Here is a 244,880-nt window from a genome sequence, read left to right on the forward strand (position 1 = left end):
AGTTTGGATTTTAGTATAGTTGTGTAATCTGCATCTTGAGCCCTGCACCCCTTTGTGGTGAGGGGAAATCCTGGACGAAGCAGTCTGATTCCTGCCTGAAGAGGATCTCTGTCAGCAGAGATCAGCTCCTCTGCAGTGACTAAGGAGTCCAGAGTCATCTCTGAACCTGAGGATCATTCATGGAGTTTGTGAGTGCACCATTTTCTAGTTAGGAAATTTGTTTGGGGACCCCCTGCTCCCTGAACTGTGTCCTGAAACCAGGGCTTGAGGGTTTGGGGACTTTACAACCTGCTGTGTATTAAACCTGTGGAGGGATTTACCACCTTCTCCCACTTGTGAGTCCTTTGGGCTACACTGAACCCAGTCAGCCACACTGCTAAACCACCGCAGAGAAGAATTTTGTGGGCATAGGTCATCAAGGGCCCCAACTAAGTATACGTGTACCAACGGGACTGTAATCTTACATTTGCTACCTCAAGTCATGTGACTGGGGAAAGTCACAGGTATTAGCAGCGCGGGCACCAGTGACCCTAAAAATAGTGTTTTACTCTGTTATGTATATTTGTTTCCTGTTTAATATAATTATTGTGTTGAATATATTGTATGTGTTTGTGTTATTTCTTGGAAGTCTCCAACTATCTAGCAAGTAAGTGGGGATTACCCTGGGTTACAGTTTTCCTCCTGAGCTGCCCTGGTGACCCTGCCAGGAAGGAGCAAGGGGGGGTGGAGGCACTACCAAATAAATTCACAGGAAAAAATAAAGAAGATACATCCTGCTGAGTGGGTGGCAGGATCCAGAAGAACCCAGGCCTGTCCACCAAAACCTGTAAGCAGATTGGCATTAACGAAGAAAACCTGGTGGAGAGGGAGCGCTACATATATATTTGAATAAAAATACAGACAGGACAGAGCCAGATACTGATGATTTCTAATCACAGATGGCCAGAGAATGAACCCCTAACTCTCAGTAACCCCAATGTGTATTCTTATTGAAGTCATGGGGACAATGGTTGTGAGTAACTGCTCACAAGTGAGAATATGGCATTCACACGATGGACTAGTAATTTCTGAAGCATTTTGAAGCTGCACCATGCTACATAATGACACTGATAGAAAGTACAGCAAGTACTAATAGTACTGTACATCCTGTTAGATTAGTCTTGTTCTCCGCTTGTGCCTTGAAAAGAGGTTCCAAAGCTCTTTTGGTCTCCTTCAGGGAGCTCCATAATGGCTCTTTCATATAACGCCTTCCATGAAGAGAAGTTTTGCCTGGAATGACAACATCCAGACCAGTTGTTGCCTATTCAGATAAAGGCTGTTTATTTTAAAACATATAAAGTTAAACAGATAAACAGAGTCACAGCTCCAGAATGCTCAAAATGCAGTGTACAGTAGCCATCCTACTTCCCAAATTCCAGAGAAGTCTTACTACAATACTCCACCATCTCTTATTCCCACAGTCAGTGTTCAGAAGGGCTGGGCTTTTGTTGCTTGAGCCAAAGTGCCAGGTTCTTAAAGGAACATTCCACCTCATTTCATACAGTTCGAAACACCAAAAAGTAAAAACCCTAACCCTTAGCTGGGGCACTATTGGAGCTGTGAAATTAAATATTAGCTGCAGAATTTAAAATTCTCTAGGTATACTTTTCCAGTTCACTCTGTGCAGTATTTACTGTAAACTCTCTTGTATTTATGACAGTTTTTTGTGAAAGCTGAGTATTCCATTAATTTTTACTATTTGGAGAGCACCAAAAATGTTTTTTTTTTGGTGTGTTTTCATGCTTAGAAAAAGGTTGGCTGGGTTTCCACCACATGGTTAAAAATCTCATTATATGTCTTCAAAATTCCTGATTGGTTGATCCCATCCATTGTGCTTAGGAGGGTCAGCAGAATCCTGGGACTGAGAATCAGGGTTTTAATCCTGATTCCCTCTGTGCTGGATACACATCTGGGGTTTCTTTCCCTTTTGTTTGGTAGTGGTCAGATTCTAACAAGAGGTTCTTGCGAGCTGCCTTCAGCAGAGCACTTTTGTGGCATGTCACCTAAGAATAATGCCACCTTGGGCGGGATGGGGAGTTCTTAGACCTAGCAAAATAAGCAGATCTGCAGCAAATATTAATTGGTGTAATTCAGTTGAAATCAGTAGAGCTATCTGCATTTATACCACCTGAGGGCCTGACTCCTGCTGGCTATACTCTTGTCATTTTTGTAAGCTCTGAGAGTTTAAAACAATGAAGCTCGAAATGCTAGCATCTGGAGATGACCTTGCAATAAAATTTCACTTTCAGATTATTTGCATTCCATCATTTGCAGAGCATCAAGGTGACAGAAAATAAATCTAAATACATTTTAACCTACATCTACTTATCCTTGTTGCTTAAGAGCAAGTTGCTCTCAGGCAGCACAAACATTCTCGTTGTCCTTGATCTTCTTAGGCCATTTTCGGTATAAAGACTGTGGTGGGGAGTAGCAAATAAAAGGTAACAAACCTCAGTAGTTAACAGGTAGGACTATTCTATGCAGTTTAAATATTCATGGAATTTCAGGGTTGGAAGGGACCTCAGGAGGTCATCTAGTCCAACCCCCTGCTCAAAGCAGGACCAATCCCCAGACAGATTTTAGCCCCAGATCCCTAAATGGCTCCCTGAAGGATTGAACTCACAACCTTGGGTTTAGCAGGCCAATGCTCAAACCACTGAGTTTAGCTATCCCCCCCTTAGTGATGGTAAGAGTCTCAAAAGTTTCAGAGGCTACTCTCAACTCTAAAGATTTACCAAGTATACTGTAAAAAAAACCATCCTTCACATTGTGTGGGGACAAGGGAAGCAGTAAAGTCTGAAAATGGAGTCATGCAGGCAAAATATTTGGGAACCGCTGTGTGAAAGTTAAGAAATAAAATTGAAATACATCTCTGGCTATTTCTTTTTCAACATGGAAAAGGTATTATACAATAAAGGCAACTTTAAATCTGTATATTTAAGGACCTGGTCTGTGGTAACAAATGCAAATGTCTGATATATACTGCACTAGAATTGTCTTTCCTACTGCCTGAGTGGACAAGTTGAGATCAGCATTTTTCATAATCAGAGGTCCTATAAATAAGAGCAAGTTTCTGGCTAGTGCCCAAGTGGCCCCCATTATCTGTCCTGATAAACTGGGCTTGTCTTCATGAAGAAATGGATATAATTCATAATTACAAGATTAGTTATTAGAAGAATTTTAAGATGGAAGTTCATGCCATGATACATCAGAAGCAACCATTGATGTTGAATGTCTCGGTTCTTGAATCACCACCCAGGTACCTCTTGGGCTTGATTTTTTCTGCACTTCCAATTAATTCCAGCTGAATTGTGGATGCTCAACACTGCTGAAAAATCAGAGCTAAACTGTCCTAAGTTGGATATCCTCCCACCCTCCAAAAAATCCGTGGTTGCTTTGGAATATCTCGGCCTATTCATATATAAATATTTACCCTCACACAAAAAGAGCAAACACCAGCACTTTCATATGCTGCCAGCAAATTCAGATAACATATGAAACTTTAAAAGCACAGAATAGTCCCTGTAAGATGAGGTATATTTGTGGGCTGTATTTGAAAGTGCTAGAATCAAATGGAATTTGAGGAGTTTTCATTCATTCCTCACCTCCTCAGTTGGTCATTCCTGGCTTTTGACAGTCACAGGTAACTCAAAAATTAATTGCCTTTGATTGAAATTAGCCTTCAAAACACTGGATACTTGAAGGCAAAAAATGACCCAGTGGAGATGAACCACTTGTTGAAGTAACAAGATGGATTTCAGGAGGAGATAAGACACATGTCAGAGACTGAGAAAGAAGAGAGCGATATTCATCCAAATCCAAAAAGGGACTGGATAATTTTAAGATTGGGATTGATTTTTATGTTTTTTTGAACCAGTTTGTCTATCCCTAATAAATATGCAGTGTAATATCAAAATATGGACATTAAAGATAAAAAACCAGATCCTTAGATTATGTAAATTAATGTAGCTCCACTGACTTCCATGGAGCTACTGTGATTTATACTAGCTGAGGATCTGGCCCACAAAGTATTGCCTGTGTATGCAAAAGGAAAGAGCTGGACATGCACAAGTCCATGGGTCCAGATCTAATGCATCCAAGGGTGCTGAAGGAGTTGGCTGATGTGATTGCAGAACTATTGGCCATTATCTTTGAAAATTCATAGCAATTGGGGGAGGTCCCGGACTACTGGAAAAAAAAGCAAATAGAGCCCATATTTGAAAAAGGGAAGAAAGAACTCGGGGAACTATGGACAGGTCAGCCTCACTTCAAAATCATGGAGCAGGTCCTCAAGGAAACCATTCTGAAGCACTTGGAGGAGAGGAAGCTGATCAGGTACAGTCAACATGGATTCACCAAGGGCAAGTCATGCCTGACCAACCTGATTGCCTTCTATGAGGAGATAACTGGCTCTATTCATATGGGGAAAGTGTTGGATGTGATACATCTTGACTTTAGCAAAGATTCTGATACGGTCTCCCACAGTATTCTTGCCAGCAAGTTAAACAAGTATGGATGTATGAATGTACTATAAGGTGGATATAAAGCCGGCTAGATTGTCAGGCTCAATGGGTAGCGATCAACGGCTTGATGTCTAGTTGGCAGCCCGTATCAAGCTGAGTGCCCCAGGGGTTGGTCCTTGGGCCAGTTTTGTTCAACATCATTATTAATGATCTGGATGATGGGATGAATTTCACCCTCAGCAAGTCACAGATGACACTAAGCTGAGGGGAGAGGTAGATACACTGGAGGATAGGGAGAGGGTCCAGAGTGACTAGACAAATTGGAGGATTGGACCAAAAGAAATCTGATGAGGTTCAACAAGGACAAGTGCAGAGTCCTGCATGTAGGAAAGAAGAATCCCATGCAGTGCTACAGGCTGGGGACCGACTGGCTAAGCAGCAGTTCTGCAGAAAAGGACCTAGGAATTACAGTGGACAATTAGCTGGATAAGAGTCAGCAGTGTGCTCTTGTTGCCAAGAAGGCCAATGGCATATTGGGCTGTATTAGTAGGAGCATTTCCAGCAGATTGAAGGAAGTGATTATTCCCCTCTATTCGGCATTAGTTAGGCCACATCTGGAGTACTGTGTCCATTTTTGGTCCCCCCACTACAGAAGGGATGTGGACAAATTGGAGAGATTCCAGCGGAGGGCATCGAAAATGATTAGTAAAAGCAGCAAAGAATCCTGTGGCACCTTATAGACTAACAGATGTTTTGGAGCATGAGCTTTCATGGGTGAATACCCACTTCATCAGATGTGACATGCATCTGACGAAGTGGGTATTTACCCATGAAAGCTCATGCTCCAAAACGTCTGTTAGTCTATAAGGTGCCACAGGATTCTTTGCTGCTTTTACAGATCCAGACTAACACGGCTACTCCTCTGAAAATGATTAGGGGGCTGGGGCATATGACTTACGAGGAGAGGCTGAGGGAACTGGGGTTATTTAATCTGCAGAAGAGAAGAGTGAGAGGGGATTTGATAGCAGCCTTCAACTACCTGAAGTGGGGTTCCAAAGAGGATGGAGCTCAGTTGTTCTCAGTGGGGGCAGATGACAGAACAAGAAGCAATGGTCTCAAGTTGCAGTGGGGGAGGTTTAGGTTGGATATTAAGAAACACTATTTCACTAGGAGGGTGGTGAAGCACTGGATTGGGTTACCTAGGGAGGTGGTGGAATCTCCATCCTTAGAGGTTTTTAAGGCCTGGCTTGACAAAGCCCTGGCTGGAATAATTTAGTTGGTGTTGGTCAGGGGATTGGACTAGATGACCTCCTGAGGTCTCTTCCAACCCTAATGTTCTATGAATAGGTGTCGGTCTCAGAATTAGCATCTACTCTCCCTGACTTAAATCATCTGCTGGCTCAGTCATGGATGTTATTCTTTTAAGATGCACCATGCTATCTCTTGCTGTCATAATGGAAGATGAATTGCACCTTGTAACTCATACAAACAATACGCTCACATTGCTTATGTTCTTTAGCACTTTGACCAATTAACATCTGCTTTCATTTTTTCAGTGTAGAATGTACTAAGAGTGGGGCATTATTTATATAGAACTACATACAGGGTTTTTTCTGTTAGAAAAGGGGGAACTTGGAGGACTTCAGGGTCATTTACTAAGGCCAAGATTATCTCCTCCCATAGAAAAATCCATAGGATGGGAGGAAATTTGCAAAGTTTTGAATTCTCTCATTGTCTTTCCTACCATCTCTTCCCTATGCGTCCCTGACTCCATCTCATAGAAGATGTAGGGAATCCAGCCCACAGGTATCAGGGAAATCCCTGAAAGCACAGAGTCCTCTACTCTGCTTCCATGCCTTAGTCTGTGTGTAGCTGCTTCTGGAACAGCACTGAGCACCTCCAACTTCAGTAGGCGCTTTGGGTGCTCAGCATCTTGCAGGATCAGGCCCTCAATGGAGGAGTATGGAGGGACCTTTCTCGAGGGAACAGCCAGTAGGGCTCAGGGCAAACAATTCACGCACACATGCACAACTTCTTCCTATACGCAGATCCTCAGAGCTGCAAAGAACAGCAACAAGGATGAGGGAACGGGCCACAAAGAGATGACTGTCCTTACCACGGAACCATGGCCGATCAACACATGAAAGATTCCATCTGTGCATGGATATAGAAAGCACAACGGGGATCTAAGATACCAGTTTGGGGACATAAATTAGTTTATTTTTATTATGATATTTCCAATTCTTTTTATACATTTAATAAATGTCTTCAAAGATTTGTGTATAAGTATCTGTAGGTACATATCCCCACAGATTTCTATGTGTATACACAGAGGGAGAGAGAGTAACCTACTGTGTAATCTAGTGATTCCACACTAAAAATATTCAGCACTGTGTAAAATGTCAGAATTCTGAGTAACCTGAGGGCATGGATCAGATTAAAGATTCTCAGAGGCAGTTTGTTTCATTAAAAGCCAATAATAGTCCAAAATATTCATTCCAGCCACACCTCTTATTAACTGTCAAATGCCCACAGAGCATAAGTGAGCATAGGCAGTGGTTAGGAAACTGTCAGCTTCTGTAGTGTCTGGCATTTAGATGAACCAGTGGTAAAATTCTTATTACAAAGAGTTTTTAGTCACTTCTCCAACACTATTCTCAAAGCCAGGACACTGAGGACCAGGTTCAGAGGCCAGGCACCACTGCAGTTCTTTGTTTTCTTGAGCCTGCTGCTCCCTGTTAGCTTCTCCGGGGGAACAAGCACCAGTGAAATGGGTTAAGAGCAGGCTGGGCCATGACTAACTTCCATTCACATTGTGCTACCTGTTGAGGTAGTGCACAGAGATGTATACCCCACCTTCACTACAGAACTCTGGAGTGTGTTGTGCCCCCTACTGGAAGGCTATACAGCTCTGTATCACGCCCAGCATTGGGCAGTGCCTCACAGGCATGATCCAGCTAGAATTTGTTCACATAATTTGCCTAACATCCTCCTTTTTTCCTTTAAAAAAGAAGCATGAACTATTCTGAAAATACACTGCTGTTTATGCTGGGTAGACCAACTGTGCAAATTCTGAGAGTTAAACAGAGTCCAAAAAAAATGGAGAACCCTAAAATCTGGAAACACAACTGAAATTAAAATAAACTGACTTGTATCCTCCTGACACTTGGCCCAATCTTTTCAGGTGAGTGCATACCCTGACCTGGGGGGAGGGTTTTGCTGTTATTTTGCGGAAAGATTCCCCTTTCCCCACCCCGCTCAATACAGAGACATTTATGACATTTCAATAACTAAAAATGCTCCAGGATTAAAGCTGCATCCAGCTGTTCTCTGGCTATTTGAATTCTGAGGAACAAGACCTGCTCAGATTACCTGGAAAAGCTCACCAGTTCAGTGCTCTTTGATTGCTGGACTCCACATGAGAGTGCTTCTGAGAATTGCATACAGCCACCGCCAATCTCTGGGATTCAAACAAATGCATCATAGGTAAAAAACATGAGGCTGATACCATCTAAATTTAATGCAATTTAGAATTCATTGCACTCTTCTTACATGGATAGTAGTTTCCTTAGTGTGCATGAACATTAGAGGGGGAAGTACCGACTAAGCAAAATAATTTGCAAAAAGTGACAACTTACAGTTACAGTACATGGTGCCTTCTGGACAAAAGAATCCCAAAGTATGGGTGTGACAAACTCTCCAATCTCATTATATTTGCACATTTATTCCCTAAATCACAAATATTTAGATTTTTAAAATCCCAAATCCAGAGTCTGATCCAGTGCCCATTAAGAAGGTCAACAGAAAAATGCTCATTGACTTTAAAGGACACAGCTCAGATTACAACAGAACCAGTAATATTACAATTGTTTTAATGTGTCAAATTAAAAATAGATAAGGAAAAGTTTAAATCTCTTCCTCTCTGGTATACCTGGTATACTCTTTTTTTCAATATTTGCATCACACACACACACTGACTTCAGTCCTTTAGCTAATGGTGTATCTGCAGCCCTAGACCTCCCAAGGAGATCGTGCTTTTAAGTATATTGGGCTTTTGTCTTACCAGAAGTATCCTTTGGAAGGGCATAAGAACACAGAGTTTATAAAGGATTAAACAATTGTTGTCACTGGTTCACTGAGAGCACATAGCACTAAGCCTACCAAACCAATATTTCTCTTTATTTAGTGATACGTTATTATTCTGAGCTCTTATTGTAGTTCTTTCCATCTTCAAAGTATTTCCTGAACACTAGGTAATCTTACTGCACCACTGATAAATATGCTGTGACAGATGGGAAAACGAAGGTAGAGAAGATAAGGGACCTGCCCAAAAGCACAGAAAGCATCAGCGTCCAAACTGAGATTAAAGCCCACACTTTCCTGTCCCCATTCTCTGCTCATAGAATATTCTGCCCTCTGCTCTGTTTGTTGCTTTACATTGTCAGTTCCACTAAAAGCTGCAGGACCTCTGCCACACAAACAAACATTTTAGGTCTGATTCTGATTTCCCCAATACAGGTGGAAATCAGGAGTCACTCCCCTGAAACTAAGGGAGTAAAAATGGTAGGAGAGAGACTGAAATCAGGCCTTTTTTCCTTCAATTTATGTAGAATGTTTTTCCAACAGAATTTCTGCACCTAATAAGTAGTAATGAAACATGAATGAAAGTGATCTAAATATTCTACTAATAACCATACAAAGCAAAATCTCTTCATTGCTTTCAACTAAAAAAAAATTCCCCATGCTTAAATGGCATGAGCGGCTCATAACTGTTGCCTCTTGCCATAGTTCCCACCTAGCATTCTGAGGAAATACTTCACTTTTAAATACCTTCCCAAAACACTGTGGAAGCCTTGTACTTTATTGGAACGTAATCAATCAATCTCCTAAATTATAAAGCAGAAGGCTAAATGTTTTAAACCTGGGTTCTTACTGTAAGGCTCCTAACATATTTAGGCACCTAAATAAAAGTGGTCTGATTTTCAGAGATGCTAAACACCCACAAAACAGTGAAGACAATGAGATCTGTGGGCGATCAGCACTTATGAAAGTTGGACCACTTTTATTTCAGTGCCAAAATGCAGATAGAAACCTTATGGTAGGCACCCAGGCATTAGATATTTGTCTTTACAGCCTTCAATTTGTCAAGCTATAAATACACTATAGATGCTTCAAATAATTCTGTGCAATAAACTGTTACTCCACATTAGAAATTGACTTGCGTAGAACTAATGGTTTGGCATACAATGCAAACTAGGGGAGGGGAAAGGCTCAACCATGAAGTGTTCTCATAGCAAACGTTGAATTCAAAATTTGTTTTCAAATGCATATTCATGAAAAGAAGAGTTCCACCATTTGCTCAGCTGTAGCAATTACGCAATTAGAAGTTAGACCCAGAATCCTAACAACCATTCATTTACAAAAAGCGGTATGGGATTTTAATGACTGCAGGATCTCTGCTTTACATCTCCTGCAAGAGCCAGCACCTCCAGTAGCACAATATTTCTACAAGAATTATTGGATTCTAGCTGCCAAATCCTGCTCACCATAGTTACACAATTAGCCCCAACAAAGTCAGGGAAACTGGATTTGTCATCCAAGGATCACTACTACTTTCTGTGACACTTAGGTTGTCTTGAAAATTTTCCCATCCATGTACAGATTTGATCCAATGCTAGTTAGTTAATGAGCTCTGTCAAGATTAGAGAGTATATCTGCAAGCACAAGCTGAGGCAAGACATAATACAAGGTGAGAAGAACAGTGTAACCTTAGGTTAGTGTGACCAATGCACCCCTGCATTCACACCCTACACACTGTTGTAATAATCTTTGTACAAAATATGCCCAGGGGAATATCATTTGAAAACTAATAACTCATTAGTCTATAATATTATAATGAAAGGTATGTAGCAATATTATATGTAAAGTTATGAATTCCCCCTCAATGATGTTGTTAGCACATGTTCAAACCATGTAGCCCTAACTAGGCAGAAGTTGTTAAGAGGTCTATCCTAAACAAAGAAATGTGTGATTACACATAAGTAGTAAACAGGATCCTCAGGACAGCAAGAGAGGGTAAATGGTTCCTCAAGGCAAAGGACAAGCTAGTGCCTCTAGCCAGGTGTCAAAGTTGATTGGCAATCACCGGTCAAGTGACCATTCTTTGGCAAGGAAGGGGAGGGAGGAACTGATAAATTTGCATTTTGGCAAACAACTTGGAGCCTCTTTCATAGCAAGACTCCATGTCTCCATCCTCACAGCCAGAAGGAGCTTTATCTAGGGGTAACCTTTAGGAAAATGCATTTCAAAGGGTGACTGGACTATAAAAGGGAGACGCAAAAACCTGAGCCTTTTTATTTCAGGAGGGATCTTGTCCTGAAAATTCAGTCAGCAATCTTGCTGGGAATATGTGGTAAGTCTGGCTTGTTAAGTTTTAGTTACTAGAAAGTGTTTTATCTTTATTTCTCTTGTAACCATTTCTGACTTTAATGTCTTATACCTGTACTTGTTTAAAATCTCTTTGTAATTAAATACTCTTTTTTTAATCTAAACTAATCCAGTGTTGTGTTTAAACTGAGTGGTTTTGTATTCCAATTTAAGATAGTAGGCTGTTAGGCCTGGTCTACACTATACGTTTATACCGAATTTAGCAGCGTTAAACCGATATAACCCTGCACCCATCCACACAAAAAAAGCCCTTTATATTGATATAGAGGGCTCTTAAAACCGATTTCTGTACTCCTCCCCGACAAGGGGAGTAGCGCTGAAATCAGTATTGCCATGTTGGATTAGGGTTAGTGTGGCCGCAATTCGACGGTATTGGCCTCTGAGCGGTATCCCACAGTGCACTATTGTGACCGCTCTGGAAAGCAATCTGAACTCGGATGCACTGGCCAGGTAGACAGGAAAAGCCCCACGAACTTCTGAATTTCATTTCCTGCTTGCCCAGCGTGAAGCGCTGATCAGCACAGGTGGCCATGCAGTCCCAAATCCAAAAAAAGCTCCAGCATGGACCATACGGGAGATACTGGATCTGATCGCTGTATGAGGAGACAAAGCTGTTCTATCAGAGCTCCGTTCCAGAAGAAGAAATGCCAAAGCATTTGAAAAAAATCTCCAGGCTATGATAGACAGAGGCCATAGCAGGGACTCAACACAGTGCCGTGTGACAACCATAACAGAAAGCCAAAGAATTAAATGGATGCTCATGGAGGGAGGGAGGGGGGACTGAGGACTCGAGCTATCCCACAGTTCCTGCAGTCTCTGAAAAGCATTTGCATTCTTGGCTGAGCTCCCAATGCCTGAAGGGTCAAAAACATTGTCGCCAGTGGTTCAGGGAATATGTCGTCAATTTACCTCCCTTCCCCCCCTCAAAGAAAAGGGAAAAAAATCGTTTCTCGCCTCTTTTCAATGTCACTGTATGTCTATGGGATGCTGCTGGTAGACGGGGTGCTGCAGCGCTTAACAGCAGCATCCTCTCTCCTCCCCTCCCCAGTGGCAGATGGTACAGTACAAAATCACTGATAGCCATCCTCGTCATCATCCTGTGAGTGCTCCTGGCTGGCCTTGGTGAGGTTGGCTGGGGGCACCTGGGCAAAAATGGGAATGACTCCTGGTCATTCCCTTTTTTAAGCGTTGTGTCCTGGAGATTCAGTCCTGGAAGATGGTGCAAGAGGGCTGGTAACCGTCCTCATCATAGCAGCTGGAGGCTGAGCTCCTCTCCCCCCCACTTTCATGTCTAATGGAGATTCTGGACTATCATAGCAGCAGGAGGCTGTGCTCCTCTCCCCCCACAGCCTATAATGAGTAATGGAGATGTCCTGCCTGGAATATCATAGCAGCTGGAGGCTGCCTCCCCCTCATTTTATCTCACTAAAAAGTCAGTGTTTCTTATTCCTGCATTCTTTATTACTTCATCACACAAATGAGGAGATAACTGCCACGGTAGCCCAGGAGAGGTGTGGGAGGAGTGGGGTTGTTGCAGGGGCACCCCCTAGAATAGCATGCAGCTCATCATTTCTGCGGGATCTCTGGGGCTCTGACCCGGAGTGGCTGTGCTCTCTGGTTCTCTAGAAGACTTGCCCCATATTCTAGGCAGGACTGACTCTATTTTTAGACAAAACATAAAGAAGAGAATAACCTGGGAAGTCATGCCCATTTTTGTCCTTGCACCCCTGGCCGACCTCAGTGAGGCCAGCCAGGAGTACCCATGACAACAGCAGACGGTACAATAGGACTGGTAACCGTCATCGCCAATTTCCAAAGCAGCAGACGGTGCAATAGGGCTGGTAACTGTCTCTGCTATCTTGCAAAGGCAAATGAATGCTGCTGTGTAGCACTGCAGTACTGCGTCTGTCAGCAGCATCCAGTACACAAACAGTGACAGTGCAAAAAGGCAAAACGGGCTCCATGGTTACTATGCTATGGCGTCTGCCAGGGCAATCCAGAGAAAAAGGGCGCGAAATGATTGTCTGCCGTTGCTTTCACAGAGGAAGAATTGAGTGACGACATTTACCCAGAATCACCCACGACACTGTTTTTGGTCCATCATGCATTGTGATCTCAACCCAGAATTCCAATGGGCGAGGGAGACTGCGGGAACTATGGGATAGCTACCCACAATGTGACACTCTGGAAATCGACGCTAGCCTCGGTACATGGACGCACACCGCCGAATTAATGTGCTTAGTGTGATGGCGTGCACTCGACTTTATACAATCTGTTTTAAAAAAAACAGTTTATGTAAAATCGGAATAATCCCGTAGTGTAGACATACCCTAAGATACTGACACTCCCACACCCTCCAAACAGGGGTAACAGACCTATAGTACCTGAACTGTCCAGAAGAGGGCTGGACAGTACAGAAAACGTTTTGGAGAAAATTCAGACTGGAGGTGTATCAAGGATACCCTGCAAACAGTAACCTGGGCTGCTGAAAGTCAGTATGTGGCTGGAGTGTTGCCAACAGGCTGCTGGGGTCAGAATTGCTGGACCAAGCCTGCAGCTATATGCAGATGAACAGTGAATGACCTGCATGCTGTTTGTGAGTGGCACAGTTTGGGAGCTACAATAGTAAAGTATTGTGAGGCACCCAAGGTCACAGGCCAGGTGGTTACAACCCCTCACTGATCTCAAATGTGACAATGAGTTTCAGAGTTTCTGTGTGATGGAACTCTATCATTCAGTCCTGTTAGTCTCATCACTGGCTCTCAGCTCTCTCCCAAATCAAACTCAGACTCTTTAGTTTCACCTGCAGGTGTCTTCACAGCTAAGCTTTTTTCTGCCTCAGCTGCTTCTCCCCTGTTATGCTTTTTTGCTCCACCCAACTGATTGCCTGAAAGCCCCTTGTGTTCCTCTTCCACTCCTACCACTGGGCCTATGATCATACTTCCCCTCACCGCACCCCCATGTAAGGAACTGTCTTCCTGATGCCAATGATCCTTCCTCCTCCCTTTTCCCCTTTATATAGCTTGTCAAAATCCATTTCAAATCTCCTTATAGACTAGAGCCTCCAATACATTAATAATGTTAAGAAGTAGTCACTCTGGATTGTGAACTTCAAAACATAGGACTTCATAATCAAAATGTCTTCCCCTACTCAGTATCTCCCTGGGTTGTCTGAATTTAGGGTCTGATTCTGTAAACACTTTCTGCCAGAAACATTCCCATCATCTCCATTGGAGTGGCACACAGTTGTTAGCATTATGCACAATATTAACGTAGTTCTACAAAATTAATGGGGATTGAATGAACAGGGTCATTTAATTAAGTTCTATAAAAGTTACATTCTGTACTATTTTAACATAATAGAGAAATGGTGCCCTATCTATATTTTTAAACCACCCCATAGAATTCTATTGAAGGGGTATTACTCACTATTGTATTTTATAGCTTGGCAATTATTGTTCTGTTGCTCTCTGTAGAACTTTTCAGGGTCCTAGATTGTGAACTCTTCAAGAAAGGAAATCTAATGTCACCTGTACTGTACATTGCTACTTTATGGCCCTACAGTGTGTTAATAATAACTAGAAACGATCATGTCTTAGGAAAGTGGTAGCCTAGTAACAAAACGACAACACACTGGGTGAAATCCGTGGGAGCTTTGCCATTTGTGTCGATAGAGCCAATTAATCACCCCTTGTATTCTGAAAACTTAGTCTGATCATTTTGTGCTGTGATTTTGCCTTTTTTTTTTTAATCGTCAGGTTTAAAAAAAGAATAGACAACCTACTGCAGTTGTGAACTGCATGATGCATTACAAGAAGCTGATTAATATTTGATAAAATATTTATCTAGTAACAGTAGTGAAAACACCACAACTTCAGAGAGATTCTCCTTGGGACATGTACAAAGGGTCTTAAACAACAAGAGACAAAACAGAATTATTAAAGAATAATAATGTTCAAGATAATAGAAAACACAGCTTTTCTTCTGGAGTCCCATTTGTTCGGTGTCCCAATAAATTTAAAAAGGAATGGTTTTACAACATAGTATAGGTGAATTATTCATCTTTTAGCAGAAATGGAAACAGTTAAGTGATAGTGTTAAATTGGACTGCATAGTCACTAATTGAGGATATGATTGGGCCCAACCCTGTATTTGTAATCCAGGTATAACTCTCATTCAAGTTAATGGAAGTTTTACTGCATATGACCTGATTCTGCCACCCTTACTACTGATGAATACGACTGTGTTCCCCAAGAAGTCCCAATGGGTCTGTGAAGAGCGCATGGCAGGGCACTCACCTGTAAGTTGTAGGGTGAGATTGGGGCTTTGTAATACAGTTCATAGGGTGGGATGCACAAAGAGACTTCGGCAGGATCAGGTCTTGGAAGCAAAATGGGGGGGAACCATTGTTCATGAATTCTGCTGGTGCTTGGGGTGAGTTGAGCAGCAAACTGCTGGGCAGTATTAGGACTTAGGCAGCTGTGTGCATGCCAAGATACCAAAGTTTAGATGCCGTGGATGTAGTTGCCTATATCCTCCCTCTGAATCCAACTGACAGTGCTTTTCATCTTCAGAGTGCTACAAGCATTAGCTGAGTGAGACTCCAGCATCCTGGGAGGCTGACTGAGCCACTTTACATATAGAACAACTAAGGAAGAGGTCAAGAAACTCATTCAAGTCAGGGATGTGACCTATTATCAGAGACAGAATTAGAAGTCATGGGTCCCTAGGTGAGTCATGCACTCCGCCCTTAAATCTACACCTCCTTCATTTAGACCAGTACTCAAATTAATTAATATAAATGCTACAGTCAGTGTTTACTTTGTAGGTCAATCTTTTTTGTTGGGCTGCATATGAGGTTCTGTGATCATTCTAATTTCTCTTCATTATTTCCCCCACTGCCACCATCCTATTAAGAAATCACACAGGCAAGGATGGATGACAATTCCTCTAGTACTCACCTACATCATTGGTAGGGAATCACATGAGAGGAGCCTGCAGTGCTCCCTGCTGATTAAATTTATTCCTCATGCCACTGAGGAGACAGCTCTATCTTGCTTCTTAATAGCTATGCTATGTGTTTGGAGTTTTTGATAGATTATAATCAATGGAGTGCATGAAATGCCTGTTTTCCAAGACAACATTTTATGCTTCATTGCAATAGGTATTAAAGGCTATTTTTCTAAGATGGGCATTAATGGAATGTTTTCCCATACATTGCCATTTCTGTTTCTTTTCTCTTGCCAAACAATGACACAACACTCTTGATTTCACTATAAAGGGAAGAACTGAGACGACGGAATTACTAAAGATGTAATGCTAAAGAAAGGGTCATGTCATAAATAACTGTCCATATTGTGACCATTCCTGAGAATTAGGTACAAGTCGCTCTCAATGGTTTAAAAAAAATCCAACACAACCTGCCATAAAAGCCAAAGTCACCATGTATTCTAGACAGATTGTCTACTGATCTGGGGTGTTAACAGACCACGTAACCTCCCAGACATTCCTTATTTACAACCTGCCTAGCACACACTTGTTATCTTTAGGGATATTAATTTAGGGAAAATGCGTTCTGAGGCATCTGTTAAGTTGGGGTGGAGTGAATTTGTTGGTTAGGAAGGATTTGATTTCTGATTTTTGGGGGGGGTTGGTTGGTTTTTTGGGTGGAGACGGTAGGAGATTGAGGATGTTTTGCTTCCTCTTCTGAAAAATAATTGCTCTAACATTTCATCTCTAGGTTTCCTTAGTATTATTTTTAAATCCCATTTTGGGGGTCTATGTACTAATAAATGGTCTCTAGTAATAGTAAGAGGAGTACAGCATGCATCAGTCCCTTCTTGTTTAAGTATTCATGGACTTTCATTGGGTTTTTTACTTTCCTCCAGAACAGCATAACATTCCTTTTCATGTTTAACTTTCCCAGTCATCCCTTTACAGTGGCTCTGCCGTGCTTCATTGTATCACTTTCTTTAGTCTTCCTTCATTTTTCCATATGCTCAATAGCCTTTCTAAGCCCAGTGAAGAGTCCTCATTGTTAACTGTTTTCAGTGTATAGAAATGCAGCTCTCTGGTGCTTTGATATTAAAAAAATACCCTGCCTGTGTATGTTTAATTTCCTTACTCCTATTTCTGTTATCTTGTCTAACAATCAAAGCTTTACCATGATTCATCCAGTTTTAATTCTCTTTGTGCTGATCCAGCTCAATTCCCTCTCACGCTTGTTCAATTAAAATTCCCAGGCAGTATGCCTAAAACCATATTACCAAAAAGCAAAGCCAGAGCTGTTTGTGGTCCCAAGTCCTGCTTTCTTCTCTGAGCAGGGTGACCAGATGTCCCGATTTTATAGGGACAGTCCCAATTTTTGGGTCGTTTTCTGATATAGGCTCCTATTACCCCTCACCCCGTCCCGATTTTTCACACTTGTTCTCTGGTCACCCTATCTCCTTGCAGAATGCCTCACAGAAGGAGCTTGACAAAGTTCACCCCTCATCTTAAAATGATGTGGAAAAGCATGAATATTGTTCTTATGAATTCATAAGCCACCTAGTTTGCTGCACTAGTACACTACCTACAAGAGAAATGATACTCTTAACTGTATATAGCACCAAGATACAATGAAGACTATGCCAAAATAAGGACCTGATCCAAAGCCTGTTGGAGACAATGATTCTTCCTAGACTTCAATAGATTCTTCCCAGGCTCCAAATCAGTACCTTAGAATCCCACGCTTAACATATTACAACTGTATTATTCCAATACAATGCAAGTGCTGGTAGTAGTACACTAAAATGGCATCTCTTCGATTCATGCCCAGAACTCCTTTGGATCTGACTAGGAATTGCCTGCCCCCTCTGCATAAAAACAGTCAATGTTTCATGTGGAAATGCAATATAAAGATAGGAGCCTGTTTCAGGAAGTAGCTGCATATATATTATTCAAGTACTCCAGAAAAAGTAATTGAGAGCAAGTTTATTGTCACTTAGAATGAGAGTCTACATTTTGTCTACTTTTGGAGGGTGAATTGCAACACTTTGCTACCTTCAACAGGGCAGCAGTTAGATGACTGAACACACAAAAGTAGTGGAAAATTTATAAAAGCAAGAAAATGCTTTAAAATAATAGCCTGTGGGTCTGTAGTGTAGGTTATGGTGTGGGTGTAAGTGTGGAATACGTTAAGTATTTCACCAATTTCCTCTCCACATATTTAGCATAGATACTGGTGCTGTGGCATATTAACAAAGAGATGTTAATGTTTGTAACCCTTCTGCCAGGGCATGGCAGCAGCAAAAGAAAACCAGGTTCAATTTTCTAGGGGTTCCTTCTAAAAAATTAACACAGGCTTAAGTGCCCACCCAGAAACCTAGGAAACCATATACACCTCTACCCTGATATAACACGAATTCAGATATAACACAGTAAAGCAGTGCCCTGGAGGGGGGCGGGGGTAGGGCTGAACACTCTGGCAGATCAAAGCAAGTTCGATATAACGCGGTTTCGCCTACAATGCCGTATAATTTTTTGGCTCCAGAGGACAGCGTTACCTCACCCTTAGGCATCCCTGATGAGCATTACTTCCCCCCACCCCCCCACAAGCCCAGGAGTTTAAGACAAAACTTTTAGGGCAGTAAAAAAAGGAGACTACAAAATAAACTTGGGAAAACCAGCAGTTTAAAAAAAGTTTAAGACTCCTTCCCTCTCCTGAGCCTTAATAATCCCAACCTCAGTCTTCCTGGCAATTAAGTGTGGCAGGATGTGCCCTAGTCCTGGCTCTCTTCCCCAGCTCTCCACTTATGGTTAGCTGTCCTGGAGAAGTCCAAGGGCCTGGAAGCCAGTACTTCCTGGGCTGCTGTGGGGGCTCTACCACCTGGGATGATTTCAGCTTTAATTACTAGGTGTGGCACCTTAGGTAGACTGATGTTCTCTGCAGCTTCAACTCAAGCTGCTTTAGCCACTGCTTCTGTGCTGCCACTAGTACTCTGCACCATCCACTGGTCTGCAGCAGTTAGGGTAACCAGATATTCTGATTTTATAGGAACAGTCGCAATCTGGGGGGCTTTTTCTTATATGGGCACCTATTACCCCACCCCCACCCCGTCCTGATTTTTTACACTTGCTGTCTGGTTACCCTAGCAGCTGTCTAGCTCAGCAGTTAGAGGGGGATTAGTAGTACCTAGGACCCTTTCCAGAGTCCCTATCAGAGAAATACCCAGAGAAGTAGGAGCTTCTTTCCACTCCCCTTCCCTTCTTCTCATCTCTGACCAGTCTCCATTGCCTAACAGTGCCTGACTGAGTCAGGGTGAAGCAGGCACATTTGGTGTGGATTTCTTGCCCCTTCATCTCCCAGTGGATTCAGATGCATTTTATTGCCCTCAAATTCAAAACATAACTGGATTTTAACAAAAATGTCCTTTAAAAAAGTCACGTACAACTGAAAGACAAATGAGGTCTGGCTCATCTGCTGTTCACAGATACTGGCCAAGAGCAATCTCACTAGTGGAACACCTTTCCAGCCACAGTTCTTCAGCAGCTCTGGGACATCCTTCCTCCATTTTACCACCAGGAAGCTCCCTTCTCTAAGGGTTCAGGTCATAGGGTGTATATGCTTATGGAAACTAAAATAATCCCTCAGTTAATGAGGTGATTCAGCAGATAGATAGATACTAAATACTATCACCGTCTATCTATGTGCTTCCACCTATATAACACGCTATTCTCCTCTTACACTGGTGTAAATCAGGAATTACTTTGAAGTATATAGTTATATCAACACTAGATCAGCATAAAATCCATCCTCTTATCTCTTGCACTTCCTGACTTGTGTGTGTTTAAACATGTAACTTAACCATTACATAGACTTAGGTGTTGATTGACCAGTTTTCCTTCATTTCAATGGTTATTAAATAGAGTTAGCCCTTGCCAATAGCTGCCACATAGTGTCATGTAGTTACGCCAATCCCTCTGCCATACCTAGAATATGAGAGATACTGTATTTAATGCTACTATTGAAGTATTAGAAAGCATGTCCTTAAAGGCCTATAGTAAAATATATGGCTTAAGGTTCAGCACAATAATTATTGGTTCTATATAAGTGATCCCCATAAGAGCTGTGATTGGTACACTGTCATGCCCTTCTCACATGGCAAGTTCAAAAGCCAATAAAGTTAGGCAGATAACTTAGAACCCAGAGCTTTCAGCCATCAAATTCATTGTGAGTTCATGTCATGCTCTTGTATAACCCACTCTGCATAACATGAATTGTTAGTTACTAAGGAAACAAACCAATATGCAGTCTTGCATATTAAATTTGCATCCATTTACTAAGTTTGTAAGGAATTGTACAAATACCAATAACTTGCTGGGATCAGAAAGGGATCCACCCTTCCCCAATTTGCATTGCCCTATTTACTAGATGAATGGGAAAAATACATTGCAATGTTTAATTCTTCTGTATTGCACATACAACAACATGTGCTATTTATTCTTGTGCTTTTGTTTAAGTGTGTGGCTTATTATTACATTAATAGTATAAAAAATACAGGAGTTGTTGCTCTTGGAAACAATCTTTATTTTTTGGCTCTTGGTGGCTTTAACATTGCATCAATGCATTTTGGTGCATATACAGTATTTTGTTATTGTGGAACTAGTAATTTAATATACTGTGTGTTATAACCAAAGAAACACCATATTACTTCAGCCATTCGTCATCAACCATGCAACCAATCCCAGCTCAGACTTCAAATTGTGCCATAAAAATGCTTTTAAAAAAAGAGTTATTGCAGAAAATGCTGTTCCTAGCTATAGAACGTATTTTACTGGTGAGGAAAAAAAAAAAAGAGAAGAAAAAAGAAAACATTGTATCACACACATTTCTGTTTGCAGAAATGTCACACATACACACAATGTTATTTCAAATATCATAGTGCTTGTAGTCTACTTACTTTGCCTTTATTTTAAAGATCATTTCATAATCAGCTTTGAATTGTTAAGAGGCCAATTGGAAAATTAATAAAATGCAGTAAACCCTAGAGGACTGGATTTGAGGCTCCAACATGCCAAGCATTCTACAAACACAGTGAGAGACTATCCCTTACAACCAAATTAGACAAAGGATGGGAGGGGAAAATGAGGCACAGGGTGGTTAGATGACTTGGCCAGGATCACACAGAAATCAGTAGCAGAGCTAACATTAGAACCCAGATCTCTTGACTCCCAGTTTGGTGTTTTATCCAGGGGATTGCATTGCCTCTCAGATTATGTTAATCCCAATATATTTTTCATTTAATTTTAGTTTTTAAAAGAATTTGGTCAAATATTCAGTTCAAATAAAAGCTGAACACATTTTCAACCTATCTAGTGATCATCATATAATCTCTAGGTATAAATACCCAGTTTTATGTCACTTGTCAGTTGTGTTCCTGCTTATACAATATAGACACTCTAGAAGTCTGCCTGCATGCAGATTTAGCAAAGCTTGATCTCCCGGACCAAGTTAGGATTTACAGTACATCCAGTCAAAGGCTCAGTGTGGTTCCTATTGATTTAGGGTCAACTCCTGTTGTTGTGTTCAAAGACCAAGTAGAGAAGCTTTACCGTGTGTTAGGAACAGGAAGGGAAAGATAGAATCCTTCCTAAAAATGTGTCAGGTAGATAATAAGGAGTCTAGTACAATGACTTACTGTGATTTCATTGCTCTAGCTTCTGAGTCTCAAAAAACAAACAAACCCATAAATAAATTTCTCAAAGAAAATTGAATCATGATAATTATTCCAAGGATCTTTATTACCTTTGTGCACTTAAGAGATGTGGGCAGACCTAGTCATTTGAAACTGTACTTGAAGGAAAAACAGGAATTCAAGTTCTCTCAAGAAGTTAACACAAACCCCAAGGAGAAGTTAAAACACATAATTACAGCCTTTCCTTTTGGCCAGCAAAAGTCCCCTGCAATCTTGTGTCAGCTTCAAATGTATGTGTTTACAGCTCTATTTACCATTCTCCAGATGGTTCTAATCAATACAGTATGTGTTCAGTTGCTACCGGTATCTATTGAAGGGTTGCAGCAATCCTGTCAACTTAGAAAAGCAGCTATAGCATTTTTTTTTAAACACATCTTGGACACCCACCAAGAATTATTAGTTAAGCAATCAAACAAGGCCAGCTTTAGAATACATTTGGTAGCTATATGATATCTATTAAACACAAGTCCTCTGACTGCAAAGAATTGACAGTACCTCAGATGCACAGTTGACTGCTGTCTCTGAAGTTGGCGGTGCCAAATATCTTACACATCCTAGTGGATAATGCATCTGCTTTTCTAACTAATTGTTTTGTTAGTTACAAATTAAAGGCATCTAATCAAACATTGCCATCAGAACATGTGGGGCCCAAGGTCACATAGCATGTTTTCTGTAACTGCCTTACAAAGTTCTACATAGCTGAAAATAATGTATTGAGTAAACTTTATTCCTAGTCCACTAAAATCTGTGGAGCTATGACAGTTTATATCCACTTTTCACATTTTGTAGGGACTAAAGACAAAGGGTTTGGTTTTGTTGGTATAGTAATTCCTTTACATGATATCATCCATGCACACTGATTGGTCTAAGGGATCAGTAATTATATACAGAGTCTTTCACATCAAATATCAGAGGGGTAGCCGTGTTAGTCTGGATCTGTAAAAGCAGCAAAGAATCCTGTGGCACCTTATAGACTAACAGACGTTTTGGAGTATGAGCTTTCGTGGGTGAATACCCACTTCCTCAGATGCATGACATGACATGCATCTGAGGAAGTGGGTATTCACCCACGAAAGCTCATGCTCCAAAACGTCTGTTAGTCTATAAGGTGCCACAGGATTCTTTGCTGCTTTCACATCAAAATTACCGGTTCAACTCTCATCCAGGTTTAATGACTGAAAGTCTATATCTGATGGCTGTTGTGAACCTGCAGAATGAGCTGGAAGTCTGAGCCTATTTCCCAGTGGACACCTGTCTACATCTAAACTCCATTCATACTAATAGGCAATCTCAGGAGAAGGCTGACTTAATTTGAGTTGGCAGTGCTCTCAGCCTTAGAAATGGTACCTTCAGAATTGCGCTGAAAAAATTCCATCAGTGCAGGATGTGGTTCACAAGCATCAGTTTCACTTTAATAGGGTCTGGGGTGGGTTTTTTTTTTGTTTGGTTGATTTTTGCGTTCCAAGGTGTGTATTTTACATAGGTACTGAAAAAGAATGTAATATGTTCTATGTTTAAATATAAAGGAGCCCATATTTCTCCAGGAGCCCAATAGGCTAATGTGTCAAAACAGCCAAATATCATTCCAAACTCATCTCTTCCCAGAGATGAGATCCATTGCAATTATTTTACGTTGCTGCACAGATAGTCCGTCTCATCCTGATGAAATCTTGGACAAATAGTACATCTATTGACTTGCAGTGTGAAGGCCAAGCATATAGCGCATACACAAGAGGTGTTATTTTAACAGACCACTAAGTCCCTCTAGTAAATCCCATGTAGAAATTTTTTTTTAGTACAGATCCACATTTTAAATAGTATGCTTAACAGGTCTGGTTTTCAAATTCTTGATTATTTGTTATTGCATATTATATTAGCAACTATCAAACTATCATGTAATATACCATGAAGAAAAAAATACAGGCCCAGTACTGCAGAGATATGGGCACAGTATAAGAACCTAAACAGAATGTGTAAGGAGACTGAAGAATTACTTTTTCTAATACAATATACTCAAGCTTTTTGGGGAGGGGCGGGGGAGGGAGAGTTGCACAGTCTGGTTTGTTTAATGCCAACATTTCAACAAGAATATTAAGACAATATTTTAGGCAGATACATTGGCAGAGTGCACATACCTATGATGGAACACATGAGTCAATGTATTTGTATAACATTAAAGAAAGTGCAAAAACAAGAATAAATGCCAAATCAAATGAAAATAATATACTCCAGATTAATAGCACTCTTGCCAATTAAAGAAAAGTCTGCTATCCATTACAATGGATGACAATGTTTTGTTCATAACTATCAAACATACATGGATAACTTTACAAAGAAAATGATCACCAGCTACTAGAGTCCCAATTCAAAATATGGATCTGCAAACTACAATCAATTATTTAAAACCAGGCTCATTAATAACAGCAAAGCACCATGGAACATTTTTGTAGGACAGGCAAGCTAGTGTCATCTAGCCACAAAACAGGCATGTTTTGTAATGTGGTATTTATTAAAAATGAATAGATGTTGGAATTAGTATAGCATTCTGTTCTATCCTAATAGGGTGCCGTTTTTTCTACTTTGATTCTTTAATACAATGAATTGGGATGATTCTTTCTTTATTAGATTGATAGAATTCTTTACAGCAGGGTGAAATAGATATGATGCCATGTACCCTGTAGTAAGATTTAGCTGAAAATTGGGTATGATTCACCAAAATGTAAATGAGACCAGTCAATATGTCATTAATAAGAGACAAGGTGGGTGACTTAATATTTTACCAACAGAAGTTGGACCAACAGAGTCAAGGTTTCAAGCTCCATAGAGCTGATCTGAAGAAGAGCTCTGTGGAGTTTGTAAGCTTGTCTTTCAGCAACAGAAGCTGGTCCAATAAAATATATTACCTCACTCACCTTGTCTCTCACATATCCATCATGGCTGCAGCACCACCATGACAGTGTAAGGAAGTTCCCAAAGGAATTAGAGAAGATAATTAACTTACTATATTCCTGCCTCCTAAAGTCAGACAGGCACAGGGTATGGAACTAAGAGAGAGGGATGTTTTCCTTACCACTTTTCAATTAGATTACATATTTCATCATCTGGGCCAAATCCTGCTGAGACAGACAGAAGTCCAAAAAAGCAGTAGATCTACTTCAGCTCAACAGCAAAAGTGAGCAGGCCAGGAAACGGAGAGTAGTGCTCAAAAGTGAAACACAGTACAGCGATGCAAGCATTGTTAGGAGCGGGGAGTGAGTCTGCAGCCATGCAGAAACACAGGTCAAAGTGCCCTTTGGAGGTGGAGAGTAGTAGTGGTGCATGCTACTGTAGCCCATGAACTAATGTAGCTGCTATGAAGCAAGTGTATTGGTGGTTTGCACCTTACCATAACTGAGCAAGGGGTGGATTCCAGTCTTCTTCAAAACAGACATAAGTCTCTTGCTATAGACCCACTTACTCAAAGCTTTGAATAAGGGACCAGAATTTGGGCCTCAGAAACCAGATGAAAATAGATTGTTGATTTATGCTGACCTTCCTGATTATATAGGACAGCTCAGCCAGGCAGCAGCTAACGAGAAACATCGTTACCTCTTTGCCCTCCTACATCCTATCCTGAGGAACCTGGTTCTAACTTGAAATACACTGTGCTCAGTATTCTAAAGATGTTTGCGGGGATCCACGTGGTGTAGAAGTGTTGGCAAAATTCTTTTGCTGACCATTTGCAGACACAAGGAAGTTCTACCAAACCACTGCTGCGCCACAAACACATGAAGTCTGATTGTAAACGCTTCCATACTAAGTCTAACAGTTTATACAGCTCAACTCCAAACCTCATATTTGTTTAGGATGAAACATATCATTTAGCAGAAGCACTGAAAGCTAAATTACACCTGCCTGAGACCCAGGACAGATGAGATTTAGTCCTGGACTAGAGACAGCTTTTATAAACTTAAATATGTTATAGCTTTAGTGCCCACTGTCTTATAGTTGGATAGGGCTAGAAAAGTGAACTTCATCCCATTTGGAAGATGGTGATTGTCCCATTCTCTGGGATAGACGGTACTCACTTCTAGCCCTTGAAGTATCTAATATGTCTGACCTTAGCACATTTTTATGTACAGAAAAGGCCTTTAGGTCAGTTTTTTGGAAGTTTATGACTCTGAGTCCTGTACAGTTGGACATATGGAATTAAGGCACCTGGTTTTGATGCAGAAGGATAAAGTTCCAGTAAAAAAAAAAAATGCTAAAAGCTCTCTAAAACATTTGTGAAACAGTGTTTGTGACTTGTATTAACTACAGAGAATACATGATGCTGTGGTCTTAAGGCTTTTTATTAGCAGCCATTTGGGATGTCTCTATGGCTCATCTGTAGTTTTGCCACTTTTAATTCAGCCATCACAAACCAATAAAATAGTTATCTACATCATCATGTATTCCATATACACAAACTTACATATTCATACATGCATGCAGTATACATATACGTTTTCATTGCATTCATATGGAAGTGGTTACATAGCCTGCACATTATCAGGTCAATGAACAGTGGCCAACTGTCGCAGGACCAGTACACCCCATCACCCCGGGAGTGGGGTAAGGGTGTGGTCACCCCACGGTGAAGCCAATGAGGTTGTTCCCAGCCTCAGAGTCACATAGTCCAATGGCCAGAGTCAATATAACCACCATTGGATGCAGGCCAGAGTGGTCCGCAGGCCAGAGTCAATACAACCACCCTCGAATGCACGGTAGAATGGCCTACTGGCCAGCACCTGGGGGCCATCACCAGTGGTATGGGAGCCTGGGTCCACCCAACTTCACCAGGTCCTGACTCAAGGCCCTAACAGTGACAGAGTGCTCTGCTACTGGATCAGCAGGGAATCCCACAGAAATACGCTGACCTCATGAGGGTGAGAGGTACCACTCACCCATCCTCCATGGGTCACTTCCTACCGGGTTGCCTGCAGCAGCAGTCCATAGGGTATCGGGGCCTCCAGGCTCCTCAGCGCAGGATGCTCCCTGGTGTTCTGCTGGCTGCAGGCCTCTGGCTCTTCGCCTCCCATAGTTAAGGGTTATAACGGCTCCTGGGCTGGAGTGTCCACCAAGCGTCCTTCCTCCTTGGCAGTCAGCTCAGACTGATCTAGATTGCTCCCTTTTATACTGCAGCAGCAGTTGGAGCATGCCCAGCAGAGTCAAGAGGGCGTGGCTTCTGCTGCTAAGAGTGCTGCCATCGGGGCCAGTCCACCCCGTACACCAACAATAAAAGCAAACAGGCTATACAGACTCAAATAGAAACTACTGAAATATTATGGTGCCACTATATAATTAAATGGTTTGCCCCCACCTGAAATATTATGTACAGTTCAGGTCACCTAGCTCAGAAAAATAGAGCAGAAATAGGAATCCAAAGATGAGCAACAAAAATCATTAGAGACATGGTAAAGTTTCCATCTGAGAAGAGACTGGAAAATTCTAGTTTAGAGAGGAGATGAACACAAAGGTACAAACAAATAAGGGTATAGAGAAGGTAAATTGGGTGCTCCTATTTATCTGTTCTCATAATGCAAGAGTGAAGGACATGCAGTTGAAAGGTGATGGACCTAAACATTTAATAATGATAAATGAAAGCATTACTTAGCACATGCTTAATCTTAAACTCATTGCCACTTATTATTGAAGCTAATGAGTTAGTTTTGAATAAGAATTAGACATTTCCATAGAAAGTGAGATTACATTAGATAAGATGTAAACACACATGTCTCCAGGCAAACTGATGGGACATTAGGAAAAAACTTTTCCAAGCAACAGCTTATTCCATTTCAGAGTTTCCTGTACGAGCCTCTGAAGCATTCAGCAGAGGCTGCTGTCAAGAGAGAGAATAATAGACAAGATGGACCACTAGTCTGCTCTGGTATAATATCTGCTATTAAAGGGATTCATATTGCATTTTCTTGTATCTTCTTACTATTTTCTCTCTGGCACAAACTGTATTTGTTATATTTGACACACATTCAAGAATGTTTGGCCTGTTACCCATGTAAATGTAAAATTGTACAATTTGCAGTGGGTTTTCTGCTGGCATTATCATAAACAAAGCATTGTGCCCATTAGCTGGTTATAGAGGAATTCTTGTCATACTTTGGAGCAAGCTGACAGTGACTCAGAGCAGACGGAGCCTTGAAGCTGTGGTTAAGCGATGAACAATTTGGTGAATTGCTACCACAGCTTCAACATTTCTGAAGACATTAGCCTTCTGCCCAGTGTTATTTTTGTTGCTAGTACATAGCCTACAATACTGCCAGAAATTCAGTGGCTTTGGGCCTGATTGTGTAACTTTGCTCACATGACTTCAGTGGTACAGAATAAGTAAAGTCTCCAAGACTGGGCCGTGAATTCCACAGCTGTCAGCCTGAGGGCCAACAATCTGAGCAGAGTCTAATTTAGTGCAATTTAAACATTCTTCTGTCCCTTTCAGCATATAAACACGACCAAGACTCCTTTACATTCACATCACTGAGTAGTTTACACTCCTTACACCTCACCACTCAATCTGGCCCTCTAAGTCTAAGTGAGTCTAAATTTGTGTCACTTTCATATTTAATGTCCTGAAGAAAGCGCTACAGCCGGACAAGCAATTGGTATATTACAGCTACATCTGCTTAGATAAATGTAGGCAGACTCAAGAATGGGATGATAGTGATCAATACAGTCAGGATTGCTATTTGCTGGTTTCCCAGAGGGGAGTTTCTGCGGAGAGAAAAGGTTGGGCCAAAGTCAGTAATATGGCTGGTATGGTGCATTTCCTCCTCCTCTTCCTTCCTTCCTTCCCCGCCCCCGAGCAGCTCCTGCTCCTCAGAGCCAGATGTAATACTATAGCGGTTGTGTGGACAATGATCACTCAGGTATGATTCACTGCAACTGATACAAGGAATTATTTGGTATCTTGAGTGAAAGGACATAAACTTGGGTGATAGCTGGACAGTAAATGTAGATTTAAAAGTTGGCTGCCTATGAGTTGGTAGGTCATACGTCCGACTGTTACCATGATAAAAGAAATCCTACAACAGCTGAGTACTGTAGATATTTGAACTCAGTGGATTTCTATATCAGTGTATTTTAAAAGTTCCATACCTACACTCGGCTAATTTTATAAAAAGTTAATATGGCTAGTGTGTTACAATACTAACTTAGTATCATATTGGTTCAGCATATTACGAAGTCAGGAACTATTTTGAAATACTTGATCCAGATTTGGGGTCAGAATAAAAAACCTCAAGTTCCAGGGGTGGTTTGGACCTATTCAGTGGTTTGGGCCCATCTTTACTCAAAATTCTAAGAATTTATATGTACTTTTGCTATATTTGCTTTCCCACCATTGCTGATTATTCATAACCAGCCTCTTCCTCTCCAGTTCATTCATTGTTGGCATAATCCAGTGTTTGTGATGTCACAATCACATATATGTTGATGAATTATACCACATACACCATATTCTTCCATCGCTCAAAGAATCAAACAAGATTAGGGAGAAGTGGCGTTTCTATTAACATGAAATAATCACCAATAATGGGCTGTACATGGTACTGTCATTTAATGTAGCAAAAAAAGTTTGATTCAATTGCTCTTTTAAGCATAATGGGCCTAATCCAGTGCTCACTGAAGACAGTTTTAATGGGTATTGGCTGAACTCAGGTATGTGCCTGACATGAGTTAATGCAGTAAATGAGAAACTACCATACAAAATTATCCAGTATGTCCCAGGTCCACAAAGGCATTTAGGCTGCTAATGGCCATTGAAATCTAGGTCTCTATCTATTTGTAATGAGTACCCTTGTATATGTTAGTAGCATATTAGGTGTTTTAATATAAAGCTGTTACATATTACACTTAATTACCAATATTAATTTTGGCTTTCATTTTTGCTTTGCAGCTGTCATATGGTGAAGATAATGAATTTGCTATTTTTAATATTAAATTTTTGATTGAATTTGTTCAATTTTTGGTTATTGGTGAAAGTGACAAGCTAACAGAAGTGAGTTGAGCCTGGAGCCAAGCCATCTCCAATCATAACCTGAAACATGCTCACAATTCCACCATTGGAACTCTGTTGAACAAACCCTGCAATCAATGCTAACAAAGCACAAAGTCATTTGGGACCCAACTCTGATTCGATGCTTCCGCTCCACAAAGGAAACGTTAATGTTTTAACCTACTGTACAGGGCCATCTAGACAAAAAAGGAAAGAGGCAGGATTTTAAGCAGATGAGTTTTCACCATGTGCATAACATCTTGGCCCATTTCATTGTTGCTTCATTTGTTTTTACTAGTTTATAAAGAACCTATTAAAACATATCAAGCAGTTGTATACCAAGGAGCTTTATACAATTAAACCAAAGACACATATTAAACCCATAACTACTAAAATATTTACAGAAAGAACTTTTAGACAATCTTCCTAACTCACAAATTCATTAATCTACCTGCACATGAAAAAAGCATTTGCATGGGAAAATGGTAATTAAGAAAGCAAAAAAACAATTTCTGTGTGCAGTTTGGCTTTTGCACATACCACACAGCTACAAATTTTGCAGGTGCTATTTTTTCCAGTCTCGACCTTGTACTCCCTAAACTTGAATTCCATCCTGAAAGAAAGACAAGGTGGGTGAGATCATATCTTTTGTTGGACAAAGTTCTGTTGGTCTCTCTGACCAATAGAAGTTGGACCAATAAGAGATATTACCTCACCCACCTTGTCTCTATTATCATCTTGGGACCTAAACAGCTACAACAACTATACATATTCTGAAAGAAGTCAGTGGCAAAGTTTAATTTTCTTATTGCTGTGCTAGTTATGGAAATTTGTACTGAGTTTGTTTGTCCAAACAAGGAGACAGTTTTATTTCCTACTTTGCTCCATGTGGATGGGAAAATGGTAGATGCAGTTCTTTTTCACCCAGTCCATGTGGGACTGAAGGTAGACAAGAGGGGCAAGGGAGTCAGTTAGTCTAGGAAGGACTTTTTGGTCCACCTTTGGGGGCAGGGTGCTCTAAGAAGGTAGAATTTTTGGTTTTGAGGTGAAAGTCCTATCCTGAGGCAAGCTGAGCTAGCTGGCCTCCGTCTGTCTGCAGGATCATCAGAGGGGCTGCAGGTATAGAGGTTATTTTAAAAGCATCGCTCTAAAGCGTGCAGCCTTTGTGAATTCTTATTTTTAGGTTACAGTATAACATCCACTTCATTTTTAGGAAAGTAGTGTCACTGCTGTTCATTGCATGTGTCTGGATTTCACGGTGTGTGGGGAGGGATCGTAGTGGTTTTGGTGGCACTGTATAAGTAAGTTGAAGGAGCACACTCCTTATATACATAGGTGGAATACAGTACATATGTTTTCCCTTTCTTTGTATGTACAGGCTTGCTCATGTTTCTTCAGGCTTTCCAAAATGTCCTTATTCATTAGCCATGAATCTGTAGCATAACCTTTATCTGTAGCATAACCTTTATCTGTAGCATATTTGTAGCATAACCTTTATACAGTAACGAATGGCTGGTGGGGTATGATGTACAAAGAGCAATTAAGGGTTTTCATTGTCACTGAAGAAAGATGAGAACAAAAAAACAGAGGAAGTTGTGTGAAAGTGGGGGAGAGTCTCTTCTAGAAGTTAAGTTCCAGCTGGGGCTACATGTTGCTTTCAGGGGTGTGCCTGCAGCCATCTTGAGCAGTGATATTCTCAGGTTCTTGAACAGGAGCATGGAGCACTATGGTGAGCTGTACTCTTGACATCAGCCACAGATGTTCACTTTGCACCACCCTCTGCACACTAGGAGCAGGACAGGCAGGTCAGCCTGGGCTTTGGCCCATCCTGGCTGGTCACAACCCTTTGGGGCCACTGAGGGCCACCAGGCAGGCTAGCTAGCTCACTCCCTTAATTCAAGGGGTATTAGGGACAGCATTTTTACCAGTTCTTAAATAAGAGCTCCGGAGAAAGGTGCAGAGAGACTTTTGCTCCTTTCTCACCTTCACCCCCACACAAGTGAAGCCTTAAGTGCTCACAGCTAGAACTATCATGTCCCTGGAAAAACATTATAATACACCATTACCTCAGTATAACGCTGTCCTTGGGAGCCAAAAAATCTTACCACGTTATATTGAACTTGCTTTGATCCACCAGAGTGCACAGCCCTGCTGCCCCGGAGCACTGCTTTACCGCGTTATATCTGAATTAGTGTTATAACGGGTTGCGTTATATCGGGGTAGAGGTGTACTGAAGTAAAGCTGCTATACAATGAGAACCGAACATCACTCAGTTACCATCCAGGACATTGTAAACAATCCTTTTTAAGCAGCAGTGAAGTCCTCCTTCATTTTCTCTCTCCAGTCACATTCACCCTTTCCATCTGATATATACTTTAAAGTAAGGGGCCCAATCCTGCTCTTTTTGGAGAGAGGAGCAAAACTGATAGCTTCCAAATAAAGCAAGATTGCACCAATATCCTCTCTCACTCAGAGTTTAAGTCAGCTCTTTAGAATAAGTGAGAGCTTTGCTGTTGGACTTTAACAGAAGCAGAATACAGGCTTCATTTATTGTGCACCTTGGTAGGGGCATGCCTGTGATAAATCCTAGAGTCATATGATAAATGTAGCTTACCATGCACCTTTAACAGCCTCACCTTGACTCCGCTCAACAATTTGTCTCTGCTGGTATTACCACCACCATTCTAAACCTCTGAACAGTTTGGGGTGGGGTTTTTTTTTGTTTGTTTGTTTTCTGTAAAATCAGCCCGGTAGAAAATATTCCCTCAAATGAGGGATTGCCTTCCAAAGCCACAGGAGCCCAAGATCCAGGATGAGCAATAGTCATTCTAGGAAGAGACAGATTTATGCCTAGAATCTCATTACCCAGCAGGGCTAAAGACATAAGTTGTATAGGAAAGACAGGATTCTCAGCTTTCCAGTGGAGCCTAGATGTTCCCAAGGCATCAGAGCTTATCTCATGCAGACCACATTGTTATGTATAGAAGAGGCTATGGTATGTAATTTCTCAAGCTAACATTTTACTAGTTATGATTTTCCTCTCCCTTCAATACTTGTACAGTTAGGTTCAAGAGGAATGGGATTTACAGGCAGAAAGATTAAAAAGTACTATGGGGGTCAGTGACTGGTTGATAGTTCAGTGGTTTGAGCATTGCCTTGCTAAACCCAGGCTTGTGAGTTCAGCCCTTGAGGGGCCATTTAGGGATTGGGGGGCAAAATCAGTACTTGGTCCTGCTAGTGAAGGCAGGGGGCTGGACTCAATGACCTTCAAGGTCCCTTCCAGTTCTATGACATAGGATATCTCTATATGTCATAGCTGGGCATCGGAATAACAACCTCTTTGTCTCTCTCACCTCTACCCTGGTCAGCTACAGCTCAGGCCACTCAGCAGTCTAATCTTCCTCACAGCTCAGCTCTTAAGCCTAACCCCTTCCAGGGTAACAGGAAAGCCCAAACACAAACCTGACATTCAGTGAATCTAGGTCACACCTTCAGTCTCAGTCCAGACACATTAGTCCTTGTCCCTTTATCTCAAGGCTTACATCTCCCCTTCTACAGGGGAGAAAAGCCAGGACCACCCTCTCCTCGGGGTTCCAGCCCAGGGTCCTTGTGATAAACAGGTAGGGGCTGTTTCTTACAGTATCTCACTAACTCCCTGGGCTGCTTCCTACCTTTGCCTATTAGCAAGCATCTGTCCTGGAGCTACGTTCTCTGCTACTTGCTCTCTAGAGCATCACCTCTCTGTATGGCTTTCCCCCAGTTTGTTACTCAAGCACTTTCTCAGAAGGATTTGTAGGCTCTCTGTCGTCACTAACCTTTGCCTCAGCTGCAGCCTTTTATCACCATCATGATAAAGTGGCCAATTAGCTGCAGCTGGAGAAGTAACTGACCCATGTATTAACCCCTTCCTGGCTGCCACAAATTGGGTCTATACACCCATCACATACCAATAAAAGTGTTTAGAAAGAACTTAAAACATTTCTGAAGTAAGTTTTTCTAACGTGTGACATGAAGCTGAGAGGAGTGGCATAAAGGTTTCCCTGGACATGTTTGAAAGGACCATATAGCTTACAGATTTGCCACTCGTGAGTAATGCAGCCAAACCAATAAAATCTTTTACCACAACACACACTGTGTGCTTTACTCATTTAGTCCAACTCCCAGTGTCTGCAGAGTTAGAAGGGCAAAAGACTGTTTCCCACCTTTACAGAATTATGTCCTGTCAGCCAGGAAGATCCTACACAACATCATAATACTCACCTAATGAATGGCTTCTGGGATTGATTAAATTTCCTAGTTTAGCTTTGGCATTTAACCAATTGCAGAAACAATTTATTGATTTTTACTGTATTCTAAGGTGGAACACAGGTCATATCTTAGTGAAATTATTTCCGGTGCACGAGACTTTCCACAGATGCTTTAAATCTATAACGCTAGCATCATTTTCTCTTCTTTGAACAAGATTTGGAAAATGTTTAATTGTCCAAAGTGGCTTCTTAGTTTGGAAGCTATAATATCAACATATTCTCTTTCCATCTGTACTAGTGAGCTATAATTGAGGTGAACTTTGTTATGAGAAGCCAAACATGCTAGTTCTGGTGATGATGTGATCTAGGATCAGCTAGACATGCAAAAATCAGATTGCAGATAAGGACTACTCCTGTTTGTTCAAGTACAAGCATTGGGCCATTGTAAATTGTCTCTTGCTTACTTTTTATGGTAGGTAAGCTCCAGGTGTCAACTGAAAAAGCCAGACATGAAATCATATTATCCATATTTATAGTCTATCTAGTGAATGCAGAAGATAGCAGCTTCTGTTTAATGAAGCATGGTCTGAGTACTTCAGTACCATCTGGAATTGGGTTGCTTGATTACAGAAGCAGGCCCTCTTTCACTTGTTCACATGAAGAAGATATTTTAAATCATTTCAAGTTTTAAAACTGTAGTTGCGCAAGAATTAAAATGGCAAGCAATGGGCAAAATGGTAGAAAATATTAGATTAGGCTGCCAATCTCTGACCGATTTCTAACTGGGGTATGGACATCTGAGAGAACTGAGAATACAAATAAATTAAAAACATGCAGTAATCATTAAATTAATTGTCTCTTGCTTGAACCATGTTTACCTCAGTGCTTCACTGTGATTTTATAAATAAATACAAGAACGGGGGAATGGCTGCTAAAAGGATCACAAGATGAGGAGTCTCTCGCCACCACTTTTCCTCTCTCCAGTATTTGGTCTCTGCTACGTGCTCATTTATCACAGTATTGCACATGTAGAGCCTGATCCTGTGGTGCCTACTTAGTGGAAGTTGTACATGAGTAGACTTTGCAGCATCAAGCCTATAATAAGTAAATAATGTGATAATGCAGTGATCACCTTTGTATTTCCTTTAGGGAATTTGCACCTAAACACTTGAATCAGCCAATTCAGTCCCAATTGGCAACATTTTGTCCATCATATTAAAATGTTTATGTTAAAAGAGAAGGATGACTCTTTCATTTCATGACTAATAGTCCTCTCCCTGTTCTCCACCGAGCTCCTGCATCCTCATCCAGCTACTCGGGCTGGGTGCAACGTATTAATATTACGGCTTAGTTATATACATACTTATTCTGTATTTAAAGGTCCAATAAGGTAAAGCAATTGCCCATGATGAGTTAACCACAGCTTTCCAGCAGAAACACAGAGATGTGTGTTGCTCAACATAACCTTCATGATCAAAAAGTTTCTTTGCCTTTAATTTATCTATGTTTCCATGTATAAGGTGAAAGAAATCCAAAGAGTGAATACCATCTGTGCAACATCATGTCCTCCCTTACAATTTTTCCCTCAACTGTGCCTTGGTGTAGCCAAAATCTCTTATAGAGAAATTTCAGTGCAGTTCAAGTTTTTCTCTTCAGTATTCCAATTACACTGACTGAATCAAGACCCATCATCTAACCTTTTTTCATCTGTGACAGGCAGCGTTAATAAAATCTTAAGGGCAAATTCTGCTCTAATTTACACTGTTGCAAGTCCAGAGTAGTTGCACTAATTTTAAGGAATTACTCCAGATTTATAACAGTCTGACAGAGAGCAAACTTTGGCTCTTAAACGATAGTTTTGGGTGCTCCTGAATATGTTCCACTTGTCCTGCTTACCCACATGGTGCTGGATGGGATTTTGTCTAATAAGTCACAGTCAAATCAAATTACTTTTGATTATAGTCACAAAGGGTCTAGTTTCACTCTCTGTCCCCCTTGCTACCATTTTGCTCTCCCTGAGGGAAATCATGAAAGAAAAAAATGCCAAAAGTGACAAAAACTCAGACAGTACAAGTTCCAAGAATGTAATTGCTGTAATAAACTACACATGGTGTTCTCTTTTGGTATCTGTTCTCTTTCACAGAAAACACATGAGACACAGACGATGTCCGTTATGCTACAGTCCCTCCTGGCATTAATTCAATACAAACATGGTTTTGGTGGGAGGAGGGGTTGTTTGTTTTTTTCCTTCTTCTCTGAACTGTACTAAACTGAGTCCCTTCCAGGTTATTTGCCAACTTCCTAGCAAAGACAGATGAACCTCCTCTATTGCAATACTATAAATTGAGGACACGAGGGGTATGCCTAGCTGACCCACGTAGGATAGTTCAAGCCATCAGCCAGAGTCATTCCCTACACTACACTGGCAGGCACCCTGATATACACTCCTGTGGAGATCCTTTGCAGTCAAAAGACAACCAGGTGGTTGTGGTCACACAAAGTAGCTATCTCATCCCTCAGATCAGGAGGAGCCAGAATTACTTAAATGGGTGCCACTGGCCAGGAAGGAACCTGTTTGGAGTAGCTGGGGAGTGGACTGATTTTGTGCTCCTAGCAGCCAATTCAGCAAGTAAAGCTCTCTGTGGAGTATGGTAGCAGAAACAGCCTCTGCCAGGTTAGAAGTTGACACATGGAATCTATGCATCTACCTCTGTGCAACTGCTCTTCTGAACTTGAACACATCGGTGTGTCAAGGTTTTTTTCCCCACTTTGAACTTTAAAGTTCAAGAAGTGGGGACCTGCATGATTACTTTTAAGCTTAATTATTAGCTTAAATTTGGTACGCTGTCACCAGCCAGAAGTTAATATCTGGCACACTTTCTGTTCCCCCAAAACCTTCCCTGGGGAACCCAAGACCCAAACCCCTTGGGTCTTAAAACAAGGAGAGATTAACCATCGCCCTCCTTTTCCCCCCAGATTCTCCCCTCCCTGGGTTGCCTTGAGAGGCTTCACACAGATCCAAACTCCTTGGATCTTAAAACAAAGAGGAATTAACCATCCCCCCTCCTTTGCCCCCACCAATCCCTGGTGAGTTCAGACTCAATCCCTTGGATTTTAAAACAAGGAAAAATCAATCAGGTTCTTAAAAAGAAAGCTTTTAATTAAGAAAGAAAAGGTAAAAATTGTCTCTGTAAAATCAGGATGGAAAATGCTTTACAGGGTACTCTGATTCATATAGACTAGAGGGACCACCCCCCCCAGGCTGAGATTCAAAGTTACAGCAAACAGAGGTAAAAATCCTTCCAGAAAAAACACACATTTACAAGTTGAGGAAACAAACATAAGACTAATCCGCCTTGCCTGGCTATTACTTACTATTTTGAGACATGAAAGACTGATTCAGAAAGATTGGGAAAGCCTGGGTGTACGTCTGGTCCTTCTTAGCCCCAAAAGCGAACAACCAAACAAACAAACAGCACAAACAACGACTTCCCTCCACCAAGATTTGAAAGTGTCTTGTCCCCCTATTGGTCCTCTGGTCAGGTGTCAGCCAGGTTTACTGAGCTTCTTAACCCTTTACAGGTAAAAGAAACCTTAACCATCTGTACATGACACGGTGGTTGAAAATAAATGACCTTTTTTTCTTTTTGCCAAATTTAATAGGGAAATTCTCCATTTGACATGATTTTACACTCCCCAAATTTTGATTTTTAGGGGAATTGGAGATTCCTTGCCTCATGTTTACATATGCTACTTATGGATTGTAAGGGGGGGAAGATGCTGACCTTCTCAGTTACTTCTAAAATGAAACATAAGTGTATCTATATGCACACAATAATAAATATGCTCATAAAATGCATTAGGTTTGGAAAAGTCAGCATCCAGCTTTATTTTCATTTGATCATGAGATTTAAGCCTGTGACTTTATGGATACATCTTTGTCAATAATCTTTTTACTTTTTCCCTTTTAAAATGTATTTATATTTTGCTTTCCCCCAACTCCTTCTCCCCAGTACAAACATACACATAGTTGCCCTTATTACCAGGATGCTGTAGTAACGTGCACAATCTGGTGCCCATAAAATTGCTGCCAGTGCTGGCCAATTTGGGAGACAGAATACCACACTAGGATTCCAGCTATCCAATGAGTCCTTCCTACGCATACCCTGCACAGAGCTGATTGCAAGATGGGGACCTGGATGGCCAGCTGAGCTGAGCCACTTTGGCAATTCTAGATGACTGCCATGGGAAGAGGAAGCATTCAAATTCAATTACAAATTCCCCATTCAGCCCCACAATTAAGAATTTATGTAGCCACTCAATCCAGCTCTGACAAAAAAAAATGTTTAACTCTGAAAATAAAGCAAGAAATGGCATTTGTGCATGTACTCCCCAAATTGTGTGGTGCTGAAAAATTCCTTCACAGAGCACCAAGTTTGGTTTTATCAGAAGTGCATGAAAAAAGAGTCACTCAGTGTTGTCATTAAAAAGTGAACATTTACCTACAGTGGCATCTGAGAAACTGCAGTTCTCCTTTCTAAGCAGAGAGACAAACTGTCTGCTCTCCAATGTCACCATGCAGTAACTTAACAGCATCGGTCCTGCTGTGTTAAAAATCATTGCACAGGGCCTTCTTCACCACTTATGCTCATAATACAGGGTGTAAATGGTGCTGCCCATAAGGCCTCATGTACAGCCCTCTGTACTGGGGTGAATTTCAGCCCTCCTGAGCCATGGAAAGAAGTAGGTCGTCCACTGTGTTCACATTGCTTTGAACCCAAATGGACAATTTCTGAGTCATTACATGAAAGAAACAGTTATTTCATTGGAAAAGTTTTGAACCTAACCTTCTGTCTGTAAGTGTAATATCCCTGTAGCCTTTTCCAAAGAAATCACAGAATCTCAGGGTTGGAAGGGACCTCAGAAGGTCATCTAGTCCAACCCCCTGCTCAAAGCAGGACCAATCCCCAGACAAATTTTTGCCCCAGATCCCTAAATGGCCCCCTCAAGGACTGAACTCACAACCCTGCTCAAACCAGTAAGCTATCCCTCCCCCCCGTGGTAGATACAATGTAAAATAAGATGAATGTGTCAGGTAAAACAGGGAACAAAGTTATTGGCCAATAGTGAGTTTTCATTTATGAGATTTGAAATGCACAGCCATATAGAGTTGAGTCCCCTATTTGAACTTGAAAAGCAGTGTTGATAAATAAACACTCACGCTGGCTTTTGGTATAAATTGTGTCAGACAAATAGCCTAGGGGCTTGTCAAGTGCAAATGAAGCAAATGTTGTAATGTACTGTATCCAAAGTTTTTACAATGGTGGGTTGAGTGCCAGAAGTGGACATGGGCTGTCAAATATTGTTATGTAATTTGAAAGCTCTGCTAAAAGAGGGACACTTTCACTAGGCACAGGGGATCCAGTCCTGTAAGGCACAGGGCAATGTCTGCTCAGTTAGTAGCTCCTTTCTGGAGACACTCAGAATTGTAAGTACTCTGAAACCTGTTAGAGGAAGAGGCTGAGCACCTCCTGCGACAAGCTGAGGGCAATCAGCTCCCATTCAAGGGCCCAATCCTGCAAGCCTTATGCTGCCATAAGTAGATCCAATGGGAGTTCCTCAGATGAAAGGCTTGCAAGGTGTAGGATTGGGTACTGACTCAGAGATTGAAGGTACCACCCTACCAGGATCAGGCCATTGGTAGCATTACAGCTCCAACCACCATGGACTTCACACATTGTTTCCGGGGGTGATTTTGAACAGTCACAAGACAAAATATTGTTCTCAAGTAGAGCAGAGATTTGCATTTTCAGAATCGTCACTAGTATGCTTCTTAAAGAGAGGATTTTAAAGCAACCAGTTACTTTACTGAGGTTGCAAGGGAGTAAATCATTCCAGAACTTGCCCTTTAATATTCTTTAAAGAGATGCACACAGCTTCCCCCACCCCCGTGAAATGTAGTAAGAAAGGAATTAGACCACAGCCATAGGGAGAAGTCTTATCTGTAAATATTTTGTTCATAAACCCTCTTCTCTGCTGCCATCACATTTGATTAAATTCAACGGTTTTCCCATGGCACCCAAAGGACTGAGAGAGCAGTAGCATTATTTAGTGATAAGAAACTCTACTTTGTAAGATAGGGGGAGGGCAGGATGGCCTGGCTTTACTGTGTCTAGGTTGTCTAATTAAAAAATACCAGTATTATATGATTGTTGCATTAAAGTGCAAAGGTCTTTATGCTGACTGAGTCGGTGAATTGGCTCTTTGCTAAGTGAGCTATACAACTCTTTTGCAACACTTACGGCTAGTTAACTATTTTCTTGTGAATTTTTATTCAGTCTTAATGCAGTGACACCTTAGCTAGGCTTGATTTCCACTGGGGTGAAAGTTTCTAACTTGCAACTTCGAACAGCTGCTTGTCCAAGAATACAAATTAGCTCATATCCTGGTTATGCTGCTGACACCAGGTCATGAAAAAATGCGCAGGCAAAACACAGTCCCCAGTGCTCCAGGAGACAACAACAAATCTCATATTTCATTAGAAATTGGCACTCAAGTAAGAAGAAATATCTTAGGAAAAGAAACATTCTCTAGGAGTTGAAACAGAACAGACCACCTCTGATGTATTAGAGGCAACCTACTGCCATGTTGTGTCCTACTGCTTGTGCAGAATTCAAACAATTCAGAGTCTGATAGTTTTGTCTATGTAAGATTTCCATAAAAAGGGAAAGTAACACAATGAGTTAATGCACTAGCTTGAAGCTGTTCAGAAAGACTTAGTTTAAAGCAGTATCACTTCACCATTCTTTGAAATGTAACCACCTTTGGGGTAGGAACAGACTAAGCACTGACACAACATTATAGCTTTTAAAGATGGGAAGTAACATGTCGCTCAGCCAGACTACAGTGGACAAATGCAAATGCAGGAGTTGTATAGTCTACCACCATTATTGTTATAAAATGTGCCTACGATCATTAATGACTATGAGTGGCCAACTGTAATCAGGCGAGTTACAAAAATCACAGAGCAAAGTGGATATGGCTGCAGGTTATCCCTGTTACTAGTGGCCAAAAAAGAGAATAAGACAAGTGAAACATCTTCCCTGTGCTCCTATAAATCAAATCTTCTAGGAGCTAACTATTTCAAGGACTTAAAGGTATGTAGGTTTTGTGGCAGGCCAAAACACCATTGCAAGAGAAAAGTATTCTGCTATCAATGCTACAAGTATCTGGCCAACAGAGCCTAGCCCCTAGTTGATATTTGTAACAGTTCAAAGGGCAGAACGAAGTTCATCCTGACTGAAAGCCATTCCCTAAGGGAGGCCCAGAATTGGAATAGAAGGGCTGTCACACATTCTGATTGGCAGAAATGTATGAGGATGCTTACAGAGGATCTATTAGTGCTCGTTTCAGCCGTTAGCTAATGATGAGGCATACCATGAGCACCAAAAACAATGAAAAAGTGAAGCCACAAATAAGTAATTCTTCTCTCAAAATGGTCAGGAGTGACTCTATTCAAGTCAGGGGTATTATGTTGGGGTGAGAGAAGAAAGATTCAGACCCCCCCAAATTCCTCAGAACTCCTTGTTTAAAAGAGACTGGCTAACTGGCAGTCCTAGTATACTTGTCAATGTGTCATCACTTCAGTTTTCACCTGTTTCTACATTTGAAGCGGCCTGACATCTTTTATGGTTATGAAATATTCAGCAGGTCACCAGCTCAGCATTCAAATGCTTTTGTCTCTGCAAGTTTCCTTTGAAGTTTCTCCTAGCATTTTATTATTCTCTGGGGTTCTGAAATATCTTCCATTTGAAACACAGCAGAATCTGGAATCCATTAAAGAAGATATCAAACCAAAGAGCAATAGGTACAGTAGTGCTCAAGATTATGGCTACCAGAGCATGTTTAACTTAACTTTAAAAGAAAGGACTCTGGTTTCAAATTGATTATAACTTTAGACATTCTGGTCATAAAAAAAAAACCTCTGAAAGAAAGGTTGCTAAATCAAAAGAAAAAGTAGCTTTTTATATATCTATATATATATCTCACATGCATAGGACCTTTAACTCAGATTGATGAACAACTTGATTTCCAGGAAAACAATCTGGAAGGTTAACTGCAAGCTTTCACAATCTGTAAGGCCAGTTCAGGAACCTACAAGTCCAAGGTTTCCAGAAAAACTATATTGTCCCTACTTTATATTAATTATATAAGACAACAATACTTTCCCTCTCCTTGCCAGCAGTGTAAAATCACTGAGAGCGTAATGGCCAACTCAACCTAAAAGCACAATATTCTCTGCTGCTATCTTCTTATTCTACTAATGGTGGGAAGGAAAAAGATGCTATACTTTGCAGAGTAACATGCTTCATCTCCCTGGTTGATGATGTATATGGTGTAGAAATTTACTTGCTCTATGGTACACACAATAACCAGAAAAAAATGTTTTCTTAGATAAGAGCCAGTTCTCTCATTAAGTTGCTCGGCCTCACCATTGTATGTGCACATATTGGTCAAGTTACTTGCAACAAGGATTTTTTTCAGACTGACCAAACATTTCAAAGTCTATTTTGTACATGCTCTTCCAAACCAGGCATGAAAGAACCTACTGGAGACAACCGGAGATGGTGCCTCTTGGTTTAATTGATTGCTTGAAACAATTTTACTTCTTGAGGTCTGGACTTTGTCTTCTTGTGATATACTGTACTGTACTTGTGCTGTACATAGTCTGTTTTCTAGCCAGGATTTGCTTGTTGAACATTGGTTGCTAGGCCAGGTGATTTTCTCAGGTGTATGATTTAATATAATCCAGGCAACAACCAGCAATGCCTAGAACTTATATTTCTTCACTTCCTTTTTTTTTCAAAAGGACTTGTTGCAGAACAGATACCACTTGCAGAAGCATGGTGCCTGGTACTCCTTTTACTTTCACTGGTGTAACACTGTTGAAATTAATGGAGTTTAATAGGATTAGAACTGTTGTAGGGGAGGGAAGAAGCCAGTCCATGGAGTTGATCCCCTATGCACATAACTGTCAGAAAGAAAGACAGATCAACTTGTGAAGAGGAACATTGTCTCCAATAAAAAGCAGGCTTAAAAGACCATTTAAAAAGGTAATAATTCACTATTTGTTGAGGGCCAGTATTCTTAGCTAGAGTAATATTCCCAGTTGTCAAAAACTAGTCATCTCCAAGTCCCTGCCTGTACAATTAAAAGAAGGTAGCATCACTAATTCACTTGCATCTGAAGGATCAGCTGCATGGTTGTGCAGTGCGGTGGTTATTCATTCCAGTGAACCCTCCATCATTTTGACATAACGAAGATCTCTGCTAACAGTCACATGGAGCCACTATGTGGTTTATCATCAGGCTACCAATTTGCAATGAAGCGATTGCTTATGGGAAGTTACACAGATCAACTTAACCCAGATTTGCAGGCATCCAGTTCATCCTCAGAAAGTAAAGTACCTTATTTGGAGTTCTGGCCTTCATTAAAACTAGGAGAACTTTGGGAGTTACATACATATCTGAGGTCAGAATTAGCCTTTAAAACATGACTCACAAGAGAGTCCTAATGGGAAAACTGGTGCTATTAATGCAGCCTACTTCATTGGAGCCTGTAGGCAGTCGCACTCACCACCGTAGCATCTCCTTCTGTGGCGTTGAGGCATGGCAGGGGTCTTCACCTCTAGTGTCTCCTGTTGGTTGCCTCTTTGGCCCTGCAATGGCCTGATTCTGTCACAACTCAGCCCTCCAGCTACGCCCTGTCTATCGGGGGTGAAAAGAGTACAACTAAAAGTTCAAAAACATCCCAACTTAAAAGATTTTTCTACCTCTTCTAGGGTTATTCTTCAGCCTGTCATTTAGGCTCACTCCTCAACTCTACTCTACCTAGATCAATAGTCCTTACGCTGGGCTTGCAGAGGAATCCTGGCCCACGATCTGCTCTAGGTTCTGGCCTGGAGACCACATAGTAAGCAGTTAGGTCTACGCCTTCAGACACACTGCTGTTTCCCTGGGCCACTTGTTACCTTCAAGGCCTTTGCGCTACTTCTCTCCAGCCTGTGCTTGGAACAGCCTCTCCTGTGATTCCTAGATCTCTGACTTCTCCCTAGGTCCTCCAAGCTCCCTTTTTCTCTGCTGGAAGGCAGACCCCTCAAGACAGCATCTCTGTGTTTTGCCCCCTTTCCCATGCCCACCACAGGGACTGATTCCATCTCTGTGCCTCTCTACAGCCTGCTTTCCCCAAGCCCTTCTCAGAGCCAGGGAGCGCCCGACCTTCTCTGTTCTGTGTCCTTTTTAAGTGAGCTCTCCCCCATCCCTCCTCAGTATTTTCCTGATCCTTTCACACCTGGGGGTCACTAATTATAATTGAATTGCCAGACCAGAACCAGTGTCACAGGCGAGGCTGAGCTCAGCTCCCCACAAAGGGCCAGCCAATCTGTGACAAAGCCATGCAGCCAAGGACTGCTCCTGGCTGCAACTGTGCTCAGAACCCAGGGACAGGGGAAGCTGTGCTGAATACATCATACAGCCCGAGTCTGCATCATCTTATCCGAGGAACTCACCCGGGCCTGGAAGGCGAGAATGGAAGGTGCCCGTTCTCCTCACCTTGAGGAGTTGCCTACACAAGCACCACTGGTATACAAACCAGTGTATACTGCAGGTCACACAGAGTGGTCTCTGCAGACTCTGGAGCAGTGGGGGATGGTGCCAGGGAGATAGTTGAACCCTCTTCTGCACACAATGGGGAAGACTGGTGTATGGATAGATACAGGGGCACAATAGGGGTCTAAATATTGAACTTACTCAAATTGTCACAACGCAAATGAAAGAACTGGGGGGAGACTGACATATTTTGGCGTAAAGCTCTTTAAACAAGAACATTTTAGGGGTAATAGTTGTAAATCTTATATCAGAAGGAAGGAAGGCTTTTAATTAATTTAGTAAAAAGAGTGACCTTTTAGAAAAAGATGAATGATGACAGTGGGAAAATGTCCTTAGTACTGTAAATTATTTTCACCTCAGTACTGCTTTCTTGCAAAGTCTTTTCTTGATAGACAGGACTTTGCAGATATACCTCCCTATTCAATGAACTGACAACCCTATACTTTACATTTCACTTCTCAAATTATGCACAAGATAATGCAGAAAAAATACAGACTCCAGTCCTACCCCACCTCCCTGCTCCATTAAAATCAAGAGGCACATGAGCACAACTATATCATTTCTAAACACATATAAAAACAACCGGACACAGAATTGGTAAATAGTCTGTATTTATGTTTGTCAATAATGCATGTAACATTTGAAAAGTAACATTTTTAATAGACAAATTAGTTTGCTTTTCTTTGTGGAAAAAACTTTTTTACAAGTTTATTAATGTTATCAGATGCACAATTTATCTGAATTCCAGCACATAGGATTCCTTTAGATATATATACACTCACAATTTCCCCACAAAACAGTTACTAAACTATTAACAAACATTTTGTTTCAAAACATGGCAATTGCACAAAAGAATATCTGGCTATTGGCAGATGCTTAAATTTGAGAGAGAATGTACTGTGAACAAAACAGTACTGGAGACCCAGAACTCACAAGAATGTGGTAACTGTAAAATAATCTGATTGATTGATCTGAGTTTTCCTCTATTTCAAACCCTCCACCCCAGTCACAGGCCTTTTATTGGTGTATTTTAGGAATGTTAAATGTAATACATTAGACTTGTACAGTTGTTTTCTCATGTGAAATGAAGTTATTCGCTGATAGAGTTTTAGGGAAAAGCATATTAATTTTATGTTTCAGATTTTTTTTTTAAAACAGGAAGCAAATTAAATCTCCACCCCCACACACCACCCCAAAAAAACCTGTGTGCAATAAAACTGACTTTACCTCAATTGCTCTCAGAGCCATGGAAAACATACAGTATGACCAGACATCAGATATTTTCCTCCATTAGAATTAGTTTTCTGAGATCCTTCAGTTCTAGGCATAATCATGCATATTCTCCTTCCTTACTGTCATAAAATGCACCCATGAAAATACTTGTGGTTAAACACTGTCCCTGTTTCATGCTGAAGTTCAGGTTTTAATGATCAAAATGTTGCTCTCCTTGATGTCCCACTTAGAATTTTTGACCCATCTTACAAACAATTTTAGGACAGAATACCTTAATGCAACCCCTTTGCTGACATAGCAGCAAAATATTCCTGAGAATCAGCAGCAGTGGGATGGCTGGGAGGACGCCTCATTGCTATAAACATCATCTGGTTTTTGACTATGAAAACAGCACATTTCCTTTGTATTGAGGAAACTAAAGGAAAATCTACAGTATTAGTGGTAGCTATTTTTTTTTTCAAGGCTATTCTGCAGAGCCATCGACTTTAGTTATATCAGCGTATATCAGACTAAACTGGTGGGTTCACAAACTGTATTCATTCTGGTAGAAAAAAATGTCTCCAGTCAATTAAAAACCATCTTTGTTACATATTTTATTACAGTGAGTTCCATGGCAAACTAGTTGAAAGTGAAACCTAACGGTGATGTTTAATATGTATATGTTATTGATTTTTGCCCTATGGTATGAAAATAATATTCTTAACAGATCGGCCAAATCTTCCTTCTTTTACTTGAGTGGGAACATTTGTTTTGCTTAACAATTTGGCCCTATATTAAAACATTCTGACAAGTGGCTGAGAAACTAATTTCTGGTCTTGCCTTAGCATAGCTAAGAAATGTAATGTAGCAAAAATCTGGAAAGGACAAATTATGTGCACTTTAGAACTTTACCTTCTAAATATCTGTGTCTTTAAGATCTTCATAGAAATATATATTTGTTAACTTGCTGGTTTTACAAAATTTACATTATTTTAATTAAAAAAACAAATAAAAGCCCACCCGTTTCACAAATACGTAATCAATTTAGTTAGATCTCACATATCAGCAACTGTTTCTAGATTATAAACAGGACTTGTAAAAATCTGTTTCAGTGAACTTTTCTTCAATCTCACACAGCTTTTTTATACTAGAGAGTATTTATATCCATACTCATATACAGTATAGTTTATCCCAAATGTTCAAAAATCATGAGCTAGGCTCCCCCCAAAAATCAGAAGATTTTAAAAAATAATAAATTTAATGATTTACTTGCTATCTAGTTTTTGAGTCTTTAGCATACACTTGGGCCACATTTCTAAGGTTTCCTCCACAACCATGAAGCCTGAAAACTTACTTTTTTTAAAGACAAGACCTGGTTCTCACATAATCTCATGCCTCTGAGAGCTGGGGTTTAATAAAAACACCAACTATTGTGAGAGTTGCACTAAATCATAAGAGTTGGTGACATATTATATGTAAGCTTCTCAGCTGGTATAAATCATTGTAACTTCATTAAAGCCATGTATCTAAAACAATCCCCCTCCCCACTATGGATATGCCTACATGGGAGCTGAAGTGTACTTCCCAGCACAGATTCACAGGCACACTAGCTCTGCTTGTGCTAGTGCAATAAAAAGAGCTGTGAGGCCACAGCAGCTCAGGTTAGCCCCTTTATGTATGTACCCAGAGGTTGGTAAGGTTTCTACTCAAGCAGTTAGCCTGAGCCGCTACCTGTGCCACAACCCCACTGCTATTTATAGCATGCTAATTCAAGCTGAGCTAGTGTGTGTCAGCCTACCCGCTGTTGTGTGGACCTACCTTGAGTCTGAGCATGTGGTATGACAAGCATAGCAGTAACATACTCTATTTAGCTCATGATCCATTGATTTCTGGGGCACTGAGTCTTAAGCACATTAGTAGTTTCATTTAAGCAATGTGACCATTCATGTAGCTAAAGTAAAGTATGTGCTTAAGTGCTTTGCTGGACTGAGCCTCAGTCAGGGCCATCAAGAAGAGAGGGCAGGAATCTCCTCTCACATGCACTAGTTTAAGTCAGTAGAAACTCCATTGAAGGCAACATGAGAAAGACCAAGAGCATAGTCAAAATTGGGATACACACATACAATCAATAAAAACATAAAATCAGCCAATTTTGTTTGCTTGCTTGAATTGAAGGCTTTGAATGTTTTAAATAACAGTTTTTTATTTCAAAATGTAACCTAAAAATATCTCCAAACCCAGACAAAATTATTCCAGACTAGTTGATGTCTACGATCCCTAGTCATAAGGTACAACTGTAGAACAATGCACTAAACAAGTAAAGCCAGAAGGTAATGGCTTTGGACCTTATAGCAAATCAGATTTATTTACCATTGTCTGACATTGTGTGTTGCAAGAGGGACTCCAGGGGCCAGGAGATGGCAATCTGTATCACAAAACATGTTTTTCCATCTTCCCATCGTTGAATGCAGGACTGTACTGGTATCATCAAAATGTGACATTATCCTCTGTTTCGTGAAGTTACTATTTACTAAAGCAAGTGAAAATATAAAGCTGTGAAGCTTCTTCACACAAAATTTTCAGATCAAGTAGACTGATTTAAATGATCTCCTACTCCTATTAACATAAACTATGTGGCATTATAATGAGTTTGCTGGCATTCTTGGTCATGGAGGCTCTGACACTTGCAACCAGCCAGAATAGCCAGAAAGACATGCATCTCCTCTTTCATGGGCAATTAAATGAGTTGAAGTTAGGGAGGGAGACGGAGCATTGAGACTTGACTGTAGTACATTAAGGAGCAATAGGGAATAAAGCTATATTGGAATAAATCTCAGAGTATCTGTCTAGTTATTGGAGTCCAGTGCACTGTTTGCATTGCTTTAGTGAAAGTGGAGTCAGCACTGTTTGTAGAGGTTTAGAATCTGCCTTTTAACTTATCCTTGGTGTAACTTAGACCTAGATAGTGATTCTCAAACTTTTGTACTGGTGACCCCTTTCACATAGCAAGCCTCTGAGTGCGCCCCCCTCTTATAAATTAAAAACACCTTTTAATATAAATGCTGGAGGCAAAGTGGGATTTGGCGTGGATGCTGACAGTTCATGGCCCCCCACATAATAACCTCACAACCCCGAGGGGTCCCGACCCTCAGTTTGAGAACCTCTGACCTAGAAGTTCTTGGTGATCTGGGGAAAGGGAATGTGTTCAACGGTTTTCAATATGCTGTAAGAATGTGAATATAAATATAACAGTAACTATTTTTGTCTCTAATTCTATCCCATTCTGTTATGTTTATTAAAAGGTACACATTGTATCTATAATGGGATCAGGTCCATTGGTTTCTTTATCTTCCTTTTGAAATCACTATTATACAGGTAATTTGGGAATATTTTACAATACAATAAAATGATCGTAGTGCACACCTCAATAATAATAGTAATGGCACATACCTCTGATTGATAAATAAATACTAAGGATTATTTACTACCCTTTATTTGCATGTAAAACTTTTATTGTCATATGGCCCAATAAGAACCTTTAGGACCATAACAATCTATTAAATACAACAATTGCTGTTAAACTTTGACACAAATGTTCTCTAGTCCTACCTTCTGAGTATACAAATATTTAATTATATGAGTTATTATTTATAGTTTTGTTTTTAGCTTTGACAACCTTCTTCTAATACATTATAAGAATGATGCAAGATATAAAAGACAAAAATCCATCACACATTCATCAGGTCTCCATTTAGTAAAAATCTGGCTCCATGCCTTGGCAACTTTTTTAGTGCTTAATCAAGATTCTATAATGTTTAATCGAGATGCATTTCTTTAAATAGCCTTATAAAATTGCAAGCTCTGGCTTTTTGGACCTGCCTCCTGCCAACACACATGTAAGATACTGTATATAATCAGTAATGGTGAAATCAGGAGGAATCCATTCAATCTTGTCAAAGAGACACCTGGAGTTACTATGAAAAGGACCAGAGACAGATCTGAGAAGTTGAATGACAGGAATTTTGGCTGCCAAATGTCCAAAAATAGCAAAATGCAAGCTACAACTCTGAGGAAGCGAGCAGAATTTGACCAAAGTTGAAGAAATGTTGACTTTGACCATAAAGAGACATACCTGCCTATCAGAGTTCAGATTTATTTTTTTAAGCAAAGATAAAGGCTGTAGATTAACCCAACTTTTTACTAGCCATAGTGAGGAGAAGGAAATCTCAACTTTGAGAATCACATTTAGGCCCTCCAGACTCAGAGTTCTGTACTCTTGATCATTTCTCTGCAGCAGGCACTCAAAGATTTAATACCAAAGTAGCCTAGGAACTTGCTGAGCATGTTTGTTCTTCATACTGGATGCTGTTGCCAGACCTGAATCATTCCATGGTAGTGGAGGCAAGATATTGTTTCTAGTCAATAGGGCTCTTAAATTAAATTCATTATCTGGAGAAAAATCTCTGCCACCTACTGGAAAGCAGAAAGTATGAACTGGTGTCTACACACCTTGAAATAAAAGTTAAAAACTGATCTTAGGAAATCATAAACATTTCCATTATCCCTTTTGGAAACTAAAGTAATGTTTTAAATCTAAATATATTAATATTTTAATCCTATTAACTGTTTGGGAGGGGTGTATATATAAATAAGCCTATAACAATTTTTAATCCCTTTAATTGGTGTTTGTAAAACATCTATCATCAGTGGAACACAGAACTCAAGGTACTTTAAATAAAAACAGAGAGTTTGCATTGGAAACAGAGCCTAAAACTATCATAGCTTTAACTCAAACATATTTTTTATTAAAGTATGAATGTATTTATGCTGGAGAATAGTTTACATACATTGGAAAGCAACAAGCATATTTTCAAGAGCCATGGATCCTCCTCAACATGTCTCCATGCTCAATCTACATGCTTTAACACAGGCATACATATGCTCTCTCACACAATGTATATATACACACACAAAACACAGACACATAGCTTTCTTTTAAGGCTTCTGTAAGGTGCCCTAGTGCCCCTACCATTACCATGATTACGAACAAGGAGCAGCATTACCTGCAAACTATTCATCTGCTCTTGGCCTTAAAAACATTTAGGGAACCAAAGGTTTTGTTTTTATTTGATTTTTTTTCTGCCTTTACAAAAGTTATGAACCTTTTTGTCTGTGGACCAGGAAAAGTGCAGGATATCTTACTGTGAACTTCTCAGTCATTTCAGTACAAACCAATCATTTCAAACCTGACTCTAAAAGGAATAGTACCTTTAATTGTCAGAGACACTTTGCTATTATGGTAACACACCCCTAGCTTTTGTGACCCAGGAGTACCAGCTACATGAAATTATATGTACTAGGTTGGCGAATGGAGACTACTGTGGAATTAAGGCTACCATGTTCATATCACTTCAGACCTGAGGAGGATCATAAGTCCCAGTTCAACTGGTGAAACACCACGGGTCTTAGCAACATGTCACTCAACTCTCAGCAGAAATAATGGAGCTGGTTCATTGTATTACCAGCCATCATGGATTTATTTTTTCCCTTTTTGGTATCCTGGAAATTGTAATTAATGGTGCTTGGTGAGAGACGAGTGGCTGCAGGTAAATTAAGAAAATAGACAAAATGAATAAAATAAAGGATAGCATATGATATAATGTGTAAATATAAGCATCTTTTTAAAAATCTGTGAAATGTGAATAAACTGCAGAATGTCAGGCCATTTCTCAAAAAGCTTATGAACGGCTGTTTCAGCCTAGGTAAGGTCAAAGGATTTTGCAATATGACATTGAAAGGGATTCATTTTTCTGAACCAAGAGGCTCCCTTTTGCACTTGCTGCTGCATAGCAGCATCAGATCCCAGCTACGAATCCCAGATAATCTACTATTAAAATTGCTTGATGAATTTCATAAGGCAAACTGGACTGAATCAACTTCAGATTGTACACCTGAACTATACCAGGCTATAAAGAGTTGACGGTACATGGGTTGGGGAGGTGAAATGGGGCAAGGGGGGAAGCTTTTTCTCACATTTACAACAGCAGCAGATTTCAATGTAACATAATTACTTTAATGATGCATATCTTTAGGTACTGATTTGCTCTTTTGATTTAAAAAGCTGGTCAGCCAAGTGTTTGGCCGTCTTTTAATTCCAGATATCAGTTGTTGCTTATTCATCTATCAACTCCTATTCCCTAGGCAATTTCTGCCCTTGCTGTACCATCAATGAGTTGAGTCAGCCATCATCAGATTCGAATTCGTGAGACACTTCCTCAGATGAGCTATTCCTGTGGATCCGGCCATCACTCTTCATGCTGTGAAAAGTCTTCTTAAAGGCCTCCATCATGGCATGAGCCAGCTTCTTAGCCTCCAGCTTGCTCTCACACTCTACAGCATGGCAGTCCATCTGATAGGACAAGTCATCGTTGATCTCCCTGTAAACCCAAGCAAAGATGTTTGGGCTGACATTGTGGTCGGCAGTGCAGTAGGCAATACGTGCCACCTGAAAGGTATCCATGTGGACTGTGGCTTCGCCTTTGAGGTCCAGGTGATGAAGCCAGACTTGGAAGGGGCGGATTTCCAGAAGGGCATTTGCTGGGAAGACATCCTCCCTGGCTAGTGTGTGCTTCTTCCATAATTCAATGACAGGTTTTTCTGTGCACCCTGATAAAAATTGCATCCCTGTTGTGGACACCTTACCCAAATATGTAACCTACAAAGAAAAAGCAAAAACAGATGTGATATCAATAATAGTCTTTGATATTCATTTCTACCGTCTATGAATTGAGTTCTTTACCTAGAACGATGGATTTTTTTCTACACATTCAGATGAAGTTTTCTGATTGACAGCAATAGATTTGCCTCTCAGAACAGTATTTTTAGTCATTAATGCTGGGATTTTCAAGGGAGTTAGGAGCCTCTCACTGAATTTCAGTATATTTTGGGCAACTAACTCCCTTACGCTTCTTGAAAATCTCTGCCTTAAAGTCTAATGCTGCGACTCTCACTCATGCTAGCAGTCCCAATAAAGCCAATGGACCTGATCATACAAGTGTGGTCAATAGGATCAGGTCCACATGCCAGATAACAGGACCATGGTGCTTACCCACAGTTTCTTATGTTCATATTATTTTTGTTAAATACATTTTAAACAGTAGTTTTACTTACATCGAGACATACACAGAGTATAATAATGCAAGAACACAATGTGGTCAGAAGAGCATGACCACAGCAGATAATAACAAAACTATTCTAATGCATTTTCCAGAGTGATCTTGTTTATGTTTCTTCCAGTGCTTCTACTTAAGTAATTATCCAAAAATATGTAGAAACTATTCAAAATGCTATATCTTCTATTGTTAGCTAAAGGGCTGGGGCATTTACTCCTTCAATTTTATACAACATGAGCCATTAAAAAACCCACAGTAATAAATCTAGCTTAGTTTAATCACACCAGCTCTTTCTGCTTTAGTGTCTAGCTCCACTGGGTAAATATTCAAAAATAAGAATCCTGTTACCCAGGATTTATAGGAAAAAGATGAGCCTTTGACTACTATTTGTTTCACATGCCAAAATCTAACTCATTATACAGCCCAAATGAAAACTCTAAATGTAGCATATGGGAAAGAATCAATGCACCTAGATCTTTATAGATCAAGAAACGTTTCTCAATTATATTTTGAATGGAGCTTTTATTAACTGGGACAGTTACATTTTGGGGTAGTCAATACCATTTAAATATAATTTATACATAGTATTACCCTCTATCACTGTTGTTGGCAAGTTACACTTAAGAACAAGTATTATAAAAATAAAAGCAAAATTACTTTGTCCAATTTTAAAAATAACGCACATAAGACTATAATAGATCAAGCAAATGGCCCACTATCCCATCTGACAGTTACCAGTACTAGACACATTTGTAAATAATCATGTACACTGTACATTTTATTTCTATAAAATGTAGTATTATATCAAATATTTTTTATTTTTATCTAAGTTTTAAAAAAGGAAAAAAATAGATTTTCACGTTTAAATACATTCAAGATAAAGCAGCAAGGATACTGAATTTACATTTCATACAAAGCAAAAATCTTCACAAATAATTCTGTGTTTTGCTGCAAGCTTTGGTGAACCCACTCAGAGACCTAAATTAGGCTATGATTAAAAAATAAGGTTACAAAATAGTGTGGCTTAATCATGCCTGCAACACAAGCAATTTCATGACAGACATTTCAGGACAAAAAGTTTTATTCTTCTCCACACAAATGTTCATGGTTTCCATTGAGAATATTTTAAATCTTATAAAACCTTTATATTTTTTGGAACAGTGAGAATCACAACTGGTAGAACTGTTAAGAAGGCAAGTCCTGCTGGAGCTTTGTTCTATTTTATTTTATTGTACTAGTGAGGAGAAGGTAAAGTAACTAAGAGCTCATAGCACAAACTGTACTCATATAAATAGTACATAAAAGACCAAGCAGCAGTTTGACCATGTATTCACAGGCATATTTCTAGTAAAAAAATAATAATATAAATGTGAAACTCAGCATGTTCACAAACTATTCACTATATTCTCTGAAAATCCATTATGTTCCATTTAAAATTCACAAATCAGTTAACAAAAGATTAGCACATTGTAAAGAAGTTTCACGTTTGGAGCCTGATCCAAAGCCCATTGCTGTCAAAGTGAGTCTTTCTATTGACTTCAATGAGGTTTGCGTCAAGCTTTGAAAACACAAAAAGGAGAGTGAGCCTTCTGCATATACACTTTGTCCCAGCCAAACTATTGCCCTGAATTCTACTTCCTAAGTGGGATCCTGACATAAAGTCTCTGGCTTTGCCTTTCCAAGTTTTTGCTGGTTAGAGGACACTGATATTGCTTGCTAATGTGAAGAAATGCAGGCACTGACAGAATAAAAACACTGACTGGGAGGCACCTTTTTATATATATTTTGCCAAGTGTCAACTCTAAAATAAGTGAGGGTGGAGTATGTCAAAAGTATTGTGCAGGCACGTATTGCAAGCTGAAGAATTTGACTTATTTGTCACAGGGAGGGTAGCAGGATTGACTTTTCTCACATTCACTGAGCACATACAAGCTGTCTAGATTTTCTGTTTGTTCTGATCAATCAACCTCCCTCAACACCTCTCTGCCACTAACCATCTGCTCTATCTCAGTATATACAGTACCTAAATGTAAAGTCTAAAACAACATTTCCCACAGGAAAATATTCCACATAAACTTGTGAGAAAGTTGGGTGTGCCTGCATGGAAGATCTGTGAATTACTCTGAAAACCAGAAAATGTCAACAGCAATAATGATTGAGAGGAAGGATGGGGCTTGTGGCTGAGGCACTGGAATGGGACTTAGATGATCTGGTTTATATTCCTAGCTCGGGCACAGACTAACTGTTTGACCTTTAGTAAATAATTTTATCTATCTATACTTCAAATCCCCACTTGACAGACAGGGAACAATACTTTTCCCTCATGAGGATAAATTGATTGGTATTTATGAGGTTCTAAGTTACTACAATGATGAGCCCCATAGAAGAAATGATAAATAAATAAATAAAACTTTACCCTTTAGATTCACAGACACGTGCTTTATAACATGCACCTCACTTAAATATACAAAATTGGCCCAAGCACATCGTTACAGAATACAGATATTAAATACAACCAGGGGCTGCTCCAGGCACCAGCACAGAAAGCGCATGCCTGGGGCAGTAAGCCATGGGGGATAGCCTGCCGGTCGCTGTGAGGGCGACAGTCAGGCAGCCTTTGGTGGAGTTTCTGCCGGTGCCACACAGGGCTGGCTCCAGGCACCAGCTCAGCAAGCAGGTGCTTGGGGCACAAAGGGGAAGGGGCGGCACATCATGCTCTTCAGCAACAATTCGTCAGCAGGTCCCTCGGTCCCTCTCAGAGGGAAGGACCTGCCGCTGAATTGCCGCCAAAGAAGAAAGCAGCACGGTAGAGCAGCCGCCGATAGCAACATTTTTTAATTTTTTTTTTTGCCGCTTCGGGCAGCAAAAACCCTGGAGCTGGCCCTGGTCCCGCGGTAATTTGGCGGTGGGTACGTCGAAGGCATGGGACCGGCAGATCACCCGCAGAAACACCACCGAAGGCTGCCTGACTGCCGTGCTTGGCGCAGCAAAAAACATAGAGCCGTCCCTGGTACAACCATTTTTCTTTTTCCAACTTCTTTGAATTCACTGACCAAAGATCAAAGAATAAGATCATCCCATCCAGGATGAGATGCAGAGGGAAACAAGTTTAGTGTACAAACCATAAAACGTGGGGAGGATTAGAAGGACCCTCAAAAGGAATCTTCATTTTCCCCAAAGCCACAGATGATCCTGAAATGCGAATGCACCAGTGGCCACTCAACACAATCTCCTACTGTTGGCAAAACTTCGGTGTGCTTCCCCTACGGGTGAAGCCATGTGCAGTGGGCAGAGCTGTGTGGCACAGTGGGTGGAGCGCTATTCAGTGAGCATGGCTGTGTGGTATCAAGGCCGAGCTCTATGATAAAGCAGGTATGGCTGTATGGTCCAGTTGGGGGCAGGGGAGCTGTGTGGTACAGCAGGTGAGGTGCTCTGAAGTGTGAGTGGGGCTGTCTGGTAGAGTTTTGGAGGCTCTGTGCAGAAGAAGGGCTACGCCTGGTATAGAGGAGCAGCTCTGTGCAGGGAGCAGTCGAAGGGAGTGTGTGTGTCAGTGACAGGGCAGCATTTGCAGCAGCAGGAGAAGACAAAGCCATGAGAATTAAAAAAAAAAATCACTTCTCAGAGAAATCTGCTGCCTAGTTTGCTGCTGTTTAGTTTGCCTACAGTTAGAGCAGCCCCTGACCACTACTCTGCTGTGGCTTTTTGGAGGATTTTTGAATAGGGCTAAAGAGGCAGCTGCTCTATGTAGCGACATGTGCAGGAAATCTGGCAGAATCTCCAGTGGTTGTACAGTAACAAACAGGCATGTCTAAGAAGTCATGTAAGAAGGAAAATATATACACATCCATCCAAAATACTCCCTATTGTATATGTAACATGGCCGACCATGGTAGAAATGTTACAGGTTTGAATTTTCTGATTTTCATGTGCTCAATCATTCAACTCAGTATTGCATTAAAATGGCTTCCAGCTTCAGCCGTTTGGGATACATGGCACTGCAGACGTCATTCAGAACATATGGGGAAACTGTTTCCTTCCACATTCCCGTTTCTCGAAATAGCTGAACCAATTTTTCCTTAAACTTCCCAAGATAGATAATCTTTGGGCTGAGATCAAGTATGGGGTAATTTCCTTCTCAGTTCCTTTCCCATAAATATTTCCCTCTTTTGCATTCAGAACCCACCACTTAATTGTCAATTATGTTCTTTTGTTGTTGTTCTTATTGTAAACAGGCCTCTTTGCCTTTACAGCTTTCACGCAAATTTCGGTGAAAACACCACATTTTAAAGGTAATTCATTCAAAAAGGCACAAAACATAAATGGATAAAAGGAAATACTTTCCCACCCACACAGTATATTCACCTTGTGTAATTCACCATCATGGGATATTACTGAGAAGCACAATTTGACAGGACTCAAAAAGAGCATTAGATACCTGATCTGATTCTTCTCTCACACTGGTGCGAATCAGCAGTAAGTCCAATGAAAACTGATGCAAAGTGAGAAAATAGTAATTTCTTCTGTACTTACATGCATCAAACATGATAAAAATAATGTTTTACATATATACATATATACATATATATTCTTTAACAATTAGTTAAAGAAATATGAACAAGAATAACACTGGTAGTTACAGTATTTAGGTTAATCACTTGAAAGGGCTACCAGTATTTATGCTTTAGGTTGAGAAAAAAATTCCTGCAATAGAATAGCACTACACAATTGCGCTGAATTCTGTTCCTTCCTTTGAACCACTATATTAATGTAACTGATGGAGGCATCAGAAGGACAAACCATTTGTTCTGGTACAGCAAGATTTAAAGTGAGCCCAATCTTACACACATCTAAGTCAATAGCCAAATCCCCCACTGACTTCAATGAGAGCAGCCTCAGCCTCTTTCAAGTGCATACATTATTAACAGGCTGTTGAAACACTTAGTAGGTTCACATGCTGTATTTTACATATGAAATAGGTAATGGAAAAGCGAACACTGCTAAACCTTAAGTAATAAAGGATATTTCATATGTTATGCTTTTCCAGAAGTAGAAATATATTTCTTTATGCCATTTACAATAGTTTGATTTGAACACTCCATTTTTTTCAAAGGATTGTAGAAGATGTGACTCATACAACTTCCAGCGCATGCTAAAAATTGTCTATATTCTTTCCATCATTTCTCCTGTGAACTGGGAATTTTTATCTAATTCCTCTCTCGCTGGCAAGCCACTACAAACAAACACATGCGTGACTTGAAATACAGCACCGTTATTATGTGCATGTGAATACTCTAACCTTTAGCGAAAGGCAAGTCACTCTGCGGAGTTCCTTATTTCTCTTCATAAACTTTGCAACTGGTTGTAGTTGTAGCCAATGTCAATATCTGATTCAAGGTGCCCTCCACAGAAAAATGCCTTGTCCTATCCTCTTTAGTGATTAAAACTACTGCTACTTGGTACACAAAGATGCTCAGCATCAAGTCAATGAATATTGTGATCTATGACATCTTCATGTCCTGTTCTAGAAAAATAGAACAAAGACATTTTTAAATACATGATATGAGTATTTTGAAAACAAACCTTTAATTTATTCCAGTTTTTGTAAATAAGAGTGAAGATGTATGTTTTTAGAATTGTTTATAATATGCCTGCTAGTTTTAGTATCTTTAAATTAAAATGGTATGGCAACTCCTATACTAACTATCACTTCTATTACAGCCAAACTTGTTACACAAGATGGTGAGGATTTATTTTCCATACTTGGAATTGTTTCCTTTAAATGACATCAAGTTATTCATTCTCTGTTCATTTTAAGAAGAAGAATGGCTTAGCTCCTTCTGTGCCTAGCACAAAGAGCCTTACTCACAGAGAAAGGAAGGTTTCAGAAGAGCAAGCAGGAAAATGTCTTCAATACAGTTTACTCATGCCGCCCATGGCGTCTTCTGATGTATGCTCTAAAAGGTGGGATGCCTTTGCACTCAGGAGACAAAGCCCTGAGGTAAGTGGGATACCAGGAGGAAGCACGAGCAGGAGAGCGCAAGAGGGGAAGGCTCCTGCCTCATTCTGAGAAAGCAGGACGATCAGCGAGTTATCTTAAGTGCCTATACACAAATGCAAGAAGCCTGGGAAACAAGGAGGGAGAACTGGAAGTCCTGGCACAGCCAAGGAATTATGATGTGATCAGGAATAACAGAGACTTGGTGGGATAACTCACATGACTGGAGTACTGGCATGGATGGATATAAACTGTTCAGGAAGGACAGGCAGGGCAGAAAAGGTGGAGGAGTTGCATTGTATGTAAGAGAGCAATATGATTGCTCAGAGCTCCAGTATGAAACTGCAGAAAAACCTGAGAGTCTCTGGATTAAGTTTAGAAGTGTGAGCAACAAGGATGATGTTGTGGTGGGAATCCGCTATAGACCACCAGACCAGGGGGATGAGGTGGACGAGGCTTTCTTCTGGCAACTAACAGAAGTTACTAGATCACAGGCCGTGGTTTTCATGGAAGACTTCAATCACCCGATATCTGCTGGGAGATCAATACAGCAGTGCTCAGACAATCCAGGAAGTTTCTGGAAAGTGTAGGGGACAATTTTCTGGTGCAAGTGCTGTAGGAACCAGCTAGGGGCAGAGCTCTTCTTGACCTGCTGCTCACAAACAGGGAAGAATTAATAGGGGAAGTAAAAGTGGATGGGAACCTGGGAGGCAGTGACCATGAGACAGTCGAGTTCAGGATACTGACACAAGGAAGAAAGGTGAGCAGCAGAATACGGACCCTGGACTTCAGAAAAGCAGATTTTGACTCCCTGAGGGAACTGACAGGCAAGATCCCCAGGGAGAGCAACATGAGGGGGAAATGAGTCCAGGAGAGCTGACTGTATTTTAAAGAAGCCTTATTGAGGTTGCAGAAACAAACCATCCTAATGTGTAGGAAGAATAGTAAATATGGCAGACGACCAGCTTGGCTTAACAGTGAAATCCTTCATGATCTTAAACACAAAAAAGAAGCTTACAAGAAGTGGAAGATTGGAAAAATGACCAGGGAGGAGTATAAAAATATTGCTCAGGCATGCAGGAGTGAAATCAGGAAGGCCAAATAACACTTGGAGTTGCAGCTAGCAAGGGATGTTAAGAGTAACAGGAAGAGTTTCTTCAGGTACGTTAGCAACAAGAAGGTGGTCAAGGAAAGTGTGGGCCCCTTACTGAATGAGGAAGACAACCTAGTGACAGAGGATGTAGAAAAAGCTAATGTACTCAATGATTTTTTTTGCCTCTGTCTTCATGAAAAAGGTCAGCGTCCAGGCTGCTGCACTGGGCAGCACAGTATGGAGAGGAGGTGACCAGCCCTCTGTGGAGAAAGAAGTGATTCGGGACTATTTAGAAAAGCTGGACGAGCACAAGTCCATAGGGCCGGATGCACTGCATCCGAGGGTGCTAAAGGAGTTGGCTGATGTGATTGCAGAGCCACTGGCCATTATCTTTGAAAACTCATGGCAATCGGGGCAGGTACCAAATGACTGGAAAAAGGTTAATGTAGTGCCCATCTTTAAAAAAAGGGATGGAGGAGGATCCAGGGAACTACAGGCCAGTCAACCTCACCTCAGTCCCTGGAAAAATCGTGGAGCAGGTCCTCAAGGAATCAATTTTGAAGCACTTAGAGGAGAGGAAAGTGATCAGGAACAGTCAGCATGGATTCACCAAGGGCAAGCCTTGCCTGACTAACCTAACTGCCTTCTATGATGAGATAACTGGCTCTGTGGATGAGGGGAAAGCAATGAACGTGTTATTCCTTGACTTTAGCAAAGCTTTTGATACGGTCTCCCACAGTAAGGTAGCCAGCAAGTTAAAGAAGTATGTGCTGGATGAATGAACTATAAAGTGGCTAGATCAGGGGGTGGGGGACAGATAGCTCAGTGGTTTGAGCATTGGCCTGCTAAAGCCAGGGTTGTGAGTTCAATCCTTGAGGGGGCCATTTGGGGAACTGGGGTAAAAATCTGGTGATTGGTCCTGCTTTGAGCAGGGAGTTGGATTAGATGACGTCCTTTCCAACCCTAATATTCTACAATAGCAGCAAAGAATCCTGTGGCACCTTATAGACTAACAGACATTTAGGAGCATGAGCTTTCATGGGTGAATACCCACTTCATCAGATGCATGTAGTGGAAGTTTCCAGGGGCAGGTATACATATGCAAGCAAGAAGCAAGCTAGAGATAACAAGGTTAGTTCAATCAGGGAGAATGAGGCCCTGTTCTAGCAGTTGAGGTGTCAAAACCAAGGGAGGAGAAACTGGTTTTGTAGTTGGCAAGCCATTCACAGTCTTTGTTTAATCCTAAAATGATGGTGTCAAATTTGCAGATGAACTGAAGCTCAGCAGTTTCTCTTTGAAGTCTGGTCCTGAAGCTTTTTTGCTGCAGTATGGCCACCTTAAGATCTGCTATTGTGTGGCCAGGGAGGTTGAAGTGTTCTCCTACAGGTTTTTGTATATTGCCATTCCTAATATCTGATTTGTGTCCATTTATCCTTTTCCATAGAGACTGTCCAGTTTGGCCGATGTACATAGCAGAGGGGCATTGCTGGCATTCTATGATAGGGCTCAACGGGTAGTGATCAATGGCTCCATGTCTAGTTGGCAGCCGGTATCAAGCGGAGTGCTCCAAGGGTCGGTCCTGGGGCTGTTCACTATCTTCATTAATAATCTGGAGGATGGTGTGGATTGCACCCTCAGCAAGTTTGCAGATGACACTAAACTGGGAGGAGTGATAGATACGCTGGAGGGTAGAGACAGGATACAGAGGGACCTAGACAAATTAGAGGATTGGGCCAAAAGAAATGTGATGAGGTTCAACAAGGACAATTGCAGAGTCCTGCACTTAGGACGGAAGAATCCCATGCACTGCTACAGACTAGGGACCAAGTGGCTAGACAGTAGTTCTGCAGAAAAGAACCTAGAGGTTACAGCGGGCAAGAAGATGGATATGAGTCAACAGTGTACCCTTGTTGCCAAGAAAGCTAACAGCATTTTGGGCTGTATTTGTAGGAGCAGTGCCAGCAGATCAAGGGACGTGATCATTCCCCTCTATTTGGCATTGGTGAGGTCTCATCTGGAGTACTGTGTCCAGTTTTGGGCCCCACACTATAAGAAGGATGTGGAAAAATTAGAAAGAGTCCAGCAGAGGGCAACAAAAATGATTAGGGGGCTGGAGCACATGATTTATAAGGACAGGCTGAGGAAACTGGGATTATTTAGTCTGCAGAAAAGAAGAATGAGGAGGGATTTGATAGCTGCTTTCAACTACCTAAAGGGGGTTCCAAAGAGGATGGATCTAGACTGTTCTCAGTGGTACCTGATGACAAAACAGGGAGTAATGGTCTCAAATTGCAGTGGGACAGGTTTAGGTTGGATATTGGGAAAAACTTTTTCACTAAGAGGGTGGTAAAGCACTGGAATGGGTTACCTAGGGAGGTGATAGAATCTCCTTCCTTAGAGGTTTTTAAGGTCAGCCTTGACAAAGCCCTGGCTGAGATGATTTAGTTGGGAATTGGTCCTGCTTTGAGCAGGGGATTAGACTAGATGACCTCCTGAGGTCCCTTCCAACCCTGATATTCTATGATTATATGATTCATAGGTGAAGGGTCAAAAGGCAAATCCCAGTCCCTCCCCACAAAATGCATGTTGTCCAGACAGCTCAGCCGTAAGAAAGAAAAACAAAAAACCCCTTCAGTCCTGCCTTGAAGGGTGCCAGGGATGCAGTATATTATACTGGCCTTCAGGGAGACAGGGTAACCCTCAAAGGGTTCTGAATACCTTCTGCAACATGCTGGAGGTATTCATCACCTTCCAAGATCAGGCCTCATAAGGTACATCTACACCACAGCCTCTTAGCCTGGGTAGACAGACAGGCACTAGCTCTGCTCAAGATAGCAGCTAAAATAGCTATGTCGATGTTGTAGCACAGGCGGCTGCATGGGCTAGCTGCGTCCATCATATGCAGGGGGCTAGCCCATGGCACAGCTGGTGCTACAATGTTCACCTTGCTATTTTTACAGCACTAGCTCAAGCAGCACTAGGGCATATCTGTTTACCCAGGCAGGGAAACTTGCTCCCCATAATTGAGTAGTAGACATAATAGAGTATTCCAAAAACAGGTATCCTGGGTAGAACTATGCCCTTTCAGTATTGTATCTTGGTGATAGGCTCATAGATCTGCCATGCCTTAATGAGACACAGGTACTCAGTTAAACTGGTCCTATATTACAGTATTAAGGATTTCACACATTTGAAGCGACAGTACACAGTAATGGGGATTGAAATTTTTCTTGTATTGTTCACATATAAGTGTTATTTAGTGAAACGAAAGTGGAACAAAATGGAAGATGCATTGTCTGACACTCAGGGAAAGGACAAGTGTGTTGAATATAGTACTTAACAAAAATAGTTCAGGAAAAGTTCATTCTGATGTGCAATTTGCCTGTCATGCACAAAGCCAACGTTAGTGATACTGTTATCTGTGCCAAGTACTGGTTAGACAAGTTAAAAACTGTCCAAGGACTTAATATTTTTCCCTAAATTTCTGGTTTAAAAATATATATATATTATCTGGCAACTGGAATATTTTCAACAGACCCTCTTCTTACTCTGCTCCACTTCTGAAGCTTGAAGCCCTCAGCAAACACCAAACATCAATCTCAGTATACCTGCAAACAATTCTCTGTGTTATGTTTGTGTACTTCCACATACTTCCACAGACCCATGCAGGGATGCATCCATTTACCATACACTGCTTAGAATTCCACCAGTGAAAAAATCCTGTAAGCTAACTGTGGCTGTACTGACTCTGTGTGTGTGTGTGTATATAAGAAAGAGTGTGTGTGAGTGAATTCAAGTATATTCTATTTGTTTTTAAATTAGTTAGAACTTCATAGTGAAAGATTTTAATATCTGCCAGAGGCATTTCCTATTGGATAAAAGCACTCAGAGAATTCAAACCGTGTACTATATTACTGGGTTTCTAGTGAAGGAGGATATTGTAAGTAATCAAGAAAAAGGAAACCTTCCTTCTAAAATTATCTTTTAGTAAAAGCAACTAAATAACAGCTGCCAAATTGTGACCTTCTGAGACACTGGAGCAAAGGGATACAGAGACGCTGAAGGGATGCTCTTTCAAAAGAATATTTCCCTGTCTCAGTCCATCCATAGACATTATCTTTGCCTGCAGTGGACCAGAGGTTTCAGGAACCCCCAGGGAGCTGTTAGAAGGAAGAGGGACAAAAATATCATCTGTAGTGGGGCTGGGCAGGTAGAATCTCAGAGGACTGTACCATTTTCCCTTTCCTCAACTGGGGCTATTCAGAAGTTAGAGTGGGAGGAAAGCTGATTCACAACCTCCACCTCCTGTAGCAGCTGTTGAGGGATGCAATCAGCTTCCCCTCTGAAATCACATGGCAATGGCAGACTGTGGCGACCCCAAAGGTTTTGTGCTGGAAGGCACTGGGTCCAGTTTTGGATGCTTTCATACCATGGGACTCATGTCCACGAAGATGCGTAATCAATAAAGTGTTGAATGGTTCTGTGATCTCAATTAAGAGCAATCTGGGATTTAAATGTAAGAAATCATTCTCATCCGTCTGATTTCTGTTTGATCTGATTCAAACACTTGCCATAATTTCAAAACTAAAAAGATTCCTCTGAAAAACAGAGACCTCAGGATTTTTCATTTCTAAGGCAAGTCCTGGTCTTGGTAATCCCTAATGCTTCCCATAAATACATATATAGGACCAGGAGGACCCAGTCAGGATTGAGGCCCCATTGTGCTAGGTGCTGCACAAACAAACAAACAATCCTGGCAGCCTGACCTTGGAAGACCACATGCTGGACCAACAAAATGGAGGCATAGGAGCTGCTCCTCAGTGTGATCCCTGGAGTGCTCCTAGACACGTTCTGCCTCCAGGCCAGTGCCGCTGGCACACCTCTTGCACACACAAGCAGGCACACATATATGGCCGCTGATACAAAAATCACAGTACAGCAACCCCATGCCACCAGGTGCTCTTGCTATTATTTCTCTTCTGTCTCCCATAATCTGCCAGATTTCCACAGAACTGGATGTCAAAGCCCCGCCTCCCTCACTGAGCCACTAACACCTACCACAAAGTTCTGCCTATAGGTTAAGCCATCACCTCACAGCTCCTATTTGTAACCAGATTGCACCATTCCCAGAGAACATGCTCCAGCCTGGGGCTCCTGGGGCTGAGCAGAAATTTCCCCTGCTCCTATCAGCTGCCAGAGGCTGCTGTGGAACCAGGCACTGGAACTGACATCAGGGAGATTCTCTCTTTGTGCTTCCAACACTCACCCTGCTGGCAACCTCAATTCAGACATTCCCGAAATTTGGAGAGCTTGACTTTGCAACTGTAACATTCTTTTAATATAGGTTTTTGGGATGTAATTCTATATACTCCCCAAGTTCTAGATTCTTGATGCACTTCTCTGGCCTTGCCACAAGTAACATAATTACTTACTGTTGATCCTGCTTCTCTCATAATTTTCATCTGTTTCTCTGTAGTTAAATATGCTTAAGGAAGTTGTAGAATCTCCATCATTAGAGGTTTTCAAGAACAAGTTAGGCAAACACCTGTCAGGAATTGTCTAGTTATTACTCAGTCCTGCCTTGAGTGCAAGGGACTGGACTAGACGACCTATAGCGGCCCTTTACGGTGTCTTCTATGATTCCATGATTTAATACTGCTTTTACTTTCTCCTTCTATTAAAAAGGGCTTATAACTTATTTTTAAGTATGTCTGTTTATTCTTCACTAAAAAACTCGAATAGATTAGATCCTGTACTTCATTTTTACCCTGACAGGTTATAGGAGAAAAAGCACAAACTCTACCATAAGCAGGCACTGGGATTTGCTCAACACTGCAAGGACAAATACATGCTTATGTATATAAAGCAAGAGTGGGGGGAAAAGGAAAGTGCCCATTTGATGCTGGCACAAATTACACTGGCTCCTTCTAAGCTGACAAAATTGGTTAGTAACAGTTCTTGCATATGAATATAAATTATTGATTGTGTTGCCAAGGTCAATGTCATCGTCCCTGTTCCACTGCTATCAATCAGACTAAGTAAAAATGCCCAAGAATTTCACTGATACACAACTTTTGAGAAAGTGCTTCCAATTTTTCATTCATGCGTCACGGTGGTATGCTCATTTGTTACAATCTCACTTGCTCCTCCCTCCCCTGCCTTTGGGTCCTCCCCTACTACCTCCCCAGTATGCACCATCCATTACAATTAGCTGTGTAAGTGACAGCTCTGGTTTCTGGATTCACAGTACAACTTAGCTCTGACATTTTTCAGTGATGAATGGGGAACTGAATTTTTGTTTTCCCCATCTTACTCTTATCAAACTGCCCCAGTGTGTAATTTGTCCTGCCAACTGGCTTCCTGGATGTAAAAAGACTGCAGATATTGTCACTGGCACGGACAGAGACAGAAGTGATTTATCTGTAAGACATTAAAGTGTGCCTGGGGAGACAAAAATCACTTTATAAAAATGACATCATAGTAATATATGTGTACTCTCTCTTTGACTCCATTGCCCCATTTGTCCAGCTTAGAGTCAAAACACAGGATTCTTACCCTCATTGTATAAAAACAATTTAGTTTATGACTTTAAGATGCCTCCTGCTGCTTGATATACTTTATGATGTGAGCAATGCAAACAAAATGCTGAAATGTTCAGAAATCTGTAGATCCTGTGATTGAAGGAGAGAAAAGGAAAGGAAAACACAAACAAAATCCTCTTTAAAGAGCTGCCAGATAACATGTATGCTTTTATTCTTCAATTCACTTTTTCCAGCTACCTATGGCATTTTGAAAATTACAACAGACAACAAATCTGAGAAGACTAGTATCCAGAGCTGACAGAAGCAGAACTGTTTCTAATTACAAAAGTGAGAGGAACTACTATCAATGCATGGGACATTCTGACTAACTGTTAAGCTAATACAACTATAATTGCCTTTTCTATACACCATTTCTTTCTACCGTCGTATGCTATCACAATAAGGAATTTATTAGAGTTAGTTGAATAATGACAAGTATGTTTTGAGAAGAAAAATTTGGGGAAAACTGTTGAATCAAATTTCCACTATTATGACATAAAAAAATGAATCCCCCATCCTATCACTTTTTTCTTCCTTTCCTTTCTGTTTCAAAAATATGAAATGTTTGTAAATTGGAAAATACTGAAAAGATGAAAAAAATCTGCAAAAATATTCAATTTAGAAAAAAGGCTTTTTTGTATAAAAAGATATTGAATGAAAAATGTAGACGAAATTTACATTTGTGTGTGTGTGTGTGTGTGTGTGTGTGTGTGTGTAAACAATTAGTAAAATATTATGGTCTTAATTTTTCCCTCACTTACATCCATTTTATGCTGTTGTAATTTCATTGTGTAAATTTCTATATCTGATTTACACTTGTGTAACTCCATTGACTTCTATTGAGTTACTCCAAATTTACATCATTGCGAGGCAAATAAACAAAGAATCATGTCCTATGATTCTACAGTATTAAAATCTCATCGCTCTTCTGTAATAACTATAGAGTGAGATATCTGCTCCTCAACCCTCAAAGAGTCAATGTAAATGAATACCAAAATTATGATGCTGTGAACTGCATGATCTTCTTAATAGCCTACAACCAAGAGAATGTCACCATCCCTCCTTACCAATGTACCTAATGTACTCATAGAATGCAAACCTAATAAGGTAACCCTTACAAGGATTCAATGGCTTCCATCACCTAGCAGCATTTTAATTTATAAAGGGAAAAAAGCATGGAAAAAAATGACAACATGATACTAGAAGTAATAGTGTTATTTCAACTTGAATAAGGGATACTCTTTAGCAGTCTAACTTTAAGAACAAATTTACCAGCAGGAAATAGTAATTTTTGCACATTGTACATATGTAACATTTATGTTTCCTCCATTCTGTGCGATGTACACTATATAGCATGTACATAAATTACGTTTTCTCGAGATCTTGTTTTTAAATGTTATATGCATAACTTTTCTATTTTAAAGGGCCATATCCACAGTTGGGGTAAATGGTTGTAGCTCCATTAAAGGCAACAAAGCTACACCAACTTACACCAGATGGGGATCTGACCCACACTGTTTTAAAAGGCTGACTCATGGAGGTATATTTCTAAATCCCCATTTTGTTGGATTAAATAATACAACTCAGCCAATAAAGATTCCTAATTCAGGATCCTCACCCTAATGTTACTAAGGGTTGAAGGTGTGTAATTCTATAGCTTTCTAGGCTGCTTTGAAGTATCTGATTGCAATTCTCTTCTCTGTGTGGATGAAATTCACCTCTGTGCTGATCCCTCTCCTTGGCATGGATGGTCTATTGCTGCCCTGCACCAATTAAGACAAATTGAAATGAGCACATAGGGGGCCCTCTGCTACCCAGGGAAATGGGATATAAGCTAGCTCCAATTAAAGGAAAGGAAAGGAAAAATGGGAGCAAGGAGGTGGGGGAACCCCCCCCCACACACACACCAATTTTGTAATCTGTCTTCAGCTTGGGGGCATGGATTTGGTTGCTTGTAGGCCTCTCACAAGACAACAGCATGAAGCCCTATTTTTCAGGATTTATGTGGTTTCCAGAATTTGATTTCACAAACAGAATGACTCCCATGTGGTCCCTCAACCTTTTAGGTTGCCAGCCAAGTCCTATATGGTGATTTGGCAATACAAAGAAATAAGGTAATCGTCCAAAAGTAGCTGCAAGTGAAAGAAATCATTCCTTTGCCAGGTCCCATATATTATGTCAGGGACCAGTGAGAAAGGAAAAATAAGGGTCCGTAACCCAGTGTGAGGGCCTTTGGCCATGCGTAAAGCAGCAGAGTGAATCTACTGACTTACCTTCGCAACCATGCCAGGGAAGTCTTAGCACCAATCTAGAATATAAAAGGCTGTGAGTGTCTCTCTGAGGCAAAGGTATCTAGGAATAGCTACAGAGAAGTCCTGAAGGAAGCAATTCTAGGAACAGCCAGGAGCAAATATGGGTAGGACGCTTCTGTTTCTTGTTAGTAGGTGCTACTGCAATACAAATAATATTTAAGTGAACAATCAAGAAAATCTCTGGGAGGGGTTAAATTTGGACTTCATCTTGGGTAGGTGGGTACAGGCATGCTATATTAGCGGCAAGGTGGAAACACCACCCGATTAAAGGTTTCATAAAACACTGAAGAACCTAGTATCCAAATTCCATAATGATTGCATAATAAATTGAAAGACTACATTAGACAGAGCACTGGTGAATCCCAAATACTCATTCTTTTGTCCAGAGGCAAATAAACACAACTTGCCTCATTATTATTATTATAATCATCGTGACAACTCTCTTCGATTTATACAGCACATTTCAACTCAAAGGGCTTTAAACAGCTTTCCATATTTTTGAGCAACCTCTATTTTCATGAAACTTCTAGGATGGCTGCACTCCAGCTAAAGAATGGACAAAGACATCATGCAACCTCACAGAATGTGTGGAGAGGGGACTTTCTTCCCCACAAACACTTTAAAGTGTAGAGTTTGGAAAACTGGAAGTGGGACAAGGCAACTAGTTTGGTGCTTTGCTTCGGCTGAAACTCCAAAAGCACATGTGCATTCTCCAAAGTCCTTTAGCTCAACAGATTCAGATTCTTTTTGAAACTTGCACATTAGTTCTCCTAATGTGGATTTCTTCTTCACTATGGCACTCAGACATTAGCTAGACAGGTCTATAGTGGACTGACTGGTAGTTCAGTCAGTCAGTCATGGCACATTTTTCATTTCAGTAAAAGCAAACCTAACTTTAGTGTCATTTTAAATGTCTTTAGTCTGCAAACATGGTTTTTGGCAGAGACATAGAGAGCATAGTCCATGCCAGAAAAAGCTCTCCTGCCAGTCTTCATGAAAATTGCTAACAGTCCAAGTCACAGCCCTCCTCTGCTCACCTTTAGGCAGAGTAACTCAGCCTCTGGCTGGTGGCATTGAGTATTAGAGCTGAAGTGATTTTTTGGCTCCACAGGAAAAACAAAAATGCCTCAGACATTCCACTGGATTACTAACCAAATACTGTGAACTGTGTTCAAGCAGCTTTTTCATCTGATCCAACAAATCAACTCAGTTAAAAAAAAAAAAAGTAGTTTCCCTCCAGTCTGTCACTACTTCTTTACCCACATTGTATGTGATCAAGCCAGAGCCTTTTTAGCATAAACATGAGATTTTTTGTGGAGACCATCAGCAAGCACACAGAAATATGGCTTACACAAATATATTAAGAACAGTCTTATTTTGAAAAGAAATTCAGCAAGATCACTGATTGGCTTGGCAAAATGCTTAATGGAAAATAACCACCAATTCTTACAGCAGCACTCCAATTGAGGTGGGAGGGGGGCAAAAATATCACTATTAACATCTGATTTACTTATTTAAGAGAATCTAAGTTTAACTCTCATGCATCAGAAAAGAGCCTGCTGATGGCTGAAGTTAATGACAAAGCTTCCCAATGATTCAGTAGGAGTAAGACTGGTCCCAAGACTTCTACACCACTCATTCAGACCAGGAGTCATAAAATAATGCAGCATGAAAACTGAACAACAAAAATAAACAAAGCCAACAGAATATATTCAACAGTTTAGTCCTTTGCATTCCTGAGAGCTGTATTCCCTTCTTCTTGCTTACATGTGTCCCTTTCCTCCCCTCAATGGGCTTTACTTCTGTTACTTAAGTTACATTATGATCTCTTCAAAGGTGTCTTTTTTTTTTGCAACGGAGTTACACTGTTGACTCATAGTTAGCTTGTGACCCTCTATGTCCCCAGAACCTTTTCTTCACTACTCCTTCCTAGGCAGCCATCTCCCATTTTGCATGTGCGCAACTGTTTGTTCCTTCCTAAGTGGAATACCTTGTATTTGTCCTTATTGAATTTCATCGTGTTTACTTCAGACCATTTCCCCAGTTTGCCCAGATAATTTTGAATTTTAATCCTATCCTCCAAAGTACTTGCAACCCCTTTCAGCTTGGTATTGTTCGCAAACTTTATAAGTGTAATCTCTATGTCATTATCTAAATCACTGATGAAGATATTGAACAGAACCAGACCCAGAATTGATCCCTGCAGGACCCCACTTGATATGCCTTTCCAAGCTTGACTGTGAACCACGCAGAATGGTTTTCCAACCAGCTACGCACTCACCTTATAGGAGCTCCATCTAGGTTCTCATAAACCTACTTTGTTTATGAGACGGTCATGCAAGATAGTATCAAAAGCCATACTAAAGTCAAGATAGATCATATCTACTGCTTCCCTCATATATATAAGGCTTGTTACCCTGTCAAAGAAAGCAATTAGGTTGGTTTGACATGATTTGTTCTTGACAAATCCATGATGACTGTTACTTACCATCAAGTATCAGAGGGGTAGCCATGTTAGTCTGGATCTGTAAAAGCAGCAAAGAATCCTGCTAACATGCATGCATCTGAGGAAGTGGGTATTCACCCACGAAAGCTCATGCTCCAAAACGTCTGTTAGTCTATAAGGTGCCACAGGATTCTTTGCTGCTGTTACTTACCATGTTATCTTCTAGGTGTCTGCAAACTGGTTGCTTAATTAATTGCTCCATTATCTTTCAAGTTACTGAAGTTAAGCTGACTGGTCTGTAATTCTCTGGGTTGTCCTTATTCCCATTTTTATAGATTGGTACTATATTTGCCCTTCCCCTGTTCTCTTGAATCTCACCTGTCTTCCATGACTTTCTGAAGATAATCACTAATGTTTCAGATAAGTCCTCAGTCAGCTTTTTGAGTATTCTAGGATGTATTTCATCAGGCTCTGCCAACTTGAAGACATCTAACTTGTCTAAGTAATTTTTAACTTTCAATTTTTTCCCTATTTTAGCCTCTGACCTTGCCTCATTTCCACTGGCATTCATTAAGTTAGGTATCCAATTGCCACTAAACTTGCAGGTGAAAACTGAAACAGAAAAGTCATTTAGTACTTCTGCCATTTCCACATTTTCTTCTTTTACCATAAAAGAAGAAAATGATTATAGGAGTTTTATTATAAACTTTTTATTGTAAAAGAGCATAAGTCCAGTTTCACAGACTCAAGAGGTTTGGACAGTAAGAACGAACACTAAAAATCTCGATGGAAAATATTATGTGGTAGCCACTTAAGTGTGAATGTCTGATCTTTTTACATTTTTAAACTGAGACTGTTTTTAAATTCTAACTCTTAAAACAATCAAAGATCCAAAACGAAAATGTCTTTTTTTTAATATGTTTATACCATCCAGCATTTAAAAAAACAAAATTATTTTGATCAAATTTGGCATGAAAATGGATTCTCCTGATGAGACTTTAGGGACTAAATATTCAAATGGACCCTACAAGCATCTCTGAGACTGCAGTCATGGACAGGACCCCCATTTTTGCACCAAACAGGGAACAGGGGTGGGGGGCGTTATTTGATGGTATCTTGCATGAAGAGAGGCCGCTAGCACAAGAACATTTCTTGTCAACTCGTCAGCCCAAACAACAGTAAAAGCACAGGACCACAGATACTTCTACAGACTGTTGGTATCAGAACAGGGAGCCAGCCAGCTAAAACTGGGAGTTGTGGCACATGGAAGGCAAGGTTCGTGAATTCTACTCCCAATTAGCAGCTGTGCTACTCTCTGCTTTGATGTTTCTTTCCCTGATTCACTTTTTGTCCTATCTCTGGGCTACATCATCCCAGTATGCAGCCAAAATGAAGGACCAGTGGGAGCTTGTGCATCCCTGACAACTATATGTATATTTTTCTGGGTAGAGAGCCCCAAGAGTGAGATTCACTCCCACACAAAGGGACAGTCCAAGGTGTATGTAAATCTTAATTCCTCAAAACAAAGTCTAAGTTGCCCAACAGTTTTGTGCTGACTTTCTGTCCAAGTCTGAACTTTATCTTCAAGGTGCTCAGTGTCCCAGATGTGATAGTTGCACCTGTATTCCCGCTCCATGGTCCATTCCAAGAGTTTCCAGTGAGGTCTCAGGCCTCCAGGCATCACCTGTCTCTGAGCAGGAACTCTTGTCCCACTCTCTTCTGACCATGGGTTTTTAAGTCTGCACAACCTCCTGCCTTACACTGTGATATCCCCACAAGCCAGTCTGCCTAAAGGCCAGTGCCTGTGCTGTGCTTTCTCCCAAGGGCTTACAAGTTACCACCCAACTCCTTCTAAGCAAGCACATTTATTCTTAAAATAGAAGCATTACTGAGAAAACACATAAAAACCTTCAACAGACATGGCACACACACTAAACATACCAGCACACACACATCAGTGTTATAGGGACCCAGCAGGCCAAAGTCCTTCCAACCCTTCAGCAGGATTTGGGCCCCCTTGAACAAAAGTTCATATCAATTTGTTGTATTAGAAAGAAGCCCCTGAGTCAGTTGAAACTCAGCCTTTTTAAACCAAAATCCTGTTCTTTGTCTCTGGAAATCCAACTTTGAACCACTATATGCAAATCACCCTGGAGGGGGGTACCTCTGTGCAGTTGTTCACAGTCTCTGCAATATCTGTCACACCAGGATATCTAAAAGATCACCAAAAGCTCTGGGATGGAGCCCAAGACCAACAGATCCTCTGGTCCAATGGAACTTTCCACCATAAGGGTAAAGTTTGTCTATGCAGAAGAGACAGTTTTCTCAAGGGCTGATCCAAGAGTACGAAACAACCTCCTGCCCTTCATAACTAAGGATTATCACAATCTTCACCACCTTCCACTCCATGTGCAAGGCACACTTCTTTGGCTTGACTTCTCTAATATAAACATATAGTAGTGTGTACATTATAAAATCCCAAAAAACTAAAATCAAACCCCTACCAAAACAAATGTCTGTACTGCACACATGATTCTCCCTTAGGGGACAGGATGAGATACAGAATGAACCTCAGATGTTAGTCACGTTGCTTCATGCACTATTGGTAGGTTCTCAGATGATAAGGGGGAGATAAGAATCCATATCGAACAGAACCTGTTTAGCGGGCAAATTTCCTCCTTTGAAGCTCTGTGAATAGACTGCTTGCTATCTCTGAGCAACTTCTGTGGGAACCAAGATCTTCAAAGCACAGTGGTGGGGGGGATTAAAAAAAAGAGAAAGTTGGCATTTAGCAGATTTAATATTTAGTAATTAAATGTACTGGAAAGGAAAAAGATTTACTCTTGACAGTTTCATTTGTAGGCTCTGATGGACAGGAATAGCAGCAAATAAATAAATAAATAAAGTCCTCTGGCCCAAAGCACAAGTAGTCAGTGTGGGATACATAACGAAGCAAATAAAGCTCTCCCCTGTAAATTCAAGTTCTGAGAACCACAGTGGAACGAGAATCTTTGTGCCTTATATTACATCAGATTGCGTCTCAAAAAGTCTCTTTATAAATTATTTGGGATACTAAACTACAGTCTTTAGTTAGACTATAAACAGCATCTTAATACCGGAGCAGAAAACTGCCTTTAATTGGCAAAATGGGTAAATCTGAACACAATGTCATCAAGACCCTGCCCTGTATCCTCTAATCTAGCTCAATTTGTCTTCAGTGCTATTCTTTATACCACCCCATTAACAAGGAGAGAATATTTGTTTGCTTTTAATTTTTCCCTGAACATGGTTTGGCTTGTTGGGGAGAGCCTGAAATGAAATCAAGTGGTGAATTGAAATGAACTTGCACTTGAAGACAGTAGGAACTCTGTTTGAGTGGAAGATTTCTGCTGTACAATTTAATTCTAAAATACATTAGAACAAACATTAAGATCATATGCAACCTCTGCAGGGTTGCTGGACTCCCTATCACACAAATCAATGGCCACTTTAATTCCTAAGAAAACATTTTTGCTTATCTTGGTAATTGAAATATTTTGTTTTGATCATCCGCCTAGTTTTTCTCCTTTCATTGCTTCATATAATTTCCTTTTATCTGCAAATCTAATGCTTGGTCTAGATTCATGCTTCCATGTACAGGGAGATTTAATCCCAGGGTAGGTCCCTGCTGTCCTTTGGAGCTCTGCTGCAGGGGCTAGGAAACGGAAGGTAGAGAGCGTGAGGAAAAGAGAAGGAAAAATCACTATCACTGGCTACCGATATTTGGAGCATCCCTTTGCCAGCCCAGCCTTGTCCCCTCCTCGGCACAAAACCTCCATTTTGGGGCTGTGCTTTCTATCTATGGGATCTTTCCTGGAAGAAGGCTGCTGCATCTTTGCGTTGCCATAATCTCCTCCAGGGGCTCTGACAGACATTACAGATATTCATCTCCACATTCATGATGACCAAGTTATCCACAAGACTATTTATGTCAGAAATACAGGTAACTTATTCCCCTAAACTTGTGACAAATAGGAACCATAAGTATGGAACTCTTTTCTTGATCTTCTTGCACATCAATACTCAATTTTAAGTATCATCCAGACTTTACTCTAACAGGCCATTTTCTTAGAAAAGGTACATTTTTACTTTTCCAATTTGCAGAAAGTTCATTTACGCACCCACTCTAGAAAAACACATGCAACTGAACCCAGTGAGACTACACACATGTGTAAAGCTAGCACATGAATGGAGGAGGCTTGGGACCTTCATTTCCAAGAATAGCTACATATTTTTCATATTTGTTCTCAAAAACCTTGGACAGGAAAACACTGATGTGAAAACGTTTAGATTATATTTTTCACAATATCTTACTAATGCTAAAAACTCTGTCCAAAAGATTCACTCCTGCCAAATATGGATGAAGTCAACTTCATTATCCCCACATTCAAACTACCACATGCTAATATTTTCTCTTTAGTTCTTCCTTAAGAAAAGGACACTGCCAGGTGAACATAATAATTTAAATTAAAAAATGTTCTTATCTGTGTTGCTATTCACATCAGATTACTGAAATTGAAAATGTTGAAAATTCAATTTACTTATCAGTAATTATGCTTTCCATTTAAATTTTGCATTTCTCTGTTTGGACAATGAAAACAGATGAGTCAGTTTCACTATTTATTGTCAGCTTCTAGTTAATGTCACATTACTTACATGCATTAACAGAATGCTACAATATTTAGGTTGCCAATATAGCAGAAAAATGTTTTTCATTTGTAAACATTGTTTCCTTCAGAATTTTTAAAATTCCTGGAAACATTTCTATTAGACCTAGATTTGTACAGCAAAACTCTAAATTTGTAGCAAAGTTCAAACTGACATGGGCAAGGGCTACCTTGTTTCATTATTAAACATTTACATTGTCATAGTGCCTAGAAGCCAACCAGGTCAGGGCCCCATTGTGCCACGTACTGTATAAAAACACAGAGAAAATGACAGTCCTTGTCCCAAAGAGTTTATGTTTTAAAAGTTAAGCCATAATAGATGATGATACAAGCAGATGAATCACGGGGAAGGCAGGATTGGGCATATGAACTAGATTGTGATATCTTCACTCTTTGACAGTGTCACTGAAGAGATAGCTTGAGTAGTAAAGCACTCAACATGTGTAAAGGTATCACAATTTGTCCTAATGTGAATAATCCACTTAAATTCATGGAACTACATGCATGAAGGAGTTTAGCAGCTATGCACCCACAACTAAAGAAACAGCTCAGTTCCTATTCCAGCCAAAAGCTCTTAGAGAATCCCTCCCCTTACAGTAGTTTCCCACATTGGCAAATGAGAATGCTACTCTTCCAAATCAATTTTACTTAATTCTCATTATGCATTCCCATCTGGAGATCAACCTCCTTACATTTCTCAAGTTACAATTCTTGTCTCCAAGAGTGTAAGTTCTCTAGCAACAGGCTTAATATATTTAGAGCACATAGTAAAATGTTTTGCCTGAAGAAAAAATAGCAATATTTGAAATTTAATTTCCTTTGTAAAGTCCCTGAATTGTTGACTGTCTTGTTCTAGAAAGGCTGTCTAAAACTTCTCTCAAATTTTAAATGGTGCTGAATGAAAGCCCTGAATAAATTCATAGTTATATCATACACCAATGGATTACCTGCATTTTTACATGCTGTAAACATCCCTATTCAAATGCCAAAAGCAATTCCTTGGTTTATTTGACTGTCTTGTTTATTTAGATTACAAACTCTTAGCTTTTACTCTGTGTTTGTACAGTGCCTAGCACAATGGTGTTCACATCCAGAGTGGTGTCTCCAAAAGCTACCATGATACAATTATTAATAGTTACACATATAGCACCTTGTAAAAACATACTCCATGAACCTATGCTCTAGTGAAGCCATCACAAAAATACTGTGTGGCCTAGTGTTTGTAGCACAGGACTGGGAACCAGGAGACCAGCGTTCAATTCCTGGCTCTGTTATGCGCTGCTGGGAGGCCCTGGGCAAGTCACAGCACCTTTCAGTGTTTCAGATTCTTGATGCATAAAATGGGAATAATGACACTGGCCTCCTTTGTAAAGAACTTTGAGATCAATGGATGAAAAGTGCTATGTAAGAGCTAGATATTACTGGTTTCATAGTCAAACTACCTATATGAGCACTGGTCTTGTTCAGATTACTCATTTGTGAAAAAAGTCCTTTGACTACTGGTTTGCAAGCATTCAAACATCAGAATGTATCAGTGCTGATTTACTTTTTAATTTCTCACTCAAATGGTTTCCATAGCACAGTTTTTGTTTTGTTCCCTAATTGGTTTGTCAAGATACGTGGCCACAGAATAACACTGAATAGTACATGGTAGTTAAAGTAAAACAACAGCTCATCTGTTTTCAGTGACACTGTTTTTGCCTGAGTTACGTGATTAAGGTTCACTGAAAGAATATAACCCAGCAAAATCATTTGGATCATTAACTATACTATTCATATTCAATGGCTTGGTATCAAATAAAACTTTACTCTTAAAGGATTTTGACAGTAACATGCTGTATGTAACTTTTGTTAAGAATTATACCTGGAATACTAGCTATTTTACAGACCAAATTAACTGAGCAAGTATAGCATTGTAGAAATCATCTATCACATTGTCTTCATGGACAAGGGAACAGGAAGAGCTCATAATAAACAAAATACTGTTAATAAATAAACAATCTACAAATTTTAATTAAATATGAAACTAAAACAAGTTCTACTGGGTCTTAACTGGTGCAAAGAAATGTGTAGATGCTGTGTCTCCACACATGGAGGGTGAAGATTTCAGACTGCTTTGTGTTGGTATATAAGTAAATCCTTTTTCTGGTTTCCAGATTTAGTGCCAATTGCATTAGTCAAAACATACAGGCAAATGAATGATAGTCATATGGGATGGATTTTCAGCAGCAGGCAGACACATTATTTATTTAACAATGGGGGGGAGTGCGTTACATTCCTAGCCCTCATAGAACAGGCACTGAATTGGGTCCAATGCAGTGTTCAAAATTCCAAACATACAATCAATAACTTGGGATAGCCCCACCTGAGCTCACCCCTGTGACTCAGCTCACTTGTGAATCCTCTCCGCTTCTGCTGCACGGGGTGTGTAGAGGTTCCCAAGGGAGGACCTCAGTCCATGAAAACTTCTGGTGTCCCCTTTTGCCATAGACAGAAGGACCATCAGTGCAACCCCGGATTTTTACCTCTTGGCGCTGGTCCCTTTTATCCTTATCTGCACTGGGCACCAGCCGCAAGCTGTGACAAACTAAACAGTCTTACTTTCCTAATATTAAACTTTTTAAGTATTATTGCGGTAAGCTAACTGGGCCTTCCTCATGCTGCAAGGAAGGAAAAAAACAACACAAAACAAAACCACAACTCTTGCCAATTGTATCCAATTCCTTCCTCACCCCAAACCAGGTGATTGGTCAGACCCGCAGCATCATAAATAACACAACCCTGACACTACATTAAGGGCAGCTAGCAAGAGGCTTCTTGAAAAGACCGAGTAAGCTTAAATATGCAAATAGCAGGTGAGAATCCCCTGCTCCCAGCAGCATATGCTCTCTTGCTTCATACACATACATACTCTGAAAACCAGGGTGCGGTGTCCTTTCATAGCAGTCACTGGACGTTCTTCCCTGTTGACTGTGTGGGGAGGGGCATTTGTAAATGCTGACCAAAGCTAGCTCAGCTTTTACATTAGCCTTTTTCAGAATGTTTCTCTGCTTTTCATTTATAAATGGATGTTCATTCTTTTTTGTTCTAGCTTCTCCTTTAGACCTTGTTGTCCCAGATCTGTACGTATTACCCATCTGGTCTAAAGTAGAAGAAACCCTGTGCTAACAAATACTGAATTTCAGGTGAACTAAATACGGAACTTTATCAAATGAATTCATCCAGAAGTTGGTACTGCGGGGACATTAGTTGAGGTGGTTCATTCTGCTGGAACTTTGGGGAGTTATTTTGTATGCACCTGACGGAAAATGCTCCCTTTTTGTAATTTTACCTGAATCGCATGTGCTTGAGTTTTCTGAAAAGAACTGAATATTTTACTAGAGTGCCTACATTCAAACCACATTAGAAAAAAAGGAAGTACTTAGTCTCTCTACTAGTCCTATTCATATGAGGTTAACATTCAACTTAAGGCAGATGAAAATGGGTTACTGAGGCACTGATACTTCAAAGACCATTTACTAGCACCTGACACATCTTGCCCCTAATACCTAGTAAATTACTCATCTGTTAAATGGTTAAATGGCTAGTTCTATATTGTGGGAATTAGGAGAGGAGGAGGAGCACTTAGGAGAAAAGAGAAACATGACAAACTTACTAACATTCTTCTGCCCTGTCTGGAAGCTTTCAAGAGCTGCTATCTCCAAGGAAAAATGATACCTGGAAAATAGGGCACTGCACTAGAAAGATGGTGTCACTGTTTGGAAATGTCTGTGTCCATGATAACTCAGAAGGGGACCAATTCTGGTCATGCTAAAGTTATGGCAAAATTCCTACAGATGTCAATGGAAGCAGAATTGGGCCTATACTACAATGAAAACAAAATCATCTCAAGTCTTTTTTCTAAGTCTCATCAGACATTCAAAGAAATTGTGAAACCAATCACAAGTCATTAGGGTCTCTCAGAAATGGCAGCACATACTCCCTTATGCTATCTCACTGCATGTCTCAAATGAAATGTATTCCCTTCAGTGAAAGAGAGACCACAAAAATGTAACCAACTGTCTAAAAGTAACTGGACCCGCAACTGTCAAATCTCCTTTTAAGGCATGTAGTCATTAGTTTCACATCTCCTTCATGTGAAACGAGCTCCATGACTTCACAAAAAAGCTTAGAGATTTTTCCAGCTGAGACAACTTATAGTGTTTCCAGGATGCTGCTTTCTGTCTTACCCCGGGGCTGCAGAATAACAAAAATAGAGCTATGGGTTGTAGGTTCTGCAGATTCTTCCTTGCAGCAATATCAAAAGGATATTGCATATTTTCACTGAAAAACCATTAAATATATTATTAAAAGGAAAACTTATTTAAAATATTTTTTATTATTCAGAGGTTCATTGGATACTCTAATAATAGGAGACGTTCAAGCTGCAATTCTTTCCTGAAATCATTCAAATCTTTATTGATTTTCATTTTACAGCAAAAAAGAACGCTGTTGAAAGCATTTTTTTACACTAAGCCACCCAGGTATGTTCGGTGGAGCTATGATCAACTGCTGAGCTAGCCACTGCAAAGTATTTAAACAGTGTTTATTTAGCATTCTTCTGATACTTAGACCAAACATGGGAGTACATTGGTTACAGATAAATCAGAGAACAACAGGTGCATTAGCAGGAGTTGATTTTCAAGCTCATGTACTTAAATACAGAACAACAATATTACCTTTCTCCAGTTTTAACAGAGAAACCTGTCCAGTAATCTACTGTTCTCAGTTTGATCTATGTTCCCATTTCCTATAGGAAGAAATAACTCTATCTACAATACTGTTCTTGGACCTCTAGTCATCATCACACTGAAAAACTGTATAGAGAATTTTCCATTTGTTGAATTAAGTTCAGTCCAGAGCTGCATATATACATGAGTGAATAAGGGAGGCAGAAATATAGTTAGATTCTGATTATTCAGTGATTAGCTTAGGACAGTGGTTTTCAAAAAAAATTTTCACAGATCACTTGAAAATTGCTGAAGGTCTCAGTGGATCACTTAATGATCTTTCCAAATGTTGTTTTTACTGTTAGCTAACTATTGTAAAGCACTTCGGATAAAAGTGCTTATATATTAAAAACACTTTTTTGTTCTACAAATAAAAGCACACAACTCATATTTTAATATCAGTAGTCTTACCTTTCTAATATGATGGATGTGCCCTCTCTCCCCTGACGCAGCAGGCCCCGAGCAGGGGCTGGGAAGGAGGGGGGTCTCTTCCCTGCCACAGCAGTCACAGAGGTGAGGCTGGGAAGGAGGAGGGTCTCCCCCAACCGCAGAAGCCACCGAGCTGGACTGGGAGGGAGGGGGCTCTCTCCCCTGCCACAGCAGCCACCGAGCAGGGCTGGGAAGGAGGGCCGTCTCTCCCCAGCAGTCACAGCTCTAGAGCTGGGGAAAGTTGCCTCTTTCTCTGGCCACCGCAGCCCTGCACATCCCAAATTCCCCCCACCCTCTTCTTCTCACGCCACTGCCCCCTCCCACCTACCCCCTATCCCTTCCCTAAGGCCACCACCTCAGCTTACATGTGCATCTTCTCCAGGGTTCAGGCACCTATTTAGTAGAGCCACACCTGCACAGCTCCACTAATTAGGTGGGTGGCCCTTCATTCTCTTGTGTGCGGCCACCCAGGCGCGCACCTTAGAGGGAACTATCTGTGGACCACCTGAATGGAGTTCATGGCCTCTGGTGGGCCCCAGACCACAGTCTGAGAACCTCTGGCTTAGGCAATTAGGCCCCAATTCAGACAACATTCTAGCATTTGCTTAATTTTTAAGTATGTGCTTAAATCTTATTGAAGTCAATGCCAGAGGATTAACTTTTGTGGATATGAAAGGAGGCTTAACAGCCTAATACAGAAGAGACCAAATAGTAATCAATTCTGGATAGCAGTTTTGCCTGGCAAGTGCCCTGATTGAAGACTCTTTTCCATGCCATTTCATCTTCTAAACATGTTGACCATGCTGTTTACAATTCCTGTTTGAAGTTCCTCGCCTCTATTTCTATCTTAGACCTTTTTTAATCCAATTTCTGCCTCGACACTCGACTAGAACTCTAGCCAAAGTCTCTACTGACCTCTCCCTAGCTAAACCTCAGAACCAGTACTCCATCCTCCTCCTCCTTGACCTGTCTTTGCCACAGTCAATCGTGCTCTTCTTGAAATCTTGTCCTCCTTTGGCTTCCATGACTCTGTGCTCTCTTGGTTCTCCTCCTACCTTTCTCTTCAGCATGTCCTTAGAAGGATCCTCCTCAAGACAATAGTGGTTGATACAGGACTCAATTAATTAAGAACTAAAGAAGGATAATGTGATTAATGCAAAACAACATGGATTTATGGAAAACAGATCTTGACAGCCTAACTTGATATTTTTGTTTGATAAGATTAGAAGTTTGGTTGATAAAGGTAATAGTATTGACATAATATTTAGACTTCCATAAGGCATTGGACTTGGTACTGCACAATATTTTGATTAAAATCTAGAATGATATAAAATTAACATGGCACACATTAGATGGATTAAAAACTGGCTAACTGACAGGTCTCAAAATGTAATCGTAAATGGGAAACTACCTTTCCATTGTGTTATACAGAAGGTCAAATTAAATTATCACAATGGTCCCTTTTGGTCTTGGAATCTATGAATTTTCCCTCCAGCTTTCTATGGGAGTTCCATGAGACTCTGTTCTTGGTCCTCTTCTCTTCTCCCTCTACACCTTATCTCTGGGTAATCTCAATCACAAACACAAATTCAACTCTCTATGTTGATGACTCACAGATCTCACTCTCTACTCCAGACTTGTCTCCTTCCGTCCAAGTTGAAATCGCAGCCTCTCTCTCTGACATTTAATGGACATCTAGTGCCAGTTCAAGCTAAACATGGTTAAAACAGAGCTCCTTATCGTATCCCCCAAACCCTCCCCACTGACTCCTTTTTTGAACACTTTGGAAAACACCACTGCCTACCCATCATCACTCAGGCCTGTAATTGGGGGTCATCTTCGACTCAGGCTTTTTCTCTGGCTCCTCACATCCAGCCTATGTAAAAATCTTGCAGATTCTTTCTACATTACATCTCTTAGATACTGCTTTTCCTACCCATCCATACAGCTAAAACTCTCATCCAGGCTCTTGTCATCCAGGTCTTGATTACTGCAACATTCTTTTCTCTGGCCTTGCCAAATGCAACCTTGCCCCACTTGTTCACTCAGTATGCTGCTGTGAAGATCATTGTCCTGGCCCATCATTTTGACCTTGTCATCCCACTCTTTGAATCCCTCCACTGGCTCCCCCTTCTTTATGATTTATACGTAAGCTGCTCATCTTCACTTTCACGGCTCTTCACAGTCAATCTCCACCCTTCCTGTCACCTCTCATTGGCTATCAAGCTGTTGATGTTCTTCTCCATTCAGCCAATGATGGCTGCCTCCTTTACTCACTTGTTAAATTTTCAAACAAATCTCACGCTGTCCCGCATGCCTAGGAGGAGCCCCCCATAAACATCAGCAAAGCAACCTCATTTATACACTTTCAGATCCCTCCTTCCAAAGCTTTCCTTTGCTGTGATGCCTATATAATACTTGATAACAGTTAGGCTGCTGCAGTCTAGTGACCATGTTCCATCATGCTGACCAATACGGCCTCATTGCTTAATTGTACTTGCCCATCTCTCTGTATCCATCTGTTGTCTCTTGTCTTAGACTAAGCCTGTTAGGGCAGGGACCTTTCTTATATTCTGTTTGTACAACACCTAGCACAATGGGGTCCATGACTTGGGCTCCTAGGCACTACTGTAATACTACTATTAATAAAAATAATTATCCTTGTCCCTAAGAACTCAAGTCACATTTTGTACTGATTTGTCTGGTGCCAGTTAACACATCTGACATGACTTTAGCCCAGCCCGCAAGATCTATATTCAGTTGCACAAGCTAGCATTGCCCACCTCATTTGGTCAGCAGTTAGTTTTGCTTTCTTCTGTACACAGATACTGATTCAAGCAAGCAAACTATATGATCACATTTAACTGGCTGATTCCAGAACATATGTACATTAATCCCAGAGAAATTCACGTAAAATTATGTTTAAACTTACATTTATTGACAACTGTTTGTATTATTCTGAATATTATGAGAAAAATTCTCCAATTCACATTTAACATTGATTTTATTTAAAATCTTTATAGAAAAGTAACATACTATCCATTAAATATTGCTGAGTTTAAAAGCGTTTTGTTTTTCTTTTTTCCTTTTGGTTACTTTAATTTAAACATCACCCATGCATCTCTCAGACAGAGTTATGGTGGTACCATGAGAATGTCCACACTGGGTCAGACCAAAGGTCCATCTATCCCAGTACCCTGTCTTCCGACAGTGGCCAATGTCAGGTGCTCCAGCGGGAATGACCAGAACAGGTAATCATCAAGTGATCCATCCCCTGTTGCCCATTCCCAGCTTCTGGCAAACAGAGGGACACCATCCCTGCCCATCCTGATTAATAGCCAACTTATACAGATGATATAAATTTCTCCTTTACGGCACTGCCTCTTCTGGATTTTCAAACAGAACTGGCACAACCTAAAGCAACTAGTTAAATCTAAAGATCTCTGTTTTGTTAATGTTAGTAAAGATAAAAGGAAAGAATAAACCTTTAGTTTTCAAAGCATGAAAAGCACAGTTCTAAAATGGACAATTATAAGAAAAGAGCAAGGACGGCAAAAAGAAAGTTATCTTCTCTAGGGACAACTATACTAACACAGCTGCAACCATATGTAGCCCAAGTCATCTATCATAAAAACATTCCCACAGTGTAAATCAGGACACCACTGTTCCGATTTGAACTCCAGTCTGTCTCATCCTGCAGCAAGCTCCTAGACTTCCTTTCCTAACCATGGAAGTTAATCTTTTTGCTGTTGGTCACTGCCATTTCAAAGGATGGCCAACTTATTTTCATAATTTCCCCTAACCCTGAAGTGAACTCTGTAAGGGTTTGTTGACTAAATTCAGCAATGGGACCTGCAACTGATCAACACAGTCCTTCTTGTAGGAAACAGTGCATATTTAAGGGACTTTGGGGGAATAAAAACTATAAATATAGCCAAAGCTGTAGTTGCTTCTTTTTCTTGATATATCTCATCTTCATATAAAGAGGTATCAATGCCATTTAAGTTTACAACAACTGAATATGGCAATTCATTAGAAGGGCCTGATTCTGTAATTCCTAGCCAACCAAAACTCCCATATGGGATTAACTTGTCCTATAAAGTCACATTATAGTGTACATTTAATGGGGATCTATGCATCTGTATGAAAAAAAACACGGAAAGAAAAGATGTAAGGATACGTAGAAAGGTAGGACTGAAAATAACTTGACAGAACCAATTTTGTTGGGAAAAGGGCCATATCACATCCACCTATTCTCTGTCATGAATTGATTTAGAAGAAATTCAAGTAAAAGAGAAATAAATGGAATGTTAACTGTTCTTTTGACTCCTTCCCAACTTGACATCAGCGTAACTTCAGAACTAGGCCTTAGATAGCAGTAACTCTATGGAGTGCATTATCAAATATGATCTTTGAACCTACTTGGCTTCAAATGGATGTTTGGCCTATCTAGGGACAGAAAGATTACATCATGAATAAAACAGCTCTTGTCAGTCACTGAAGTCCACTCTCCCACAGGAGCACAGATACAAGTGCTCTGGCCTTTAACAGATATACCTTAGATCAGAAAATAATACAGGTTGTGTAAGATGCTGTATCTCCAGGCAAAATGTATCTTCTCTATGAAAAAGTAGGCCATTCCTCAGCACAGTATTCTAAATAAGGTCTCAATATAATAGCTTATAAAGTAATGGCATCATATTGTTATAATACAATAAACATCTGATAATGAATTCCAGAAGTCTGATGGTCTAGAATATTTTGTATAAGGTAACCTGAATCTGTCTCATGGGCAAAAAAGTTTCACAACTGTTTAACAAAGAAATATATTGTTCTTAAGAGTTTATCACTAACATACTTTTGTAAATTTCACATACATTTCTCTAAATTTAAATTTTAGGAGCTTGGAATTGTTTTACCGTATCACAACATGAGTCCAACCAGTGCATAATACTTATCAGTGCCAGCTACTTAAGTGGGAGATTTAAGAAACCATATAATTAAGGTATGATCCTATGCCAGTCAACGTCAAAGGCAAAAATTCCATTGATTTGTAAGGTGAAGGATCAGGGACCTATAGAATAATCCACCAGAAGAAGAGCCTTCCTTCCCCAGGCAGTTGAGGCCAAATTTTCAAACCATCTCAGTTTCCATTTAGATGCCTGAATAAGGGCCAGATTTTCGAAAGTGCCCAGTAGCTTCCACTGTCTCAATTACAACTAGATTTTCAAAATACCCCCACCTACAACATGTGCTCAGCTCTTATGAAAATCTGCCCATTTATTTTGGTACCAAAACTGAGCTGTTCTGAATTTGGTCCCTAATGATTGGTTAACAGTCTGAAACAAGAGGGTTTATATCCCCTTTAAATTCTGTAGCTAACCCTATCTACGTTTAGTGAGTAAAATCTTTTCACTTCCAGGACCCTGGTTCTATCATATAAAGAGACACAATTGTCCATTAAGTCAAAGGATTACAACCCTGGTTGAGACCTTCATAATGAACTGTTTCCTACCAAAATTACTATGCTTTCATTTAAATTATTTTAAGTGGAAAATAATAAATGTTTTAATTACATATGATTATCAATAGAAGGCATATTAACAGACAGAAAATATTATTTTTGCTAACCTCTAAACCTTTTGTACTCATGTAAAGCTAAAATAATATATATCTGCAGTGGAAGAGAACATATGCTAATAAAAATGAGTTCCTTTTTTCCATCGCTTATTCTCATTCTTCCCTCTTTCTCCCCCATTTGGTCTGATCTCTTCTGTCCAAACACGATGGGCAGAAACTAAGCAGAGGATTCCTTAATTAGACAGAAAAACCACAAACATAAAAGATGACGTCTTCAATGCAAAATATCAAACCAGATAGGGTAAATGAATCTATGTATACACAGGAATTATATTTAAAAAAAAAGTCCTCTTTCTTTGAGTACCTCACTAAAAAGACATCTGTATCAGCTTCACCTCAGCATAAAAGATTCTCATTGAAGTAACCCCTCGTCATTTACTTTTCCAAGGAGAAAAGGCTCAGACATGAGACAGCAGTTTTCATATAGAAACTATTTATTAGGAATTTATTATTGCAAACAGTCTAGGCGGGCCACTCCAATTTAGATTTATGAAAGTTTTGTCAGTAAAAATGTAGAATGTTTTTAACATAAGCCATAACAATTCAATACAACTGCAGCTCTTCTCACAGCAAAGAAAGATAATTAAAAATATATTAATACTTATGATGGAGTCAAGGCAAATATAATTCATTTTTTTCACAAAGTAGGATATAATTAGCAAGGTCAGCTGAACTGGTGAATTACAATATGTTCTTTTTGCGTATGCCGTTGTTTTGGACCATGAATTGAATTCACATGCCACGTTGTATTACTTGCCATAACCTTAGCTTTAATATCTAGAAATGAAACACATAAATAATATTCACAATATTAGATACACAAATAGGATAAAAATAATATTGCATATTGATATAACACATTTCCAATGTTACACATTTTGCAACTGTTCTATCAATGAAATATAAGCAGGAGCTGTTCAAACAGCAGGGAGTAACCCAACACAAAAGTTTAAAGTAGGTTGTGATGAATAATATATCCAGCTGAAACGGCAGGGAAAATTTATAAAGGCACAAATTAATTAAGTGAAAGGAAAGTTGGCCATGACACCAAGGTTAACTATCCTTCCCTTGCAAAAAAGTATCATGGGATTTTTAAAGGAGCACAAGTGCTCAATTACAAAGACTCATTCATAATACAGCATCTCCAGAGGCAATATCCCCCAACACCATGCTGAGGCACTGGTTCTGCATTGGGAAGAGTGTCTCCTACTGAATCGCCACCTGCTTGAAATAGGTCTAAATAGGAATTTACAATCTTATTGATTTTTTTCCTTTTTGTTGTTGCTGCTTTGGGATGGAATAGAGTGTACAGCCTAGTGGGGACAAGGCTTGGATTCAAATCCCTGGATGAACACCCACCTCTACGGGCTTGGTTCTGAGCTAGATGAGAAGAGGGACATATTTTCTGGTTCTAATTATTGTTATGCAACTGAAATCTTTTAAGAAAAGTTTATAAGATTTCACCAGCACTGAATTCAAACAGAGTCACTAACCCTCATTTAGTCTTTAACCTAAATCCTAATCTTCCCTGGCTCCTGCATCCCTGATTGACTTCTGCTTCCTACAACTGCTGGGTTTTCCATCCCAATACTCACAAGGCCCAATCTTTTTAGTGTGTGAGATCACACACAGCCCCATGTTAAAATGATAATGTGATATTGTTGATAATGTGATTTGTTTATAATACATTTTATGCATATCACAGCTCAAAAGTGACCATATGAGAAAATTAATAATGGGAATATCTGATTGCTATACAGAGTAAATATCACTAAAAAATAAATCTGAATGACAACAAACTAGCTCTCCTTCATTTATGAGGAGAGAGGTAGGAAGCCTACAATATTCTTGTCTTACACTCTCTTGAGCAATTAAAAATGAAAGAAGTTGGTCATGATGGAATAAATAGAATGAACAGTGAAAAGGTCACCTAAACGCTTGTAAGTTAAGTCACTGAGGTGGACAAAAGGTTGGAATAAAGTGAATCCCCAAGAGTGATCCAATGAAGAGGCAGAAGGGACCACAGAAGGAAAATGGATCATGTCGGAGATATGTAAGCTCTAAAAGCACACAGCTGGGAAAACTGGTAGATTCCAACCTGACTGCTACTAACCCTCTCAGCTGATGACTGCCCAATACAACAAATTAATCCAAAATCTGTTATTGTCTTCACTACCTGACCTGAGCCATGAGAAGTTGGAGTAACACATCACCAACATCAACATGTTTGGGAAGAGAGTCTTTAAGAAAAGGCAAAGTCATACAGGCTACTGGAAGCCTAGCTTTTAAAGTTGCACTACCCTTTTTTGACTGTGTTGTGGACTCTTGCTATAATCTGTCTGGCAAGTGACCAGGAAGCCAATAGTTTCAGCTTCTTTTCTTTAATATACAGCATGGGGTCCTGGAGAGTCTTTCTACAAAAAAATGGCCTTTTCCTTTCATGCTTGAGGCAAGGGAGACAATGTTTTTTACACTTCACCGCTAACCATGGAAAAAATTTTTTACACAACATGTTTTCTATAATAACTAAGATCCTGCAATTGGAATAATTAAATCGAAGATACAATGGCTAAAACAGGCTTTAGCTTGTTTTCATTTCCCCCTGAATTCCAGCTGCAGGCAACTATTTATTCAGAATGAAAACAGGGTTAAAGAAACTGGACACAATGTTTAAAGGACAGAATAAAAAATTCAGTTGGGAGTCCCCCTTGAAGAGTGAAAAACTAGACCAAGATTAGTGGTTTATTCAGGTGGTATAATAATCACCTCTAACCTGGAAAAGTTCTTTAGAACACTATAAAAACAAAAGCATGAGTCCTTCCATATGGAATGCATAATTCCACCCATGACAAATTATATAATGACTAATGAAGCCTCTAACCTAGCTAAGGTAATCATTCCCCTCTCTGATCACCAGGTAACATGTATGAGAAGAAAAGATCTGCCAATCAAATTTCCTTCTAATTCATATGCACTTGTTTTCAGATGGTTCTAGGGTGGAATTATAAATCACACCTCAAGGACGATATTATATTCAGCTCTTGCCCAGATAACCAATCAGCTCCCATTCTGATGAGCCATTGAATTACTGGCTGATTAGACATTCTTCTTTCTGGTAGATGATTATCCTAAAGTTACTTACAATCTCCAAAAAAACAACAACAAAACAATAGCAGCTTTCTGGAGCAATGCCTGCTTTCCTATAGCTAGGCAACAATAACCAGAACAGTGTCACAACAAAAGTGACCTTGGGATTTCTACTCCCCAGATTGGTGGAGGTCCATGCATGTCAATTAATTCCAAGTATTGATAGGAAATCCTACTCTCATTCATCTTCAGAATCCTATTTTCCTCGCTGGCCAACTCACACAGAAGCTTTAACACCAAAGAAAAATGCATGTTTTGACATGCAGAATCAGGGAAGGTGCTGAAAAAGCAATTGGGACAACACAGTCGAGGACAAAAACTTGAGAGCATAGCAGTGGCCTCTGAGTAAAAGATTTTTGGGTGAACCCCTGTTAGCAAAAACTGTCAAGCAACAACACTCTCTCTTTTCTGGTGAAAAAGCATAACTAATGCTTCAGTAAAACAAGCTGGTAAAACAGTTACCCTAGGATTGCACAAACAGGTGTACTTTAATATGGCCTTGCTGACATGTTATAACCAGGATAAGCTAGCCCGTAAAACAATTTGAGGTATAGCAATCTTAGAAATTTGGCTCCAGTTCCATGACATGCATACCATCTTGTCAGATCAGAATACATCTGAAATATTGAATACAGTATCCTATCCTCAAGTTAGTTATTTCTAGCCATTTCCTAAGAGAAAGCTCGCAAGGGTTTTGATCCGTTATGCACTGGGTCACCGTCACAGTGCCTACTAAGTAAAAAGTGGAGGAAACAACTACCATTTTTAACCTCTGACATGGAATATGAAAGGCAAACAGAAATGCACCACACAGCTCAGTCCATTGCACAGTGATGTATATTATTTGAAGTGATCCCACAGCTTTTAATGACTAGACCTTTTTGATCCCTACTCCTTCATTCTCTTCTACAGCTGTACAATCAACATCTGATTACTTTAAAACATGCAGATCGAAAACAAAGCTAGAAAGCTTAGAGAAACCCAGCAAAAACTGAAGGATTTAAAAAGTTACATTTTTAATCTGGAAAATTGGATTTAGTACATACAATTCCATCCCTGATACTTGTGGTTTATGCATAGTGCAGTAGTAGATCAATGTCTTAAGAGGAAACATGGGAGTATTTCAACATCTCTGACATAATAGATGAGAATGAGCCATAATGCCATATGGTGAATGAGCATCATGAGCCAAGATAAATACTTTTGTTTGTCATTAAAGTAGCTGAGGCACAGCTGTCACAGCTGTATTATACTAAAACTAAAAAGAAATGGGGTCAAAAGCCCATTCTTTTGGCTTATTAAATCCTTTGGCATGATCAACCACTATTAGAGAAATCGTTGGTCATACAGAGACTATATACTTTTGCTCGAATAAGTCAGTTACTGAGATAAAAGGCAGATACGTTATTGTGCAAGCAAGCTTGATCTCCACAACTCGGCAGACTGGGGGGAAAGACGACAATGGAGGAAATCATTCATTGTACATTAAACAGACGTGTTATCAACAGGCCTTGGAACTATAGAGAGATCTGACTTAGAGCTTGTCTTCACTGCAGTGTTGGCTTGAGGTACAACTTGAGTATTGCCCCTGTTCCCCACCAAAAAGTCTCTAGTTCAAGTTAAGCTAACTGGCTCATATGGGTGTGAGCTGACTCTGAAGTTCTGCTGACACTGGAGTTAGTACTGCAGTGGAGATGCAACTGTAGCTACACAGAGAGCTCAGATTAGCACAGTTCATTAGCTGCTGTTCCAATCACTCTGTTAATTCAATCACTCTGTGCTGGTCCAATGTTGGCTGCTCTCACTTGAGTTAAGATAACTCAAGTGTACTAACTGGAGTTAACTATTTCAGTGAAGACAGCCCCTTATGAAGACAGCTATAGCAAATATGCTCTGTGCACTGACCTTTCATTCTAAAGAAGGGACACTCATCTAACTTTGGTGAGGTAAACATAAATGAAAAGCTAAACAAAGTCTAACAGCAGATATATCCAAACACGTATTCAACTATGTATCAGTGCAACAGCTTCAACAGGAGATTCTGAGAGCGCCCCATCCCAGAACAACCTATAGCCTGTCTGTTACAGCTATCTCCCTATTCCATTTTGTTTCTTACAGCTGTTCCCATACTCCATTTTGTTTCTGTTCTCCTCCTGTGGCCACCCCTCCCTGGCTGTTAAGTTGTTTATCAAGAGCCATTGCTCTTCTCAAAGGGATGGCCACTTGTGCTGCGTGCTAAATGGGATCACTGCCCTGTTCAAAGGGTTAGTCCTGTTATCACCTCGTTGAACCTGGGCTCGGTGTAGGGCAGGCAATGTCCAGAGCTGCAAGACCTATTGTGTTTTTAAGATCCTGGGCATGAGTCATAGGCCTCATGTGCTTTTGAGTCACCTATTGCACAGGACTCTGCCCAGGCATGTTTCTATGCTCACCTGCAGTTTTTTCCCTGTGCCTCCTCCCCTGTGACAGAGGGAGCCTATCAGGCAGGAAACTGCCTGAGTTTGCCTTTAAAAACAGACATTTTTGAAACAAACATCAGAAAAGTTTCTGCATTGCTGCCTGGTCTGATCAGCCCGGGGTTTTGGGGGGTCCTTTCTCCACTCTTGTTTTATTTTTGAGCATACCCCTGGTTTTTAAACCCCCCCCAAGAAGAACGAATTGCTACCTGAGAGATCTCCTGATTATTGAGACTGTACCGAGCCCTCCTTGCTTCTTCTGATGTTGCTGCTGCTTCTGCCTTTGCTTTGCTGCCTTGGGGACTGGTAAGAATCCCTCTGTGAAACTTTCCCGAATTTTATTTTATTATTTTAGCTGCTGGTCTGTTTCCCCAGCACACAGACTCAAGCTAAACCTTGGTCTGTGTCTTAAAACCTCTCTTAAACTCCTCAGCGCTTTGCTGCTAAAAATAAGTTTGTGCCGCTGCTAATCTCTGCTCCTGTGGGCTTTGCCTCAGGGCTCCTTGCTTTCAGCTGTATCCCTTGGCTTCAGCCACCATCCCTTGGCTTCCTTGGGAGCTGTATCCTGGGCACATACCACTCTGCCCTCTGTGACTTCCCCATAGCATAAGGTGCACCATAGGTTTTGTTTTTTTAGTTTAATAAGTCATAGTTTGTTAAGATTGTAGAGCTTGTAAGTTCACCTGCCTTGTTATAGTTTCTTGTTATAGTTTTGCTTAGAATTGTGATATTTGTTGTTTTGCCCAGTCGTTGGTTAAGATAGATAAGGTTTTTGCTGCTTAAATTCGTCTTCCCGCTGTCTCGATCTCTCCCTGAACTTTCCCATGTCTGTTTTTCCCCCGCTCCAATCTCCCCCTCTGTGTACTTCTCCGTGTCTCCCTGTTATAACCCTTTGCTGCTTTTTCCGCCACATCTGCACTCTCTCCAAACTTCTCGACTCCTTGTTGCTCCCCCCTCCACGTCTGCATCACTCTCCGAACTTCCCAAACCCTTTGCTGATTTTTCCCCCGCATCTGCATCATGCTCTGAACTCCCCAAACCTCTTGCTGCTTCTCCCCCTGTGAAGCTTCCCAAACCCTTTGCCGTTTTTTTTCCTTTGTTTTTGGTGTCCACTTGTTGCTTAAACCTCTCTCTAGCCCTTCTCTACACTTCTCCGCTGCCCCTCTCCTACTGAAGATCACCATCACACTGCTCCATTGTCCTTACCCTGCAGGGCTTCAGAGTCTCTCGGTGCTTCCAGCCGTGCTCTCCTCTCATCAGTTGCCACTAATCATGCACTCCCCTCCCCGCTCCTGTTCCTTGACCCAGCCTTTAGGTACACTCTTGCAGATTATCCGCTATCCTAGCCTCACAAATTAAGTAATTACTTTTCTTTTATACCCTTACATTGCATAAGTTCACTTATATTCACATTTTACTTGTAATTATAACACCCCATTGGTTGCTTCCACTTTTCTGATATACTTTGTATTTGCATTGATACCATTGTGTTACATTGTGTATATAAGGCCACTAACCACTTAATACATTCTGTCTAAGATTGCTAACCATTTTATATAGAAGCTACCATTTTATTTTGCATTTCTTTTTGATACGCTTATTGACTGTACTGTATCCCATTGTGCTGAACCCCACTTACTGTACCCCACTGTTAGAACTCCCTATACTGTTCAATAAGAAGAACCCCCCCATCATTGTCTATTGTAAACACCCTATACACCCCATCCCATCGTATTTCGTTGTTAAATTCCCAACACTTCCTTTTTCCTTTAATAAAAGAAATTAATTGGCACCCCACCTGTGTGGTAATTGCTCCCCAAGATCCCATATACCTGCTGGCAGGGACATAGTCCAGTGGCGAGGATACTGACTTGGGAGGTGGAAGAGCTGGGTTAAATCCCTGCTCCACATCAGGCACAGTGAGGATTAGAAATGAGGTCTCTCACATTCTGAGTGAGTGCTTTAACTGCTAGAATAAAGATTATATTTAACACTTTCTCCTACTAATCCTCTGTGAGAAAGGGCTTAGGCACCTAACTCCAGGAGAAGCTTCACAGCAGTGAATCCCAAAACCTGCCTCCAGCCCATATTTAGATTCCTAGCTTCCTTTCACAGATGGGGCTGAGAGGCCACCCCCAGCTCCCTTTGAGGGGTGGAGTTGAGGCTACCCCCAACTATTCAGAATTTCTTACTGGCTAAATTACACAGGTCCCCACTCAGCTTGCTGACTTTTGTGGATCCCATTCTCAGGCACCTACCTCTCCCCATATGTTGTCTAAGGAGCCTAGCCTCCTATCTCAGGGCTGTGGATTCCACTAGGCGGCAGGCTGCTTAAATGTTAGGTGTTGCAACCTTGATCTAGCTCAAGAACAGAAGCCCAAGAAAGAAAGTAGTTACATAGTTTCTCCATGAAAGTTTGCTACTACTTATAATGGAAATTTACAACATTCCCTCTTATTGCCAATGGTTACCTTCTTTTGACCCGTCAAGCAGAGGAACAGCAGACAGCATCACAATGAAGTATTCGTATCACACTGTTGATAAATCCATTTGCAGGAATGCACATTAATGTGTATATTTCTGCATCTTAGCATATAGTTCTGTATCAGGGATTTGTACTATAACTTCTGTTAACCACCTAATTTATCTCAGTAAAGCAATATCCTGGTTCTAAAACGGTTGAAAATAATGGCCTTCTGTTTTGAATTTTATATATCTTGTTATTAAAACATATATGGCCATCTTCCCACAACCCATTCCTCTCACACGCGAAAAGTGAGCTTACTCATGTGAATAAGGACTACCTCATATACAATATATAAGGTACAATACAATATACAAGATCCTACATGCTGGAAACATCAAATCAACAGAAAATGTGATGGACATTTGTAGTGAATATTTTAAAATTCTGGAGTCTCGCTTTAGTGCTGACCTGACCTCCTATTACAGGAAATCAATACTCAAAAGACTAGCTTTGAGGGGGTTGGTGCCATATCCACAGATGGTGTAAATCTAGGGTTGCCAGGTATCCAGTTTTCAACCAGAACACCCAGTTGAAAAGGGACACTGGTGGCTCCGGTCAGCACTGCTAACTGGGAGGTTAAAAGTCTGGTTGGAGGCGCAGTGGAGCTAAGTCAGGCTCCCTGCCTGCCCTGGATCTGCACAGCTCCCTGGAAGTGGCCAGCATGTTCGTCCCCTATGCGCAGGGCTGATCAGGGAAGCTCCGCATGCTCCCCCACTCACAGTGCCGGTTCCACAGCTCCCATTGGCTGGGAACCACGGCCAATGGTGGCTGCAGGGGCAGCGGCTGCAGGGGCGGGCAGTGCGCACCACACAGAGCTGCCTGGCCGCATTCTGCCAAGCCACTTCCTGGAGCAGCACTGAGCCACGGCAGGCTGGTAGCCTGCCTTAGCCCTAATGAGCCACCAATCGGGAGCCACCTGAGGTAAGCGTTGCCCAGCCAGAGCCTGCACCCCAACCCCCCACCCCAAGTCAGAACCTCCTACCACACCCTAACTCCCTCCCAGACCCCGCACCCCCATCCACACCTCAACCCCCCTGTCCCAGGTTGGAACCCACCTCCTGCATCCAAACTCCCTCCCAGAGCCGACACTCTGCATCCCCTCTCCCACCCTGCACTCCCTCCCAGAGCCTGCAGCCCACTACCCCTCCTGCACTCCAACCTCCTCCCTCAGCCTGGAGCTCCCTCCTACACACCAAACCCCTCATCCCCAGCCCTACTACAGAGCTTGTACCCCCAGATGGAGCCCTCACCCCCTCTCACACCTCAACCCCTTGACCCAGCCCAGAGCCCTCTCCCACACCCTGAACCCCCAATTTATGGCCCCACCCAAGAGTCCTCACCCCCTCCCATACCCCAACCTCCTTCCCCAGCCCAGTGAAAGTGAATGAGGATGGGGAAGAGCAAGCGACAGAGGGAGTGGGGGCGGGGCCTCAGAGAAGGGGCAGGACAAGTATGGGCCCTCAGGGAAGGGGTGGGGCAGAGGCAGGGCAAGGGTTTTCGGTTTTGTGCAATTAGAAAGTTGGCAACTCTATGTGAATCTATAGCTCTATTGACATCAACAATGCTATTTTGGTTCACACTCGCTAAGGATTTGGTCCACAAAGTGTGATTATTTCTGGTCATGATATAACTAGAAAACATAGGCCCGCATAAGCCCTTTTTTCCAAAATAGTCATTCTGTTTAACAGTGCTATCTGTGATGGATAAACTCCAGAGGGAACCATAACTCTATCTTAGCTGCATAGACATCCCATTCTCATTAGAAACAGCAGCTGTATCCAGTGCATTTATGTGTAAATAATGCAAACTCTCTTTTTTTCAACAGCTGCCTTCCCAGTTATATGTGTAAAGAAGAACGTTGGAGTCATCCATAAATCACATAAAAAGAATTTGATTGATATAATCTAGCTTGGATGGTTATTATACTATGAGGTAGAAATTGTTCCCTCTGATAAAAATGGTTATAAACAATCTGAGATCCATAGAGTCCATGGATGATCTGTTGTGACAGTGGTAATCTTTTAAATTATGCACTGCTTAGCTTTGACATATTGGGCCAAATTCAAATCTGGTGTAATTCAAATTAAGTCAATTTATATCAAATAGTAATTTAATCTATTGTATCCTCATTTAAAAATAAAAGGAAAATTAAGTTAACTGCTCACTGAAATGCACTCCTATGTTAGACTGATTCATAAAAAGGTACTGAGGTTGTGAGATGCAGTGAACACAACGTTTTAGTCTGTTTGATTAAAAACCAAACATCAGATGAGCTACTGGAGTATTGGCCTTATAAGTACAATGCTGGCCTTTGTCAAGATGAATCTTCAAAAAGAGATGAAGAGTCTGTATGAGCTACAACACCTGTATGCTTTCAACATCTACCCCATATACAGACACTCATGATAAGCTATTGTGCAGCACTTTCTGGGTAAGTAAAGTTCCAGCATGCGAACCCCAAACTATTTTTTCATGGGCTTTTTCACTATTATAATACACCTTTACAAACCAATTAGATGTTTATTTTATTTTATTTTATTTTATTTTATTTCAGTTTTTCTGAAATTGAAATGATGGAATGAGACATCCAAGGTGTTTTCTGTTCAGAAAATTGATAGCTAATCAAACTTATATTCATATTATTGTATTGGGATAGTGAAATGGCACACTGTATATTAAAATACACTTTTGAAGAAAGCAAGTTAACCTTTAGTAAATCAGTTAGATTAGACACTGCCCAGCCACTCACCAATAATTGTCTTTAAAGATCCCAGTACTCTGATGACAGACACATACTCTTACTCTCTTAAATTTGTGGGACAGGATTGCCACCTGATGGCCACTCTTAAAAGTGGTAGACATCTATCACAAACTGGGGAAGTGTCTGCAACTCAGAATTTATGAAAATACTATTTTAAGTTGTTTATTTAATACTCTCTAACAGGATATAAAAAATATTTTGTTTCCTATATACATTCAGGTCACGTGGTTTCAGTCAATGCTGGATCATAAAACATTGGGGATTTTTATTTATTTTTTATTTATACAACAGTGCCTTCAAGTAAACCAGCCTGGCGAGTTTAGATGGAGATGGAGTCAGAAACCAAGGCCAAAGCTAAGTAATGGGAAATAAGATGAGCATCTCAGCATGGTGCTGAATGTGCTATGACATCACCAGAAAATATATTACAAGATTATTTTTGAAGATTCACCAACATTTTTTAGTCAATATTAAACTATTTGCTCTGCCAGATACCTCATGCCAAACCAGCACTCAACGTGCATTTAGGAAAGCCATGCTTCCTCTCAGAACCTGCTGCCTCTGATCAAATTGCAACAGAACTTTCTCCATTGCCAATTCTGTTCTTTAACAAGGAAGTACCTTAGGGCAACATTATCTTTATTTTCAGAAAGAGCTGTTGGGAGAAGATAGAAGAGGAATTGCAAGGAAAAGTGTGTGCAATAAAAGACAAAGCAAGGCAATGGAAAAGAAAAGAGGAGCAATCACTAGATGTAGAAACACCCAACCCTTTGCACTGCAGGAGAATAAAAATATCCCATCCAGAACTTCAAGAAGATGAGGACTTTTTAATAACAATTCTCCTTTGAGGTACCACACAGCACCCTTCCCCCTTAGGCAGCTCAGCAAGTTGGGAACAGACAGTGGAAGATGAGAAATCTTTGCTGTAGAAATCAGACTATACTGTAACAAATAATGTCAAACATCCATTAATAACTATTATTGATTATTACTACTCTGAGCTTTCCAAATTGCTGGCCAGCTTTCCAGCATCATGACCCATGAGAGGGTTGATCTTCCTCCTGTTTTCATATTAGGATAACTTGGCTCATGACCACATGTGACAAGGTTAATCAGAGTCCACTTTTTATGATAAATGAAATTGTTTGGACAAAACCCAATCACATCAAATTGACTGGCCTCAATCACCCACCTGGACCAATCTAATGGGGGAGAGGGGAATTGACCCAACCGTATTATGACTGGGCTCACAAGATAACCAACCACAGCAACTGTCAACTGCAACACAAGGCGGGAAACGACATCTAATTCCAAATTCCAGAGAACATTAATTCTGCCCACAGGCAACCTATTTCACTCAGCTGTAATTTTGCCTAATACAGGCATTAATCCAGAAGAACAGAAAACTGTTGGGCTGGAACTTGATGCCTGGAAAATCTCTACCCCTGCTGGTGCACATCAGAAACCAGACACTCCACCTTTTCCCAAGGAAAGGATTCCATTAAAGTTTACACCACTTACTTTCAACTGTTGCACTTTGATTATTACATTTGCTCATATAAGAGACTGTTAGAGGTTTATGTCTGTAATCAGCAGCAGAAAGGTATTCTAAAGAATCAAGATAAAAAGTACAGTGTTTTCGTGATGTTGCACGGGCAACTCATCCGCATCATATGAACTCTCTGATTTCATGTAGCTCTCCAGGCAGCCAGTGCTCTTTATGGATTCTCAATGAAACCAGGAGAGAATCCAAATATGAAGTATTTTGTGGAATGTAAGCAGCTCTTTGCAGTGCCTTTTGTACTGAAAATGTAAGAGCAACTGGAAAGGAACAGTGTATGCAAAAGTCTATTTCATTCCCCCCAAAAATAGAGGTGCAAGAAAAGCCCCCTATATACGAGCTTGAAAAGGAGGAAGACACAAAAAGCCTCTATGTCAAACAGACTGTTTCCTCCATGGAGTCTTTAAAGGCCATATATTTAAATAACGATACCTTTAAAGTCATAAGTCCTTGTAAGTAAAGTGATCCAATCAGTCCACTGTGCCTGTGAATGATGCTATTGAATAATTTGAGAAAACTGCCGAACTGGGAAGTTCCATGTGTAAGGTAAGATGCAATGTGTGTCTAATAAATATTACATTTCAGTTGATATAAATTTCCCTGGAATGCAGTGACAGTTTTGTGCTCGAAGAAAGATGTGCCACCACATGATATGCCTTGCCAGTTTTGGCTAGTAAGCAATACACCACCACAACAGGGGCAAAATTCATAACAGAAATACACAAGAAGCTGGTAGAGTGCCCAAAGAGTAGCAAAAACTCAACTCACCCAGCTCTTTATTCTTTTCATATTACTTTAGCCAAGCTTTTAAGTGCAGAAACCAACCACATGCTCTATAATAGCAAACATTTACTTTCATGAATGATTATAAACAGAAGGCTCTTGAAACAGCTCAGCCTCATATAGGACCCTTTAAATATTTACATTCTACTGGCTGACACGTAACGAGTGTTTATTGTCATGACTGCTCCAAGCATACTAGATATAATGCCTGCACACAGTGTGTTGTTTTATTTCTTTCATCAGTCATACCAGAGGCTAAACCTTGGATAAAGGCTGACATGGTCAGGTTTCAGCCTAAGGCCCTCTTGAAGTTCATTTGCAAATAATCCTATATTTTTTCATTCTAGTACCCATATGGCAGCAATTGCAAATATGACTAAACACTAGAAATGAGAATTAGCATATGGCACTACATTATGCATAAATGCAGCAAGGAAAGATATAAGCTCTTCCCCCAATTGATAACTGTGCTGGAAACTATAATTTCTTGTATTGCAGTTAACCTGGAATTACTGAGTTGGCAGGAATAATTTGCTTTCGTGGACAAAGCCTGAGTTTACTTTTATAGGAGCTGAAACTGTCAATCATAAGAATCATTATGGCTTTTTTCTTTTTCAAAAACATAATTGGGATCTTGATAAATCATAAATTTTGATGGAAAACAAAGGATAAGTGGTGAAATATGGACATTTTAATCATCATCTGCTACTCTGTCACCACGAAAGATTTTATTAATTGTGAGAATTCAGGCATCCCTGTCATGAACTCATCTCTCAATTTAGGCCTGGTCTACACTACGAGTTTAGGTCGAATTTAGCAGTGCTAAATCAAATTAACCCTGCACCCGTCCACACAATGAAGCCATTTACTTCGACATAAAGGGCTCTTAAAATAGATTTCTGTAATCCTCGACGAGAGGAGTAGCGCTAAAATCGACTTTGCTGGTTCAAATTAGAGTTAGTGTGGATGCAATTTGACGGCATTGACCTCCGGGAGTTATCCCACAGTGCACCATTGTGACTGCTCTGGACAGCAATCTGAACTCGGATGCATGGGCCAGGTAGTCAGGAAAAGCCCCAGGAACTTTTGAATTTCATTTCCTGTTTGCCCATCCTGGAGAGCTGATCAGCACAGGTGACCCTGCAGAGCTCATCAGCACAGGTAACTATGCAGTCTGAGAATTGAAAAAGAGATCCAGCCCGGACCGTACGGGAGGTACTGGATCTGATCGCTGTATGGGGAGAGGATTCCGTACTAGCAGAACTACGTTCCAAAAGACAAAATGCCAAAACATTCGAAAAAGTCCCAGGGCATGATGGAGAGAGAACACAATAGGGACTCACTACAGTGCTGCGTGAAAGTTAAGGAGCTCAGGCAAAGCCTACCAGAAAACCAAAGAAGCAAAAGAACGCTCCAGGGCAGAGCCGCAGACATGCCGCTTCTACACTGAGCTGCATGCAATTCTAAGGGGGGCCGCCACCATTACCCCACCCCTGACCATGGATTCTGAGGAGCGGGTACTCTCAGCCATGCCTGAGGTTTTTGCGGATGAGGAAGATGATGATAAGGAGAGCACACAGCACACCGTTCTCCCCAACAGCCAGGATTTTTTTCTCAGCCTGATTTTTTTCTCATCCCGGACCATGAAGCCACAGAAGGCACCTCTGGTGAGTGTACCTTTGTAAATATTACATATGGTTTAAAAGCAAGCGTTTTTTAATGATTAATTTGCCCTGAGGACTTGGGATGCATTCACAGCCAGTACAGCTACTGGGAAAGTCTGTTAACGTGTCTGGGGATGGAGCGTAAATCCTCCAGGGACATCTTCATGAAGCTCTCCTCGAGGTACTCTAAAAGCCTTTGCAGAAGGTTTCTGGGCAAAGCAGCCTTATTCTGTCCTCCATGGTAGGACACTTTACCACGCTATGCTAGTAGCAAGTAATCTGGTATCATTGCATGAAAAAGCCTAGCAGTGTATGGTCCCGGTGTTTGCTGGCATTCAAGCAACATCCGTTCTTTATCTTGCTGTGTTATCCTCAGGAGAGTGATATCGTTCATGGTAACCTGGTTGAAACACGGGAATTTACTTAAGGGGACAGAAGTGGCCAGTCCTACAGGGCTGTTTGCCTGTGGTTGAAAAGAAATCCTTCCCTGCAGTTAGCCAAGTGGTGCGGGGGGGGGGAGCATTGGCACTGATCTGTTTGTGTTTGGCTAGCAAGGATCTTCCCTGATACCAGCCTCGCAGTGCCGGAAGGGGTAAAGTGATCATCTCAGAGAATTGGATTGGGGGGGGGGTTAGTTTGGTTTCTGCTGCTGCACGTTAACACGAAAACCGCAGCACTCAATGGGCTTTGCTTGGTATGGAAAAGGAGGGCGCTGCTTTTATGAAGGTTGCAGAAACTGAAAGACAATGGCTTACCATGGCCGCATGCAAGTTGAATTCTGTTGTCCGGCCCTGCATCTGTGATCTCTAACACCAAAGCCGCAGGCACCCAATATTAAGATGCAAAATGCAACCTTGTACTGAAATACTTGTACTATGTAATGTGAATAGTGTTGTTCACCGTGCAAGAGTACACACGTTCTGTAAAATGTATCTTTTTAAATACTTCTCTCCCTTTTTTCCCTCCCGCAGCTGCAAATTTTTCAAGCCTCCCTCCTTTGCCCCAAAGACTATCTCAGATAAGGCAGCGAAAAAAACGTAAGCGAGATGAAATGTTCTCTGAAATCATGCAATCGACCCGCACTGAAAGAGCTCATTTGAATGAGTGGAAGGACACAATATCACAGTACAGGAAAGCGGCCAGTGAACATGAGGACAGGAGGGATGAACTCGAGGACAGGAGGGATGCTTGAGATGAGAGGTGGCTGCAGGAAGATTAGAGGAGGCAGGATGCAACGCTGCAGCTACTGCGGGATCAAACGAACATGCTCCAGCATCTGGTGGAGCTTCAGGAATGGCAGCAGGATCACAGAGTGCTGCTGCAGCCTCTGTTTAACCGCCCTCCCCGCTCCCCATGTTCCATAGCCTCCTCACCCAAGAACGTGGGGGAGGGGGGAGGCTCCATGCACCCCGCTACTCAACCCCAGTGGACAGCCCAAGCAAAAGGCTATCATTCAACAAGTTTTGAAGGGGCCTTTTCCTTCCTTCCCTCCTCCCACACCCCACCCGGGCTACCTTGTCAGTTCTCTCCCTATTTTTATAATCAATTAATAAAAAATACATGGATTTCAAATCATAGCGACTTTATTTCCTTTGAAAGCAAGATGTGATTGAAGGGAGGAGGGTGGGTGGCTTACAGGGAATGAATCAATCAAGGGGCCAGGTTTTCATCAAGGAGAAACAAAAAGAACTCTCACACCATAGCCTGACCAGTCACGAAACTGGTTTTCAAAGGTTCTCTGATGTGCAGTGTTTCCTGGTGTGCTCTTCTAACTGCCCTGGTGGCTGGCTGCAGGTAATCTGCGGCCAGGCAATTTGCCTCAACCTCCCACCCCGCCATAAATGTCTCCCCCTTACTCTCACAGAGATTGTGGAGCACACAGCAAGCAGCAATAACAATGGGAATATTGGTTTGGCTGAGGTCTGAGTGAGTCAGTAAAGTGTGCCAGCGACCCTTTAAACGTCCAAATGCACATTCTACCACCATTCTGCACTTGCTCAGCCTATAGTTGAACAGCTCTTGACTACTGTCCAGGCTGCCTGTGTATGGCTTCATGAGCCATGGCATTAAGGGGTAGGCTGGGTCCCCAAGGATAACTATAGGCATTTCAACATCCCCAACTGTTATTTTCTGGTCTGGGAAGTAAATCCCTTGCTGCAGCCATTTAAACAGATTAGTGTTCCTGAAGACGCGAGCATCATGAACCCTTTCCGGCCATCCCACGTCGATGTTGGTGAAAAGTCCCTTGTGATCCACCAGTGCTTGCAGCACCATTGAAAAGTACCCCTTGTGGTTTATGTACTGGCTTCCCTGGTGCTCCGGTGCCAAGATAGGGATATGGGTTCCATCTATCGCCCCACCACAGTTAGGGAACTCCATTGCAGAAAAGGCATCCAATATGACCTGCACATGTCCCAGTGTCACTACCTTTGGTAGCAGCAGCTCTGCGAGTGCTTTGGCTACTTGCATCACAGCAGCCCCCACAGTAGATTTGCCCACTCCAAATTGATTCCCGACTGACCAGTAGCTGTCTGGCGTTGCAGCTTCCACAGGGCTATTGCCACTCGCTTCTCAACTGTGAGGGCTGATCTCATTTTGATGTCTTTGCGCTTCAGGGCAGGGGAAAGCAAGTGACAAAGTTCCATGAAAGTGGCCCTACGCATACAAAAGTTTCACAGCCACTGGGAATCGTCCCACACCTGCAATACTATGTGGTCCCATCAGTCTGTGTTTGTTTCCCAGGCTCAGAATTGGCATTCCACGGCATGAACCTGCCCCGGCCCACTTGAGAGAATTCTGTGTCCATATCCTCATCACTCTCATCACCGCACTGCCGCCTCCTCCTTGCCTGGTTTTGCAGGTTCTGGTTCAGCATAAACTGCATGATAATGTGCGAGGTGTTTACAATGTTCATGGCTGCTGCGTTGAGCTGAGCGGGCTCCATGCTTGCTGTGGTATGGCGTCCGCACAGGTAACCCAGGAAAAAAGGTGCGAAACAGTTGTCTGCTATTGCTTTCACAGAAGGAGGGAGGGGGAGGGGGCCTGATGACATGTACTCAGAACCACCCGCGGCAATTTTTTTGCCCCATCAGACATTGAGATCTCAACCCAGAATTCCAATGGGCAGGGGAGACTGCGGCAGCTATGGGATAGCTACCCACAGTGCAATGCTCCGGAGGTCGATGCTAGCCTCGATACTATGGATGCACACCACCAGATTAATGTGCTTAGTGTGGCTGTATGCACTCGACTTCATACAATCTGTTTCCAAAAATTGATTTCTGTAAAATCGGAGTAATCCCGTAGTGCAGACATACCCTAAGAGAGAGAAGTAGCCACTTACAAAAGAAATTCTTGAAATTTCACAATGGCTAGTGCCTTCTTTTAAGGCAGCACTGGTTGCTAATATTTTTTCTTGATTGTGATTTCATTATTCATGTGATCCTGCCCTTTCCCTGTTCCTAATTTCTGCCACTGAAACTTTTAGTACTTGCAGGCCTGAAAGAAAGCCAGACAGAAAGATACTGCAGAAAAATCATAGGATTCATCATTTTCTGAGGCTGGGTAGAAACAGATCATTTCTGTTGCTGAGATTAGCCCACATGGTGCAATACATGAAGAGAAGGTCAGACCTCTTTACTCAAAGATGACGGAACAAATCTGTCCAACAGATACACTGCTGTAAATATGGAATAACTCCTCTGAGGTCAGTAGAGATACTCTGGATTTACACCAAAGTAACTGGGCAGACGTAAGCCTCCTATGACACCTGCCACCCCATTTCACAGATGGGAAAACTGAGACAAAGAAATCTTAGGTTAGAAATCTTGCTTAGGGTCAGAAAGCAGACCAGTAACAGACCTAACTCCTAGTTACCTTATCCCCTGGATCACACCACCTCCTTTACAAGGCCAAGTTTTGCTGCTATGACAGAAACAGTTGTATCTCTCTGTCTTGGTTAAAGAGATTTGTTGGGTTTTTAGTAACAGCAATGGAGATCATAAACTTCACTGATCTAGGCCTGTACCTTTCATTTACACTTTGCATGGACAGCTAGAGAAAAATTACTTGTTTGTTAAATGTTAATTGCTTTGTTTATTTATTACTCACCCTACAGAGCAAGAAATCTCCTGCAGAAGTGGGAGTTCAAAGCTCCAGAACAGCACGTTTCATTGTGTAAAATTAGTGTATACATGTTTTACCACATTGGAAAGTAATTTCTGAGCCTTGGCTCTAAACACGTTAAAAGTACTTCAGTGCACGCTCTCTCATGAAAAGCGGGACATGCTCCTCTCCTTCAAAAACCATAATATGGAGAAAGTAAGCACATAATGAACACACCATTAATCTGCAGAACTTCAGACTCAGCTGTGAAAATAGTTGGTCAAAATTTTCTAATAAAAACAAATGTGTCCTACATCTTTAACACTGCTAAAATATAATACAATGTAAGATAACGCAAATTAGAAAGAAATCATGGAAACTACAGCATAGTGATAGTATAGTGATTCTGGTCCAGATTCTGATTCAATTATTCCACTGGAATTACTTGCTTCCTCCCCTACCTGTTTACACCAGATTAGCACAACAGAATCTGGACCCATGTTTGTGAAATCCTGCTCTGAGTCTGCAAAATTGCCCTAAAAAGTGCCTGGGGTTTCTTCATTTAACAAGAGAATAACAAATGACACCATAAAAACCTTAGGCAAAAATAGTCTTCTTTGTGCAAAGTATCTCATTTGAAAAACCAGAAGACTACATTTCACAAAAGGGCTAAAGTTTTCTTTCCAAAGAAAGTAAAGCAGAGAATGCGTAAGGTGCTTGTGTAACACCGACAGTTCCCACTCGACAATGGGCAGAATCGAACCTGGGACCTCTGGAGCTTAATGCATGAGCTTCCACCACATGAGCTAAAAGCTGTTTGCTAAGGCTGTAGAGCAGACTCATTTTCTCTCTCTCTGTAAGTGATCTTCGTGCCACAAGATGGGACAGAACACCACACCAAAGAGGGTGGATTACAAGTGTGTGTTACACTTGCAGCTGCTAACCAACTAAATACCTGATCAATTGGTAAACAAAGTTTTATTCTCCTCCTACTAACTTAAATCTGTCTGCTTTTGAGTTCCAAGAGATTCCTGCAGGCTACAATGTCTATTATAGCCCTTCTGAAAAACAAAATTGCATATCAAAGAATGAAAAATTCTGTTCAAGCAAAAGAATTATTGTTTTCAACTGATGGCACTGCACACTGTCTACTATTTTTGAAGGAGCTCTGTTAAGCAAACTTTATTTTAATCACCATTTTCTATCCAGATATTTTTATATCAAAGACTTTTTTCCATATTAAAAAAGCAACTGAAAGTGAAGTGCTTAAAGACCAGTTTTTCAGCACTACAGAAATGATAATGATAGAGGATCCTCAGAAGACCAGAGTCAGCTCCAGGATAGATCAGGAGGTAAATCTACTGGGAATGGGGTTCAGCAGTTCATCCACCAGCAACCTCAATCAGAGGCCCTATAGGGAGGCTGCACTGCCCCACAAGTGGGCAAATAGTGCTTGCTAAGGAGGGACAATCAAGGCATCTCCATGGCAGTCTCCACTTATAGAGCTACTATAAAGGCCCCAGAACTTAAGGCTGTCTCCTTTCTGGGGCCACCTTGAGTTTGGATACTGCTGGTAGCCTGGGATTATGAGCTTTACTTAATATAGACAGATATAATTGAGATCATAGTTTCCTTTCCCAAAAGTTTTGATATGTCTCTGCAGTTAGCTCTGATTGCAAATAGGCCCTACCATCTCTTCATCTGTGGATTACCAATTTATCACAAATTGCATTGCTAAATTATCATAAGATACATATTGCTAAATTTTATAAACCTCAGGTCAAGCATGTATCGTTCCATAACTTTTGGTTAAGCACATAATACCAACTTCTGCTAGGCCTCATTCTAAGCTCTTAACACTTAATGCTTAAAACCTATAGCCACTACTACTTTCTGTTACATCTTCAGTAACTTTCATTATTAGTTCTATAAGCTTGCTTAGCAAAAACTATAGATCAAAATATAGATCTTCCAAGATCAGGTGAGAGTCAATGAGATGAATTCCCCCAGCACTCAGGTGGTATGGCCCTGGGCACTAGAAGGTTAAATTTATACCTCTCTGCATAAATAGGGTGGATCCGGCCCACAAAATTCAGATGGCCCTAGTGATTTATTGCAATCTCTTTAATACTGAAATCTCATAAGAACAGGCAGATTTTCCAAGATATTTCCAGTGCTTCCTCATTTGCACTAGTCCAGAAATATCACAAGGTCAGCGTTTCCCAAGATATTTTGGTACTTCTGCTTCCTGTCTTGTCTGCAACCAGAAAGTGATGAGACGCAAAAGATAAGGTACAAATGCAGTGATGCCTAAGCAAAATCTTACCTGATCTAACAGTTTTTTTAGCTAAATAAATAAGCAATTAAAAAAAAGTACAAAGAGTATTCAAAACAGCAGTTACTTCCTGGGCAAAGATAGAATGCAAATTCTGATTTCATTTACACCAGTGTTAATGAAAGCAAAATGTGGCTCTGGAACTTTAAAAAGAAAAAGACAATTATGATACAGACATATTGCAGCTCTAATAATACTGATGTCCACCAGAGAAATCTACAGCCTTCCTGGCACTGAAAAGGAAGGCAGGGGTCGCAGCATGCACACAAAACACCCACAGATAAGATTTCAAGCAACAATGCTGATCACAATATCCTTATTGACTACTTCTTATTGTTCTGCTCACTGAAAACCAAGTGGAAGCGAAACAACATTAAAAACATGAAGGCAGAAATATTGCCCAAGAAGAACGCACAGGATATTTTGTCAGATAAGAAAAACGTAAACTACTTCAATTGCAATAATTGAAGAAGTTTTCATACTAACAATCTGTGTTAACATTCTCTGTGAAGTCTTGTTCTGTGCTACAAACTGTGTTGATTATAACAGGCCTTAGGCACAGTACCACAAAATTCTCCAGGAGTAAGTATCCCCATTCATTGTTTCCTATCATTAGTCAGCTCATTAGTTGCATAATCCTTCCCCTCTTTTTGATTGCTCTTGCAAGAAGTATTTTTTATCTTTTTTTTTCCTCCTATTTTATACACCACAGACTCTAACCCACTTGCACTGCAGATTCAAATTTAGATGGAACAATTTGCTTTTCTTGGCAAGGTCTCTTGACTTGCTGCTATAGCATCCTACGTGTTATACAGCTTTCTTTTTTCCGTTTCCACACAGATCATCATCTTGTTGGCTTTCTGCTCTACTGCATTTTGCTAAGGACAGTGCCTCTGACTCCTGCTCCTGCCAGAGCAAACAGCCCGGGGGCAGTGGGGGTCTTGCTTGAAGACACTGTGCAATGGATAAAATTAGCTGATGTTCTGGAACTCTTGGGAACTCTTTCCAAATCAGTTTAATGAAATTCAACAACAATGCAAAATAAAAAGAGATCCTTCCACATAGTCAGTACCATATAAGTGTCTTGAAATCTGGTGTCATGTTCAGAAACATGTTATTGTTTAAATGCCCAGATATTTTTGTCTGTTATTTATTCTAAAACTCTTGCATCTTATTCCTTTTACTAATTATTCAACAGATTTGTATAATACTGACTGCGGTATGGAATGAATAAAATAATGCTGTTCTTATTTTACAAGCACTGCAGGGTACTGAAGCATTGAACTCTAAGCTCTTAAAAAGCTCTGCACTGAACTTCTACATAGGGAGGTTTATCAATAGAGAAACAAACCTCTGCTTAAATTCTTGGAGAGGCCCACCCTAGCAAGGACATGGCAGAAGGAAGAGCATGAAGTGGTAAATAAAGCAGCCTAGAATTAAGGGTGTGTAAACCATACAATAGACTGATTATCCTGACTGCTTACCTGAGAGTGGTGAAAATGCCACTGATTAGGAGGACTGCTCAGGAGGAACCTACACTGTAGTTAGTGAGAGCACAGCTGATTCTTGGCAAAAATATAGATATTTCGGTCATCCGTATGGAATTATTTTCTCTTCAGTTTTGAAGCTTTACTTTTACCTCACAATGACTTTACACTTCAACAGCATTCTAACATTGCACGTAGTCAGATGATACAGGCTATGTTTTATGAGACAGACATGACAGGAAAATTAAAACCAGGTTTCTTCTCTTGACTATGTAGAGTAACTACAAGGGAAAAACTACAGGAGCCCAGATAATCTCCATCTAAGAATCTTAAAGGAACTGGCACATTGCAAGCCCAATAGCAAGGATTTTTAATGAATCTGTAAACTCAGGGGTCGTACCCTATGATTGGAGAATTGCTAATATAGCTCCTATTTTTAAGAAAGGGGAAAAAAGTGTTCCAGGAAACAACAGGCCTGTTAGTATGATCTCAATTGTGTGCAAGATCTTGGAACAAATTTTGAAAGAGAAAGTAGTTAAGGATATAGAGGTGAACAGTAATTGGAATAAAATACAACATGGTTTTAAAAAGGTAGATCATGCCTGATCTCCTTCTTTGAGAAGATAATTGATTTTTTAAACAAAGGAAATGCAGTAGATCTACTCTACCTGGATTTCAATAAAGCGTTTGATATAATTCCACATGGGAAATTATTAGTTAAATTTGGAGAAGATAGGGATTAATATGTGAACTGAAAGGTGGATAAGGAACTGGTGGTAAAAGAGATGACTGCAATGGGTCATACTGAAAGGTGAACTGTCAGGCTGGAGGGAGGTTACTAGTGGAGTTCCTCAGGGATCAGTCTTGGGGACCAATCTTATTTAACTATTTTATTACTAACCTTAGCACAAAAAGTGGAAGTGTGCTAATAAAATTTCTGGATGACACAAATTAGGGAGGTATAGTCAATATGGAGGACTGGAATATCATACAAGAAGATCTGGATGACCTTGTAAACTGGAGTAATAGAAATGGGATGAAATTTAATAGTGCAAAGTGCAAGATCATGCATTTAGGGACAAATGACAAGAATTTTTGCTATAGGCTGGGGATTTATCAGTTCGAAGAGACAGAGGAGGAGAAAGACCTGGGTGTATTGGTTGATCACAGAAAGACTATGAGCCATCAAAGTAATGTGGTCATGAAAAAGGCTAATGCAGTCCCAGGATGCATCAGGTTGTCCCTGCCTGCAGGTATATGGGATCTTGGGGAGAAATTACCACACAGGTGGGGTGCCAATTAATTTCTTTATTAAAGGAAAAAGGAAGTGGTGGGAATTTAACAATGAAATACGATGGTATGGGGTGTATAGGGTGTTTACAATAGACAATGATGGGGGGGTTCTTCTAATTGAACAGTGTAGGGAGTTCTAACAGTGGGGTACAGTAAGTGGGGTTCAGCACAATGGGGTACAGTACAGTCAATAAGCGTATCAAAAAGAAATGCAAAATAAAATGGTAGCTTCTATATAAAATGGTCAACAATTTTAGATTTTGGTGGCCTTATACACAATGTAACACAATGGTATCAATGCAAATACAAAATATATTAGAAAAGTGGAAGCAACCAAAGGGGTGTTATAATTACAAGTAAAATGTGAATATAAGTGAATTTATGCAATGTAACAGTATAAAAGAAAAGTAATGACTTAATTTGTGAGGCTAGGATACCAGATAATCTGTCAAGGAACAGGAGGGGGGAGGGGAGTGAATGATTAGTGGCAGCTATGAGAGGAGTGCGCGGCTGGAAGCAGCGAGGGACTCTGAAGCCCTGCAAGGTAAGGACAATGGAGCAGCTTGATGATGATCTTCGGTAGGGGAGGGGCAGCAGAGAAGTGTAGAGAAGGGCTAGAGAGAGGTTTAAGCAACAAGCGGACACTAAAAACAAAGGAAAAAAATGGCAAAGGGTTTGGGAAGTTTCACAGGGGGAGAAGCAGCAAGGGGTTTGGGAGGTTCGGAGGGTGATGCAGACGCGGGGGGGGGGAGCAGCAAGGAGTTGGGAGGTTCAGAGAGAGTGCAGATGTGGGGAAAAAAGTAGCAAAGGGTTTGGGAAGTTATACAGGGGGAGAAGAAGCAAGGGGTTTGGGGAGTTCGGAGAGAGTGCAGATGCGGGGAAAAAAGCAGCAAAGGGTTATAACAGGGAGACACGGAGAAGTACACAGAGGGGGAGATTGGAGCGGGGGAAAATCAGACACGGGAAAGTTCAGGGAGAGATCGGGACAGCGGGAAGACGAATTTAAGCAGCAAAAACCTTATCTATAGACACGGAGAAGTACACAGAGCAGGAGATTAGAGCGGGGGAAAAACGGACACGAATTCAAGCGGCAAAAACCTTGTCTATAGACACAGAGAAGCACACAGAGGGGGGGGATTGGAGCAGGGGAAAAACAGACACGGGAAAGTTCAGGGAGAGATCGGGACAGCGGGAAGACGAATTTGAAGCAGCAAAAACCTTATCTATCTTAACCAACTACTAGGCAAAACAACAAATATCACGATTCTAAGCAAAACTATAACAAGCAACTATACGGAGCAACAAAACAGTAAACTATGACAAGGCAGGTGAAATTTACAAGCTCTACAATCTTAACAAACTATGACTTATTAAACTAAAAAACCAAAACCTATGGTGCACCTTATGCTATGGGGAAGTCACAGAGGGCAGAGTGGTATGTGCCCAGGATACAGCTCCCAAGGAAGCCAAGGGATGGTGGCTGAAGCCAAGGGATGGTGGCTGAAGCCAAAGGATACAGCTGAAAGCAGGGAGCCCCGAGGCAAAGCCCACAGGAGCAGAGCTTAGCAGCGGCACAAACTTATTTTTAGCAGCAAAGCGCCGCGGAGTTTAAGAGAGGTTTTAAAGACACAGACCAAGGTTTAGCTTGAGTCTGTGTGCTGGGGAAACAGAGCCAGCAGCTAAAATAATAAAATAAAATTAGGGAAAGTTTCACAGAGGGAGTCTTACCAGTCCCCAAGGCAGCAGCAAAGGCAGAAGCAGCAGCAACATCAGAAGAAGCGAGGAGGGCTTGGTACAGTCTCAATAATCAGGAGATCTCTCAGGTAGTAATTCGTTCTTCTTGGGGGGGGTTCAAAAAACGGGAGTACGCTTAAAAAATAAAACGAGAGCGGAGAAAGGACCCCCCAGAACCCCTGGCTGATCAGACCAGGCAGCAATGCAGGAACCTTTCTGATGTTTGTTCCAAAAAGGTCTGTTTTTAAAGGCAAACTCAGGCAGTTTCCCGCCAGTAATCCTGATAGGCTCCCTCTGTCACAGGGGAGGAGGCACAGGGAAAACCTGCAGGTGAGCACAGAAACATGTCTGGGCAGAGTCCTGTGCAATAGGTGACTCAAAAGCACATGAGGCCTATGACTCATGCCCAGGATCTTAAAAACACAATAGGTCTTGCAGCTCTGGACATTGCCTGCCCTACACCGAGCCCAGGTTCAACGAGGTGATAACAGGACTAACCCTCTGAACAGGGCAGTGGTCCCATTTAGCACGCAGCACAAGTGGCCATCCCTTTGAGAAGGGCAATGGCTCTTGTTAAACAACTTAAGGGGCCCTCCCTTTGAGAAGGGCAGTGGCCCTGGTAAGCAAGTTAACAGCCAGGGCAGGGCGGCCACAGGAGGAGAACAAAAACGAAATGGAGTATGGGGAAATAGGGGGATAGCTGTAACAGACACAGATGAGGTATTTCCAGTGGAGACAGGGCAGCGTTAGTACCATTATACAAGGCTCTAGTGAGACTTCATCTGGAATACTGTGTGCAGTTCTGGTCTCCGACGTTTAAGAAAAATGAACTCGAAGTACTAGGATGATCCGAGGAATCAAAAAACGACCTTACGAGAGAAGACTCAAAGAGCCTGATTTGTTTAACTTAACCAAAAGAAGGCTATGGGGAAATATGATTGCTCTCTATAAACACATCAGAGGAATAAGTATCAGGGAGGGAGAGGAGTTATTTAAGTTAAGCATCAACGTGGACACAAGAACAAATGGCTATAAACTGGCCAACAACAAGTTTAGGCTTGAAATTAGGTGAAGGTTTCTAACCATCAGAGGAGTGCAGTTCTGGACCAGCCTTCCAGGGAAAGCAGTGGGGATAAAAAAAACCTAACTGGCTTCAAGATTGAGCTTGATAAATTTATGGAGAAGGTGGAGTGATGGGATTGCCTACTATGGCATATAGCCGATCTGTGACTACCAGTAGCAAAAATCCTCAACTGCTGGAAACAGGACAGTAGACAGGGAAGGCCTTGAGTTATTACAGAGAATTCTTTCCCAGGTTTCTGCCTGGTATGTCTTGCCCACATGCTCAGGATCTAATTGATCACCATATTTGAGGGTTGGGAAGGAATTTTCCCCCAGGTCAGATTGGCTGAGACCCTGGGCGGGGGGTTCGCCTTCCATGCAGCATGGGGATGGGTCACTTGCAGGTTTAAACTAGTGTAAATGGTGAATTCTCTGTAAACTTGAAATCTTCAAACCATGATTTGAGGACTTCAGTAATTCAGGAAGATGTTAGGGGTCTGTTTCAGGAGTGGGTGAGATTCTGTGGCCTGCAATGTGCAGGAGGTCAGACTAGATGATCATGATGGTCCCTTTTGACCTTAAAGTCTATGAATGAATGAGCGAGAGAGGAGGATAAAAAGAGGGGAGTTAAAAAACAGGATGAGACAGAGTTATTGCATCCTCTTTGGAGTGAAACTAACCTTCACCAATTTGAAAGATTATTCATTTGCATATATTTGTGGAAGTATCATTGTACTATGCTGTTATCTTCCATTATAGTTGTTGCAGATAAAGATAACTATGCATATAGTCTAGCAGGTTTATTAATATGCATGTAATTCCCTTACATAAAACATAGTGTAAGATTCTTTACATTACAAAAGAAATTGTCTGTATGAAGACAATTAAAGTGAATCATGCTTCTAATACAACGTCACGTACAGGATTTGTTGTTTAGTTTAACGCTCATAATTAACCAATGACTAAAAATACTGAGTTATACCATATACTCAGCCATATTCCCACTGAAGTTCTGCTTTACAATTTACAATGATGGCATCATGTGGTCTACCATATTAAATACAGGGGATGTACAGGCATCTGATGTATCTAAGCTCATATACTGTACACAGCTCTCATTTAGACTCTCCCTCCAGAATGGCTCTGAAGCAGTGGTGTTGGGCCATTCACTAGTTACATAAATAATATGTCTTTATGTGCCTGTATGTATGATGTGTGATACAGGGAGCGGTGGTGGAGTGTTCAAGGGGAAATATATAAGCCCAAGGCTAATTAAGGTGTGGTTCCCTGTAGACTAGGGAGTGTGGCTACAGGTTAATTGGAGCACCTGCAGTCAATTAAGGCCTTGTCAAGAATCTAATAAAAAAAAACCTGCTTCAGGCAGACAGGGAGAAGGAGGAAGGAGAGAGGACTGGAGCTTGGAGGTGTACTGTGAGACTTGAAAGACCAGAGAACTGAAGTAAGGGAGACCCTGCCCCAGCAGAGGAGGGAGACTCCCTGTCCCGGCATCTAAGGACCAAAGGTATCCCACCCAAGGGGGAAGAGGGTAAGAACCCGCACGGGTTGAGAGGGACTGGGGCTCAGAGTAAGGAGCAAACCTAGACCTCTTCCCTGCTTCCCTCCTTTACTACCTTCTTGGGTCACTAGCAGGGCCCTTGGCACCCCAAGAGCAGGGACAAGGGGTAGCATCTTAGCACCCTGCCAAGAAAAGCACAGGACCCACCACACTAATATCGACCATCTTGCCACAGATGTTATATGGAGCATATCACACATACAGAATACCTCAAAATGAGGAATGGTGGATCTAATACTAGATCCAATTTGCGAACTTTTGTAGAGCTCACAGTTGGCAAACTTTTCATTTATTTGGATTTATTTGCTGCCTTAAACAGAGACAGTCCCTGTTTTAACTGACTGCACTTCCTCTTTGGATTATAGGATTAGATGAATTAATGAGTATGAATTATATTTACAGCAACTTGAGGTAGAACAAAAATATATGAGGAAATCAAATCTCATGCTTCAAGGATGAAAGGATCCATAAAATGATCACCAGCTGGGATCAGGAACATCCTACCCCTACCTCTACCCTCAGCTCACTCCTTGTGTAGGATTCCACAAATGGCTAGGGGTATTGTAAGGTTTGGAGGCAGGAGGTTGCCACTCTACCCATCCCCTCTGACTTCAATGGGGCTGGTCATGTGACTAAGGACAATTTCTGTGGGTGTCCATTGCAGAAACTGAGTATAAGTTGTTTCTCAAATGAGTGCACCGGCACATCCTTATTGGATTTATTTTAAATGTTACAACATACTTCGTAACCTTTAAATTACATAGGGTCTGATTCTACCACCCCCTGTGGCTACTTGCAGAATCACATCCATATGTATTTAAATATTCATAACAATTTGTTTTTAAAAAGAATATTTTTGCAAAAGTCTATGTTGATTTTAGAGAGAGAGTATAACAACAAAAAAACACATACATGTACACAACAAAAAGAGCTACATAATCTGTGTCATGATAGTAATAAAAACAAGTTGAAGACATGTTCCTATAATGGCTCAAATGCAATCATGGCTATACTGTAGAAATGAACCACAGCTCCTACTCAGACAAAAAGGTCCTACCTTTGAAAATGCATGTAAGCAATTGTGTGCGTAATTTGCACCTGTAAGTACCACAATGCTATGTGCAAACTGGGTATTTCTGCAAGTAAATAATCAGTTATGTGCCTGCCTGGCTTCTCTGTATGTGCAAACACCAACAAATCAGGTGGATAATAGCGTGCACACAGTTTCAAAATATGGCCCTACATGTTGTAGGTGGTTCAAAACTATGTATGAAAAATCCCAACCCAGTACAAATCAAGAATTAGAAAACAAAGCATTGGCAGCCATTTAAGACTCCTCTCCAAAAATAGTGGAATCTGGTTAGCCTACACCCACCCAAAGCATTACTTAACCTTCATTATGTATTCCACAAATATATTTAATTCCTTTCGTATGCTCTGCATGGTTACAGCCTATTTGAGCGATTTTTTTTTAAATGTCTCTTGGTATCATTTATACTTCTGAAATGTTGGGCTTACCATCTGCTTGCAGTGACCACAATAAACAATATTCTGGGAGGTAAGAAGAGGAGGGAAAGAACCAGCATAATAATGTGTAATAATCCTTATGACCAAATCCTTGTTCTACTAAAGTCAATGGGAGTTTTATCATGAACTTCCATAGGATCAGAATCTGGCCCTTCCATAGGATCAGTATGAAATCCTGTAATAATGGCAGCTTTCACCAATTGGTTGAGCACAGTAATTAACTGGCTGTATGGGGAAATGGGTGCCTGAATTATCTTAATAGAATCTATTCACTGATTATCCTAACCCACCACCAACTACTAGCTCTGCATACTCTACTGCTATGGTCACACCTCCTGGGTGTGCTGTTCTGTCCCATCCAGTGGCACTGAGACAACCTAGAGAGAGATAAAATGAGTCTGCTCTACAGCCTTAGCTAAGAGCCAGTTGGCTGTTAGCTCATGTGGTAGAGGCTCATGCACTAAGCTCCAGAGGTCCCTGGTCCAATCCTGACCGCTGGCAACCAGGGTCTGTCAGCATTACAACAGCACAGAAGAACAGTCGGATTTTCCTCATACCAGAAGGACAATCAATCTCAATCCATCCTAAAGAACATAATTTAGCAAAAATAGCAATAACCAACAACAGTTGCTCCAAGATGTTCTACAAATGAGAATGTAACAAGGGTCTATATAGCATTAATTCCTTGGGCTTCAAAAAAGAAAGGAAGATTCTCTTCACATCGTCCATAATTAGTTTATGGGGTTTTTTAAATGAATTTTGTGGTTTGTCATTTGTTTGCACCTAATCCGTTGGGAAAACTGATAAAGAATAATTCATTAATATGAAATACCACACCTAGCCAATGCATGATATACAAGTGCATACTGGACACATTGCCAGAAAGTTACCTTGGTCTGTTTCATTTAAGGCCCTTTTTTTTTTTTGGAGATTTCAGAAAATGTTGCAACAATATATTAGAAAAGGCTCTTCCTTGCGCCCTCAGTCCTCACATAGTGAGTTGTACTACCCTTTCAAACCTCAGGGGCTCCAGCAGTCTCTGTTAAAGTGATGTTGGTGAGCACAGGCTTGGAAACAGTTCAAAACAAGAAGAGAGAAGGCAGCCCTGAGGAGTTAGCAGTGGGATGGGAAGATCCCAGGAAACTGACTTTAAAGGCCCAGGATCAGGATCCCACAGTGTGGGAGGACAGGGCTCCTCTCTCTCCTAGCCAGTCAGGAGAAGCTTTCAGAAGGAGGGTAGTATATATGCTGCCTTCCCTCTCAAAACAAGGAGCATGTGGCCTGAGGAAGGAAGTCTGAGCCAGAAGGTTAGATTCTAAGCAGAATAATGTCTCTGTGGATGACAGGAGCATTGGAAATTGGTATGAATTATGAGGTTACTCCCAAGGAACCTTGCTTTTGGGACACAGTTCTATTTTGACTTACTTTGGGCTATTGAGCCAATTTCACTGGAAGTCAGAGGATAGCCCTGAGCCAGACTACATCATGCTCCTAAGGGTCCCTGAAGAGATGGGGCCCTGTGGAAACATCTCTGGCCATGGGGCACCCAGCAAATCGCACTCAGTAGGAGTTAATAGTAGTGTGTTCTCTGAGGGTGCAATATGGCCCTGGAAATGGGCTCCCCCTTCAGCTCCTGGAAATCCTGTCTCGCAGGCCCTCTTTGTGAACGGAGCAGCACACAGAGTCCACCAGGGTAGTGCCACCAAGTCCCTCTCTTATTGTATATGCTCCAGGTACATCCCAACAGAGCAGCAGTAATGTAGAGCCCCATTCCTGCTCCCTGGCTCAGCCTTTTATACTGCTTGCTTTCTTCCCAGATCTATCCAGCCAGCAAGCTAATTACCTCATCAAGATCCCTAAAGGTGCAAATGATCCCTTCTACCCTTCCAAATCCAAACTGCCTATGTCCCTCCTACTCTATTCTATACCCAGTGCTCTGGGTGTTCTAAGGGACCAGGTTGCTGGCTTCCAAAGGGCTCAATGTATAGCTGCTAACAGCACCCTGTCATAATCCACTATATATTACTTGATTAATTAGTCCAATTTCCCCCTACTCTTCTATTAACTTCACCTATTTTTAAAGGAGCTTCCTGTCCAATAAACACACCTATGAGTTTCTCATGCTGGGCATATCATTTGGGATGGGTAGGCAGGAGCAGCGCCAGGGTTTCTGACGCCCTAGGCGGATGGGCATTTCACCGCCCCCCGCGGGTCCAGTGGACCTACCGCAGTGATGCCGGCAGTCAGTCCGCTGCTCGAAAGGCTCTGGTGGAGCTGCCGCAGTGATGCCGGCGGGCGGTCCGCTGGTCTAAAGGCTCCGGTGGAGCTGCCGCAGGCATGACTACGGTAGGTCCGCCGGAGCCTTTAGACCAGCGCACCATCCGCTGAAATGACTGTGGCAGCTCCACCGGAGCCTTTCCAGCAGCAGACTGTTCGCCGGCATGACTGCGGTAGGTCCATCGGACCCGCGTGCTGCACCCCGGCAAAATAGCGCCCCTCAAAAATTCTGGTGCCCTAGGCCATTGCCTAGGTCGCCTAAATGGTAGCACTGGCCCTGTGGGTAGGTATACCTGTGTCTTCTTAAGAAAGCCACAATGGACATTTTTCTGTTCAAGTCTAAAATATTAGAAGTGAGGCACCAGCGAAGACACAAAAGGAATCAAGACTCTAGTTTTCCATGAGATTAAATTCTATTCTCTTTAGTAAGCATCGCACACTATCCAACGACTGAGTGGTTGCATTAGTAATCATCTACAATAACGTAAGCCAGATGAATCAATTTTCACAGAGACTTGGTTAAAAATCAAATAACTCCCTAATTTTGCTCATAAAGCCAGCCATAAACTAGACTGACTAATGACACTAAAGCTGAAGTGTATCATTATTTATCCCTATAGTCATTTTCCTAGAATGTCTACACAGCAACTTAATGTTCATCTTTTTGTTATAAATGTAATTTTCTGTGTCCCTGGGGCAAAGCCTGAAATGAAAAGTTAAATTGTGTGCGCTATCTGAGGAATCACTTGAGTTCAGGACATTTAGGATTTGTGTATGTACCAAAAGTTTAAAAAAAAAATACACAGCCAATGCTTCAGATGAGAGAAACAGAATTACTGCACATCAACTGCATGCTCCAAACCTTGTATTTGGATGTGCAAAGAGATGCATCCAGACAAGGCAACTGTAGGCCCAACTACACATGTCCTGGGGCAGTTCACGTGTTTTGCATGGGCCAATAGTATTCAAAGCCTTAATTCATGCTGATACTATCAGAAAATTGTTGGCTCCAATTAATTAGCAGTGGTGGTCACAGTGTTTGTGAATAAAGCATCCTGTTTTCAAAAAAAAAAAATTGCATTCTTTAAACCTCATTTTCCACAAAAGAGCACAAAACTTCAGTACACTTAGACCAGTGGTTTTCAAACTTTTTTTTCTGGCAACCGAGTTGAAGAAAATTGTTGATGCCTCCCACTCAACGGAGCTGGGAATGAGGGATGTGGGGTGTGGGAGGGGCAGGGAGTTGGGGTGTGGGAGGAGATCATGGCTGTGGATTGGGGGTGCAGCTGGGGATGAGGCGTTGGGGTGTAGGAGGGGGGCTCAGAGTTTAGGGGGGCTCAGGCCTGGGACAGGGGGTTGGGGTGCAGGAGGGGGTCAAGGTTCTGGGTTGGGAGTGCAGACTCTGGGGTGGGGCCAGGGATGAGGAGTTTGGAATACAAGAAGGGGATTACCTCAGGCAGCTCCCAGTCAGTGGTGCAGCGGGAGTGCTAAGGCAGGCTTCTTGCCTGTTCTGGCACCGTGGATTGCGCTGCACCCTGGAAGTTGCCAGAAGCAGGTCTGGCTCCTAGCCGGAGGCAGGCACCGCCTCCCCAACCCCCATTGGCCAGGGACCAGCCAATGGGAGTGCGGAGCTGGTGCTCAGGGTGGGGGCAGCTTCCAGGGCACAGCACAGTGTCAGAACAGATAGGGAATAGCCTGCCTTAGCTGGGCAGCACTGCTGACGGGATTTTTAACAGCCCGGTTCGCAGTGCTGACCACAGCACCACGAACCAGTGCCTTACATTCCCTGACCCAGTACTAGGTCATGACCCACAGTTTGAAAACCACTGTTCTAGATGCCTACATAATGAGATTTGGTCAAATACTTGTGCATAGTAGCCAGGACCGCAGCATTCTAAGATACTGAAGGAACTATTAAAATATATAGATAGACATATGTCAAACCAGTCTAGATATGAAGAGCCCATGGCCAGGTTTTGGTGCTATACAGCTATGTAACATATACTGACTTGGAGTCAGTAGGAAAATGATAAAACAGATTCTGCTTCCGGGAATATGCACATAATATAAAAATATACAATATTCTGTTTATAAAACTCATCTTGAAGGAACCCAAAAAATGGGTTAGTCTTATTATTCTCTCAGTTACTGCAATGTAAATTTAGAGTAACTCCACTAGCTTCAATGCAGTTATTGTGGATTCATATTGCTGTAACTGAGTCCAAAATTTCCTGCTACATACACAAAGCTCCATTAAATGCAGCCACCTCTCAAGCACAGGGTTTAAGCCAAGGAGGTATACAACACACTACACATGAGGAGTCCAGGAAGGGAATTCTTGGCCAGAGAAACTGGGGTAAATACATATTTTAACAAAAATGCCACCGGCTTTTTAATAAACACACAAAGCAGACAGCACATCTATTTTTAAAATCATCATCTGAAAGACACAGCCACAATAAATGTCATGGTATTCTTCATACTTAGTTTGGAAGAATTAATTGGGTGATTAATCTTTTGAGATTTGAACCATGTGAAGGAAAATTTAGCTTGTAATAAAGTGGGGCTCAGGCTTGTTCTGATCCAAACACAACGCGTGGTTAATTTTCCACCACAAACCACTAACAAACCTCATGGTTAAGCCACCCACTCCTCAGCTACCATTCGCAAAGGTAACTCTGCTCCTTGTTTATACATTCATCAACAACCAACCAGCCGGAAATAAAGGTATATCATTCATATCTTAATGTCATCGCATAGTGTGACTGCAGTGAATACAGTGAATTATGTATTAATTTCACATTTATTGCCTACCTACCATGCAAGAGACTTATAGAACAAAATAAAGATGATGATGATATACACTAACTCCAGCCTTAGAATCATAGAATATCAGAGATCTCAGGAGTTCAACCCCCTGCTCAAAGCAAGACCAATCCCCAGACAGTTTTTTACCTGTTTCCTAAATGGCCCCCTCAAGAATTGAACTCACAACCCTGGGTTTACCAGGCCAATGCTCAAACCACTAAGCAATCCCTGCCCCTTGCCATACTTGAATTATATTTGATACTTTCTTGAAAAAAACTTTTGGGGCTAATTCCTCAGGAAACCCTGTTTAAACCCCACCCTCATAGATCCTACATTCCACTGCCACACAGACCTGGCTGGTGCAGAGGAACGACTGTGGCTCCCTTCACAGCACTCAACCTCAGCTAGCTCAGAAAACAAGATAGGAAACATGGTACCCAAGCCTCATCCTCTGCCTGGCATCAGATATGCTGGTGTAAAACCACTGAGATAGCCATACATCTGTATATCTGAATCATAGTTTCTTGGCCTCGGAAAACAGAGACTGAACCAAACATAGGGTGGGTGCAAACTCTACAAATAGCAATGAACAGAGTTTCAACCGCTTAACTCTGGGGCAGAGTCTGACAGTCTGTTTATTTTTCATGACTGTCACATGCAAAGCATTGTATCCAAAAGTGGTTTATCTTAATACTCTTAGATAAAATCATTTAAGTGTTTTTGTTGTTCTGGAAGGAGGAATAGGATGCCTTTTAGACATTGTGTAGGGATGCCATTGGGAAATCTGTTTCAATTGTCTCTGCAATTATCCAGGTACATCAGCAGCACACTTTCATTGGAAAAACAATTCATTTCCAAATTACTTAATCCTTTCTAAATGTCCTGATGAGAGCTCTTCTGTCTCTCACCTATACAGTTTTGTATTGTTTTGTGAAGGATGTTAGGAAAATACCAAATAGTTATTGTCACAACTTTACAGAAAGGTATTGGTTTGTGTGGGGATTTTTATTTATTTTTCAGAAAACTGATCTTGAGATATTAATGTCTAGTAGTCTGCAAAGGCAGGTAGGAGTCAGGAGTATTGGTTTCTATCACTGACTGCCACTGACTTCTATATGAGTGTGGGGAAGTCACTTAGGGCTAGGTCCACAAAGGGGACTTAGATTTAGCATTGTAACACCTAACTTTAGGAGCCCTGCTGACTAATTGACCCTGAGTCATGAGTTTGGCACCCAGGGTCCCTTTACGATGCATGGGGAGAATCAGGGACCTTAGAATGGGAGTCATAACAGCTGTGTGTGCCAAACACCAGACCATACAATCACTGACATTCTCTCTGAATATTTAATTATTTATACACAATGGAACAGCTTCACCAGGAGAGAATGACACAGCCCCACTTGACCCCCTCTCCCATCCACACCCAAGAAAATCCCAGAATTCCCAGTAATTGCAGCACTCTGCTGGGATTTAGGAAACCTAGGTTCGCTCCTAGCTGCAGAGCAGGAATTTGAACCTGGGTCGCCTACACCCCAGGTGAGTACTGTAACCATTGAGCTATCTAGCAAAAGGAAAAGAACCACCTCCTCCAGCTGTGTTTTTTACAGGGCCTGATCCAGTAGGCATGCTCTCAGGCAGCCTCTGAAAATGCCTACTGGATTGGGCCTGTAGACGGGAATGGAGGGAGAACTCCTAGTTTGAGAATCCTACCAAGGCTTAGGTGCCAGGCACCAGGCTGTAGACGGCTTTTTGGATGCCTGCTGGCAGATCTTTAGGTGCCACCGGTACTTTACTGGTGGAAATTTAGGTGCCTACAGGGTTAGGTGGCAACTGAGCAGAGGTTTTGAGGATCTAAATATTGGATGTAGGTGCGTAAAGTGGCAGCTAAGTGCCTGACCCACTTTGTGGATCTAACATCTAAACTCTCTGATCTTTAAATCTGCCCATATACAAAATGCGTATAATACTTACCTCACAGGATTGTTGAGACTTCATTAATTGACAGTAAATAGCTTTGAGAGCTGTTCTGTAAAAATTTCTATAAAAGTGCATATACATTAAATACGAATTGCTGCCAGATGGCCATTCATCATCTCAGGCAGTCAGACCAGTGGCTTCTTTCCAGACGTTTTCTGCCGTGGTCCACTTCTCATTTCTGGATCTAGATTTTTGCTCTGAAGAACACAAGCCCTCTGATTGTCCTAAATGCAGCACTTAGTTTACTGGTCCAGAGAAATGCTTCAAACACTTGATGCCACCACCGCACCAAACACCACTGCCATTCTAATGCCCTTAGAACGGAGAGGGGACCCCTATCTGCGATGTTCTGATCTAGATCTAGCCCCAAACAGGCTTCCCTTTTAACATGTTGTTAGTGAGGTGGATGAACTCCTGCTAAACATTCTACAGAGACTGCACCTCAGGGTGACCCTTATGTTACAATGCCCTGCAACTAGAGAGGGAGGCTCCCTGTGCTGTCCTTCAGTTAATGCACCCACACTTGCCAGCCCCAATCTGTATGTGACACCTTCCTATTGCACAATGAAAAATAAGTGTCCTTGTATTGTACATACCCTGCAAATACAGCCTTTTCTGAAGCCGCTCAGCTACAGAGACTGTGCATCACCCCATGCATATTATACTGAGGAAGGCTCCAATGTGTTGCTCAAGACTTGGAATTGCTCCACCTGCTTGTGTTCATTGTTAGGAACTGGAAGAGTTTTCCCTTCATGTGTTTAACAGATGCTCAGATTTTCAACTCACAAGACATCATGTCATACAAAAATGTCTTCAAAATAATTAACAGGATTCCCAAGCACTTCTATTGTGAAGTCTGCACGTAAGGAAAAGCTCAGACAGCTCTGAAGAAACTGCAACTCTGGACTACGTCTGGGACTTTTACCACATCCTTTTACATCTTCCTGCATGACATTTATTGTTATCTATGTAATCCAAAGGGTGGCAGAGCTCGTATGTAGAAAGCCTCCACAACATTAGGAGCATAAGCGGTCCTGTAATCTGTCATTTTCGTATGTTGAACTAAATTTAACTGAACAGAGAACAAAAATGAAATACATTTCCAAAGAGAAAAATCAAATTTATGTTTATAATCCAAAGCGTCATAATTGCTTGTCTCTTTCCTCCCTCCCCAAATGTTTTTCTTACAATGGAAAAAAATGGAATGAATACAATATTCCAGTACTGTAAGACATTACAATGTAATAATTCACTACATAACTCAAGGTCTCTCCTCTCCCTCCCATGCTTTGCAATGGAGCAGCCCAGAAGTGTTTAGATCATCATAATCCTGGCCATGTCATGTTATAGCTCACATACTATTTAACATGGTAAAAGTCAAGATGAGGTTTTTGACTCTAATGATAACATTAACAAGATGCTCAATTGTCAAGTGAAGGCACCTGACCAATTTAGAGAGATCATGAAAGCAGAACTGAACTTACCCACAAATGTTTGTGTGTTAGTAAAGCTCATGTTACAAAGGTCCAAACGGCCAAAGTGCTGGGACTTCACTCCACTGATTTATCACAGGAATTCTGCCATGAAATTACAAATACCCTGGAGGATAAGCAGTCTGTGTGCAGTGGTGATATGAAAAAATTTAATTCCCGTCGTGTGATCTCATGATGGGGAATACTGAGAATTAACGTTTTATTTAATTTCATGCTCAGGCCTGAAATGAAACCGCAGGCCTTCTCTGAGGGAGGCTATAGAGTGGATCCAAGAAGATAAAGCAAAAGCTATTCCTTTTCTTCCTCTCACCCAGAGCTCCACACAGAGGTCCATTTTTGTTGGGGGTTAGGGAGATGGTGGAGAGGGGCATTAATATTATTTATTTGTATTACCATAGCACCGAGGAGACCTAATCAAGGACCAGCACCCCATTGTGTCAGGACCTGTACAAACACAAAGGCAAACATGGTCTCTGCTCCAGACCGCTTACAATTTAAGTATTAGACAAGGGGGGATACTTGGAGTACAAGGAATCAGTGAGATTCAATTACAAAAGGTTTCTCTTTTAATCCCAGGTGTGACTACAAAATAGCAACGGTAAATTTGGGAGTGTATAGCCAGGGTTTGAAAAGTGTCTACACAATGCAAATATGGATCTAGATTTTCCCTGTATTGGGGCCAATCTGCACCGCACAATCAGCACAAAGCAGCCTTAAAGTCAGCATCACCAGCAATGGGTGGATCACCCAAATACAGAAGTTCCTCTGGAGGGGAAGAACCAATGACATCTCCTAGACCACCTTGTGTTGGGGGGCCCACCCCACACAAGACCCGAATGGGTTAATGGGGGCCAGAAGGGGCCAGTTAACCTCCTGTACTGCATCTGAAGGGAACCTAGGGATTGATAAGCACTAACTGCAGGTGAAGCCCAGCTAGAGGAGTATAAAGCCAGGGAAATAAGAACAGCAACGGTTGTGGAAAGGAGGTCTGCAGTCACTCCCGAGAGGGAAAGGGAGCTGGTCAGGGACAATGAGGAAATCCAAACAGAGAGTAAATCCTAGGTCCTGCCCTGGACTAGGGAGCCTTACAAAAGGCCTAGGGAGGTGAAGTAGCCACAGGGAGCAGAGGAATCTCTGGTGGTAAACGCAGAGGCAAGGAGACAGAGAGAGATGGGGTAGGAAGGAGTCCACAGAAACAGCAAGAGGGTCTGAGACTGAGCAGGCCTAGGTGACTAGCTGTAGGGTATGTCTACACAGGGATAAAAGACCCACGGCATGGCCACAGCTGGCCCAGGCCAGCTGACTCAGACTGCAGGCTAAAAATCTCTGTGTAAATGCTCAGGCTAGAGCTCAAGCTATGGGACCTTCAGCCCTCTCAGGGTCCCAGAGCTCAGGCTCCAGTCTGAGCCCAAATGTCCATACAGTGATTCCCCCCTTCCCCCCAGAGTCCAAGCCCCATTAACTCAACTCAGCTGACCCCGGCCAGCCATAGGTTTTTTATCCCTGTGTAGATGTCCATGGAATGGAATCCGGAATAGTAGGTGGGCCCAGGTTCTCCTAACGAACACTGCCAATGTGGCACAGGACCTGGACTTGGGACAGAAGACTGCCTGAGATGGCATGCAGACAACTTGTCTGGTTGGATTCTGTTACCCTGGATGGGGAGGAGGGAATGACTATATAGTGACTTGGCTAGAGGGCTAAGTCATAAAGAGGGAGCACCCCAAGTCAGGGGGGTGGGGGTGAGAGAGGCCATGACATGAGCAAATGAAAGTAAAGGGCACCAGATGGGGTGAAAGCTAATTTCCCAGGTGTGTAGGAGGTGAACCTGCAGAGAGCAAACCCCTTCACACACTTCCTTTGTTGCAGCTAATGTAGCGAACGTGGCTAGGGGAAAGAATGTGAGACTAGCGCTTCCCTGAATTCTGGCTGCTCTGGTTTATGCCCCAGGACCAGACCTGTGGATAATGGCCCTTAGGTTAGGGGAGAAGAGTGGTTTAGAGGCACTTTGGCAACTCCTTCCTCATTTATGTTGGGCAAGCAGAGGACCATGCCATGGGATCTAAGATGACTTCTTTTGTATAAAAACAACACAGTACTTTACATCAAACCTGAACCAGCATTAAATCAACTTCAAAAGGCTACAAATGCAGAAACTGAGGCAGATAGAGTAAGTGATTTGTGCAAAGTCAAACCGCAACAGCAAGAACAGTGTCTGGTTCTCAGCCTTGTGCTTAGTCCCCCATGTTGTTCACCACTGTGGACCAAGTACCTAGGTAAATCTGAGTTTTGGTGTTCACGGGAGGAGCACTGTGAACCAATGCAAATCAAAACTGACAAGCAGGGTCACATTACCCCTTGCCATATCAAACTGCCAGCAAGCTTCACCAGACAGCATTATGTTTAATCCTTCTGGTTCTATTTCTCTTTCCTTCGTGGAGGGCCGTGGAAGGGATAGAAAGATCTGAGCAAGTGTAAGTATGATTTAGTGTGTGAGGACACTTACAGCTGCTGAATAGCTGTATATCAGTGTACAGATGGACACCTACAAAAAATCCTCAGTATTGGCAGCACTTCCAAATACTCCCTAGCAACATCTTCAGTGAGTGGCAGCTAACTCAGTGACAACACATAACTAACTGATTTCTGCCAAAATTTTTGAGTGCTTATGAATCAGAAACTCTGATCTTTGGAACAGTTTTTTCCCCTTTTTTCTCCTAATGTTATCCTTTTTTTGTTCGTAGATGTGCATGCATGTAACACTAGATACTAGCCAATGCTATTTATTATGCAACAGGTTCATCTTTTTGTTACGTTTTTACATTAACTAGCCCATCACAATGCAAATAAATAATATCATTTAGATAATGCTGAAAGAAGAATTTTTCAAGGGATACAGAACACCCTGCTTCAGATTTTAAATAAAGTTCTAACTATTAGAGATTAGGATGAAACCTCCATCATGGGGGTAGATGATCCCACACCAGTCTCTCTCAGAATCAGCTGGCATTGGACACTGAACTAGATGGCCCATGGATCTGACCCAGTTTGGCAATCTCTGTGTTCCTGTGTTAATCCTAATAATACGCAATCTAGTAATTCACAAAGATAAATGTGTTTTGTTAAATTACATTAAAACAGGTAAAATCTGAGTACTGGTTTCATAGAAGAGAGAAAGAAAAAATATTTTCAGGTTAGGGGTCTTCATTAGCAATTTTCCATTTCTTACTCCTGCTAAATATTGGAATTATGTCTTTAGGAAAAATGAAACAATTAACATTGACCTGAGCTGCACAGCTACGTCCTGCTCACCTGACTAAAACTTAACTCTGTTGTTTTATCAACAACAAAAAAATCTAAGAAACAATCCAACCTGAAGTAGCAGTAAAAGAATATAAACCCTATTAGTAGTTCAGCCCCATCTTTTCTAAATTACCAGTCATTTTTGCCAATACTGCCCATTTGAAGAATGCTATGTATTGGATGTCCCTGGCACAAGTAACAAGAAAAAAAATTAAATTATGCATTATTTTACTACCTCCCTTCCTGATAGCTGGCAGAATGCAGTCCCCTAGCACACACAAAAAACGCCTTTCCCCACATAGATCTAACCCCCAGAAAATAAAATATTATCCTTGATTCTAAACTAGAGGCCATGACGAGGAGGAATATCCTTCCTCAACTCCCCCTCATGCAGAGGGAGCTCATACATTGTACTAACCCTCCGTGCAGGACCTCTAGCTCTTCAGGCCTTGTGGAGAAAGGGCTATAGGCCACCTCCTCCCGCTTTGGGGTGATTTGTAAGTGTATGGAAGGAGCAGTTCCTATGCTACCGAAGGCACAAGGTACAGACTGTTTCTGGCTGCCTGTGGCCCTTCTGTAGGGTGCCCAGGGGAAGCAAGGCTGGAAGGCCCTTTGCACCGGTCTATGATACTTGTCCAGCCCCCATTACCAGAACACCCCTGTAAGGAAGGGAAATGTTACTACCCTGAGGCATACAGAAACTAAGGACCAGATGTTCACAGGAATTTAGCTGCCTAAAAATGTATATTTGAAAAATCCCTCTAAGAACATTAGCTGCTTAAGTCCCATTGTTGGAGTTAAGCACCTAAATATCTTTGAAAATCTGACCCTAAGTGACTTGCCTGAGGTCACACAAGAAGTCTGTGTCAGAGCAGGGACCTGAATCTGGGTCCCTCAAGTGCCAGACTAGCACTCCAACCATTGGACACACCCTCCAGCCCCACTTGCACACTCATGTTAGGGCCAGGACCTATATAGCCACAAATGGCATGGTCACTTGAGGACCAGAACTTGTAGTCGTCCTTACACAGGTAAAACTCCCATTGCTGTCTCCACTGCAGGCTGAAGCTTCTGAGCATCAGCTGAGAAGAATGTAGCCTCCTTACACTACCTCACTGAAACACTGCCCCAGACACAACTGGGATGCAGACAAAAGAAATCCATATAATACATAATCCAGATTCTTGTAACAAAACCAAGCTGAAGTGAACGGAAATGCAGACTGTGCTGCAGATAAAGTAAGGAGGCACACAAGAAACTCATATTCCACAGCCGGTTTATTCAGTTCCTGAACTAAATTTGGCCCAGGCTCACCTATTACGCACAAAACCTGAAAAGTTGACAGAAGAATGTCTATTGTACAGAACCACACTAAATAAATTTCATTTTAGGTTCTCATTGCCAGCTTTTACTCAGTAATTGCTAAAATAACATAAGAAAAACAGATTTACTCCATGTATAGATATGCATCAGAATATTCAGTGTCGAAACACATCAACATTAAAAACTGGTCATGTAAAACAGATCCAGGAAGGTAGGTACATGTATGCATGTGTCTGTCCATCCTTCTGGTGGGGTGGGGAGAGAAAGAATTTTACAGAAAAAAAGCTCCACTATGTGCTGTAATTGCTAAGGCAGAGTTAACTGGAGATGTGTAGTGTATCCCAGTAAAATAACAAGAAGCGACTGTCTTGTGGTATATATTTCAGAGCCATCAACTCAAAAAGTTATTCAGTTGGGAAACATGTCACATTTTATTGACTCTCTTCTAGAGTAGGTTAGAGGGACACAATTTCTGGTAGCACCAGGTGTATAGTGTTCTTGTCCGTCTATCCCCTATTTTAGCTGATACAGTAGAACCCCCTTAAAGTAATTTCCCCTCCAATAAAACAAATTTCCTGATAAGGAGCCTGGACCCAGAAGGACTATTATTTGTAGTGCGTGTGACTTCCCTTGCAGCCCTGCCACACCGTACAGTGTATTTGTGGTTGGGGAGAAAGTCTCACCTGCTACAGCCATTTGGTACACAGGAGCCCCTACACTGCCACTTTCCCAAGGCACTCCCTAACCCTGCACAGCCCCACAGAAGCGAACTTCATCCTTCAGGCACACCCTAACTGCAGCACATAAAAGATCCTTAGTGTTAGCAAAGGATACTCAACAATAAGCAAATTCTTTGAGAATAAAACCCTTAGAGTAGCTTGTCAAGAAGTCTGTGGTAATTGAAGTCACTATGTTAGCTCACTCCTGGGCAATTCCTAAGTAAGGGCTGTAAACTGTGCCAAAACATATTAAATTATAGAAATTGATGTCCACTTGGGACTGAATCAAAATCCTATTTTTTTTTATTAAGAACTTCAGGACTTAAAGCAAAGTTCCAGGGACAAAACACCCCTCTCTTCAATTCACTGCCAAGTTTTTTTTTAATGTAATAAACATTATTGCAAGGATTATTTGATATTTTTAACACTTCAGTTTAATAACAAATGGCAAATACAGCATTGGTTCACATCTGCTATATTCTAGTACTTTATTTTAATTAATCGCTTGCTCTCAATCATTAGAACTTCCACATGATTTATTACACTGAGAATACCAGATTCTCAGGTGGTGTAAACAGATATGGCACTAGTGAAGTCAAAGGAAGAAGATGGATTTGCATCAGCTGAGGATCCAGCCCAGAGATTTCAGACATTTAGCAAGGATTGCACAAAAGCATTTCCAAGATAGCTTCAGATAACTGAAAAGGTAAGGTGAACAGTAAGCTCTATAAAAGTGTTTCTGATGTCAGCAGGGGCAAGTTATTCTTAGCCCTCTGACAATTCAGTCACATCAACAGTTTCAACAAAGCAGTAGAAACCAGTCTTCTATCCTATTCCAGTCTAAACATCCAGACAGATACTTACAGTTGACTGCAAAATCACTCAAAATAATCATGGCTCACATATTTATCTAACCTCATTTCAATTTTCCTTTTCCTTCTCCTCCCTCTCCACCAACCAGATACTCCACTGTACCTATTTTTAGACACTTTCTTCTTCAATCTTTCAAATATTTTTAAGTGATTTCAGTCTGCGCTAGGCTTGGTTTTCTCCCCTATTTTGCACTCAGAAGCACTTCCAGCAAAAAGCAAACTGAGACACATCACACTTGTTGATCAGATAAAAATCTGTATAATTGTTCATTGGCAATTTTGTAGCAGCAGAGAAGTCAATGAATCTGTCAGCAGCAGCAACATCAGCTTTATAACTGTCACACTAGCTAGAATTTTGTAAAGCTCCAGACATTTGCAATTTACCAATTTTTCCTCCTAACTTCTCTTTGCCTTTCACCGTGCTTAAAATATAGCTTCCTTTTCCGTGACTCAATTCTATATTGGCAGCCCACTAACTGCAAGACTATAGACATCCTCAGTTTTATTAATTATCAGGTGCAGAATTGATGACATGCCCTCTAAATCTTGAGAGCACTGCTACTAGGATACCATGTAATCACCAGGAAAAATAACTTTATATGAAAGCACTGTAGGTGGGGAAGAAACTGAAGATGAAAATGAATTACCTCATCAATTTCCTCACATTGTGTGATACTTGTTTTTTGTTTTGTTACAAGAGTATCTAAACTAAGGTCCAGATCCTTCAAACCCTATTAAGCAGAAAGCCAGATCCTCAGCTGGTGTAAAACAGCAAAACTTTACCAGTGTTAACAGTGCTCTTCCAATTTACATCAGCTGAAGATTTGGTCAACATTTAGTTACTATGAACAGAGTCACTGAGGGCTTGTAGAGTGGGGTAATGCACTCTACACGGGTGTGATGTCTAAAGCATGCCAACATGCTGTATATTAATTGGTCCATGTAGACCCTGCTGGTGTGCATTATAGGTTCCCTAGTGTGCTTTAATTCAGTACAGCTTAATGGCTATTACCACAGATTCTCGGACATACTAGAATAAGAGAACTGATAACTAATGAAAAATGTAATGACTCAGTCAGGTGAGGTAGTAATGACAAGCAAGAAAATTCATCAAGTTTAAAATTGGAACAATTTTCATGATTCTGCAGCAATTGCTATTCCTAGAAAAGCTAAAAAGCTCTAAAAAAGCAGAAACTCAATGAATCGTGACCCATCAGGAAAGCATTTCCTAAAGAACACTAAGAATTCATACCAAATGTAGCTTCTCAACAACAGAACACGTAAAATGCACCTCCCACAGACTTAAAATTGCCTAGAAGAGCCTGAGGGTGTTGTCTGTTAGGATACAACATATTTTATTAAACAACCATCAAAAAGCAGAGTTTTTTCTTCGTAAGACTAAATATTATGGCATCATTAGTATAAGACATGTACATCAGCCTCTGAAGGGTCGGAAACATTCCTCTATACCCAATCTGAACATATTTACAAATAATTTGGTATAACAGATTATGATGAAATGGTGGGAGAAAGAACAGGAAACCAGTAGAATTGGAGATGTGTGCTAGATACATTTTTTCTTTGCTTAAATGAACACGCTTGTTATTAAAGTATCATATATAAAGGAGTATAATTATATTATTGTATATTCCCATTGATCTCAATGGGCTGTGGATCAGGCCCACGGTGTCTTACAACAGATAAGTGGATTTGCAATCCAGTTCCAACATTCTTGTATACCAAAAGTCTCATTGGCTTCCAGGGGAGTTTTGAGCGGGCAGGATCAGCCGCAAGAGGAAAATTGACATTGACTAGTATATAGCAATTAGAAAGTACTATGAATTGCTAAGGAGGCTCACATTAGCTTGAAACAGCATGGGCATTCTGTGTGCAGTATCAAACTTCTGTGGTGCAATACACCTTCTAATTTTGGGATACTCTGTGTGTTCATATATATGAATGCATGTTAGAATCTAAATGCAATACTGTCCAAGTAAATCAAACCTAATACCAGTGGTTTCAGAAGAGTTGCAACATTAAATACCCCCATGAATTAATAAAGATGCATTCATTTATATTTTTCACAAAGAATCATTGCCTAACAAGATCTACCTAACATCTGTCACATCTGATTTTGTGCTGCTGCACAGCAGCACATTCTTTAATGGTATTTGGCGGGCAGGAGGAATAACACCCAGAGAACCCACTGGTACCGGATTTACATTAAAGAATGGCTTCAAGTGTTAGAAATGAAGGATGTTTTATTCTACAAGAGCCAATACAAAGCAAAGATGCAGTGTCTACACTAATTATCATGAAGAGCCATCCTGCTACCCAGCATGCTTCAGTAACCATGGAGACCTAGCCTGGATATCACTCTCACAAATCAGATCCAAGAAGTTTCTAGTGGCTCCATCCTGAAACTGAAGCAGTTATACAAAGATGGAAACATTTTTCAAGGACACTCTATAACAAAACAATTGACAGTGACTTCAGCATCTGCTCAGAGTAACCACTATAATGAATTTCAATTTTCTTTTAATGTCGAGTGTCAAAAGCTATTAAGTACAAGATATTTGAATCCTGGTTATCACAGAACTGGTTAACTCCTATGACCAAAAGACCTTGCAGACATGAGCACGATGAGCATGGCCCTTTCTACAGCACCAAAAATCCCAGAACAAATACCGTAACAAATCCGTGGATATCCAGAGCTTCATAGTTGTCACTGTACTAAACTCTAGCATCCTGCCTTTAGGGCTGTACAACACGACCTTAATTCTAGCTTTTTGGGTATAGACATTACGATACAATCTTTAGTACATGATCATACAGTATTTCATAAATAATGTCATATAAAATCATATTTTCTTTTTCTAAAAAACATGTTACATCTTCATAATTTTTTCTCATCACTGAATGTTTACACTAATTTCATTGCCAGAAGGGCCAGATCCTTAGAATGGCTACATGTCAGCAACTTCAAGTTTCGGGTTGGAGACACTTCTGTGGCTATGGATACACATTTTTTTTACAACACGTTCACTTCTCCCCAAGGTATGTACTTTAATAATTTTTTCAGTACTCATGTATCATACGTTTAGGAGGATGTTCCATTCTTCTGCAGACACATATACCATTGAACAGTAATTAATGTCAGTACTTCAAGTAGTTCCCCACAGAAATACATGTACAATGTTGTACTAACAGTGTCTAATTTGATTAGACTTGTTTGGTTATCACTCTAGGTACACTTCTATATAATTCTGTATTTGTATTAAATCTTCAAAATGCACTAACAAAATGTAAATATTTCTTCTACGAGTGGACTTGAAAATATTAAACTGTTTGAGTGAGAACTGTGTCCAGAATTTATTCTTGTATATTATCACACTGAAAGGTACTGACATATTTCTAATTAGACAACCACAAGCACCTTGAAAATTGAAGTTTTCCAGAGACTGATATAAAATTTATTTTTGTTTCCAGATGCAATGTATTTAATTGTAATGAAACACAATGAACAGCAATACACATTAAAGAAACACCACTCACTGAGAAGATTGTAACCACTGACAGAATTAATGTTGTCTTAATTCTCAACAAATGCCAGCACATTTTCATTGTTTCTCTTTGTTACAGTTCATCCATAGAACGCTGTCTAGCTATGGTATATGGCATAGTTTCATATGGATGCTATTTGTACGGCATATAGGCCCCGATCCAGAGATCACAGAAGTCAATAGGGGCCCTGTATGGACTTCAGAAGACTTTGGATTGAGCCCATTAAGAGTTCAGTGCCACAAAGAGGGTACACATCTGGATTTTATGGCTGTAGAAAAATATCAATTTGAGAACCTGTATATTATCAAGCAATTAAAGATTTAGGGGCAGATCATCAGCTGGTGTAAATTGCCATATCTTCACTGAAGTTATGACAATGTACCCCAGCTGAGGACCTGCCCCATATAGCACTACTTATCCACTAGAGCACCCCATGATGGCTGCACTGCAGAGGATGACTGATCACTATTCAGATATTCCAAAGTACTTTTGGATCCAAAGTATTATATATGCTAAAGAACTGACAAACATCTACCAATGAAAAGTTCCTGATTTTCTTCTTAACACAGAGAGGGTCAGCATTTGTGACAGGTTTATGCTTTGTTTTGTGCGTGACATTCAGGAATGAATAAATGATTAATGATGATTCTCAATCAAGCCACAGTGGGTCCAAATGGCTTAGTTTGGATTTCTACTTATTTGCATTTTATGCTTTGAATGTGAATAATTATTTCTTCCATAACAAATTGCAATATAAATTGTTCAGAGCCTTAAATAATTGTTTTACATTACAAGGTTTAGTTTAGATTATTTCTTCTGATTGGCATCTCTTGCTAACGAGACTAAGGGATGATGATTTCCAATTAAAGCTTTTGTTAAATCAAAGGCAGTTAAAACCACCAAGCTCTGCAATCAAAAAAAACCACCCAAATAGACTTCTTCCTACTTTAGAAATTTTTCTCAGGCTCTAAATTCCTTCCCCTGGTTGTTCATGATGGAATGGTCCCCATTTATTTAACCAAAACTCAATTAATCTAACACAAGCTGCGGAAGATCTTGGGCAAACAGCTGCTTATACTTCCTTAGACTTTATGTGTTTCACAAGGTTCCTAAATTTCAAGATAACTCACTCTTTTTTTGGTAGGTTTACAGCACACCACGTAACAGGGTTATCTGGTCTGCCAGGTTTCCAAAACAATATTAAATATGCATATAGCATAGCAAACTTAGACAGAAAGGCTCATTATAATGACGCAAGCACACTTTTCATGGTTTGAGAGAAGTGCAAATAATTTCTCAAATACATGGGCAGAGTTAAGATTATAGTGAATTAGATGTAGCAGATGGTGGTTATGGTAGCAATGAGGTGTGTGTCTCTAGGTACAGGAGAAGAGGTTATGGGCTGATTGTGATTGATACCATAATATTTTCATTTCCTTGCTTCTGAAGTTTTGGTTTAGGTCACAGAAAACATCTCCAACCTTAACTGATGCACAGCATAGTGGTCTTGTGCATTATACCCATTTGAGCAAGCACTGGCTACCTGAATGACCTCCTCTCTCCGTAAGGTGCTCTTGCAACATTGGAGGCCAGCTGGGGTGATTTCGGCTCTGGAACTTGCTCCCACATCTGACTGGAGGGATCCCAAGATTTTTAACCCTCAGTGCATGTTGCGTAGTACCTCTCTTCACTTGGGGCTAGCTTGTGCCACTTAGGCATGGCGCATAATAAAAAGTAGGGGGGATCACCTTACCCAGCCCAAGGGAACAGCAGGAGACATGCTCCCAGAGCTCCACGCACACAGAGGTACCATAGTACACTCTTTTTGATGTACAGTTCATGCCCCATCTTTCCCCACATCATGATCAGCAAGTTCCACCAGGGAGTCGAAGGCTTAGTAAGACAGCCATAAACCTACCTCCTACCTGGCCCTCTTGGATCGTGAGCTCAACCCACGGAAGTAAAGAGAGAGCAGCACTCAGGACTGCCCAGGAATGGGAACTTGGCCCTTGTGCAGGTCATGCAGGTGTGTTGGGAAACTCCTGGTGCCTTTCCCATGCTCACTGCATGCCCGTAAAAGAGTCAGGCAGACTCTAGTTGTCTGAGCAAGTACCTGGGGGGGCCTTTCATATTATTATTTACAATACTCCCCGGGATTGTGCTGTGGGTGCAGTTCTCAATTTAACTCCCAAAATAAATAAATAAACGTGGTACTGCTCAGCTTTAATTAATTAACATATATTCAAAATTAGAACCCATGGAACTATATTTAAGCAAGAGGCATTCAGATAAATGTGTGTAGTGAACTCTTGCTGGTGAATGTGATGTACAAGGAGGTTTTTAGATAGGGAAGTATAATTTAAACTTCCAGAACTAGATGCCCTTTGTTCGAACCCCTGCTTGCAAAATGTCATCAGTGCAAATGCTAACAAAAAAGCAAGAACATTAATATATCTGACAAGACATGGCAATTTTTACTGCACCCAAAATACATTTTTCCTACCATGCCTATTTACTAGTAAGCAAACAATATTTGCTACAATATCCCATCCCAGTGAAACACTGAACATTGCCAGAGGTCTTTTTCAAGCAGGATGGACTTAATCAGGTTTTACTAAATCATTTTAACTAATTTAAATCCTTTGATTAGAGGTTCATTTTTAAAGTCTAGATATCTTATCAAGAATCTTCTGAACTAATCATTCTCCACTCGCATTCACAGGTCATAGTTCTATTTGTTATTTTGCACTCAGCCAACTCACAATATTTCCACTGATGTCAGTGGCATTTCCATACAAGGTGAGTAAATGATATGCAATAGAGAGGAGAGCGCCACAACGCCAGATATCGTGCAGGATGTTCTGTTTAAATGGTTGTCTGCTTTACTACTGGCTTTCACAGCAGAGGAGGCTACATCTGTTGGTGCATGTTCCCATTGAAATCAATGGCAAAACTTCCATAGACTTCAATGGTACAGAATCAGATCACATACACGGACAAACTCAGAGGTGGTGAGCACATGCAACTCCCATTGACTTCAGTGAGAGTTGCCAGTGCTCAGCACAGAACAGGATTTGGCCCATAGTTATTAAAGTGCCTTGTAAGCCTATTGGATTAAAGCCACTATGGCTGTGTCTACACTTGGAGCTGAGGATGGGATTCATGCACTAGCTCTCATCGCTCCAGTGTGCTAAAAATAGTACCGTAGCCACAATAGCATGGGCAGTGACAAGCAATGACATAGTCTAGCTGCCCCAAAACTGTATCACGGTATCTGCGTGGATTTGTACTCAGTGCTCCTATCTTGTGCTGCTGCTCACTGCTACCTGTGCTACTGTGGCTTCACTATTATTTTTAACTCGATGAAAACTAGATCTCTATGCGAGCTGGGAACCACACCCCCAAGTATGGACATAACATGAAAAAACAAAGTATTATTCTTAAAATTTTGCAATAACTTTGCTATTGAAATCTTAGCTTAATGAAACAAAGTATGCTTCAATTCATGTAATTCTAGACCAAGAAAACTATCTGGAGGCAGTGTAAACGAATGTTCTAACAAGCAATTTTTCCCAGAGTAATGCACTGTTGTGCCCTCTAGTTTTTTAAATCATGCCTTTAAAACCAAGTCCTATTTCAGCACCTCTCCCACTGATGAATATAGTCTTCTAACCCGCTGAAGCAATTAAGATCTGTGCCACTTTTCCTAATGCAGCTGGGAGGAGTTGAAAAGAGAACTTGGCAATTAAAGTAACACTGTCAATTTGCAGTCTAATGTGTGCATGGCTTAAATGTAACAGAGAGAGAGCCTTTAATGAAGCAAAAGGAAAGTGAAGCATTGTGCTTCTCATTCACATATGCGGAAGAAGAAGAATAGACCCTGGATTAGGGTTTTATTATTAGTTTGTTTGTTTGGGTTGCTTAATTTGTTTCTTTATTAAAAAATAATGGCCACCTTCAAGTTATGATCTAACAAAATGGTAATAAAGACATCAAAAAGCTAGCTAGCTGCAAGACACATTATATTTATGGCTGGATGCAGCTGTGCTCAGGAAAACTGCTCCTGACCTCACTACAGCTGCAAAGAGAACATTTTTATTTGGTCTAGGATGAGATGAAGGGGGTTTCAGAATATATGCAGCAGCTACCCAACTGTGGTTTGAGTAGCCAAATTAGCAATAAATGTTTAAAGGTTTGGAGAGTATTTAAATTATCTGAAGGAAACTGAAATAAAACAGTAGATTTTTAAGCACCAGGGATGTCAAAAAGCAAATGCATGTTCTGTTATGTATTAATACATAATAGTCTGCTGTTCTGAATGAATAATATTGCCTTGTGCGCTTAGTTCAGAGTGGGGATCTCCACTGCACCTGTGAACCCAGACTCCTCACATCTAGAGATAAACTGAAAGTTACTAGACATGATTCCATATATCTGAACACAAATAACCAAGTACCTTCATTATATAACTGAAATCTAAACTAAGACCTGGATTCTTAGCTGCACTAGAGCTCTGTTCTAAAGCTGAAGCTGCTGCGGCTGTTCTAAATTATACTGCCCCCTGGAGGCATTACCTCAGCTTGTAAAAGATATCTATGTGCCATTGGACCAGCCAAGAAATTGCCAGCTGACAAACCCCCTTAAACCAACTTTATGTCATCTGGGATTTCCCTACACCAGGAGAAACCTCAACTGACCTCCTAGGGCAGTTTTTCAACCCCTCTGCTCCACCAGGATTGCACAAAGAGGCCAGAGCGGCAGGGACCACAAGCTGACCCTCAGTATTCCAGTGAGAAGAAAAGCTTTATTTGCACCACATTTTATTTACTCGCTATCTAGGTTATCTTGATTTCAGTAGTGTAACCCTTCTGCCCCTCTGAGTTGGCAGCAACAAGGGCCGGGTTCAGTATCCAGGGGTTCCGTTTCAGTAACACAATGCATAACCAGCTCGAGCCCCCACCCAGTGATCTGGGACACTTACATACCACCCCCCGGGCACCTGTAGGAGGCAATACTTCCCCACTCGCAAGCACGGAGTCTGAGTGTAGCAAAATCCTTTTAATAAAGAAGGGAAACAATGTGGCATCACATTGGAGAAATACCACAAACAGGATTATAACACAAACCATAAGCAAAAAACCCAGCTCCAAGTACATCTGGCAATGTCCTTTCCCCCTTAGGGTCTTAAGTCCAAATCACCCCAAAGTCCAACAACCCAAAAGTCTCTGGTCAGTGCCACCCCAGAGTTCAAAAGTTTATCTGCAGAGTTTTACTCCCCGCCTCCAGCCTGGATGGAAAAGGGGGGAGGGGAAGCCCACACCGGGTGTTAAGGGGCACCTTACGTGGGCCAGGGCCAACTGCTCCGCCTCTCCGTGGAGTTCTGCTGCAGCCTTCACCACGACCAGGTCCACTACACCAGCTGTGCCGCTCCTCCAGCCGACCCGTGAGTCACTCCAGCCGTCCCTGCAAACCGCTCCACTCTGCTCACTGTTCCATGGGCTGCTCCAGCATGCTGCAAACTGCTCCGCTCTGTCAGCCGCTTAGCGATAGGTCTTCAGGCTCCCCCACTAGTAACACAGCACTCAGTGATCTCAGCTCAGCTCTTTTAGTGATTTCAGCTCTTAGTAGGGGAGCCCTGGTGCTGGCGCAACATGAATTCAGCTCAGCAGTCTCTAGATGGACTCCTAATAGAATCAAAATTAGCTCTACTCTTTAACAGTGGAGAGAGGAGGATGTGCAATTGGTGTTCCAGGCCCTCAAAAGGGGCCCATACCATCAGGTACACACACCAGTCCCCAACCTCTCTCAATTCACTGGGTTTTGGAACCCATGTCCCTTGTCTAGCAAGTGCTACTTCTTTTAGGTTGAGTCATTTCTGTCATAAAGCAGTCTCATAGTTCCTCATTCACATAATTAGGGTGACAGCACTTTTTTCCTCCTGCTCCAACAACAAAGAAATTGGGGATCCCAGCTGTCAAAATAACCATCCCAGGCTGCTGTGGGCTTATGCTAGGTGGGCTGGGTGTGCCAATGTAAATACCTGGAATTCCTTTCCACACTCCTCATAATTCACCACCAGATGTCAGGGTAGAGCTCATCCTGACTCTGCTTACAGTAGCATAAGATATGGGCAGGAAATAGCAACCATGTAGTACAGGGTAGTAGTTTGCCACTTTTCTTTAAGTGATTGAGATGCAAATTCAGGATTTGTCAAACAAATTGGGAGGAAAAGGATGGAGTTAGGTATGGTCCTGACTATTAGGCTATTGTGTAATATTTAGCCAAAAGGGACTTGGCATGTCAGCTTTTGGTTACTGTCCAAAAGACACTGCATGTGGTTATTATTGTTATATTATTTATTTATTATTTGTATATGGTATCACTAAGAGCCCCCATCCCATCAGAATCAGAATCCCATTGTCCTAGATATTTTACAGACACACAATAACTCCCTACCCTAAAGAATTTGCAATCTACATAGACAAGAGAGACATGCAGAAATAGACAAAAAATAATACCCAAGCAAGAGTTTGGTAAAATTTAACAAGGATATTTATCAGCAATAAAATAATAATTCATTATTATTAATTCTTATTATTTAATTTATGAATTATATATTATTCTAAGATTCTAAACTTTGTCTGTTCCTACCTATCCTCTTAGTTACCCCAGCTTTCAAATTGGTGCAACTCCAGTGACTTCACAGGCATTATTTCTCAAATACAAAGGAGATCAGAATCAGGCCCAGGAGGGCAACTTTAGTATACCTATTTTACAAGTATCCTGATGTGAATTTTCTTATTTGTGTGGGACATACTCAGATCATTATTTTTCAGGCATGAGAGCAAATCGCTTACTATTAACTATAGAAATTAATTATGGATTTTTGCACTGAGTGTCAAATGCTAATTTATGTCACGCTAGTTAAATCTGAAGTAACTCCAATAAAGTTAATGAACTAACAGGTTTCATGAAGAGAAGGATTTGGCCCAGGGTCTTCAACATTCAACAGAGACATACCAGACACCAAGTACAGAAGATTATTAGTATAATGTATATTGCAACGTATATTGCAGTAGCACCTAGAAGCTCCAATTGTGGGCCAGGACCCCCAGTGTGCACAGAACACAAAACTACACTAACCATTACCATTTGGGAACTCCAAACACAGGATTAGGTCCTTTCTACTGCTGGTGAAAATATCTTTTCACCAACTCCAGAATAACAAGCATACACATTATACCTGCTTCCATTAATTCTTAATTTTTCATCTTTATCAGTATGATTCAGATTTGGTTTTAAAAGGTCATTATCTCATTAATGCCACCCATGCAAGTTACCTGCCATCTTATTTGAAAAGAACTTTAAAAGCATTAAGCTCACATAAGTCATTTCAGAAATGTTAATATTACATTTCCAACAAAGATGAGCAAAGAGCTTCAATTTAATAATCTTCCCAATTAAATAAAAAAGAAAAACCACAGGCAACGTATTATACCTGAAAATGCTGTATCATGGAAATGTATGTTGCCATTTAACAAGAGCTTATCCCTAGGAAAGGAATGAGTTGCACCCAAACTATGGCAAATCAGCTTTGATTAATAATATTCCTTGCTAGGCTCATGCTGCTCCAATCGAGACCCCATGGTCAATCCAAGTATAAGGGACTATGTCATCCAAACTGATGGAAACAGGAAGAATGAAAATTGCCCTCAGAGCAGGGTTACTACATTTGAATGAAACCACTACTGACTCTGGTCACTGACTCTTCAATACAGACTTCACATTGAAGAGCCTTATAATTTAATACAAATGTCCAACCAATGACACTACTTTACAAGTTACAAGGCAACATTTTTAACCTCTGTCCTTTTGCATTACAGTAACAATGCCTGGAAAAGCAGCAGCAGAGTACACAAAATTCCTTGTAATGCCTCCATAGCTTTAAGAGAAAATAAGAAGCTTTGAAATCTGCATAAACTAACATAATATTTGATTTTCTTCACAGGATAAGGATAACATTTTTAAAAAATCTGTTAAAAGGGACAACAGAAGCAGCTACTTTTGAGAAGCGACCATTTTGAGCAACCTACTTTCCAATCTCTACCTTATGCTACAGTACGCAGAGTTGTGCTGAAAGGAGAGAAAGTTTCCACTTGAAAACACAAGCATGCATCGCAATTAATAATCAAAGAGCTACAAGTCAGATAACTACAATCAAATCTAAACCCTCAGCACATGAACAAGGGGGAGCCAAATTTTCATATTGGGAATCTAAATTGCATTCATGCACATATACAAAAAGACATGTATTTAATTTTTGCTAGGAGCAATTTAGAAACTCACGATTAAAAATCTGGCCCAACAAGGGAGCTGGAAACAACAAAACATTTATTCTTAGCCTTCTCATCCCCTTCCCAGCTGTATTTTGGTTTAACTCACATAGTGAATTTCTATGTACAGGTCCACGATTAACCAAGATGTTTTGTTTCTCTCTTGACAAAACTATTGTTGTGACCAAAACGCTAAACACTTCTTTTTTGTTATTGTCTACAAACATTAACTACATTAAACCTCATAGTATTGCTGAAAAAAGCAGCATCCAATCTTGTTGGCACTCATGTTGTTGACTTTCTTGCGAGATAAGGGGGTCTCAGTAGCAGGTAGGATCAAGACCTGAGTATCCTGCCCAAGATCATAAGCAGGACACAGTGTCAGCAATAGAAGTAGAACCCAGCTTACACTCTGGGCTCTGACCTCACCTCTCTCATAAATTAGTTTGTTCATCTTAAGAAATATATTGGAATCTTTAACAGCACACACTACCCAGGAAGTTTCGGCAGTCCTGGCCAGCATCATGAACTATATGAAATCACAAGCAGAGTCTGCAATGGCATCTCAGGTGTTCAGTCTTGAAATCCTGACACTGCAGTAGTGCTCTTGCCCATATGTCAGGAATTTCAAAGCAAGAGGGTAGAGAAAAGAAGGGCAGAGATAGCAAGAAGGAGTCGGAACTTGTGCCATTGAATACGTTAATATTGCACTGAGCGACCAAGACTGTTAGAATTTTGAACGTGGAATAACTACAGTTCTGTGCTGCAAAATCAAATGTAAATTATATCTTGTTTGTGTTAGTGTGTGTTTGCTTGGTGGAGTCATGTTGTTGAGCCTAGAATGATATGATAAGATTGGAAAAAGGCAAGTCTAGGTATACAGATTAAGGAAATGCAGACACAGGAGGCACTCTGATGGTTTTTAAAAGGCTAGGTGAACATTTTTTTCAGAAACAAATCTAGCGAGCAAATTTACTCAACAATCTAAAGCTGGATGGTGGGGGGAAACTGTGGTAGGGTAAAGCTCCCTGAACAACATTTGCTGAATAATTTAGCTAAATTTCACAATTTTTTATAAAAAATTATGCAATTAAATTTTCCCTATTATTCACCCAGCAGATAGTCACATATTATTTACCCAACTCTATTTGCTATGTTTTTCATTATTCATCTAGGTTCTTTGGTGGATCTAACCAAAGGGCAAAAGAAAAACAGCAATTGCTATTGAAAAAGTTACCTGCAGAAGTAAAAATGAGGTTAAGCATCAAGGGGAGAGGAAGCCTAACCCCAGCTACAAATATTTGAAGGGAAGGATAAATAAATGTAGCAATGAGGCAAAATAGGGAAAGGGGAAAATCGGGCTAATAACTAAGAAAAACTTCTTAACCATGAGACCGATGCAAATACGGAATGGTCTCCCAGGAAAGGTACTAGAAGCCCCATCTCTTGAGTCATTTGAGATGAACTCAACAAACCCTGGAAACTACATTGTAGGCAACAATTCTGGCAAGGAGATGGACTACAGAACTACATGATATACAGTTGTTGCCATTGACAAGCAGGGGAAGAAGATACATATATAATGGTAGCTGATATTTTCACATGCCCATCAGCCAAAAATAGGGTGTTTTTTAACATAAATTCATAAAAAGGTAAATATGGAATAGGATTCTGACTGTTACAGATTCCAACTCATTCTGCAACATGCTTCACTTGCAGTACAAGAGATTTCACTCGTTAAAGAACTGAAGGATGAGTCAAATAGCACTCTCTGATTTGAATGCTACAATCATACTCTCAGAAGCAGAGTTAAATTTCCTTTCAGAGACTGTTGCTACGCCTAACTCCATTACACAAGATGTGAAAGCCAGACCCTTCACAGTCCATACTTCTGACTAGTGATGTTGCCCAAATTTCATTATGTATCAACACAAAGGACAAAAGACATCATTAGGGAAACCTCAGGCAGTAGCAATGACTTATAATACTGTGTAGGGCTCATTTGTCCTGTGTCCTACAGTATCAACACAATGCAGCAATGGCACCTGATACTGAACATGAGCTCTTCTCAGCTGCACTCGCAGCAAAGAGCCACAAGAATATCCATCTTCCTAGAATAAAGGTTTGCTCATAAAATACTGGTGACCAACATACCAGGGAAAAGCAGCCTAACACTGTAAAGCATTTCATTTCATAATGTACCCACAACTCATTTCCTTTACCTACTGAGAATGCTGTGAAAGGCATAGGAAACCACCATCAAGTAACCTCTCCCTCCACACCTCTACCAAATGGCAATATCTCAATGGCTATTACCAGAAACAACAGGCACAAAAGATCTTGTCAGTTTTACTTGTAACTTGAAATTTCTATTTCACCTACCACTGTGACATCAGAAAGAGTTTTATTTTACAGCTGGCATCTTGCACAACAGGTGTCGCCCAAGACTACAGGAAACATTGTCTCACTACCTTTGGGCTCAGGTATGTATCTGGCTCAGCAACTGGAACTTAGGTAACAATCCTGTTGATGATATACAAGTCAAATGAGAATCCAGCTCAGTCTCCCATAGCATCTGTGGCTCCCCTGGGCTAACCTAGTTTTGTAACTAATTTAAACAGATATACCCAGAGAGACCACCAGATCTGTTCACTACTGTTAAACAGTCACAGAAGAGAAAGCACTTTACGCACTTAAGCAGTTTAGAGGACAAATACACTTTTTCAGGAGCTGTGGTTTGCTGTAATTGGACAAAGTCATATTGCTGGTTAACTAATTCAAGGTCTAATTCTATATTTTAAAAAATGATCTCAAGCCTGATCCTGCAAACCCATTTCAATGGGTTTATATGCACATTAGTAAGGATTCCTAAACAGGGTGCTTAGGCCTGGGACCCTCATCTTTTATCTCGGTGTTATTACCGATAATCATGTTTAAATCAGCCAAGGTGAAATGACACCATCACTAAAACAATTACATGTTGAGTATAATAAGCAATTTTGGAAGCCAGGATCCAAGTGCAATTTATTGCCAGGATTGCAAAACTGCTTTGGGATTTCATTCTCTATGCATGAGAACTTCATTTATTAAGGAGCAGAATGTTAATTTAAAAAAGCCAAAAGATTTTTTTGATGTATAAACCTCACAGTATTAGCATTGTTTAATGAGGTTTCCAAAATGAAAAAATGAAATTTTTTCCACTTTCTGCTTATACGTGTAGAACAATTCCACAGTTGTCTTGCACCTTGGGTTTTTGATTTTTCAAATACCTTGCATCCAGTGTGGGCCCGGGTCTTCATTAATGGAGTTGTGGTGCACAGCTCAATGGCTTCTGGCTCATGGAAGATCACTGTAGGAAGAGGCTCTTTCCGAAGAGTTAGGACATTCAACTTGGTCTTCAACATGGTCTGAAAATGCTAAAATACAAAACAAAAAGCAATTCACTTAAATTCAGACAAAGGAGGACTGAAAGTTAATACTTCTATTCACTTGAGTGTCTTTAACTGTCCATTCAGTGCCTTGGAAGCCTCATGTGCAGAAGGAAGATGTTTTATAAATTAAAATGTATATTACTATTAGAAATTAGTAAACATATACAATCAAATAAGACACTCACAAAGAGCGGCCCAGGAGAGCTGGGCACCCACAGATCCCACTAAAATCGATCAAGACCCCAGTCGTACATTGAATCTTTCCACAAACTGCCCTTCCTGGTAAAACCAGACTACACCCAGCAAGCCTCTACTTAAGATAAAATGGGAAAATCAAAACACTTGGACAAAAAAAGGAAAAGACAAAATGCCTCATCTCTGTGACCCTATAATTCAGCAATCAACATTTCAAAGGAATATTTTTAGTATTTATTATTTCCCCCCTCCCTCAAGGCTTAATTCTGCTCCCACTGACTTCACCGGCAACACTCCCATTGAGTTGGATGCCTTGACAGTCCCTCTCCATTTGTCTTTGATTGCTTGGCTTATTAATTTTCGACCCTCTTCGATTGCTGTCTTTGAACATGATATATAGTGCACTCAGGTAAATCATAGTATTGGTCCATAAGAGTAGGTGGCACTTACCACCCCGCCCCCACCTTTTTTTTTTTCACAGTACTCCCTATGCTTAGAATAGGAAATTATGAAAAATAAAGATTAAGCAGTAATATTAAATGGCAAGTTTTTAAAACAAACTCTTATGTAAAACAATAAAACATTTTAAAAGTTTTTAAACTCTGAAGAAAGCCTGTTCTTGAGAGATTTCCAAACCAATTTTGCAGAGTAAACTTTCAACTGATCCTGAACTTAGAAATATATAATGTTTGCTCATCAGTCTTTATCTGGAAAGGACATACAGTTATGAACATTTTCAAGACATTACTAACAACGTACAGAACCTATTTCTGATAGCGGCTTCATTGATTACAGCCTCTAAATTAGGCCCCATTAATTATAAACCTTTACTAACCTTACCATACTTGTGGTTATTTTTACTAAAACTAAACTTTAATCTCCAATTTAGCAGAGGAAATTTTATTAATAAAACTACACTTTGCATCTTCTATCACAGGATTTCAGCATGCTTTGCAAACCTCATTTAGCTTAGCCTTCCTGCATTCCCAGGAATAAGATAAGCATTATTGTCTCTGTTTTACAAAACAGGAAACCTAGTGACTTACCCAAGGTCACACAGAAAGGCTGTGTCAGAACTGGGACTAAAATCCATGTCTTCTGATTTTCAGTTCTGTGCTTTAAACACAAGACCCTATTAAATGGATTTTCCATTCAAAATGCATGAGAAGTCCTTAGCAACAACCTCTGTATATAATTTACATAAACATGTCATTGAGGTGCTAACTGAAGGACTGTTAAAACAATACACTACTCTGAAACACTTTAATCCTTAGTTCCTCAATGTTTTGTACTAAAGACGGTTATGATGATGAATATTGAATTGATAGCATCCTAAACACTCTCAAAAGTGTACTAAAAAGGCAGAAATACAAACGGTCTGTGAAAATAATACTTGCTTTCCTACTCTACCCATGAAGTTATGGCCTGTCATCATACTACAGGGCATCTCTGAATGTTTCCATGCTGTTCCATGCAGCCATTTGGGTTTCCACTCTGGTAAGAGATGTACTCATATTTTCAATCTGGCTTTCTCTCATATTATACATTATCCCATTCATTCTCCTAAACACAGTAACTTATTATCTTAGGCAAAGAGCACTCTTTTTGTTAATGATTATGCGTTAAAGAATATATGTTGAAATATTTATGGAGAAGAGCGCTCTCAGCTATCACTAAGCTCTCTGGGAACATTCTTTTACATACTCATTTCATTTCTTTCTATTTTGAATACTGAGTTTATTGAATAGGATTTCATAGGTTCATTCAGTAAGTTTTCAGTAAAGGCTTAGAAATACATAAGAACAGCCATACTGGGTCAGACTAAAGGTCTATCTAGCCCAGTAGCCTGTCTTCTGATAGTGGCCAATGCCAGGTGCCCCAGAGGGAATGAACAGAACAGGTAATCATCAATAAATAACTTATTGCCCTTGCTTAGCACAAAATACTATCAAAGTTTGAGATGCTCAATTTGAAAAGAGGAATGTACGTTCAATTATGGAACGTTACGTGCTACTCCAGTTAAGGAATTGCTAATCTATTAACCTGTACCACTGTAACCCTTAAATTACAAATATAGGATACAGATTTGCTAACTTGCTGCTGAGAAAAAAGATTTATTTCTTCAGAAGAAAACATAAAAAATAATACAAAGAGTAATACAAGCTTGAAACACGGGCAGATCACAGAGCTGTGAGAGAGAATTTCTCACCACAGTCCTTCACTTGCCAACATTCTCTCACAGGTTTTATTAATTCTCCTCTATGACGCAACCTCGAGAACAACATGGCCGTTCTATCAAGCACACAAGAACTCCAGCCCAGAGGAGCTCTGCTCTTTCATGCGTGTGGATGGCTGGCTGGGGGAGATGGGTGTAAATTCAAATTTTTGTTTTTAAAATTTTCACCAACTATTATTTTACTGGTAGACTGATTCTGGCTCCAAACAGTGTTCATGGATGGAAGCATTTCAAACTAAAAATGAAATCCTAACCCAGTGCCTAGCTACTCCATTGCTATGGGCCAAAACTACTGTTTCCACAGATAAGCACTTTAGGGAGAAAACATAAGAAAGACGGGGGGAGGAGGGGAAAACTCTTAAATGAGATAAAAAGAGAATCATTCCCATAGCCCTGTTTTATTTAATTAACTGTATTTCAAGCACCTCACATCCTTTCATGTATTTATACCTGCTCCTGTATCTTTTACTTCATACATCTGACTAAATGGGTTCTAGCCCACGAAAGCTTCTGCCCAAATAAATGCTAGTCTCTAAGGTGCCACAAGGACTCCTCTTTTTTTTTTTTTTTTTTCTGATAAGACTAAACACGGCTACCACTGAAACCTGCATTTCACTGGTACATTTTGATGCAGTAATACTGCTCTTAACAGGAACATTTTCAACCCTCCCTGTGGATAGACTCCTCTAGAGTTCAGTGAATCAGACCCCAGATATGGCTCACCTTGCCTCTCATCTCCATTGGGATTACTTGCAAGAACAAAAAAACTGCACACTTTGACCAAAAGTGAGAAAAAGCTATGATAATCCAAGCTATGATCTATTTCTCTCATATTTTACCAACCAGCTACAAAGGCTTAAAAAGGGGAAAAGAATATTGTCTGCCATCTTGTCACTATTCACTATTACATGTGAAGTCAGTTGGAGTAGCCTTAGTTCTCAATCTAGCTGGCAGTGGCAAATGCCAAAATAAAGCCAACAACTGCAGCTGACAGTAAACTGCAAACTAGTTGCTAGTCTCCTCAGTAAGGGCACGCCTAGAATGAGTATATACACACAACTACCTCTCAGACCTAAATGATGTCCTACTTTAGACTGAGATACACTGATGGTATGGAAAGGAAAATTTGCACTGCCATTTTAAGGGCCAAGTTGTGGTTGGCATTAAAAAGTAAAGATTTGCCAGCAGATGCCACACAGTGAGGTCTCAAATTAAGAAAAGTACTTAAACACCTGTTTAACTTTCAGTACATCAGTAGGACCATTGAAGTGTATTTGGGTAGTCAATGGGTCTACTCAGTGTTTAAACCTACAAGTATGCTCAAGTTCATTGCTGAATCAGTGCCTTATGGCCAGATCCACAAAAGGACATATGCACCTAAAGTGGCAGTTATACACTAACTCCAAAATTTAGGTACCACTAAGACCCTCAAAACCTGTGCTCAGCTGCCACCTAAACATAGAGGTGCCGAAGTTTCTGCTAGTGAGCAAGTGCACATCCACCTCAGTCTAAGCACCTAGGTGCTTAAACCCAGCAAGATCCTCACATAAGCCATTCTCCTATCAGTCTTGCCTTCATGGCCTGATCTGATAGGTGTTCTTAGAGCACATCTAAACTCAAGCAAAACAGCCAGGAGGAGGAAGAGGTGGCAGGAGCAACCTTCCTTTAACCTGGTAATTAGAGCACTCATCTGGGATGTCGGAGACCCAGGTTCAATCCCCATCCCCTTGGCTGATGTGGAGCAGGCATTCAACCTTGGGGTTCCCACCCCCAGATGAGCGCCATGGGGAATGGGATATTATGGTTGGGTCTCTCCTATTGAAGCTGTTCCACTATCTATAAATAATTAAATATACACTGAGCCAAAGAGAGTGAAAGAATGCCTCTACAGTCCAGTGGCTAGGGCACTTACCTGAGAGGTGAGAAACCCAAATTCAAATCCCTGCTCCAAATCAGGCAAAGGGGGGTGGAAATTGTACCCAGGTCTCCCACATCCCAGGTGAGTACCCTGACCACTGAGCTAAACACCATGAGGGAGGCTGCATCCTTTTCCCACTCACTCCAGCAATTCTTCCAAAAACAGCTTAAGCACTTAACTAGACCTGAGAACCCCAGGGAGAGATAGGCACCTCCATCTGGCCCAGACTTAGGCCCCTAACTTCTGGAGAGGGGCAGCACTTGGGTCAACTCCCTTTAGAGTGGGTGGCTCAGTGTTCTGGTTTTTATGGATCTTATTCTTAGGTACCTAATGCTCTCCATTCATTGTATCAGGAACCAAGGCACCTAACCTGGGACTGTGAAATTCCACTGAGTAGCAATGCACCTTGAAGTTAGAAATTGCAACACTGAAGGCCCTTTATGTATGTGAGCCTTAGTTCCTGTTCCAAACTGCTATCTTTACTGGAAACTGTTGCCAAATGCTGACTTTTAATGGCGACCAGTGCATCTCTCTTCTTAAAAAAAAAAACAGCTGAGCCATTAGCTTTCCAGTGCTGTCAATCCACAACTTTTAAAGAACACTAAACTCACTCTTAAGAAGCATGATTTAAAGCAACTGAATACGTAACAGTTCAGGGCACACTATTATCGTTTACATTTTATGTGCCTGAACTACTCAATTTTATGTGGTAGTTCTTATATTGAAAATCCTCAAGAAAGCAGAACCGTACCTAAATTTATATTCCATCCATTTAGACAGTGTTGTTGATTTAGTCTGTATGTTTACAAGAAACACAAAGAGCCAATAAGCAATAAACACCAAGAGTTTCTCAGCAAGTTTCAAATTCCTTGAGCAGGTGAACTAGCCTAATTGATTTCCAAAGAATGACACAAACAGGATTAGTGTAGTAATTATAATTGTATTTTCATGTTTGCAAGATCTGAAACCTATTCAACTGCAAAATCTACACAAACTTTACAGGGCTAATAATCGTCCTAGGAAGCTACCTTAACACAAAACCATGGTGTTGGTCCTTCAAGCCCTTCTTGAAACCACTGAGGTTCTTACCTGCAGCTTCAGGACCAGACTTCAAAGAAAAACTGCTGAACTTCAGTTCATTTGAAAATTTGACACTATCAGCTCAGGATTAAACAAAGACTGTGAATGGCTTGCCAACTACAAAACCAGTTTCTCCTCCCTCGGTGTTCACACCTCAGCTGCTAGAAGAGGACCTCATCCTGCCTGATTGAACTAACTTCGTTATCTCCAGACTGATTCTTGCCTGCATATTTATACCTGCTTCTGGAAATTTCCACCACATGTGTCTGACGAAGTGGGCATTCACCCACGAAAGCTTATGCTCCAATACGTCTGTTAGCCTATAAGTGCCACAGGACTCTTTGTCACTTTTTACAGATCCAAACTAACATGGCTACCCCTCTGATACCTTCTTCCATTCAGTTCACCTCCCTTCTAGCCCAAGAAAGTTGAATCTCCCTCTTTGTAGCCAAGCAGCCCCACTCCTTAGTTGACCAGGGAGATCACTGTAGTGTAGTGCAGTATGTACATTTTCCCTCAGGGATCTTGCCTTTAAAGTGTTTCCTGCCCCAGTGACAGCAAATTTTAGTCTTGCACAGTAATCTTTAGTCTTACACTGAATAATAGTGAAATGTGCTACCAGCAGACCACAAAGATCAGCTATATAGATTAATCATTCATAGGGCAACAACTTTCTAATCTTAAGTGTTTTCATTACATATTTCATACAGTGATCCTCCAAATACTCAAATACAGTACTTTCTTATTTTTTTAATTTTTTCCACAGCTTTCAATCTGGAAATTATATATACTAAACACTCTATGTCATAAGATATAATTAAAACTAAACATTAACATTTTATGTTTTTTAGTTCTAATTTCTCAATGAAAATAAAAATCATTCCCATGTGAGTATTAAGAATAGCTACTTAAGCACTGAAGATGAAAAGCAGTGCACAAGTACTAAATACAGTATTATCATTAGAAAGGCATGTTTCTATGTCAGTGAAAATAAAAATCATTTCCATGGCCAAAGGACTAAAAGAAAACATCATGACCACATACAATTAAACAAGATTGTTTGGAGAGAAAATATAGAGAGCATGTCTTTCTAATGATAATATTTAGTACTATGCACTGCTTTTCATCTTTAATGCTTAAATAACAATTCTCAATACTCACATTAATTATCAACACGCACTGTTACTCACACCAATTTTACAGCAGTGTAATTCCACTGATTCCAGTGGAATCACTCCCGATTTACACTAGTGTGACATCAGAATCAAACTGACCCCCAGTACCACGATCAGAGTCATAGACTACAACTTTCTCTTATCCTTTATCATTAATTAATACAAGAATTTAGAGACAGTGGGTCAGATTTTAAGTTTTCATTGCTTCAATGAGTTACTCTGGAAATTCACCTTTGTATGTGATATTATAATCTGACCCGCATCCTAACAAGATTTCCATAGTAACCCCCCTCTTTTTTTTTTAAATACACAAAAACTCAGCTGCTTTTGCATTTTCCTTCGTATATGTGATAATGTAAACCCCGAAGCTTTTAAACTTCAACTTTATCTGTATTCTGAGGACTCACAAAATGTTGCTAGTAATTACACCTCCAGGCATAATGTTTTAAGATTATTTGAATTCTGGTAGAAGTTGATCATGTACCCACAGACCAGCAAATGATGCAACACACAGGATGGTAAGATATTAATATGTATCAAAAAAGTGTTTTGAATTGGAGGTGGTTGAAAGATAGATTAATCACCACAATGTGGTTTTACAATAAAAGGGTACAACTCAACCCCCATGTGGCACCCAAGATTGGAAAAGATTTTCCAGTTGAAGGCCATATTGCTGCATTAGCAAAATGCCAACTCAATCTATAGCTCTTTTCATTCCAAAAGTTTAAAAAACAGTTAACATTTTACTCATTTCTATACAGAGATCATTCACCTTTCAGTAAAGTCCCGGTAGCTCTGGTGTGAAACTCAGGCTGCAACTTTCTCGCTCAGGGATGTGAAAAAAACACCCTCCTGAGCGCTGCAAGATACAGCGCTGTAAAGCGTCAGTGTAAACAGTGCCACAGCACTGGGAGCGCGGCTCCCAGCGCTGCAGGCCAAACCCCATGAGGATGTGGAGTACGTGCAGCGCTGGGAGAGCTCTCTCCCAGCGCTGGCGCTGCGACTACACTCACACTTCAAAGCGCTCCTGCGGCAGCACTATGAAGTTTCGAGTGTAGCCATACCCACAGAAACTGTTTAACAGCACACAGCAACACTACACAGCAGATTAGGAGAGTGCATCCAAAAGAAACTGCAGAATCAATTTAGGAAGGTTGAATATAATTACTTCAACTGAATTTTGACCAAGACAGTAGGGTTAACAGCCTTGCTATTTACAAAAAATGCCATGGTATCTTTAACGACCATCAGTGAGCAAAACCTTGTTTTTACACGTTTTACACGTTGTTCAAAATGCACACACCTTCAGAAGCTCAGTGCCCCCCAGACATGCTTACATCAGTTTTATACAAATATAACTCCACTGACTTCAGTGGAGCTAATCACAATTTACACCAGTCTAAACGAGATTATAATCAGACGCAAAGTGCTTCAGAGTAAACTCCCTGCATTTTATGTCCTCCCCTAGGCTTTTTGTTTTATTTATTCGCTGGAGACGGCAAAAGTAGGCTTCCAGATCACCGCAGAACTGTATCATGTTTGCGGGTGTGGTGAGGGAAAAAGAGAGTCCCCAAGATAGGACATACTCTTCTGCTGGGTTGAGAGTGTAGCTGGATAAATTGACAATATTGTTGGGTGAGTTAGGGGTATCACTGTTGTGACCCCATGTGGCAGGTAGGAAGTCTACTTTCGCCATTTCCGACTCAAAGAATACTTTCAAGATAACGCTGAACGGTGCACTGATACACAGATACCCTCCCACCAACAGCACAAGAAGAAGAACTCCACATGGACGCCTTCTGAGGGTCGAAATGACAGTCTTGACCTATACATAGAATGCTTCCGCCGACGTGCACAGGCAGAAATTGTGGAAAAACAATATTGCTTGCCTCATAACCTAAATCATGCAGAACACAACGCCATCCACAGCCTCAGAAACAACTCTGACATTATAATCAAAGAGGCTGACAAAGGAAGTGCTGTTGTCATCATGAACAGGTCTGACTACCAAAAGGAGGCTGCCAGACAACTCTCCAACACCAAATTCTACAGGCCATTCTCCTCAAATCCCACTGAGGAATACACTAAGACACTGTACCATCTACTCAGGACAGTCCCTACACTAACAGAGGAACAAATCAATATACCCTTAGAATAAGCCCGGTTGGGGCTCTATTTACTACCCAAAATCCTCAAATCTGGAAATCCTGGATGCCCCATTATCTCTGGAATTGACACTCGCACTGAAGGACTGTCCGGATATGTGGCTTTTCTACTCAGACCCTACACCACCAGCACGCTCAGCTATCTCCGTGACACCACTGATTTTCTGAGAAAAGTACAATGCATTGGTGATCTTCCAGAAGACACCTAGCCACCATGGATGTGGAGGCTCTCTACACAAACATCCCACACACAGATGGAATACAAGCTGTCAGGAACAGTATCTCTGATGATGTCATAGCACAACTGGTTGCTGAGCTCTGTGACTTTTTCCTCACACACAATTTCAAATTTAGTGACAATATATACCTCAAGACCAGTGACACCGCTATGGGCACCCGCATGGCCCCACAATATGCCAACATTTTTATTGCTGACCTGGAACAATGCTTCCTGAGCTCTCGTTCACTCACGGCCCTTCTCTACCTACACTACACTGATGATATCTTCATCATCTGGATCCATGGGAAGGCGATTCTGGAAGAATTCCACCACAATTTCAACAGCTTCCACCCCACCATCAACCTCAGCCTGGACCAATCTACACAGGAGGTCCACTTCCTAGACACGACGATACAAATAAGCGGCAGTCACATTAACACCACCAAGCATCAGAGGGGTGGCCATGTTAGTCTAGATCTGTAAAAGCAGCAAAGAGTCCTGTGGCACCTTATAGACTAACAGACGTATTGGAGCATGAGCTTTCGTGGGTGAATACCCGCTTCGCATGCATCCGACGAAGTGAGTATTCACCCACGAAAGCTCATGCTTCAATACATCTGTTAGTCTATAAGGTGCCACAGGACTCTTTGCTGCATCACCCTATACCGAAAACCCACCGACTGCTATGCCTTCATGTCTCCAGCTTCCATCCTGGACACACCACACGATCCATTGTCTACAGCCAAGCGCTGAGGTACAACCGCACTTGCTCCAACCCCTCAGACAGAGACCAACACCTAGAAGATCTTCACCAAGCAGTCTCAAAACTACGATACTCACATGAGGAAATAAGGAAACAAATCAACAGAGCCAGAAATGTACCCAGAAGCCTCCTGCTGCAAGACAAGCCCAAGAAAGAAACCAACAGAACTCCACTGGCCATCACCTACAGTCCTCACCTAAAACCTATCCAACACATCATCAGTGATCTACAACCCATCTTGGACAACGATCCCACAGACAACCAGCCAACCTTAATCATATTCTCACCAGCAACCACACACCGCACAATAGTAACTCACTCAGGAACCAATCCATGCAACAAACCTCGATGCCAACTCTGCCCACATATCTACACCAGCGACACCATCACAGGACCTAACCAGATCAGCTACAACATCACCAGTTCATTCACCTGCACATCCACCAATGTAATATACGCCATCATGTGCCAGCAATGCCCCTCTGCTATGTACATCAGCCAAACTGGACAGTCCCTACGTAAAAGGATAAATGGACACATGTCCGATATCAGGAATGGCAATATACAAAAACCTGTAGGAGAACACTTTAATCTCCCTGGACACACAATAGCAGATTTAAAGATAGCCATCCTGCAGCAAAAAAAACTTCAGGACCAAACTTCAAAGAGAAACTGCTGAGCTTCAGTTCATCTGAAAATTTGTCACCATCAGCTCAGGATTAAACAAAGACTGCGAATGACTAGCCAACTACAAAAGTAGTTTCTCCTCTCATGGTGTTCACACCTCAACTGCTAGAAGAGGGCCTCATCCTCCCTGATTGAACTAACCTCATTATCTCGAGACTGATTCTTGCCTGCATATTTATACCTGCCTCTGGAAATTTCCACTACATGCATCAGACGAAGTGAGTATTCACCCATGAAAGCTTATGCTCCAATACGTCTTTTAGTCTATAAGGTACTACAGGACTCTTTGTTGCTTATGCTAGGGTTTGTTCCAGGTGTAAGATGAAGCCATATGGAAGATGATGTTTGTGTGTAAAGCTGACACACAGAAGAACTAAGCTACATAATCGGCAACAGACAATGTGGTAAGTGACAGAGAAGGGATGAAATGGAGAATGTTTGGGAGGAAAGAAAAGGAATTTAAATTTTGTTCACATGGTAAACGTCAGTTGATGACAAGAATCCAGCAGGAGAAATCAGAGGAACAAGAAAAAGGCAGGACTGGATGGCAGGAAAAATGTCAGGAGTGGAAAAGTGAGTCATTGGCATACAGAAGGTAGCTAGTACCATGTGAGCAGATGAGATCACCAGGAGTATAAAATAAGAGGATGCAGGCAATAGTGAAATCCGAATGCAGACTCACAGATAGTGAGAGGGGGAAGATGGGAAGGGCAGATGGGAGGTGGGGCTGTCGCTGGAGAGACAGAAGGGGATCGATCACAGCTGGGCTTGTTTACGATGAAGAGACAAGAGTAAATGTATATTTTGAAGGGAACTAGCATGAAAGGGAAGAGAAGCCAATTCAACTTCAAAAATATTTTCAGGGGGACCTTCTGTTGCATCCTTGCTTGTGAGCACTAAGCAGGGCCGGTGCAAGGATGTTTCGCTCCCTAGGCAAAACTTCCACCTTGCACCCTCCCCCATCCCCAGCCCCTGCCCTGAGGCACCCCTGCCCCCCCCCCGTGGCAGCTCCCCTCTCCTCCCTGAGGCGCCCCCCCGTGGCAAGCCTGGGAGGTGGGAGAAGTGAAGCAGCTACAGCGTGCTTAGGGAGGAGGTGGGGCAGGGGTGAGCTGGGCAGGGAGTTCCCCTGCATGCTGGCCCCCCACCCTTACTTGCTGCAGGCAGCGCTACCCTGCCCCAGCTGCCTCTGCCTAGATGCCGGCGGTGACTGGGGCGGCCAAAGATCCGGCCGCCACAGTCACTGCCGAAGAAAATGCAGCCCCCCAAATTCTAGCACCCTAGGCGACCATATAGGTCGCCTAAATGATTGCACCTGCCCCAGCACTAAGGTACATTTCATCTCATCATCAGTGCCAATCAGTAGGCAGACATTTGCTCCTTATGCTATCTTCAATAACTCTAATCATCAGGGTTTTATAAATACAAGTCACAAGCTCTGCCAGTGGCCCCAGTTACATAGTCCCCCGTTCTGATGCTCTCTTTGCATTGTTTTCTTACAAGTTCAAAGAATTTGTGTTTCATGACAACTTAATTCATGTGAAACGTTTTGTTCTCATACTATGTGTACTTGTTTTCTCTGGCTTGGATCGCTTGGTTCTGTTACCAAGTTTGTGTGATTCTAATCAGCAGGACTGCTGCTCAAACAAAAACACAAGCCCAGATGCAAACACCCTCCCAACTCTGGGGGAGTATGGATCCAGATGAGAAGTGCATGACTGATCTTATCTCTACACCCAAAACCCCAGAGGTAAACATCTCTGAATCTTATTCAGATGCTAAATTTACAGCTTGGATCTAAGGGCTAGATAATTAGAGTCCCATTATCAAGATCATTGTCTAAGTGAGAGGGACTCAATATTTAGCTGACTGTTATTGTTTTCCTATGCAAAAAAAAAAGATTCTCAGTGTCAGCATTAAGCATGCAAATGAAATTACATATTATTTAGTGATTAAATAATAATGAATTTCAATTGTTTTATTGCTGATTGCTTTGTATACCTTGAAATTGATTGCTGAATACTTCTGGTGTTGTGTCCACAGTAAATAATTTTAAGTAGAATAATATAAAGATTATTAATATTGTTAGGAACAAAGTACAATAACTTTCACTTAATAATTTTTACCACAGCTGCATGCCCTGCCTGGATCCACACGATTACATCTGATGTGAACAGTTAAAAGTTTTCATACCTGTTTGGACTCCACTAACCATAGCATGGTGTTTGTATGTTACAGCATCTTCTTGTTTAATTCCTTCCATCTCTAATAATATTTAAACTAATTCCAGTAGTGAGCAAATGAAAATGCTACGAGAAACTTGGCTCAAAAGCACATCAAAGGAGCCTACATTCATGTCATTTAACACAGGTGTTATCCTCTCATCACATGCTTTTGTCATCAAGCAACATTTTGTGTGTGTGTCTGTGTCTGTGTGCGCGCGCAAATCAGCTTTCTTAAATTGGATTAAAAATTCTGAAAGGACCAGTGTACCAGAATTTCATCTGTGCAAGCCTGAGTATTTATGTACACTTATCTATTTGCAAACCAGAAACCAGAGATGACAGAACAGGAAAGAAAGGAAGTGAAGAAAATGAAGAAATAAGAGATGTCAAAAAGGAGAAAGCACAACATAAAACACACACAGGCATAGATATGTCAGATCTATTCATTTTTATTTTGAGCTAACTCTCGGATGCCGTCCAATAATTTTTTTTCCTAACTTGAGTCTTCAGTAGGAATGTTATGGGATATAGAAGGCCCAATATTAAAACAATGGAATCATGCAGCATGAACAAGGCCATTTTTTTTTTCAATTTACTACTGTAGCCATTCCAATATTTTCTGCGTCAAAGAATGCCTTAAAAAGGTCTTTCATCATTCTCTGTGACAGGGAGACTGAATCTGTCTAGTACAATACGTACCAGAAAAATAGGCATTTCCTAACTCAACCTTTAAAAAAAGCATTTTAGTCATATTCCTGCTCTTCTTCTTTCTTTCTCAGCAGTAAATCAATAACTCATTAAGCAGTTAGATAGTGGAGTGCTCCCTCACCACCTCTGTAAAGCTTTTCCTGTGAACCGAAGATTTGGGTTGGGTTAGTGAAGTGCCTGTTCCACATATGGAATTTATACTGACCTTCAAAAGAATGAAGTGTGTATTATTTATTAAGAGCTCGTTTGGAGCTTAGCAATATACAGGGCACAAAGGACGTGAGTATCTTCCCGAAACAAAGCTTACATGAGCTTTTAAGCACAATGAGCCAAATGAAAGTCCACCAAATTCCTAGCTTCACAACTACATGATGGTGAGTGTCTAACATGATGATAATCCATTTCTTTATATAAAACAGTTACACCTCTACCCCGGTATACCGCTGTCCTCGGGAGCCAAAAAAACCTTACTGTGTTATAGGTGAAACCGCATTATATCAAACTTGCTTTGATCCGCCAGAGTGCGCAGCCCCGCCCCCCCCCCCCGGAGCGCTGCTTTACCGCATTATATCCAAATTCATGTTATATTGGGTCGCGTTATATTGGGGTAGAGATGGAATTGTTTCATTGACCTTTGTTGCTAATTGACAACATTGTCTTTCATGTGTCTGAACCTGAGTTTTTAAGTCTGATGTTCTCAAGGGTTCCATTTGGTTGTTGGAAAGGAGCCACCAGGGTTCCCCAAGAGAGTAGGCAGCACTAAGAAGAATGATATGGTTTTGAATAGAAGCAGACTATTTCGGAGACACAACCTCTACCTCAGGTATATGGACAGAGCGTGCATGACACATCCCTACCCCAGCTAAATCCTCTGCACTGGAGGAGGGATTCACCCCAGCAAAGGACTAGTAGCGTTACCATCTCCGCTCTCCCGGTGGGTCTCCTGTGGGGCAGAGCTCATGAAGAAGGTGCTCAATTGCTGCACTCTCTACAGTATTCTGGCCACGAGTCTTTTTTGGTCAGTGCTGCCATCTTCTCAGGCTATGCTAGTCCCTAGCAGCCCCCCAAATAGATGAAATTGTAGCTGCTTCACTGCACTCCAATTTCACACACACACACACACACACACACACACACAGGCTTATGACCAGAAAAAACCTTGGTAAACATGCCCCAGAATCTATGGGCAAAATTCTGGTTCCCCTGAAGTCAGTGATAAAACCCACATTGACTTCAGGTTCTCCCACTTCCTATGGGTTATGAGTCAGAGTGGCCTACAGGGGAATTTATAAAATAAATAGGAGATTCTATAGAAAATGAGCATAAACTATTCTTCTAAGAACTGTCTGGTTAATTACATGAAAGTGCTACACTAAGATCAAATCTCAGTTCTGTTCTTAGCGTAGAGTTTACCTATTGGGCACTGAAAAGGAGAACACTCACCACCAGTACCAAGTGGTGGTCAGACAGTGATGTGGCAAGTTGTCTCCCTCCCTGACATCTCCTCTTTTCAGTTCTAGTTCCATCTTGTGAGGTCTGTCACTTCTTTTATGGCTCAGTCTGCCTGGTTAGGCCACACATTCCACTCCAGCCCTTTCGGGGTATATCAAAAGGAAGTCCAATCACAGAGAAATCTGTCAGCGATTGCCAGGAGCTCAGGGCTTTCACCTTAGTTCAGGAACTTCTTGACTAGTCAGGGTCTTCCCCAGCTGGAATCTCCACCAAGGTAACGGCTCCTATTGTTGTTACATCTTTTTAGAGTTGGTAGAGGAGCCTGGGCTCACCCTCTCCACTTGCACTTTCCCCTCACCAAATTCAGGATTGGTGATAAAGGGCCCAAATCTGCAAGTCTTTCACATCAACAAGAGCTCTGCACAGAGAAAGACTGCAGGATCAGACCCTTAATACACGAAGTGTGTGATCACATTTTTAAAAAATATGCTTTATGACCACTTTCAATACAATCCGTTCCCAATAGCTTCATTTAAATAATTCTGCTTCGAAAAAAGAGAAGCAACTTTGCATCTGACTATTTTGGCTAAGGTTGCTGTGTGATGAAGTTGCAGTAGAAATGAAAATTTAAATGAGCTGTTTTTTTAAAGGCTTCTTGGTGCAAATCCTGTCAATTATTGCAAACAAAACCATGACATTTTTCAGGCTTGGTGAAAGGAAATAATATAGATTGTCAATGCATAAAGAAAGCATTTTTAGCTTTTAAAGCTCCAAGCTTCTCAAGGTCCTTACACAATATGTTACTGCTCTAATATAATACTTCAAAAATTTCTGAACATCCAGGACACAAATGGTCTACAACTTACCTGCGTTAAACAATTATTTAAGCAGATGTGAAAGAGCCAAAGAAATTAAAATAAATTAGTTGTTAGCCATATTTGCCTGACCAACATTTCCCTGCTGTCTCCATGCCCCATTTCTATAGCAATGTAACACAACGCAAAAGCTTATTAATGAAGTGACTTTAGCATCAATTCCAGTGCATGCAGCTGTAAAGCTATATGAGCTCTAATAAAAAGAATCAATACCTTTAATTACAAAGAGATTGCTGAAAACTCCCCTTTCCCAACCACCAACCTAAATAAACAAATAATTCTTTCCCAAATAAATAAATAAATGCAGTCATTTCCCCACTCAAAAATGTTTTCTCAGCAATTTAACTTTGTGTTTTGTGATGGTTTTTATAGCCTGCCTGTCTGTTCAGTTTTGCAGTTTCTTGCTGTTTGTATTCTGACTGCTCAGCCCAAAGGACACATACATCATCTATTAGTTCTTTCAACTATTTTAATATTGAATTACATATTATAGTTTACTTTAGTCTCCAAATGGAACATACAGTCTAAGCAAGTGCTATAGTCTGCAAATTAAATTCAGCCAATTGTTGCCTATACTAACAAGATGCAACTCCCATCTACATCTGCAGGCCAAATTAAGCAGTGGTGTTAATGGCAGCCTAAATTAGTCATAAAGTGGCTGGTTCTGAAACCCTTATTCCCATGGCAGCGGGGCAGAGGGACAGTATATAATGACAGGCTCTCTACACACATGGTAGAGATGTATAAGATACGCATTTCCAAGGTTTCTTCCATACGAGGTCAGCCTGACCCCACAATGGAAAAAAATCACAGAGGAAACTCCAAGGGGAACCTAACAACACTGCCTGTCTCCTACAGAGATATTACTATGAAAAGGTATGATCTGGCTTGCAGATTTGTAAATAGCCTCTTACTTTTGTGGTAGAAAATGGATTTACAAAAAAACAACATAAAAATAAATGTAGAACAATTTGGCTAGACATTATCAAAACACTGAACACTCACTGCTGGAGCAGACTGCAAGGTCCACAGAAAGGCCCCCCATACACACAAGGAGATGTACAGCTTTTATCTTATACGATGCACGGTGAATAAGGCAAGAGCTGTGTATGAGGCTCATTCATTGTTCACCTTTACTAAATTTTCTACTACGATAGCTAGAGTTCACCATGCATATGCACAAAGCACAGCTTTTTTCAGCTATAAGCAAATTCAGTGTACAATGTCCTGCAGATGTTCTGACATGCTGGTAATAGAAAAAGACCTCTGCACATTCAGCAAAGCTTGCCCGCTATAGGATGCAATCGAATGGTCACAGACATCAATGGACATGCTTTGCTTTTTCTCCTGTCTTCAACTGCTGGTAGAGTATCATGCTCATCAAGATATCATGGCCATTGCATTGGAGACAATGGAGTGAACAGAAGTTTTGGGACTTAAAACATTTCCCATCATAGTTGAAAACCCAAACATAACAGCAATGTTCTAGTTGCACAAGAAGAAGAAAATGTAAGTGGTTAGGCACAGAAGTGAAAGATCAGTCTAATTTCATCATTCAAGAGAATGAAAACACAAAAAGTAAAACTAACGGCAAAAATGGTGAAAAATGAACTGGAGTTGTTTCAATGTTTGGTTAAATAACCTATGGGTTATTGGTAACAAAGATCAGGAATATTTTAAAATAATGATTTTCTGTCTGGACATTGTCCTTTGAATGGCACTTCTTCTATAGGATTAACAGGGACAGGGCTTTACCAACACATTGAACGAGAGTCTGTTTATAATCCCACTTCTCTGTAGTGTCTGTAGATAACTTTGATACTTGCCCTTTGGTATTGATATTTTCCTTTCACATTTTACCTTTGTTGTATTTAGAAATTAACAGAACCTTTTTAGTATCATGGATATCCTTGACGTGACAGAGAAATTGATTTGAGGTTTCCTCTTTTGTTTAAATAAAGGACACTTGGAGCATGTAATGCACCATTAAACCGCACCAAATATTTGGTAAAGCTCAATAGTGCACTGCATACATGGAGAGCATGTTGTGTATAAAATAAATCACCATTAACATCATTTTCCTCCACACTCTCAGTGATATTTTTATCTGTATCCGTTGTTATGTAAGGGTGAATGGAAGTAGAACATAGCACTTCGGCTGTTTATTCACTCAATCATTATCAGAGACCTGACAATACCAGCATGGAGGTAGGAGAAAAGTCTGCAAGTAGTGTAAGTAATAAATATATCATAATCTCAAAGGTATAACATATACAGGGTTTTGGGGAAGATCCTCAGATGGTGTAAATGTCCATACAGCTATGACAATTTACACCGCCTGCAAATCTGCCCACAGTGACTGGGATGGTAGGAAGTGATGGTAAGGAAGATGATGATTTATCCCCACCGTAGGTGCTGCTATTATGGAGATGGGCAAGGTAGCAGATTTGACAGCTACCCTTGTTTATCTATCTGTATCCACTATATCTGCCACCATCTAAGTACTGTCTGAGCAGAAAGCACAGTCCAACGGCTCTAAAAGCTAGCTTGCTAGAATACGCAGCACGTATTAATTTGATGCCAGACTAAGTCCTGTTTGGCGCAGAAAGAAAAGGTATTTCAGAGTGAAATTCAGTTTTCTCCATAAGACGGCCTCTGCATCTTACATGTTTATCCTCATAGGCTCCTGAGGAAATGATCTTAGGTGGCGTGCCAAAGTTATACCTATTTGAATACTATTTCCCATCAGAACAGATTCCAGTAGTTAATGCCACAGCAAACATGGAGACAGGGGTTTTTGGGGAAAATAGCACTGCAGACACACTCAAATTTATTTATTTAATAATTGCAAATGATTTTCAGATAAGTCCCCCAGGCACAGCGCTATCCTTCATATAAATTGCAATCTCAGTGGTAACCATTCGTTAACACAGAAATGAGCTGTATTACAAAGGTCAACTTCAAGAAATGACATACTTTGTCAACAGGCAGGGAGCTTACTTACAGAGCTCCTACCGCAACAGTATTTCATTATGCCAATTGCATAAGAGGTTTCCTGAATACATTGCTGAAATTCCTGGTTTCATGGACGGACGTGCACAGTGGTTCACATTGCCATGCTTCCAGATATAGCAAACAGATAATTCTGTACCTACAGCTTTTCAGTAGCCTTAATAAGATTTGGAGGTCACAACTTCATAAACATAAAACTGTCATTAATTTTAATAATTTTTAAAGTTGTCTTGCAGAAGTTATTGTTATATTTTACATTATTTACTAATCAGAAAACAAACAAAAAAATTAAGTACTTAGTCTACAAGGTGCTTCAGGCATATTTTCATTATGTCTGTGTACAGCGCCTAGCACAATCCCTGGTTGCTGCTTTAGATGCTACTTCAATACCAGAATTAATATTACAAAACAGAAGCAGAGCAGCTGTAACATACTCTCACTGTTATATTGTATTTCTATATTCCATACCAACTCCCCTCGCCCATCCTCAAAAAATGATGCTAAAAGGAACATTAAGGATGGAAAGCAAAAAGCTCAAAAATTAGGAAGCACCAAAATTAAGGTTGCCCAAATAACCTTAGCTCTGTCCTCCCTTGTGCATGTACATTAGGATGTTTTCTTTTATTGCATTATCACAAGGTATTTTTTTCACAGGACTAGTGCTACATTCAGTGCACATGTAGGACAGTGCTCAGGGAATGAGGCAGCTGTTCAATATTTCTTTTTATCCTCATTATTCACTATGTAGTCCCATACATTATTTACTGAACACCATACAAACCCTGAACTGAATTAAAAAAATAACAATTTTTCTGGGCTTCTCTATGGCACTCATCACTGAAACAGTGGCTGCTGTTCCTCTACCCCACCCCTTCGTTCAGGGATTTTCAGTCACTGGACATGTGTAGTTGTGGACTGAGTAATCTTTTCCATCAACCAATAAAATTTCCTGCTCAGAAAATAATTTTGGAATAATTTGACTAGAAATCACAAAAAAAGTGAAAAATCCTCCCAAGTTTTTCCCATCTCTCATTAGGAAATTATATGCTTCATGACCATAAGAGACACCTAAAATTTCATCAGGAAGGCTGAAAGGGTGTTCAACAAAATAAAATGTTACATCAAAGCAATGCACTGAAACCTCAAGAATACATTCATATCTATGACAACTCCTCAAACTTCTTACTATGATGCCATTTAAAGCACAGAATTTCTTTTGGGAAGGAACCTTTTTTTTTAAATTAAACCACTTAGAAAGTGATTAACCGCCCTTAAAAATAGCAAATTTAACCACTTGTCTTGCTTCATCAGCAGGTAGTTGATACATATGTCGGATGAGTACTGCAGAATATAGTAATCCACTAAGTAAATGCTACTCTTTAAAATCCATAAGCGTACTTACAATGAGCTTGAGAGACAAACATCTACAGTTCATTCAATTCAAGAATTCTCTGCTTTTGAAAGGTCCATTCAGCAATCTTGCCACATATTGTTTCACAATACTACAGGCTCACTTATTCATAAACAAATCATTAACATTCTTGACATAAAATCACAGTGTACAATGAAGACCAGTTATGATGATGTTTTACTACTTTTGCTCGGCCCATCATGAATGGGAGTTTTGTTTCACAAAAACTATCCTCAACAAATAAAAGACAAATTATGGTCCGTGAGAAAACTGCCAGCAAGAAATGCTTATGCAAAAATTACAGGCTCATTATCAAGTCCATATAGTAGTAGCCCTTGTGTTCGGTCAGTGAAACCAATAGTCTACAATCTATGTATGACTTTTCATACTAGGACTGCAAGATACAATTATGTGCTACATTACAGCATTAAGGTAATTTTTACTTTCTCAGATACTACAAGAAAATACTACGCACATTAAAAAGGGAAAGATTTTCCTTCTCCCACTTCCCCGAAACAGAATTTTATTGTAAAAGCCGTCTGAAAAGGTAAATAGATAAGATATTGCAATCTTTGTTAACATGTTTATTAGCAGTTCACAGTCAAAGGTTTTCAGATAAGAGCTGCTATGACCAAAGACCATTTTTATATAGATGTGTCAAGACTTAAATTAGACTAATTAAAAAAAATGGAGTAGACATTTTGATTACAAGAACTGGACACTTACACATGATTGACTGACTATACCATGTATAGACAGCAGTGCTCACTACAACTCTTCTATAGTTCAAATTCTCCACATTCTACCTCCAAGTACACCCAACTCCGTTTTCAACAACAACAAAATATCTGTACTGCTCAAATTTAAAAGAATAAGAAACAGATGGAAAATAGTTAGACTCACTAATGATCTGCTTTATGCTCTTGGCAGCTTGAAAATATATTCTGCAAGGACTTGAATGGTTCAGTAGATTGAAACTAGAATAATGCGTTTTTTCTACTTTGGCTGCCAGTTCAAATCTAGCCCAGTAAATGCAACATTTCAACCTTGAAGACAACGTGTGTGCTGAAACATTAATATTTAGCAAAAAACAAAACAAAACAAAGTGTAGCTAACTTTGGCCTTGATTCTGAAAAAAGTTACACTCATGCTTAACTAAACAAAGTGAGTAGTTCCATTGGCTTCAGTGACTACTCACAATGCGTACAGGTAAGCATATATCTAAGTCTGCAAAATTGAGAACTTTGTTATTTATAATTAATTTACAACATTTAATTTGGGGTATTCCCACGCTTTTTAAAAATTATTTTGAGTACTATTGCCTTTCCTTTTACAACTTATTTTATTTATAGCTTTAGCAGAATTTAACCACAGCACATAGGCTACAGTCCACGCATGACTGATGGGCTTGATGCAACAATTGGTGGGATAGATTCTGTAGCCTGAGTTGTGTATGAGATCATACTTACTGGATTTATGGTAGTCATCCAAGCTTATAAACTATTTTTATATTTGTTTTTGATTAAGTGTGCATGTTTTTCAAAGATTAATAGATTTTAAGGCAACAAGGGACAATCGTAACCATTTTGTTTGACTTCCAGCACAACACAGCCAATAACTTATGCATGAGCTATAGCATAACTTGGAAAGGTTTTCATTTTTTATTTAAAGACTTTATAATGACAGAGAAACTACCAAGCTGTTCCAACAGTTAATAATTTACACTGTTAAAAAATTTGCACCTTATTTCTAAGTCTGAATTTGTCTTGTTGCAGCTTCCAACCACTGGATCTCATTATGCCTTTTATTTCTTTATCAGAAATTTCTTCCTTGTATAAGGACTTACAGATTGTGATCAAGTCACCTGTTAACTACCTCTTGGATAAACTAAGGGCATGGCTACCCTTGCGAGTTAGAGCGCTGTAGCTTATAGGAACTAACGTGCTTGCTTACATATATATATTTTTCTTACTGTTTAATTGTTTGGTTTATTGTAATAGGTTTATAGATTTATATTAAAGTAAGTTTGGCTGTAATGCAAGAGACCAACAGGCCATATCCTGTATGTTAAGCTAAGGCAAAGTTAGCACATCTATATTAAAATCTTTTACTCAGAAAGCAAAGTTGACCTATATCTTGTTATCTAAATAGATAAGTACCCACACCTATGTCTATGACCTTTTATCTAGGCCAATCGATAATGGAGGGTTTCATGAGCCACGGCATTAAAGGGTAAGTGGGGTCTCCAAGGATCACAATGGGCATTTCAACATCCCTTATGGTGATCTTCTTGTCTGGGAAAAAAGTCTTGGCTTGCAGGTTCCTGAACAGGCCAGTGTTCCAAAAGATGTGTGCATCATGCACCTTTCCGAGCCAGCCTGCATTGTCAATGAAACATCCACGGTGATCCACAAACATCTGGAGAACCATAGAGAAATACCTCTTCCGATTAACACACTCATAGGCTAGGTGGGTTGGTGCCAGAATTGGAATACGCGTCCCATCTATCGCCCCTCGGCAGTTAGGGAAACCTATTTTTGCAAAGCCAGTCACAATGTCATGCACATTACCCAGAGTCATGGTGGTTCTGAGCAGGATGCAATTAATGGCCCTGCAAACTTGCATAAACACGATTCCAACAGTCAATTCTCCCACTCCAAACTGGTTAGCGACAGATCGGTAGCTGTCTGGAGTTGCCAGCTTCCAGACTGCAATAGCCACCCGCTTCTCCACAGGCAGGCAGCTCTCAATCTTGTGTCCTTGCGCCACAGGATGAGGGCGAGCTCCTCACACAGTCCCATGAAAGTGGTTTTTCTCATCCAAATGTTCTGCAGGCACTGCTCGTCCTCCCAGACTTGCATGACGATGTGATCCCATCACTCAGTATTTGTATCCCAAGCCCAAAAGCGGCTTTCCAGTGAGCATGTCCGTGAATGCCACAAGCAGTCTCATGTCAAAAGTGTTACTCGAGTCCATATCCTTGTCGGAGTCCTCCCTGTCAGTTTGGATCTTAAGGAGTAACAACTGCCAAACGTGACGTGCTGGCAAGACTCATCAGCATATTCCCCAGCAGTTCGGGCTCCATTCCCACAGACTGAAAGAGAAGACAGAGTGCGCAGTACAAAAAACACTGAAAGATGGCACCAAATGTGGATGGAAGCATAGGGATCGCTGGGATGCGAACTGATGCACCATGGGACATTGGGACAGGACCCAGAATGCCTCACAAGCCACAGTGCCAGAATGGGAAGAGGTGCTCTGTGGGATAGCTGCCCATAATGCACTACTGCCAATGCCACTGCAAGTGCTGCAAATGTGGCCACACAAGTGCGCTTGCAGCGCTTTCCCCACTGCGCTCTATGATGGCTGGTTTAACTCAAAGCACTCTATATTTGCAAGTGTAGCCATTCTCTAAATAGACAGAGCTTTTTCAATCTTTCACTGGAAGGCATGTTTTCCAAACCCCGTCTCATTTTCTGTTACACAACCAATTATATTCTGTGCTAGATATTTACTTGCAGAAGATGGGGAAAACATTTCAATACAATGATTTGAAAAGACTAAGGCCTCAATCCTGCAAGTACTTACACACACACACACTTAATTATAAGCACAGGAGTAGTCCTACTGAAGCCAATAATATAATGCACAGGCCTAAAGTTAAGCATGTGCATTAAGTGTTTACAAAATTAGTGCCTATTTTTCAACTTTATCAGGCTTTAGTTAAATCAAAATCAAAGGATGAGAGGGGTATAAAAAACTGAGGAAGGATGGTTCTAAATGAAGAAAATATCCATGATCAACGGAATGAAATCTGAGAGTGTGCAGGAAAAGTCCCCAGAGAGTCCTGTAAAAACAAGGAAAGAAAACTTTTACAAAATAATGTGTGCGTGGTATCGGACGCCTATACGCAAAGAGAAATTCCTTCTCTCACACATCTAGGCGTCCCCAGGAAAGCACTCTGTGCTAAGTCCAGCCTTTTTTAATATCTTCATTAAAAAATAAGAAGAGAAATAAACCGAGACCCAAAATTGGAAGAAGTTGCAAACATCAGTGAGAAGGGACAAAATCAAAAGGAAACTATAAAGACTAAAAACATGAGCAAGATCTGTTGTTGGGGTTTTTTTGGTTAAGGGAGGTAATTTATTTAGTTTATTTAGGAATTCAGGTTTCGGGCATTATATGAGTGCTGGCTACCAAAGCACCCATATATTTTACATCTATAAAAATCATTTAGAAGATAAGAGATATTTGTTATGTAAAAAGCTTATTCCCTATTATAAAAATCAATCAAAAGCCTATTCAGGCCATGTGTAACTCTAGCTCTGACGAGACTGTTGGAGAAAACAGGTTCCAGAAATATGGGGTCTCCTCTGAGAGGGCTTTATTACATGATAAAAAAAATGAAAACTCTGGAACATACATCGAGAGTGCAATATTGCCAAATCCACAAGTTAAAAATAATGATTCTCGTCCCCCAAAATTATCAGATTTAAAAAAAATATGATAACTGTAGAGTTATTTTTATTTGCTTTCTGGTTTTTGAGTCTTTAGGGCTCACATTTTCAAATTTTACTCTGCAAGCATGAGAGCAAGAAACTTACTTTCTCTTTCACAATGAAAGCTGAGATTCTCATGTAATCACACAGTTTTGGGAGCTGTGGCTTTAAGAAAAATACAAACTACTGTGATGTGATAAAATGATAGTCAAGCTCCGTTATCTGATATCAATGGGGAGTTCAGGGTATACATGTAATGCATAACAGAGCCCTTAGTGGTGCTAATAGACAGCAAATTAAAAAAGAATTTGCAACATGACATGGCAGCAAAAATATCAATGCAGTTTGGGCAGCATGTGGAGAGGCATCACATCATGTGAGAAGGAAGCTGTAGTCTGATTCAAATGCACCAGGAAGAGCGTATTCACCTTTAGGTATCTGATTACCAGATTGACTAACTGGAAGAACTTCAAATTTGAGCAATAAAAATCAGAGGGTTGGAGGCTGATTTATCAGGAAAGGTTAATGAGTTAAATAATGCGCAAAGTATAGCTTGCATACACAACAACTGGGATAGGAGAGAAGACAAAGTACCAGCCTACACACAAAGAGTTTAAACACAAATGAGGAAGAGGATTTATTTAGCTTAATAAAAAAGGAGATAACTAGAAATAATGGGATGAAGTTAAGGAATTGGGAAATTTAGGCAGCATCTCAGGGGAAGCTTCCTGACAATGTGAACAATTACTCAGTGAAATAATCTAAATGTTGAAGGCCCATTACTAGGCACATTTAAACAGATAAAAACAGTAATAAAAGTACAATAGCAAACAATCCTGTGTGCACAAGGGGACTGAACAAAAGACTGGAGAATACCTGGAGCAATTAATTGGTTATTGCATTGTCTGATGTTTGAATTCTAGGAAATCCAGTATTGAAAACCCAGGCTTTCCCTTGCCGGTCAAAGCTCTAATACCACACACACACTAGTAAAAGAAAAGGAACTCTGCAGATTGATGAAAATTTGACACTTAATCCAAAGAATAAATCATCATACAAAAACTGCGCAGTTTCTCCGGGGCCAGAAACATACTAGTGTAACCCCTGCTTGCTTGGTGTGGCGCTGTCCCCCTCTAGTGGCACCTAGCCCAGCTAGAGATTAATGAGTCTACTACAGCCCTGGCTTAGCACTACAGTAGAACCTCAGAGTTATGAATACCTTGGGAATGGAGGTTGTTCGTAACTCTGAAATGCTCATAACTCTGAACAAAACATTATGGCTGTTCTTTCAAAAGTTACAACTGAACATTGACTTAATACAACTTTACTATGCAAAAGAAAAATGCTGTTTTCCTTTTATTTTTTAATAGTTTACATTTAACACAATACTCTACCGTATTTTCCTTCTTTTTTTTCCAGTCTCTGCTGATGATCATTGTGTACTTCCGGTTCCAAATGAGGTGTGTGGTTGACTGGTCAGTTTGTAACTGGTGTTTGTAATTCAAAGGCTTTTAGCTCATGCCCTAGAGGTTCATACGCTAAGTTTCAAAGGTCCCAGGTTTGATCCCGCCCGCAGACGACCAGGGTCTCATAGCGTTACACTAGGGTTGCCACCCATCTTGAAATACACAGGGCAGTTTGTCCTGCATCCTAGAAGGACAGCTGAAGAGGTCCAATTTCATTTTGGGCCTTGTGACAATGTATTATGATAATATTAAAAACTAATGTGATGATACAAGATTTGCAGGCAAGTCATGAGACATAAATAGCTCTGCCATTATCAGTGCTTTTAAAGAATGTGTAGTAACAGTTGAGAAAATAGAATAAAAATATTTTTATTTCACAAGGCAAACAGAAATAAACAAAAAAACTTTCTGTAATGAGTTAAGATTTCTGTAAAGGAAATCTTCCTCGCAGGGTACATATCATTCTCTGCACTTTTCAAGGTATAAAGATAGCAGAGACAGGTAGGGTGACCAGATGTCCCAATTTTATAGGGGCAGTCCTGATTTTTGGACCTTGTTCTCATATATGCTCCTATTACCCCCCAGCCCGTCATGATTTTTCACATTTGCTGTCTGGTCACCCTACAGACAGGCAATAGACTCAGTTTGGATTGTAAAATGACCAGACAATGAAGAGGAAAGTAGATGGCTCAGCCAACAGGCTATAGAACCTTTTAACTTGATGTGGCTGGTTCAAGCCCAACATATGCCAAAAATCATTACTGTCCAACAGTTGTTCTGACTGTGGGGTGTTACATGGTGGTTTCAATCCAGTTCCTGACAGAGATGTGTCTCTGTTATTAAAACCACTGCTACTGTTGAAACTAATTGGCATCCTTGTTGCTGGTCTCGAAAGAGAAACCAGCATGGTCAGGGCTAAGGTACAACTGCTATGCAATGTGGGAAAGTCAGAACTTCTGCTCATACTATCACACTTCAGGGCTGCCATGAGCACTAAATCTGTAAGAAAAAAACAAATGAAAATAGAAGGATATTGTTGATAACCTTCTGACCATAGGTATCCCTAGAGGTCTTTAAAAAGCACTAATCCTAAGCAAACTACCTCCAGGCAGTAAAGAATAAAGCAAGGCCATAAAATGTAAAATAAAAAAAAAAACTGTAAAGTTGCTTAGAAAAGCTTATGGTTCTGAACTAAATTGGGGATTTTCTTATATTTAACTGTTGTGGGAAAAGGAGGGGCAAATGTGTTGCAAATATATATTTACCAGCTGGATATAATGAAACAGGGCTGTAATTTAAAGCAAAAAATACAAATAAGCTGAAGACAACCATTATTTTGTTTCTACTGAAATCAGTGACATCAACTTCTATGGTGCTGAACAGGAGACCTAGACTTGAGTTTGGAGGAGAAAAAAAGATTGAAAGGCAAACAGATAGGATTCTATCAACCAAAAAGAAATAAAAAGCAAATATGTCAGCTCAGATGGCTTTTTTTCTGTTCCTAAAATCTCTCATGTCCTTAAAACAAAGAGAAAAATTAACACATGCTACAGAAATGCATACTTTTGCCAATTTACCAATCATGATAGCACACTGAAAGTATGTAACAACTTTTTTCTTCAGTAAGAGAATATTAGAAATAACTTTCCTTACAGTCAGTCGCTTAACAGGAAGTAATTTTTAGACATTCAAACATTTGTGTTTTCCAAAATAATTTGTAAAATCCACACATTGTCAGTAACGGGGCTCCAAGCAGACCTTCATGAACATTAATTACTTGTTTAGTGCAATGGTTTGATATACAGCTAATTCTCACACATTGTCTAAATTATTTTTCTTTTCTTCAGCTAGTGAAAGACAGTACAGATTGCTGATCAATGGAAATAGAAAACCTTGATTAAAAAAAAGTCACCAAGTATTATTAAGACAGTTCTCTGAAGACCATAAAAAGCAGAAGAGCAATGTTAGAATTAGTGAAGATAACCTCTTAGCACCCTCCTGCTATTTCTATGCAAAGATGTTCTGGAATAAAATGCTACTACGTATAAGCAAACTAAGATGTTCTTAATATACGAAAATAATGTCATAAACCTGAAGCTATTAATTCCTGATAGCTAAGGGCTATCGTTTATCATTGGCCTCTAACAGTGAATGATGGCTTTTAAAGTCAGTTCCATTTCTCCCCAGAGATTGAATTGGCTAAATCATTTATTAATGTCAAGGGCTGACATTTTTCAATTAACATAATGAGTTTTTAGAGGTTTAGGCCATATGAATCCTCTATTTGTGCATGTTCTTTTGCCAATTCGAACAAAGTGGAACATTCTCTAATGTTTGAGTCTTTACTTAAACTGATTATTATTAAAGTTCCGAAATTAATCACACAAACAACATCTAGTTCCAAACATACCATGAATAAGCCTCTACAACACAGAGAAAGAAACCATGTTGGGCTCACTGAAGATGACTCAAAACATACAGACTTTGGAGACCATACAAGGTAGAGATTACCTAGCAAGAATTACATGTACCAAACGCCTCAGCTCCTCAGACTTCAACTAAACACTTTCAGTGGATGTATTTACAAAAGAGTTCTTTACTAAGATCTAAGCTACAGAGAGTCTACCTAAGTCCTATATATTAGGTAGATAGAGGCCCAGAGTGTTTGAGGTCTGGCTTATTTGTGAAGGGAGGAACAGAGAAAAACAAACAAAACCACATTCACATAAAGTGAGGTGAACTTGCAGCAATGCAGACATCCCTTGCTTCTGGAAACTCTCCTTTGATTCTCAAGTTTGGGAAGCAATGGGTGTGAATCCTCCGCCACTTCCATAAGAAAATGAACAAATCCCCTCCATCAACATAACATTTGTGAGGAAATTCCATGAATGGAACTTAGTTTTCCAGACATACAGGACTATTCCATGTAAGGGAACATCAGGTCTTCAGATATTAACATCTCATGTAGCACCAATACTATAGGGGAAGCTGGTATCAACCCTGTATTTAGGTTGCCTAATAGTTTACATTACAAAGGATTCTTGTGGCGTTTTCTTTGAGAAGGTCTCACACATCCATTATTTGAAGCAGACCTTTAATATTTAGCAGGAATAATATTGAGGCAGGGAAGTGCCTTTGCTTTGTCCCATGAAATTCCATTCAGCTTTTACTGAGACAAACTGTCAAAAATTGCCATTTCCCTTCTGTCACGTGCTCTTCAGGAAAATTTTATCAGCACATCGAAATAATAACTAAACACAAACATTCTAAGGCTGAGCTCATGCCGACACAAAAGTAGCAACAGCAGAAGCAGCAACGGTAATAGGAATGCCTGGCAGCTGACAGAGTAACTGTAGCTCTGTAGACAAGTGGGGAGCAGAGCGAGAAAACCCAGCAGTCCATTTTGGGCCCCAGCACTCGCCTTCTGAGATATCAACCTTTTCCTGCTGCCAGCTAAGGTACTTAATCCTGAGTTCAACAGGTCATAATGTGTGATACAATGCTGATGGTTCAGGGTTTGAACCATGCATGATGAGGGGGGATGTTGCAGTTGCACATAATAGAATGCGTTTTTTACCTTTTTTTTCTTAAGAAAACTAGAAAATTACAGTTTTTTTCCTATGTTAAAAGATTATTATTTAGGTTATGAAGTCAAACTCCAAAGTTAGGAAATACCAAATGTATGATTGCCCGTGCAACCTTAATTCATATCCTTTGTATTTATACATTATTGTACAGTCTTTAGTTACATAATCAAATACTATTCACACACACACATACACACGCGCAGGACCCCTGTCTTATTCTGTGTATAGGAGGGACACACAAGGTAGAATTAGGATTGTGTGGGCAACCATAAATCTGGTATTTCCTAGCTTTTGAGTGTTTGACATTGCAACTTAAATAATAGTCCTATTATGTGGGGTGTGAGGTTGTATGCCATATAACATGGAGTGTAGCACAAGCTCTGTTAGGATTATATAGAATCTGAGAGGCAGATACAGGGACATGTGTTTCCCTGAAAGTTTGAAATAACATAAGGAAGAGTATACTAAAGTTTCACAGAGCCACATCTATCATGCATTCTTCAATTTTCCAACTCTGTAAAACATTTGAGATTCTTGAAAAATGCACAGAATGAGTCAAATTTAAGTATTACATTCAATTGGCACGGAGAGCACTCAATACCATGTAGGACTGGACGCTACGCCAAAGCAAATAGGACAGAATTACCCAAGAGAGCCAGAAACACAGCAGTGTTCTCATTTGGTTGCTATAAGCTGCATTTGACTACTCTTCCAAATGATGGAAAGAGGTTCTCTACTAAGTGACAGGCCAAGGAATCTGCCAATATAGGACATTATTTTCACTATTTTCATTATTTTCAAATGTTATGTTGATGGAGGGGATTTGTGCATTTTCCTATGGAAGTGGCAGAGGATTCACACCCATTGCTTCCCAGACTTGAGAATCAAAGGAGAGTTTCCAGAAGCAAGGGACGTCTGCATTGCTGCAAGTTCACCTCACTTTATGTATATGTGGCTGTGTTTGTTTTTCTCTGTTCCTCCTTTCACACACATGCTATACCAGTATGGCTCAGTAGGTAGCAATCTCGCCTTTGGGCCCATACCAGGATTGAGGCTTACAGCCAATGCTGATAATGCTATATAGTATAATTAGGAATGCACACTGTGCAAAAGTATTCTCCTTTGAATGAGACACTAAATCAAAATCCCTCTTAACTATTTTTCAGTTGCTGTCCACTTGGAAGAAAAAACACTCAACAGCTCTTTCAGAAAAAGTAGATCACTCCACCAGGTTCCTGGTCGAATATTCCCTCAGGTGAAATAGGTGCTAAATGTGAAAAGCCATTTTTGAGATATTATTGAGCATATATTGACTTCTTTTTGCTTACGCAGTGTCATAAATGGATAGTTAAGAGTTAATAGAACAGAAGTACTTCATGTCTCTTTTGCCTGTAAATGGTTGACAAGATCAGTGAGCCTGGCTGTCACCTGACCAGAGGACCAATCAGGGGACAGGATACTTTCAAATCTTGAGAGAGGGAAGTTTTTGTGTGTGCTCTTAGTGTTTGGCTGTTGTTCTCTCTGGGTTCTGAGAGTGACCAGACGTGCAACCAGGTTTCTCTCCAATCTCTCTGATACAGTCTCTTACATGTCCAGAATAGTAAGTACTAGGTAGAATAGGCGAGTTAGGCTTATGTTTGTTTTTTTTATTTGCAAATGTGTATTTGGCTGGAAGGAGTTCAAATTTGTATTTTGCTGAAAGGATTTTAATTTGTACTTGTATACTTAGGCTGGGAGGGTATTCCCAGTGTCTATAGCTGAAAGACCCTGTGATATATTCCATCCTAAATTTACAAAGATAATTTTTGCTGTTTTTTCTTTCTTTAATTAAAAGCTTTTCTTGTTTAAGAACCTGATTGTTTTTTTTTTTTATTCTGGTGAGACCCCAGGGGACTGGGTCTGGATTCACCAGGGAATTGGTGGGGATAAAGGAGGGAAGGGGGAGAGAAAGGTTAATTTTCTCTCTGGGTTAGGATTACTTTCTCTCTCAGGGAGAGTCTGGTGGGGGGGAGAGAGAAGGAGGGGGGAAGGTAGATTTTCCTCTCTGTTTTAAGATTCAAGGAGTTTGAATCACAGTGATCTTCCAGGGTAACCCAGGGAGGGGAAGCCTGGGAGAGGCAACGGTGAGGGAAAGGGTTTACTTTCCTTGTGTTAAGATCCAGAGGGACTGGGTCTTGGGGGTCCCCGGGGCAGGGTTTTGGGGGGACCAGAGTGTACCAGGCACTGGAATTCCTGGTTGGTGGCAGCGCTACAAGTACTAAGCTGGTAATTGAGCTTAGAGGAATTCATGCTGGTACCCCATCTTTTGGACGCTAAGGTTCAGAGTGGGGAATTATACCATGACACGCAGTGATTGCACGGCATAAATTATCAGATATTAAGGCGCTTTCTCCCCACAGAACAACATCACTATGCACCAAATACCAGCATGCAACCAGACTAGTAATGTTGCACACTGTATATAGGTTATAGTGGTGCTTTCCCCATCCACAGGGTAGTGTGGCTAATGTATCTGCATAGCTGTAGATACACCAACACTACCTCTACACCTCCCATGTCCAGGTCCCCAAATCTTTTCCTTCCTTTCCACAACAGAACCATACCAGTTCTAATATACTATGGCCCTCCAGAGAGACAGAGGAGGTCTCAGGATTTGGTCCTGTGAGAAATGGTTCACTGTAACTGTAATTATATTTTGCATATTGTAATTCCTTGGAACAATCTGGACCTTCATTCTACTTCAGTTAAAAAAACCACTCTGAGAAGCAATAAAAACACTGCAGTTTCACTATACAGCAGTGCCAGGAAAAGCCCTGAGGGTCCATCTGTAAGAGTCACATCCCCTGAACCTAGATTTGTTTAGTTATTTTAATATTTGGAATGTGAAATCCACTTCACACAAATCAAATTTGAGCAATCAGGTTCTATATGGAACAAAAGCAGTAGGGAGAGAGTGGTGAAATTCATCTCCAAACCTGGTATGAGGACATGACTCTGTCAATCAACCCACATCTTCTGGCCACTTCCTCCAGCATATGGGCTGGAATAGCAATGGATGCATGTCTACATGATATTGAAGGCCACTGAATCCATATAATTGTAGACCTCACAGCCTAACCCATGTTTAACCTAACCCCTGCTCCCGACCTAACCCATTTTTATTCTCCGTGATGACCTGTGAACTTCTGCTATAAAGCCACAGGCTTTGATCGACTTTGAAACAACTAGAACACTTTCAATTTTGAAAATAAACAACAATGCTCAATCTCAGCATACACAAAAGCTACACCCAAAGCTAGCTGGAATTTTATCAGTCTTAGTAGCCTCAGTAGACCATATAATTTTAATATACCTATGAAAAATACAGACAAGGTACACCGAGTAAAACTTCATGAAACTCCAAAAAATCAAAAGTATCAGACTAATTGGTTAGAATGTTAGCCAGATCTGGCAAAGCTTCAGATTTTACCCTAACATTTGACCTTACCTCATTTGCCTTTAGCTGATAAAAATCATTAGAAATCAAAAGAGAGAGTGATTTGCCAGCTAAATGTACAGAGCATAATCATGCATAAATACTTCCCGAAATAGACCTAACATTTAAAAAAAACAATTTCACAATACAGTACCACTTGGAACAGTTAAAACTAATTCTAAATGACATTGCATTATTTACAGAGCAAAGTCAAACTATTGCAACATTTTTATTTTTCAAATAAAACCCCTAAATACAGGTAATAGTCAGAAGCAGAAGATAGCATGGAAGCCTTAACATCTGCTTTCAGATAGGATTTACCATCCAGACCCTCTTCCAAAGATTTGTTCAAAGCCTGGTCCAGTATGAAAATTAGCGATTGATTATAACAGAGAAAATAAAAGATCTGGAGCCCGATTCTCCACTGTCCTGTACTTTATATAGCCATGACAGGAAGGGTGCTCCTGTGGTCAGGGCACCAATTGGGAACTTGAGAGATCTGATTTCAATTATCTGCTCTACCACAGACTTCCTATGTGACTTTAGTCTCCCTGTACCTCAGTGCTTCCCTACTTCACAGGAGCATTGTGAGGATAAGTATAATAAAAATTGTGGGTGCTCAAATAATGTGATAATTGGGGCCATATACTATGCAAACTGAGGGACGCTACTTTGATTTGCAAGCTTTCGCACACACTTTCCACAAACATAAACAACCACATAAAGTGCAAGCCAGTTAAGAATCAAGCCCATAGTGTCATCCTGGTAGTACTGACTCTGCATAAATTGTTGATTAAGAGGAAACATTGGTTTACCATTCTTATAACTGTTGCCTATCTGTCCCAAAGCAATTCCTCTATGCACATGTAATAAACTAGCTACATATATCTGCTATATGCCTCTGGGTCAATTTACCCCTATAGAATATGGTCCTCGAGTCTTTTAAGAATCTTCCCCCTTCCCCCCGGTTACTTACAGTACTTGTGCAACTAATCTGGCTTGTCCTGATAAAGCAGGCGAAGGGACTCTAGCCATGCAGCTTCTTTATCTGTAAAGTCCCTAATGAAAATACCTGTTCGTTTAATGAAATTACACTGTTACCTGTCAACACCTCCTGTAGGAATACGAGGGTGACTGTGGCTGTTGCTGAAAATGATTTTATACAATATTGTTAACTGTGATATGGTAACTGCTCTACACCACCACCTTTAACAAATTCTTCTCAAATTTTGCATTCAGAAGATTATTTTCCTACACAGACAGTAAGTGTACCATACTATGTTGACACTGAGAAGACTAGGTCTTAACTTTTCATAAAGCAGATGTTTTATCTGTTATTTCATTCTGGTGCTCTATTAAGTTTTATTTCGCTCCTCTACTTACACATATGGTATATATTATTACATTCATAAAGAAAACGGAGCATGCTGGGAGAAAACTCTGCTGAGCTTTCATATTAAAGAACAATTGTCCCCTGAGCACAGAAGCAACAGATATTTCATGGCAATTTTCATTTCTTGACTGTATGATTCTATTTAAATGCATCATAACAAGTACCTAGTCTATGCTCTGGATATGACTTAATAAATTAAACACGGTAGCTGCTTGTGACATGTTCTTGGAGATCTGAGAGTTTAAGTTTCAGAGGAATCTGTTAATTAAAGGTGTTAGTGATTATAACTGCACTATAGAGGCAGTCTCCATATATCAGTTAATAATACTGTCTGCAGGATAATGAACCAATGGGCTAACAAATCCCAGAAGCTCAGTGGCTCTATGTCAATGAAGAACAGGCAGAGCGTTTTGAATCTGAAGTTTTTCAGTAAGTTTACATTATGAGCTAAATGGCTGATTTCATGTTTTGCAATCTGAACTCTCCTTGGCCCTTGTAACATTCACAAAGCTCAAATATCATTTAGTGCCAAAAGTTTGTTTATCTCATTTCTGATTGAAAGTTTTTCTTTAGGATCCTTCATGTTTCCCGTTTGCTTGAAACTCTTCAATATATGTGTTATTTTAACCCATGAAGTTTCACCGTTAAACTTCTGGCTTTCATATCTAAACTACAAAAGTATTGCTTTATGAGTCTCCATAATCTCTCTGTTCACTAACATTTCCTGAATAATTTATGACAAAAGACTTTCTTCTTTACAGAAAATCCCAATATAATTTTCAAATTGTCAGTGTAATTCCGCAGGGAAGCACTTTCTGCAGATTCACCCCTGCTTGGTCAGCACTATAACGTAGAATAACAGTGCAGTTATCGTAGAAGGGGGGTGTAACAAATCCACATGCACACTACCCTGCCAGCTAAACCATACACGTAGCCTCATGGACAACTCAGGACTTGTGGCTCCCAAAACACACCTTTGCCATGTGCGCTATAGGAGAATCACCTCAGGTGTAAGTAGCATTACAGCCACCACTGGCAACATGATCCAGTGGTGGCTCATGATTTTTTTTTTGGACATGTGAGGAATAAACTACAAAATGGTTATTTCCAATCCCACCCACTGTAAAATTTAATAGCTATTAAAAACCTATAATAAGCACCTAGCAGGCCCAGTAGCTAGAATCGTGACCACCACCACGCCTACCTGGGCTGGTGCGGGGGGGAACATGAGCTGGCCTCATGTCTCAACAGTGGCTCCTCATGCACACATACTGGGGTCCACCCAAAGGGGAGTGAGGTGCAAAAGAAATGGCTTGCTACATCTTCCTTTCAACAGTTTTCATCAAAAAACAGAAAACCAAAAAAGTTCTGTTTTTGGCAACTGAAAATTTTTGAACCAAATTTTGATGGGTTTGGCCAAAATTTCTCCTTTTAGTTGCCAAAAAAAAAAGTTTTTTGGTTTTGTATATCATATTTTTCAATTTTTTGACAAAATCCTAAAAGCTTAAATCAGACATGGACATTTCCCACAGAAATTTCCATTTGGATTAAAAACTCATTCTTAGTATAAAATATAACATTTTGAATAACAAGTTTTGACCGGCTCTACTGCTAGGCTGGTGGAGTTCATTCCACCACCACCACTTATGCTGCTGGATGGCTGATGATGATTAAACTTACAACAAGGTGCTCAAAGCTTTGTTCGGGTGTTCTTTTAACATTTATATCTAAAGAAGCACAAATTAACAAACAGACCTAGTTGTATGGTGATCCATATTCTGCACTGCCATGCAGTCACTGGCACCACAATGTCTTTAGATTATTACTCTTCTACAGGCCCTGAAACTTTTTTTTTTCCTGACAACAGTGTTGGAGAGGTGGAGTGGTTGAAGTACCCGCAACTAGCCTCTTCCACTATGTATTTATGCCTACTTTTCACTGTGACAGAGAAGACTTTATGTGGCAACAGAGCTTATCAACATTCCCATAAGTATTTCTTAAGTGGTTACCTCCTCTAAAGCAAGTGGACTTCTAGTTACTAAAGTCTCATACATCACTCTGTCATAAATCTAAGAGCTAGTTATCTCAAAAAAATGTTAATGTTCAGTTAAGGTGGCTTTAAATATCAAGCGCTTTAAAAATCAGGGAAATGACCAGTTAAACTTGCTCAATCTTGCTCGTTAATCCTTCCACATAATAATATGTAGATAAACTTGCATGCAAAACACTACAGAGGAAATATTTCAGAGATAAAATGGTTCCATAAGATAGATCATCCAGGGCAGCATACCAAGGTCAATAAAGACTGGTAGATCTCTTCGCAAGATTGGAAACACAGGCTGAATCCTACCTGCAGCAACACATGTGCAACTTTCACTACCTTTTGTGGGATTGAGGAAGATTCCTCCCTCAAATACATGTATTCAATTCCAGGGGCCAAGTTTTTCCTCTCAGTTAGACCAGGATAAACCTAGAGTAACTCTATGGACTTCAGCGAACCAATGTGAACTTACACCAATGTAACCAAGATCAGAATATGGCCCAAAAGGAGTTACATATACAGAGATAAGAAAAGGTTTATCCTCAGGCCCAACACGGAAAACAACATAACACCACTGGACATCACATACAGCCCCCAGCTAAAATCTCTCCAGCACATCATCAGTAATCTACAACCTATCGTGGAAAACGATCCCCCACTCTCATAGGCCTTGGGAGGCAGGCCAATCCTTGCTTACAGGCAACCCCCCAACCTGAAGCAAATACTCACCACAGAAACACTAACCCAGAAACCAATCCCTGTAACAAACCCCATTGCATTCTCTGTCCCCATATCTACTCTAGCGATACCATCATAGGACCCAGCCACACCATCAGGAGCTCATTCACCTGCACATCTACTAATATAATATATACCATCATGTGCCGGCAATGCCCCTCTGCCATGGACATGGGCCAAACCAGACAACCTGTAAGTAAAAGCATAAATGGACACAACTCAGACATCAGGAGTGGTAACATACAAAAGCCAGTAGGAGAATACTTCAATCTCCCTGGACACTCAATAACAGATTTAAAAGTAACCATTCTTCAACAAAGAAACCTTCAAAAACAGACTTCAAAGAGAAACTGCAGAGCTACAATTCATTTGCAAACTTAACACCATCAATTTGGGCTTGAACAAGGACTGAGAGTGCCTGGCTCACTACCAGGGCTTTGGAGCTGTGCTCTGGCACCACTCCAGCTCCAGGCAAAAACCTGCAGCTTCACTGCTCCAGAGCTGCTCCACGCTCCAGCTCTGGGCTCCACTCCAAAGCCCTGCTCACTGCAAAAGCGCTTTCCCTCTCTTGGTATTGACACCTCCTCATCAATTATTGGGATTGGACCACATCCACCCTGACTGAATTGGCCTTCAACACTGGTTCTCCATTTTTAAGGTAACTCCCTTCTCTTCATGTGCCAATATATATTTATGCCTGCATCTGTAATTTTCACTCCATGCACCTGAAGAAGTGGGTTTTTTACCCCTGAAAGCTTATGCCCAAATAAGTCTGTTAGTCTTTAAGGTGCCACCGGACTCCTCATTGTTTTTGTGGATACAGACTAACACGGCCACCCCCTCTGATACTTTATCCTCAAGTGAACACAACCACATCCATAACTCAGTTGATAAAGTTTTAACTCAGACATTATTACTTCTGAAACTCTCTAGCGTGATACAACAGTGGCTACTGAAATGCCAAACCGCATTCATTTAATTTATCTTGGAAACCTTCATATACATGTAAAAAAAAAGCCTCAAATCATAACAGAAACAAAAGGTCAGCCTGTTACTTTCAGAATAAATGTAGTAAACTTCAGAGCAAACAAGTTAAAGACATTTCCATGTAGAACATTACCTATTGCATAGTGGATGTTTTAACAATACTGTACAATGGGGTCAGCATTTCTTTTGATAAGAAATACAAATACTACACTAGATAAGACAGCCTGGTAAGTCCCCTCTGAAGAACATTTAAAATATTTACTTGTTTCTCATAACTAATTGGCAGTGAGCTGCTCCAAAGTAAAGTTTCTAAAAACAGAGTTTAGGTTTTTAAACCTTAGCACACATAATACAATTCAGTTATCCACAAAACACATATTACACAATCATCCTCATGAACCTCCCCACAGCTCCTAATCCAGTCCTCTCCCTGAAGAGGGGACGTAGCCACAGCTTATATGCAGATTCTCCTCTAATCAACCCACAAAAATTACAGTAACTCATCACTTACTTAAAGTCGTCCCAGTTAATGTTTCGTTGTTATGTTGCTGATCAATTAGGGAACATGCTCATTTAAAGTTGTGCAATGCTCCTCTCTAACGTAATTTGGCAGCCGCCTGCTTTGTCCACTGCTTCCAGGAAGAGCAGCCCGTTGCAGCTAGCTGGTGGGGGCTTGGAACCACGGTGGACTGGCAGCCCCCCTACCAGAACCCCCTGTCAGCTCCCTCCTCCCCTAAGTTCCCTGTGCAGCAGCTGCCCAGCAGGTTAGCAATTGCCAGCAGTTCAACTGTCCCTCCCCCAACTGCCATGTGCTGCTCTTGCCCTCTGCCTTGGAGCTACTCCCAGAGACTTCTGCTTGCTGTGCAGGGGAGGAGAGGTGGAAGAGGGGGGCTAATGTTAGGGTGTCTCCCTCCCACCTGCTCCTGCACCTCACTTACCCCATCTTCCATAGAGCAGAGGGGACACATGACAGGGCTCAGGATGGAGGGAGCTTGCTGGTAGCAGCTGCGCTCTCAGCAAGGTGATCTAATTAACAAGGCAGTGTACTTAAGAGTAGGGTCAGCATGCTTAAAGGGGAAGTGCGTCTCTATCTCTCGCACATATGGTGTGTGTGTCTGTCTGCGATGCTGTCTCCCCTCCCTCCATTCCTGCTGCCTTGTAGAGTGTGAGAATTAACCCTTGAGGGCTCAGTCAATTGCTAGTTCATCATTTAGCAGTAAGGCATTCCCTGGGAAATATCCCACCCTCTGACTCCTCCACTTCAACCAGGCTTCACAATCATCATCACTGTGTACCAGTATTAAATTGTTTGTTTAAAACTCACACTGCGTGTGTGTGTGTGAGAGAGAGAGAGAGAGAGAGTCTTTTGTCTGGTGAAAAAAATTTCCCTGGAACCTAACCCCTTCATTAACATTAATTCTTATGGGGAAATTGGATTTGCTTAACATTGTTTCGCTTAAAGTCGCATTTTTCAGGAACATAACTACAACGTTAAGTGAGGAGTTACTGTACTGTATTTTCCCACTGCTAGTTTCCAACCTGGGCTCAAGTCTGCAAGATCAGGCAATCAGGGAGTGCTAGTCCAATCATGAGAAAAAAAAACTAAAGATGTAGTTCATCTCTGTGACGTTCCCCTGGTGTTATCTGAACTGGTGGTCTGCTAAGTCATTCCAATCCTTGAGTCTGGGAGCCAGAATTACCCTGCTCTGCTGTGTGAACCCCTACTCCCAGGCTGTTCACGCACAGCTTCTGGCATGTAAGCTGCTCTCGCTTGCAGGAAGCTGGATGACACTAGCCAATATCTCCGGTCCCAGATGCAACCCGCAGTGTTCAGTTATGCCTGCTGGACGCTAGCATGAGTTCATGAGGTCCTTACAGACCTGGACAACCAAAGCATTCACAAGACCGACACATAACAGGATGCCATGTTGCTCAGTTTTCACAACAGAAATGACTACAGTGGAAGAGTCCAAGGACAGGAGGACCATGTCACCACAAAACTTCAAAAAACAAAGAAACAGAACTGAATGCTAGGATTTTCTCATAGCTCACATTGGCAGGTTTGTATCTTTATTCAAGCAACCTTATAAATATATGATATTCACTTCCTCTATATTCTGGGAGTAAAAAATAAAAGGTTGCCCTTTAGAAATGTCATGTGTTTTACACTAAGACTAAGCTTCAGGGTTCTTTAATTATAAAACAATAAAAATAAGATCAAAATGAAAATACAAGAAATACTTCCTAGCCATTCCTTATAAATAGGAGAAGCTGAACGCTGTCATGTCACTATTGTACAATAAACGTTAATAAGATTCAGAGACATATCTCCATGCACCGAGATAAGATTAAACTCCTAAATGTGTGTGAGCTGAGTAGTTCAACATACATTTATCAAAGAGAACTTTCTGGTTTTATAGAAAATAAAATCCATGCTTTGGAACTCTGCGCCTGATGTTCCATCAACAAAACATGAAAAAGAACTAGGAGCTCCGCCTCCTCCATAATCAGAACCACATTTTTAAGAAAGGCAATTTATCAGAGGTTTTCAACAAGTTTAGATAATGTATTCCAATGGCCACAGTTATACCAATTTAGTAAATACCTTTCACTGGAAGGTATTCTCTGCAAAGAGAAGTCAGGTACTATAATCACAAACCTGATGTTTGGCACAAACTCATGGCCAAACCTGCCCAGGGCCTGCTATCTATGAATCTAGATTGGTGTTTTCCCAGAAATACCAGAACAAAATGAAAAGTGGAATATAAACAAATGTGCTGGCCATTAATGTCATTTTCATTGGGGGGAGCAGTGAAGATCTCCGCATCCCTCTTCACTTTCCACCTACCCACCTTCCCATGCACAGTCTTATAAATAAAAGAGGTGAATTCCAAACCCTGAAACTGGAAAGCACATGGGTGTTAAACATGCAATTTTTAATTATTATTACCTTTCAGGATCTATTTCTGAAATTAATCTTGTGTGGGCATGACCCAGGAACCCATGCGGAGATCACGGCAGGATTGTGGCCTTGGTAACAAGCTTTTTATACCAATACAAAAACAATATGGCACTGCTAATTTCTCTTTCTTTTTTTCCTCTCCTCCCCTGCTCCCAGTTGCCCTGCTCCAGTCACAGCCCATTGAAGGATTGCCCACACAGAGTTCAGATTTCAAGAGAGTATTGTAAGCACTCTCCCTGCAAGATGCTCCATCCCTACAGAGCAGAGTTCCCTCCTCTGTTTCCAGCTTCTCTTACCTGATAAGAAATGGTAGAGGCTCACACTTTGTGGTGACCATGGGAAAGGCCGGGAGTCCACACCAGCTGTGAAGGAAGTATGTTTAACTCCTTAAAAAGCCAAAGTGCCATGAGAAGACCCCAGTGACTCTAAAGCAGTGGTTCCCAAACTTGTTCTGCTGCTTGTGCAGGGAAAGCCCCTGGCGGGCTGGGCCGGGTTGTTTACCTGCTGCGTCCACAGGTTTGGCTGATCGTGGCTCCCAGTGGCTGCAATTTGCTGCTCCAAGCCAATAGGAGCTGCTGGAAGCGGCGCGGGCCGAGGCACATACTGGTCACCGCTTCCAGCGGTTCATATTGGCCTGGAACAGTGAACCGCGGCCACTGGGAACCACAATCCAACGAACCTGCAGATGCAGCAGGTAAACAAACCCGCCCGGCCCACCAGGGGCTTTCCCTGCACAAGCAGCGGAACAAGTTTGGGAACCACTGCTCTAAAGGATTGGGTGTGTAAAAGGAAGGCAATCTCTGATGGGTAGTGTGGGCAGAGAAAAAAGGCTAGAATCCTCTGACCCCACCTGACCTTCAAATAGTTCCACGAGTGGCTTTGATGTACCATTGTTGTGGGAGCCAGGTTCTTAAGAAAATCTCCTCCAGCAGACCAACTAGAGGACCTGAGAAGGGTCAGAGTCAAAGCCCCCACCTCCAACAAGAAATCAACAACCCTTTTATCTCTGTGGGATACTCTGACTTGAGAGCAAGTGCAAAGGCAGTTCAGAAAGTGTCTGCATCATCATGGGGATCACTGCTGGGTAGCTTTTTGATTATCTACCAAAAAAAATCAGCTCTCTATCACTATTTTAGCTATATTTCATGACACTCTGGCAGTCCATTTCAGTAGAATGCAGTGAAGCTTATTTTTATTATCAAAGATTTATTCAAACAAATAGCATCCAGCTCAGTGGCCCCTTGCAGTCTAATTATAGAGTAGACTTAAAAGTCACATTTTCAAAATCTCATTTCTTCTGATTCTAATCCAAACAACTAAGTACAGCTGTGAAAATGAAGCCTGTCAAAATTTCGATTGTACAGATCCCCTTAAAAACACTGAAAGAGACTCAGGCTGCTACATTGTTTTAATCACATTTTTTGATATTCATAATTATCTCCCTGAAAATTCTCATAGAGCAGCAGGTAGCATTAAAAAAGACATTAATGTTGATTTAACATCATGCAGTGATGCTGGTATGGACAGCATAGAAAGCAGTAATAAATTTGAGGAGTATGGCCAGGGGTGTTGGAGGTGCAGCAGCACACCCCAGCTTGAAGTGGTTACCATCGTTACAGGGTTTACAGTTTTTTCCAATGGCTTTCACTGCCCCTACTACAAAAATTGTTCCAACGCCACTATATATGGCACGAAAGCAGAAAATATTACAAACCGAAATCTCTCGCTATGTTTACATAGTATACTTACAAGTCTGATTCACCTCTGCCTTATTCTAGTTGTATATAAGGAAGTCAGTGGAGTTCCATGGCATAATACTAGAGTACAGAGAGAAATTATATATAACAATTTTACACAGGCACAGTATAAGACTCAAAGACAAAGAAATTTTATGTTTGTTTGTGTCACTGGTGATAAGCCAGGAAGTGCTAGAAATCTTGTGAAAAAGCCAGGCACGGATCTCGTAGTACATAAAAACAGCCATACTGGGTCAGACCAAAGATCCTTCTAGCCCAGTATTCCGTCTTCCAATAGTGGCCAATGCCAGGTGCCCCAGAGGGAATGAACAGAGCAGGGAATCATCAAGTGATCCATCCCTTGTTGCCCATTCCCAGTTTCCGGCAAACAGAAGCTAGGGACACCATCCTTGCCCATTCTGGCAAAAATATGAAGTAAAATATGAAGAAGAGACTTTATTGGAATAGTACATCAGATATATTGAGCAAACTATACACATGCAATCTGTAGGGCAATATTTATATCGGCCTTTATACTGGATGCAAATACATATTACGTTTGATTTATCTTTAAAGACGAGTATACAGCAGGGAGCAAAAAGGCTAAAATGATTAAGGCAGGACTAGAGAGAGGAGTTGCAAGTTCTAGTTCCACAAAATTCTTACATGAACCTGGCGTTTAGGGGTCAATCCTCAAAAGTGCTTTGGAGACAATAGGAGAGGTGGATGTTCAGAAATTGTCAGAATCAGGGCCTTCATTTCGCTGTGACTCAATTTCCCTATCTGTGAAATAGGAATAACGCTTCGCTACCTGCCCTCACTAACACCTCTGTGAAGTAAATTCACTCATGTTCATAAAACACTTTGAAAACCCCATCTGGAAGGTAATGTATCAGTGCAAAGTTTTATTACCATATTCATCATTTATCTTGTCTCTTTGTTTGGTACTAGGTTTTTCCTGTTCATGTGAAGATACAACTGACAGTTTTCTGAAAAGATAAAAATGCTTTGTCTCCTCTGAGGTTTACAGTAAATACAGTAGTGCATAGGTAGTCCTTACACTAAGATTCAGGCACCAGCTTGAATAGCTAAGTGTGGCATTTTTCATAATTCCTCAAAAATATTTTTCTGGCAAAACAGAAAACATAATAGATCCCAGATGGTAAGAATTAATAGTGGGCAAAGTGTTTTGTTACAGTAAAAACAGACTCAAGCCTAACCTGAACCAAACTTTTTTTTTTCCTAATTATTTTCAGTTGCTGCTTGTGTCTGCATTTTCCTGGGCCAAGCTGGGACCAGAAGTACCAACATACTATGACAAGGCTGTTCTTAAATACTTCTGTCCCCACTGAAAGGAAATACTGGAAATCTCAGGAGAAGTCCTCTTAGCATAATATTTTAAACAAAGGTTAGCATATTCATGAGACTTGGATAACTCCAATAAACATCCAGTAGAGGCTTTGCTGCACTTAACTTTTTGATTTTTTCCCAGCAACTATATGAATTTCAACCGTAGATCAGTATCAGTGTAATCAGTTTAAAGATTCACACTAATCCTGACCATCAGAAAGCTTGTCTCCACCTACAAAAAACCCACAGGAGGATGTGGAAACTCCCCATAGAGCTCCCCCTCCACCAATTGTCCCTGAAGGGAAATGCCAACTCTCTCCCCACACCCACCCTCTCTCTCTCTCACACACACACACACACACACACACACACGGAGTATTTAGCCCCAAAGCTTCATGTGAAAGCATTTTGTCCAATGGTATTTGATGAGACTTTGAGGATTCATCGGAAGCCATTACCACCTGCATGGGAACCTTGGGGGCAGTCTGTGTTGAAAGACAGCCCCTTGCTGCCCTCCCATGGATCCATAGCAGCAGCTGACCCTAGAACCCTTCTATGTGAAGAGATTTTGCTTCATGGAGGGACTTTTCACTGAAGCGAGTACTGCTACTTCCTTTCTGCAGATTCCCTATAGGACTGGCAAAGGGGGGAAAAATGTGGACCTGATCCGAAGCCATTGGGAATCTTTCCACTGGCTTCAGCAGGCTCTGGATCAGACCAGAATTTTTAAAAAAGCTCAGCACCCATATTCGTGGCAACATGCTGAAAATAGTGTATCCCCCATATAGACGTCAAATAAGTGGCTAGGTTTTCAAAAGAACTCTCCGTATGTTGGGCGCTGAGCACCAAGCCCTGAGCTCTTCTGAAAATCTGGCCCTGAATGTAAAGCTCACCCACTCCCTTCAGACTCAGAGATACCCAATTCAGGAGAGGGGTCCCCTCAGAGGTGAAAGTAACTTAAAGGACTTACTGGTACGCCAGAGTCCTGAGCAGCGGCATGTCCTCAACCGGAAGAGGCGGGGCCTTTCAAGATTTAAAGACCCTTTAAATCACCATGGGAGTCCTGTTGCTGCTACCCCGGGGTGGCACGACCCTGGTGATTATTTAAAGGGTCCGGGGCTTCCCACAGCAATTTAAAGGGTCAGACGCTCTGGCTGCTGCGGGGAGCCCCAGGCCCTTTAAAGTGCCGCTGGAGCTCCTGCAGCAGGGCTCGGGCGGGGCTTTAAAGGGCCCGGGGCTCCCCGCAGAGGCTGGAGCCCCGGGCCCTTTAAATCACCACCGGAGAAGCTGGTCTAGTCCAGCATGGCGTACCAGCTCTTGCTCTGGACCGTACAGGCTTACTTTTACGTCTTGGTCCCCTGGAGGTCTGGGTTGGAGGCAACTTCAGGACACTCAGCTTTCTTTCACAAAAATAGCCTCCATTCTCAATGTTGTTGGCAATTCTCATCAAATACCTTTGGACAAAATGCTTTCACATGAAGCAGGATTTGAAACTTTTCTGACATAATGCAGTCACAACTTCAATGTTCAAACACAAGAATGCTGTCAATTTCAAACTTTCAATGCTACTATGACAATCTCACAGAAGTAACGGAGCTACGCTTTAAATGCAAGTAGCTAAGTCACTAAAACTTAAATTACTAACTGGTCAAAACCTGTATTCAATTTGTTTTCTGAGAACAAAATTTCAGCAGTTTTACCAAAAGTGAATTGATATGATAATTTTTAAAGTAACAAGTTTAATAATTCCAAGTCTTTGTACCATTTCACAGAAGTACTCTCATTAAAATACAGCGCTGGCAAGTGCCAGCATGTTGTCAATTACTTGTTTTTAAGTTTATTAAATTATGCGCATAGTGATTCCTGTTTCTTGCTCAACAGTTTCACTGTTTCACCTTCACTGGAACTGCAAACACATTGATTTCACTGCAGTTTCTATAAATGGGAATCCTCTGCTGAAATTATATTTTATAATTTCTCATATTGTTTTAAATACAAATGACTTTAATGCCTCTCTCTCCAACAATGGGAGCACCAAGTCATGAAAAGTTATGCCACAGCAAGACTTGTTCCCTCTAACTTGATATCAAGACATCTTGCACTTAAAGTGTGTAATTAAAAACATTTCACTGGTTTTTTTTTTATAAAATACACAATGGGGACCCGAAAGACTATCATTGTCATTAGCTGTAATGTTTTCAGCTGTTACTATAAGTGCAAATTAGCTTTATTACACAATATCAAAAGGCTTGGAAAAACAAGTATAATATATTGCTCAAAGGACTTTTCAACACCTATGGACCAAATTCTCATCTCACTTATACAGATGCATCCCAATTAAGTCACTGGGGTTGTATTAGGGTAAGCAAGAGGAGAATTTGAGCCTGGCCCATGGAATTTTATGATGTACCCCAGTTCACGTCCTGTCATTCAAACTCTGAATTCTATTTCAGAAGAAATCTACAGTGCTCTCAGCCAAGGATTAGAGACAGTACCATTGATCCCAGTGCTATTTGCCATCAGATAGCAGAAGAATAAAACGCACACAGAGAAAATAGTAATATTTAGACTCTGCATTCTTCAGTCCCTTGTCTGCCTTCGTTCAAGGAAACCATAGATTTTTGTCATCAGACAGATTGTCAGTTCCCCTCATGATAATTTTCCAGAGGGCTTTCCACAAGGGAGCCACTGATTTTGATTTTCTTTGGTCATACATTACTTCCCCAAATTAGCACTCTTCAAGAGCCATTCATTTACTACAATGCATAAATGAAGAGAAATGCCCAAACTAAGTGGTGTCAGATGAGCTTTTCTGAATTCAGACAGCTCTGCTTTAAACATTTTTGACAGAAAATCCAGAAGCCGGATAATGCCAAAACCTGGGTGATAAAACATTCTGGACTGAGGAATCTACTTTGCCTCTGATTCAATTTAAAGCACTTTTCACTTTCCTCCTTGTAATTAGCAATTACAGAGTTTAATAAAACCAATTCAAACAGCAGTGTCAGCATGTTTTTGTCTTATAGCTATTTGTATTCATGATTAAATAATGCATCACACATTGTGTTGGTTTTTGTTTGTTTTGATGAGTGTAGTTTACCTTAAATTGTTTGATAATACTTCAGAATATATTAGGAAATGTATTGTAGTACATTCTGTTAAAAAAAAATTATAGTCTAGTAGTATAAAACCATACTACAGATGTCTGCTATTAAATTCTTGCTGGTTTTTTGGTAAGAATTATTAGGTTTTCAGATTAGCAGAGTGATCAGAAAAGTGCTACAGGAAAGCATTTGGCCTTTCACATTTACTAATAATGACTCTTCACAGAATGATATTCTGAACTGGAAATAACAACACAGTACTAGTTTGGATGTTTTTGTTTTTGGGGGGCCAACAGGGGGAGGACAATGTATTTTACCGTCCACCAGTGATTTGAGCCATGCCTAGAAGAAGAAGAAGAAAGAAGTCAAACAATAGTGATGGACAGTCATCAAAACGAGATCTCCCATGTTGTTCAATTATGCCAAAAGCCTTTTAGTGCACCCAACCTGAAAACATGAAGTAGATGCAGAAGCACTTTATAAAATAATGATGTATTTAGTTTCCTTTCAACATCTATATTATTCAGGTTTATTTGCATGTCATATGAATTCAGATTAACAGTTAATACAAAGTGAGAGATTTATAGAAGATCAAGTGCTTCCTGTATGGTACGAATTGCTTGCAAATGGTCAGTGCTACAGTGCTAAGTGGAGCACCAGCAGAACTACTACTCCTCTCACCTCTCCTACTCTAGGAGAAAATGTACCTGAATACTGTGGGTTTTACACACATGTAAATATAAGTAGGGAGAACCAAAAGGCTTACAAACAGCATGAATTAGGAAATTATACACCTACTCAGATTTGCTACAATTGTTGGGGACGCACTTGGCATAACCCAGGTAATTCGGGAGAATGGAAGGCCATGAGAGCCGATGAAGTTCTCTTGTTCTGAGCCATAGTGTACCAGCTCCTCCATTTTGAGTTTTATTCCTCCATGTTTGACCTCAGGTTGCCCTTGTTGGGAGGGGCTACTCCTACTCCCTCTGTTGCTGGGCAGATTTAACCTTTGGGCGGGAAACTGAACTGTTACTAGGCAGACTTAGCCTTGGGTGGGGACTGTGTGAGTGACAGATCATGTTATAATGTGTATCAGTTTTGGTTCCAGTATAAATAGTTAGGTAAGCTGTTTGTTTGGCGCGCTTGATCTGAGTCCTGTGTGGCTCCAGGCGTCTTATTTGAGCTCAAACTAAGTTTGGTTACTTCTCCACCCTGGTGTGTTTAATTGGATGTGAAGCACACCGGGCAACGGACCCAACCGTTGCCACCCTCGGGCACTCTGTGCCGGCAACACAATGACCAATCGGACCATGGGTAGTCAGGCCATGAGTTCAGCCTACTGGTTAGACCTGTGTCCAGGATGAGCTGAGAGTCAGAAGCCAAATGCCAGAGCCAGCAGGTAACCAGAGTCCTAGGCCACAAGAGGAGCTGAACATCAGTACCAGAGGGACAGAAGTCAAATCTCAGAGCCAGAGGATAACCCGGAATTGTAAGCCAAAGGGAGAGCAAAGGATCAAGGCCAGAAGGGAACAAAGGCTGGAGCCCAGAGCAGGCAACAGGTGAAGCAGGAGCAGGTTCAGAAACAAGGCTGGAACAGGGGGAGCAGACAAACACAGCGGCAGGTGTGGTACACATTGAGCAGCTACTGATCTGCTGTGGTTTACAAGCGGGGCTGCTAAAGCATCAGCCAATCAGATGCTGTGGCTACTCTTGTCAGTTCTAAGGCAGTGCAGCTGGGTTCATTGATTACTTAGTAGCGGAGTTAGTCAGGGAGCAGGCCAGCACCTAGTCCTAGGAGGTCTGACCCTCAACAGTTATTTAGAAGCAATGTGTAGCATCATGATTCCAGAAGACTTTTAGGTCTTAGAACAAAAACCATTCTTCTCAAAGGCAGGCAAATGGAACCGTACTGGGCCCTTGATTGTTTTCAAAAACACTTCAGAACTCTGTATGGTGAACAACAAAAATAGCTGCCCCAGAAATTACAGCCACAACAAAGGCAATAGATTTCTGATCCTCACGTTCTATGCCAGGAGCAGGAGGTATGTTTAGAAATAATTTTAAATGAAAGGTTTTGGAGAACTCCATGCATTGCTTGAAGTGGTATTACAGCTACAGACTATGGGCCAATCTCATTAGCCTTCTGTTTAAAACTATCAGTAAATTCTACAGCAAGAACCACTGCAAAGAGAATACATGAGAAAATACAGCAAGCCAGAGGATTAAGGTGTTGCTGTATGCATAAGGGAAGAGCAATTTTTAGACAAATACATCAAACACCCCTTGATAAGCATTCCAAGAGAAAAGACAAGGTATGTTCGTATTCCATGCTTCCAGTGACATTTTCTTGATGAAAAATTAAAGCAAATCAGAGGGACAATCAAAGACTAGGGATGAAGGGTGTTTTAAAAGAGACTGAGTCTAAGATCATTTTTACATAAGCATGATTAATAATATGTCTGTATGACTAGCAGTGTGGGTAATCATAATCTCTTAAGCATCAGTGCATTTCTCTGCACAACTGGCTTTGAAAAGTCACACAGCATTACATGAGTTTGTGTCCACAGTGTGCAAACAGTGCACTGTCCTATGCAATTACAAGAACCGTCATAGATAAAAACAGGGTAAAAGTGAAGATGTTTCTACAGGTGAAGGAATAAGGCACAGTCAAAACATGCTCTTGCTATATCATATTTTCAAGGCAATTCCAAAAACTTGGATATTTAAGCATAGCTATCCTAATTTTTGTTAAATCCACTGAATTCAGGAAAAAAACTTCCAGCAACTGAAAATACATCAGACAATGAATGATTCTTCATTAAACAGGAGGGCAGTAAGACAGGCCTCATTCTGAAAGAAGTGGAGCATAGAGCTGAGTGACAAAGAAAGCATTGGCCACGGCTCATTAAGCAGGAACAGAAATTTATGCCACATTATTACAAAAATTACACCTTTCAACAGCACATCAACCTTTCAACACTAGGCTGTCATGACAGTGCTAGGTACAAACTCAACATCTGTTGGAACTGCACTCGCAACCATCTGTTCCAGAGGTATGAAGGTTACAAATGAATCGGTTACATTTTCTGCAATCTGAATTTACCACAGACATTTTCATTGCCTTACTCTATCTCTGATGCCCTTACGCGATATGTGAGCTCTATTAATGATGTTATTACTAGTGTTGCGTGTAATTATTGCATAAGCAACATTCAACCCTAAATTTTAAGAGAAAATCAATGGAAAGTGGGAGGGTTGATCATGTTAGAATGAATTGTAACTTTTATCTGAGCTACCACATAACTGAAATGCATAGTTCTGTATGTAATGTACAGTGGATACCAAGTGTATTCCACACACAAAGAGAATCATTCAAATCCTGATAGCACACCCAGATACTAAGAGACTCATTCTGTTTAAAAAGTTCAAACTGGAAGATACAAATATTTTCTCAGCAATTTTACTTATTACTTTTTGATGTACCCCTGTACAGACTATACTGTACTGGTGGCACTGGTGAACTAATGCACATACACCTAGGGCACCATTTCTCAAATGCAGCCACCAGGGGGTTTCCCTGAAGCCAGGGCAGTTTCAGGAGCGGGGGGGGAGGGGGAATCAGCCCCTTCCCTTCCTCCCTGTAGCTCCTGCATGCACCGCCTCTCTGGAGGCGCAGGTAGGACACACAACACTTAAAGAGCAAGGGAGGAGGTGAGCAGTGAGGCAGGCAGGAGCCTGGTGAAGAAGTAAGGAGATGAGTGATGAGCCTGCAGCAGGGTGAGGAGGCAGGTGGGCGCTCTGGCTGCGAGCAGGGGAGAGCTGAGGAGGCAAGCAGCGAGGCGAGTGGCTGGCAGGCAGGTGGGCCTGGCTGGGGATAAGGAAGTGAGTGGCAAGTCAGCAGCAGGGTGAGGAGGTGGGCAGCGGGAGTCTGACTACGAGCAGGGGAGTGAGGAGGCGAGCAGTGAGGGAGTTGAGGCAAGCAGCGAGCCTGCAGCAGGGTGAGGAGGTGGGCATGGTGGGGAGGTCTGGCTCCAAGCTGTGGGAAGTGAGGAGCCGAGCAGCGGGTGAGCAGGGATGATGGGGCAAGCAGTGAGGTAAGTGGTGGGCCCTGGCTGTGAGCAGTGGGGCGAGAAGGTGAGCAGTGAGCCACCAGCAAGCAGGGGATCTCGCAGAGGGCCAGGGGTGTCCGTGGCAGGGGAGTGAGGAGACAAGCGGTGGGTGGGAGGGGTGAGATGAGGCGAGCGGCAGGCACATGGGCAGCAGGTGGAGCCCCCCTTTGGGGAGGCTCACCCCTGACTCCACCCCTTCTGCCCACAGCCCCTCCCAGCAGCCAGAGCCCTGAGACCCTCTGCCATCCTGCAGCTGGAGGCACAAGACCCCCATCCGGAGAAGCCCCAAGTGCCCCCCCCCTTGGTTGAAGAAGCCCCAGGCGGGCCAAAGCCCAGAGGGCCTCCCCCCCACTGCAGCCAGAGGAGCTCGGACTGGCCGAAGCCCAAGCCCCTCCATCTGCCTGGAGGAGCCCTAGACCAGCTGCAGCTATTCCTCCCCTCCCCAGATCCCAGCTCTTGCATCCTCTTGATATCACTCTCTTACATCTCTGTCTCTCATCTCCTCGATGAACTACCATTGTAACTAACACTTTGAAAGCGTGACTTCCTCCCCACCTCTGGTCGGTCTGACTGTTCTTTGGATTTCCCTTGTATTTATTCAGATTGTAAACTCTTTGTAGCAGGGACTTACTCTCTTTACAATCTTCCAGCCTCATCATTGGTGACTTCAACTTCTGTGCTGACATCCCATATGACTCCTTAGCATGCTGGCTCTTCACCCTCTCCTCCTGGTCTCTTTCAACATTGGATCAATTTTCTCACACACCAAAATGGCCCCTTTGCTTGAGCTTGTCTTCACTAAATATAGTTCAATTTCTAATCCCTTAGTAGCTGATTTACTTTTGTCTGACCACCATCTTGTTTTCTTCAACATTGCCCACTCACCCCACACCCCACCCCTCCATCCATGGCCTCCAGTCCATCATTCTCCATGGCTTTCCAATGCATTCCTTCCTGCTAGCTCTTATGTTGACTCATGTTGATTCACTCTGCCCCCACCTTACACTCCTTTGCCCACTCTCCGAGAACAAACACCTCCCAGTCAAACGCATCTCTCCCTCTGCATCCACATCCCCCGATCATATTCCTGTACTGCTAGGCACCTCTGCACAACACCACACAGAGTTCCTCCACTACACATTTGCTCTCTCCTCCTTCGATGCTGTCATATTCCTAGACAAGCAATACTAATTCTCCTCAGTGATTCTCTTTCCCACAAACTCAGCAGCCTATTCACCAGCTTTGACTCTCCTTATATTCTCCCCTTCTGTTGAACCCTCCTCCTGAAGGCAGGCTATTGCCAATCCTTTCAGAGAAAAGAATGAGAAGATCTGACATGATCTCATGCTCCCTCTCTTTTCTGTCTTCACCCTTCAACACTTCTTTGTACTCCTCCCCTTCCTCCTCTAACGGCCTCCCCTCTCCTTAGCTTCTCACTCTCATTGTTTCCTACCCCTCATGATGCAAACATGCATGGTCTCTCCATCCTTACAAAAAAGTTTTAGCCCCATTCCCCTTCCAGTTACCACCCTTTCTCCACTAACTTAACTGATTGCACCACCTACGATTACTTTCTTCAGTTTCTCTCCATCTGCTCCATCCCCTCCCATAAGGCTTTTGTCCTCCATTCCACTGAAACTATTCTCATTGAGTTCTCCAATAATCTCCTCTTCAAATCTCTGTCACTTCCCTTTAGCTACTCTGAACGGCACCAATCATTTCTTCCTTCTTGCAATTTTGTTCTTGCTTGGTGTTCATTACTCTGACCTCTCATGGTACTCCTACCTTTCTGAACCCTTCATTTTCACCAGCTCATCCTCTTAACTCTCATTCTCCGTTAGGGTCTCACAGGACTGCCCCTTAGCCCAGACATCATCTCCAGGTAGTCCCTTTGTCTAGGTGATCTCATCCACTCACACAGGTGCAACTACCATACTCATGCTGAAGATTCACAAACTCTCTCTCCAGTCCTGACCTGTCTTCTGCCATCAAATCCCTGATCTCAGTCTGCCTCCGACATCTCCTCATGGATGTCTTGCTATCAATTTAACATGAACAAAACTGAGATTCACATCACCTCTGCTCCCTCGCTGCAAATTGTCAGTTGACAATGGCTAAGCAGGTGGTTAGCAAGGATTACTATATTATAGTCAGGGCTGGCATCCCTTTGTGTCAGGGATGTGTCTTTTGCCATCCCAATAAAAATTCACTCAAACTTGGCCATGTTATAAGCCTTTGAAAAAATCTCCATTTGCACATGCACCGTAGAGACTTATTAGAGATTAGCAGCTAAATTCTCAAAGATTCAATCCCCTCTCATCTCCTATGTGCTGGCTGGACTGGGTATGCACCACCCCACAGCGTGACTGAGCATGATCCAGCCCAGAGCTGCAGGGGCTGTGAGAAGCACCTTCCCTGCAACTGCTGCTCTTAGCTGCTGTGCCCCTTTGCAGCAGCAGGAGCAGGGACTGAGTATAGGGAGACTCTTGCTCCTGTGCTCTCAATTTCTGCACCACTGGCACCCAGGCAGTGTGGAGGAGGGATCCGTCTAATTCAAAATCAGGGGAGAAGAGAACTGGACAGCTGGGGTGATAAAGGGAGAAGACTGGGGCATGGACCCTGGGACAGAAGTGAGAAAATGACATTGGAAAAGAAGTTGAAGGAGAGAGAACACTAGGATTGGAAACAAGTAGTGGAGAGGGACAGTAAGATTGGACACGGAGTCTGTGGGAACAGGAGATTGTGACAAGGAAACAGAGTGGAGTAGGGAGGACACTGAGATCAGATGAGGAACCAAGGGCTGGGAGGAAGGATGTAGACAGACTGGCTGGGTAAAGAGCCTAGGATGAGGCGCGTAGACCGGGGAGCCAGGGCAGGAGGAGACTAGGACTAAGATAAGGAGCCCAGGAGGGCAGGGGGGGAGCTTTAGAACTTGACTAAATGAGCAGACCAGGACTGGAATAAGGAGCTAGAATGTTGGGGTGAAGAAACAGGTCTGGAACAGGGACATGCTAGAGGGGCAGAAGGAACAGAAGGGTTTGTGATTGCTAGAGAAAACTCTCTTCCAGAACCCGAAATGGAACCCAGGAAATCCATGTCTTATCACTTCTCTGCTGAGAGCAAATACCCTATGAACCCTCTGGTCAAGTGCCCCATCTCCCGCTCTGGTGCTAGTCCACATACAGCAGAGGTCCCCAAACTGTGGGGGTGGGGCACAGAGAAATGTTCGGGGGGCCATGCAGTAGGGCTCAGGCCAACCCACACAGGCAGCAGGGAGGGAGCACCATCCAGCCCCACTCTACCCCCAGCCCGACTCCAGACCCAAGCCATAGTTCCACTCGACCCTGCTCTTCCTGTAGCCCAGCTCTGCCCTCCAAAAAACAAAAAAAACTATGTTAAAACAACATTATTTACATTGCAAAGTCAAACATTCAAAAGTTAGGAAACACCAGATTTATGACTGCCCATGCGACCTTACTGCTGTTCCATTGTATGTATACATTATGACACAGTCTTTAATTACATATTGTTTATCAGCATGATGGATGGTGCTCACTGAATGAGTAGCTATTAAATATTTTGTTTTACCCTCATTGCTCAATGTGTGGCCCCATGGTTTATTTACTACACAGTACTCAAACCCTGCTCTGAATACAGAATTATTAATTTCCTCATGGGCTTTTCTATACACTTATCACTATAGGAGCTAACTGCTCCACAGACATCAATGAATTTCTTTCTACAACAGCGCTGTTAAATGAAGTAGTAGTATTATCCCCATTTCACAGACAGGCAGGGAACTGAGGCATAAAGAGATTAAAGCTGAAAGTCTCCACGAATTCTGGATGCCCAATCTGTGATACCTAGGGCCTGATTATTCAGAATAGTTAGCAGTCAATAGCACTTTATATGTTCAAAGCACAGCTCCCAGCTGCAGCTGTGAGTGTTCAGCACTTTGGCAAATCAGACTTCAGGTGCCTCAGATTGGGCACCTAGAGAAAATGAGGAATACCCAATTAGAGATCATCTATAAAATGTTTGCTTTACATGACTTTCCTTTAGCACCAAATAGGGACTTGGTCTCATTCATTTCACATTCTGCAACAAATGAAACAGGGGTCATACAAACAAGTCTCCTTCATTAAATAACCCTCAAGCCCTCCCTAGAACAGGTCCATCCTGTATGATGAATGAGACAAGAGTTCTATGGAAAAAATGGCCAGGTATAATGAAAATACAGACTGTATCCTAATACACATGCACAAAGGAGCCGAATTAAAGTTTCACAAGCATTTTCTACTTTGGAGCGCTTGATTCCGCAACCTACTCTTCTTTAAATATAATGTTGTATATATTTATGCTAAAGTATTAATCTTATTTTATATTTTAGACATCTTCTAATTCTCCAAAGTGTGCACTCAGCCAATCAATGTAATCACCTTTTCATTCATTATGCCCATTCATTACACTTGGTTTTAATTTAGGCCCCTACTCTGCATGTGCTCAGCTTTATGCAGTGTGAGTAGCCCTATTGACTTCATTGAGATGACTTACAGTATGTCAAGTTCAGCATGTGCAAAAGTCTTTGCAGGATCAGGGCCTGAGACTAAGTTCTTCAGGGCAGATATTGTCTTTTACTATGTGATTATAAAGAGTCTGCACAATGGGGCAACTAGTCATTATTGGAGAACAAATAAATAACATGCCATCATAATTAATTTCATTCACAGGTCACATTTCAGGCACACACTGAGTCCTATCCATTGAAATTGCATTCCTTGGTCTGGCTAAGAAGCATGGATTATTACTGTTACTGACTAGTGGAGATTAAAACTACTAAAGACTTGATCATACTTGGCTTTAATATCAAATCAGAGCACGTCTTTGAATTTTCTGCTCTCTGGTATCAAAACAAGTCTTTCATTCCAACTGCAGAAGTAATACAAATATTTTAATATGCTCAACTATTTCTCATTAGATATTTGTTTTGGAAACTGTCTGAAGTTGCTATAGTGGAACTGTAAAGTAAGCTTTATTTTGTCTTACTTTCTGCAAGTCTCAAGTTTCCATGTGTATTTATTTACATGAATTTATTCATAACATATATTTAAGAATAAGGGGACACGTTTCAGGCAGGTAGGCCTAAAACTAGATCTACTAGCTTTGGTTTGGTTTGCAGGCACACTATTTCCCATCATGCCACCATCCCTCCACACTGCCTTCCTGCTCCCTTGTCAGGAGAGGGGTGTTGAAATATATATATGACTTCTGAATTCCAAAGGGGAAAAAGCAAAATTCTTGTATATTTCATTAACCTGCCTGGTCATAAGAAAAAAGAATAGACACAGAGTAGAGAGACACACACCTACCTACCTTCCTTCAGATTTGCTGTTGGCAGGTTGCCTTCCAGAAAAGATAGCTGTAAAATTGTTTTAAATCTTTCATTTTGAGGATTTTACGAGGGGTTTATGGTTAGGAGACTAGTTACTGCATAATTATGTTTAAGGTAGACTAAATTTTGCATCTGTTAACTCTGTCAGTGTCCCATTAATGGTATTTTTCATAAGATTTTATAAAATTTAACCATTGTCTTTAATGAGGCAGGCTCTTTCTTCATTATATCACAAATTTTATATAAACTGATTTAAGAAAAGACTAGTAACGTGTCAAAGAATACAACAAGAAGCACTAGAAGCAACAGCTGTATAGCCAAATAATCATGGAATGAAAGCTGATATTTCTAATATGGAAATATCACAAAGCAGAATATATGCCAGAATAATTCAGTTGCCAAGTCTCATGGGCTTTGGAACCCACACACTTCCCTAAGTAAAACATGCTGAGCATGAATAGCTTAAATAGATTTTTAAAAAAAATCTAACACATTTAGAAGAGCAAGAGCCCAAAGTCACAAAGAAAGCACATCAAAGAATTTTGACTACAACCATGACCCAATCTTCAAAGTGATGCTGCATCAATACCTCTCTCTCTCTCTCTCTCTCACTCACAAACACACAGGCCTCTATAGATAAGTGAAAAGTTAAAATAAGCTTACATTGCACTCAATTAGGTGCTGGATGAATGCAGATTTGTATTCAAATAAGGCCTTTCAGAACATTTATTAGTATCACCACAGCATCCCAGAGTAGAGTTCCTTATCTGAGGTTTGATTATTTGCAACAAATAGGTAAATGTGTTATCCCACCCCATTTATAACCTCCCTTGAAATTTAGAGCATCCATGATCCAGCTGGAATCTTCAGTATTACAAGATACTGATACTCTCTAATCAGGTCGCTCCTCACTGCAAAAATGAATTGAGTCTGTGAACTTTATTTACCACTTTTCATGAGGGTTATATGTTTACTTACTGATCTCTGAACTTCAAGTTAAATCATTATTCTGCACGCCTCAATAATGCTGCTTGTCCCCTTCTTTCGGTATATTTTCTTTTTGCCCTATGCCTTCAAATTCATTCTGCCTTAAAGGTTATTTTATTTTGCCACTTAACCAGTTCTTCAAAGTTTACTATGAGATTTAACACTGCTTTAGGCATGCCAAAAAGTTTGTCTGTGGGATTGTGTAAATTCATCTGGCAATTTGTCTGGCTGACCATCTGGAGAACATTTCAGAGCAAAAAACATGGAGCAAAACCTTGCAGTAAGGACAACCCTGGGCCTGAGCCCCCTGAGACCTTAATACGTGTCACTGATGACTCCTGCAAATAACTGGACCGTCCAATTTTCAGTATTGCTCAATCCCATATACTCTCCTGCATCCGCCATCCAAATCCCAGTAAACAACATTTTCCTGTTTGTATGCAGGAGTCAATGAATTGGCTGGCCCAATACCTGACTAGTTTTGATTCTTTATAAACTTTTCCCCTTAGAAAGAAAAAGAAAGAAAGAAAGAAATGGAGAGGAGTTGCAATAACCAGAAAGAAAATTAAAATCCTATTTTCAGGATAAGCATAACTTTAGAGAGAAAACATGATAAATGCAAACCCAAGATTTTCAAATCATCTGTTCTTTCTTTGTAAAAGACAAAAACAAAACAAAACAAAAAAAAAACCCCTACACTCACATCTGGATTCAAGAAGGCCAGCCTCGGACCTGTAAATCCTGTCAGCGGAATGCAATGTTAAATTGTTGGGCAGAACTACACACACAGAGACCAGATGAAAGTTGTAAGCGTGATCTAGGCACGGCCATGGGGGTGGCGGGGAGCGAATTCAAAATAAGGTCTTACCAATGCCCCCTACATATTTTTGACACAAATCCTACAATCACATGATCCTGTTCCTTTACACAAATTCCAGCCCCGCCTCAGTTTCTCCTCCTCCCCGCCTCTCTTACCTGCAGTCTCTCGGTTGCCGGCTGCCACATATTTCACCCTCTCTGGTTCTGCGGGGGAGAGGAGGACACTGTTGATTGTGAGCTGGGCTTCAGTTCTCCAGGCTCGCTCACATCTGTTTGGGGTGGCAGCGAGGTGCGATCAGTCCTTCAGCAGCCGGGGGACGGGCCAGTGTCCAGGCAGCCAGGGCCAGACTCCAGCTGCGGGAAGCCTGGTAACTTGCACCTCCGGGTTCTCCGCCGGCTCCTCTGCTAGCCGCGCTGAGCGGTCCTATTGCACCAGCGAGCGGGACGCTGAGCTCCGCCGGCGGCCCCCCCAGTGCAGCAGCAGCAGCGGCGACAGCAGCAGCGCCCCGGCCTCTGGTCCCTCCCACGGCCCCGCCCCCGCTAGCCAGCGCATCTCTGATGAGTCCCCCCCACCCTCCCCGCAGCTAAGCGGGGCTACGCTCCAGTGCTCCGGACACGAGCCCTGCGCGGAGGCTCAGCTTGCTGCAGACTGGAGGGCTGCTGCAGCTCAGCACAAATGCATGATAGTTTTAGCACGGGTGAGACACGTATCACCCGTTTCAAACCAATCTGAGGATTATGGCATGACTGAGCGTCTGCAAGACCCCAAAGCCACGCTCCGTGTGTCAGGTAGAGCGTCCCAACAATAGCAGAGCTGCTTGCTACGCAGGATGTGCTGTTTTGACATATATGATATGTTTAGCATGCATCTTGCCTTCTGCTGTGGCACACACGATCTATAGATAGCATCCATCCTGGTTCTGTCATGACATATGTGATATATAGCCTTAGTACTGGGAGGTTAAAATCACAGGCATCTCCCAGCACCATGAGGTATACAGTGTGCGTGTATTTAGTATTCTTGGCTTGCGGGGCATATTTAGCATGCAGCACATTTTTATATCCACGCTATAAACAGCATTTATACTTTTGAATGCAGGACACTCTTTTGGCAATTAAAAAATGAGAATAACTTTAAAATTAGGATTACATTTTGCAGAATGTTTGCTCACGTTTCTGATAAATAAAGTAGATTTGAGTATATTCAGCTGTAACATGAGCTCCTACTGAAACTTCTCATCCTTTTCATGTGGAACAGTAGGTGAGTGTAACAGAGACATCTACTGGCTAGTGGCGTAGCATGTTTTCTCAGAGGCACAGGTCTTCTTTGGACTTGGGTAAAGCAGCTCCCTAGGTGTAGGTGGGAATATGGTTTCATATTTCCTAGAGGGACCATTTCTTATACCAAATAGCAATGTTTATTTTCCTCTTCATTAGGCCTTTTAAAACGCTGCTAGGTCACTGTGTAACTACACGATTTACCTTACTAATCATTAGGGCTGTCAAGCAACTTTAAAAAATGAATCACAATTAAAAAATTAATCACAATTAATAGTGTGATTAATCACATTGTTAAAAAATAATAGAATACAATATATTGAAATAGAAAATATCCAAAACTACTTTTTTCAAATATGTTGATTTCACTTACAACACAGAACATAAAGTGTACAGTGCTCACTTTATATTTATTACAAATATTTGCACTGTATAAAACAAAAAATAGTATTTTTCAATTCACCTAATACAAGTATTGTAGTGCAGTGTCTTTATCATGAAAGTTGAACTTACAAATGTAGAATTATGCACAAAAAAAACCTGCATTCAAAAATAAAAATGTAAAACTTTAGAGCCTATAAATCCACTCAGTCTTACTTCTTGTTCAGCCAATCGCTCAGACAAACAAGTTTGTTTACATTTACAGGAGTTAATGCTACCTGCTTCTTGTTTACAATATCACCTGAAAGTGAGAACAGGGTTTGCATGGCACTGTTGTAGATAGTGTCCCAAGATATTTATGTGCCTGATGCACTAAAGATTCATAGGTCCTTTCATGCTTCAACCACCATTCGAGAGGACATACATCCATGTTTATAACAAGTTTTGCTCAATAACCATCCAAAGCCATGCAGACCAATGCATGTTCATTTTCATCATCTGAGTCAAATGCCACCAGCAGAAGGTTGATTTTCATTTTTTGTGGTTCAGATTCTGTAGTTTCCACATCGGAGTTTTGCTCTTTTAAGACTTCTGAAAGCATGCTCTGCACCTTGTCCCTCTCCGATTCTTAAACCTTGGGTCAAGTGCTGTAGCTATCTTTAGAAATCTCACATTGGTACCTTCTTTGTGTTTTGTCAACTCTGCAGTGAAAATGTTCTTAAAACAAACAACATGTGCTGGGTCATCAGCCAAGACTGCTATAACATGAAATGTATGGCAGAATGCGGGTAAAACAGAGTAGGAGACATACAATTCTGCCCCAAGGAGTTCAGTCACAAATTTAATTAAAGCATTATTTTTTAAACGAGCATCATCAGCATGAAAGCATGTCTTCTGGAATGGGAGCTGAAGCATGAAGGGGCATACGAATGTTTAGCATATCTGGCACTTAAATACCTTGCAATTATGGCTACAAAACTCTGTTCTCACTTTCAGGTGACATTGTAAATAAGAAGCATGCGGTATTATCTCCTGTAAATGTAAACAAACTTGTTTGTCTTAGCAATTGGCTGAACAAGAATAGGACTGAATTGATTTGTAGGCACTAAAGTTTTACATTGTTTTGTTTTTGAGTGCAGTTATGTACAGGTAACAAAAAAAATCTACATTTGTAAGTTGCACTTTCACAATAAAGAGATTGCACTACCATATTTGTATGAGGTGAATTGAAAAATATTATTTCTTTTGCCATTTTTACAGTGCAAATATTTGTAATAAAAACAAAGTTTGCGCTGTCTACTTTGTATACTGTGTTGTAATTTAAAATCAATATATTTGAAAATCCAAAAATATTTAATAAATTTCAATTGGTATTCTATTGTTTAACAGTGCAATTAAAACTATAATTAATCACGCTGAATTTTTTCATTGTAATTAATTTTTTTGAGTTAATTGCGGGAGTTAACTGCGATTAATTGACAGCCCTAATGATCATATTGTATATGACATCACACCTACCTTGTGAACTCCTGGATGTGGTGTGTTTTCAGGGGACAGGGATTAGCCGATGTGTGTTCAGAACTGCAGTGCAGTTAGCTGGCTACACCACTTTATTTTCTGAATTTATGATGTTTCTACTACAATTAAGGGCACAACACTGCATCTCTGAGGCTGCTTCTTACCTCAGTGTCCAATGCAAAGAGCCTGTAATAACAGAAAATCCATGCCTGGAGTGTGCAGTAGGTAGTTTTACTGGGAGATGATCTGACAGCATATCCCTGACAAAGCATCTGGAGTATCAAAATGAATAAGGGGAGATAATGTCATTAAGCAGGAGACCACCTTAAAAACTGAGCTCCTGCTTGTGCTATGAGGACATAAAATATCCCATGGCACTTTTCCTAAGAGAGGTAACTTGCCCCAGTATCCTTGTCCAACCCTGCCTCCCCTCCCCAACTCTATGACATACCGTGATGATTGATTCCCGTCTCTTGCCCTAGAGTGGCTGCATTTCAGCGGTGCTGTATTCATGTCATTAGCCAGAAAGAGTTTTGGATTCTTTGGGGTGGTGCAGAAGTTCTACACTGCTCAGAATTTCTCCTGGGATTATTAAAATTAAAACAATCTGCAGTACACCTTGAGCTTTATCTATAAATATGTCTATATTATGGACGGCAGGGAATAGGCTGCAATAGCTTCACTTTCCATTCATTATAGCCCACCTCTATCCACATGCAAAGGAAGAGGGGAGAGAAAATGCATGTGATTCCCCCACAAAAAAGGTAGCAAACATTAACTGTGGAGAATTTGAGTCTATCATACACAATAGCTAACAAAAAGATAGCCATTCAAAAATACTAAACCTTAACATGTACGGGAATGGCAAATTAAGGTAACCTGTAAGAATATTCCATAAACCCTATTGTTCATAAATTTGCCTAGCAATACGAGATGCAAAAATTCACATTACACATTCTCATAACAACCCTAACTCTGACCCGCATTATGTACCTACACGCACACGGGTACATCTACACTGCCATAGGGTTCGAAGTCAGGTTCAAGCCTAACCTCCTTAAGGAAGGAGACACGCAGCCACAGACTTGCTAAAGGTCCTCAGGCTAGGAGCTCTTCTAAGGTGGGAAACAGCAGGAGCTCCTCCTCACTTACCTGCAGGAGACACATAGCAGGGACTTCCTTCTTCTACAGAGTTTAGGAATTCCACAAAAGAGAAAAGTCTCCATACTTCTCTCCTGTGGAATTCCTGATCTGTACAGGGGAGAAGACCTTTTCCCCTGACATGATGCCTCACACCTCTACTACACCAGTCAGTCACATTTCCTCCCTGAATCCCTTAAATATTAACATATACAATGTTGTTATGCTTGACTTTGATATGTAAATGTTCCATACATCTGATTCTGATGGATGTTTATAAATGGCATAAAACAAAATGGCGAGCATGTGAAATGGCTTTAGTGACTATTGATAATTACTGTTTACCAGACTCCTGAATATTCAGTAAGGTGCAAAAAAGCCCAGAGGGTCCCTGTGATACAGAACAAGGTGCAAAAGCTAGAAGAGTCCAAAAATATGTCCAAGGGAAACTTCCAAAAAGAGTCAAGTATCAGAGAGGTAGCTGTGTTAGTCTGGATCTGTAAAAGCAGCAAAGAGTCCTGTGGCACCTTATAGACTAACAGACGTATTGGAGCATGAGCTTTCATGGGTGAATACCCACTTCGTCGGATGCATGTGATGCATGCATGGTTCCAAAAAGAACTTCCCTAGACACACAACAACAGATTTAAAGGTAGCCATCTTGCAGCAAAAAAACTTCAGGACCAGACTTCAAAGAGAAACTGCTGAGCTTCAGTTCATCTGCAAATTTGACACCATCAGCTCAGGATTAAACAAAGACTGTGAATGGCTTGCCAGCTACAAAAGCAGTTTCTCCTCCCTTAGTATTCACACCTCAACTGCTAGAAGAGGGCCTCATCCTCCCTGATTGAACTAATCTCGTTATCTCTAGCCTGATTCTTGCTTGCACATTTATACCTGCCTCTGGAAATTTCCACTACATGCATCCGACGAAGTGGGTATTCACCCACGAAAGCTCATGCTCCAATACGTTTGTTAGTCTATAAGGTGCCACAGAACTTTTTGCCGCTTTTCCAAAAAGAAGAGGTTTTTACTATCTTCAGCTTCATATATAAGACCTTGATTTCTTGGGAGGCTGAGAAATCTAGCTCCATCCAGCATGTGCTTAACTTTAAGGAGGTGACTAGTCACATGGAAGTCAATGTGCTTAAGTGTTTTGCTGGATCAGGGCAACGGTGCTTAGTGCCTTGTAAGATTGAATCCTGTTTTTAAACTTTCTTGAAAACAGCCAATCTGCACCTTAATCGGAAACATATGTATTAAAGCAAATAAAGGTTTGCAGCTTCAATTTTCAAGACACTAAAATCTCGATTAGAAGGGGGCTGAATGCAGCCTGAGTCACACACATCAGAATGTAGCCGGAATTAGAGACCCACTGCTGACACCTCCACAGTCCTATGGAGATAAAAACCTAAGAAGAGAGTGTCCAGCATCTTTTACATATCAAACCAGAATATTTGCCAGAGCTCTCCTTTGTAGATTTTCAAAGTGAACAGGATGTTGTGGTTTGTCTTCTTGACCCCTCTCTGTCTTCTCATTAACATTTACATTCTTTGCTGCTCTCCGCACCAGAGGTATTTTCTGAAAGCTTCTCTGTCTCTCAAATAAACGTTGAAAACAATTTCATTGTACCCCGATGTAACAATCAATTTACCAGGCACTCTAGACTGAATCAGATGGGACTCTATATAATCCAGCCTGCTGTCAATTGATGGTCTACAAAGGAAGCTTAGAATCCAATGCAATTAGCAAAGTGATGGAACATATGGGTTGGGGTTCATCTTTATTTACACAACTTTTATACAACCTAAGACAATTGAAAAAGCTGCATTAACTAATTAATGGGTTCTGCTAGCATGTGGCAAAACCGTCACTGAAATGAACAAACAGAAGCCAGTCTCCATAGTTCTGACTACCAGGACAATGTTCATACAATGCAAAAGAAAACTTGTCTGTTGTGACTATTTTGCATGTCATTTTTATCTAAGATAGCAAGGTACAAATGCTTTTACACAAATCCATCACCAACCAGACTGGAAATCTCTGAACCAAGTAATACTGGTCATGTTTTTAATTTTTTTTTTGGAGAGAGGGGAAGTGATATTGGTCAAGTTCGTCCTTTAATGGTTCCAAATCTTTACACCAGGGACATCATTTGCTATGAGATAAGAGGGGCAGATGCCCACCTCCCCCCTACTGACACTGATTTGCCCAGCCGGATTTTTCATAGGTCTATATGCTCCAATATGTCTTCCATTTCTGGCCTCCCACCTCCTGACTTTCCAGGATGTAATACATATGCAGAGTTGTTGTAGCCGTGTTGGTCCCAGGATATTAGAGAGACAAGTGAGGTAATAACTTTTATGGACCAACTTCTGTTTGTGAGGGAAACACACTTTTGAGCTACACAGAGCTCTTCTTCTGGTCACCTGGTAATAAAAGATATTAACTCACCCACCTTGTCTCTCCAGGAAATAGAACGTTCTAGGTGATACTATATACTGAAACAGTTTTGACCCCCTCCTCCAGAATTTTTCTGAAATGACCGTCCACAGAACTGATGTAAGGAGGGAGGCAAGTATGAAAATATAGTTAGGGACCAAGACTTCTCAAATGTTCACAGGGTTAAAAAAAAATCACGTCAGGAAAACCCGCTTCTTTGGGGTCCTATTCTGTACATAATTCTGCTTTTCTTCTCAACGGTAGCCCATTAGCCTCTTCTTGTGTAGCATACATATCAAATGGTTAATTTGTATAAGGCCACTGCTTCCACAGACATCTTTCAACAGTGTTACACTCTCAGCCAATGAGAATGTGTCCTGATGAAACTGGCCATGCTACTGGAGAAGAGCTTCGGAACCGGACAGTACTAGAGCTCAGGCAATTTTCAGTTAAATTCAGATGTCATAATTCTTCTTTAACTTTTCCCCAGACTTACTAATATTTTAATTCAGCCACATCTTCTTTTGGGCATCTGAGTTGTTTCACCATTATACAAATTTCTTACTCTCAGCCAATGAGAAATCTTTTTTCTAAAAAAAGAAATACACAACTACAAACAAACCTGTGTGGATTCATATTTCCAGTGTTCCAGATATTTACCTGTAAAAAGATGTAAGTCTTTTCCTATTAATTTTTCCCCCTTGTCACAGGGTCCACACAGGCTTCCACTCTCTCGTGCCTGTGCCCTGTGTTAGCTGGTTAAAATAAAGAGAGTCCACACACTTTCTTTGGTGCTTCACCCTTGTGTCTTTATTTACAGTGCAACAGTGTTGTCCCCCTTTTTCCCCCAACAGCTGTCCCCAGTCAGACCCTCCCAGGGTCTCCTGGCCCATGAGGCTCCTTTCCTTTGGTGAGGAGACAGAGATGTAACCCTCCTATCCCCTCCCAGGCTAGCCTTCCCAACTGAGCTTTCCCCTGGGCTTTTATAGCCCTCCTCCTCTTCAGCCTAGCTGTCGCTACTCAACTCAACCCACAGCAGTGAGCCAGCCCTTGTTAGGGCTTGCAGCTGGGCTCTCTGCTGACCGCCTGGGCCCCCACACCTGGCCTCCATACCAGAAATTAGGGCTTAGCATTTTAGCAGGGCATTCAATGGGTTTAACCCTGCCCTGCCACACCCCCATAGTGCCAAATATTGGTGTTTCTTTTCTTGTAAATGCATTTTTTTTCAGCTATTACAATATATGGACTGAATTATTTTATACGTTGCAGTCACACTTCCCTTAATCTGTCTCAATTCTATAGCCAATAGACCAAATTACTAAACTCAATGACATTTCATAGTTTAAATAGGGCCAGAATTTGATTTAGTGGTGCCGATTTTAATTTCATCTACCCCGTAGCAGATCCAAAGTAACTACATTGACTTCAGTATATTTATGTTTTCCCTGTTAATGGCTATTAGATGTTTTACTTTCTCTGAATCATCTAATGCCTAATAATTCAACTATCAGGATGGATACTCTTCCTTTAACTTATGGCCTAGTCTATGCTATGCAAAGTTAGGTTGATATAAGCTGCCTTGCATAGTCCTAGTTGTGCATGTGTCTACACTTAAATTAGTCTCCCAGTGATATAAATGCCCCATTACAGTGACACAGTAACACCACCTCCCCGAGAGACATTGAGCCATGATTGATGTACTAAGGTTGATGCAACATGAGTGTAGATGCTGCATTACATATATTGACCCTAACTGTCCTCCAGCAACCGTCCCGCAATGCCCAACAGTGACAGCTCTGGTCACACTTGTAAACTCCAGTGCCCAGGGGTCATAGAAATTGAAAGGCATCCCTCCTGTTTAAAGATCCATTATCTTTTTAAATGCCTTTTCCTGATTGTTCACTTTGGCAAACACTCCTAGCAACTCTGTATGTGGTTTTCAATTGTCCAGCTGACCGAGCCAGCTACGTGCTCCAGCAGTGCTCCAGCTTGGAGCAGACAGGAGATATTGGGTCTCCTGGGCCTGTGGGAAGAAAAGACTGTGCAGGCACAGCTACAGACCAGCTGTAGAAATGTGGACATCTATGAGCAGATTGCATGGGGGATGCAGGGGAAGAGGTACAACAGGGTTCAGCAACATTCCCACATCAAAGCAAAGGAATTGCAGCAGGCATACCAGGCTGCCTGGGAGGCCAACATTTGATCTGATGCCAACCTGCAGACCATCTGCTTTTACAAAGAGCAACACATCAGACTTGGCAGAGACCCCATCACCGCCCCGCACAACATTGTGGACACCTCTGAGAAGCCCAAGCCACAGCCCTCTGGTATGGACAGTGAGGATGGGGAGGAAGAGGACAATGGGAAACAGAACCTGTTTGAGACTCCACATAGTCCAGTAAGTCCTGGCAGTGGAACATAGGTGAGCCTGATGCCAGAAAAGGAACCTTGGGTATGCGCTTAATTGTTTTTGTCCATTACAATTATGTACTGATGTTGCCCCCAACTTAACAGGATGCAGCTGTCAACTTTTCCTTTATTTACTCATACTAGAAGAGATAGTGATACAACTAAGAGTGGCAGAGATGTTATTTGCTTTTCATTCTCCTGTAGAGTTAGGCAGCTTATGTCCCACTGGGATTTCCCGTGAATCCTTCTGAGAGATCTCGACAAAACTTCCATGATGATACTCTGCAGTCCTCTTCTGAAGGTTTCAGGGGATGGCAGCCTTATTTCTTTCTCCACAGCCAGACACTTTCCCATGCCAATCGATGATAACTTCAGCAGGCACCACTGCAGTACACACACTAGCAGCGCAGAGCTGGGCAGCTTTGGGATGCCTGCAGCAGCTGTGCTTTCTGTTCCAAGGTATCAGCTAAAATCACCACTGCCTGTGGAAAATGGTGCCGGTACTCAGTATTATTGCCCTACACCCATAGTTTCATGCACCTGAGCAATTCCCTCCTCATTTCCCCCGCCCCGATGGGTCATATTCACTATGGCTGGTGCTGTGAATGCCGCTATGCACAAGATTGTCGGGCTTAATGGCTCGATGTCTAGTTGGCAGCCGGTATCAAGCAGAGTGCCCAAGGGGTCGCTCCTGGGGCCAGTTTTTTTCCATATCTTTATTAATGATCTGGATAATGGGATGGATTGCACCCTCAGCAAGTTCACAGATGACACTAAGTCCTGGCTGGGATGATTTAGTTGGTGATGGTCCTGCTTTGAGCACAGGGTTGGACTAGATCAGGGGTCCCCAAAACGGTGCCCATGGGGGCGTCCTGGTCGGCGGTGGAGCATCCACTGAAATGCCGCCAAATTTCTGTGGCATTTCGGCAGCGACACCTCTCGATGACGTCGCTTGGTGGCAAGTGGCGTCATTGAGAGGCGTCGCCACTGAAATGCCGCAGAAATTCAGCGTCGCTACCGAAACACCACAGAAATTCGGCGGTGACGCCTCTCGATGATGCCACTTGTCACCAATAAGTGATGTCATCAAGAGGCGTTGCCACCGAAACGCCGCAGAAATTCGGCAGCATTTTGGCGGATGCTCCCCTGCCGCCATGGTGGACAGACGAAAAGGTTGGGGACCACTGGACTAGATGACCTCCTGAGGTCTCCTCCAACCCTAATCTTCTATGATTCTAAGCAAGCCCAAGCAGAGGAGTCAATAAGCATGTCTTGTTTAAAACTGCAGGGGAGCAAAGGAAGGGAGTTCTGAATCTTAACTTTTGCTTTCTGTTGTGACTATACTGACAATGGTACCTGTGTGTGTTTTATCTGCAGCTGCTGCCACTGTAGCCTTGAGGGGTACCTCATCCACATCTGCAGAAAACTTTACCAGATAAGGAAGAGAAAGAAGATGCCTGAAGGTGACATTCAATGAGATCCTGCAAGCCAGTGCTGCAGCAGAACATGAACACTGCAGACAGCCTAGAGAAGGAAAGATCAGACAGGAGTCCCAGCAGGAAAAGGAGAGGGAGACGCACCAATAAATAATGGGGTTTCTCCAGCCGTACACAGATGCTGCACCCTCTTGTGGACATACATGGTGAACTCCATTACAGCACCTCCCTACACCCCTCCTCAACATTCCATGTGGCATCAGATGCCGCATCTCTACCCCTATCACTCCACTCTGGGGAGACATTAAGGACAACCACAGCTTCACATACACTGACCTATGAAAGCCACAGTTGCTGTATGGGTAGTTAAAATAGACAAATATTATTTTCCTTTGTTAAGTTCTGTTCCATTTATGTATTAAGTTTGTAAGGTATTTGCTTTTAAATTGCACAGATTTTTCTTTGCACTGGTTATTGAATAAAGTTATATTATTTGAAAAATAATTCATCTTTATTAGTTCACAATATATGCAGAGTGCCTACAGTTCTGAAAGCAACCAATTACTTGTTACTGTACAGTATGACAACTTAGGATCAGTGACAAACAGTGTAATCATAAATATACAGCAAGCACCACAAAATTAATAGGTGTACTGACAATGTTATATTCTTACATGTACGCCAAGCACCACACAATTCTTAACAGGCCCCAAACAGCACACATTACTGTGGCTCGCTGTTAAAGTGCTCTTTCAAAACTTCTCTGAGCTGTATAGCTCTATGCTGAGCTCTTCTAATTGCTATTGTGTCTGGCTTTTTAAAAACTCAGCAGATAGCCACTCCATCTCCACCCTGGCAGCAACTCTTCCCCCTTTGCTTCACAGATATATGCAGGAAACAACAGGCAGCTATAACCATTGGGATGTTTATTTCATTGAGATCCAATCTTGTGAGTAAATGCCAGTCTTTTTTCAATCTGTCAAAAGCACATTCAACTGTCATTCTGCATCTGCTGAGCCTGTAGCTGAATCCTTCGATGATGCTGTCAAGGTGGCCAGCATACTGTTTCATGACTCAGTAGAGCAAGGGGTAGACTGGGACCCCAGGACCACTACTGGCATTTCAATATCACCAATAGTAATTCACCAGTTGGGAAAGAAAGTCCTTACTTGTAGCTTTCTGAACAGTCCTGTGTTCTTAAAGATGCAAACATCATACACCTTCCCTGACCAGCCAACAGTGATGTTGGTGAAGCAACCCTGGTGAGCCACAATGCTTGCACAGCTGTAGACAAGTAGCCCCTTCTGTTGATGTACTCTGTGGCAGGGTAGTCTGGGTGCCAAAATATGGACATACATGCCATATATTGCCCCACTACAGTTCAAGTATCCCATTGCTGCACAGACATCCATTATGTGCTGCATATTGCTGAAAATCACAGTTCAGCATAGCAGGAGATGATTAATAGCACTGGCATGACAGTAGCCTCTGCCTCCAACTCCCACATGATTTCCCACTACCCAGTAGCAATCTAGCATTGCAACTTTTCACAGTGTGATCACTACTCACTTTTCCACTGTCAGTGCAGCTCTTATTTTGATGGCCCTGCACTGGAGGGCTAGGGTGAGCTAGGTACACAGATCCAGGAATGTGGCCTTGCACATCTGAGAGATCTACGGTGCCGCTCATCATCCCAGGTCTACATTATGATGCAATCCCACCAGGAAGTGCTTGTGTCTCAGGCTCAAAAGTGGCACTCCACCATCTGCAGCTCCTTCTTGAACCAGTTCTCACTATGTCCCACAGCAGTCTGTCCTCCAAGAACTTGTTACTTGGTTTTTCTTACAGCTCTGCAAATGCCAGCAGCTCATGCATCTTGTGCTTGCAATGTTATGACAATAGTGCAGAGCTGTGTAGGCTCCATGCTTCTGTCAGGGATGATGCACAGTGTGATGTTTCACCCTGTATTCTTCAGGAAAATATGCTTGATATGAATATGACATAACAGATATACTTTATGCAAGATGGCTCATGTAAGATAGCATTGGAAAAGTTATGATTTACTGAATGTGATTATACAATTTGCATGCCTGTATCATTTCTGTATCTGAAGTTAGGAATATTAACTATGTATCTGTTTTTCAAATGTGTTACTTTGGGTGTGACCCCCCCCAACCAGCCCTTCAGGTACAAAAATGGAAAAGCAAGACAGGACTGATGGCCCATTAGCAGAGACAATGGACTGTGAAATAGCTTTGTCTTCCTGTGGACACTCCAGACACCCTATGAGTAATGGCTGCCACAGCCCTGCAGAGACATGGGTCTGGGTCACCTGGTACTGGAGCCACCCCTTGTAATGCCAGTGTTCTTCCTCTGGGTGACAAAGGGTTCCCACCACACACAAGAGCTATACAAGGCAGGGGAGTGACACCATCATGGTTCTCCTCTGCCTCCCCACCCAAAGAGACACTGAAAAACATCTGGAAGCAAGAACTGAACTGAGGGAAGAAGGGTTGAACCCAAGCTGGAAGGGCATCCAGCTTGTGAGGAATAATACCTGAGGTCTCAAGCTGGAGACCAGTGCAGCTGTCTTTCAAGACTCTATAATCTGTCTGCAACAATATCTAGGGTGAGATATTACTATTTGTAACCAATTTCTTTAGTGAAACAAGCTTAGTTTGCATGTTCTATTTGCATAGTAATCTGCTTTGTTCTGTTTGCTATTCCTTTAACCACTTAAACTCTGCCTTTTATAGTTGTTAAACTTTGTTTTGTTTATTATAAAAGTTTCTGTAAATTCTAACTGGGGGATGGTCAAGAAGAAGTGCATATCTTCCTGCCATTGAGGGAGGAGGCAGATTTCATAATATACCTTTGGGTCTTCACTCCAAGGGAGGTGGATACCTGAGTGCTGGGGCAAGTCCCTTAAGCTGAGGCTTCCTAGAGCTGATCTCAGTATCTGTGTCTTTCTACAGTTGTGTGTGGCCCTGCCTGTGCATGTGCCAGAGGAAGCTTAATAGCCTGGCTCAGCAAGGCAGGTAAAAAAGGTGCCCTGGCTGGCAGAACAGGTGGGCTCAGTGATATCCCAGCACATCAGGTGGCATCTTAATGAGGGGGCAATCTGTCATAGATAGTATGGAGGGCTGCACAGGTTTGTGGGATTTTTTAAAGAATGACATGAAAATTATGGAATATATATAAAACATTATGGGATGGAAACAGTTGCATACTGGGAAATTGACCCCTTGTTCCCAGTCACCCTGAACAACTCATTTCTGCCCACAATGCATTGCCAAAATTTCCCAAAAGACAGTGTGCTGGATGTTGGTAGGTTGCACACTGCGGAACCTACCCGCATTGAGCATCAACACATGCACACTTGGTGACAACACAGAAAGCCAAGTATACACATGCACACACAATATATTAACTGCAGCAGCTTTATGCTGATGTAAATTGCATTAACCAAAATTTGTAGCATAGACACGGCTCGTGTCTTTTTAAGTACACTAGAATTGTCTAATTGCTGGACTTTGCTGAATTGTTGAGCTTCACAGCATTCCCTTGCCACTACAAAATATTGTTTAAAAAAATCAGTTCTGTTATTTAAACAGTGCTTCTCTGAATATTGTAAGCACTTAGCAATCCCCATTTCTAAGATCCCTATTTCCCTTATGCAAGCTCACATATGCTTCATTAAACATAGCTTGTTCATCAAAAATTCAGTTTATCTGGTTGTTTTTCCTGCAGTGTAATAGGCCTACTTAGCAAATTAAATGTTTTGTGAAGTACTTTAGCTAATAGTGTCCTTCCAAAAACAATTGTTACTGTTAAAGGTACACTGTCAACCTGTTATACACAAATGCATCTCCTTCCATAGATGGAGGATGCCATATGTAGTTTCTTCAATGGAGAAAAAAACATTAGCAGATGTATTTTTAAAGCCATTTTTTGATCCTGGGCAAACCAAACACAGAATCACTGAGGAATCAAGAAATATTTACTTATAAAATATTACCTCATTTTAAAAAATGTTCATGGGTAAATCTGAAATTTCGTACTCTAGCAAACTTCCCACAGAAATCAGTGGGAATTATGCTTGAGTAAGGACTTCGCCTCTAAGACATCTGTGTCTAGAAAAGCTATCCTGACAGTATATTGCTTCTGCCAGGGGATTTGTCCTTACTCTAAAGGAAGGTACATTCTTCAATCTAAACATATATGACTATGACCCTGTACACACCAGATCATAATTCTGTATCTATCTTTCTACAATATCTTCAACAACCACCAACAAAGGCCAAAATTCTTCTCTTATCTACATTGAACTTAGTGTGGTTATATGGGTATAACCCAAAACAGAATTTGGACCTAAAAGTTTTATTTTAAACTCTTTTTATGTATAGAGACAACTAGAAGGCACTTTCATCTAGAAAACAAAAGGATAACAAGATCCAACAACTGGAAGATCAAGTCAGAAAAACTTAAAGTGGAAATAAAATACACACTTTTATTAGTGATGGTAATTGACCACAGGAACAGATTATCAAGGGAGGTACCAAATTTTCCATCAAGTTGAGTATTTAAAAAAAGATGTCTTGGTTCTATGCCAAGGTACTGTGCTCGATACAGGACCCAACTGGTAAAATTCTATGGCCTGTATTATGCAGGAAGTCAGACTAGAACAATATAATGGCGCCTTCTGGCTTTAAAATCTGTCTATTAAAAAAGCATTAATAGAGACAGCCAAATTTTGCTCTCAGATAAATCCATACAACATTACTGCCTTCTATAGAATTGCACAGGCTCAAGCAAGAAAATAATCTTGCCCTGCAATTACATTAAAAGATTAGGCACATATGTCATGTTTGCTCTGGTCCACTGAAATGTGTGCCTCCAATCAAAATGCATGCTACATTGTCATTTCTTTGCTCTGCAGTAAGCACGGTCCGCGCAAGACAGATGTTTGAAAGGAAAAGCACAGCTTCCTCTATTCATGCTGAGTTTCATTAATCAAGTTCCTTTTCTCAAAATAGCTTTCCATTGTTCCACTAATTTTAACTAGTGACTTTAGACTTCTCAAATGTAGTTTAACAACAAATATTTTTAAATGTGGAACTTCCTTTTCTGGTAGGAGAAAGCAAAACTAGATGGAACAGACTTATCTATTTAATTTCTTACTGACATAGGCATAATTTACTGTATCAATCTACACCAGATCTGTGACTTCCCAGTGTTCATGATGTTGCCCACCATGGCCTCTTGGAAACATAACTCAGAACCTCCTCCTCTGCCTCTTTCACTTGAGTTAATCAAATCTTCTTTACTCCTTGAGCAGTTACATTTCCATCCAATAGGAGGCAAAGGTAGACCTACACATTATTTATTCTTTATATTACAGTAGCACAGAGGCTCCAACTGAGATCAGAGCTCCATAGTGCTAGGTGTTGTACATAGAAATAGAGACAGTCTCTGCCCCAAAGACCTTACTGTCTCAATAGACAAGACAAATAAAGAGTGGGAGACGAGAAGGATTATTATTCCCATTTTCTGATGGAGTACTGAGGTTTGGACAGATTAAGGCCCCAATCAAGTAAATTCCTTAACCATATGCTTAACTCAAAATCATTTAAATCAACTAGATTACTTAAAGCATCTTCTTAAGTGCTTTGCTAGACTGGTGCCAAAGTCACACAGCAAATAGTGGCAGAGACAAGAATTAAATGCACATCTCCCGAGTCCCAATCTAGTGCCTTATCAACAAGATCATCCTTCTGCTCGTTATATGTATGGGTAAATATTTGGTAATAGCTTATTTTTTCACTGTACTCTAAAGATCGGGGTCAGTGATCAGTGAAGTAAATGGTAATCTTTCCACTGATTTAAATAGGATCTAAATCAGGAGTTCTCAGACTTCATTGCACTGTGACCCCCTTTTGATAACAAAAATTACTACACGGCCCCAGGAGGGGGGACCTAAGCCTGAGCCTGCCTGAGCCCTGCTGCCCCAGATGAGGGAGGGTGAAAGCCAAAGCCCCACCAGCCCAGGTGGGGGGGAGGGGGTGGGATGCGAAGCCCAAGGGTTTCAGCTCCAAGCAGGGGCAGGGCTACTGGAACAATCTGTATAGTGTGGGTTCTGAGAGCCGTTGAACCAAACTGTAAACCCCATATATAATGGAAACCACTTCAAGCCAGGAGCTGCTGCAGCACTCCCCGCACCTCTAGTTCCAGTGGCAGGGAGGTCTGTAACCTGAGCCCCACCACCCAGGGCTGAAGCTCTCTGGCTTCGGCCCCGGGCGGGAGGCTTGCGCTTTGGATCTGGCCCAGATGAGGCCCCATTAAGTCTAAGCCAGCACTGGCAACCCCATTAAAATGGGGTCCTGACTCACAGCTTGATAACCGCTGACTAGATCGATCCCTAGATGAGCAACTTGTTTGTGCAAGTTTCTTTTGCATTTCAATATTCTGCTGATTATTCTTGTTGCCAAAAGTTTCTTATTTATTATCACATCCTCTACCAGGCCTTGAGTCTGATGCCAGCAATGGGGCAAATGCTGCTTACCTTACTCATCCTGGCAATGAATGTTGTAGGGTGTACTGAAGGCAAGGTAATGAGAACAGGTATTAGCAACTTCACAGGCTTTGAGATGACTTTATTGATTCCCCCCCACCCCAGAACATCATCATTTCATGTACTATATTTTTCTTACTGAAAATACCAGCAATCTAGAAACTACATTCCTTTCCCAATCATTGCTTACACCATAATTACTATGTTCTCTGTTAAAGTACCAGCAATTCAACTGCTAGAAATTTATTCAAATACTGACAATACAAAGGTCTCATTTCCCCAAAGATTCTGTATTTCCTTTCAATATTTTCTTTAGATCAGATGAAAGAGAGTTGCTTAGATACCTCCTTACTGAACAATCACAACAGATAAATAGCTGGGCTTCAGGGATACGTTTGTCTTACTTTTTGTTCCGGAGATGATTTAGATGCATTAGGCCAAGTTGGCAGCTGTCATAAGTGTGTGCAACTTCTACTGAACTCAGTGGAATTGTGCCCACTTATGCCAGCTGTGAATCTGGCCTAGTATCTACATTACAAGTGGCTTCAAATGGCAATAGTGGCTGTTCCCGACCTGAAGCAATGGGTTCTTAAATGATTTCTGAAATTGATGCAATAGTAAATATCCCAGAGAACTGGAATAATTTAGTCACTGATACGGATACCTTCTCTACAAGATCGAAAAGAGGTTTGTCAAAATAGATTGAAATCCTGTTTGTCCATTTATTCATGAGGTTACTGCCTGGGTTACTACAGTAACCAGGTATCTCTTAATGACCTGCCTTGGTGCCAAAAGAGTTTACATTTATGATTATCCATTCAGCTGTAATCATTGCAGTGCATTCATGAAGTGCCATGGGGCTACTTTTGTTCTCCTTCTATATGAAATAACCTTGAGAAGGATAATTTCAAAGCTGGCTGGTTTTATAAATAAACAAAATTTAAAAATAAATCCATTAAACTAACAAGAAGTGACCAGTTTGCTTGTACTGTAGGTGGTAGCCACTTTCCTCCCACCCTTTGTTTATCATCCTTTGAGGGTGCAAGCTCTTTGGACAAGGATTGTCTCTTCTTATAGCTTTGCAGAGCAACTAAACCAACGTCTGTGCTCCTGCAATACAAACAATAATAATCAAGGATACCAAACATTGTGGCAGGTGAACAAATATAGATTAGTGCATATTTTACAAGCTTTGGATGGATTTGGTGTAACAGGCTCTGCAGTTCAGTGCAGAAAAATGTATGGTAATAAACTACCAAGAATATTTTATCCCTGATTCACCTCTCATCTATACCCATGTATGTCAAGAGTAATTCCATGGCCATGAATAGAGTTATGTCAGTGTAATTGATACTAGAGGACCAACCAGGGTCTTTAGCCTTGAAGGAAATAAAATAGGGATCAACCAAAAGTTGTGAAGAAAAAGGCCTGGATCCCATCCTGCTCTCTATCTGGAGTGAGGCCACTCAAGTCAGTACTGCTGTTCTTCTGCTTTATTTTCCATTTTTCTGACCATCTTTAGTTTTGAATGGAAAGAAAGGGATAGATTAGGGGAAGAACCAATAGGATTTATCAACAGCCTAGATGTGGGAGGAGGGAGACAGACATTGAGGGTGTGCTAGCAAAGAGAAAGGTGTCATACATTAACAAGGGAAGAGTGTTGGGAGGAAAGGGGAAATGTCTCATTTTAGCCATGCTGAGTTTGGGTCTGCAGCAGGCCACAGAGCATAAAAGGCAGAAAGGTGGTTGGAGATTGATGCGAGTGGGGCACGTCAGGGGGAGTGAGTGAATTTGGCAGTCATCACCATACAGGTGAGAGCTGAGGCAATGCGAACAGATGAGTTATCCCAGAAAATTATATAGAAGGAAGAGAAGAGGATAACAACGGCAGAACCTGAGGCATCCCAATAAAAAGAATGGGATGGGGCAAGAGAGGAACATAAGAATGGCCATACTGGGTCAGACCATCTCCACTTTCTGACTTGCAGAGGCTAGGGACACCATTCCTTACCCATCCTGGCTAATAGCCATTAATGGACTTAACCTCCATGAATTTATCTCTGAACCTTTTCTAATGCTGATATATCTTTTTTAAGAGGAGGAGACCACATCTGTACACAGTATTCAAGATGTGAGCGTACCATGGAGTCATATAAGGGCAATAAGATATTCTCCGTCTTAGTCTCTATCCCTTTTTTAATGACTCCTAACATCCTGTTTGCCTTTTTGACTGCCACTGCACACTGCGTGGACGTCTTCAGAGAACTATGCACAATGACTCCAAGATCTCTTTCCTGAGTAGCTAGATTAGCCCCGATCATATTGTATGTATAGTTGGGGTTATTTTTTCCAATGTGCATTACTTCACATTTATCCACATTAAATTTCATTTGCCGTTTTGTTGCCCAATCACCAGGGTTTTTGCCACTCCAAGCAGCAAAAAGAAAAAAAGAAAAAAAAAAAAGCCAGGATCGCAATCTGCAGCTCTACTGCCACCGCTTCAGCCTTCATCAGCAATTCGGCGGTTGGTCTTTCGCTCCGAGAGGGAGTGTGGGACCTGCCGCTGAATTGCCACCGAAGAGCCAGATGTGCTACCCCTTACCATGGGCCATCCCAAGCACCTGCTTGCTGGGCTGGTGCCTGGAGCCGGCCCTGCCAATCACTTAGTTTTCTGAGATCTTTTTGAAGTTCTTCACAGTCTGCTTTGGTCTTAACTATTTTGAGCAGTTTAGTATCGTCTGCAAACTTTGCCACCTCACTGTTTAACCCTTTCTCCAGATGATTTATGAATAAGTCGAATAGGATTGGTCCTAGGATTGACCCTTGGGGAACACTACTAGGAAGCAGCAAAGGAGAGGGCCGAGGGGAAACAGAGGAGCAAAGACTCATGGAAGCCAAAGGATGTATAAGTTCATGAGGAGAGAGTGACACACTATGTAGAAGGCAGCGGAGAGACAGAGGTGAGTGGAGGAGAGGCTCTCACTCTTCACTGTCACATGTTCTTTGTGTGTCTTTGTTAACAGAGAAAACCACTGGGCTGAAGTGTCTTTTCAGTGATGAATGACTTGTCATAGACAATTAAGGTCTTGGGGGCAAATTCAGCCCACACAGCCATAGTAGAGGCGCAAGTCCAGCATTCTGCTCTGCAGGTGGAAGTTTAGCAGAAGTAGGCACTGCAGAATATCACAGACAAGAGCTAAGATTTTCAAAAAAGGATCCGTGCAATCAGACTCCTGAATCCTTATTTATGAATTTAACCCTGCTGCTATTGTGACTGTTTTATAGCTGCCCTGCCCAGAATGTGCAGAGAGGCCAGATTCTGAGCTCACACAATAATAATTCCACTAACTTCTTTACAGTTACAGTACTTGAGTCTCTTCCCACTTACAGCTGGTGTAACTCTAATAACTTCAGTGAAATCTTTCCTGCTTTGCAGCAACATAAGTGAGTGAAGAATCAGGCTTTGTATGCATATTTATGGAAACAGTTCCTGGATACAGCCTTGGATTCAATGGAGGAACAACTGGAGTGAATTTGGTCTAGTATGCCAGAAGATGGGATAACATTTGGGCAATTATACCAGCACATGGATGTTGGCCTGAGACAATGGAACATACCAAGGGAAGACTTAGAACTCTGCAGGCTCAAAAATGTTTTCAGCACATAATTTCTGAGAAAGAAAAAGTCTGGAGCTCCATAGACTATGTCCAATGAGTATGATTTATTGTGAATCTAGGAAGTGCGTTGGAAGTCAGACTTCCTATTTCAGACCCAGGCACATGCTAATTATTCACAGGCATGCAGAGAGTTTCTAATTACTGTATCTGAGTATTTTTGCAGACTTTAATTATTTCATCACTTTGGCCCAGGACTTGCAAAACACCACTGTGTGTCAACAGGATAGAAATGTTTTGAAAGCATAAAAAGAAAAATAAATTGTATAAAGACTCTCACCTTGGTAAAACAGAATAATTAGAACTTGCATTGTTGTAAAGTGGCAAGGCTGAGGGCAGAGAGAAGACATGTCATAAGGTATAAAATAATTATAATGTTATTTGTGATGTGCAACTCCAGCTGCCGTCATATATAACAAAGATGAATGAAAATACAATGCTCTGAATGTCCTAACAGATCAAAGCAAACAAGGGGAGTCCAACAGAAAACAAAGGAAGAGAGGGAACATTATTAAACATGGGACGCAATAGTGGTCATTCTATAAAGAACTCACCTCACCTCTGAACAATGTACTGGTTTTAGATTTTTTTAAGCATGGGACAGATTTCATGGAGCAATAGCTCCACGTACAGAGGCCCCTGAGAGCAAAGGCTAAGCATTCGCCAACTTGAGACAAGATGTAAGATTCATAAAACATGGAGTGTCTGCTTATAGTCTAACACCCTGTCTTGGAATTGGTTCCCAATAAGAGTTTCTTAGAGATAAGCTGTCCCCATGGTTTGATCTAATTAACTTGTAAATAGGTATTAAGGCATTTACAAATCATCAAGCACTAAGAATGCCTAAGAATCAGCATGCAATTCAAATTTATATAATAGGAATGGAGACCCCACCAAGTGTGTTGAAACAACAGTCAACACAAAGCTGCAGTGCTTGAAGACATGTCTCATTAACATTCTGCATTAGATTTTGCCTGGCTTACTTAATTGAAGAATGAACTCTATGACCATATAAAGTAAGTTTTGGGGCTCTGTGGGGACTGAAGATACATATTATAAAATACTTACTTAATCCTGAAAGATGCTGAGTGCTCTGGCCCTGATACAGCAAACCACTTCACCACATGCTTCACTTTCAGAATAAATAATAATAAATAAATACTACTACTAATAAATAAAAGCAATGCATAGGACCACTGAAGTAAATACTCCAGCAAAGCTCACGTTCAAGTGCTTTGTTCAATCAGGAATGAAATGCTCACTCAACACCTTACAGAGTTCAAATCCAAGATAACACATACTATAGTTTGGCCAAGTTAAATATCCTGAGCCACGACTTTGTTGTTTTCAGGATAGAGAATACAGTCCATGTGTGTCCAAGACAATTTCTGTAGGTGTAAGTGTTGTGACAAGAATGTAAGTTACTCATTCACTTTGGGGAAACAATTGGATTTTTTTAATGTTAAAAACATGCAAAAAAATTGCTGTGTGAAGATTTTTCTATACCTTGTGTCTCACGTTATTTGTCTCTGTGATGTCTCTCTTTTGGTGCATAACAAAAAGGGGAGTGTTTGCATGCAGAGGGAAATGGATTTAATAAATCTCACAATAGGATATTTTATGCAGAACATTGCATTTGTACTTCTCACCCCAATACTGAAATTTGGGAACAAAGTTTGGGGCTTAAATCATAGGCATTCTGTTAAAAAAAAAAACAACCGAGCGAGCAAAAGGGAGAAATAAATTCTCAGAAATATCCAGGCTGAACTAGTTGTGAATAAAGCATAAATTTAACAGAAACTTAGCTGGTCATTTAGAATCTGATATTATTTCTGCTTTTTAAATTTCTGCTTTTAAGGTCAACACCAATTAAAGAGAGAGAATATTTTTCATGCAAAATTGGAGACTTGTGTGGAAAAACAGTTGAGAGGTATGTGTATGAAGGCTGGCCTGGAAACAGTTTTCTCATCCCCTGAGAATTTTCAAGATTTAAAAAAATTCTCCTATCCTGAATTGTGATAAAAATCAAAATCTCTAAGTTTTTCACAAACCGACAAACTGAAAAAAAAATGTTTTGTTCAGGTCAATCAAAATACTTTGTTTCAATAATTTCAATCTGTTTTGTTTTGATGTCAACCTTTCCAAACTTTTCTTATAAATTAAATTAAATTTCAAAACAAAAAAAAAATTTTAAACTGAGAAACAAAAGACATCAAAACAAGATTTTTGATACTTTTAACACTTCTGTAAAAATATTTTGCCAAATTGGGAAATGAAGCAAAACTCACGTTTATGCATGAATAGTTTCAGTTTAGAGAAATCAGCATTTTTTGGCAAAAATAGTTTCATTAAAATAATATCCACCCAACTCTAATGAGTACAATAAAGTCTCATTGCCAGTTCTGTCTATGGCAATAATTTTGATAAGTGATCGTTTTTTTCCCTTGATAAATGAATCATCTCCTAGTTTGTAGCGTAAGTAGAAAATGTGATCCAATTAACATAGGAAACTTGTAATGTATTTCACAAACCTAAAACTGTCATCAAAGTATTACAGCATTTACCATCTAAAAGATCCAATAATCTCTTCCTTTCTAAATTCAGCAGCACATATCTTAGACTAAGTAAATCACAGCCAGAAGGCATTTTGGTTTAAAACTAACATGCATCTTTTCACTGCTAGTTTACCACCCCATTCTGAATCTCACACACATTAAAAAATAATAACCCTTCAAAACAATCAGGAGTTATGCCATCGCAGCGGAATCATCAGACATTCTGTCTGGGGAAATGAAATTGGTAGCAGTAAAAGATGGAAGCAAAACTGATAAATTGCACACCTAATTTAGCGCTTCAAAATCCACTCCCAGCTTTATCCTTATCAAATTAAATGTAATCTGTATTTTGTGGGAAAGCAACATGCTGAGTAACTGAGATAAATTAACTTGTCACCATCTTTCAAATGTAAAACAATTTAAATGTAAAATACATAAGATAAAAGTAGAATGAAAGTTTAGACTGATGTGCTGAAGTCAGATTGATCCTTATTTATAAGAAGTTTCTCATCAAGTTTTGCATGTGATGGATCACTATTGTGTCATGTGACAGAAAAGAGCAAATTAAAGTAACAGAATTGCACACACACAAAAATGGTGGTGTTAGAGTGCTACAGCCTACATATGCCTTAGGAGGCAATTATTCTGCATCATGATTATTACTGTCTGCTTGCATTCTTCAGAGGCACTATAGTAAGTCAAAAGGCAACAGTCTGCTCTGTTATAAATACTGTTATAAATATGAACAAATCTATAGCCCTTTGTCACTGAGTGCATCACTCACTGCAGGGCTGGTACCTCCCACTGGTCAATCTGGTGATTAGCTTGAGGTCAACACACCCTGTCCGTGGTCTGCACATTGTCACTGCAGCCCCTCCCACAGCCTCAGGAACTGCAGTGTCCTCTTCGTGGCCCAGCCTTCTGGCCATGTCATCATCCTCGTTTCCCCCTGCGGGGGAGGGAGAGGAGATTAGTATCACAATCCAATAGTCCAATGGTGAATGGCGGGGGAGGAGACCTGGGCCCGCCCACTATTCCGGGTCCCAGCCCAGGGACCCTATTGACCACAGCCTCTTGCTGTGACTCTTTAGCTTCTCACCATGCTGCTATGTCTCCCTGGGCCACTTCTCCATCCCCCAGCATCTTCTTCACCCTTTCCTCAGGGCATGTCACTACCCAGTCTCAGCGGCCAGACAGGAGCTCCCTCTTGCTTTCGCTGTCCCTGCCAGTAGTTTCTCTGTCCAAGGTGCTGCAGGTCCCAGCCTACTAGAGAGAGAGTCCTTACTCCTTGAACTCCCAGCAACAACTGACTTCAGCTCTTCTCTGCAGCTCCTTTTATGCCATTCTGCTGGTCCCTGACTGGCTGCTTCTTGCATCCTCTCTCCTATTGATTGCACCTCACACAGCATCTCTGGGCCACTCAGAGGACTCAACTCCACTGCCTCCTGGTGAGGTTAATCCTTTCTGCACCTGCGTGGGGCAAATACCCCATCACACCCTTGCCAAAATAATACTTTTTCAGAGTGCTGCAAAGCACCCTAGTTTGCACCATATACTTGAATCTTTTGCTAGGCCCCAAGGCCCATTTCATAAGTGACACAGGCTTTAGCCTCACCAATGACACACAATGAGACCACCATGAAGAACAACCCATGTCCACCCACACCCTCAGCAGATAGGTAAATAGCACATGCATGGATTTGAAGTCAAATCCCTACCTACCCAGATTTATACACGTATCTCACTGGCTCATGCTCATGAGGCCTATCCATAGAGTTGGAGTGACTGGCAAAACCTTTAGGTGAGATTCAGTAAATGTAAGCTGGGTTGGAACCTCTTTCAAACTCCAGCCCATAGAGTGTGATATGTGAAATCTTTAGTCATGTCTGCAGCAGAGAGAAAAAGTGAATGTTCATGCTTCATCCTACATAAATCGAAATTAGAAATACAGAGCAAGTTGTACTGCAACATCAACAACCTCCTCCTCCCTTTTCTCTCCTTGGTGCTTGCTATTGTTCATATTTGGGGCAGCATCTCCTTGTATGGGGGGGCGGAATCTAGTGCCTGATGCCTCCACTCATAGTGACTCCTTACAGTGCCATATGCCCAGGGATGATGTCCCTTGAGAAAATCAATGATAACACTGTTAGCTGGCAAGGCGTGTAAAGCTCAGTACATAGGGGACAATAAAGTAAATAAAACAAACCTCTGCAAAGGAATGACACACCAAAAATAACAGCACAACAGACTGGGAGCTAAACTGGGGAGGCATGACTTTGTTGGGAAAGAAAAACAGGATCTGGAGAAGAAAAGGGTTAAGGTTTAGTAATAATAAACAAATATGAATATGTAAGACCATTCCCCACCTCCTAACACTTACAAACTCCTCCAACCTCAGCTCCCTGCCCATCTTCTTCTTGAGGCAGCTGGTAAGACCCAGGTTGCCTCCTCAGGTGAAGTGTTGCAGCACTATAGTGTTGGCTGGCTTCAAAAAAAGGCCCCTTACTTTATCTTCACCCCTGGGTGGGGCAGATCATCTCCTGACTTCAATTGGGCTTGCTGGTTCCCTGATTGGGATTCCTTCTGGGGTCTCAACTGGCTCTCAGTAGCGAATTGGGTTGGCCCCTCACTCTCTCTGGCTGGTCATGGCAGGGCTCGAGCTGCCTGATTCATGCAGCTGGCATCTCAGAACAGTGCAAAACCTCCTTGACGGTAGGGGCTGAGGGCGGGGGTTAGCAAGGATTCCCTGAACTGCACTCTCCCTCTCTCAACTTCCAAATTGAAACTGAAAGTACATTCCCTCCTTCCCTCCCTCTCTTTCTGCCTATCCCTGTGTAAAGTTAGGCTGTCCCTTCGCTAGCCATGTGGAAGCCTCTTATTGGCCCCAGCAGGGGGTTTTAGTTTCCTCTGTCCCCAACCCTGACTCCAAGCATGCTGGAAATGGGGTGGGGGGGTCAGACAGGTTTGGAAGCCATCTTAGTTGTAGTTCCTGTTGGAACTAGGCTCAGCCTGCAGCTCCAGGGGCTAACAAGCTCCAAGCAGGGATTACATAAGAAAATAATTCATTTTCTGTTCACTGACAGCCTCACCCATTCCTTTTCAGACAGATGCACCTGGACATTAAATGTTTAGCCATGAATAATCAGCTCAACTATTCCTACCATGTATGAGCATGTAAGGCTGAGACCAAGAGCAGTAAGAAATGGAGGTTTAAGCCAAGTAGATTGGAATGGAAAGACCCAGTTAAAGCAACATCTGGAAAAGAACACCCCAGCATAGCAGCAATGCATCACATTCCAAATCATGCTCTGGTGACACGGTAGCTCCTTTTTAATGAGATTGCATAAAGCAGAAGTACCCAGAAATATGCTTATGGGACTCTTCCTTCCTGTCACTCCGTCAAGAAATGAAGACGCCCAGCTGGCTGACTCATTCCCTTGTTTTAATAAATTAAGAAATGCAATGGGGGTTAAATTTGGAAACTAAGAAAATCTTTAATAGCTGCCTGAAGCTGAGCAACTGAGGGCTGTGCAAGTCTGCTTTCCCATTCGTAGCTACAGAGTTTGGGATAAGTGATGCATTTATGGGTCTCCATATTTAGCTCCCAATCTGTCTGTATTCCCCTCTCTCTTAAATGGGTAACTTCATTACCTCCAGGTGAGGCTCAGTGTAGCACCCAACTGGTTCAGAGTTGCCTTTCCCCACAGTGCAAACTGCTTGGCCATTGCTAAGGATCGGGGCCACAATATTAACTTCAGAATATCTTCAGAGGGGAAGAATTAGCCCCCAAAGGTGATTAGTTGAGATGGAACTTCCAGACTACAGAAATCCTATTTGGATCCTGGTTAGTTCCACATGTGTTCATGTTGTTTCTTTTATGGTACCTGCAGGAGGCTCCAGGATATGCTAATAAAAGAGTGACAAAACTTTGCACTTTGGTAACAGCTTTCCCCAGAGAAGCCAGAAATGCTTTATTTATCATTGAATAAAGCAAGACCATGCTCATGGGGCAGGTCTGAGGTGAATGTTAGAATTCAGGGAGAGAGGTTGTTTTGGTTTTGGATTTCTGTTATGGGTTTTTTGGCTGTGTGCCACTTTTTTCTTTTTTAAGAATTTATTTTAATTTTAAATTAAACAAAACCAGAACTGAAAGCCACACCATGTGCTCCCATCTTCTCAGTGCAGTTTAGTCAGCACACTGCCACTTTAAAAAGATTTAAGAAATAGCATGATGTGTTCATGAATTTCTACATCAAGAGACAAAGCAATGCCAGGGGGAAATTTGCTGAAATTAATGGAGCTCCACCTGGTATGAAATAGCCCCACAGCCCTAATATTTATCACCTATTTCTTTTCTTGACATTTGTAGGTGGTCAGATTTGCAGATGAATGCTGAATAAGGGCTCAGAGATTCTGCATCTTGTTTCATGCCCAGGAGAAACCCCAGGTGGGGTTTCATGCAGTTGCTAGTAACTACATTGTCTTTTTTTTTTTTTTAATGATACCTGCTGTAGACATTTCAACTCACTTAATATAAGAAACTTGTTTTAAGACATTAGACAGGCAGACTATTTCAAGAAGTGACGAGTATGCACAAACTAAAATCTGGAACAAAGGAAGTGGGAAGGAATGTTCAACCAAATTTGTGCAACTGAGTATGCAGTGAATGTCTATAATCAACCGTGTTCTAGCAGCTCAAAAGGAATGAATCATGCAGCACCTCTGGGCTGATATTTTCTGTACTAGTTTTTAATACAATGTCCCTAAAGTCCACATGCACTAAAATACAGTGAATATGGGTGTCTGCTAAAAGGAACTGTGCAAGGAATGTTCTTTCATAGTTATCTATATTTATGTATAGTGCCTTTCATGTAAGAATCTCTAGAGACGTTCATTAGTCCTCACAAAGCAAGGAAGGTAAGTGTTACTATGCAGAATTTGCATTTATAATAAACCCAGGCACTAAAAGGTTAAGTGACTTGCTGAAAGACACTTATCAACTCAGTGGTAGATCTAGGAATAGAGACCAAGTTGTGGCTTCCTCCTCCTTTTACAGCTGTAACTGTAGACTAGTGGTTTTCAACCTGTGGTCCATGGACCTGCATGGGGTCTGCAGATTGTGTGTAAGATTTCCATGGAAATTTTTTGGGGTCCACAACTGAGAAAAGGTTAAAAACCACTGCTCTAGGCAAACCTTCTTCAGAAGAGTCTGAAGTCTGCCCCGTGTACTTTATTGTTGCAGCAAAAAATATTTAGAATGAAAGGAGCAGATTAATGTTCAGTGCAAATGGTGGGATTTCACAAAGCCTTTTCACTTAAACCATGGAACTGTCTCAGCTGTTGTGTTTTGAGAAATGCTGCTTCTCCTTTTCCCCCCATATGGATACATTCACATGCCAGCTCTGTTTCATTTCAGTCACTGCCCGAATGTTTCACCAGAAACATTTTGTCATAATAGTTCAGCATGAACATATTCTGTCCCTGTTATAAGGTTTGCACCTTTTTCTTCAAGAAAAGTGTTCAAAATGTTCCTGAATAGAATTATTCTCTTTCTAAACTCCCCAGATCTAAAAGATGGTTGTGATGAAATAAAGACTCAGTTAAACAGAGGCAAAAATGTGAAGCCGTATTTTGAGGGCAGCAAAATGACATGAGGTCAATTTACGCTGAAAGCGTCATGTTCCACCAATGTATTTTAGGGCATTGGTCACCATGATACTTAAGCAGTGGAGAGCGTGACCCAAGTCTCAGCAATATTCTGCTGGGAAGGTATTTTCTGTTCCCTTGTGGGGTTGCATTCCATTGAGTGTCTTTCTCTATGGAAATGTTTATGGGAGCAAGTGCGAGAAGAGACTCAATTGTGCTAAAGCTTATAGAAACAGACCTGTCACAAGGCCAGGCACAGTTTCATCCTGATCTCCTGTGGTAGAGTTTCACAGCCAGGAGTGAGTACTGACAAGTCCTTGTCTGAACCTCCAGAGGTCCTCATCCTGGGTATAGCTTCATCTTTTCCATAAGATGGTAGTGTCTTGGAAGGGTGCAGAGGGAGAAAGTCTTTCCTTGACCTCATAGGACCCAGCCACTTGAATACAACTGCAGAAAGAAGAAATAGAGTCCTATAGGATTTACCATTAACTAGCATTTGGAGCAGGAACACTTGTCATTACCTGTGCCTCCGATCAATCTAAATTGCACTTGCTACATGCCTGTACCTATTGGGTTCCGGGAAGTGGGTGGGCAGAAACCTGTCCACTGCTAAAGGATCCCTCCTCCCCTAGCCTAAGGGGAGGATCTACAGGACCTCAGAACCCAACTGAACTACACACCTGTACCCACTGGGTTTCTGGGAACTGGGTGGGCGGAAGCCCACCCAGTGTTAAAGGATTCTCCCTCCCCCAGCCTAAGGGGAGGATCTACAGGACCTCAGAACCCCACTGAGCTACATGCCTGTAGCAGGGTGGTTACTCGCTCCTGCCCTGAGGGGTTTAAACCAGCCCTGGAGGAGGGCTGTGGGAGGAGAAAAGCTAGGCTGATTGGGAGAAACAGCCTCAGCTGTGGCCACTCCCCAAACAGACCCAGCTGGCCCTATAAAGGTCAGGGCAGACAGAAGTTCAGAGGCTCTCTCTGGTCTGAAAGGGAGCAGGGCCTGGCTGCGTAGCAGAAAGGGTACTAGGAGTGAAGCAGTGCTGGGGAAAGCCAGAGGAGCAGGGGAGCTCCTGGCTGGCAACTCCCCAGGCTGCAAGGCCTGGTTTAAGGTCTAAAAAGGTACTGGGTGGTAGAGGAAGGCAGCAGGTCCAACCCCCACCCCCCTTACCACTGATCAGTGGCATACATTGCAGTCTGCCCCAGGGAATGGGGGCTAGCTGGCGACTGGCACTAGCCTTACACTGAGGCAAAGTGGGGATAGGGGGTGGGAGTTCCCCTGGGTGGGGAGACCCCAAGACTGAGACATTTCTGCCAGAGGGGCAGCACCCCAGAGAAAGGGGCACTGGGGTCCTGGGAGGGACACGGGGGCCAGCGGTAAGGCAGATCACTGGCCTGCAGAGGGTGTTCTGGAAGCTGGATGAGCTAATTCCTGACAGAGACCAGCATGAGCCACCACAGGGGTGAGTCTACACGCTTACAATGCCAAATCCACTTAGTTACACTATACTACTTTCCATGTACACATTGGGTCTACACTGGTTAGAAAACGGGTAATTTACTCCACAAGTCACATCAGTCCTGAGTTTGGCTCAAAGCCTCAGATACTGATGTGTGTTCTGCTGGCATAAATTCAGACTAACTCCACTGAAGTCAATTAAAGAAGTGTAACTGAGATGAACACCAGACCCTACTCACTTGGATTTATACTGATGACTAGAATTAATTGTGATGCTCATCACTGTGAGCTCAGAATGAGGCTGTCAGCTTTGCTAACAGGGTAGACCAGAGAGAATTCCAAAGCCTGGCTTTCTGTAGAATCTTGCACTGTGGGCTGCTGTAGTTTTGGTTGACTCTCCCAGGATGCATTGCTCCAGGAAGGTGGAAGAGACTCCACAGCCTGAACTGCTGTTGTAACAGCAAGGGCACTGTGTGTGCTTCTGCAAAGAAATAAGATGAGAACAAAGGCCAGCATTGGCTACAGATACACAGAACAAACTGGGGGATGGGCATCTTCCTGGATAGTCTCATTCAACTTCAGACTGATCAAAAGGAGCACCCTCTGACCATGTGGGAACCTGTAGCAGAAATTCTGAGGTCAGCGAGCCCCAGCAGATTGTTTTTGTTAGAATATTCCTGGCCTGCTATTGCAGCAAAGCACAGTCGACCAGCTTATTTTCCTAAATGATAAACTTTGCTGCCTGCTCTCCTCAGCTCTTCAGATTAAGATGTTTGCTCAACAAGTTTATTTATATATATTCTTTCCCAAAAGATCTTCCCAACCAGAGCCTGTTTGGTAGTTTATTTTTCCCTAAGGAGGAAGATTTACAATAATTGTCTTATTATAAGATCATTAAAAGGAGTTTAAAACTGGAATCCCCACAGGTACCCAGCAGCCTAGAAAGGGGACTTTTGCAGTGAGCTAATTTCTGTCCCTCATTCTGCACTGCAGACGTGATATAGGAGAATGAGCCCACACAGAGCTAGTTTATGGGATAGTGTTTATGTGCATTGGTTGATCTGCTCCATGCAGAGGAAGTTACCTGCTCCAGTGTGCCTGATTGTAGCTACTCCAAACCCTAAGAAAATGAACAACAGTAAAAGGAGAAAGGATGTAAGACTAAGAGGTCAGCTCATGGCTCACATGAAAGTCCCTCTAAGCTGCATAAAGGCCTTAGAGCTGCCCTGAAGGGCAGCCAAGGAGTAGGATGACCCTGCCAGCAGGTAGGGGATCTTGCTGAGATCTTGGTGGGGTGCAAAATAAACTGTATTAAGAAAATGCAAAAACAGGGAAAATTCAATAGTGAGGGGTATGGGGTTTGTTAAGGTAGACAATTGGGGAGGGGTTTCTTTTAGTAAATAGTATAGGGGGTTTCAATAGTGGGGTACAATACAGTTGGTAACCAATTAACACTGAAGTATAAATGTAACAGGTAGCTAACAATTTCTATGTAAAGGGTGTGTCACAGCAGCATATAACCAACTAAGTTATGGGTAAAATGTGTTAAATAACCAACAACTCTAGGTAAAAATGTGTCAGTGGTGTAAATGTAAAATGTGAGGTGTGTCAGAGAGAAAAAGGATAACCAATGGGGTTTTATGCTAGACTTCAGTAATACAATTGAGGTTTGGCAGCAGTAAGAGTGGGGTGAACATGTGGGGGAAGGGATTAAAAGAGAGAGAGAGAGAGAGAAAAAAAGGCAGTGGTAGAGGAATGAGGTTGGGGGATGGGGGAAGAGGAGCACGTGGTGGAGCAGAGACCAAAGGCAGAGGCACTGCGGAGGGAGATTTAAACTCAGGGAGACACAGAGAGCAGACAGACTGCAAGTTTAAACAGCAGAGAGACTGCAACGAGTGACTGGGGAGCTCGGGGGGAGACAAGGGCAAGCTTGGGGTGGAGTTAGGGCAGCAGGAAGACAGACTTAACCACAATTATACAGAACACAGCAAAAATCTTATTTATGATCTAACTTAACCAAGACTACACAAATTAGCAAGTAACAGAACACAATGCAACAATTCTTTTTTAAACCTAACTTACAGAGCACAATACAAACAATTCTTTAAACCTAACTTAACCACAGCTATGCAAAATGAAATTACAATTTATCTAGACTAAGAACCTGATTCTAATAGGTGCACCTTACACTATGCCGATTCTTTGATCGGGAGGGGGAGCAGTTCCAGAGGGCAGAGTGGTGTGTGCCCAGGATACAGCCCCCGGGGGGGGGGGGTGGCTGCAGCTGTGGGGCAGCTGCAAGCCGGTGGCCCAGGATACAGTCCAGGAAGGCACAGCTTAGCAGCGGCACAGGCTTATTTTTAGCAGCAAAGGCGCTGCAGAGCAAGAAACAGATTATAGATACAGACCAAGGAGTTAGCTTGGGTCTGTCTGCTGGGGAAACAAGGCCAGCAGCTAGGACAGGGGGAGTCTGCAAGAGGGAGTTCTTACCAATCCCCAGGACAGCAGCAAGCACAGAGGCAGGAACAGCAGTAGCTTCGGAGGATGGAGAGAGGACTCGATTTGCTTACAATAATCAGGAGATCTCCAGGCACAAATTCATTGTTCGTGGGAGTGGAGTTTAAAAACGAGGGTATGCTCAAAAACAAACGAGAGCGGGGAGAGGGCCTCCCAAAGACCCCTAGCTGATCAGACCAGGTGGCAAAGCAAGGACCTTCTCTGAGGTCTGATCAGAAAATGTCCAGCTTTAAAGGCAAACTCAGGCAGTTTCCCACCAGTACTTTTGATTGGCTCCTCTTGATACAGGGGAGGAGAGAAGGCAGGGAAAGGCTGCAGGTAAGCATAGGCATGCCTGGGCATGTTCTGAGCCACAGGTATGACTCATATGCTTAATTAGTTGGCCACTTCAAGTCTTGCATTTCTGGGCAGTGCCCCGCACACCAAGCCCAGGGCTGAACAAAGGAGCCGAACAAAGAAGCAAGAAGCCCCCTCCCTAGGCAGAGCAATGGCTCCAGTTAGTCTGTACAAGCCATTCCTATGAATAGGGCTGTGACTTTAGTTAGCGCAATGGCCGGGAGGGGCGGCCACGCAGAACAAACAGAAAGGAGAGGGGAAAAAGGAATGCAGCAGAGGGACAACTGTAACAGACATAGGGGAATGTTCAGCTGACTCTGTCAACTCCTTCTGAGTCTTCCCCATGCCCATTGGCAAGAGAAGTGTATCAGCAATTAGAGGGGACAATTCGGGGCCCCCAGCTGGAGCACACTGCACTCTAGTAAGCCTCAGAAGCATAGGGTGTCCTTACAAGCCAGCTTAAGCAATCACAGTCATCAAATTAGGCCTGAATGAAGACTGGGAGTGGCTGGGTCACTACAAAAAGAAATTTTCCCTCTGATACTCACCCCTTCTTTTCAACTGTTGGGAATGGGCCACATCCACCCTCATTGAATTGGCCTTGTTAGCACTGAACCCCCACTTGGTAAGGCAACTCCCATCTTTTCATGTGCTATATAGTTATACCTACTTACAGTATTTTTCATTCCATGCATCTGATGAAGTGGGTTTTAGCCCATGAAAGCTTATGCCCAAAAAAACAAGGCCTCCTCCTTGTTTTTGCTGATATAGACTAACACAGCTGACGGCTGGTCCTCAGCCAGCCCAATGATAAGGCCCTGGGTTTGGACATAAAGGTGACTCAGAGGCAGCTTTATGTCCCCCATGCCCTACACCTGCACTAAGCTGTGCACCATAGGCATTTAGCTCAAGGGCTCAGGGAATGGAGGTTGGAACTTGCTAACAAGAGCATGGGCTAAGGAGGAGAATCAGGTCCATTTTTCTATGTTGCTATTTAACAAGCATGTTGCTTTTTCCTCTCTGGCTGCTTATTTACTCTGTGGAGAGCATTACAGGGATTTAATTGGCCCCATTGTGCAAATTAGGTAAAATCACACTGGGCAAACCTTACATTTGAGATGCCTAGAAGATCCAGTACAAACCCACGGCACTCTGCCAGAAAAGAGGGATGGGGTCCTGAGAGAGATCTGTTAGTGGTCCTTGAGCCAGGTGAACACACTTCCTCTTAGAGGGGAGGGATAGCTCAGTGGTTTGAGCATTGGCCTGCTAAACCCATGGTTATGAGTTCAATCCTTGAGGGGGCCATTTAGGGATCTGGGGCAAAAATCTGTCTGGGGATTGGCCTTGCTTTGAGCAGGGGTTAGGCTAGATGACCTTCTGAGGTCCTTTCCAACCCTGATATTCTCTGACAATATTATACACACAGGGAGGGACTACAAAGACTGAACCCAACCCCTTCTTATGATTTTCATTTGAGCCCTGAGCACTCTGAGAAAGAAACTGTGCATCAAGAGATGCTGATAATACTGGACCCAATACTGTGCAAAGCTCTCACCAAAGTCAACAATAGGAGGGTGGTGCACAACTCAGAGAGGAGAATTGCACCCAGGGTCAGTTGGGCAACCAGTACTGAGCAGTTTGTGGAGTTTTGCAAGGTGGCAGAACTAGCAAAATATTTAATGTAGTGTGACAAAGTTCCTCCTTTACCTTGGTGGGTCCTGCGTTTATTGGCAGATTTGCTCACCTCAGTGATTTTCCCCTCTGGTGGAATACACAGTCTGGGTCAACTCCTCCTGTGTCTGATCAGGAGTTGCAAGGTTTGGGGGGGAACCAAGGCCCGCCTTCTACTCCAACCCAGGGCCCTCTGGATTGCAGCTGTCTATAGTGCCTCCCTCCTGTAACAGCTGCATGACAGCTACAATTCCCTGGGCTACTTCCCCATGGCCTCCTCCAAACACCTTCTTTATCCTCACCACAGGACCTTCCTCCTGGTGTGTCATAATGCTTGATTGTCTGATAATTCCTCAATCCTCCAGTAACACACCCTCTCAGTCTCAGCTCCTTGCACCTCTTGCTCCCAGCTCCTCACACACGCTTCCTCTCCCCAGCTCCCTCCCACTTGACTGGAGTGAGCTCCTTTTTAAACCCAGGTGCCCTGATTAGCCTGCCTTGATTGGCTGCAGGTGTTCTAATCAATGTAGCTATCTCCACTGCCTTCTAGAAAGATCTTAATTGGCCCCAGATGCCTTGATTAACCTGGAGCAACTGCCATTTGGTTACCATGGTCCTAGGGATTTGTTTAGCCTGGGGCTAACATACCTGTTCCTCAGTACTTTACTGTAGCCATCTGGCCTTGCCCCATCACAGTAGCAACAAGCATCACTATAACAAACACTTGAAGAAGGCCTGTTGGTGTGCTGGAGAATCCTAAAAGGAAGCTAGCCTTGGTCTGCCCATCTTTATTGGGGGAGGGGCGGCATTTCTGCAACCAGTGAACTAAACAATAAAGCTGTTCCATGCAGGGCCAGCTCCAGGTACCAGCCAAGGAAGCAGGTGCCTGGAGCAGCCAATAGAAAGGGGCGGCACTCTCACCGTTATTGGGGCGGCACATCCGGGTCTGCGGCAGCAATTCGGTGGTGGGTCCTTCAATCCTTTGTTTCCTCTTCTGCAGCACTTCAGCGGCCGCTCAATCGGGTTTTTCTTTTCTTTTCTTTTTTTTCTTCGCTGTCTCTTGGGGCGGCAAAAAAGCCGGAGCCAGCCCTGGTTCCATGACACAAAGAAATCTCAGGATGAACAGGACTATGTCTAAGACAGACCAGAATCTCAAAGGCACTCTGAATGACACAGGGGACAGTCTAAAAAGGTGGCAAAATAGCTCCCCTCACACTTAAGGCTGATACAATAACACAAGCAAGGAGCGGCTATTTCATATCACTGAAACATGCCCTAATGGAGCAACGTTCAGATGTGCTGGATTTAGTCTCCATCAAGCTCCCAATGTTATTGAAAGAAAAAAACTTATGTCGCCTGAGCTATGATGTCTGCGCAGGCATTTCTCAGCAAAGACTTGCTGGAGAAAGGCCAAGGTTTTTCCATAAATGAAGATGAGACAGCAGTAAAACCTCGCACCTGTAATCTCTGTGAGTGATCTTACTGAACTGAACTGACTCCTTCCTGGTGTATCTTAGGACCAGATTTTTAAAGGCATTTAGGCACCTAAAGATGCAGAGAGGTGCCTAGGGGGATTTTCAAAAGTACCTAACTCACACTGATTTCAATGGGAGTTAGGTGCCTACTCACAACAGCCAGTGGAAAATCCACGTAGTAGCTCCATGGGTGTCACTGGAGTTACCTACAATTTACACCAGTGTCAATGGCAGAAGAATCAAACTTGTAGCATTTCCATGTGTTAACTCAGACACGGATTCTGATTAGATTTGACTAATCTTGGAGAAACAAGGTGGGTGAGGTAGTATCTTTTATTGGCCCAACTTCTATTGGTGAAAGAGACAAACTTCCAAGTTACATAGAGCTCTTCTTCAGGTCTAATCTTGGCAGGGAGTGGTCAGGACCTGATTCCAATCACTCGCAAATCACCCTGGAGTAAAAATCCTTAAGCCTGAGGCCACTCAGAGCCTGTTGGTTAGTCTAATAATAAGGAAACGTTAAGAGAAATGAACAGCATTTACAGAGGCTTTTATCTCACCCAGATACTTCTCTAGAGCCCCAGTAAGTTCTGAAGCAATTCCACAGCACCCACTACCCTTCCTCTTAGTTAATGTCCCCCAGAACAGTGGCTGGGCTGAGGCAAATTGCTATTTGATAGCAATGTAGATAGAAATGTAAACAGGCATTATTTGTGTTCTACTTACAGCAGTGCTATATCCTGCTGCTCACAGGCTGTTACTGCACATTCTTGGTTACATGTACACACTCTACTCTTTTTAATATTGCAACACGTTTCGAAAACACCCCTCATTTAATATAAAAGCAAGGGAGAGAGGTAGCTTTTAGCCTGTCAACTGCCTTGGACAGGTAATGGCTAGTCTGTACAAACCGCATGCAGCTCAGAGTAAGGGACAATGGCAAGCTACACCTCCCCTTGGGGACGCTCAGTGGGATAGTTTGCCTCAGGGAGGCAGCATTCTTCCTCATTTTGGGGTTGGGGGGTGCGCTTGGCCCTTCTAGGGCTGTTTACTCCCCACCCCTTGGGCTGCATAGAGGGAGCAGTCCCAGTATCGTGCAAGGGTTGCAATTGCAGCTGGCCCTCACATGGCCCATGCAAGGTAAGGGCAAAGGCCCTTATTTCTCATACCATAATTCAGTACATACAGTTAGATAACCTCAGTATTTAAAGTAAATACAGACCTGTGCCAGGGCAGACTGCAGCTATGGAGATAATCTCATTTATTTACCTTAGGCAAAACTGGGACATGAACAGGGACCACCGCCGTTTATTTTAATGTGGGTCCTTTAGAACTGTGTTTAAGTATCACAGATAGTATATGGCCAGTGTGCTCATCTGTTTTGCCTGCACCTCCTATTTTTGCACTTGCATTCTGCATAGGAGAAAATCTACAAGTTCCATTTTCTTTAGGCACTTCACCATTTTGTTTGTGAATAGTTGTTGTTTGTCCATCACATTGGTGCCCTTCTTTTTGAGACTATTGGTGCCTTTGTCCCTCCGAGGTGGGAAAAGAGCAAGGGTCACTTGGTGCGTGTTCAGCCTAGTACCAAGAGAACATAAGAGACTGCAGCACCTGAGAGGAGGGGCTATCATTCCTGGTGGCAGCACAGTGCATGTCCTGGCCAAGACTTTGAGGGATCTACAGAAGATCACAAAAGAAGGTTCAAACTCCTGTTCCTGTTTTACCTGTGTCCGAGGATCTTGTTGTACCTGGTCCATGAAGTCCATTGTCGTGGGTCCATTCCTCTGAACCTGGTGTAGTGTGTCTGTACCTTGCCTATGGCAAATTTTTGTTCTGTGGGTTCAGGACCTTGACTTCATGTCACTTTGTTAAGCCAACCTGTACCTGAATACCCTTTGTTTACTGTTTTTATTTGGGGGTCCTATTAATTACTGTTTAAGTCTTTGTTAAATAAATCAGTCAGTTTCATAGTTAAGCCTGTCTGTAATTTCTCAGTGATAGTTGCGGGTTGGGGGAAACGAATCTGCTGGGTGGGGCTTTAAGGTGTGGAACTTGGGGCACATCCAGTTAACCACTAACAAAATATAAGTAGAGTGTATTCCTGGTTAACATTATTCTACCCACAGGGATAGGGCTACCTCCTGCATTCCTCCCTGTGTATTGTGATTGGTCATACGCAGTATAAAGACTAAGGTCATGTCTATACGTACATCACTGCAGTGGTGTAGCTGTACTGATGCAGCTGTGGCACTGCAGAGTGTCTGGTGAAGATGCCCTATGCCAATGGGAAAGCACCAGGGGGGGAGGGATAGCTCAGTGGTTTGAGCCTTGGCCTGCTAAGCCCAGAGTTGTGAGCTCAATCCCTTGAGGGGGCCATTGAGGGGAGGGGAAAGGAAGGAATGAAAAAAACCCACCCCCACACAGTACTTGGTCCTGCTAGTGAAGGCAGGGGACTGGACTCAATGACCTTTCAAGGTCCCTTCCAGTTCTATAAGATAGGCATATCTCCAT

The 244,880-nt window shown here is 41.4% G+C and overlaps 1 protein-coding gene across 1 annotated transcript; it reads right to left on the reverse strand.

Moving 5' to 3' along the window:
* Nucleotides 1–50,620: 50,620 nt before the first annotated feature.
* PID1 (phosphotyrosine interaction domain containing 1) lies at nt 50,621–206,338 on the reverse strand. The gene is made up of 3 exons (XM_050964175.1): nt 206,018–206,338; nt 146,936–147,082; nt 50,621–52,552 (listed from the first exon to the last, which is right to left on the reverse strand). The coding sequence occupies exons 1-3, from the start codon at nt 206,045–206,047 to the stop codon at nt 52,076–52,078; spliced, it is 654 nt and encodes a 217-aa protein (XP_050820132.1). The 5' UTR covers nt 206,048–206,338; the 3' UTR covers nt 50,621–52,075.
* Between the last annotated feature and the right edge of the window lie 38,542 nt (nt 206,339–244,880).

This window comes from Gopherus flavomarginatus, chromosome 8 (genome assembly GCF_025201925.1).
Source record: "Gopherus flavomarginatus isolate rGopFla2 chromosome 8, rGopFla2.mat.asm, whole genome shotgun sequence".
NCBI lineage: Eukaryota > Metazoa > Chordata > Testudines > Testudinidae > Gopherus > Gopherus flavomarginatus.

Excerpts from the sequence above, each read along its gene's own strand:
- PID1 (XM_050964175.1), bottom strand. The coding sequence starts at position 206,047 with ATGTGGCAGCCGGCAACCGAGAGACTGCAG. Across the intron at positions 147,083-206,017 it reads CGGCAACCGAGAGACTGCAG|CATTTTCAGACCATGTTGAA; the intron begins GTAAGAGAGGCG and ends TTTGTATTTTAG. Across the intron at positions 52,553-146,935 it reads GGGCCCACACTGGATGCAAG|GTTACATATTTGGGTAAGGT; the intron begins GTATTTGAAAAA and ends TTTTCTTTGTAG.